At 41.8% G+C, this 287,180-nt stretch overlaps 16 protein-coding genes, 1 long non-coding RNA gene and 1 other non-coding gene across 47 annotated transcripts; 7 read left to right on the top strand and 11 right to left on the bottom strand.

Moving 5' to 3' along the window:
* Positions 1 to 1,006: 1,006 nt before the first annotated feature.
* On the bottom strand, positions 1,007 to 2,865 carry LOC103707318. The gene is made up of 3 exons (XM_008791754.4): positions 2,560 to 2,865; positions 1,330 to 1,883; positions 1,007 to 1,140 (listed from the first exon to the last, which is right to left on the bottom strand). Exons 1-2 carry the CDS (start codon positions 2,725 to 2,727, stop codon positions 1,338 to 1,340), a joined length of 714 nt encoding a protein of 237 aa, XP_008789976.1. The 5' UTR covers positions 2,728 to 2,865; the 3' UTR covers positions 1,007 to 1,140; positions 1,330 to 1,337.
* Positions 2,866 to 4,016: 1,151 nt separating this feature from the next.
* Positions 4,017 to 6,596, bottom strand: LOC103707380. Its single transcript, XM_039125531.1, has one exon. It carries the CDS (start codon positions 6,564 to 6,566, stop codon positions 4,251 to 4,253), a length of 2,316 nt encoding a protein of 771 aa, XP_038981459.1. The 5' UTR covers positions 6,567 to 6,596; the 3' UTR covers positions 4,017 to 4,250.
* Positions 6,597 to 13,379: 6,783 nt separating this feature from the next.
* LOC103707321 (guanylate-binding protein 4-like) lies at positions 13,380 to 36,722 on the top strand. Its single transcript, XM_008791757.4, has 14 exons — positions 13,380 to 13,862; positions 16,463 to 16,624; positions 24,417 to 24,482; positions 24,631 to 24,774; positions 24,889 to 25,002; positions 25,160 to 25,261; positions 25,351 to 25,536; positions 30,272 to 30,361; positions 30,448 to 30,582; positions 32,848 to 32,970; positions 33,978 to 34,063; positions 34,472 to 35,084; positions 35,168 to 35,245; positions 35,354 to 36,722. The coding sequence occupies exons 1-14, from the start codon at positions 13,572 to 13,574 to the stop codon at positions 36,398 to 36,400; spliced, it is 3,237 nt and encodes a 1,078-aa protein (XP_008789979.1). The 5' UTR covers positions 13,380 to 13,571; the 3' UTR covers positions 36,401 to 36,722.
* Positions 36,723 to 41,061: 4,339 nt separating this feature from the next.
* On the bottom strand, positions 41,062 to 45,238 carry LOC103707319 (NAC domain-containing protein 73-like). The gene is made up of 3 exons (XM_008791756.4): positions 44,647 to 45,238; positions 44,138 to 44,336; positions 41,062 to 42,090 (listed from the first exon to the last, which is right to left on the bottom strand). Exons 1-3 carry the CDS (start codon positions 44,782 to 44,784, stop codon positions 41,555 to 41,557), a joined length of 873 nt encoding a protein of 290 aa, XP_008789978.1. The 5' UTR covers positions 44,785 to 45,238; the 3' UTR covers positions 41,062 to 41,554.
* Positions 45,239 to 57,468: 12,230 nt separating this feature from the next.
* Positions 57,469 to 61,485, bottom strand: LOC103707322 (receptor-like protein kinase HSL1). 2 transcript variants are annotated; one of them, XR_003385776.2, is made up of 3 exons: positions 58,652 to 61,485; positions 57,720 to 58,307; positions 57,469 to 57,633 (listed from the first exon to the last, which is right to left on the bottom strand). XR_003385776.2 is itself a non-coding variant. In XM_008791758.3 (2 exons), exons 1-2 carry the CDS (start codon positions 61,242 to 61,244, stop codon positions 57,907 to 57,909), a joined length of 2,994 nt encoding a protein of 997 aa, XP_008789980.1. In that variant the 5' UTR covers positions 61,245 to 61,485; the 3' UTR covers positions 57,469 to 57,906. The 2 variants fall into 2 exon arrangements, 1 of the variants encoding a protein (XP_008789980.1); XM_008791758.3 differs by having other exon boundaries at positions 57,469 to 58,307.
* A 25,687-nt stretch (positions 61,486 to 87,172) lies between these two features.
* On the bottom strand, positions 87,173 to 94,336 carry LOC103722929 (pentatricopeptide repeat-containing protein At5g46100). Its single transcript, XM_039125530.1, has 3 exons — positions 92,670 to 94,336; positions 92,521 to 92,574; positions 87,173 to 88,523 (listed from the first exon to the last, which is right to left on the bottom strand). Exon 1 carries the CDS (start codon positions 94,240 to 94,242, stop codon positions 92,797 to 92,799), a length of 1,446 nt encoding a protein of 481 aa, XP_038981458.1. The 5' UTR covers positions 94,243 to 94,336; the 3' UTR covers positions 87,173 to 88,523; positions 92,521 to 92,574; positions 92,670 to 92,796.
* A 6,641-nt stretch (positions 94,337 to 100,977) lies between these two features.
* LOC103722930 (homeobox-DDT domain protein RLT2-like) lies at positions 100,978 to 121,890 on the top strand. 2 transcript variants are annotated; one of them, XM_008813666.4, is made up of 19 exons: positions 100,978 to 101,839; positions 101,962 to 102,474; positions 106,925 to 107,004; positions 107,443 to 107,779; positions 107,942 to 107,970; positions 108,067 to 108,156; positions 108,228 to 108,392; positions 108,474 to 108,696; positions 108,968 to 109,068; positions 109,380 to 109,466; positions 110,573 to 110,725; positions 110,820 to 110,975; positions 113,114 to 113,323; positions 113,409 to 114,125; positions 114,209 to 114,763; positions 115,676 to 116,311; positions 116,430 to 116,534; positions 118,378 to 118,638; positions 120,696 to 121,523. In XM_008813666.4, the coding sequence occupies exons 1-19, from the start codon at positions 101,692 to 101,694 to the stop codon at positions 121,521 to 121,523; spliced, it is 5,394 nt and encodes a 1,797-aa protein (XP_008811888.2). In that variant the 5' UTR covers positions 100,978 to 101,691. The 2 variants fall into 2 exon arrangements, with proteins under 2 accessions (XP_008811888.2, XP_008811887.2); XM_008813665.4 differs by having other exon boundaries at positions 100,979 to 101,839; positions 107,443 to 107,970; positions 120,696 to 121,890.
* A 911-nt stretch (positions 121,891 to 122,801) lies between these two features.
* Positions 122,802 to 128,482, bottom strand: LOC103722931 (dnaJ homolog subfamily B member 13-like). Its single transcript, XM_008813667.4, has 3 exons — positions 128,075 to 128,482; positions 127,257 to 127,687; positions 122,802 to 124,190 (listed from the first exon to the last, which is right to left on the bottom strand). Exons 1-3 carry the CDS (start codon positions 128,237 to 128,239, stop codon positions 123,752 to 123,754), a joined length of 1,035 nt encoding a protein of 344 aa, XP_008811889.1. The 5' UTR covers positions 128,240 to 128,482; the 3' UTR covers positions 122,802 to 123,751.
* A 1,629-nt stretch (positions 128,483 to 130,111) lies between these two features.
* On the bottom strand, positions 130,112 to 130,892 carry LOC103722932 (signaling peptide TAXIMIN 2-like). The gene is made up of 2 exons (XM_026799903.2): positions 130,748 to 130,892; positions 130,112 to 130,312 (listed from the first exon to the last, which is right to left on the bottom strand). Exons 1-2 carry the CDS (start codon positions 130,843 to 130,845, stop codon positions 130,186 to 130,188), a joined length of 225 nt encoding a protein of 74 aa, XP_026655704.1. The 5' UTR covers positions 130,846 to 130,892; the 3' UTR covers positions 130,112 to 130,185.
* A 3,788-nt stretch (positions 130,893 to 134,680) lies between these two features.
* On the top strand, positions 134,681 to 141,808 carry LOC103722940 (transcription activator GLK2-like). The gene is given in 7 exon segments (XM_039126194.1): positions 134,681 to 134,884; positions 135,153 to 135,293; positions 135,994 to 136,411; positions 139,930 to 140,117; positions 141,032 to 141,148; positions 141,670 to 141,767; positions 141,769 to 141,808. Coding segments are annotated over 7 exon segments (1,206 nt in total).
* A 1,838-nt stretch (positions 141,809 to 143,646) lies between these two features.
* LOC103722941 (glycogen phosphorylase 1-like) lies at positions 143,647 to 189,373 on the top strand. Its single transcript, XM_017846622.3, has 22 exons — positions 143,647 to 144,412; positions 149,769 to 149,883; positions 150,221 to 150,321; positions 151,394 to 151,485; positions 151,804 to 151,939; positions 152,074 to 152,142; positions 152,312 to 152,413; positions 153,082 to 153,180; positions 156,685 to 156,795; positions 156,903 to 157,109; positions 157,356 to 157,463; positions 158,246 to 158,341; positions 158,770 to 158,826; positions 182,032 to 182,178; positions 182,268 to 182,327; positions 182,418 to 182,522; positions 185,058 to 185,219; positions 185,600 to 185,673; positions 186,533 to 186,656; positions 187,002 to 187,093; positions 188,740 to 188,860; positions 188,944 to 189,373. The coding sequence occupies exons 1-22, from the start codon at positions 143,702 to 143,704 to the stop codon at positions 189,097 to 189,099; spliced, it is 3,045 nt and encodes a 1,014-aa protein (XP_017702111.2). The 5' UTR covers positions 143,647 to 143,701; the 3' UTR covers positions 189,100 to 189,373.
* Positions 189,374 to 191,267: 1,894 nt separating this feature from the next.
* Positions 191,268 to 192,304, top strand: LOC103722942 (protein E6-like). The gene has a single exon (XM_008813695.3). It carries the CDS (start codon positions 191,317 to 191,319, stop codon positions 192,055 to 192,057), a length of 741 nt encoding a protein of 246 aa, XP_008811917.2. The 5' UTR covers positions 191,268 to 191,316; the 3' UTR covers positions 192,058 to 192,304.
* Positions 192,305 to 193,668: 1,364 nt separating this feature from the next.
* On the top strand, positions 193,669 to 200,398 carry LOC103722933 (protein NUCLEAR FUSION DEFECTIVE 6, mitochondrial-like). Of its 22 annotated transcripts, XR_003382815.2 has the most exons (6): positions 193,669 to 193,921; positions 194,012 to 194,133; positions 196,334 to 196,369; positions 197,512 to 197,583; positions 198,674 to 198,751; positions 199,975 to 200,398. XR_003382815.2 is itself a non-coding variant. In XM_008813681.4 (4 exons), exons 1-3 carry the CDS (start codon positions 193,785 to 193,787, stop codon positions 196,351 to 196,353), a joined length of 279 nt encoding a protein of 92 aa, XP_008811903.2. In that variant the 5' UTR covers positions 193,669 to 193,784; the 3' UTR covers positions 196,354 to 196,369; positions 200,191 to 200,398. The 22 variants fall into 22 exon arrangements, 6 of the variants coding, with proteins under 6 accessions (XP_008811903.2, XP_008811894.2, XP_026655706.2 ...); XR_003382812.2 differs by lacking the exons at positions 196,334 to 196,369; positions 197,512 to 197,583 and having other exon boundaries at positions 199,975 to 200,083; positions 200,191 to 200,398; XR_005511477.1 differs by lacking the exons at positions 196,334 to 196,369; positions 198,674 to 198,751 and having other exon boundaries at positions 199,975 to 200,083; positions 200,191 to 200,398.
* A 3,725-nt stretch (positions 200,399 to 204,123) lies between these two features.
* On the bottom strand, positions 204,124 to 208,266 carry LOC103722936 (uncharacterized protein At4g28440-like). The gene is made up of 2 exons (XM_008813685.3): positions 207,860 to 208,266; positions 204,124 to 204,688 (listed from the first exon to the last, which is right to left on the bottom strand). Exons 1-2 carry the CDS (start codon positions 208,101 to 208,103, stop codon positions 204,498 to 204,500), a joined length of 435 nt encoding a protein of 144 aa, XP_008811907.1. The 5' UTR covers positions 208,104 to 208,266; the 3' UTR covers positions 204,124 to 204,497.
* Positions 208,267 to 213,206: 4,940 nt separating this feature from the next.
* On the top strand, positions 213,207 to 226,665 carry LOC103722937 (protein DEHYDRATION-INDUCED 19-like). Of its 6 annotated transcripts, none has more exons than XR_005511471.1 (5): positions 213,207 to 213,596; positions 213,726 to 213,865; positions 223,486 to 223,775; positions 225,806 to 226,085; positions 226,181 to 226,665. XR_005511471.1 is itself a non-coding variant. In XM_026799902.2 (5 exons), the coding sequence occupies exons 1-5, from the start codon at positions 213,515 to 213,517 to the stop codon at positions 226,287 to 226,289; spliced, it is 507 nt and encodes a 168-aa protein (XP_026655703.1). In that variant the 5' UTR covers positions 213,207 to 213,514; the 3' UTR covers positions 226,290 to 226,657. The 6 variants fall into 6 exon arrangements, 4 of the variants coding, with proteins under 4 accessions (XP_026655703.1, XP_026655702.1, XP_008811909.1 ...); XR_005511472.1 differs by having other exon boundaries at positions 225,806 to 226,092; XM_026799902.2 differs by lacking the exon at positions 225,806 to 226,085 and having other exon boundaries at positions 223,498 to 223,624; positions 223,727 to 223,775; positions 226,181 to 226,657.
* Positions 226,159 to 228,431, bottom strand: LOC120110469. Its single transcript, XR_005511473.1, has 2 exons — positions 227,952 to 228,431; positions 226,159 to 227,867 (listed from the first exon to the last, which is right to left on the bottom strand). It is a non-coding gene; the product is annotated as an uncharacterized LOC120110469 (long non-coding RNA).
* A 13,190-nt stretch (positions 228,432 to 241,621) lies between these two features.
* On the bottom strand, positions 241,622 to 267,794 carry LOC103722939 (callose synthase 12-like). Of its 2 annotated transcripts, XM_039125526.1 has the most exons (3): positions 267,588 to 267,794; positions 261,024 to 266,470; positions 241,622 to 241,939 (listed from the first exon to the last, which is right to left on the bottom strand). In XM_039125526.1, exon 2 carries the CDS (start codon positions 266,362 to 266,364, stop codon positions 261,025 to 261,027), a length of 5,340 nt encoding a protein of 1,779 aa, XP_038981454.1. In that variant the 5' UTR covers positions 266,365 to 266,470; positions 267,588 to 267,794; the 3' UTR covers positions 241,622 to 241,939; position 261,024. The 2 variants fall into 2 exon arrangements, with proteins under 2 accessions (XP_038981454.1, XP_017702112.1); XM_017846623.3 differs by lacking the exon at positions 267,588 to 267,794 and having other exon boundaries at positions 261,024 to 266,756.
* On the bottom strand, positions 263,322 to 263,402 carry LOC113460979. Its single transcript, XR_003382820.1, has one exon. It is a non-coding gene; the product is annotated as a small nucleolar RNA J33 (small nucleolar RNA).
* Positions 267,795 to 287,180: the final 19,386 nt, after the last annotated feature.

Below are 287,180 nucleotides of genomic sequence, written 5' to 3'. Positions count from 1 at the left end.
GGTCTTTTGAGGTCGGCCTTCTGAAGGAGGCATTCTGAGCTCGGCCTTCTGCGCTCCGCTTACTGAGCTCGGCCTTCTGGGGTCGGCTTTCTGCGCTCTGCCTGCTGAGCTCGGCTTTCTGAGCTCAGCCTTCTGGCGAGGTCGTCCTTCTGAGCTCGGTGGGAGCTTCGGTGATGGCATTGCTCTGCAGGAGAGTAACGTCGCGAGCGCCATTCTGAGGACTTACACCCATGGGAATGGAGTATATGCTGGTCTCTTACTTGCGGCTCGAGGTAGAAAAAAAAAAGAAGAGTAGGGGTAGAAACGGGCTTGGGCCGGCTCGAGGCCCTTCAGGCCGGGCCAACTTCGAGCCAGGCTGCGGGCAACGGATTTGGCCTTAGAGCCTATTTATATTTTGGGTCGGCTTGGATATGTCATTGGCCCTACCTGGGCTCGGCCCAAGCTCAAACAAGATCCGAAATGAAGCCCGAATTCAGACTCGAATTCAAGTCCGGATCAATTTATTTTTTTATGTTGTTATTTAGTGAGAATAATAGAGAAGTACATGACATATTAAAATGGGTTTAACTGAGAATAATGTATCATGTATTATTTTACTTGTATTATAGGAGAGAACATAATTTGTAGCTAGCTCATTTACTTACAAAGCAAGATTATAAAATATTAAACTTCAATCAGGTTTGGGTTAGACTTTTTTTTGGCCCAACAGATAATTCAAGTTGGCCAAATCGCGTTCGGATCGGGCCCGCATCTGGGCTCAGCCATTTTGGGCCTGGATGTCCAACATTGTTTGGGCCTAAGTTCGAAAAAAACGGACAGGATCTAAGTAGGGTGCGGCCCAGCCCAGCTCAGCCCGGCTCCCTTTCAGCCCTACCCTTGAGCCTTAAGGCTCTCCTATCTCTCTTATACCGAATTGCTTGTTCAATTAACTAGCAACTTCTGTATTCAGAACCAACACAATTGACTTTGATGTCATACTCTTGTTCGATTAACCATCATAACCAAGTTTATGAAAGCTATTCATTAACTCAACATCTGGTCTGAAGGATGATGGACAGCTGAATGCAGTAAACCTCATCAAGGGCCTCGCACACCCTGTGAAATCCAGAACAAGTATGTGCAGCAGAGCTCAGTTGATGCCTGCAAAAAATTGCAAAGAAATCCGGTTCAAGCAGAGAATTTGATCATTTTGTGCACAGCATATTAAATATACTCTCATGCAGTGATGGCTACATCTTTTCTTATATTTTGTTCAAACACACTTCTCTTTGCTGGTGAGCTTTTGAGAAACTGGCTAGAATTCTTGGATGCAAATGATTTCAGAAACACCTTCGATGTTAGCTAATATTCCTCAAGGGTCGGTCTACCCTTTTCACCACCCCTTTGTTCGAAGAAAACCGATACTGGTGCAATGGCGTGGAATTGGTATCGAGGAAGTGCAAGATCACCACCATGAATACGGAACAAAGAAACATCGGTATCGGTCCAAAAATCCACAGCAGCAAGGTGGTCGCAAAGTACATTGCTCTCAGGCCCATCGACCAGAAATTGCCACCTCTTATCACTGCGGTCTGGACGTAGCTTACAGGTATGTCGGAGTCCAGGGTGCTCATCAAGAAGCTGGCATGGACGAAGTACCTCGCGGAGTGGATGAAGCAAGTGAAGGCCGCCAGGAAACAGATGAGGAGGGCGATGTACTTCACTGAAGAGGTGGCTTGGCTTGTGTCGCCATAGATCACTTCGGTCATGAAAACTTTGGAGGTGCTTCCTGCCCATGTCCCGATGAGGGAGCTCAGGGCAATGGAGAGTGATGCCAGGTTGCTCGATGCCGATATATTGCTCGATATTACCTGCAGAGCTAGTCCTGTATCCTCCGGAGTCATCTGCGAAAAATTGCTCATCGTTCTAATTGCCATATCGATCTTTCGACCAAATTATTTCTTAGTTTCTGAATTTCGCAAAGTAAAACATGCTGCTGCATGCTCTTAGATTCTTTTCTTTTCTTTTCTTTTCTTTTTCTATTGCTTGTGTACTGCCACTATTTTCAGAATAGCATTGCAGGGCAGTTTCAGGAACTTATTTTCTTGCATGAAGAATGACGTTCTTTTCTTTAAAGCAAAATGGTGGTTAACCCACTCTCATTTCATTAAGAAATGAAAGAAGACCATTGCATGGAGAAGCTTTTATTATGTTGGTGACAGAAACTTCTTAAGATATTTTAGCTGTTAACATCACAGGGCTGAAAACGCCATGGTGACGCGATTTGGAGGAGATAGCAAAGAAGACATGGATACAATCACTGAGGCAGCGAGATAATTTGAATAAACTTCTTTTAAGAACTGTTTGCTTTGCTTGTTAGCTCCCAACAATAATAATAAAAAAAACTGTTTGCTTTGATAAAGAGCTTGTTACAGAGCCAAGTCATATGGCACCTAAGTCTTACAAGCATCTTTCAGTATGATTAAGAATGCAGTTAATGAACAAGGAATGTTATTGCTACTCTACAAGAACGTTAAAAGCTTCAAGCAGTGCATAAAAGGAGAGGCTTCATATACTTACCTGCAACATCCGCTGGACCCATGCTCGTTTGTTATGGTTCTCATAGCCGATTACAGTAGCGTGCGGGAACCTAAGGATTCGATACAGGAGGAACAGATGGTAGCCAAACATAATGGCCAAGCCAGATGGAACCAGTACTAAATCAATGGATCCCCTGTCCAGAAGCATCTCTCTCTTCCTTTCCCTCTTCTCCTCACATTTAGGCGAGAGATGCCATTCTAAAGGAGCTTCTTTAGCTTTGTGTATCTTGTCATTAGCTCTGTATATATTGGCAAGCGATGATTGCCAACTTTAATTGCTTATCTATTCTGTAATAACAGATAATTATATACAGCCACTGCCTTCCAGAAAAAGGCACGAAAACAGGGAGGGGCAAGCAAGTTTTAGCTTGCGTAGTTGCAATGGAGGCGTTTGCTTGCACTCCAACACCTTATATACTTTGTGTGTATAAACGAGGGGATTTGGGCAAGTACCAACATGCATCCTAGGTGGCATGTTTTTATTGGACTGTAACTGTTTTCTTAATTTATCTAAACTTGCATACAAGTGGAGAATGATAAGTTGATTGTGGTGCGGGAACACTATACGTCAGTGAAAAATAGGTTACCAATTGATAATTTGAGAAGGGCCAGTTCTGTGGTCACCAAGGAACAGAAATGTGACCATAAATCCGTATCTCGGTCAAGAAATTTGTGGTAAATCCGTATTGAACTCTGGCAATTCTTCTCCAGGCTCCAGCTCTTCAATGAAATGAGATGGTCCCAGGCCACCATTTTACTCAAAAACAGAGAACTTTTGGAAGAAACCTTAGAGCACGCAGAGTCAACGAAAAAACATTGAAGGTGGGCCTGGTTCCAACTAAACAAGGAACAGAAACGTGAGCATAAATCCAAGTCGAAGCGTTTGTCGTGGGTGAATATGTGCGAACTTTCCTCAGCATAGTCATCACCTATGTAGAAATCAGAGGTAAGTGGTGGTTGTTGTCTTGTGAATTGGAAATCTATTTGCAAATCAAAGGATCACGGTGGTTTGGGGGTCAAAGATTTGTGAGATCTAAATGCAGCTTTACTTGGTAAATGGTGGTGGAGATATTTAAATGGCGAAAGCTGCATATGGAAACGTTTCATTGATTCTTCTTACAGAAGAAGATTTCTCTGGAACTCAAGATCTATTCCTGCTGCTTCAAGGATTTTTTTTTCCTTTTAGGAAGTCACTTGATGAGAATGCTTTCTCTGATTGGAAATTTTGCACCTTATCAGACTTCTGAACAGCAAAGATTCAGACCTTTGCGGATGGTCCCCTAATCATATCTTTCTGTTAAATCTTATTATAGATTCATCAATTTTGGTGCGGGTCCTTCTCATCATGGCCTTAATCTTTATGAACATGAAATTTCTTTGAGGATAAAATCAAGTGGAGGGGTGGGGCTCCTTCTATAATCACATCTTGGAGAATTTGGAGGTGGAGGTGAATTCCTAAGAAGTTCATGATGGCATGGAAATCGAAAAGGTTTAATAACAGTAAGCTCTGGTTTCTAAAAACAAAGGGAAGAAAAAGGGAACTCTATTCTGTTCATTGGTAAAAAAACATCTATTATCATACAACAACACATCATCAAAAGCACTTACAACAAAGAGTCTAAAAAAGCACCCATTAGCAATAGGCTTAGAAGCTAATAGCACCAACTGGTCTTATGCTGATGGCCTCGCTGGCTCGGACTTGCACCGTGTGAGCACAAATGGCTCGAACGCTGGCACCAGAGCAGCAGCAACACCGCTCAATAGTGTCTCTTCAACAGCTGATGGCAAGGGTGGCTTTGGTCGCGGAGGTGGTAGATGTCGGGGGCTCGACTCCATGGATTCGATCACCTCCTTGCTCTCAACACACCTCCCATCACCAACCTCATCAACTTTGACACACCTCCCATCATCAACTTTGGATGCTCTGGTTGTCCCTCCTTTAGGTGGATGACCATGGTGATGACGATGACCATGGAGGAAGTCAGTGCTGCAGACCCACGTCCCCCTTGAGACCTCCATCGATAGCTTGTGCTCGAACGGCATTAACAAAAGACAATCCGATAACTCTTCCCTCTCCTCCTCTTCTCTTTCTCCTCCACCTGCTTCCTCCTCTTCTCTTCTTTCTTCAGGCACCAGTCGAGCTTCTCTTGTGGTCTTGAATTTCTCAACCTCCGCAGCTTTTCTTATTTCCTCCTCCTTTGGGAATTGTTCTTTCTTGTTTTCCCTTTCCGCCTCGGCTGCTAATTCTTCTGATCTCACTTTTATCTCTTCCCCGTCAATGACAAAGCTCCAGCAGATCCTCCCTTCTTTGTCTGTAGAGATGCTGGCTCTCCTTGCATCTCTCAAGGTGGCGGAACTGTGTCTCCTTGCCTCCCCTTCTGTGGAAAAGCTATACCTTCTTCTCTCCTTCTCTTTGCATGAACTGCTGCGTCTCATTGCTTCTTTATTGCATCTAGTTTCTTTTCTCTCTTTTTTGACCACCATTTCTTCCTTCCCTTTATTGTATTGGGAAGAGCAGCTACTGGATTCTTTTCCTTTCATATCTTCCTCTTCTTTCTCTTCTCCTCTTTCGAGCGAAACGGCCTCATCATTTAAAACTTTCTCGTATTGCTTTTCTTGTAACTCGGTTTCTGGTGCTTCCCCTACTTCGTTTGGGTCGCTAAGTAGAGATTCATCTGAAAATCCTGCTTCTTTGATTCCTTTCTCTTCTTCCACACACCCTCTATCTTCCGAAGCGCCCTCCTCCTCTGTCACTGATACAGATAGAAATACTCCTTCCAAGCTTCTCTGATTTTCACAATCCCTTCTCTCTGCTTTCCCCGTTCCCTGAGAAAATTCTTCAGCATCGGCTTCCACTTCGTCGTTCGACTCTTGTCCATCTCCTTCTCCAGCCTCCTCTGCTACAAGGTGCTTCCCAACTTCTTTTCTTTCCTCATTTCCATCACCCTCCTCCTCCTCCTCCTCCTCCTCCTCTTCCGCTTGAACATTTGTAGCAGTAGATCCAAAGAACCGGGAAGTCAAAGCTGCCATTTTTACCGGATCAGATCTGCACCTCATGAGCAAAAGAGCATTCTTTGGCGGAACACAGACAACCTCCTCCTTCACCACCATCACCTCTTCCTTTTCTTCCACCCATCCCTCATTCCCCACCTCCTCCACCTTCGCTTCACTATTCTCCCTCTCCCTCAACACCAAATCCAGCTCCCCCTTCTCCCTCTCCCCAACCACCATACCTAACATCTCCCCTCCCTTCCTCTCCTCGCTCTCCTCTATCGCCATCAGCCACCTTGCAAACACCACTCCGCAAGAACTTGCCGACCTCTTCTCCCCTCTTCGTTCTACTACTCCCTTCCCCTCCCTCGCCCTCGACGACGAAAGGCACGGAGATCTGCGCCTTCCGCAGGGGAGAAAGCAATTGAACTCCGATCCAATTGCCCTCAGTGCCTCAAGGATGCTGGTAGGGAGCTGATAAACCCAACTCTGGTTTCTCGAGCATTCCCTCTCCTCTTCTCCAGTGCCGTTCTTCCCCTCCTGTCTTCTCCTCAAAATATCCGACCTGGACGTCAACGCCTCCCCTTCCCCATGGTTTTTTGCCTTGGATTTAACCCTAACTTGGCCAATGCACGTAACCTTGGGGGAGGAGGGCTCCGCGGCTCGAAAGGCGCAACCTTTCCGTGCCGGAAACATCGGGGATTGCCCGCCCTTGAGGCTCCCGCTACTCCTCAGCCTCCTGCTCAGCGACGCAGACAGCGGCGGCGCCGCCGGGTCACGGTGGTTGCGGCCGGGGCTCGGGAGCGACCTCGCCGACGGGGCGCGCATGGAGGTGGACGGCCGGGCAGTGAAACAGATGAATATCTCGCTCCCGCCACGCCCTCCGCCGCCGCCGCTGCTTGTACTCCGGTGGGTGGGCTGTGGTGTCTCTCCTCCTCTTCCTCCTCCGCTTACCATCACCGGCGATCTCATTGGGCCTTTGGACGAGATTACCATTAAGACTCGCGGGAAAAGGACGAAGCATGGGCGACGGGAAACAAAAAAACAATTGCTCCTATTTGGTTAGAGTTTATAAATATATATATATTTTTATAAAAAATAAAAATTTTATATTTTATAAAAATACCTTTTTTAAAAATTATTATTAAGTCGTCACAATATATAGATAATTGTTTTAAAAAAATATACAATAGATATTTCATACGATAAATATTCAATCAGATACAAACTATTTTAAAATACAATTTTTTTATCAATCAAATATGCTAATTTTTTCAGACATTATATTTTAAAAAAAGATTTTAATAAATATTTTAATAAAAAAATTTCTACGTACCAGACAAGTGCCTGCGGTTTGTTTTCTCCGTTTCTATTCTCCTGAGGAGCAGAGAGAGACAGGAGGCGGCATGTGAGCTAACTGCAGTCACGTGGAGGATGGAGCCCACCGTGTGCCCCTACTTTTTGGCTATTATTGCCCTCCTCGAAAGGAAGAAAGAAATCAACTATTTCTGACTTCTTGGAGGAGTTGGCTTTGTCATCAGAGATGATCTAGATAGTTTGATAGTAGCCGATGGCCGCCGCGCGTCGAAACTTACTGCAGTTGGTACGGAGCTGCGGGCAGCCTGGATGGGGATATCCTATGCGAGGTGGGTACTCCATGTTAAGCATATATGCCTTGACGGAGACTCCTCTATAGTGATCGAGTGGATTTGGGGAGTGGACAGATATGGTGATGGTCATCCTCTCATCCGTGAGATTCGGAGACTGGCTCAGGATCCGAGCGATTTTCAGGCTTTACATGTTTTTTAGGAGGCGAACAGTGCAGCAGACTGGATTGCCTCATTTGTTGCCCGGCACTCCAGGGAGGTCACATAGACATCTGTAGGAGATATTCCTCCCACCTTGTACTCTTTACTTTCTTTTGATATGGCTGAATGTATTCAAGTTAGAGCTATATGAAATGTCGTTTTTACAAAAAAAAAGGAAAAAAAAAAGAGGAAAGAAGAAAGAAAGAAAGAAAGCTTTCTATTTGGACCACCATGGAGGGATCGGTAGAACTCTGCAACAATGGTTGGTTAGATTACTGTGAAAGTTTGATAAAAAAGTAATATAAGGTCTTATGTGCTTACTATAAGATAGTCTCTCGTGGGCTATATATTTACACAAAGACAAACAGCACGGCTGACTAGACAACCTCATTTGCAGCCTACCACTTGGAAGGATTTATCTGGGGCGACCACGCATCAGTGTCTAAGTCTCTATATTATTTTTTTTTTCTGATTTTATTGACTGTACCTACGATCGATACATATAAGCTGCCGTTGTATTAAAAAAATATTATTTACTATAATAATAGAAAGAATAATTATTATTTTTCTAGATCACTCTTTGATTGGATTTTTTCCCTCTTGCGTGTGTTCGTGTGAAGAAAGGAGGGCGAGTTGAAAGAATAGGAGATATAATTTGGTCGGCTGTGATCCCTCCAATTTTAAAAGAGTTGTATTGGCATGAGATCCGACACCATTGTCCTTGACATCCAATATCATTGGCCTGACATCCGACATATGGTTCAATTTTGAGGTGCAAGTGGACGTGCAGCAAATGTCTCGGGAGTTTGTTCCCTATAAACATTACTACATAAGATGTTTTTAAAAATTAGATTCTAAGACATATGGGCTTTCCGTACTTTTAACTCTTCAAACATCAGGGTTGAAATGACCCACAAGGTCGTTTCTACCGCATTGTCTTCCCTTTTGCCCACTTTTTATTTCTTTTTCCCATGTTTTCTTGTAAAACGTCACAGTAGTTTTTTTAGTATTTTTATAATAAATTGAGGAAAGTTCCTTACTTCCTCCATTTATCATTTCATTAAAAAAATACATATTTAATGGTTTTAAATATTCTCATATTCCTTTTTTCACTAGCATATTCTCAAATGTTTTAGGAATATTTAATGGTTTTAATTAGATGCCAAGGAACGCAATACTTTGGCGCAGTCCCTGCGTCTTGTTGCAAATTAGTATGAATAAGTTCGTGTGCCGCGCGCGGGAATATTAATTTTATTTATAGTAAGAGGAAAATCCGTCGACTTTAAAAATGTCTGCGATCGAGTAAATAGCTCTACGCCATTGATTGAAGCGGTAGAAGCTAGTCGCCAGAAGCGAAGCGATCTTCCGGGCCGGGAAGTCAGCCGTGGGAAGCATCCAACCGTGTGCACAAACGACAGTAGCTCTTCATTAATACTGTAGGGCTCGTTTGGTTCGCGAAAAAAAAGAGAGAAAAAAGTATGGTCAACGAGAAAGTAATGAGATGCCTCTTGTTTGGTTAAAGTTTTCAAAGAAGAGAGACGAAAAAATTCTATTTCCATAGAAATATGATTCCCACATTTCATGAAAAATCTTTTTTATGAGAAACATGAAGAAGTTATTTTCCCATAAGACGAGAATCACTTCATTTTTATTTTTTTCCACAAAGGCCCTTCAGCATTAAAGAGCCATTGAAGACCTAATTTCTATTAAGAGTATAATAGAAATTACACATAACTTTTTTAGAAAAGTGGATGGTCAACCAAATATAAGCACTCTGTAAATCTGTCACTTTTCCATGATCAACCAAACATGCTAAAAGTACTTTTCAGGCATCCTTTTCTTAGGAATATGCTTTCCAGATTTCATATTCCTATAAGAAAAAATGCTTTCCGTGAACCAAACGAGCCCTACGTAAAGTAACATAGTTACTTAAAGAGCAACGAGTAGATGGAAAAATAATGCAGGAAAAAAAACAAGGGCAACTCCATTATTCCACGATAAGAGATCTACCATGCCTTCATTGATCTGTGTATCTGGGTGGAAGCTTGACACACACACATATATATATATATATATATATATAGAGAGAGAGAGAGAGAGAAAGAGAGAGATATATTTTTTTTTTGGGTACAACGGCGACTCACAGCGCACGAGAGTACATCCAAAGAAATTAGAATAAAGGATGCGACAAAGAGAGTACAGGATGGACTCAATATCTTTTTAGAGAAAACACCCAAATGGTATACAATAAAGGAGGCAATCTAGTCGACTGCACTATTTGTCTCTAGAAATATATGAGAAGCTCGAAACAAGACAAGCCCCTTCAGAAGATGACCTAAATCTCGACTCAGTAGGTGCTGATCTGCCCGACCGTAGAGCCTGTTAAACTGCACGGCCTGGACCACTCCGAGATAATCAGACGGTTGTTTTCACCTGCTGTACGTTGGATGGTCCTCCTCGACAGACAAGCTGGTCAGAAAGCTTGACAGGCAGTCATAGTGGTACATTAGAATTTGAGGGTGTTGGCATTGGATGCTACAACTGTGCATGAATAATAGCTAGAATAATAATACTGGAAAGAAGATGGTGGGAGGGAAGAGAATCCAGAGAGGGAATATGAACCGATCTGTGGTCACATGGACAAGCTGGTGTGAAGCAAAAATAATTCGAGGGCTGTGCCTCTCTTGAGAACTTGGGGCAGTTGGCGAGAGAGAGCGGGCGAGAGAGATCTATGGCGGAGGGTCCGCAGCACTAGAATCCATAAAGGGTTTGGCGGAGGGTACGTCACATCCGGTACCACCCCGGCTACTAGCGGTTCAAGAGCGGTCCTACACCACAAGTCCAAGCAGTGGCCAAAGTAATGAGCTTCGGTCCACAATTTAATCGTCCCCGACAAACAAATAAACCCCTAAATAACGAGGTCGGCTCGAGTTGCCACGGCTCTGCGAACGTAATCTACAGCAAGGTTTAAAATAACGACCGTTGGAGGAGTTCGCTTAACAGCGTTCTTCCAAGTTACTCTTTTAGTTTCACCAAGATACACCATGGGCAATCCAGACTATTATTTATCGCAAAATTGTATACCGCACTAAAATTTCGGCTCAGTAAACACCATGGGTAAATAATGATGGCTAAAATTAAACGTCGGCTTTGAAGCTCAAAATTTTATGGACATTTTTTGGTAAGCGCCATCAAAAGTATTGAAATATAAGCAACAGACATATAGCTTCTCCAAGTTGTTTGCTCATCACGTTTAGTCATAATTTTTCTGTCTTATGTTAATTTAATGAAATAAAATATGCGATGAGCTTTTTCTCTGCATTAGATTAAACGTATATTTTGTGCTGAGTTCAGATTTGACATTACAGAGAATATCTTATGCTAGAGATGCCTGCGCTCCGCTCACGGTTTGCTCTTCCTTTGGCATGGCTTGTATGGAAGCTGATAGGATGGTTCACATGGACAGCATGATCATCATGTGACGTTATGGGATCGAGCTGCTATTATTTGTTTCACTGATATGGGAGAGGTATAAAAGCATTGTTTGTTGTGATGAAGTCGTGCATGACTCACATATATGCTTAGTCTCATTAGCATCCTTAATTAGTTTTGTTGTGGTTCAAATCTGGCCCGAAGGTGACCACGCCGGTGGAGCTAAGGGAGCCGCTGGTGCTAGAAAGGGGAAGACGGGAGCCACCACATGCGCGACGGCTGCGGAGCTGCACAAAGCCTCACCGGTGTTCCCGGTGAGGGCCCTCTCCGACGATCAAGTGCGTTTGGCGAGGTCGGCCTGGTGGAGACTGGGAGTAGCTCGATTTTTTGGATTCTGAGATGTACTCGAATGAGCGCTCCGAGTTCGAGGGTCGAAGCGTATGCTGTGTATCGCTAGGGTTAGTGTTCCGAACTTGATCGGAACGGGTCGACGTTTGTCTGGAGGCACCCTGAACTTGGTCGGAGAAGTCGGCGAATGTCTGGAGTTGGAGGAGCTTTAGGCGGAGTTCCGAGTACGAGCTGGCCTTGGGCCGAAGTGAAGATTCAGTCATTCATCGTTGGTGTTTACTGGGCCGAAATTGGACAGCCTTTTAGTTGTGGGCTTGACGATCCATTTTTCCCTCTATCAAGTTTCATATTAGAAAACTTTATGTTCGATGTTATCTATGTATGAAATAGCTTCTCAATTCGAAGAATTCACATAATTAACAAAGCACGTAATTACTTGTCACAATTTGCAATCTTGATTCGTAAGACACTCATCTCTATTAATATAACTCAGACTCCAAGAATTTGAGTTGCATGTTTGTAAGCCTCGTTATGTAAATTTTGTTGCTTCAAGAATACACCTCACTAAGCTCAATACTTTATATATGTATTATATATATGTTTGATAGAAAGAACAGATCCCATGCATGAGGTAAAAAATAATTTTACTTACCAATATACTTAACTGAAAAAACTTAGAATTAGATGGGATTAAAGCCCTCCATCCTTTTTGTTAGGTCAAGCAAATATAATTATGTTGTACAATGGCCATCTTCATGTGCATTGCATGTAAGGGTATTCGTGCTCGAGCTGACCAGGTAACATATATTCAAAATTTATTAATCAATAAGCTTGCTGTAATGTTGATCTAGACCTCTATTTATTTTCGGGAGCCCATAGTTCTCAGGCGTGGCTTGTTTTCAAATTGAGCTATAAATAAAACCTAAGCCTGCCAAGTTTAATAATCAAATAAGCTCAATCAAACCTATTAATTACCGACTCAAAATTGAGTTGTTTGAATAGCTTCATGTATTTGCAGCAGTAATCGAATTTGCAAGCAGCAAGAATCAAGATCTAGTTTTTTGTAATGCTTCACCTTTTTCATATATCGTCTTTTGATATTTTAAAAGCTTAAAATTTATCTTTATATATTAATAGGTGGCATGCATCAATTATCATCTATACATGCAAAACCTCATAGGCTAACACTGTTGCTATAATTTTTGTAGTTCTCAACATGAACAGTGTAGATGCCAGTGGTCATATGTGACGAAGAATCAACAATTGTTATATCATTCAATAAACATACTCCTATTTTCTCGTCTTCTTTGAGCAAAAAAATGAACCAATTGCAATAGATCTTCTATAAAAGAAGGGATATGTATAGAGCACTCCCACAGATGGACAAAGAGTAACATTTTGGTTGAAATGAAGGATGACCAGTAAGAAGTTTGAGTTGCATATAATGTCGACTAATTGAATCGGTAAAGTCATTATCACAAACCCCTAACCTTGATTCAATTCTGTCCTTAACTCAATTTTTTGCTGGGTATCTTCATGCCTTGGTTCTGAAAAATAGGTCTTATGATAATAAAGATTTATCCATGCATGGTACTTTTTTTCATATGCTAGGATTTTTTTTCCTTTTTTTTTTGGGTGAGTTCAAGGGATGTGTTGTTAATCCAGTGTTGTTGTAATGTAGACAAATGAGTAGAAAGTCAAGTTTTATCAAAACCTTAGGAGAAATAAGAGCACATAAATCAAGTTCAAATAACATTTTAGGTAATACTATGCAGCAAGTTAGTCATTTTGGTGCCTATTATACCTCAGTTAAATGAAGAAGGTAAATCTTGTAAATATTCTACTTGCTCCTGCATATGTTCACAGAACACACAGGCACCAAGAAATCAACATGAATCTTCTATAGATAGCTAAGATATTCATAGATCATTCCCATAAACCTCTAAAACCAAATGAAAAAAGGCCACCTTTTAGGAAGAACAGTAACAAATGCCAAAGAGGGAGGAGAAAACCCATCAAAACTGCCCGGCCCGACCCATAAAATCCGGGCCGGCACTTATCCAGCCCAGCTGCAAGAGGAGGTTAGCGTAGGAAGCACGGGACGCCGCGAGCCCAAAATTAGGGACCGCCTCCGCCCAAGCGCAATATGGTCATTTCACTGTCCAGAGGCGCTTCCGCATCCTATAAAAGCCATGGGACCCACGTAACCTCCTCCCCACGCTTGCCCGTTTCAGGAACCCTCCCTGTTTAAATCCATCTCGCTCTAACGATCCTCTCCTCTTTCCTTCGTCTCCTCCTCTCGGGCTTCGCCAAGAAAACAAAAGCGGACGCGATAGCGAAGGAGAGATCAGGACGCTGAGATAGAGCAAAGGAGTGACGAGATTGATATAGCCTTCGGTCGAGAGGGGAAAGAATGATGCAAATGCTTGGCTTTCGAGGGGGCTCGTCCTCCTCGTCCGCCTCTTCGTCGAAGGAGAAGGGGCCTCCGCCGCGGAGATCCGACGCTGCTGCAGCTTCTCCGCCGTCCTCCTCGCCCGGCACTGTGGGGCCGGCGAGGCCTCTCCGCCTCGTCTACTGCGACGAGAAGGGGAAGTTCCGGATGGACCCGGAGGCCGTCGCCACCCTCCAGCTCGTCAAGGGCCCCGTCGGCGTCATCTCCGTTTGCGGACGCGCCCGGCAGGGCAAGAGCTTCATTCTTAACCAGGTTCTTTTCGAATTCTATTACAGTTCTTGTTTTTCCTTCTTGATCCTAGCCCGGTCTAGAAATCTAGGGTTTGTTCTTCTTCTTGCTTTTTTTTTGTTCTTGTTCAATTTGATTAAGGATGGTGCCGAGGATGGAGAATTTTGGGTCGTTGATGAGGAGCTTTGTAAAGTTGTCTCCTTTCTTTGGAAAAAAAAAAATGATGATTTGTTCTGTTTTTATGTGAATTTAGTGAGGGCAGAACCAATTTGGATGGTTAGTTAGATGGAATGATCTGAGTCTTTTGTCCCTTGGGTTTTGATTGAAAGGTTACAAAGTTATGGTTAACCAACTTAAAATTCAGACATGCGGAACTTTTCATGACATATTGCAAGGGGTAATTTTGGTGAGAGTAGATTCTCAAACAACGGAAGTTAAAGTACAAAAAACTTGCATTGGGAAGCAGGTCTTTCCAGTGTCTTTACTAGTGGCATCAAATTCAGTAATTATTGTCTTGACCTTTGCACCCCGTAATTTTCATCTTGACCTCTTTATGCCCGGTAATTATTATCTTGGCCTTTGCTGCATGCTGCGAGTTGTCTTCAATTCTGATTCTTGTTGTTGGACTCTGGGTTGCATTTATTAATTTGCATCGTGGATACCTGCTTTTAAAAATTTATATGACCAATAAGATATCACACTATATTTGCATGCAGTAATGTATCGATTAAAATGTTAGATGCTACCTACCTCTGGCAATGTTACTGTTTATTATGTGATTAATGTGAGTTAATTATAAATTATCTTCCAGTAAAAAAAGATTATGTATTACTTGTGTCTCCAGACACCAAGTATCTACCCACCTACCAAGTTATGAATCGATCTTTTCTCCTTGAGAGCCATAGTGGAAGGATATGGATTTGCAATTTGTAGTGTTATAACTGTAACCATATCAAAATTTTGACTGGTTGACCTGTTGCCTTTGCATTATCAAGGCTAGGAATCTACAATTCAGAATAAATATAGTAATGTTGACATTAAGCTATCCTTATATGAGATGCCTATCATTTTCATTACCATATCTCTGCTTATGGTCTCACATCTGTGCATGCCTAACATGGATAATGGCTAATGTTACACCTGTGAGTTGTGAAAATAGGGAGCAGTGATCCGATTGGGAAAAAGGAAGATTTTCTTTAACCCGCCCAATTCGAATCTCTCAAAAGCAAACTAAAAGAAGGAGGAAGAATCTCGAAAGTAGGACTTAAAATCTTCTTTTCTTTCCTTCATTCTTTACCTCTTAAATTGAAGTACATAGCTCCTATTTATAATACTAGCGATGTCACCCTTTTCACAATTTGGGTCGGATTCCTCTCCTAGTTCAAATAGGACCAGATATTCTAAAATAAATATAATTAATAAAAATATTCTAGGAAAAGATAAAATTTTTGAGGAGGTAGATCTCGACTTCTACATCAACTTTGCCTTTTGTTGTTTCGTCTGATTCTTCTCGGATAGAGAGCTACGCCCAATCAAAATCTTATCTGAAAAGAAAACTTTCGGTTTGACCAGTCTATTTTGGAGTATAAACGATGAAATTTTGGCCCGATTCAACCTCCTAGGAGATTGGCCCAAAGTTGTAGATCTCGAAAAGATACCCAACTTAAAAAAAAAAAGAGAACATCTCAATCGGGCATTGTATGATCAAGTTATGGCCTCCGAAAGTTTGGCATGCGACTTGACTTTCCGATATGGCGGATCTCACTTCTGAATCCTGTCCAACCCTACTCGTAGTGGCCAAAGTGTTCCACATCGAGCCCAATGATCCTTCTAGATATCCATAGTAGCCAAAGTGTTCCACATCGAGTTTGGTGATCCCCTTGGACACTCATAGTGGCCAAAGTGATTCACATTGAGTTTGATGATCCTTCTGAATACTCATAGCAATCAAAGTGATCGACATCGAGTTTGGTGATTCTTCTGAATATTCGTAATGGTCAAAGTAGTTCACATTGAGTCTCGTATCCTCCTGGATCAAACAGATAGAACTGAACACTTTTAGTTCTTAGTGTTATTGGGTGATTATCATGGGTTGATCATCATCTTTATCTATAGGAAGCTAACTTGGATTTTGATGCACATTGTATGGCACGTCACAGTCTTGCAACACTAGTTTTTTCTAATTGAGCTTAAGCCTCTCGATGCATAGTTTGGGAAGCAGTGCTAATCCTAACGATAATTAGTCAAGTTGTATGTGTACATGTATATCTTTTTTTTATGCATGTTTATTGCTAGTACCAAGTCCTATTGCATGCATAGAGTGATTTATGCCTGATTAAGTATGATAATAATGCCATGATTCTTCATCTCCAAACACCACCACTATAAATATTTGCTCATAGTTTTATATTATATTATGTTTCAATCACGTAGCTATTAGTTTGCCATCATTTTCTTTCTGAAATGCAAACCATTATTTCATTCTTCTTTCTTATTACCTGAATTTACTGATCTGCTTTTGGAGGTAGCTTACAATGTGTAGATAGTTTAGTATCCCTTTTTTTAATAAATATGTTGGACTATTTTTTATGGCAATTATTCTTGTGGCTGTGGCTTTTTTGTAGCTTCTAGGAAGGAGCAGTGGATTTCAAGTGGCTTCTACTCATCGACCATGCACTAAGGGGCTTTGGCTATGGAGTGCACCACTAAAGCGAACTGCTCTTGATGGCACTGAATATAATCTTTTACTGTTGGATAGCGAAGGAATTGATGCCTATGATCAAACGGTTAGTTTGTCCTCCTCCACATCATACTATACTGATAATTATTATGTTGGTATGCTAATCTTAGGGGAGTCCCACATTAGTCTTGCTAATGTTTTGCTTGATCTATTTGGGTTGCTTCCAGTGCCTAACATAATACATACCTAATTTGCACATGATCTATTTGGTTTGCACTCACTTATCTGCTTGTGGAATATGGCCTTTACCCTTATGTGCTGAATTTTTCTGAAATGAAATTTTCTGTTGATCACCTTACACTTCTTCCTGCTTTCCAGTATAATCCATGCATGTAATATATATTGATGTATGTTCATAAGTCTACATTACTGAAAAGCTTATATTAAATCTTGCTTTATAATTGCTTTTATAATTCTGAAAACTGCTGAGGATTATGGAAGATAACTGGTCTAAGTTTGCCTTGTTCTAGTGGGGGTCTTCTTTCCCTTCTAATGAGGATAGAATGAATAAATTAACAAATGAAAGAAGATGTCATGTCTCCTTTCCAGTAAAATACATGAAAAAAAATCACTTCATAAGGCCTCATGAATTATTGTTGAAGTCAAGTTTTTACACCATGCCCTTGGCTTGTATGACATGAAAAAATGTACTGCTGTGTGAATGGTGTGCATGAACATGCCCAGGGATATTAGACTCTTTCTAGAACTAGATGGTTTTCTTTTGTTAATCATCAAATGCAATTATTAGAATGTTAAAACTTATCCAAATAAATGTACCACACCCTATGAATCCTCTTGGATTTGCATTGCTATTGCCAATGAACATCATTGGTTCACATACTACACCAAATTAGCAACTTCAGACCAGAAACGATCAAATAGTTATTGTTATCTATACTATTGTAATGCAAACTCCCACAGATAGTGATCCAAACGAAGGAAGTACATACGAAGCCTTCGTCAAGAATGGAGGGAGGAAACAGAGGAGATGGAATACACAGGGATTTAGTGAAGAGAACTCAGATGCATGGTGGCTCTATTTATCATAGGGACGAGGTCACTGTTACAGAGATATAACCCCTTACATGTATATCACCTCTCCTCTTTCCAACCTCTACTGTTCTCTTAGACTCTCTAGCTTTTATAAACCTCCCTCGTAGCTGACCGATGTGAGACAGTTCGACGTGAGACCCGTGATGCGAGAGTTGGGACGTGTGACCCGGCCACCTCGGGCTGTGTATGGGTTTGGGAGAAGATAACTTCCGCTTGTCATTAACTTACTCCCACATCCCACGTCGAGCTCCCACGTCCCACGCTGAGCTCCCACGTCGAACTTCTCATGGGAGGACTCCCACGTCCCACGTCGAGCTTCTCATGGGAGGACCCTGCTCCTCTCTTCTTCATGCCGTTTCCATTGTTACACCGGTGGCATAGATCTTTACAGCTCCGTTATACTTCCAGATGCTGTAGATCGTCCCGGATCACGGCTCTCCTTCTTCGAGAGGAGCCAGCTCCTACTGGTTCTAGAACTGGAAGTCACCTTTAACTCGGTGTCGATCATGGCGCTCCTTATACTTCTGTTGGGCTTTTTGTAGCTGTTGTTCTACCTTATGGTGCACCCTCGAACGTTCTCCAAGAAACGCTGCGCCCTTGCCATGTTACCTTCTTCCCTGACGGTCTGTGGTGTAGATCCAATTGTGAATTCCAGGTCGAAAGGACTTTGTGGTAGGAAGCCCAGGCAAACTTCGCAAGGAGATTTGTTTGTCGAATTGTGCACCGTGTGGTTGATGGCGAACTGTAAGAAAGGAATGCTCTCGTCCCAAGTTTTGGGATGTCTAGAGTTGTAGCCGCGAAGAAGATGCACAACAGTTCGATTGACTACCTCAGTCTGCCCGTCAGTTTGAGGATGGAAGGCTGTACTCCGTTTTAGCTTGGTATCCATCTTGGCCCATAAGGCACACCAAAATTTGCTTAGGAACCGACTATCTCGATCAGATATAATCGAGCTGGGAAGCGCAAACATTTTCCATATGTTTTCGAAGAAGAGCCATGCCGCCTCCTCTCTGGTGACCGTTTTCTTGCAAGGCATGAGCACCACCATTTTTGAGAACCTATCGATTACTACAAATAGGTAGTCGTGTCCTTGTCGCGTTCTTGGAAGGCCACCCAAGAAATCCATAGAGACACTCTCCCATGGTCGTGTCGGAACGGGCAATGGTGTGTATAATCCGACCTTTCGATTGGTGGGTTTGGATGTGCTGCACAACACACATCTTTTGACGAATCGGGCCACGTCTTGTTGCATTTTCGGCCAAAAGATGTAGCGGAGCAGATTTTGTAGCATCTTTGTCACCCCGAAGTGCCCAGCTATCTTTGATGTATGTGCCTCCCGCATGTATCTCACGCGCTCGGCGGCTCATGAAATGCATAGAAGCATCCCTTTGTAAACGAGCCCATCACGTAGCATGAAGTCGGATGGTCTCCCTGATTTTATGTTTGCCAACGTGTTTTGAAAGTCGGGGTCTTCATCATACCAGCCGGTATACTCATGAAAAGTTGGTTGCACTTGCATGAATACTGATAAGCAAAATGTTGCTACCGGTGGTCGTGACAACATGGCCGCCAGTTTGTTGTGAATGCCCTTCATGTATTTGATCACGAGGTTGAATTGTTGCAGGTATGTCATCCACTTCATGTGTCGGGCTTGCTGCAGTTGGGTCTGCATCTGTAGGTACTGTAGTGGCCGACTGTAGTGGCCGGTGGTCAGTGTGCACTATTGTCTTCTTGCCGAGGAGGTAGACGCGCCAGTGCTTCACTGCCTGGTGTAGAGCAAGTAGCTCTTTGTCGTACGTCGAGTAATTCTTCGAAGCACCTTGAAACATCTCCGAGTGATATGCCACGGGACGTCCTTCCTGCATTAGGACAACCCCCATGGCATATCCCAATGCGTCTGCTTCAAGCTCGAACGGCTTCTGTAGGTTCGGCAAGGCGAGAACCGGTGCCTCGCTGATCCTTCTCTTCAACAGGAGGAAGGTGTCTTCATGTTCCTTCGTCCACACAAATATTTGATTGGCCTTTGTCAATGTATGTAGCTTGGAAGCTATGACAGAAAAATTTCGGATGAACTTCCGAAGGTACTGGCAAGCTCCCATGAAGCTCCGGACCTCTGTTACTGACTGTGGACACGGCCATTCTTTGATCACCTTCACTTTGTTGGGGTCAACTCGTAACTCGCCAGCCCCCACTACAAACCCAAGATATACTAAGGTTTGTTTGCCAAACTCACATTTCTTGCGGTTTAGGCACAATTGATGTTGCTCCAAGGTTTCGAACACCTGCTGTATGTGAACTAGGTGCTCATCCCAAGAACGGCTATAAATGAGAATGTCGTCAAGATAAACGATGACAAAGTTGTCAATGAAGGGCCGGAGGACATTGTTCATTAGCCGCATGAAGGTGGCCGGGGCGTTGCAAAGACCGAATGGCATTACAAACCACATATCATCTTTGTGAATCCGAACTTGGTGATATCCAGATTTCAGATCGAGCTTTGTGAAGACAGTTGCATGCTTCAACTGGTCCAATAAATCATTGATGCGTGGGAGAGGGTACCGGTTTTTGATGGTGATTTTGTTAAGAGCTCGGTAGTCAATGCACATGCGCCACCCTCCATCTTTCTTCGGTACCAGCACGATCGGCGAGCCGCAGGTAGAGCTACTTGGTTTGATGACGCCAGCTTCAAGTAGTTCGTTCACCTGCCGCTTGATCTCCTCATTCTCCATCACTGAGTTGCGGTACATGCAAAGGTTAGGCAATGTAGAGTCGGAGATAAGTTGGATGTCATGTTCTACCGCCCGCTTGGGAGGTAACATGCCCGCTTCTGTGAACAGACTCGCATACTTATCAAGTAATTCATTCAACTTGCTGTCCGGCTCTTTACATGATAATGTTAGAGCTGAAACCTTTACTTCATTTTCTACCGATCGGATCATCAACAGGACGAATTTTTGACATGCATTTACCATCCGTCTTGCTTGGCAGGCAGTCACCAAATCCACCCTTTGGCATGCTTGATCTTTGTTGACGATGTATTTCTTCCCGTCTTTCTCGAACTGATACCGTTGAGCGCGTCGGTAGTAGATAGCATCACGCTCCCAAAGATATGGACTACCAAAAATCACCTGGCAAATATCAAGAGGTACCACTTCGCACGTTCCTTGGTCGATGTATTGACTAGTGATGGCGAAGTGGAATTTGCACTGGCGGTCAATCTTGCACGTCCTTCTGGATCCATCCAAGTGGGTATAGTCGTGGATGTGGTGTTGTTTCAAGACCTAGTTTTTGAACCAAGCTTGACGAGATTAGGTTCTTTTGACTGCCGGTGTCGATGATGGCCTCGATGATTTCTTGCTTCACTTGGATTCGCAATATGAACAACTCCTCGTCGAGTACGGTCGGCGGACTCGAGGTTGTCTCCTTCGGCATTGCCATCAGAGACAAACTCTTCTCTGCTCCTTCGACCCATTCGAGTTCGATGGGGATGTTGGAGATCATTGCTGCCGTCGTGCGTTTGCTTGGTTATCTTTTTTCCATTTTGTTGGAAAAAGTTCCAGATGTAGCTTCCAGCACTTCCTCTTCTCGTGTCCCGTAATTTTGCAGTGTTCACAGAACTCGTTTGATTTGGATGAAGAGGAAGAGTTACTCTTGTGGGTGTGCTTCCTAGGATGATGGTTGCCGCCATTCTTCTCCTTGCTGTTATCAGGAGCACGGTGACTGCCGGGTTTGTTCTTCTGCTCGATGGTCATAGCAATGCTACTGGCATTGGAGACGTTAGTTGCTTGATATAAGCGTAGTTCATTCTGGATTTGTCGATGCAGGCCAGCTACGAACTTGGTGAAAACGTCTTCACTATCGAGGTAGATGCCTAGCATCACCGCCAGGCGCCGGAACTCCGTCATGTATTCTTGCACTATTTGGTTCTGTCGTTGCCTTAAGTTGTGCCAATGCGACCATCGATCCTGAAAGTATCCCATCGGATAGAATTCTTGGCGCAGAAGGTGGGAAAATTCTTCCCAAGTTACCTCCCTGTTGTTGTTGGTCTTCAAGTACGCGTTCCACCAAGCTAATGCATGGTTGGTTAGCTTCAGTCGGGCGAATGCGACTTTCTTGCCACTACTAAACCCGTAAAGGGTGAAGTAGGTCTCTAGCTGGTCCACCCAAGAGTCTAGCTTCTCCGCGTCGATGGTGTCGTCGAACGTCGGAATGTCAATCCTGGCCTCAACTTTGAAGGGTCAAGGTCTAGCTTCCGTGAGTGATACAATGCTAGCATCATCCGGGTTGTCGTGGTCCTCCTCCTTCAAGACCGAGGTACCCCCAGTCTTGTTCTTCACGGTTGTCAAACGAGCTCGTGGCAGAGAAGGATCGTCGCCACCGTTCTTCACCACTGTGGGCAGTGGGGAAGATGTTTGAGCTTGAATCCACGTTAGGACTGACTCTAATTGAGTGGTCAACCTATCGACCTTAGTGGAGAGGTCGGGCTGATCTGTTGTGAAGTCATCGTCGGTCGACATTGATGAAGGTGCGGCCTCTCTTGCCGGTCGACGATGAATCCGCAAAATGGAGAAGGGTTCGCCGGTTACCTGGTAGCCGGATTTTGTTAACACCATGTACAGGTAGAACCGTGAGAGGCTCTGATACCAAACTTGATCCAAACGAAGGAAGTACACACGAAGCCTTCGTCAAGAATGGAGGGAGGAAACAGAGGAGATGGAATACACAGGGATTTAGTGAAGAGAACTTAGATGCATGGTGGCTCTATTTATCATAGGGACGAGGTCACTGTTATAGAGATATAACCCCTTACACGTATATCACCTCTCCTCTTTCCAACCTCTACTGTTCTCTTAGACTTTCTAGCTTTTATAAACCTCCCTCGTAGCTGACCGATGTGAGACAGTTCGACGCGAGACCTGTGATGCGAGACTTCGGATGTGTGACCCAACCACCTCGGGCTGTGTATGGGTTTGGGAGAAGATAACTTCCACTTGTCATTAACTTACTCCCACGTCCCACGCCGAGCTCCCATGTCCCACGCTGAGCTCCCACGTCGAACTTCTCATGGGAGGACTCCCACGTCCCACATCGAGCTCCCACGCCGAGCTCCCACGTCCCATGTCGAACTTCTCATGGGAGGACTCCCACGTCCCACGTCGAGCTTCTCATGGGAGGACCCTGCTCTTCTCTTCTTCATGCCGTTTCCATTGTTACACCAGTGGCATAGATCTTTACAGCTCCGTTATACTTCCAGATGCTGTAGATTGTCCCGGATCAGATAGAGCCCACTTTTTGTCTCCACCAGTTTCCTATTCCCTTTAAATCAACTAGGAAAGAGAGAGAGAAATAAATTACATTAAACAGAAGGTATAAGTATAAATTTATATTAAATAATCTTGATTGATGAGATCATGACTTTCCATCAAGTGCCTTGTTTTCTTGTGTAAAGTGAGGGTTGGAGAGAAAAGAAAAGAGAAAGAGATACAAACCTGTCACGTTTCTTCAGGTGTTAAGCTTGATAACATAATTGACCCATTACCTACCAGCTTAAGCTTTTGGATTGACTAGTTAGTTAATATTTGTATCCGAGCTCAGGTTCCTGAAAATCCTGAGCGAAAATCCCCTCTTGTTTTGTTACTTATTTAATTATGTCCCATCATCTTTTATCTTAATTCCTAATTGCCATCTTTACTCATCCTTGGCTCGACTTTGTCATCCCTCCATGTGGCATGGTCTGGGCTGCATGGGGGGAGGGGTGGGTGGGTGGTTATGGGCTATGTTAAGCCTGATATACATTTTTGACCCATTTGCTATTAGCTTAACCTCTTGGGATTAACTGGTTAGTTGATATCTTGAATTAACCACATGCATGCACATGCTAAATACTAGTTAAACATAATGCTGCCTTGTTAGAACATTTTGTTTGGTAGGCTAAGATGTGTATTGAAATTGGCTTGGCTGGCTCATGATATGATATAAGATGTAATTTTCATCGAGACCTCATGAAATGGAGTGAGCTAAGGTATTGTGTCTCGTTGAAGGGCACTTGTATCTATTTTTTACTAAGACTAATAGAAAGACCTGAGAAAAGGTCACCATGTCTAGGCACTATTTACCAATCAAACCAAGTGATTAATAGATAGTGATAAGAGTAATGCTACATTCCAATCGAGGTTTTGAATACTGGTGGGACAGTGGGGTACTGTATCATCCCAAGTGTCTGGACGGGGATGAGTCAAGAGATAAACCAGGACAAGACGAGACATCAACCACCCCAAGTATTGGTATGCAGGGCATCCCATTCACGACAAGCTGAGACAGCCCTATCTCATGGTATATAAAACTTTGATTCTAAATACAACTTTTGAACTTTTTTTTGGTGAAAAATGCAACTTTTGAAATTTATAGGATATTATTTTTTACTAGACATTTTTTCTGATAAATCTATGCAAGAGGTTTAAGTGTTAAGATCGAGCACGTACTAAATGCGAAATGGAATTATCTATTGATTTGCAGCATAATTTTCGTTATAGGTAATTGGAACTTAATTGAGTGTTCTAATGTGCATTGCAGGGTGATCTACTAAAAGAGCTATCTGTGTTTTGACTGTTTTTTGTTTCTTTAATAAACATTATCATTTTTGATTGATATGATGTAGGTCAGATTTAACTCAAAGATGCTGTTGCAATTACTTTTTTTCTTTAATCACTTCAAGTAGCAATGTAACTGATGATCATGGAGCCGAACTGATGTAGTTTGTGTTTTCTGCACTTACTTTTTGACAGGGGACTTATAGTACACAAATATTTTCTCTGGCAGTTCTGTTGTCAAGCATGTTTATCTATAACCAGGTAGAGTGATGTTGTACTGAGGCTTCCTTTATCTGAATTTAAAAAAGAATTGTGAGATTGAAGATTCATTTTCAGTTGGAATTGTATGTCTGATGCAGTCTCTTTTTTTTAATAATTTCTGTAGATAAATCTGTGTTGTCTTTTGCAGATGGGGGGTATAGATGAAGCTGCACTTGATCGTCTATCTCTAGTCACTGAAATGACTAAACATATTCGAGTGAGAGCATCTGGAGGAAGATCCACAGCATCTGAGCTTGGGCAATTTTCTCCAGTCTTTGTTTGGCTATTGAGGGTGATTATATTTGCCTTTCATGCTTACTGTTGGGAGTGTCTTCTATATTCAGTCATTCTTGTTTCCAATATGCACCAGTTTGATCATTGACCAAGTGTTACTGTGTGATTTCAGGACTTTTATTTAGATTTAGTAGAGGATAATAAGAAAATCACCCCACGTGACTACTTAGAGTTAGCGTTGAGACCTGTGCAAGGTGGAGGAAGGGATCTATCTGCTAAAAATGAGGTGTCACATGAACTCTTTTTCATACACAATTACATGTTGTTTTATGCAGACCTGATATCTTTGTTTGATGTTTATGAATGTATACATTATATCAATGATATTTATTATCATAGCTTTCGGCTTGCTTTGCTGATTTCAAGAAATTACTTATGAATAGATTCGGGAGTCCATTCGTGCTCTTTTCCCTGATAGAGAGTGTTTCACACTTGTGCGACCATTGAACAATGAAAATGATCTCCAACGCCTTGATCAAATCCCTGTAAGTCTATATTTACACACTTCACATTACCATCATTATGAATTTTAATTTATTTTTTTTAAAGTTTTCTTCTAATTCTCATTGTGCAGTTAGATAAATTGCGGCCAGAATTTAGGTCTGGCCTTGATGCATTCACAAATTTCGTCTTTGAGCGAACCAGACCTAAACAAGTAGGAGCAACTGTAATGACAGGTCCTATTCTTTCCGGTATTACACAATCATTTTTGGATGCCATCAACAATGGTGCTATACCTACAATATCCTCCTCATGGCAGGTTAGTCTTGTTGTGATTTTTTGACACATTGTTCTCAACTATGTTGAGTTTCTTTGTTAATGGTTAGTTTTGGTAACTTGGTGAAAATACATATTTAACTTGTTAATCTCGTTATTGGATAAAAATATTGCTTGTTCTGTCACACCGTGAAACATGAGTAGATAACATATTTAGTCTATTACTCTATTATATCAGGTAAAATGGAGGCTTAAGTTGTGCAGAGCTCTCCATTCACCATGTGAATGCTAGTATTAATGTGCTTGGCCACTATTAAAATTCATTGCTTAATATGCAACAGAAATTTGGCTATGGAACCTTTTGTTTATTATAATTTGTTACATTGTTATATTGTGTTTCAAGAACAACTGGAAGTAAGATGGAAAAAAAACGTAACCAGATGCATCACATGGGGTCAGTATTAATGATGGAAGTTTTTACATGGATGTATAGTTTGTATTAATGATGGGAGTTTTTGCTTAGAGGAAAAAATTCGTACCTTGCACATGGTGCGAGGTCAGTATTAACGATGGAAGCTTTTGCACAGAGGGTCGGAAGTTTTTGTTCGGCTATCATTAAAGTTCATTGCTTAATGCGCGCGCAACATAAATTTAGCTATTGAAGCTTTCAATGTATCATAATTTGTTACATTGCTATACTGCATTTCTTGAACATTTGGGAAAAGGAGAAAAACTGTATCCTATCCATCCCTTATGTTACATGCTAGTAATGCACTAATTTTCTGTTTGGTTAGGTGAAATCTGGTAACTGTTTATGCAGAGATTTTGAGCATGATTGCCAAGTTGATTGTTTTATACCAATCCGGCTATCAATTTTCTTGGCTTGAACCAATGAGATATATCTGCTTATTTACTTTTATGTTCTATTTGATATTTTATTGAAGTTCTATTTGATATTTTGTTTACATTCCTACATACAAAAGAAATGGCATCATCATATATTTAGTCATCTAAAGAACTGTAAAGACTTGTTTATAACCTTATGTGACTAATTAAATATTAAAAGTTCCATCTGCTGCTGTTTAGAAAAGAAGATGGAAGAAGGAAGTGTTAGTTCCTTGCAATTATTGTATGAGCTACAGCTTAATTATTTGGTATCATTGGGACCTAGCCTGCATTCCTAGCAAAAGATGGTCAACTTTCTGCTCTCACTAATTTTCAAGAAACAAACTTGCTCTTCTTTCTATCCTTCTCACTTATCCCTTGAGCATATTTTAATAATATGCTAAATTATATTCTGTTATTCAAAAATGTTCCATTGCAACTGCAAAAAAATGCTGTTTATATGACAGCAATAGCATACTTCATTTTATTTGTCTCAATTGGTAACGCCAATGCTACATGGCCAGCATGTCATTTCTTAATGCATCACATCTTTGTGTGTTGAATACTGTCTTCACCTTTTCAAGGAGTGAAGATCCATCAGCTCTGTGTACTTGAAGCATATAGGATCAAGCCACTGAGATATGCTCCTCATATCTTGTTATTGAAGATTAAGTTGCAATAATGCATAGTCTTTGTCAAGATTTATTAATCTTATTGTTGTATCATACCAATTTTTGGAAAACAATTTGATCTGGAGTGTTTGAATTGTAGCTTAGCAATTGTAGCATTTTGAACATGCTTACGTTGCCTTTGCAGTTTTAAGTTACCTATGTGACTTAACATGGTATATTGCTGGAGAGGCCATCTCGCCATGTAATGTTGTTCATTTTATTTTTCATGCATTTGCTTCCAAATTCACCTTGTGGTTTTATTGAGAAATTTGCTTTCATTCTCACATACATCCACATTATCATCTTAGCTTTGAAACTATGCTCAAAAAGCATGCTATTAGTATCAATTCTGATATGGGATAATCTCTCCCTCAATATCTTGATTATTGGTGTTTTATTTTTTTTTTAAATCATTGGGCATTACTTCTCCACGAGGCTTTTTAGTCACCGCAGTTGACTTTGTGATGCAACAGTTACTTTACCACTGCAGATGAAGTGAATTTGCTGCTGATTGAAATTTTGCTTTCATCTAAGTCATAGATGTTTCAGTCTTTTGTGACATTGTCATTAGGACTTGGGAGCGAACTATACAGTAATCCCTTGCAGACATGGCCTTATTGTCCTTAAATTTGCTTTTCATCAGTCATGGCTAAAAGTTATGTACATATTGCAGTACTCTTGTGCTAGGATGCTTTATTAGTTTAACATAGGGTTTGAGCATAACCTCCATATTGAGCTTTTCAGGATCCATTTGCAAGGTAATAGGCCTTTGTCTGTGAAATTTAGCAATGAAGGAATACTTGACCAATAGCAGAAATGCACGTCTGAAAGCTGATGTAGCATGTATCGTCCAACCGTATGGATATGTTTGTGATAAGACAAACACACTGAGACTTAACAGAGACAACTGTTATCCAAAATAAACCACTCTAACTTAGAAAAATACTTCTTTTGAATGTTTATTGTCCTAAAGTTCATGCATGCTTGATCAACACATTTTAGGTAAGTACCTTAATTAGTACTCTGTGTCACTGAGGACTGAACTTTCTGATATTGTTTTTTATTAGATCTGACAAATGTACCTTCTGCATACCTGCATTTGTAGATGCTCATAAAATGCTCTCTACATACTCATCCATGATATAATTACCTGATTGAACCCCGAGACGTGATTAATAAGTATGCTTAGTGTCCGTAAGCAGTTTTCATGACATCTTATTTAGCAGTCCTACTTTCTGTGTTTTAATGGTTTTCTTCCCAAGTGTTGTTAGACTGCAAGATGCGGTCCCTTTATTAATGGGAAACAAATACCTTATTTTTCATGAATAAATGAAGCTAAGCTAAGAAAAGTTGTCTACTTATTCAAAAAAGTCATGATCCATTTAGAAAAATCATGATTCATTTTCTCAAAAGAGGTCTCCTACCAATAATTTAACTACCTTCTCTCTCTCTTTTTCTTTTTGATAAGAACAACCCCTCTATTTTCGGAATGACAAATCATTCTAGATCTTGGCACCTACGCACTCCATTGTAAGGCCTAAGGTCAAGATGTCGAATACTTGAACATGGCTGCCTTATTGAAATGTGCAGGTCATTGTGCTCTTTAATTCAGAAAAGCAAATTGCTATGCCAGTTTTCATAATGAGCAGTCTGATGTCAGGTTCGCGAAATAGCAGAGTTGATCTAGGTGATTGTGCAAGCACTACTAGGGTGTAGGTTGACCAGTTCCACAAAAACTATATAGGAACAAGAAATGAAATGATCACCTTGATGAACTTCTGGACCTCTGGTTTTAGCTTTCGTCTGTAGAATTAAAAAATTGCCTTATTTACTGAGACATCTTTCTTTCAACTATTTATAGTTCTTATTTTTTGCAAAGGGTGGATGATGCACCTATGAAGGTTTTTCTTGATTTACAAGATCTGATGTGGTATACAAGATTGACATGAAACATTTTCTACTCAATCCAAAAAAAAAAAGATATTAAAATATAAATGGAAGTCAATGCGGTAGAGGTAGGTGTAAGATGTAATTATCCATAGTAAGTAATTGAGGAAACAAATGTATGAGAAAATGAAATCTCCAATTGATTAGAGATATCAGCCTCAACTCATCAGAACCAGTGCATATCGTTGAATATCTTGACTACCTAAATATAATCTCTATCTTATCTTTCGAAGTTCTCTCTTTAGCTAGTAAACCAACATTTACAAAACCGGCAGACCCAACACAAAGGTTCCTGTTTCTCCTGGAGAGCATGGTGCATTATTTTGTAGTTGTTGTGAGTCAGTTTCTGAACACATGATTTGTTTTGTATTTACCTTGTTGCATGTGATTTTTTGGGTATACAGATATGCATGTTTTTATGTATTTAATGTCGTTGATTTCTCCTTTTGACCATACCTGTCTTTAAGTATGAGAATCAAGTTACTGTACATATTTTAAAGCCCATAAGGAATATAAAGTATGGGAAAAGAGCCGTACTCCTATATTAAGTCAATATCATCCTTAAGATTAATTAATATTAGTTTTTTTTATTTTTTCTGCATCAATGTAATATCTGTATTATAAAAAAAAGGCATACTGATATTTGATATTTTCAGAACTTTAGTGAATATGAACATAGTTCAGCCCTGTTTACCCTTTCACTTTTTTGGCTGTGGAAGTGTACTTTTGACTTCGGTAGATATGGTCATAGTCTACTTTTTTGTGAGCTGATAATTCAGTTGCAATTTCATTTAGACAGTTTTAATTCTTGTTTTCTTTTTCATATAAAAAAAATGCAAGGATTGAAGCACGTCTGATTGAAATGATGATTAGGGATTTCTGACTTCCAAAATATTGATGTCTGAAATTATTGATTGTTATTTTCCAGCCTCTTTGCCAATCAACAAGCAAACCAATAGGGGCATATAATTCAATATAGTGGGCATTGCCAAAAAGTTCTAGGCAGTAAAAAAACATAAATTTGATTTCCCTTGGGGCATTTGCCTTCGGCATGGGAACCAGTATAATGACCAGAGTAAGGGGATGGGGAGTTACCTCTGTGTCTTTTCCTATTTCTTACATCCTGTTTTATGATTTGGAGGCTTAATCTCTGTGCGTAATGGTGATAAATGTGTTTCTGACTTGGATTAAAATGAAACAGCAATGCTATGACACCATTTTGAGTGTAATTTTCTTATTTTAGGGCAGTCTTTTGATTTTTCTATTGTTCTGTAGAGTGTCGAAGAATTTGAATGTCGCAGAGCTTATGATTCGGCTGCTGATATATACATGTCTTCTTTTGACCGCACAAAACCGGCAGAAGAGGTATAAAGATCTCTATGTAATGCATTGTGTTGCAGATGTATAACTTGTTTGCAGTCTGCATTCTGTAGTAACTTCATATGTTTCAGGCTGTTCTAAGAGAAGCGCATGAAAATGCTGTTCAAAAAGCTCTAACTGTTTTTAACACCACTGCTGTGGGAGCTGGCTCAGCTCGTCTGCATTATGAAAAGCTTCTCTATAATTTTTTCAGAAAGGCATTTGAGGTGAGCATTGACTTCATTTCCTTAATATTTGCCATTCTGCTGAATGAATTGCACTGGCTTCCATAATGTCTATTGATATCATAGTTTTATTGAATGCTATCTCTGTTAATTCCTTCATCAGTAAATCAGCGTAAGTTATTGCTTCATCAATGTTCAATCTTCATAGCATGTATTTGTTGAAGCATATAGTATATTTGAATAATGTGGCTGAATCAAGATATTTAAGACATCCATTTTATGGGACTTCTTTTAGATAATTTGAACCAAGCTTGATTTTTCTGCGGATTGATTTAAACTGCTGGTGATCCATAGTTCTCAATGAAACTAGGGCTAGTTTAAATCTGGAACTGTACCATTTTGCATTAAATTTGATTGCATGGAGGTTGTTTTTAAGTGGTTCCAGCTAAAATACGAGGGCTGATATCCTGTCTCTCTCGTGTAGCTCATACAATATTACATATGCTTAAACCATTCAAGCACTGAACCCCCCATATGCATAAAGTCCCTAAAAACTAAAATACGAGGGCTAATATTACATATGCATAAAGTCACTGGAATCTTCCACTTTCCGACTTCCAGAGCATAGCAATTGGTCTGAGGCCACTCATGTCCCTAAAAACTAAATCCTTAGTCAGGTGTATCTCCATGATTCCAAGACACCAGCTAAGGTTATGTATGGGTATGGTGAGCCATTTCTATTGGAATTCAAAGCCTGTATTTTTGCTGACAAAAGCAAACAAAATTGCCTTATCATTTCTTATTGTCACAGCACTGTTATGTTCAAGTGTGATAATATCTAAAGCAATCTAGACTTGTAAAAAATAAAAACTCATAATTGGTTTAAGGGTCCTGCCTGTTATTCTCTTTCTATAGTCTCTTTCCTTTTCTTTAGGCAGATTTTCAGTTTTCATATGATAATTTTGTTATAGTAAAGCAAGTAATGCATTTAAAAATATGCTACTGAGATCTTTTTCTATGATGCCTTCTACATTGTAAATTCTGTTCCCACCTTTGCTCATTAATGAGCCACCACATCTCCAATCTTCCATGTAGTTGATCCTTTTGCAAATGTTTATAATTAGACAATCTTTCTATTCTACCTTATAAAGACAATGACATATATGTTTGTATATAAATGCAAACATATATGCATGGGTTCATGTATGTCCTATGGGGTCTTGCCTTATGCGTGATCTCATAGTTTCTATAGAAGTCCACCATTGTTCAACTTGATGAGAAGATTTATTAGATGGTGTAAATTCTTTGCAATTAAATAGCACCGCGCCCTCGCTTTCCTCCAAAAGCTTTTTTTAATTAAAAACACACACACATATTTGCTTCTTTCATGTTCACCACATTCACATACACATACATGCCATATACATGGCATCCTTGGCCTATCACTCTCACAACTATGACACTTGATTATTACTCGGTACCACTTACCACCTGTCACCGGTACCTTGTTTTCACATCTTTCACTTCCATTGCTGCCATGCTTTATAAAGGTTGCTTACCATGAATGGATGGATTTCTTCGTTTCCTTTCCTTGACATTTGAAGTGCCGCTAAGAACTCCTGTTCACTTCAGGAAAAGAAACTGGAAGGTACTGTAACCATCCAGCCTCCCCTCAACTATTTAGATTTGCCTTATGGATCCCTATTCACCAAGTATTCCTTTTTAGGAGCACCTTTGATGTTATTCCAAGCTTCTTGATATCTTTCTCCATAACCTTCATCCATGTTACCTTAGGTGTCTCCCTTCTTTTGCTATAACCTGAGGTCTTCCCCTTCTTTTTCTATCATTGTACAAGCCTTATCATCTTAATCGATTTTCCATCACTTTGTACTAAATTTGTGCAACTTTTAATATATTTTTTTTGCAGACTATTCTTTCTAGTTTTATCACACATCTATAACATTCTCATTTTTCTCACACTCAAACATGTTTTTCTGAACTCTTTTTACTGCCCAACATTCGAAGCTACACAGCATTGCAGTCTTTGTTGTTGTTTTGTAGAATGTTTCCTTAAATACCCAAGCTATGTGTCAGTCACATAATACCTAAAAGGCACAACTTGACTTGTATAATAGATAAAATTCATCATGACATTGATAGCTTAGTCAATCCTTGCTTCTTGTTTTGGAGAATTATATATTTGTTACCTTTCAATGAATGGTGCTGTAATTAGATACAGGCCTGCTTCTTGATTGACATGTTAGCCATCTAGCTTGTGCATTCATCATTGACTGCATTATGGTGCAGGATTTTAAAAGAAATGCTTTTATAGAGGCAGATTTGCTCTCTTCAAATATAATACAGAGCATGGAAACAAAGTTGCAAGAAGCTTGTCGTGTTCCTAATGCGAAACTTGATGATGTGATTCAGGTGAGGCATTTTCTGACAATGACACATGCATGCATATAATACTCAACAAATACATATTTTAGTGCAAATATCTTGTAATTTTTCCAAGGCCATGTTCATCTTGAGCTTGTTAGTTCTTTGTTTAGTAGGATTAGCGTTTTGCCATCTTTTCTTCACCATGCTCTCTCATTTTACTTTCATGGTTGCTTTCAATTTACTGGCATATTCAGATTAGCTCAATGTGTTCTGATCTCACAAGCATTGTTTTTCCTTGGTGTTCACAATACCAGAAATTTATGCTGTTTTTTTTTTTGTTTCAATAAAGCTACATGCTATGTAACTTGGCTTCTGTAAAGTTCACTCATTTATTCTGGTGAAGCCGTCAATTATGAACTTTCTCTTCTTCTTCTTGAGCAAGTCCCAGGATTTGAACCCTGACATCCTAAATGGCAAGCCCTCAGATTGAGGTGCTGACCAACTGTGCTACCCATTGTTAGCTCAATTATGAACTTTCTGGCTAATGACCAACTTTGTGGCTAATGCCCCTCTTTTCTAATAACAGTATTGATTTGTCATACCATTACATGCTTCATAATGTTATGCATGTAGTTTTTTTATGTTATGAATTGTGAAAATTGGTAGAATGCTCAAATTAATCCATCCACATTATGCATGGCCGTAGTTATCATGAGTCTAGGGGTTTGGAGTCCATATCCAAACATGATTTTTATATCTGGTATGCTAACACTGAGCATAGTATGAGTAGGTTTAACAATGTATTAGCATTGTCTTTCTGTTTGATAGCTCTTCTCTACTCCATGTCATGATCTAATCAAAATTCAGTATACAGCATGTGTCTTGAAGTATAAGGCTAAATCAAATATAGATGATACACTTTCCTTCTGGTAGCTGCTCTTTGATCCTAGACTTGAGGGCATCCATACAGCTGATTGATTTATCTCTTCTTTTATATATTTCTTTTCTTTGGAAATATACATGATGATTTGTTACATTGAATACCTTTGCAGTGTTTGGACAGTCTGCTCTCCAAATACGAATCATCTTCTCATGGGCCAGGAAAATGGCAAAAATTGGCTGCTTTTCTGCAGAAGTGGTGTGTTTCTTTACTTTTGTACTTTGAACTAAATTAGCATTAGTAACAAGTTAGATGGTTTATTTCTCAAAAGCTATGACAGTTATTTCTCGAAAAAACAAACTAGAAGGCTTGAGGGTAATTTTTACATTGGAATGGTCTGTTTTGCAAATGGATTTGTTTGTCTGACTCCTTTCACACACCAATCGCCTCAGTCTCGGCCATATTGGTTTAGTATTGTGCATTTCCACCCTTTTAAGACTTTTATACCTTCTTTGGTTTGGGTCTTAATTTTTCAAAGTTCTGATATGATCCATTTCCATTAAGGTCCAATCTGGACCGCAGTACGAACTCTATAGTTCCTTGTGTTGGTTTAGATTATGGACTTTCTTGTTCAGTTTTCTACATTGACACTTTTTAGTTTTTCAGTTTGGAGGGTTCAATACTGGACCTTTTCAGGAGGCAATTAAATCAAATTGAATCAGAAAGGAGCACTCTTAAGTTGAAATGCAGTTCAAGTGAAGACAAATTGGCATTGCTTAAGATGCAACTTGAGGCAAATGAGAAACACAGAACTGAATATCTGAAGCGCTATGAGGAAGCCATAAGTGACAAGGAAAAATTTTCCAAAGATTACTCTGTTCGTATTTTGGATTTGCAGAACAAACATAGCAAGTTAGAGGAACGTTGTTCAGGATTACTTAAAGCTCTTGATCTTGCTAAACTTGAATCCTCCGATTGGAAAACTAAATATGACCATATTCATTCAGAGCAGAAGGCTAAGGAAGATAAGTTCAAGGCTCAACTTGCCACTCTGGAGTCCAGACTAAGTTCTTCTGAAGGGAGACTAGCTGCTGTTCGTGAACAGACACATTCTGCTCAGGAAGAGGCATCGGAATGGAAGAGAAAATATGATATTGCCATCGGAGAAGCTAAAACAGCTTTGGAGAGAGCAGCTTTAGTGCAAGAACGCACTAATAAGAAAGCACAAGAAAGAGAAGATGCCTTGAGGGAAGAATTTGCTGACCAGATAGCAGAAAAGGTAACTATCATTTTTCTCTTGTTTGCTATGTCTTATCTTTATAAATGTAACCCTTATGTCTTTTTGCTTAAACTAATTAACAGGAAAGGGACATTGCCAATTTGACCGCAAAGATTGACCTTTCAGAAAAGCATGCAAACAGTTTGGTCTCACAATTGGAGGTAGAACTCTAGTTCTTTTCATGTTACAGAAGCATCAATTTATTTGCATGTCATTGTTTCACATTCAAAGACGATGGCCAGATAATGGCTGAGGTGCTTTATATGCAGGCTGCAGAATCTAAATTGAAGAGCCAGGAGGCGGAATCTTTGGCCTTGAAAAATGAAATGAAAACATTAGTTGAGAACTTGAGTTCTGTTAGAACTATAGCTCAATCTCATGAGAAGCAAGTCAAAATACTGGAACAAGAAAAGAATCATCTTGAGGAGAAATACCTTTCTGAATGCAAGAAATTCAGCGAAGCAGACAAGAGATGTAAAGATGCGGAAAGGGAGGCAAAGAGAGCAATTGAGTTGGCTGATTCGGCTCGTGCTGAAGTGGTTGCTTCTCAGAAGGAGAAGAATGAAGCTCAGCAGTTGGGGATGGAAAGATTGACAGTAATTGAAAGAACTAAAAGGCAGGTTGAGAGCCTTGAGAGAGAGAGGACTAAGCTGATGGACGAACTTGAGAGGCTGCGCCGATCTGAGATGGATGCAAATTCCAAGGTCACATCACTTGAGGGAAGGGTCAATGAAAGAGAGAGGGAAATTGAGGAAATGTTGAGTCAGAGCAATGCACAGAGGTCCAACACAGTCCAAGTTCTTGAGGGTCTTTTGGCAACAGAAAGAGTGGCTCTAGCAGAAGCCAACAACAGAGCGGAGGCGTTGTCGGTGCAGCTTCAAGCAACTCAAGGCAAACTAGATGCACTCCAGCAGGAGCTGACTTCGGTTCGGTTCAATGAGACTGCACTTGACAGCAAGCTCAGGACTGCTCACGGGAAGCGTTTGAGGGTGGAGGATTGCCTGGGCACTGAATCTGTCCACAACATGGACGTTGATCAAGAGGTGGTTAGGGGCAGAAAAAGATGCAAGAGTACCACTAGCCCCTACAATTATACTCCCACAGAAGATGGTGGTTCTGTTTTCATAGGGGAAGAAGATAGAAATGAGAATGAGGAAAATCACAACACGGAAGCTAAAGATTATGCAAAGTTTACTGTGTTGAAACTGAAACAGGAGCTCACGAAGCATGGATTTGGTTCACAACTGTTACAGCTAAAAAATCCCAATAAGAAGGACATCATTGCCTTGTATGAGAAGCATGTCCTGAAAAAATAGTTAATTTTGGGTGTGACTGGGTCTCTAACACAGCTTCAAATGCAAATGGAGATGTTTGGCAAAACAATTCAGGTCAGTTTAGTCTTTTGGGTATGTCATCATCCACGAGGTTATGTTTAACTTAGTTTTTTTTATGGTAGTCATCTGTAATTACACTCAGTTGCTTTAAAATGATGCTCTCTCTCTCTCTCTCATTTATGGGCATGTGTGCATTCGCACTTTCTAGCTTTGTTATGCATTAAACAAATCTTTGAGTTTTTTTTTTATGGTAGTCATCTGTAATTACACTCAGTTGCTTTAAAATGTTCTCCTCTCTCTCTCATATGGGCATGCGTGCATTCACACTTTCTAGCTTTGTTATGCATTAAACTAATGTTTTAGTAATCGCGTGTTGGTATGTTAAGCATTAAAGTATCATTATCCATTTGCCCTTCTGCCTTCTTTTTAATTGCCTCATTGCATTTGTTGGGACATTCCTGAGATGGTATTGCTGCTATGCACCCAGGAATGGAGGACAGAGATAAGTTATTTCTTGAAAAGAAAATTCGTTGCATGCTGCAATGCACCAATCCGTTCATTTGTGTCAGACTCAAAAAATCTTTTGGTTTTTGAGATCGACTATCCGGGGCTTAGGCCAAGATGCTGGTGCCTCATCCCTTTGGCGGTGGTCGCCAGTTTTATTTGCATTGATCTGGTCCGTGGTTGGAGGCAATCGCGAGTTATATCAATATCTCACGCGATATTGAGGCTAGTGTCGTGCTCCAAGGTGGTGTGGGTCGAGGATCAGTCATTTTCTTTTGGCTCAGAGCATCTCTTACCGACGATATGTCGTTCGGTTCGTATTTTGATCTTTTAAATTTCTGCATCAATAGACTGGCGTTTTCTCTCTTGGTTCAGGTAATTCAAATATCTTCCTCTCTCTCTCTCTCTCTCTGTGTCTGTCTCTCTCTCGCTTTTCCTGAGGGAAAGGTAATCCAAATCTGTCGTCTGGTCCTCTGCAAAACTTTTTGACCCTTTCTCTCAAGTTGTCATCACCATCAAATCCTGGTCCTGTGTAAAACTGTCTGGTTCTCTTACGACTGCAAGTTGAAACGTTCAGAATCGTCTCTGACGTTTGCCATGGCCTTGAAAGTGCCAGCCACCAGCACCGTCCTGGCCCCATGAATCCCCTTCGTCAATGCCGCCCTGATATAAAAATTTCACAAGAGCAGCAGCTTGGGTAAGATGGTGATGTGTCTTGGTTCAATAAGAGAGGGGAGGGAACACAAGTCATATTACGGCGGCATACGTGATGCCAGCCTAACCCCTGATTTAAGGTTATCTGGAAAATGGAATCCCACATTTTATTGGTTATTTTCTTCTTAAGGAATACGGTGGTTGCATCAGTAAAGGTGCATCAAGAAAACATGGTTTCTCCCCCTCTCTCTCTCTTCTCTCTCGAATAGTGCTGAACCAAGATGCACTGCATCAAGGGAGAAAAAAAAAAACTATAGTTAATTTGACCACTGCAGAAAAGGCCAAAGTTATCTCTCAAGATCATCTTGGTTTTGTTTGAAAGAAAAAACAATTGAGCAAAGTTTGTGCTATAATAGACATGATATTTTTGCCAAAAGTCATGGTTTAAATCTCTCATTAGGCAATTTTGTATTATGTCATCCATTTTGTTATGTTGAATAATTTTTTCCGCTTGACTCGTTCCTGGTCTAGTCGGTCTTGACTTGTTCCACTTCTTGATAGCTTAGACTTTTGAGATCCAGTGGTAAGTTTACGGCATGATTTTAGGAGTTAATCTAAGCTAGAAGCGTCTTGAGTTGAAATAGGTAGATCAAAAACCGGTCCATTGCGTTCTTTTATTGAATTATATAAATATCATCTATTATGATTTGTGGATCTTCTGAGTTTTTAGTGGAGTGGCTGATTTTATAGGATGGGTGGATCAACCGTACCCAAGTAATTTTGGTTCTATTTCATATCACCTGATGACAACTTGGTTTATTGTATTTAGCATCCGTTTCCTTTGACAAATATTGTGCATGTAATTCTTTTTTAAAAATTTTATTGACTCATATTTTTATGAAATTTTTTTTCCAGAGTCCTAGAGTTTCTACCGAAACCAATGATGAGTATGGATCTTTTGTGGTGCACACTTTGTATTACAGAGTATTGTGCAGCTCTAAATAGCTGCCATCAAAAAATAGATCGTCATCAAATAAAACGATCCACAAGCATATATCGTGTCATATATATGCTGTTGTGCATTGTTTGATGTCCATCATCTACCGATAGAGGCCACACCGAGGATCTTGATACAGCCTTTAAAATGAAATAAAAATAATAAAAAAGAAGAAGACGACAGCGAAGAAAATGAAGTTGGTGTGAGTTGGAGGTTGCCCGGCGGTCACACCTCCACCTAGCAACTGGAAGGTCTAAAGTTTGGGCATTGGGTGGCGTCTCAAGTGCTTTCTACCTAGCCAGGTGTAGTTCCATAGGCCTCCCTCCTTTTATCACGAAAAAGAAGGCACGGTTGGACTTCTTTGAGTAAAACTGTTATTGAATACTTTATCAGAAAAAACTTATTATTATCGCCACCAAGGTGATAGCATAGTTAGAACGGAGCTTTGCTTTCACCGATATGGTCAAAGTTCGAAATCTACGGACGTCGATTAAATGTTGAGGACCGTATGCCCTTCACCTCGACACGCTCGATGGAAATGCGAGCTGGTCCAACTGGCACTGAGGTGAGTATATGGAACGACCCACGGGTTGGAGAGGGTCTGAGCAAAATTTCTACCCACATCGAATATTTTTTGATGGAAGGAGGGTCAAGAGGGGGCTGCTACGCTGATAAAGTTTTCTTTTGTTTTTCTAAAAAAAAAAATCTGCTATTATCTTCTCATAACAGACAATTAATGTCTTCACATCTAACTTCTTCCAGTCGCATTCAAAATCTGACACCAAATCTCTCTAACTTCACTGTACTAGCAAATTATGAAGTATGAACCTTCTGACTTTTTTTTGGATGGAACTTTCTAACTTTCAAAGCTGTACCCTTTTTCGTGCCGTTGGGCTTATCCACCAAGCCTCCCTGCTATCGAGGCGGTTTATTAAACATCTCGCACACCAACCGTCACCAACCGTGAATCTCTATTACGGCAATCTCACCAATAGCTACGTCACACTCAAAATCTGGAAACAACTTTTAACGAGAAATAAAATTACTGAAGTGGCTTCTCTTCTGCCCAAGGCATGCATGCAGAGCATGCATGCATACAGACATATAGTTATAGGATGATTTAACCATGTTTTATAGCTCTATTGCGTGAAAGAATTGGACCTTAATTTTGATTGTTATATATTCCAGCAAAAACTGAAGGGGTTTTTCTTCCGCCCAAGAGGAACATATATTCTGCATTCATATATACGTCCAGATATATAACTATAGGATGATCTAACCATGTTTTACAGCTTCATTGCATGAAGAGTTAAACCTTTAGATTTTCATATATTCCAACAAGCTCTACTATTTTAAAGCCTAAGTTTTTTTTTTTTTTGGGTGTGTTTGTACTTGGACCTTTTGGAGTCCATTCTAGCTAGAGTTTTCAGAGCTCGGTGCAAACTAGAAGATTGAAGGAAAAAAAAAATGAAAGAATAGATGCAGCTCCACATGGAAGGATGAAGGCTTCGGCGACTCTTCATGCACCACGTTCCTAGTGAAATTTCAGCTATTTTTTATGCTTTCTCGATGCGTATGCCAAGTAATAGTCATAATAAAAGCCGTTGCGTCGTGCGCCATAATTACTTTGACCTAGTTTAATAATAAGAAAGGAGCGAAGAGAATCTAGCAATAATCAGGTGACATTAGGGTTAGACATGGTATGCTTCATTATCTCACAAAAGAGGAAGGAAAAAAAAAATACAATTAGGGTTCATCAAGTTAATATGCATGTCATCATGACGCTTAAAGGCAAAGAGAGATTCTGAGTTTTGCCATAATTAGAATTGGTTTGATTATTGATTTATACTTTCAAATTCCATATAATATTGTTGCTTTGGTTGAAATATTCTTGGAGAATTGATGTCACATCGGCGAAACAGTTGTAGAAAATTTAGTCTATCTTTGCAGTGGACCACCTGAACTTAGACTCGTTTGGTACGTGAAAAGAATTTTTCTTCACTAAAATGTATTTTTTCCACTCGCATCTACTTTCATAAAAAAGTTATATGCAATACCTATTATACCCTTAATAAAGAAAAATATTTTATACATGAATTTTGATGGTTTAAGAGTACTTTTGGAACAAAAAGATCCCAATTTTCAACGGTGGAAAAGTATTTTTTTTATGTCCATCATGGGTTTTTCTTACCCATAGAAATATTATTTTTTCATTTTTCTTCTTTAAAAACTCTAACCGAATAAGAAATATTTTGTTTTGTTTTTTTGTTGGCCTTACTTTTTTCTTTTTTTTTTTCCGAGAACCAAATAAGCTCTTAGAGTAATGCTCCATGGCCAGGTTCACCTTAATGGGGACGGACTTTGATGATCATAATGATGATTACAATAATTTCTTTTCTTCTATCAGGTTTTGCTTTTGGCTGTCTTCTTTAAATCCTTTGAGAGCATCAGATTCATCGCACCAAGAAACAAAAACCAGCAGCAGACGTGAAATCAAAATCATCCAGGCTTCGCAAGCTTGCATCATCCAGTCATCATTACAAAGAAAAAATACAGTTATGATTTAGGCATGAAATAAGTCTTCTATCTGTCGTCACCTTTCTATATCGTTCAACTTTATGGCAGCACATAATAAAACTGCCATGGCATCCTTATGACCATAACAAAAGAGTTTCCAACGCTCTCCCCTTCTTAGCATACAAGTGCTGCAAGTTGCAGTCTCTTTACAGTAACTGAGGCAAAAGCTGATAGTTTTATCATTGATGGATTTCTTAGCTTTGTACTAAAGAATGTGCATGCCCTCTCAATTATTAACTTGAATGCTACCACTTATGTAAAGTTTCAACATGGGTCAAGTTTATTCACCTTTGTACAAAAGCTCCCCCCCCCCCCCCCCCAGCAATGCTTCCCTCCATCTCGCCTTCTTCTTTTTCAGTCATTTTCTTGTGCATGCAATCAAAAAGAAGGATACTTTGATCCACTTAAGGAAGATAGGAAGTTCCACCAGAATGTACAGCGAAGTTGGGTATCAAATGAGGGGAGCTTGCTCTATTGTGCCCACCTTGATTATAGGTGATTAGTGATGAGTTGTAGTAATCCACAATGCTGGCATCCTTGAGGATGGGATGATCATCCCCATTTAGACCTTTAGATTTTCCCTGAACTGCATCCTTTGCAACCGAGCCACATTGTCTTGGTTGCGTCTGGTAGAATACCTTTGACACAACTAACTCACCATCCTTTTCTTCTTCATCAGAGCCCAAGTGATACTGGTGCATCACCCAATTAGTTTTCTCAGGTTTTCGCTGTTTGCCGTAGTTAGTGTAGAGAACCAGTATCTTCTTGTACCCCATGAGCTTCCCACCTACGAGCACTGGTCTTGTCTTGCCGGTTTTGTGCCACCGGGTCTCACCTCCATGGGCGTCTGTATGCACTTTTCTTCGCTTCCTAGTCCCTGTCGTATATGCCTTGGAGGGGCGATGGAAGAAGTGTCGAATTAGACCATCCCTGCTCACTCCTGTGCAATAATATGATGCAAATCATAGCTTCAGAATCTAGTTATGGAAGATGATCAAGCCACGTCTACGTTGTGATTTTTTTTTAAAAAAAATAATGAGAAAAAAAAACGTAATGAAGATTTCTATCATCCATTGATCATCGTGACAAAGCTAAATTTAGAATAAATTACTCGATGTTCCTCTCGGATATTTTACTCTAGGAGAATGAACCCACGCCTGGATTCCAGTCCCGTCTTCTCTTTATGATGGAAAACAAATCCAAGTCCTTAATTTCTTCAGTACCTTAACAAAAAGTAGGTGCGATTCTGCACCTAACCCCTAAGCATTCAAACAAAAAAAAAAAAAACCTCATATTGCAACAAAGTTCTTATAAATAAACATATTGCAGATCAGAAAAGTTCATAATTAATATTCTCATATATGGATTATAAAAATTTGTTATGGATAATATTTGGAAATTCAGAGAGCCAAATTCAGTAAATTTTTATGTTGCAAGACACTTGCTTCCTAAACTTTCCAATGGATTTTATGATTAGTTGTCAAAGTTTTATTTGTTTGTTCGTTTGTTTATTCAAATGAACAGATGAAGACCCGTCCAACTCCCAATTTATATGTACATAACAAGGCTTAACATTATTCTATTCTATTCTATTCTATTCTATTTTTTTAAGAGAAAAGGAAGAAGACTCCTCTTCATTATAACTAATCAGCCCCAAATTTGGGAGATACACTGTCCAAGAATTAAATCAAAAATATCTAAGACTCGTTTGGTTTGCGGGAATAGAAGAGAAAAGTGTGATCAAAAGGAAAACAAAGAAAGACCTTTTGTTTGATTAGAGTTTTTTAAAAAAAAGAGATGAGAAAGTAGCATTTCCATGGAAATAAGATTTCCATGTTTCTTGAAAAAGAAAAACCCATAAGGGACATAGAAAAGCTATTTTTCCACTGGTTGAGGATTGTGATTCTTTTTTTTTTTCCTCCAAAACTATTCTTAAGCCATCAAAATCTATGAATAAAGTCTCTCCCTTTATTAAGGGTATAACAGATATTTCACATAATTTTTCTAGAAAAATAAATGTCCAACTAAACATAAGCTATTTTGAAATGTACCACTTTTCCATGGTCAACCAAACATATCAAAACCATTTTTCCAAGCATCATATTTCCAGAAATCAACTTTCTAGAAATAATATTTGAGAGAAAAAAATTTCTTCTCGCAAACCAAACGAGTCTCTAATTGCTAGCTGAACAGTATGACCATTAGGAGTGAGCCTCAATAAAACTTTATTTTGTTGCTTTATAACATCTATTTTGAACATGGTGATACTTCATATAACTGGAAAAATATGTTTTAATTTTCATAAAACCAAGAATGATCCGTTCTCGTTATGTACTTTCATGAAACTATAAGCAACTCTAAAGTCAAAATAGTTTTATAATAAGAAAGTATGATTCCTCATGGCAAGGAGCTCTAGTTATCACAATTTATGCAAGTAAGTCCAATGAATTCACAATTTATGCAAGGAGTTCTCTGGCGCTAAAATATATCATAGAGTCGAAGCTTGTGCTATTTTACAAAATTTTGAGGATCATAAATGCCAAAATTGATTATCTAGGTTGGATGTTACTCATCCATAAAGACTATATATATGTTCATCTTTGAAAACTTCTCGCACACAACGCATGCAGTAAGTCATATCTTATAAATCATGACTATGGGTATCGACTCCAGATTTTTCAATTCACCACCATGTTCTTTGTGCACCAAGGCATTATTATGACGTTAGTTTTGGCACCAACGCCAGCGGAGAATAAATTAATTCTCTTCATGCATCACTGCTTTTTGGATGTTTTTGGAGTCCATTCGCGAGCTTTTTGGAGCATGCGCAAACATGAATATTTGTTAGATATATATGCCTAGGCTTTGCAAGTATTTAAAATGGAAAAATATGACATGAAGTTAAGAATTAACATATGAAAATGTCCATCAAAAGATCTTTAAAGATTTCTTTGATAGACTTGTGAAGATGACAAAGAGATCATTACCGGGGAGTTTCTCTGGGTGGGTGTAGCAGATCCCGTTCTCGCCCTCAATTGTAGGAATAAACTCATCGATGAGAGGGTGAAGCTTCTGCGAATCTGGCCTGGCCTTCCCCTCCAAGTGCTCGAGAATCTCCTGGTCGGTTGGATCGAACTTCACACCAGCAGGCAGCCCAGGCAAGTCTTGGATGGCAGCAGCCGCAGCCTGAGCTCATCCATGCTCATATTACTCTACATGTATATGTGATTTTTTTTTATTTTTTATTTTTTTGTTCTTGTTCCTTTATGTCTAGGCTTTTCTTCATGCACAGTAACAACACAATATAATTGTTCTTTTTATTTATTTGTTTGTTTTGGGAAACAAGAGGATATCATGAGGTTCCATTTATATTATAGGATAACTACTTATGAACCAAAGTGATATGAATCATGATATGCATCATTGCCATGCAACAAATTGTCTAGAGAAAGTATCAAAATTATGAAAAAGGGAGGAAGGAGAACGGAAGTATCACCTGTTCCTCATATTGGATGCGGTGGCCGCATGAAGGGCACGTCTTGATCACGTTTGCATAAGAAGTCGAGCTCCTGTCGTTCGCACGATCATCATCGCAGCTGTTGCACCATGTCATCTTTCTTTCTTTATCTCTCATACCCTCACGGCGGAAAACCTCCTTAGAGGAGAGGCCGGCTCACCCTCCTCGCCAGTGGAGGCAAAAGACTGAGAAGAGAATGATAAGCAAAGAAGGGGGGAGAGGGAAAGGAAAGGATAAAAGTAAAGAAAAGAATGGAAAAGGAAAAGAAAGAAAGAAGCCTGTCTCTCTTATATATTAAAGCTCTGGCTGTGTTCTCTTCCCCCTCTCCCTTGGTTCTCCTTGGGCTTTGGGAAGGTATAGAATTCTCCTCCACTTTTGCTCATCATTCCCCAGGGTGAGATGGAGGAGAAAGAGAAAGAGTAGAGAACCCCCTCCTAATATCCCTCCTACCGTCTAAGAAAACAAACAATGCAAAGGGAAAAAAGAAGGAAAAGACAAAGCAAGTCTAACACGAGAGAGAGAGAAGTTGGCAAATACTAACAGGTTGCTTGGCCCTCAAGTATGGTCATGCTATGTATACGTGTAAGACCAGACATAATGCAACCTCTCCATCTCTCCTTTTCCTTTCCAGACCTCAAGTTAAAAAAAAAACCAACAGAGAGGATGGGGAAAGAATAGTAGAAATTCTAGGAAAATAGGAGGTGCAATTGGGTTGAGTGGAGATGAGGCAACCTTATTCGTAAGAGACATTCCACCTCCCTGAGAGAGACGGTTAGATAGAGAGGAGAGAGAACGAGAGAGAGAGAGAGAGAGAGGGTGAGCCTTTTAGCTCCAAGGTCGCCCTAGAGTGTCTTGGAAGATATATAGCCAATAAAATAACATCCTCTCTCTAATCTTAATATATTTCTCTCTTTAATCTCTATCTTTGTGGATGATGATATATATCAATCTCTCTCCATTAATACTAGATATTTACTGTTGCTCACGCGACCAAAACCTATTGAATCGTTGAGATCATGGTTGTCAAAGATGCGTGGATGAAAGTTGTCTTCCTATTTATGACGGAAATTATTCTTGTTCTTCTTCGATCTCTTAATTGATGACTTTGTGGGGTGAAGAATTAAACGAGCGTTGTGGCTTGTCAAGAAAGCCATGCCGACTACATGTTTGTTGCTCCCAGAAGGCAGTGGCTTGTTGTTGGAGACCTGTATATGTGGGAGGGAGGATCAGGTGTGAACTTGGTTGGACAAAGTTGGTCCGACCGGGGTTGGATGTGGCCAAGGCTGTGTATTGGTTGGATGAGAAGAAAGGAAGAGGACAGGTGTGAGAAGTGGACTGAGTTGTTGAAATTTAGCGGTACAATTACTTCTGTATCAAGTGGTTAGGGGCAGCAGGGATCGGGTGAGAGGGGATGACTTTTCTGTGAGAAGAAGCATGCTAAAAAGGGACCACAACTCTTGCTTTCTGTGACCGAGACGTATTTCTCTTAATGTTGCGTATACTTGTGTACCTAAAAAAAAAAGAAATAACAAGTTTTCTAGGTTTAAAAGTAATTCTATAGAAATATTATTCAACTATTAAATTTGGAAAAAAAAAAAAGGAAGGGATATTGATTTTGAATTTTAGTGGACCATTATAAAACTAATTTACGCATTTGCAATTGTGTATATGTAACAACCTATGACTTCATCCAAAATAGTTAGCCGTAAAGGTATTATTTGGGTTCCTTGATTCTGTATAAATATCCAAGATCTATCCAGCAAATAACCGATATATGACTAAACACATGTCCACATGGGTCCTTACAAACTCTCCTAGTTCAAGCCTTAACTTCCTTGTCAGGCTAAGGGTTCAGATCCATTCAAATCTAATCACAACACCACGATCGGCCCGTGATTAGCCCCAATGAATCTGTGCTGCAATGTCTCTTAGTCCACACAGATTATGGGCCGAGTCCATTCTGATACCAATTGTAAACAACTCAAGATCTCGCCCAAAAGGGCTAGCCGCAAGATATTTTTTAAGTTCCTTAGTCCTATATAAGTACCCAAGATCTACCCAATGAATAACCGATGTGAGACTAAATACATATCCGTACGGATCCTCACAGTATCAACTTATATCATGTTTATACGTATTAACATCACGTGAGCATCAACTATACCCAAAAGTTTTTTTTTTCTAAAAAAAAAGACAAATTGCTATAGTTATCTAAGGCAAGAGTCCAATCGTCCAAGAAAATCCAAAGCGGACCATTTTGGCCAAAAAAAAAGAAAAAGAGTTGACCTATATTTATAAACTTGATAATTACATCAAAAATTCCCACCGAATCACCTCTAAAATAGATGATGGTATTGCTAAGTGGACTTATTGTTGATAAGTCAAAATTCTAAACTGATCCCTCCAAGGACAGGAGAAGCTTTATAAGTTACAATGTCAAGGCCAAATTGGTCCATCAACAAAGGCTTTTCAAACTTTAAATGAGTGATATGGTGATGTAGTACCAAAAATTTTGATCCATCATCTATACAGAGTATGATTGGATCTCACTCAAGCCAAAACCTGTGCAAATGAGACTTTAGGTTTTGTTAGGGCTGAGGTGGCCGAGGGTTGAGGAGTTATATATACAGAATGGCGGATCCTCAAAAGATAGAGCATGGCCTCTTTTTGACAAAAATAAATCAAATGTCAAGATCTTATTTAGTTGCTTTGATGGTTTTCTAATTAATATAACAATAAGAAGAAAATTATTGGTGGATTGTCATAAAAGCAAGGGCAAACTAAATTGATTTGTCTAAGCAACATATGTTTAGAAAAAAAATATCAAAACAAACACATCAAAGAAACTAAGGCCCACCATATTACACCCTTCATCGTGCTGCATCAATTGGAGAGATGTCCAGGGTTAGAACATGAGAGGTGGCATTTCATAGAAATTATAAAAATGAGCAGAAGCAGTGGGAAATTTTGAGCATAGTCAATTTGAGCAGTGCAGGACACTTATTTGCAAAGTGAACTCTATATGGGTGATTTTTAGCTGCACATATATGTAAAAAGAAATCTTCAAGGCAAACAACATAAAATCTTTTTGTTGGAATATATTAGAGATGGGGAAGGGGATGGGAAAAATTTTTGGAAAGAGCATGGATTTTTATGAGAAGCCTTAACTAGGTCAATTTGAAATCAATTGGAAGAATAATGCTTCAATTGGAAGGAAGGTTCGCCGTCTCGATACCAGATTTCGTACCGGTGCCACACTAATACAGTGTCAGTATGGTAAGGTATAAAATTTTTTTGGTGCACGGACTATTAATATCGAACCGGTACGGTATGGTATGTTCTGTACTATTCGGTTCGGGCCTGTACGGCGTACCATGATTGGGAGGATGTAAATTGGGATATAGTGATATTGATTGGAGCCTCTAAGGGCTATGGTTATTGGATACTAAAACACTAAAATTGTGAATTCATTATTTTATTTGAAACAACTTTGGTTTAATGGAAAGAAATCCAGTTTATCAAGTCATTTTCTTGGGTTGGTGATGGTTCCAGGGGATTAATCCAACCCATTTGCAGCCATTGAACTCATTGCTTCGCAAGTCACATCAGACACAGGTTACTTAGGAAGTGAAGAAGAGAATTCAAATCCAAAAACATTACTTAGAACGATATCTACATCACCCAAGTGGGCCTAGTCACGTTGGCTCTTTTGTCGTCTTTTTTTTCTTTGATCTCGTGTTTTTCTTTTTTCATGCATCTCCACGAGCTGCGATCATAAATTGAACATTGAAGGTTATATATCATGTCTTCCAGTCATCACAGTAACCAATGAATGCCGAAGCCCTACAATAACTGTTTCCTGTCACAATATTTTGCACACTTCCGAATCCTGCACGGTAACCCTCGAGGATAACGTGTCAATGTCTCAATACCATGATGATGCTCGGCAATTCGAGACCAAAATGCAGTTCAAGTCCGCATCGGTTGGCAACTTGGTGTAGTTGCATAGAGGAAAAATCAAGCGTCCCATACAAATCTTGGCTAACGTAAGAGCACACTAAATCATGTTTTGGAAGTCTATTGCCCGTTTTACTTATATTAAGATTCTATTTCTAGTTCATTTTTGTTCCATATTTCAATATTAGTTCGAATGGTTAGTCTTTTAGTGCTCGTCCACCTTAGTAAAGTTAAGCGTTAGCTTTAATATGGTCGGGTTTGTATTTTAGTTGAATGGCAATATTGAATATTTTTGTCTTGAAGTATAGGAGGTATGATTTTATATATATATATAGAGAGAGAGAGAGAGAGAGTTAGGTGAAGAGTTGGAAAGAATTCTTTTTGTGAGAAGAAAATTAGAGGGTTTTTTTTTTTGTGAGATGTCATTGTGAGAGAGAGCCGAACTTATTGTTTTAGTTTTTATTTTTTTTAATAAATTTATTTTCTCTACAAAACTTTTTTCCTCCACTATTATTTTTTCTTGCATTTCTCTGTAAATATTTTTTTTGCATTTGGTGTTTGTCTTGGATCTTAAGCCGACACGGTCGATATACTCTAAGTAGCATGCTGTTCTACATCATGCAGGATGATCGCAAGCAAGTGCATACTAAAAGCTTTGCTAGATAGTAGATGCAAAGAGTTTTAGGTTGTAGTAAATATTCTCTCAACCAAAAACCTAGCAAGGCTCATAAAGAAGTGGTCCAGGGTCTAATTTAATTTGTTTTCACAACTTAGAGTAAAATTAGTTGGACATGCTATGTTCCACGGAGAAAACTCTTATGTGACCCATTATTTGCATGAACTATGTAACGGCCCCTAATTTAGTCTGGCGCTTTGCATAAACGGTATCAAGCGTTCCAGAACACTTCATGGGACATAGAATAGGTCACACGGTCCACATGTGTCTTGCAGGCTTGTAGAAGGATCTCCATTCAATACTTTGGATATCCTAAGATCTGGCCTGACCTCCCTCTTTTTTTTTTTTCTTCTTTTTTTTTTTTTTGGGGGGGGGGGGGGGGGGGCTGAGGAGAACCTCACCCGCGTAGCAACCCCTACTGGACTCCCTTCCCACTGAAAAATATTCGATACGAGCAGACAAGTTTTACTCATATACTCCCCACCCATGGGGAGCCCCACCAACATGGCAGCCCCTTCCGCGTATGAGTATGTCACACCAGCATTATCTAAGTACCGGCAGATAAGATGGCGACTCCACCAGGCAAATCAGGCGGGGGGTATCCAGTTTCCGCATTAAATCGACGCCCATGCGTTTCGAACCTGGGCCACTCCGGTGGAATCTTAGTCTCGTTCCAACCGTGCTACCACCTCGGTGGTTAGCTTGACCTTTTTTCACCCTATAGATTTTATTTATATACAGAGTACATGTTGCAAAGTTTTAGTCAAATCGAGAAATCTGTGATAATTGGTCCAATTGGGTCCATTTTTAATTGAAGTTGGCAATGCCCACCAACTTCGATCGGAAATGTTCAAAATATTTGGGATCGAGCCCGATCGCTAGGCCGTTGGGATAAGGCCACCTCCAGCCGTGGAGATTCATCGGGCCGGTGCGACGGCCAGCGGCCATTGGGGGCTGCTGCAACCGGCAAATGGTCGGCCGATTTGAGCTTATCGCCTCTTCCAAAAGCCTTCTATATATATCCGAGTTCTCTCCTTTCCATTCACCATAGCTTTTCTCCCTTTCCACTCTTTTTCTTCTCCAGTGGCCACCGAACCGCCTCGGCCGAGCGCCGCCATCGAAGTTCTTTCCTCCTCTCTCTCTAATTCCCTCTAAAGCCCATTACCCTGCTCTGTCCTGTTCCGAGCCCACTGGAAGGTCTAAGTAGGGCCCATGGTTGAAACCTCCCTCCAATTGCACAATCCGGACATATTCTTGTGAGTAGCAAATCTTAATTGTAGGAAGTTGCGGTGTCGTTAACTGTCTTCACAACCTGTTTGTGGTTGGTCGGTCTCAATGGTTAATCTGTGGTAGGAGTTCCGATTTCCGAACTTAGCTTGTTCCAATATGGGCCCCTGAGCAGTAGTCTAACCTCGAACATGGGCCAAATGGGCCATCCAATATGGGAATGCCAGCTGCATTGCTGGAACTGGGGAGCCCAATCGGCTGGCTTCAGCGGTTCCCAGTTTCGGAGGCCCAATCTAATTCGACTCTGCCTACCCCAATTACCTTATAAGATAATTATGTTCTTTTTTTTTTTTCCTTGGGAATATCTCAGTTATATAGTGCCTAGCCTCGAAGGAAGGGAAAAAATAACAACAATAATAACGATTAAAAACGAGTGTTCCATTATGCCAATGACAGATTTTATTAAAAATTAATTTTAATATAATATATATCATAAATACAATATATATAATATCAATATAATATAATGATATAATATATTAATAGTATATTGGTAGATTATTTTTTTTTGCTGAACTGAAAGATATTTTTGTTTTCAAATTTCAGTCCAAGATCACTACTTTGAGATAATTTCCGATACCCAACTTCAAGAATGGATATCCCATCACTGATTTGGATAATGATTTGAGGAGCCGTAATGATCTGAGATTACTGCCATATAGGATTACCGTCATGCAACCAAAGACAGTAATTTCATCATCTCTGCGACATCATTCTTGATCTTGGGATGATCAATCCATACCAAACGCCTTCTATAAGAAAATCATTTTTTTTTTTCTTGGGAATACCTCAGCTATATAATGTCTAGCTTCAGGGGAGAAAAATAACAACAACAATAACAATTAAAAACAAGTATTTACACTATGCCCATGATAGATTTGGTTCAAAATTAATTCTCAAAAATTTCTAGGCGAATGAATGCTTTGCCAGAAAGAAGGATTCACCTCGTCGGCCGTTGGATCGCGTGATGGTCACTTTAAGATCTATGCAGACAAATAAATAAAAAAAATTTGTAGTGCTTTGAAAGTTGTGCAGCATATGATCCAACCGCTAATTCGATCATTCATACACATGAAAGATACAACCCAAACCCCCTGTCAAATAGTATACACAATCATGACGGTTACTGCAATAATCAAAACTTATATTTGAAACCTATTTCTCTCGGGCCAATTGAACAGATACGATGCTACATTTCTCTTTCCTCGGACATCTCAGTTCGTCTTAAATATAAGGATGCATCTCCAAGCTGCCCAAAATTATGGATGGGCGACTCTTCCTTCCGTTACCGGCACGTGCTGACGCAGCCTTTGCCACAGTTGCCGAAAGCTTCATGTCCTTCGGCACACGTGCTCTCTCCTGTCTGACGCCTCCCCCACCCACCTCTGTCTTATCAAAAGCAGCACCCCCTCCAAATACATACACATCATTTCCCCTTGCCCATCCACATGCCCGACCAACCCCCTCCAATATATCGTTAGGCCCCACAAAGAATGCAAGGCCATAGTCACAAACCTAGCACAAGAGTTACATATCAATCATGACGTTGCCATTATTCCCAAAAAAAAATAAAACATCATGACGTTTCTAGGCTTAAATGTGCCCATGCATCATGCTAGGTGCATTCCTCTCATGGAGGTGTTCAATTAAGGATGTTGGGATCGGAGATGGGCCGATTCAGAAAATTATCATCTTGAACATGAACTAACTTTTTTATTAAATAGATCAAAAATTTAGAAGTAAGGCTAACTTTTTTATTAAATAGATAATCTAGCTAATCTAACTTGCATTACATATTTGGTAAATAGATCGAATCAAAATAAACAAATAAAAGTGTTCGAAACAAGTTAAAGGCTTATTTGGATATTCCTATATAATTAAAGTGAAAATTCTGCGGAATTTATGCATCTGGTTGCCCATTTAAGCAAGACTCTATCAACCAAATACCTTGCAGCCTAAATTTTATAAGACAAGAAAAGAACCATCTTTTTACCTTCTTGCGGCTCAGAGGGTGGGATTTGAGCAGGTTCTTGGAAGATGCAAGCTAGATGGGCCAACAGATCTTAAGCACGAGATTCTAATTAAGTTTTAAACAAGTTAAACAGTTTTTAAATAGATCAAATCGTAATCCAACCCGACCAGTAAATTGGATCCAAGATCTAAAACTAAACCCAGACCTTTCTAATAAAACTACATGCACATTAACATGGTTACGAGCCAAAACTGTTTATGCCCAATCTAAACCCACATAGCAAATTGATTGCCAGCGGCGTTGATGGCTTGGGTCATAGCTCCCGTATTTGGGTTGCTCCCTGCCGCCCCTGCTGCAGTCCTTATCCAAAGCCCCATTCCGGTAGCGCTGGTGGCGGCATATGCCGTGACAAATTCGGAGAAACCTGTGACGCGGGCAAACATTGGGATGGCTGGGAAGGGGTGGGTTTCACGGCGAAGACATCGCGGCCTTGTGCATGGCCCTCAGGTGGCCGTTGCCGGCGATTTGGGACTGAATGAAATCCGTCCGTTGCGGCCCCAGTTGTCATCATGACTTGGAGGATGGGAGTGGACGTGCAATGCAACAGTAAGGAGGGTGTCATCGGGTTCCACGGCGGGGCGCAGAAGATGAAGAGGATGACGTAGAGGTCAAGAAGAACGACGCGGATGATCGCAACGAGGTCGTCTTCGCCGACGGCGGAGCTTTGGAAGCTCATGGTAGATACGGAGAAAGGGGGGATGAGGTCCATGCAAAAGGGAGTATAAGGAGGAAGCTTATTTTATCTGATGGGTAAAGGGCGACGAATTTGAGTACACTTTGGCGACGGAGTTGGGCTGCCAATCACGAGCTTTACGCTGATTGGCCCCAGTCCATTTGATCGCCTAGTTAAATTGCTTCAAATAATAGTAATAATAAAATAAAATCGGCATGTGTTGCGCATGTGCTTGGAGAGAAGAGGACTTCCGATCTCGCTGGACGAAATCAGACTTCAAGATAGATTTCAGTTGCGGCTAAGCCTATTTAGATGCTCCTCCCCATCCTCTCTTCCCCCACCGGAGAACCCAAGCTCCCGATCGAACCCCAACGCCAGATTTCTTTGATTTCCTCCCCAATTGCTGGTCGTCGTTCGCACTCTTACCGCGGCCAATCCTCGCCAGAAAACCAGGTAAAATCCTGCCCCTTAAGCTTTCCTTTTTCTCTTTCTTCCGAGGTCGTTAGGAGGCCCGATTAGGTCGGCGATTGCTGGATTTTAGCCGAAAAGGGGCAAAGCTCTGTCTCCCCAGTTTTGACTCGCCAAACCTTGATTTCGGCTGGTTCCGCCTCCGGCATTTGTCGCCGAGGGTTCTCTCCATTATCCTATGGCGGCTTAAAGCCATGGCCAAGGTTCCGAGCGTCGGGATGCTCTATTTCATGGTTAAAGGGGTCGAAAACCCCTATTTTGGAGTGATTTTGGCGTTGCCAGCCGCTAGTCGTTGTCGACCGCCTGTTGGTCTCGACCATGAGTCCCTTGACCCCAGGCACAACTGCAACCACCGTTTTAGCTTTGAATTCGGTTGGCAAGTTGCCGGATTGCTAGCAACATGCATGGTCTCTCCTATTTTGATTCTTCTTTCGTTTTGTCGGTTGTCACTAGGTGTGGCATGCCGCAGGCACCGCTAAGGTCATCGGCCACTGGGGGTCACCGACCACAAGCACTGTTGAGGACCTTCCACTGTTTCGGAAAGGAGAGAGCGCTTCACAAATCTCTTTCCCTATTTTCTCTCTCCTTCTCTAGTTCTCTCTCTTGTTCTTTCTATCTTTATCACTCTTTCTCTCTCTACTCATTCTCTCTCTACATGTTTTAATGGACCGGTGGGAGGTCTAGGTACTTTGTAAAGTTGGGCAGACCCTTAGAGGAGTCCCGGCCAGTGTTGTGCGACCTAAAGCTTCGAGCAGATATTGGTCTCAGATCAATGTTATGCAGCTGTAGGAAAGGGTCTAGGTCGGCGTTATGCAGCTGTACGAGGGTTTCCAAGTTTTTGGGTTGACTTATTTTTCATCTTGGTGTTTTCTCTTTCTAGTTGATTCGGAGAAATTCTTGATTAAAATAGACTAGTGGGTAGTTCTGAGTTACTATGTGATGGTGGACCCTTGAGTGGACTACTAGAAGATTTTGGGTTGTCGGATATCTCGAATAATTTTTGATATTAATTTGATTTTATAGGAGAACAATCTTCAGAGAAAGAGAACGTCGAACAAGGTTTTGCACATCCTAGTTTGCAGTTCACAGTATGGGCAGGTGATTAGTCTATCTGGGTTATCAACAAAGAGGTAAGAATTCTTATACACTTGCCTGCATGATTATAGATATTTTGTATACATAGATATGATATGCTAATGATCAAGATAAGTAAGATGTGAGAATTCTTTTGTGATGGTTTCTATATTAAACCATATTTTGATCATGTATGCTTATAATAAATAGTATGATGGATGCATATTTGAGTATAATTTATACTTGTATAATCGGATTAATGCATGTAGTGCTGTGAACTAATTATGTTATTTTGATTGCCCCGTCACGGGTAGAAAATGTGACATTTATTGAATGCCCCATCAGGCTGGAAATGTGATATTTATCGATTGCCCCATCACAAGCAGAAAACGGTTAATTTAAAGCCGGATATAAAAAGAATTGATGTGTGGATATGAACTTGATTGAATAAACAAGAATTTTGGGCTGATCTCGTTATCATCGAATACCCCATCACAGGCTAGAAATGTGATACTATCGAATGTCCTGTCATATGCTAGAAATGTGATACTATCGAATGCCCCATAATAGGCTGGAAATATGATACTATCGATTGCCCTATCACAGACGGAAAACGTAACTGGGATTTGGCCCAAAGTTGAAAAGATAATTGATCTTGGATCCGGATTAAGTTAAAAAGGAAGGGAATGAAAAGCATTGAAAATACTATTAAAGATTGAGATATCGTATGATATATTATTCTTAAGTGGCTGGATTTTAATTGATATTTGATGTACATATTTATACTAATTATTCGAGAATTATTGATAGTTACTTTGTGATTTTATAATGTGTCAACGATTTCTTGCGATTTTTAAATTTATATCATTATTATGTCGGTGTGGATATGTGGAGATTCTTATTGGGTTATAAAGCTCGTACCGCCTCTTTTCTTTTTCTTTTAGATTTGCAGGTCGCTTGATTCTTGATTATAGTTGGGATCATAGGTGAAAGGATGAGTAGATAAGCCATCACTTATACTGGTTAGATGATTGAACTTTATAATCGTACCAGTTTTGTTAATTGTTATGAAATGAGGTCACTATTGTTCAATCGTATTAAGATTATAATAAATTTTCAGACCTTACATATTCTCTAAGAATTTGTCCAGGAAGTATGCAGTCATGTCATATAGCCGATCCGGGTGTTGGATTTGGGGCGTGACACTAACATAGTCAAGTGTTTTTTGTCGAGGGCAGGTAGAGCAGACAGTGTGAGGATATCGTCTATGTCTAATGCTCGACTGGTGCACCAACCCACTAACCGACAACGTTGTCGGAGAGCTCCTTTGGACCGAAGGATGCAGAACGACAGGCCTCACAGCATTCCAAACCACAGTAGCAATATCAGAACTGATGTCTTGTCTAACTAGAGATTGTTGATTCATGATCTTTTCATGAGCTAGAATTGTAATAAGCTTGCTGCCGTTTTGGATATCAGAGTTTGAAGGTGAACCCAATATGTTCCATTATTTATTTCCAGACTATCTTCTAGATGACAGAGGAGGCTTCCGAGGTTGTGGCATAACAGAAAAATTTAGTAGAAAGATCTCCATTCATCTAGCCGTACTCCAAGCTCTTCAGCTTTGGATCTTCTTGGTTTCAATCTCCCTAAATCACCAACTGAATGTTTGCGCATGCCGGAATTCTCTACTCAATCCAACTTTTGACCCATTCACTGCTGTCTAAGGCTTCACCTTTATGTTTTTTATAATATTAGCTATCAGAACGTAAGATAATTTCAAATTAAATAATGATGGTGGGAATTGACACCTCTGCTTTTTCTTTTTTTTGAAAATACCTTTCTTTTTTTCTTCTGCCTTTGATTGCGGAGAGATGCATCCAGAGAAGTATATTTATTACATAACGTTATTACGAGCACAGATAGACACAAAATCATCCAGGTCCCTGCAGGAAATTGCTTATGTATAACTCCTATAACAACTCAAAGAAGCTGGCGAGAGCTCCCATGACCATGAGCAGCATTTTACATCCAACTTGTCAAGCAAGCTGCTTTGAACTGAATGGATCCAAACACAAATATATTTTGGTCCAACGTTATGCAAGTAGAAATTAGGGAAAAGAGCTGATTTAGAATCGTGTTAAGCTGAGAAGTTTCTTTAATTCGTAACATGTTAACTTAGGGCTCTGACGGTGAATAGCAGGAGATTGTTATGCTTTAGCCGAAATAATAATTAAAAATAGGCATTCCCAGGAGGGTTTAAAGTCCACTTCAAAATCAAAATGTTAAAAGACTTCATGATTAGATTAGGCGGAAATTTTGCTTGCTTTGGTTTACTGCATGATTAGATTCTCGATCCCTTTTGAGTCCCCATTTTGTGGATTTGTTAAGCATGATACTCCTAACTTTGCTCATCCTGAAACATAGCGAACTTGGTAGCCAAAGTACAACATTTAAGAGTATCCTTTGGACAGTTCAAATTAAGGACAACTCAACAGAGTGACCATAACAGTTGCATGAGTAAATACGGTTTAAATTGCCCACCTAGAAGCCCCTGATACGTCAAAAAGAGGACAGCAAGTCCCCTAGAAACTAATATGGACAGTAAAGTCCCCAAGACAGAGATGGTACACGTAAGACAAATGTACTATACTTTTCCAGTGTGGTGGTGAATGCAGAGAACACAGCTTTGCCTCGTTTCAAGGCACCCAAATGAGACATACAAAAGGTGGATCGCCACACATTTCCATTGTCTACTAGTGACAGAATTCCTTGTCTTCGTCCTGATAGCAACCTGTTCTGAGGGAGAAATAAGCATATATTACAAATAGAAAGAAAGAAAAAAAAAGACTCGAACAGTATCAGCAAGATGCCTTATCTTCTACCTCTTCCTCAGACATAGACACATAGTGCTGGAATGACAAAATCATTTCCAATAGAAGCCAGCACAGTATGCCTGCTTCAAAATTTTCCACCAAAATGCCATGGATCAAACCTTCTTAAATACGGATCAAGGAAGGAAGGAAAGAAGAGAGCTCCCCATTCATCTCTCCAACCAACATTATCGACCATCTAGACAATGCTACCCTGATCAGAGTTGCCTTCGTAGTAGTAACACGGAGACAGCTTCCCATCCTTCATCTCAGGTTTGTGCCTGGTCTTCTCCTCAGGCCTCACCTCAAGCAGCATTTTTACAACGCGCCTCATCGATGGGCGGTTGATTGGGAGGTAGCTGGTGCAAAGGAGACCAATGTTGAGGACCTTGCACATCTCATCTTTAAAGCAGATATTGAGCTTGGGGTCAATTACATGGTCGACCCCTTTTTGCTCCATCGTGGTGCAGACCCACTTCACTAGGTCCTTGTCTCCAAACTCAGGATCTACAGGGAGCTTCCCAGTAACTAGCTCAAGAATCACCACGCCAAAGCTGTATATGTCGCTCTTCTCATTCACCCGGAGAGTGTATGCATATTCTGCGTAGATTATAAGTTGAAAGCTAAATCACCATATTATGTGCATCAAATAGAAAATATATTCGAGTACTCATCAAGAAACTCTGAATGCATCAGCAGGTATGGTCACAGAGATCATAATAAAAAGCATAATAAGTTCGGTAGAAAGGGAAAGGAGGACAAATGGATGCAAGAGATAAAACCAATGAACATCTCGGAGCATCAGAAAACCAACAGATATATTAGGAATAACAAACCAAAAGAGGTATAAAAGGTTGTAATCCATGAAAACAAACAAGAATATGAAAAAAAAAATATTGGAAGGCCAACAACAAAAGCAAAAGTAAAGGATGGGTCGAGCAAACCTGGGGCAATGTATCCGCACGAGCCAGCAATGGCAGACATGGATTTCGATCCCTTTCCAATGGTCCTTGCGAGCCCGAAATCCGCCACCTTTGCACCAAACTCCCCATCCAACAATATATTGTTTGATTTAACATCTCTGTGGACGATCGGCGGCATGCAGTCATGGTGCAGGTATGAGAGTCCCTCAGCCGAATCTAATGCAATCTTATACCTAATTGGCCAATCCAACAGACCCCCCTTGTTGCTATGAAGCAAGTCTCCCAAACTCCCATTTGGCATGTACTCATAAACTAGAAGTTTGCAGTCCTTATGGTTGCAGCAGCACCACAACTTTACGATGTTCTTGTGCCTGATTTTCCCCAACGTTGTGACCTCCGCTTCAAAGCCATCGTCCGCACTTTGATCCATGTCGTCATTCTCTTTCTTCGACATACCCCAGAGCTTCTTCACGGCGACAATCTCCCCATTGCTAAGCACTGCCTTGTACACCTTCCCAGAAGCTCCGCTCGCGATCACATTGTCTTCATCGAGACAATCCAAGATCTCATACTCGCTGAAACCCAGTTTGTGGAATGATGTTAAGGTCCATTTGGATTTGTCCATTCCAAGCGCTGCCTTCTTGTGATCCCTATACTTCCGGTAGAACCATGCCACCCCGGCAACAAAGATAACGGAGGAGAGTATGAAGATTGCACGAAGTAACCAAACGAAACCATGGTGCCTATCGGTGGCACCATGAGGGCTTGGGCAGAGCTTAGTCAAGGCCTTGCACAGGCCCGGATTCCCCAAGAAGCTGTTTATATAGGTGTTGCTCGCGAACAGGGGAGGGATGGCTCCGGAAAGATGGTTATTTGAGAGGTTGAATTGGTTGAGTTTAAGGTTCTGCAGCTGTGTCGGAATCCCTCCAGTGAGAACATTGCGAGAAAGGTCGAGGTAGGTGAGTACCGGCAGATCCCCGAGCTCCGGCGAGATCTCTCCGGTGAAGTCATTGTCGGCGAGGTTCAGCTGGCTGAGCTTCCTCCACGACTGAATTCCTGTGGGAAGCTCGCCGGAGAGTGAATTGTTGTGAAGATCAAGCTCCCCCAGCTGTGCCAAGCTCCCAAGAGACGCCGGGAGTGGCCCTGTCAGCCGGTTGTTGGCGGCCGAGAATGCATACAGATTTGACAGAGCTCCAATCTCCACTGGAATGGGGCCGCTGAACTGGTTGTCAGATATCAGAAGCTGGGAGAGATTGCTGGCACCAGAGATCGCCGGAGAAATCCCACCTGATAGAAAGTTTCCGGCAAGCTCGAGAAAATAAACATGGGGCAGCCCCCAGAATGCATTGGGTACCTCGCCAGACAGCCGGTTGTTCTTAAGCCGGACTCGCGTCAGCATCCGGCAACGGCCAAGGGGATCCGGAATACTCCCGGAGAACAAATTATCCAGCAACAAAAGCTCTTCCAGTTTCCCCTGTGCGCAAATTCCGGCCGGAATCTCCCCGGAAAAGGAATTATCCGAAATGTCGATAAAAACAAGCGGAAAATTCTTGCCAAAATCCGCAGGAAGAGGCCCCGAGAGCCGGTTCGAGAACAGCCGGATATCACCAAGATTCCGGCAGCGGGAAATGGTGGAAGGAATCGGTCCTGTGAGGTTATTCTCGTAAAGGTTAAGATTTTCGAGCTTGGGAGCGAGGAAGATGTCGTCGGGGATGGGGCCGGAGAGCTGGTTCATGGAGGCATCGAAGAACCGAAGGTTGGTGAGGTTAGATAGACCGGCGGGGATGGGACCGGAGAGCGAGTTGGAGTAGAGCTCGATCTGGACAGCGGAGGAGAGTCCGGCGAGGGAGGCGGGGATCGGACCATCGAGGGAATTGGAGGAGAGGTCGAGGTCGATGAGATTCGCGAGGCGGCCGATGGCGGGGGGGATGCGGCCGACAAGGTTGCAACCGGCGAGCCAGAGGACGCGTAGGCTGGCGAGTTCGGCGAAGGAGGGGGGGAGCGGGGAGGGGGAGAAGGGATTGTAGGAGAGGTTGAGTACTTGGAGGGAGGAGAGGTTGGAGAGGAAGTGGGGGAGGGGACCGGAGAGGAGGTTGGCGACGAGGGAGAGAGTTTGGAGCCGAGGAAAGGTGGCGAAGGACAGGGGGATATCGCCGGAGAAGTTGTTGCCGGAGAGGTCGAGATAGGAGAGGAAAGGCAGGAGGGGGAGGGAGGTTGGGAGAGGGCCGACAAGGAGGTTTTGGGATAGGTCGAGGTGGGAGAGGGAGGGGCAGGGGAGGAGGGAGGAGGAGGGGAGGGAAGAGTTGAGGGAGTTGGAGGCGAGGGAGAGGAAGGAGAGGTTAGGGAGGTGGCAGAGAGGGGAGGGAAAGGGGCCGGAGAGGCCGAGGGAGGGGAGAGATACGGCGGAGACGGTGGCGGTGCCGCCGCCGGAGGAGGGGCGGCAGGAGACGCCGGTCCAGTTGCATGGGGTGGGGTCACGTGGGTCCCAGTCGGAGAGGGAGTTGAGGGGGTCGTCGAGGCCTCGCTTGGCTCGGAGTAGGAGGAGGCCTTCTTGGTTAAGAGCAAGGGAGGTATGGAGGAGAAGGAGGAAGAGGAGGGGGGTGGTGGTAAGCATGGAGGTGGGTGGGATTTGGTTACAGGCTTTTGGCTGTTTCGGGGGGAGAGGGAGGGGGGTTTTGTAGTAGAAAAATTATTTGGTTTTTTCCAGCTCCTGGGTGTTTAATAGAGAAGCATTCTTGGGTTTGCTGCTTTGGATGGTGGGAGGGAATTGAATTTGCCAATTGCGCTGGAGCTTTCAGGGCATGCATGGGAAGTTGTTCAGTGCTTATCGCCCTGGGGGCTGGGGTTTTGAGAATTGAAATCAGAATCATTTATTGTGGGGGTGGATGGAAGTTACTGAACCTCCCCTTGGCGTGGCAGGCGTGAACAGTAGATGCTATCCCTGCGCTTGGTGGTGCAGCGTGCCGTTACAAGGAAACAGAGACGTTTTTTCCCATGTATACTGTAGAGCGCACACATGGCCAGCATGAATGGGGAGTTCTTGTTTTGTTTATTAGTTTATTTATTTCACTGGAGATGTATTAAGTATATCAGACATGAGTTACCTTTGATATACAGATATTTTAGCAGGTGAACTCGTGTCCATGAAGAATGAACTTATGAGAAGATTATGTTTATTTATTACTTCAACTTTCAAGTAAAACCTACCTCATTAGTTGGAGATTTTGAATAAAACAAGTTACTTGCAAACAACTTGAGTCCAGTGGGCTAATAAGCTCCTTCAGGTTAGTTCACGAGCCGAATAAACCAAGCTCAGGTTTATTTTCAAGCTCAATTATTTAACAACCCACGATTGAGCTTATTGGTTGTATAAGAATGTCATATATAGTTAGGTAACTTGATACATAATAATAAAAATAATCATTATTAAGAAGCTGAAGCTTAGTATATAAATAAAGAAACTGATCCTGAGCGAGATTATTTTTTGTGCTTTTTTAAATAAATATCAACTAGATCCAAGTTAGTGAAATCAAACTTGAACTTTTTAAATAGGAAAGCTTGAACTCAGCTTATCGACAGAACCAATCAATCAATTCCAGAACAACCATATATACTTTTTCAAAGAAAAAGAAAAAGCTTTTTGAGTAAATTAAAGTAAAAAGAAGTCCACTCTGAACGCGCAAACAAGATGACGGAGCAACTTGGTGTTGAAAATCATTCCTTGTCCCATCTAAATGCTAGAATTTTATTTTTAATTTTATTCTACTTAATTATATCTTCTAAGATAATTTTTTTATATTTTAGTAAGTATTAATTTTTAAATTTGAATAGAAACCAAACATCCACCCATATAGGGCTCGTTTGGTTCGCGGAAAAAGAAGGGGAGAAAGTGTGGTCAACGGAAAAGTGATGAGATGCCTCTTGTTTGGTTGGAGTTTTCAAAGGAGAGAGAAGGGAAAGTTGTATTCCCATGGGAATGTGATTCCCACATTTCATAGGAAATTCTTTCCCATAAGAAACATGGGAAAGTTACTTTCCCATGAGGCGGGAATCACTCCATTTTTACTTTTTTCCAAAAAGTCCCTTCAGCATTAAAGAAGCATTAAAGAGGCATTAAAAACCTAATTTTTATTAAGGGCATAATATGAATTATATATAACTTTCCTAGGAAAATGGATGGCCAACCAAACATAAGCACCTTGGAAATTTGTCACTTTCCCATGGTCAACCAAACATGCCAAAAGTACTTTCCTAGGCATCCTCTTCCTAGGAATTTGTTTCCCAGGAATCATATTCCTAGGAAGGAAAATGCTTCCCGCGAACCAAACGAGCCCATAATGCAAGGACCTTTGGTGTTTCTGGAAAACTAATGTTAAAGCTTATTACTCAAGACAGAAAAGTGAACAAGCTTTATGTCATATCTGTCGGTAATTCTTATGTTAATCGGACTCTTAAAGATGATACTCTTGATTTATGGCATGCTATATTGGCTTATGTGAATTATGATGGACTTCAAGATATGCAGAGCAGGGGACTAGTTCATGGGCTTCCCCAAATAAAGGTCAATGCTATATTTGTATTAGATGCCAGTATGAAAAGATATATAAATTATCTTGTGTAAAAGCCAAATAAGATCCTCTTAGCCGCTACAGTTGATACATTTAGATCTCACAAGAATGGTTAGTACTCCATCTTTCACCGGTTTGAGGTATGCAGTTAGCTTTACTAATGATTTCTCTAGATATACTTGGGTTTATTTTGTTAGAAAAAAGTTGGAAGTGGTTGAGAAATTTTTTCAATTTAAAAATTTGGTTGAAAAATCTCTTTAAATTAAAATTTGGTTGCTTAACAATCAATGGTTGTGGAGAATATGTTTCAAAGAAATTTTCTATCTTATTAGTTGTGGCATTTGTAGACAGTTTACTTGTCTAGGTACTCTTGAACAGAATGGTGTGGCAGAGAAAAAGAACAAACATCTATTTGAGACCATCCGCAATATGATTCATGCAAAGAATGTGAAGCATGAATTTTGGGCAAAAAGCATTCAGACGGCAGTTTATGTTCTTAACAGGATACCTTTGAGAAGTATTGATAATATGACTCCGTATAAAAAATTATTTGGCAAACGATATTTCTCATCTTCGTGTGTTTAGATGTGTTTGCTTTGTGCATAATTATAATGCATTTTCTAATAAGTTAGATAGGAAGTCTATCAAATGTGTGTTTCTTGGCTACGATGAGGTTAGGAAAGGTTGGAGAAGCATTAATCCTAAAGCAATGAAAGATTTACATCTCCAGTTGATGAGAGCTCTTCTTGGTGTCTTCTGATGGATCCTATTTTCCAGTTGGTGAGTTTAGATAAGTTTCTAATGAAGACTCAGTATCTCAGAAGGATGTTGTTTCCACAAAAATTAGTTAACCTTCTTTCCTTTCAGCTCAATAGTCAGAGTCTTGATCATCTTTGCATACTTTGGGTACTCATAAAAGTCCATAGAAAACTCAAGTACATACCTCAAATTCTAAGGAAAATAAATGTACTATTAGAGAAGAAGAAGACATGAAGTTACATGAGTTGAACTTGAAGCTCCTGGGGATCCATCACCATTGCTGAGAAGCAAAAGAAAGAAGAAAGCACTTGACAGGAATGGAGATTATGATTATTCTTTTATTGCTTATTGTTATCCTTGGCATTGAAGTAGCTAAGCTTAAGGATGGCTATTTTATTTGTCAAAGAAAATATGCTATTGATTTATTGAATAAGTATAGATTGGCTAATTGCAAGAATATATTGACACCAATTGAATCAAATTTAAAGTTGAGTAGAGAGCATGGCAAACTTCTTGATGATCCTATCATGTATAGACAGGTTGTGGGTGGTTTGATCTATTTGACTATCACAAGGCCAGATATTTTTTATGCAATTGGCGTCGTCGGCTGATATATGTAGTGTCCTTGGTGGCCACATCTTGATGTAGTTTTATGGATCCTAAGGTATATTGCTAAGACTGTTGATTATGGTATTTTATGTACTAATAGTTCTTCAATCAAGTTAGCAGGTTTTCCAGATGCAGAATATGCTGGTGATGTAGATACACATAGGTCCACCACTAGTTATTCTTTCAGCTTGAGATTTGGTATTGTTTCTTGGTGTAGTAAGGACAACCTACTATTGAGTTGTCTTTCACAGAGGCAGAGTATCGTGCGGCCGCGATGGCAGTTCGGGAGTCAACTTGGCTCACGAGATTCTTTGGTAATTTGGGTCAGAACACTTACTATATTGTTCCTTTTTATTGTGACAATAAGAGTGCAATCCAATAAGCAAGAAATCTAGTATTTCATACAAAGACAAAACACATTGAAGTTCATTATTATTTTATTAGAGAAAAAATTGTAGAGGAAGAAGTTGATTTGCTTCTAGTTTCTACGGAGGACCATCTAGTGGATATCTTTACCAAAGGATTGGTGGTTTAGCGGTTTGAAGATTTGCATAGCAAGCTCGGCGTTGTCAGCATGGACTTCGCAATGAGGAGGAGTGTTGAAAATCATTGCTTGTCCTACTTATGCTAGAATTTTATTACTAGTTTTATTCTACTTAGTTATTTTTTCTAAAATAATTATCTTTATCTTTTAGTGATTACCAAGTCTTAATATTAGTTTTTGAATTTAAATTGGGATCAAATATCCATCCATATAATGCACTATTTAAAGAGCGTCTTCTTCGGAGACTTGATGGATTTACCCGGCATTAGCGTGCTGCCCTGAAGTTCGGTCCCAACGGCTCGTAATTGCATTCTTATAGCATGTGTCGTCTTTTGAAGTCGCCGAGAGCCAACAGAATAGAAAAAGAAAAAGGCACCTGATTACGATGAGTAGAAAGAAAAGTGTTATTAGCTCTTGTTAACCTGCATAGTGTCCGTTCGGCTCCCTCGCTTTTTTAAGATGTTTCCATGCGTTGCATGCAGTCATGACCTCACACCGTCACACACTTCGTATGGAACTCTATCTTTTTTGGTTCATCCCTCCAGGTAAGTACTTACCCTTCGGCTCGGCACATCCCCGCCATTGGAAGCCGCCATGCTCTGCGTTCAGGGGATGAAGTGATGGGACGAATAGGCGTCAACGGGTATTGGATGCCCGAGAAGAGAATCGTTCCGAGGACCGTCCCGTCCATCTCTTCAACCCCAGAGGAGTGAGTTCACGTGAGAGTAACCGGTGGGTGCGGGCTGCTCTTTTGCGTGAGGGTACCGTGACTAATCAGAAGGGCACAATTACTTCGATCTCTTTTTCCTTTTCGCCACTGCTTTTGAGGATAACAAGGGTGCTTGTGTTCTCCTGTCGTAGAAGAGAGGAGGGGGAAAGGAAAAAAAAAGCGATGGTACTGTTGTGTTTTTGTCACACTCTTTTTCCCTGTAGCCACACCTATTTCGGTCGATGCCCAGCAAACTTTCAGATTACAGCTCATACTTTCGCTATATATTCAGTTATGTTCAATGCATGTTAAATAAGTTGTGCAACTTTTTAGGCCCGCCAAAAAGTTGAAGCTTTGAAAGTTCCGAGAAGGATTCCTCCACGGTGATCGACTGGATTCGAAGAGTGGACTGGTATGATGATGGTCATCCGGTCCCGTAGATTGGTTCATGAGCTGAGCGATTTTCAGATGGCACATGTGTTCAGAAAGACGAACAGTGCAGCACATTGGATCGCTTCCTTCGTCATCCAGCACTTCGGTAAGTTTCTTTGGATATCGGCAGTGGGCATACCTACTTCCCAGTACATTTTACTTTCTCTTGATTTGGCATGATGTACTCGCATTAGAGCTATATAAATTATCGTTTTCACCAAAAAAAAAAAAAGTCTCAAGAGCCCCAAACTGTAGAACATGCCTCAAAAATAAACATTACAGAAACTTGCATTATATATAATAAAATAAAATAGACATTTGACTTTACTTTGCTGGAGAAAAAAAAAATGATGGAATAGCTATTTAATGACACACATATTGATTTATAGGTGCAACCAGCGTTCATCTCTAGATATTTTCCATATATCCACTCCTCAAACAAGCGGAGCAAAATGATAGCTTTGGATTAAAAGCTAGAATTTTATTGTATTACTTTGCAAAAGATCCTCGGTCTTTGGGAGAACAGCTTGGATCGGCTAAAGTCCCCAGCAATGCAGAGCTCTCGTTAGATATGCATGATTTTCCTGTTTTTATACGTTGGGAAAACCGGCTGAAACTCTTGTAGCTCCTTCTTCTCTCTTTCTTTGCATATTCCTCTTTGAGTTAAGAAAAGATGGGGAAGTTCTCATTCCTCCCCCTATTCCATCAAGATTAAAAAGGAAGAGCAAAACCTTGAGCCAATCGAAACTTGAAAGTTAAAACTCATTTTGGGCACGTAACGCTTTATGCAATTGGAATTGCAGGGCCCCTTCCAAGGAAGATTCCGGGAGGCAAGCGCATGTGGCGTCCGAGGCCGAACCACGAACAACCGGTTCAGGGCAATTATTGGAACCTGGACCACCTCTCGGCTCTCGCCTTCGAGGTAGCTAGCAGGACCCAGGGACATTTAATTGTCTCCAACTCTTCCTTGCCGACCACGTCCGAGCTGGTTTTTTTTTTTTTAAAGGGATTAATCATACCATTTATGTACGAACACATCTAATAAAATAAAAAAAAATAAGCTCACATAGTGCTCGAAGCAACTCTTCTCTTCTGATCACAAAATACTTCCTGAATGATTAGCCACATAAGCAACCATCCAGTCGGCAGTTTTGTTGGCCTCTCTAAATACATGCTTGGCCTGAAAGATCCTTCATTGTCATTGTTTAGATGTTCCGGAGTAAAAGGTGGTCTAAGCTCGTATCTCTCGGACTCTCTGGATTCATCTAATCACCATGGCTGAGTCGTCCTCCAATATGACCGAACGGCGTCCGAGCTTTCATCAAACGAAGTTGACCCAAGATTTTTTTTTTTTAATCCGCATCTCACACATATCGAATATGAGTATTGCCAAAAAAAAATTAAAAAATAAAACAAACTACAAAGAAGACAAAACTGATCCATCCAAATAAAATTATTTGAACGACGAGCCTTCCACACAATAGGTCACCCAATGTGTTATACCATTGGTCTTTCTAATTAAAAAAAAGCGTTTGCCTAATATACAATGAATATCGTAAAACAGTGGCATTTCTTCGTCAGCTTTTTTTTTTTTTTTTTTAACAGCATTTTAAATTACTCTAACATGAGTATATCCAACCAAATCATAAGAAAGTAAAAAGTACAAGAAAATAAGAATGTCTGCTGCAGACGTCCAAAAAAATTCTTCAAAATACCGAGCTACAAAAGTGGCAGCTCAGTCTACAGCCGTTTTTATCTTTCGAATACATGTACATCTGAGAGGATCGTATATCTTCTAAACCAACCTCCTGATATTTTAAATGAGTGGGTGACTGTCTTCGTACTTGTCCACATTCCAAATTAATCTAGCATCAAGAAAAAATTCCTCTCTAAATGTACTCGCTCCGCACAAAAAATCTGCCTCACGTAAGACATTTTTACTACCCTGAATTTCTTCGACCACCGTGGTAGTATCATCCCCAATAATGCGCTGTGTCTCCATCGCCCAAGTCTGCCGACAAGTCCAGCCACGAGAACGTCCAAAGACCTAGAGCTCGGGACAAGAGCCCGTAGGGAGCCCGTAGGCGCCGAGGTGTCCGTGGGGAACCCGAGCCATAAATAAATGTCGGTCGTGGCTCGTGCGGGCCGGGCAAATCCAAAAGTTTTAATTTGCCCGCCGGACCACAGAATAAAAGGAAGGGGATGCGATTTCTACTTTCTATTGAGTGGTTGATGTGGTATTGGAACGATTGCCAGCCGTAGCTATTTTAGCGAGCAATTTTAGTCTACGTAGATATAAATATCTGCGGATCGAATCCAGCCCGATTGCCGACAAAAGATATCAATACGGATATTACTAATAATAATAAACTTTAACAATAGTCGGCACATTAATATGCATCTCGTGAATGAAAAACTCGGCATTTACTCAATGGCTGCCTAGAAATTCCTACCATTAATTCTAATATCGGTGATACAAACATCCATATTTTATAAGGAACGAAGAAGTTTACGCAAATCAAATTTTTATGCAGAGATTTATATCATTAATGTCCACGTCATTCATCCCAACCTCATGCTATATAATAGTTATAATTTTTTAAACTATTTCTGAAATATAATATGGCTATATAATAAACTTCAATAATTTTAATTCTATGCGGTATAATTAGTACAGTTTTTTTCTCACTTTTCAATAATTTTTGAAATATAATATAGTAATAATATAAATTATAATAAATAGAAGATTTTAATAACTAAGTTCTATTTTATATATTTAGCAATAAATTTTAAAGATGGTGAATATATTAGTGTCAATGTTATTAATATTTATTGCATATTAGCAGTAAATTTTAATAATATTTAGCATTGTTGGGGGAATAAGATTTTTCCCCCCAAGTGACACAAATGCCCCCAAGAAGCCGCACGATCGCCGACCCTGAACAGCCGAAGTCGGCGTCCGATCTCGGAACGCCCGACCTCAAGACATCCGACCTCGAGACCTCCGACCTAGGAAAATCCTGACGCTCAAGGTCTACCCTTGTCAGCCACCTACTACGGCCGTACTCCTCCGAGGTCCAACTGAGGACCATACCCTGCCACTGCTTCAGCATTTATTGCGCATGGCCGCTGTAACCCTCCGGTTCACTCTACAATTAATGCGGATCTCCGGCTTACTCCACCATTAATGCGGATCTCCGGCTTACTCCACAATTAATGCGCATGGCTCCTGACATATACGGATCCTCGGCTCTCCACGGCAAGTTAGCCCAGCAGAGTCTGGTCAACCATGATAAGTCTCTGATCTCGGCCATACCTCCGACACCAATGCAATGATTCGCCTGGTAGCGTACTGGTTCGGGTCGTACGACGCCCTCACCGCCGACATCAGCACAATGATTCGCCTGACCGTGCGCCGACCTGAGCCACATGCCGAGCCGTACTATGGCCTCGCCCTGTTACATCACAGGTAAACCGACCCCCACCTATAAAAGGGAGCCTTAGCTTCTCAGGAGGGGGTTGGGAAATTCCGCGCCTTACAAGCACTGTTCATCTCCTCCTTACACTATCTGCCCCCTCCCTGACTTGAGCGTCGGAGGGCCGGCGCCGGAAAACCCGGCCACCGGCTTGTCTGCAGGCACCCAGACGGAGGACGCCGCCCGCTGACGGATCGCTGCCCCGCCGTGAGGATCCCCAGCTCCCTCTCTCCAGCCACCCCAGACGAAGGACGCCGCCCCGCCGTGGTGACCCGCAGCTCCCTCTCCCTCGACCGAAGATTGCCCCCGGGTCCAATTTCCAGCAACGGTTGGCGCTAGAGGAAGGGCCCGGGTAGCAGTCATGAAGTTGAGAAGTAAGGGAGCCTCCAACGTCTCCCGGCGTCCCCCGCAAAGTCCTGGACGCTCTGTCCAGAATTCTCCAACTCCGGCTGACCCAGTTCCTCAGGTCCAGCCGGAACAGTTCAACGCCTTAGTACAGCAAGTCCAGGCCCTGGCCGCCGCCGTTCAGGGCCTGCGACGCGAGGAAGCTTTACCAACGCTTCCCCCGCGGGCCCAGGTCCCGCCGGAATTTCTTCCCAACGGCCCAGTTCTCCCCGGCCAGAATCTACATGGCTCCTCCAGAGCCAATAACGAAGAACGGACTTCCCCCCAGAGAGAGCTACCGGGGGAGGATCTCAACAGAAGACTCCAGCCTTTTGAGGCTGAGTCAGCCCCGGACCGCCGTGAGCCGGCGCAAACCGCGGCGACAATCCCGCGGGTGGGGGAGCTCGATAGAAAGGTTGAGCACTTGGAGCGCCAAATTGCAGCGCTCCACGGTAAGAAGGCGAGGCAGGAGGGAGACTTTGAGTTCACTACCAAGTCCCCCTTCTCCTGCCGGATCGAGGATGAGCCGGTTCCCGCAAGGTTCAAAATGCCTCAGGTGGAGCCCTACAGCGGAATCACCGACCCTCTCGACCACTTGGAGAGCTATCGGGCCCTCATGGCCCTACAAGGGTCCTCGGAGGCCATACTTTGCAAGGCCTTCCCAGCAACCCTCCGAGAGACCGCTCGGCTTTGGTTTTCTGGACTGAAGCCGAACACGGTGTCCTCTTTTGAGCAACTCGGCAGGCAGTTCGCCACCAACTTTGCTGCCAGCCGGCGCCAGCAACGGACGTCAGACTCCCTCCTCGACATCAAACAGAAAGAGGGGGAGTCCCTCAAGGAATACCTGGACCGCTTCACCGCCGCCACATGGGAGGTTCGCGAGCTAGACCAGTCGATAGCCATGTCGGCTCTGAAAACTGGGGTTCGCTCCTACCGATTCCTCTTCTCCATCGAGAAGAGCTTCCCGGCCGACTTCACCGAAATGTTGGCCCGGGCCCGGAAGTATGCGAAGGCCGAGGAGGCAGTCGCCTCTAGGCGGGGAGCAATTGAGCCCGCCTCTAAGAAGCAGAAGAAGCGCCGCGAGGAGCACGACCGACAAAGGAGCCGATCCCCCCGTCGAAAGAAGGATCTCCCCAGACTGAGGAGCCCGCCCCGTCAGCAGAGGCGACCTCAGCAGAGGACCCCTCCTCGACCGAGGTCCCCACCACGGCCTCGGACATACCCGGGGAGGTACGAGAACTATACACCCGTCAACGCCCCCCGGGCCGAGATCCTGATGGAAATCGAGGGTCGGGACTTCTTCCGACCCCCGCCGCCTATGCGAGACACGGGATTTTTCCGTAATCCCAGGAAGTACTGTCGCTTCCACCGAGACCGTGGGCACGACACGGAGGACTGCTTCCAGCTCCGGGACGAGATAGAAGCACTCATCCGTCGAGGAGTACTCAACCGGTTCGTGAGAAACCGGCGCGAGGAAAGGAGGCCGGCGGAGGATGTCGTACCAACCGAAAATCCGGACGACAACAGGCCCATTGCCGGCACCATCAACATGATTGGAAGGGCCTCAGCAGGAGCAGCCGCCCCGGGAGCACCCCCGAAACGCCCACGCACTGATGAAGTCATCTCGTTCTCGGACGAGGACTTAGAAGGGGTCGAGACCCCTCACAATGACGCTGTGGTCATCTCAATGATTGTAAATAAGTTCGATGTAAAGCGTGTCCTAGTTGACAATGGAAGCTCAGCCAACATTTTGTATTATCATGCCTACCAAAAAATGGGGTTGACAGAAGGACATCTCCGGAGGATCAACGCCCCACTGGTCGGGTTCACCGGAGATTCGGTCCCGGTCGAAGGTGAGACCAGCTTCCTTGTCACGGTTGGCCTCGCCCCCCGGGAGAGCACTGTGAGGATGGACTTCCTGGTGGTCCGACTGCCCTCGGTCTACAACGCCATCCTTGGGCAGCCAGGGCTGAATGCCCTTCGAGCCGTAGTTTCAACCCACCATCTGCTCATGCGATTTCCTACCGGCCAAGGAGTAGGCGAGGTCCGAGGAGACCAGCTGGTCGCCAAGCAATGCTACACGGCGGCCCACGGAGTAAAGCAACCGACCGAGGCGGCAATGCAGCCAACGAGCCCTTCATTGCCCATAGAAACCCTCGATGCGAGGGACATCCTCTGGAAGAAGCAAGTAGAGCCCGGTGAGCTCCTTGTTCAAGTTCCACTAAAAGAAAATTTTTCCGAGCTAACCGTGCATGTCGGCTCCGGCCTCGGCGCTCGCGAGAGAGATCGCCTCGTCAGCTTCCTGCGGGGCAATGCTGACGTCTTCGCCTGGTCGTCTGCGGACGTGCCGGGAATTGACCCTGAGGTCATGGTTCACCGACTCCAGGTGAGGCCAACCAGCAGGCCTGTAAAGCAGAAGAAAAGGGGCTCCGCCCCGGAACGGCAACGTGCTGCGGCCGAGGAGGTGGACAAACTCCTCGAAGCCGGCTTCATCCGGGAGGTCTCCTACCCGGACTGGCTCGCCAACGTAGTCCTCGTAAAGAAGGCCAACGGAAAATGGCGTATGTGCGTGGACTACACCGACCTGAACAAGGCCTGCCCGAAAGACAGCTTTCCCCTTCCAAGCATCGACCAGCTCGTCGACTCTACTTCAGGGCACCAACTGCTAACTTTTATGGACGCCTTTTCAGGGTACAATCAAATCCGAATGGCGCCAGAAGACGAGGAGAAGACGGCCTTCATCACCGACAAGGGCACCTACTGCTACAAGGTGATGCCCTTTGGCCTGAAAAACGCTGGGGCCACCTATCAGAGACTGGTTAGCCAAATTTTTAAAGACCAGATCGGCCGAAATATGGAAGTCTACGTGGACGACATGCTGGTGAAAAGCCGAGCGGCGGAACACCACATAGCCGATCTCGACGAGACATTCGCCAAGCTCAGAAGATACAAAATGAAGCTCAACCCGGCGAAATGTGCGTTCGGGGTCACCTCGGGCAAGTTCCTGGGTTTCATAGTGACCCAGCACGGAATTGAAGCTAACCCGGAGAAAATTCGGGCACTGCAAGAGATGTCGCCTCCGAAGACAGTTAAGGAGGTGCAGCGGCTCGCAGGGCGAGTTGCCGCCTTGGGAAGGTTCGTCTCTCGGTCAGCCGAGCGCTGCCTCCCTTTCTTCAAAAGCCTCAAACGGCCGAAAGACTTCCGGTGGTCAGAAGAATGCCAGCGAGCCTTTGAAGAGCTCCGGAGCCTTCTGGCCTCTCCCCCGCTGCTCACCAAGCCCCAGAAGGGCGAGGTTCTTTATCTATACCTGGCCGTCTCCCCGGCCGCAGTGAGCTCAGTCCTCGTTCGGGAAGAGGACAAGCTCCAAAAGCCGGTCTATTACACCAGCCGGGTTCTCAGGGATGCTGAGACCCGATATTCTAAACTTGAGAAGACCATCTTCGCTCTCATCATCTCGGCTCGGAGACTCAGGCCTTACTTCCAGGCCCACACAATAGCTATATTGACCGACCAGCCTATGAAGCAAATACTGCAAAGGTCGGATCGTGCGGGGAGGATCGCCAAATGGGCGGTTGAGCTCGGGGAATTTGACCTCGAGTATCGGCCCAGGCCGGCTATCAAGGCCCAAATACTCGCCGACTTCATCGTGGAGTGTACCCTGCCGGACGACCCCGAGTTGCCACCCGTATCCGCGGAGGAAGCCCCGAGGCAACCATGGGTCCTGCACTCGGACGGGTCTTCAACCTCGGGGGGTAGTGGAGCCGGACTCATCCTCACCAGTCCAGACGGAGTGGTGGCCGAGCAAGCCTTGCGCCTCGAGTTCCCGGCTTCGAACAACGAGGCCGAGTATGAGGCCCTCATCGCCGGGCTCAAGCTGGCGAAAGAACTGAAAGTGGAAGACTTGACGGCCTTCAGCGACTCCCAGCTGGTAGTGAACCAGATTCAAGGAGACTTTGAAGCTAAAGAGCCATCCATGCAAAAGTATCTCCAAAAGGTGCGGGAACTTACGTCTGCCCTGAATTCTTTCAATATTCAGTACATTCCCAGGGCGGGAAACTTCAGGGCAGACCAGCTGTCCAAATTGGCAACCTCCCGCATGAGCGAACTTTCCAAGGGAACAACGCTCGAGTATCTTCAGATCCCCAGCACGGAAGAACCCGAGCCCACCATGTGCATCGACTCCGAGCTAAGCTGGATCGATGGGCTCGTCTGCTACCTCCAAGACGGGACCTTACCTCATGACGAGACGGAGGCTCGCCGAATCAAGCGCCAAGCCCCCCGGTATGTCCTGTACGAGAATAGACTTTATCGTCGATCATTCACTTCTCCCCTTCTCAGATGCCTCCGCCCCTCCGAGGCGAACTATGCCCTCCGAGAGGTCCATGAAGGGATCTGCGGAAATCACATGGGGAGTCGGGCACTGGCCCACAAGATCCTGCGGCAAGGATATTACTGGCCCACACTCCAGAAGGATGCGACGGATTTCGTCCGGAAATGCGATCGGTGCCAGCGAAACGCCAATATCCAGCGCCGACCTTCGGCCCTGCTGACTTCTATCATCGCCCCCTGGCCATTTGCCCAATGGGGGATCGACATCCTGGGGCCCTTTTCCCAAGCCTCCGGACAAAGGAAGTTCCTGATCGTCTCTATCGACTACTTCACCAAATGGGTCGAGGCCGAACCTGTCGCCCGGATCACCGAGCAAAAGATGCGGAACTTCGTGTGGAAGTCCATAATCTGCAGATTCGGACTACCCCGTATCCTTATATCTGACAATGGTCGACAATTTGACAATGTTCATTTCAGGGAATTTTGCTCTGAGCTCGGCATTGATCACCGTTTCACCTCGGTCGCTCACCCCCAGACAAACGGGGAAACTGAGGTAACTAATCGCACTATTTTGCAGGGACTCAAGGCTAGGCTTGATCGGTCCAAAGGACAGTGGGTCGAGGACTTGTACAATGTCCTTTGGGCGTACCGGACCACGTTCCGACTGCCCACAGGAGAGACCCCCTTCAACCTAGCATACGGCACTGAGGCCGTCATCCCGTTGGAGATCGGCCTGCCTTCTCCAAGGGTGGAGCATTATGACCCCGACACCAATTCCTCCCAGCTCAGGAACAACTTGGACCTCGTCGAAGAGACACGAAAGGTCGCCCGAGTCCGCATGGCAAGATACCAACAGCGAACGGCCCAATACTATAACTCCAGAGTCAAGCCCAAGCTCTTCAAAGTAGGGGACCTCGTCCTCAGGAGAGCCGAGGCTTCTCAACCGACCGAGCAAGGAAAGCTCGCCCCGAATTGGGAAGGGCCGTATCAAATCGTCCGGGTACAACGACCAGGGGCATACAAATTGAAGTCCCTGGAGGGGACTCCGATCCCGCGAAGCTGGAACTCCGAGAATCTACGAATGTACTACCAGTAAAACCCCTAGGGGTTCGAGACAATCAGGACAATGGGCTCAGTTCCTTTTCTGCAAATAATTCTCTTATCTTGACGACTGTAATTCTCTTCTAATGTTGGGCCGTCTGTGATCCCCAGATTCCCCGGCCAAAATCGGGATGCCTCGAGACTCGACCGTAGAGTTCCAAACTCCCTCGACCTCGAGAAGTATCGCAGGACGATGAAACATCGGCTTGACGCAAGGATCCCTCGACTAAGGTCGGGATGCCCCGAGGGTCGACCGTAGAGAACCATACTCCCTCGACCTCAGGAAGAAGCCGTGAGGGGTGGAAAGGGTGGTTCCACCCGGGGCGCCACAAAGTGGACCCCCGGGAGCGGTCGACGATCTCCGATCCCCGAAGCGGACAATACTTTCCCTCGACTAAGGTCGGGATGCCCCGAGGGTCGACCGTAGAGAACCAGACTCCCTCAACCTCGGGAAGAAGCCGTGAGGGGTGGAAAGGGTGGTTCCACCCGGGGCGCCACAAAGTGGACCCCCAGGAGCGGTCGACGATCCCCGATCCCCGAAGCGGATAATACTTTCCCTCGACTAAGGTCGGCATGCCCCGAGGGTCGACCGTAGAGAACCAGACTCCCTCGACCTCGGGAAGAAGCCGTGAGGGGTGGAAAGGGTGGTTCCACCCGGGGCGCCACAAAGTGGACCCCCGGGAGCGGTCGACGATCCCCGATCCCCGAAGCGGACAATACTTTCCCTCGACTAAGGTCGGGATGCCCCGAGGGTCGACCGTAGAGAACCAGACTCCCTCGACCTCGGGAAGAAGCCGTGAGGGGTGGAAAGGGTGGTTCCACCCGGGGCGCCACAAAGTGGACCCCCGGGAGCGGTCGACGATCCCCGATCCCCGAAGCGGACAATACTTTCCCTCGACTAAGGTCGGGATGCCCCGAGGGGCGACCGTAGAGAACCAGACTCCCTCGACCTCGGGAAGAAGCCGTGAGGGGTGGAAAGGGTGGTTCCACCCGGGGCGCCACAAAGTGGACCCCCGGGAGCGGTCGACGATCTCCGATCCCCGAAGCGGACAATACTTTCCCTCGACTAAGGTCGGAATGCCCCGAGGGTCGACCGTAGAGAACCAGACTCCCTTGACCTCGGGAAGAAGCCGTGAGGGGTGGAAAGGATGGTTCCACCCGGGGCGCCACAAAGTGGACCCCCGAGAGCGGTCGACGATCCCCGATCTCCGAAGCGGACAATACTTTCTGAAGCAGAGCTCTGCCATTGAACTAGCGCGCACCCTACTTCGGTAGAGCGCCCACAGGCCCGCCGACCTGACACAAGACTCCTCGATTAAGGTTGAGGCGCCTCGGGGTCCGACCAGAGGGTCTCAAGCTCCCTCGGCCTCGAAAAGAACTGTAGATCGATAAAGCCTCCCCAGATCCTCTCAACTTCGGTGGGTGTCGTCGGGTCCGTGAGAAGCCCGAGCCCCCTTACAAGTCAAAATGACTCCGGAGGACGACGAGGAAGGGAAGCAACCTACCCCGCCATGTGAAACACAACTCCGAGAATGCAAGAGGTACATCCAACTCGATGCCCTCCTTGTCAAATTTTATCTACATACCGCTAATCATCTAACGTTGGAGTCCTATCTTGCCCCAAAGTCGGGCTACTCCAATGGGTCGGCTTAAGACCGATCTCCTAACTACATTATGCATGCTCCGTTCGACAAGTCTCCGCTCGTCAAGTCTCAACTTGAACAAAGTCTCCGTAAGTTAGGGCCCAACTCGGCCCCCATACATAGACTCCGATGTCTAGCTGAGAAAGCGGTCCCGGCCGCAAGTGCACCAGCCGAACACAGATACTAAGGCGATCTTCAGAGATTCCAGCCTTACTCACTGAAATCTCGGCAGAGTCCGAGAGCAATAACTATGAAAACCTTCGGCGATAATTCGACTATTAGCCCGCGCTCCCTACAAAGGACCCGGAAGTCAAGTTCGGAAATCCGACTAGACTCCCCCGAATAGCGGCACGAACAGACCTAGCCCGGTCCTACTCGAAGGGCTAAGGCCCGACCTCAATGCCTTGGATTTTCCTAAAGGCCGAACGTGACGACTTTCGCGATTCTAAGATCCGAGTTATAGGACTTAGAAAATTTTCTGGAAACCTAATCTCGGAGCTCCCTTTGCTCGGAATGACTAAGATCCGAGAAGGCTAAGGTATAACTCAAGAAAAGGGCAACTTCGTTAAGTGGCCCGAGAACTAAAATACAGAGTTAGAGGTAGTCGAGGCGGTTAGCTAAGACCCTAGCCTCATTCACGACAAGAAAGGGAAAGACGAGCACAACATGACAAAAGTATTTTTTCATTGACAAAGGGCCGGAGGGCCAATTACAAAATAGGAAGTCGGCCATTCAAGAGCCGACCTCGGGTACAATGAAAAAGAAAAAATACGCCAAGTCTTAAGCGGCGGCAGTAACATCTGCGGGGTCGTCCGTGGCGATGGCCTCAGGACCTTCAGCCGGCACAGGCTCGGGGTCTTCTCCAACTGGCTTAGCACTTTCCAGATCATGCCATCCCCCTTCCCGTTTCAAGTCAGCACCTTTCTTTCTCCCTGACTTGTCTTGCCCACGCTTCTTTAGCATCTCTATCAGGGAAGGATCCATCTTCTCCGCCTGTGCCTCCACAATCTCGCCCGCTGACATGAAAAAATACAAGTCTCAAGCTGCGGGGGCGACATCCGGGGGGTCGTCTGGCACAATAATGATCTCAGCCGGCACAGGCTCAGGGTCGGGGGCAGGGGCCTCGGGTGCCGCCTCCGGGATGTCGTCCGTCTCGGCCGCCGGTGTCGCCTCCGGGACACCCTCCGTCTCGGCCGCCCTCATCGAAGGCTCGGCGGGGTCTTGTTCGTACAATCCTGTCTCGGATGTCAAAATGGCAGGAAGGTCTTCCATGTCGGACCCGTAGCCCGCGTCCATCCTCGGACGGACCGTCGAAAAGTCGTACTGGGGGCAGTACCGGATCACCTGCAGCCGGAAGTTCTCGAAACCCCGGAGAAACCCATCGACCGTCTCCTCCTCTAACATGTCACGGAACTCCTGCGACCCCTTGAAGAGCTCCACGGCATGATCAGCTCGCTCGAGTGCCCTCCTCTCTTGGGCCTCGAGCTGCTCGATTCGGAGGCGGGAAACCCCGTCCTCATACTTGAGGCCCGCAACCTCGGATTGGACCTCCCCCAGGCGCGCCTCCGAGGCGCGCAAGGCCGACCTGGTTAGGGCGTGAGCAGCCTTCTCCTCCTTGAGCTCCTCCGCCATAGCGAGGCGCTCGGCCTCGGTGGCCGCCCTCCGAGCCTCGGCCTCGGCCAACGCCGCCTCCAGCTCGGCGATCCTTTTCTTAGCCGGCTCCAACTGCCGGCTGACCCGCCGGGTCTCTTCCTGGCATCCCTGGGCGATGAACACCAGGATGTCGAGCTCGTGAACATGCTGTAAAGAAAGAGACAAAATGATCATGAGTTAAAAACATACGGATTCGCTAACAACTTTAAGGAAATCGAAAAAAGGACTTACCCGGGCGGTGTTGCAGTAAGCACTGTCAACGACCACCTCCAGCGGAATGTTCCGGAACTCGGCCCGGTCCGCTGGAAGCATCGCACGCCGAAGCACGGAGCGTGCGACCTCGGCGTTATGAATGGCCGAGCTCCCCTCGGGAATAGGGGAGTCCGGCTCGACTGACTCCTCCCGGGAAGCTCGGGAAGGGCCCGGCATGCCCGAGCCCGAGGTCCCGGAGCCGCTCGCTTCGGGGCCTCGAGTCGGCTCAGGTCCCGGGCGCTGCTGCCGGATCGTGGACGGCTCCCCCCGCTGGGCAATGGGGGCAGGGCAAGGAGGGGCTGATGGGCCCACGTCGCTGACGACCCGTGCCCGCCTCGGGTCGGTTGTGGAGGCCCCCGCCTCGGGGCCACTCGTCCCGGCCGACGTCGAGGCGCCGTCTGATCTCACCCTCTTCCGAGGCTGAGGCATAGTTCCGCCGGCCTCGGCCTCTCGCCTCCTCAGGCGGAAAAAAAGCGATGTGTTGCTGGTCGGCATGAAGGGAATGTCTGAACAAAAATTTCACCAAGTGTCAGACCAGTAGCAGTGAAAACAAAGGACAAGGAAAGAAAGTAATATAACTACCCTTACCCTCGGGGCGCACCGAGCTCAGACCCACGCTCGCCAGGGCGCCCTCCCGCAGGAGCTCGGTCAGGTCGTTGCCCCTCCCGAGGGCTCGCAGAGAGTCTAGGGTCCTCAGCTCCCTCCCCGACGGCTTGGAGAGCCTGTTGAGGGCCTTCAACCGAGGGTGTCCCCACCTCGGGTCGAACCCCCAAGGCGCCTCGGACGCCAGGAAGAAAAACTTCCCCTTCCACTCATGAATCGAGGAAGGGGCGCCTTGGAAGAGTGACATACCGCCCCGAAAGGCAAAGTATAGCCACCCTGCGTCCGCCGGGTTCTTCTTCAACAGAAAACACCGGCGGAAAAGACCCACTGAGATCGGGATCCCGTGCCCGAGGCACAGGGACAAGAACTCGATTATCGTCCTCCACGAGTTCGGAGCCAACTGCGCCGGGACGAGCTGGTACTCGGCCAGCAGGTTGTTCACGAACTCGTGAACGGGAAACCGCAGACCAGCCCAGAGTGTCTCGCGGTAAACCGCGATCCGACCTGGGGGCGGCTGCGTCACCCTGTCCTCCGGCCCCGCGATTTCAAGGCGAAACCCAGGCCGGAAGAAGAAGCGGGAGCGGATCAACTCCAGCTCCTCCTCTGACAGGCTGGACCCTACCTCCTCCGGACCAAGACCCATTTTACAGGAGCGAAGTGAAATCGAAAACAGAGAATGAAAACTGGGGAAGGAAAAGGAAGGAGAACCCTAGCAGTTGCAGGGTAGGAACCTACTAGACATTGCCGGAAATCGCTCCGGGCACCGACGGCGAAGTTCGGTTGAAGAAGGAAGCAAGGGAGAAAGACAACAAAAATAAGAGGCAGCCAAATAAAACCTTTAGGGCAACCTCGAGGGGTTTATATAGACCCCCTCGGCGGTCCAGATCGGCAGGGTCGGTTTCCATCCCCCGATCGGATTGCGCCACGTGTTGACCTCGGAGACCGAGGCACCGTATTCACTCCGGATCAATAAATCGGGTACGAAATCGAAGCCCTGTCCCATCGGATCTCGGGGCCTCATTATGGGTCCGCAGAATCGAATCGCCTTGAACAACAAACGGACGGCACCTCCGCTCCCCTCATTTAATAAGGCCCTGGGGCACGTGGAGCCCCGACGTAGCCTTCGCCTCGCCGGATCCATGATCCAGTAATACGAGATCGGAAGCGTCCGATCCTAGGTCATGCCGCGTGTCCGTTTTGAACCCCGTAACGGCACGCTCATTGATGAGCGGAGAATTCCGATTACGGGATCGAGGCGTCGCCTCGTCGAGCCCAAGGACCCTCATCATGAGTCCGCCGCACGAAGCGATCTTGGCGATCCAAGAGACGCCACCCCCGTTACACCCGCTCCGAGAAACGTAAAGACACGAGCTCCACCATAAGTTCGCTGAATAAAGCAACCTCGAAACGCCCAAGGGCGCGGGTCTCGCCATAAACACTCCGAGAAACACGAGGGCGCAGACGAGATTCGCCCCCCAACTTTAATGATAGACTTTACTTCCCACGTCCGAGCCCGCAAGCCGCTCGAACTCGGAAGTCGGGGGGTAGTGTTGGGGGAATAAGATTTTTCCCCCCAAGTGACACAAATGCCCCCAAGAAGCCGCACGATCGCCGACCCTGAACAGCCGAAGTCAGCGTCCGATCTCGGAACGCCCGACCTCAAGACATCCGACCTCGAGACCTCCGACCTAGGAAAATCCTGACGCTCAAGGTCTACCCTTGTCAGCCACCTACTACGGCCGTACTCCTCCGAGGTCCAACTGAGGACCATACCCTGCCACTGCTTCAGCATTTATTGCGCATGGCCGCTGTAACCCTCCGGTTCACTCTACAATTAATGCGGATCTCCGGCTTACTCCACCATTAATGCGGATCTCCGGCTTACTCCACAATTAATGCGCATGGCTCCTGACATATACGGATCCTCGGCTCTCCACGGCAAGTTAGCCCAGCAGAGTCTGGTCAACCATGATAAGTCTCTGATCTCGGCCATACCTCCGACACCAATGCAATGATTCGCCTGGTAGCGTACTGGTTCGGGTCGTACGACGCCCTCACCGCCGACATCAGCACAATGATTCGCCTGACCGTGCGCCGACCTGAGCCACATGCCGAGCCGTACTATGGCCTCGCCCTGTTACATCACAGGTAAACCGACCCCCACCTATAAAAGGGAGCCTTAGCTTCTCAGGAGGGGGTTGGGAAATTCCGCGCCTTACAAGCACTGTTCATCTCCTCCTTACACTATCTGCCCCCTTCCTGACTTGAGCGTCGGAGGGCCGGCGCCGGAAAACCCGGCCACCGGCTTGTCTGCAGGCACCCAGACGGAGGACGCCGCCCGCTGATGGATCGCTGCCCCGCCGTGAGGATCCCCAGCTCCCTCTCTCCGGCCACCCCAGACGAAGGACGCCGCCCGCCGACTGGTCGCCGCCCCGCCGTGGTGACCCGCAGCTCCCTCTCCCTCGACCGAAGATTGCCCCCGGGTCCAATTTCCAGCAACAAGCATCATTAATATTGACATCCGTGTCACAAATGAGGCATTGTGCATTTTTCACTATTATATATATTTAATAAAGATAGATAATAGAATAGATATGAGGTATGAGCATCCACAGCAGTATTTTTGAGCATAATGTGAACAAGACAAATTTGAAATATGGGAAGAATATAGAGGAGAGTTAAGGTTACTGGGACTTTTTAAATTATGCTCAACAATAAATTAATTCAAACTAATAATATTATTCTAATCATGTCCATTATAATATACGTAAAGTTTAAATTAGAATATCCATTCTAATAATATTCAAATCATGTCGATTGTAATATTCACAAAGTGTAAATTAGAATGCCCATTCAAGCTTAAATTCTCCTACTTGCAATATTAAACGGCCCTTTAAATCATGGAGTGTAATTAACCTTTTAGTCAAGAGAGATTAAACATTGAATGATGATGAATTAAAGGATCGGATGCCAATTATCTCATTCCAAATCATTCCTAGATGACTCCAGGTCCCCTCCAGCTCATACACAATTGGGGAATTTGTTGTCTCCAATTTGTTTGTGAATCTTAGTAGTCATATATATGGCACCTCATAATAATTTACTTTGTTGGTTGCTCTTTGAAGCCGGTAACGTTTTAATAAACACGGAAATTAGAAGTAAATCATATTGGTTGAAGCTTGTCGGAATGTAAGGGGAATTAACAAGTATTATCTCATTCCATCTTTCAACTTCAAGTCAAAAAGTTCAATAAAAAAATTGACCTCATGCAAACCTACCAAAGTGACATAAATATTCCAATGGTCCCTTTTAAAGCACGTACATGTGTTGAAGGAGATCCAAATCAATATATCTGAGAATATTTTAACTTAACATCCAATCATTTTGCCATAGAGTCAGGTTTACTTTGAATGCAGTTATGCCTAGTCAAGAAAATTAAATATAAAGTGGTCATCAAAATTAAGGATCAAACAAAATTTTCAATTAGGGACTAGCCATAAAGCCACAAATCACAATCAAACCTAGTGGTGGACCTCATTTCCACTTATACGAAAAGGAGTACTCCTGCTATTTTAAATTAAAATTTTATCTTAATTCAAAAGGTAAATGGTGCAAACACTAGTACCAGGTCAGCCATCACTCGAGTCTACGGTCGCTACAGGGTCGAGCCAGCGGGTCCAGTTCAGTCAGTTTGATTTTATTTTGAATTAATTTTAGGTTATGGATTTATTTACATATTGTCATTTTAGAGCTTTATAGAATTGTTTTCTTTGTAGGAATCTTTTTATTATTTTGCGATCCTATATATATGGGTCCATACATTGTTTAGGGTTATGCTATGTTGAATGAAAATTGATTCTCTTCTTCAAGCTCTGGCGTGTAAAACTCTGAACGAAACTAGGTACGAAGCCTAGTCCTTTTTCCTCCTCCTATCTCCTTTTTCTTCTTCCCTATTTCTTCTCTTCTTTTTTTTTTTTCTTTTTTCTCGCTCTCTCTGTTGTCCTCCATCAGCAAAAGAATCTTATTTTTTAAAAAAAATAATGTAATCATTACTAGTTCTAGAAACCCAGCTAGTGGGGGAGATTGGAGAGCCAAGAGCACGAGGAGGTGACTAAATCAGCAAAAATCCAATGTATGGGTCCTGGGCGCACTGAACCATTATTCTTTACTTGGCCATGTTCCATCCCATAATGGAAGGAGAGAGAAGAAATAAAGGTGGAAGACCGGAGCACTCAAGGTAGCCCAGGGTGGGCCAGAACAGTCATCATCCTCATAACAAATGGGTCCCACGGCCCATAGCCCATTAAAACTGAGTCATGGGAGCTCCGGTGCCCCCAGCCCCATCATGAGATCAAGCCAAGGCAGCCAACCGAGAATAATTTTATTGCTATCCACAAAGAAAAAAAGTATAAGCCTTTGTGGAGAATCTTGAGATCATGCTCGCTCCCTCTGGGGGAAGAGATAAGATGGGACAAGGGATTCTTGGCCGTGCTCGGCTCCTCGTGTTCTTTTCTATCGCCACTATTCATGTTGATGTTCACCTACTTCTGCCATCATTGGATAGCTCTACAAGTGGGATGTCACAAGCACCTTAAAGTTACTGTGAGTACATGTTGCTTGCTTCACAGATTAAAGTGGTATCTGAAAGACCAGCAACCACAAAGCCTGAGTCCAAAGTCGGACCTAATAATGATTCGGATCCAAAGTCATCATATCCTGAACTTGTCTTGTTCGGATTTCGGATTATGGCAAATCGGAGTGCTAAAGTTCATACATTATCATTAATATCAGATGGTGTGCAGAAAAGAAATTGAGCTTTCAGGTATTGGGACCCAAGGTGGATTTAGATCTCGAAATGGATCCGACTACTCATTTTCATTTCTGATTTCGAATCGAATTCGAGCAGTTTTTGTCGGTTTCCATATCGGATTTGCATGCTAGGTCTCAGAATCCATATGTTGTGCAATATTTGTATGCACCATTGATTAGCAGACCATTTTGGTGTTGAATTCCACAATCATGAGATGCCATGCAATGAAGGGATAGCTGTGATTGCGAGATGGACCTCTCTAGTTCAAGTTTGAGAGGATTTGAACTCTTGAATTGATGTTAAATTTAATGAAAATATACCTCCTTTCCACTTCTAATACAAATCTTACTGCTACTGCGTCTAAAGGAGGATGAAACATTCCCCTCACTCGAACTATTGGTGTTCTCGAGCTCGACGTCATTAAGCTATAATTGAACTGACAACCTTTGCCCACATTAGTCCAGCATACCTTTGGTTTTTTTCGTAGAAGGCAACAAAGCTTAGAAAGATCCAACCAAGACCGAATCCAACTACAGTGCAAACTTGGTCAAGATCCAACTCTTTAGCTTAAAGTTTCTAATCAAGCCTCCATCAAGCTCAATAGTACCTTGAGCTGGCCCATCTATAATATATTAAATTCCATATTTAGGCCATCATGACACAATCCAAGGATCGAATTAATATGTTCTTGATGGTTAATATTAAACTAAAAGAGTTGCAGTTGCTACCTCGAGTGAACTGCAAAGCCATCTCAGTGGCTCAGATGGCAAGCAAATTCTCCCAAATTGGGCTCGTTTGGTTCGCGGGAAGCATTTTTCTTCCTAGGAATATGTTTCCTGGGAAACAAATTCCTAGGAAGAGGATGCCTAGAAAAGTACTTTTGGCATGTTTGGTTGACCATGGGAAAGTGACAAATTTCCAAGGTGCTTATGTTTGGTTGGCCATCCACTTTTCTAGGAAAGTTATATATAATTCCTATTATGCCCTTAATAAAAATTAGTTTTTTAATGCCTCTTTAATGTTTCTTTAATGCTGAAGGGACGTTTTGGGAAAAAGTAAAAATGGAGTGATTCCCGCCTCATGGGAAAGTAACTTTCCCATGTTTCTCATGGGAAAGACTTTCCCATGAAATATGGGAATCACATTCCCATGGGAATACAACTTTCCCTTCTCTCTCCTTTGAAAACTCCAACCAAACAAGAGGCATCTCATTACTTTCCCGTTGACCACACTTTCCCCCCTTCTTTTCCCGCGAACCAAACGAGCCCAAAGTGTAAATTTGCTGGACCAAAGCTGCATCCTGCATGTCTCTCTGTCTATATTGACTGCTAGAACTGGGAGAAAATTTATCTGTAGGTTGTATGCTTAAAAGAGTAAAACCAATTTAAAACAAGAACGAAAAAAGAGGAGACATCAAAACCAGCTAATGACACTGGAAACCACCCAGAGCATCCCAATTAGAGCTGCAATTTTTTTCAGTCTTTTAGCAAATTACATGCATCCTTGCGGCAAGAACATAAATTTCTACTATTCACATATTTATTGACAAATGGTGGTTTGGCAAATTCGTACATATATTTTAACCCACAATCTTAAGTGGGAGATTCTTTTTTTTTTTTTTGTCCATTCAAGATCAAGGAAACCCCGTTTTTCCTGGACTTGCTAGCTTTTTTTTTTTTTTTTTGTCCACTTCACAAGGTTTGTTTCTTTCCCAGCACAAATATACTCGGGACCTTTTGGATCGTTCTCACATGAGTGGTGCTAAGACAATCACCACTCTTGGCACAAAGGAGAGTCTTGTGCTGGATGATGGCTCGGGTACCATGGACAACACAGTGTATCGCCGTATTTTTGGCGCCCTTCTATATCTTGCCTTCACCAGACCTAACATTGCCTTTGCCGTGAATAAGTTGGCCCAATTCATGCACAAACCTACACAGCAGCATTGGACAGCCATGAAGCGAGTCTTGCGCTATTTGAAATACACTATTGATCACCGCATTCTTCTTCCTCGCACCACAGTTCTTAATCTTCGTGCCTATTCCGACACCGACTGGGCTGGCAATAGAGATGATCGGACATTCACCACCACTTATATCATCTTCCTTGGCGACTGTCTAATCTCCTGGAGCACAAGGAAACAAAAGGCTGTGGCGAAATCCTCCACTGAGGCGGAATACAGGGCACTCGCTACTACATCTTCTGAACTAGTCTGGATAAAGTCTCTTCTTTCGGAGCTCTGCCTCCAGCTTCCAGCTGAACCAAAGATATTTTGTGATATCATCGGAGCCACTCAACTAAGTCTTAATCTTGTCATGCACTCTTGCATGAAACATATTGCTATAGACCTCTATTTTGTTCATGATCCGGTCTCCAAAGGTATCCTGGTTATTTCTCACATCAACATAGTTGATCAGTTAGCCAACCTGCTCACCAAGGCTCTTTCTCGTCGTCGATTTCAGCTACTCAGTTCCAAGATCGGTGTAGCTGACGGTACACACGTCTTGCGAGGGCGTAACAAAGATATCGGATGATATTCAAACTTTCACACTCTCATCCGGTATTCCTGTATGTGCTTAGTTACCCATGTATATCTACAAGGGATATCTGCACATATCCCATTAACGAAAGCATCGAGATTTCGCACTCTTTATTAACAATTGTAGATCATCACTAAGTTGAATACCATATACTATGGTATGCTGTCTGTGTATGACATTATGAGGCATATGGAACCATAGATGGCTTCAAATTTTTGTTTAGAGACTATATCACCTATTTAAGATATAATCCAGGCAATTTGAAACCATGGGTCCAACATACACTTTCATGCCAAACCTTTCTGAACATCATATCCTGCAGGGACATTTGCCACTCATCTCACTTATCCTAGATGATGTACGAACTCCAGATCATGGTCCGTTCGTTGCAAATCACATAACACAACAATGGTTATGATTGCACTTATCCTAATCTTAAATGATTGATGCCATCAAGTGAGGTTGGCCACCTAATTCCCGGAACTGAGTAGAGGTTGGCCAAGCCCCACCCAAAATCCAGCCTGCTTACGAAAGTTGGCGCCTGGAGCCGATGCCTTCAGCGTGCCAATCTTACAAAGCCATCAATAAGAGTCCAGCAGCTCTCTCGCGTGACCAAATAGCCCAACTTACAGCTTTTAAGATGGCCGGAAAGGCAACAACCCAAAATTCCGATAACAACGTCCAAAAAATAAACTAAACTAGTAGAGCCCTTCTTTCCGGCACGTTTCTCTTGATCTCAGTTGCACGAAGGTCATTGCCCAAAGGAAGCAGTTGATATGGAAAAAAAATCATACCCACCTCCAACAAGTAACCAGAACTCAATTATTTCAAAACGTTTGCTTCGCAGCCAGTACCAGTTTCAGTTCCCCTTCCTTGAACGCCATGCATGTCGCAGCCAACCCTCCCTTCCACCACCCTGCTTCCTCCCCTCTTCCCCTTCCCTTCCTAATATAGATACCCAGCACACTTTGAACGTGGGGATGGCTTTCAGAAAATCATCCGACGATGATCGGAAATCTCTTATACAGAAAGCGATGAGCCAAACCTTCAGAAGCACCACCCATCTTGCAAACCTCCTGACCAGCACCGTTCTTGCCTTCCAAGTCCCGTCCCCCATCTTCACCAACCAAGGCCACTGTGATCCCATGAACCGGTTTCCGACCGCTGCCCTCGTAGCTCTCTATGGATTGACGATCTGTCAGGCTTCTTCTTCCAGAGCTTCACTGATGTAATGGGCTGGCGACCTTCAGAGAGGCTTGTGGATCGTCGACGGAACTGCACCCCTTGCTCCAGATATTGCAATCAACTATAGGATTAAATTCATACAAATTTCGTCCATGCATTCATGTCGATGCTGGTTTTTGCGGCTGTTGCTTGCTTTATCGACTGCCGATTGGTATCGGAGGTTCTCACCTCACTGCCGATTGGTATCGGAGTTTTGGGCAGTATGCTGTTTTTTCCCACCACCACCCGTTGTAGTCCTGCACAGTGAAAGCCCTTATGGTTATGGGGAGTAAGATGTATAATTTTATGTAGAAACTCATTACTGCTTAAAGATAGCTGGCAGTGGCAGAGAAGAAGCAATAATATGAGGAAAGGAATAGGGAATTTCAGCTTGAAGAAGCATTCTGAACATCTACTTGTTGGATGTTATGCCTTCTTGCTGACCAAACTTCCATTATTTACTCTGATGATAGTATTCAGTTTATTCCTTCTTTTGATAATTCAAAGATGATATTAATAGATATTATGGAAGTAAGTTGCAGCAAGATTGATTGCCTGTGAAATAAATCAAGAAATAGACAAGAAGAATGTCTTTTCACAACATAATTTCCTATCCTGTTACCCTGTATATACTTCTTTTACTTTTGCATGGTAAGCTTATTGTAAATTCACAGAAGGAGACAAAAATGTGGCAAACTGCTCATGTAATTTTGAAATATATTAGCAATTTTAAGTATTCTCAAGAAGCATGATAGGTTTAAGAGCATCGAAAAAAGCACTCCAGAAAGTTACGAAAATGCAGCACCCATGTGAATTTCAAGTTATTTGCTCTGTGACTTTTCTGTTTGACGATAATCAACCTGAAAAAGAAAAGTCTTGTCGGTTATCCAGGATTTCAGATTGTGGTCTACATGTTCATTTTTGCAGCCCAATTAAGATTGTACATTAGGTTCTTTTCTGCCTTACGTCTTACAAAAATCAAACCAAGCTGAGCATCAACTGATCTGGAGAATGATGGGTCCAATAGCTAGGTAGGAACCTGATCTGGAGAAAAAAGCACTATTCAGTTATCTACGGTCGTGAACTACATTCAATATGGGGAACCATGAATCCGTAGATAAAGAAAAATTAAATAAGATAAAGAACCTCAAACATTAGTTGCAGGTGAAGGAAGTTTGCATAACCAATTGAGAGGGGACAAAAGTCTAAGAACAATGACATGCCTTCAGCAAAATCATCAGAAAAATCCTTGTCAGGATTAGAATACTTCCTTCCTCTTCTTACTTCTTGTCTGCTTGCTCTCTTCACTACCTAATATATCTTTCTCATAATCATGATCATCAAGCCTTTCCCCAGCAATTTGGAGTCGGCTTTGTGGATCCTCATTGGCTAAGTATTAATATTAAAGGTCATCTTTGATGTTATTTCAAGTTTCCAATATCTTATTGCCTCTTTCTCCTTTCTCTTTTTCCTCTTCTTGAAAATACTATTCTTGGTCTTCCCCTTTACATTTTTCCAATTCAAGTTGTATGGTTATTCCCCTTTGCCCTTACTTTCATATTTATCCTTTTCATCCTCTCCTTATCTTTCTTTTTTGCTCTTTTCTCCTTTTCCTTTCATGTTTCTTGCCTTCTTTAATCTTTTCTCAGCCAATAACTAAGTGCTTGCATATTTTCTCTTTCAACTCTCAATTTTGTTTAATCCAGCACAAGCAGCCTCACTGCCTAAATCACCAGGACGCAGATAAGGGTCCCAGACACCTATAAATCCACTGGCTACTTTGACAACCATGGCTGATAGAGAAATATCTATCCTCATACAATAAGTGATGATGACAGCTTTTATTGATTTTGCACAAAATGGATTTCTTTGGGACTTCCTTTACTAGTCTTCCTTTAATTATCTGCAAATTTGATCTTATTTAGTAAAACTTGAAATTTTCTTATATAGGCATTGTTCCTAATAGTTAGACTTTGGTCAGACACACTAAAGATTGCTGGCCATTATCCTCGTCCTCATTCTATATATATATATATATATAGGGGATTGATAACCTACTCTCTGTTATGCTGGGTTATCAATCTAACCATTTTTCATTGGACAAAAAATATCCTTGCTTTTTATAATTCTTAAAGGTATTTTATATCTTTTTACAATCCCATATTAACTCACCCTCTCAACTCCCCAATTAATACTCTCTCTCTCTCTCTCTCTCTCTCATATATATATATGTACATGTATACACACACACACACACACACACATATATATATGTATATATATGTATATATGCACATATGCATATATATGTATATATATACATATATCTACATATATATGTATATATATATATGTGTATATATGTATATATATATATGTGTATATATGTATATATATATATGTATATATGTATATATGTATATATGTATATATGTATATATTAGAGGGAGAAAGAGAGAGTATTAATTGAGGGGTTGAGAAGGTGAGTTAATGTGAGATTGTAAAAAGACATAAAATACTCTTAAGAGTTATAAAAGGTAAGGGTATTTTTTGTTTATGGAAAAATGGATAGATTGATAACCTACCATAACGGAGAGTAGGTTATCAATCCCCTATATGTATATATGCATATATGCATATATACGTACGTATATGCATATATGCATATATATATATATGTATATATCAGAGAGAGAAAGAGAGTATTAATTGGGGAGTTGAGAGAGTGAGTTAATGCGAGATTGTAAAAAGACATAAAATATTCTTAAGAGTTATAAAAAGTAAAGGTATTTTTTGTCTACGAAAAAATGGGTAGATTGATAACCTACCATAATAGAGAGTAGGGTTATCAATCCTTATATATATATATATATATATATATATATATATATATATATATATTGCACACATCTGCTTGCTCTTAAATGAGAAAATCTGTGAATTCATTACGTTGTCATAGGTTCACATATTCTGCTAGAAAACCTTAATACGTTCTTAATAGTACATAACTAAGAATTTAAATAGGACCAGAAAAGTTATAGGTATGATTTGTTTTTAAATTAGAGCAAAACATGTGTAATTTCAAAAACAAAATATATTAAAAGAGATTCAGGAATGGAGCAAGATTCGCCGTCTCAATACCGAATTCCGTATTGGTGCCACACTAGCACAATATTGGTACAATACAATACAATTTTTTTTTTGGCATACTGAGCATCGGTACGCCACCCGTACCGGATACCGGTACCGAACCAGTATGATGCGGTATAGTACGCTCCATACCATCCGGTTCGGACCGGTATAGCATACCATGGAATGGAGAAAAAATAACAGCCTTGGAACAAGGTTTATATTGTGATAGGTATCTATTCTAGAAGAGTCATTGAGATTACCCAAAAATCAAAAAAAAAATAAAATCAACTTTGTTAAATTTGTCATCTTGCATAACTCACATATGAATTTGAAGGACCTTGATGCCTAATATACAACTAACCCAACTTACCATATCTCCATGCAATCCAAGTAGTCTAGGGATCTTCATTTCAACATTTTAGATGGGCATGTAAAGAATTTCGTAAACAAAGACATGAAGCAGTACGAGGTGATCTAGTATGTATCACTGCATCTCAAATTAAACAGATATGAATACAAATCGGATACTGAAAGTATGGATATAAATATGGATATAAGTTGGATAACTAAATTTTATGACCATAAAATCAAAGATACTATTAAGTGGATGATAAATCAAGTTAATAGCATGTTGACATGGTTACTTTTTTTAAAAAAAAGTTCATGAGTGCTATATAAAATTTAATAAGGTCACAAACAGAATCGGATATTCAGATACAGATCCAGTAGCTGCGTATCCATATCCATATCTATTTTTTATGGCGGTATGGATATGGATACAAATATTAATCAAATGCTCAAATTTTTATCTATATTCGAATAGATTTGGATACAAAAATAGATCCGAACGGATAATATCCGATCTACTTTCAACCCTAGCACAATGAAGAGCTTTATATACTAATTTCACATAGAAGTTATTAAAACATATGAAATAATATCCTTTTTAACAGTTTGCTTCCACTATCTATTCTTTAGTGGATAAAGTGAAGCTAAATAATTATTGAAGAACATATCTACTCATATTCATCAAAATTGTAAGGTAAAATGCCATTTGTCTCGAATCTAGATGCAATGGGAGATCTGCTTTCACTAGGGATGTGAAGCCATATAATGGTTTACCTTGAAGTAGGGTTTGCGGGTCCTGAGGTTGGTCATAGATTGTTCAGTAGATTCCTGCACATCAATTCATTATCTAAGATATGAATCTATTCTTGCATATAAATCAAACATCAAATAAAAGCATGAAATAGATATCCTAGATGGCAGACCTTTTATTGTCCGCAGCATGCAACATGAATGCAGAATTAAAAATCCAAAGCTTTTCTGGATGGCAAGCATCACAGCCTCCGCGGTGGACAAAACAGAGGAAAAGATTGCTCTTGAAGACCTGAGACACTAATCCACCACCAGCTGATCCCATATCAGTTCAGCTGCTTCCCGGACCTTCCTCCTTTCCCAGTATCCACCCATGATGATTCTCCATGTATCCTGATTAGGTGCACACCCCTCGACCAGCATCTCACTAACAATACGTGCAGCTTTGTGCGCATCACCCTTCTTGCAGAAACACTCTACTAGAAAATGGAATGTCTCCGGCTCAGTAGAAATGCTCCGAGTTCTCATGCTCTGATATACCTGAAAGGCTCTGGTTGACTCCCTCTTTGTGCACAGCCCCACCACCACCATATTGTGAATCCGCACATGGAGACTCCATGTCACACGGTTTGGTGCAATTCCACTAAGCACCATTTCATCCAAGTAGTTTGCAGCTTCCTGAAACCGGCCAGAAGCACACAGACCCTTGATGAGCTTCCCATACAATCCAGCATCAGGCTTCCTCCCCTGGAGCCTCATCCTATCCAAAACCTCCAGCCCCTCCTGAAGCCTTCCTTCTTTACAAAGCCCATTGATGATAGAGCTATAGGTGATCGTATTTGGCGGGCAACACTCCGCAACCATCCCATCAAGCAAAGCCATAGCCTTCAGCGACCGCCCTCCTTTACAAAGTCCATCCACCAGGGAGCTATAGGTGATTATATTCGGATCAACGCCTCTCTGACTCATTTCGCCGAACATGTTCAATGCTTCATCCAAACGATCAGAACGGCATAGGCCATGGATTAGAGCGGTGTAGGTGACGACGGTAGGAGAGCAACCATTGCTATCCATCTGCTGGAAGAGCTCCCGGGCCTCGTCGACCCTCCCGATCTTGCAGAGCCCGTCGATAAGAGTGTTATACGAGCAAGAATCCGGCGGGCACCCGCGGTCGGGCATCCGGCGGAAGACGCGGAGGGCGGCGTCGACGGACCCGGCGGCTGCGGATGTGGCGGCGCTGCAGAGGGCCTTGAGGAGGACGTTGTAGGACGCGACAGTGGGGGGGACGCCGGCCTCGCGCATGTGGTTGTAGAGGCCACGGGCGAGGGCAAGGCGGTTCTCGGCGACGAGGACCGCGAGGAGAGCGGTGTAGGATCGGTGGGAGGGGTGGAGGCGGAAGCGTGTGGGAGCCTGGCGGAAGAGGCGAAGGGCGTCGAGGGGGCGGTGCGCCCGGCCGTAGGCGCGGAGGAGGGCGAGGAAGGAGGCCTCGGAAGGCGGCCCGCCAAAATCGGAGGGAACGCGTTCGAGTAGGGACTCCGCGGCAGGGAAGAGGCCGGCGGCGGCGAGGCGGGTGGCCATGAGGGAAAACGTGGGGAGATCGTGGCGGAAGCCCGAGGGGTATTCGGCGGTGGCGGAATCAAAGATGAGGAGAGCCTTCCGGGGATCTGGCTCGGCTCGGATCAGTTGTAGCACCTGGGCTGGGGTTATCTCCTTGGTCCATCGGATGGCCGGAACCTTGCATGCCATTGTTTCAACGATTGGAGGGGAATGGTAGGGAGCGACTACAAGCTGTTTGCTAAAAAGACAGTGGCCAGGGAGTGAGGGAAGAGAGAGAGAGAGAAAAGGGCCCCCCGGGGGGGGGGGGGGGGCGAATCCGTACGGGGCTTCTGAAAGTTTTTTTCCCCTGAATACCCTTTTAAAATTTAAATTTACATAAATACCTTATATTTATTTTTATACCTCCATAAAATACTGTTTTTCTACAAATACCCAATGATTATTCTAACACCATTAATAAAACCATATTTATTTTAATTAAAAATAAATTAAAATTTTGAAATTACTTTTTTGTCATAAATATTTTTTTTGCACATCTACTTATTAAAAATATTTTAGTCATTTTAATTCGAAATCATTAATTTTTTAATGGTATTAGATGGCGTGGATACATATGAAAAATAAGAATAAAAAAGGATAAAATAGCAAAACACGTGTTTTACAGGGGTATACATATAAATATCACTTTTAGAAGAATATTCATGTAAAATTCAATATTTAGAAGGGTATTCATGTAAAAAATTCTTTCTGAAACGCCATCCAAACCTCGGCGTTCTATTATTTTTTTTACTGTAATTTTTTTTTTTTACATCGGCTCTCTCACTAATTTTAAATGACCACTGCCAACTGAATAAAAGAAAATAAAAATACGATAAATGGGTCCATATACAAAACAGATACTGCAGGGTTTTTGAAACGCCATCCAATTCGGCTCTCGCGGTTCTTTTCTTTTTGATCTTTACGGCGGTAATATCAGCATTAAGAATAAATGTAGAGACTGCTGTAAGATTTCATTTATGGAAATAAAAAATTTGATAGTTCATACAATTAATGAACCATAAAAGGCCCATTATCAATTTCATTTTCCATGTTTGATAATGGAATGGTATTGTGGTACTACACAGAAAAACTTTAGGGCTTAATACAATTAAAATATATGAGGATTTAATGATATATTGCATGCCCCATGTTTCATAAAATGAACATGTTATCATATTCAAACCTGAAATTTGGATTTTAATATAAATAATTAACAATAGATAGACCCGAGACTAAATTTCCCTTCTCTTACCTCGTATAGATCCATGTGCAATGATTTTTGCAGTAATAATATTGAAACATGGAATTGGAGTTTTAATATAATCAACTAACAACAGAGGAACTTGTAATCATTTTTTTCCATATTTTTACATATTGACCATGTAGTAGTCCTATAGTCGCACTATAGAAAAACAAAATTTGAAGCTTAATATAATAAATGGACTATAAAGAACCATGTAATGAAATTTTATTACTGGTATTTCACATAATAAACTTAGAATGGAGTTACGGTCACTACATCCAAAATGAAATTTGAGTGTCGGTGTGATAAATGAATAGAGACTTGTTATTATATTGGATCACTCAGGTTTCATATACTAATTGCAAAACACATCCAAGATTACCACATTAGAAGCATGGAAATTGGGCTTTAATGTAATAAATGAATTATAGATTGAATGGTCATTAAATTCATTTTCTAATACGTTATTTAGTAACCCCAAAATGGTTTCATGGTCACTACATTTAACATAAAATTTTGGCCTAAATATCCGCAAATGAATATACAGGAATTTGTCATGAAATTCCATTTCTAATATTTCATAGTATGATAATAAAATAATTATATGGTCAACTATACGAAACACAAAATTTGATCCTTATTATAATCGATAAAGTACAAAGTGACTTATTATCAAATTTCATCACTTTTATTTCCCACCACTATTTTGTGCTTGCTGTATAGGAATTCAGATCTTGATACAAAAATTGAACTATAGAATGATCCACAATTGTTATCAAATTCTATTTCCGATGCTTTGTATAAAGGCATACAATATAGGGACCAAGTAATGGTTAAGACATATCTGAGCTGGAGAAATTTCAATCCAAGATTAAATTCAAAGAATTAAGATGAAAGATAATTAGTAAAGGAAAAAAAAGATAGTAAAGAGTTGACGGACATGAGCATTAAATATTTTTCGGGAGATCTTCAAATTCTTAGTATGATTATCAAAAATGTAAGCATCAGCATTAAATAATTTTCAGGAGATCTTCAAATTATTAGTATGATTATAAAAAATGGACGCATCAGCATGTATATTCCAAATCCAAGTAAGAGTATATAGGCATCTTAGCTATTGCTCCTGAGAACTGGCTGCCCATTCCTCAAATTTTGGGCCAGATCAATGGCTAATGGGAAGTGGCAGGAAGTGTTCCCTAATGTTGTTGTCCAACATCTCACCATATCTAGTTCTGATCATTGCCCTATTCTTGTCTCAAACGAAATTAAGCGTAGAAATCCAACTCCATTCCGATTTGAAAACTTTTGGATGGCTTGCGCAGACTCATAGGAAGTTCTTAATAATGATGCCGGATGAGTGAAAAACGGTCTTTATTGTTCCAATCCCGAAGATTAAGAATCCGGATTAGCCTTCCCACTTCCGCCCAATTAGCCTTTGTAACATTAGCTACAAAATTGTTGCTAAGATATTATCAATTTGGCTTGGAAGAGTTTTGGATAGATTGATTTCCGAAGAACAAGAAGCTTTCTTGAGGGTCGCAGCATCACTCATAACATCATCCTTGCTCAGGAATTCATTCAACAAGGCCTCATCAAAGAACCTTTTGATGGCTGTCAAATTGGACACGGAGCGTGGTTATGATGGCAGGTCGTATTATTTTAGATCCGAGCTCAATCCTCTCTCAGGTCTTACGTGCTAAATATAAGTTTCATGGCGACTGGATGTCCGACTCCCTTCCGGCAAATGCTTCGGTTTTATGGGAAACTTTAGCAAGTAGTTCAGTTTATGTCTTGGATAAGTTTATTTGGTTAATTGGTGAAGGACAAAAAATTATCACTATTTTTGATTCTTGGTATTCTACGTAAGTAGTTTGTTGAAGGCCTATATGCTTCAACTTAGATCTCCTATCTATCCTACAGTGAGTCATCTAATCACCGAAGACGGAACCTGGGACACTCAGGTCATTCATCAATGTCTCCCTCCAACTATGGCTGATCAAATTTGTAGTATTCCTATCTGCATTGATAGACAACAAGATTTGTTATGCTGTGGAGAAGTTTATAAGAAACAGGTTGTTGTTAGTGAGGCGTATTTCGAGATTATTTGAAATGATAATTGACAAGAGGTAAAATAGATCGTCCTACTTCGGCATGGAACCACCCAAACCCCGCTGAGCTAGCCGACCACGGCCATGGAGCAGGCCGACTTCTACCAGAAGCCTGAGCTGACCTCGCCAAGTATATGTCACAGCTATCGCCTGCAGCAGCCTCGCCGCGTCGTACTTTACTTGATGGCCACGCTATGATGTGTCAACCAGGGCCATACCCTGCTACACCTACCAGGAGCCACACCCTGCTATATTTACCGGGGGCCATACCCTGCCTGCCTAGGGCCATACCTCCGCCATCGGGGCATCCTAGTAAGAAATATAAAAGAAGCCATGAAAGGTACTCTGGGGACTCTCTACACTCTTCCCTCTAGAAGAAACAAGAAACTCTGGCTCTCAAAACGGGACTCTCCAGAAACTCTGTTAACTTCGCCATCAGAGGGCCTTCGTCGGAATCCCTGACGAAGGCTTTGTGCAGGTATCTCGGACCGCAGGGAGGTGGCCCCCTTTCTCTGTCCCGGCCGGCGTCTTCTTGGAGGCATCCCGGAGCACCTGAGGTGGCTCTCTTCTTCGTCTCAGCCGGCGTCCCCTCGATTCCCTTCCGGCGTGGTCGCCCTCAGGCCGAGTTACAACCACAACAATAATAATCCTAGTTATGATATGCAGCGGTTGTAGAGATTGAAGGTGCTGAAAAGGGTTTCTAGCGACCTGCATCCAAACCTTTTCCTTTGTTTTGGGAGGTGCGGCCTTCATCCAGAATCTACCGACCATACCTTATTTGAATGCAATAAGTTGCTGGCTAAATGGATGATGGTTCACAATCTAGGAATGCCTCATATCTCTTTCTATAACCAAGCTCTTCGAGTAATCCTTTCGAATCCAAACTCTGAGGAGGACCAATGGTTTCAGTCCTTTCTTGCAAATCTTTTGTGGTTGACATGGAAGAGTAGAAACGAAAGAGTTGTTTCCACAGGTTTTTACGGAGCGTATCAAAGGCAGCCCCCATAACCAGGCTTCTTAAATATCAACTTCGATGGATCAGTGGGATGTGGCTGTGCTGGGGTCAGATTTGCCATCCGAAATGAACAGAGCAGAATTCTAATGGCTGGTGCAATGCTGCTTCGAATTAATTCTGTTTGTGTTGCAGAGATTATTACAGGTTGGTAAGGATTGTAAGCTGCCATCCAGAATCTTAAGCGGATTGGATCATACTAGAAGTAGATTCAACTATTGCAATTACTTGGATCAGCGAGGAGAGTTCATTCTGTTCATCCTGTTGTTCAAATGCATTCAAGCTAAGAGTTCAAATTCATTCAGGTTGATAAGAGCTAAATATGGGAGCGGAGTTCTACTGACTTTTTCAGACCAGGACGCTGGTGCTCTTACATCTAGTGCGAGATGTGTGTGCGAGCCCCACAGGTGCTCTCCTATATCTCGTGGGTGGTGGGAGACGGCCGCAACATTGATATTGTCGAGGATAGATGGTTGACCGAACTGCTGTTATCCAGATGGCCTACTATGTTTGACCCAACTGCGATGGCCGGTAGCAAAGTGTGTAATCTCCTAGTTTCGGAAGAGAGCAGATGGGATGCTAATCGGATCCACCTTCTTTTCGGCGACGCCTTAGCAGAGAGGATATTGGCCACTCCCCTACCTATAGAGGGGATGACGGATCAGAGGATATGGACTTTGACAGGGAGGGTGACAGTAACAGTTGGTGATCTTCGGGCGATAGTGGTCCCGGAGCCCAACTGTTAGCTAGAGGGCCGTTGGATCTGGCGGTTATGTATCCATCTACGGGTGGCCCTCTTTCTGTGGAGGATGGCATGGGGTATTCTACCCACTAAAAGAGTCCTAGCTAGGAGGGGGATCCGCATACCGATCGATTATGAGGAATGCCCAAGGGAGGAGGAGACTATCAGTCATGTTTTGTTTACTTGCCCGCATGCGACTCAGGTTTGGAGCTTCACCTTGGCCCACCAGGAGAGTTTCACTTCTTCGGAGGTTTTTCTAAGCAAGTTGAGAGATTCGGCTCGGAGGTCGGATATGGCAGAGAGGGGAGTGGTATGGGCATATGTGGCATATTACATATGGCTGGATAGGAACGTGAAGACCTTTGATGGCAGAGGGTTCTACCCGAGATCAGTGGTGGCTAGAGCATCCGCCTATGCAGCTGAGTTTATCAGCTCAGCAACACAGAGCTCACCTAGAGGTGACAGGGACATCTGGGGCTCCTTTTTGGCTCTTACAACGCCCAGGTATGCGATGATACCGTTGGTATTTTGGGAGCCTCAACCCCCTGATTTTCTTAAGGTGAACTTTGATGGCAGTATCTCGGAGGGCGGTAGCAGATGTGACGTAGGTTTTATGATTAGAGACCATAATTCCAGACTGATTGCAGCCGAAGGTCGGCATACCTTTGATGAGCCAGTCTTTGTGGCAGAGCTGCGTGCGGCATGGAAGGGCCTCGTCTATGCCAGAGTGCACCCGGGTGCACGACAAATCTTTCTTGAGGGTGATTCACCCTCTAGTCAAAGATATTTGCCATTTTCTAAAAGAGTCTGACTCCTTTAGTGTCATACATGTATTTCAAGAGACGAACAATGCGGCGGACTAGGTCGCTTCCTTCGCAGTGCATCATTCTGGAGCCGTCACATGGGGGGCATTGGAGCATGTGCTATCGACACTAGAGCGTATTTTATACGGTGACTATTCCGGACGTACTCATGGCTGTATGTAGTGAGACGCCGATACATAAAAAAAAATTCAAATATAATCACAAGTATCACGATTGTCCTGTGGTCAGTCTCAATGAATATGTGCGGCAATGTTTCCTAATCTACATAAGTTATCGACCCTGTCTGCTTTGATACGATTTGTAATAACGCAGGACTTTAGCTAAAAAGACTAGCCAGAAGGTATTTTTTTGATTCTTTAGTCTTATATAACTATCAAAGATCTTTCTCGCAAATAACCGATATAGGACTAAACACATGCCGTCCTTATATAATAATAATGCCTTCTGACTGGCATAAGAACTTGGGTTATTACAACCATAATTTTTCGGAAAGCTAATCAGGCCGTAGGTTGCAGATTTATCCTCCATGTGGAGGGAGATCGTCAAGAGCCCTTCGTGTGAAGGTTATCAAGGAAGAATCTATGGATATAGATCAAGGAGAAAAGGCCCCGTAACCAGTAATTTGCTATAAGCAAAATTAAGCGAACGTGGATGTTTGAAGCGTGTGATCCGATTACAAAGCCCACAAAAGAAGGCCCCTGATCATCAGGTGAAAACCCCCGCCCACGTAAAGCACCCGGTCCGCGATTCCGTCCGATTACGTGGGCCCATGTCAGACCCGGACCCACGTCCATGCCGCGGACGAGAACCCGGCTTCGAATCCAACTGCCAATATCCCCACGCTGCGCTCCGTACACAAGAAAGTTACGACGCATCGCAACGAAAGAATTTGAAGGTAGAAAAAAAAATTCTTAGAAAAGACAGTAGAGCGAGAAAAAGAGAGGAGAAGGCTAGAAAAGAGAAGCGGACTCATGTCCCAATCCCATCCCTCTTCTTAATCGAAATCAAAATAAATCTCAAACGAAGGAGATTCGTGCATCATTTCTCATTCCTCAATCATCCCAAATTCCCATGTCCCCTCTCTTACTCCTCTCTAGAATCCCTCTCTTAAATTATTTCTTTTCCCAAAGTTATACGAAAAAAAGAAAAATAATCGCCCCCACCCATTACATCACGGCAACGTTTTTTCCCCCTCATAGCGATAATAGCATGGAAACAATCCGCTACTCCCGTTTGTTCATCCTCTTTAATCCACGCCAAACCCGAAACCAAAGACAAATCCAACCCACCCTCTATTTTTGTTCGTCCTTTTCCTATTCTAATTACCTGTTCCTCCTCCTCATTCTTTTCTATATCTTTATCCTTTCAACTCTGATCTTATCTGTTGTTCTTATTGTTCTTCGCTTGCTTCGGTGCTGTTATTGTTCGTGTTGGTATTATTATCATTCATCTGCGCCAAATCTCACCGCACATCTGGTCGCTCTTTTTTTTTTTTTTTTTGGTTTTATCGACGCCAAATCGCTGCCTCCCATATTCGCCCCTTTTTTCCGCGTGGTATAAATTAATGCAGGGGAGGGATTCGTCCTGCCAGTCATTGTTCCTTTTCGCGCAAAAAAAGAAGCCCTAGCTTTGGTATTTTCGACTCCGATCTAGGGTTTGGGCCGCCGCCGATGGAGATCGGAGAGGGCGGCGAGGGGAAGCCCCCGCCGGAGGGGTTGAAGAAGCCTGCGTCGACGCCGGAGGGCGGCGAGGTGAAACCCCCGAAGAGGCAGATGAAGAGCCCGTACCAATTGGAGCTTCTTGAGAAAACCTATGCCGGTCTGTTGATCGATCCCTTGTGGATTCTTTCTTGGTCGATTTTTCTAGGGTTTGATGTCTATCGGGCTGGGATTTGGGTCCTTTTTTGATTTTTCGATTTGATTTGGTTTTGCTTTGGGCAGTGGAGACGTACCCGTCGGAGGCGCTGAGGGCGGAGCTGTCGGTGAAGACTGGGCTCTCGGATCGGCAGCTGCAGATGTGGTTCTGCCATAGGAGGTTGAAGGACCGGAAGTTCCCGCCGGCGAAGAGGCAGCGGAAGGAGGAGGAGCCGGCGGCGGCGGCCGGGGGCGATGTAATGATGGTTTCCGGGGCTGCACCGGTGGGGTCTAGCTCGAACCCCTTTGCAGGAGGGTTTGGGAGTGGTGGGGAGACGAGGAAGGCCGTCTCCCGGGCTGCTGCGGCTGTCTCGAGGATTGGGGCAGAGACCTCGTCTGCTGGCAAGAGGTACTACGAGCCCCCGCCAGGGCTTTTGCTGCAACATACCCCACCGGCACAGCCGTTGCCACTCTCAATGGCGGAGCTCCGGGTGATTGCTTCTGTGGAAGCGCAGCTCGGAGAGCCCCTGAGGGAGGATGGGCCCATTCTCGGCGTGGAGTTTGATCCTTTGCCGCCCGGTGCTTTTGGGGCGCCTATAGGTACTCATATGGTTATACTAACTATTATGATAGCATATACCATTCATGAAGCGCTTTACTGGGCAACCATTTTTAGGGGTTTCTATGGGGACTAGGGATGGGTAGCTGTTGCTGCTTTGAGTTCTTTGACCTGCAACTTGTATTTCCTGTTTGAACATTTATGGGGTTTAACTTGCTTTAGATGTTTAACTAATCATAATCATAGCATATTACTCTTTTAGCGTTTATTTCTTTAAACCTTCTAGCATGCTGGTTCATCAATTTAATGTCCATTTCAGCTCACTGGTATTCGACAATTACATGTTATTGTTCTGGAACTCATGATGATGGGTCTTCTAATCTGCCAGTACTCTTTTAAGTTTTATGGTAGTAGCAAGGGAAGTTCTTCTAGTAGTTGTACCTTATTTCTTGCAGTCTTGGTGTAACAAGAAAATTCTCGAATCAAGGAGAGGATATCATGCATGAGAAATAGATTTTGATCAAGGGGCTCCTGATCATATATTTCACAAAGTAAAAGTATCTAGTTGTTTAGTTCTTATTACATTGTCTTTTACTATCCTCTTTAGAATCTTAGAAATGTGACTTTTGGAGAACACTCTAGAAGGTATACTGTTCAGACGACTGAAGAGTTTTGGGGCTATAAAATGAATCAAAGCACATAAATTGGCTGGCCAAATTTTTGAGATAAGGCTTGTCAGTCTCACATAACTATTTATTTCTTATCTTTTGAATAATACTTTTGGATAAATTGCGAGTAGAATTGTCCTGAGATCCTTCAATCATAAGGTCCTGCCTTTTCTACTAGTTCACATTTTTACTCCATGAATATTCACATTTCACATGATTTTTTTATCTGAGCCTGGTTCCGTTCTCCAGATTATTGTGAATGTGGATATGTCCTCCACTTATTTTTGTATTGTTTTCCATCATCCATTCTCTTTCATTTAAACTTCTACATATACTGTCTTGAGGAGCATGCTTTATAAGATATCCTGGTTACACGATGAAGTGGAAGGCACTTCTTGTTTGTTCCATTATTGCTGTATGCTGGTGATATTGGATGGAAATTTTTTTAACAAGAATATGGTCCATAATGTGTTATTCACAATGTTGGCTAGTAAAAAGAGCAAAAGGCGAGCAGGCCACAGCCAGGGATTATAGCTGAGGTGGATCCATGATAAATCAACAATGATTAGGGACTGAAATTGTGTACTTTAGAGGAAGATTGTAGGTCGCAGAAGCTGAGAATGAAGTGGTGGTGAACTGATTGAGATGGGAATGTTCAATGGAAGTCCAAAGAGCCCTAAACAGGCAATGCATTTCATAATTCATATACTTGTCGATGTGTCAAGAAAAGGATGGGGAAGACACTGATGGGAGCCTGGAATGATTTAGAATATGTAGTCAGTAACAAGAATGATTCGTGCAAAATAATTTACAAAGCCAGCTGTAGATATCTGGGGTATGGTTTGTTGGTTAGGCTATGATTTTGCTTGTGCTCATACTTTTAGTGGATCGGTACATATTTGTCTTGCAAACAGATGGGCTTATGGTTTTTCATAAGGTCCCTCTCCCCCTTTTTTCTCACTCCATTCATTCTATGAGCATGCACTTAATTTATTATTCAGGTCTTGTCTCTCTTGTCTGGAGTATAACCAACATGGATGATAATATGATATAACTTTAGCAACCTCCACCTGAAGTTTATATTATTATGTTTTTTCATTTTCTAAACTTTTTTGTTCTTGCTATACTTATAATTTGATATGCACTGGTTACATGTCTTTTATATGCATGGATGTGGCATACTTCAACATCCATTCTCTACTTGGAAGCCGTAAATTTTAGAGTTTTTGTATAATTTTATGCACTTATCCAAGCTTGCTGATGTGTGCTTGACTCTGAAAGCATTTTTGAGTTGGCTTCTCTCTCTCTCTCTCTCTCTCTCTCTCTCGTTTTCTCTCAATATGACTTGTTTAGTGTGAATTTTGCACTAGATATTACTCTCTCCTTCAACTGCAGCTGTCATTCTTGCATTTCCAGGAAAATCACCAAGGCATTATGTTGAAAATATAAGCTGTGTCAGACATGCATCTTGCAAAAAGCATATCTAAGTTTTGTCCAACAATAGAATAAATGTATTTGTGTCAGTGAAAGTTTGTCTTCAGATAATGGTGCGTACAATCATATTTTGGATATTGGTCTCATATACCCTTTCAGCAAACAAGGAAGGAATTCACTATTTTGATAGGCTTCCGAATTAATTTTGCAGAAAAAAAGGAAAGAAATAAATTAGGAAAGAGGAAAATTTCTGGAAATATTCATTAAAAAAAAGTGAAAGGAAATATACAAAAGAATTTTCTGATATTTTTTGGTAATTATTGAATCAGAAGATTTTTAATTGGTAGACAATCTGCAAGGACTGATAAACACAATTTTCAACATGATTATGCAAGGTAAAAAGAAATGCTATGCAGTTTTTTTTTTTGTGGTGGCATAATTTATACTTGACAAATACCAATATGCTTATTATGTGTGAGGTGGGCACATGATGGTTGGCAGCTTCTTATCTTTGATGTCTGTTAAGCTGTTAACTTATTATATGATCTATAATGTGTCATATGATGCCATTGATCAAATAGATATATAGTGATCAAGTTGATATTAGTTTGATGTTGTTTGGTAGATTGTAATGTGTTGGATGTATTGCAGTTCTCTTTTCAAATTTAAGATGTTGAAAATATGTCAAACCTAAACATGTGAGTGATGGAGGTTACTGCCTGATTGGGTTGATTAAGGTTCTTGTGTTGATATGAGAGACCTGGGTTCAATCTTGCCGTCTCTCCAAATAATGGGCAGGCTTCCACTCATCCTAGTTGTAGAAAAAAAATGCGAGTTATGTTGTTTGTGCAGTCAATGAGCTGTCTTTGAATTTGTTGGAGGCTTTTTATCAAGTTGAGGGGCACAAGTGGCCACCGCCAAGGAGTGAAATTCTTTTATAAATTATTTATTGCCCATATTAGCAATGAGTAGGAAATGTTCTCTTATAATTTTTGCAGACAACGCAAACATATGATAATGGTATGCGTTATCTTGAGGCATTAACATTTACAACCATTTAGATCATCTGATATCTGTCTCCATAAGACAACTCATTGTAATTGGACCAAGGTGGCCCTTGCATATTGTTCCCAGTGCACCTGTTTCTAGGCTAATGTACTTGTTCAGCATTACTGATTCATTCTGAACCATTTTTATGTGAAGTGGAATGCCCTCAGTTTGAAATGATAGGATTTTGTTAGATCTGGCTGCATTTGTTCCATCTCATGGATATGCAGGTCAGATATTTACATCCATATGAGTAATCTTGTCCTGTCATTCTCAGAATGCCAACACCAAATCTTGGAGACATGCGTAGACACACAGACACGGATTCCTACATATATTTGTACATATGCATGTTTTGGATGCTTTTGTGTTCAGGAATGTAGCGTATAGGTATATGCTATAGCTTTTGTTCAAATGTTGCATATGAGCATATACATAGTCAAAAATGCATATACGCACCTTCGATCAAATCAATGCAGATATATTGAACTGAAAGTCCCATATAACATGCACTGTTGAGTAATCTTGCATCTGAATGAAGTAATTAATAAAAGGTCCATCCTAAATTTAGTATCATTACTGCTATTACGATGGAAAATTGCTAGCATATGCTTAAGCTGTTTTGTTAAGATATCTTTTTGCAATTGAGATATTCTAGGAAATTAAAGGCCCTCGTCTCATAATTGTAATTGCTCATTATGTTCTTCATTTGTGAACTACAACTTCGATAGACATGCTTTGTTAGGATGGATTGAAGTATTCTTCTATGGTAGGGTCTGGTTCATTCTTGATTATGGCTTTGCAAGCTAGATATTGGCAGTTGGTTTCTAAAGAGGGCAGAAGGGACATCAAGCATGTAGAGAACTAGTAATTACATGATTTTATTCACCTTTTAGTTTGATTTTTTTTTTTAAAAAATGCATCAGCTGTTAATTTGATGAAAATTAGTCATCGTAGTACATTTTTATAGAATAAATGTCTTCGTAACAATGGAGCCAAAGGGGCGTGTAACAGCGGATTTCTTCATTTTGGTCTGACTGAGCATTAAATACTAGCTTTGGAGTCTTGGACTTCTTTTAGGAAGAAAATATCTAAATATGCAGTGTATATTGGCTCTCCCAAATAAGAAAGTCATAAATGTCAAGGCTGAGCTGTATGAATAAATAATCGTGGATGATGCAGCTCTTCTAGAATTCAAGTCTTCTGTTTCTTACAAGTTGCGCGTATGCAATTCGTGAATCAGTCTTGTCGATTAGATTTCATATTTTACTTATATTTTGATTGATTGCTAATGCTGATTGTCTGCTGACTCTCCAACTTTGTTTCTTTGTTTCTTTTAAAGCAATGACACCACAGCAGAAGCAGCCTTTGCGACCTTATGATGGCAAACTATTTGAGAGGCATGATGGGAAGGCGATTAAGGTCTTCTATTTTGCTCCTACCATCTATCATATTATGCTGCTATTTTTCAAACTTGCATTGGGTTTACATGCCTGTCTTTTTGGTTTGATAGGCTTTTGATTTGGCTTTTCCCAAACCTATTCCCTAATGTTTGCTGTCTTGGTACCAGACCCTATATTGGTACCATCCTCTAACAATGTCAGTACGCCCGGTACGGTATCCAGTTTAACATACCAAGTGTTGGTATGCCCCCATACTGCGTACCGTTTTGGTACTGGTACTGTTTGATATGGTCGGTATGCATTGGTACGGATCTGCACGGCAAACCTTGCTAGCACCTTTTAGTATTGACATGTCCTACAATCTATAGTTTGGCATCACAAATCTTGATGGTTCCTTTGCAGAAGAAAAAAATCATTTATCATTCAACATTTGGAATACCTGGCTTTTGTTTTACAGGCATCAACTTTTTTGCCTAGCATGGAGCATTGTTTCGTTCCAAGTTCATCTAATGGGAAGAAGAAGCAGGCAGTTGGAGGTTCTAATGTAGTTCATCCTCAGATGGGTCCAAGGGCTCTTCATGAATATCAGTTTCTCCCTGAGCAGCCAAGTGTCCAATCAGAGACATATGATAGGTTCCCTCAATCTCATTTATATGACTCTTCAGTGGATGCCCCTGGTACCAGGATGCCATCTTTACCTTCAGGAGGGCAATATTTGCATGGAAATGAACAGATGGCTCCTAGTTACACTTTTCAAGGTCAAATGACAGGTGCCAGCCTTTTGTCTCGTCAAGGTAGGCAGCAAATTTATTCTCCAGTTTCAACTGAGTACGACAATGCTCCACACAGTAGCTCTTTTACTGGTGCTCCAAGTGACACGCAATTTGGTGTTCATCAAGTTATGGGATTAGAAAATCCATATTTATCATCTGATAGGAGGATTTTTTGCGATGAAGGTTCTTCTCGAATGGAGAGGAAACGTAAGGTATGCATGATCTTGTAAGCAAGCTTCTTCTGTTTTTTTATTTTATTTTTTTTAGAGTTTGCTTTCTGCTTTTATGTAAACTTTTAGCATATGCAGAATGAAGAAGCAAGAATTGCAAAGGAGGTTGAAGCCCATGAGAGGCGGATCCGGAAAGAACTTGAAAAACAGGATATTCTGAGAAGAAAGGTGCAATATTTACTGACGAGTCTTTGTTGGGGTTCATTAACTGCACACTGAATAAAGTTTTTCATCTACAGAGAGAAGAACAAATGCGGAGGGAAATGGAAAGGCATGATCGTGAAAGAAGAAAAGAAGAAGAGAGGATGGTGCGTGAAAAACAGAGAGAGGAAGAGAGATTCCAAAGGGAACAAAAGCGTGAACTTGAGCGCAGGGAGAAATTTTTGCTGAAAGAAAGCCGAAGAGTAAGTGTCTCAACAGTATAGTCCTTTGAGTTTTCTTTTTGCAAAGTATAATTAATATGTTCCTGTTTGGGATGAGTTCAGGCTGAGAAGATGAAGCAGAAAGAAGAACTCCGAAGGGAGAAGGAGGCTGCGAGGCTAAAAGCTGCTAATGAGAGGGCGACAGCTCGCAGGCTTGCTAGAGAATATACGGAACTCATTGAAGACGAGCGCTTAGAACTGATGGAGTTGGCTGCATCAAGTAAAGGGTTGCCTGCAATTTTCTCACTTGACAGTGATACTTTGCAGCAGCTAGATTCATTCAGAGGTATTTTTCCAAAAATAACATGTGCTGCCAATCTGTTAACCTGACTTGTACATTTTTGGTTATGGAACATGAAGGTTGAGTATTGACATGATTTTTATTAGTTTTACTTACAAATAAATTGATTTTTCTTGGTGAAGTTACCATGTTTACTTGTGCATTAATGCTTTTTTTCTGCTATACAACTAAAAGTCAACTTGAAGGATATTGAAATTCTTTTATGAGAAATGCTTCTGAACTTCGATCAGTAATTCAAGACTTTTCTATGCTTCAGATATGTTGAGTTCATTTCCGCCAAAATCAGTACGACTGAAAAGGCCTTTTGCAATTCAACCTTGGAGAGAGTCTGATGAGAACCTTGGGAACCTTTTTATGGTACCTTTTTTGGATGGCCATTATACCTCTATTTGCTTCATATTTCATGTTAGATTTGATTGCTCTTGTGATGGATTTGTTTTGAAGAACATCTTTTGTTGCTGGAATGTACTTTTTTGGATTTCTGATATCAAGAAGCTAGATTTTGCATGCGTGCTTTGTTTATCATTTAAGAAAGATGGTGCTTTGCTTTATAGCTTTCATGAGTAGGATTTATTACCATATTTACACTTAAATGATCTTTTCTCATTGTATGTATATGTGATTGAATTTTTCCTAACACATTAAATGCCACTGGCTATCAATTTCAGGTTTGGAAGTTTTTAATTACTTTTGCCGATATCCTTGGGCTTTGGCCATTCACTCTTGATGAGTTTGTTCAATCTCTCCATGATTATGTGAGTCCTCTATACATATATATTTGATCATTCTGAACTTTTTGATGTCTTTTGTTTTCTGCATCCTGGAATTATTTTTTGTTGGGTCAATGCTATAAACAATGTGAGAGTCTGAAATCAGGGGCATGGAGGTTGTAGGACACAGAGCTTGGTTTGCAATAAGTCTAGACTCATCTCTTCTAGACATTAACAAATATTAATGCTTGTGTGGATCATGGATTGAAGTCCCAGTGGGATGTTGGAATGGGGCAATGTCGGAAGTGTTAGGATGTGACTTTTCTATCATTATCCCAACTTCCTGTTGGGAGCATGGCAGGGGATCCCCCGTCCCAAGTATTGGGACAAGGTGGGATGGCAGCATGTCCCATTCCACAGAAAAACTGGGACAGCTTCATCTCAAGGGATTTGAATAATTGGTCTGGATGTATGATTTTTGGGGTAGCTAGAGCCATCTCTCTTATTTATACCTGACTTATTCGATGAGTAAAATTTTAATGCTTTCTAAATTAGGTATAAACTGGTATAAGCATCCTTTTCACCTATCATTACTGTTATCTTGATCTGGAGTAAAGCTCGCTGGAAGGTTACATAATGCCGCAGTTCACAAACTCAGCTTCGAATGTATGTATAGATAGATATATGACTGACTACTAGTGTCTTGTCGTTCGCTGTGCACTACTTGTTGCGCCAGGGAATATGTTTTAAGAATTTAAAGTTTTGGGGTTTTGTATGCTGACTTCCAGATGAAGTGAAATGAAGATAAAATTATAAATTTGGAAATAGTTCAATTTGTTGAGGGCCTTGAGGCATTGTGGTGGATCTTGTTAACTGATAAGACCACTTTTTTTTTTTTAATATATATATAATGAAGGCCCTTCCTTGGACTTATCTCTCTTTAAAAAATAACATTTTAAAAGGGTGTTTAGATTGAGAAAGAATGCATTTATCTTCATCCACTATCTAGTCAGGCCAAACTCCTTCAAGGAGTTTGCGTAATTTATAGTTAGGATAACTATGTGGTCAATCCTACAGGACCCTACTCTGTTTCCAAGTTGCCAAGCAAGTGGATGGTCTTGGTCTCATCAATCTAACATAACTTTCTACAGGATTCTAGACTGTTGGGGGAGATACATGTTGCTCTATTGAAATCTATCATTAAAGATATAGAGGATGTTGCAAGGACTCCGGCAATGTCATTGGGAGCTAACCAAAATAGTGCTGCTAATCCAGGAGGAGGCCATCCACAGATTGTTGAAGGGGTGTGTTGGTCTTTTCCACATCTCTATGCTTTCTTTTCTCAATATTGCATTGTGTTTTATATATCTCATTTTTAACTCTTGTTTTCATTGCTAGGCATATGCTTGGGGCTTCAACATATGCAGCTGGCAGCGCCACCTAAATTGCTTGACATGGCCTGAAATATTGCGACAATTTGCTTTGTCATCTGGATTCGGGCCTCAGTTAAAGAAAAGAAATGTGGAACGCGTTTATTTCCGAGATGACAATGAGGTATCCTTCCCCCGATATAAGCTTCTAAGATTACTTTTACATCTTAATTTATTTCCTGCAAAGCTTTGGTAAGGATCTCATAAAAAATTGAGGAAGTGCAGTTAACAAGTCACTCTTATTCACTTCAGAAGACAAGATATTATGAACAGTTGCCAAGTTGCGATTGTGTTTGTTACCAAGATTAGCCATTAAAAAAGTGCACTTTGATTGCTTTAAATTGGAATTCATAATTTTCTCGAGTTTTTCCTCTACTATCAGGCCTTTTAAGATCACAGTTAAAATATATTCGTAGTGGTGATTTATGCAATGTATCTAGTTCAATTTTGTTATATTTCTTTTACAACATTTGAAGTTTATCTAATGCTTTACAACTAATTTATTTTTGTAATTAGAATCATGTGTTTATGAAATGCATTTCCTCTTTGCTGGAGATTGATTTGTGGTTTAGGGTTTTGGAGGATGCCTTTCTTCTGAGCCAAATGGTCTATTTTGTCAAGGAAACATAATCGAAGCAAATACCCAGGGTTTAGGGTGTTTGGTTGTTTTTGCCTGGACTGAATACCCAGCGTTCCATCTGATGTGGCCCAAATGACATTTGGTTTTGTTATTTCACGTTTGCATACATTATGTTGTTGGAGAATAGGAGAGATATGGGGAGAGGCTGGTTTTATTTTTTATGCAATGGTAAAGCCAGAAGATTAACAACATGCAGCCGTTTGAAGTTTGGATTCTTTCATGTGTGACTAAACATCTATGGAACTTGCAACTTTAACCTTTCCCAAAAATTGATGGTATCTACCCAAAAAACTCTGATTATATCTTATCTATACCTTTTCTTTTTAGGAGATTGATTTCAATTGTCAAATGTGTTTCTGGAAGTGTCATCATTGTGGTTATTTTGACATATTTCCAAAAAATAAAGGGAAAAATAAGACCTTTCTCAATGAAGAAGATAAATACAGTGATTAAACTATTTTGTTTCAACTGTTCATAAGCTTTTGTGGACATTCTTATATACTTTAAGAATTGGTTTGTTTGTCTATGCCTTGCAGATGTTATTCATTTTTCATAGCTTGCAATGACTTTTTGCATATATGAATTGTGATCTTTTTTTTTTTTTTGTGTGTGTCTAGCATCTATTATTGTATATTGTAATGCCATAGAATTCTGCAAATCTGTTCAAAGACTTGGGGGCATTGAGATATGAATGAAATTCGTAAAGCATTATGAAACTTGATATAATGTCATTATCACTTTTTGCAAGTAATATTAGGCACGCTTTACTAAACAGAGCCAGATCCTTGGTCTTTTCCATGGTCAGGTTCCTAATATTTTTTAAAACTCAAAGGCACCCTGCATTCTTCCAAGACACATGTTTATCGTTCTCTAAAGTTTTTAATTTCTTCAACTTTCAAATATCTAAGGCTTGTTCAAATTCTTTTAGGTCATGCATATATCTTTGTTGGAAGAGCTATCACATAATCCTGTGTTTACATTAGTGTTGATTATATCTGCAAGACCTGTAGCTTTTGTTGGTTAGCTGACAATATAGTGTCTAAATAGGCAGCACAGAGTTTTTTGTTGAGACTAACACTTGCATCTGTGGACATGTATCTTTTATTAATTAACCATGTCATGCTGCTACCAGTGCAACTATTTTTGTTAGAACAAACTGTCCTTTTTATGGCTTGATCCATGATAATCTACTACCACTGCTACCACCACTGCCGCCGCTACTACTATTGTCCCTATTTTTGGGCTTGATCCTTGATAATTATCCTTATTAATAAATTGTCTCATGTCATTTTAATTGTGTAATTGATATGGACTTGAATATATGCATGGGCGTGGGTATGCATTCAATGGCATACAATCATGTTCATGAATTCTAGTTTTTTGGAGCTCTGAAAATTCCCCAGACTTTCTACTGGTGTCTGACACCACACCTAATCATTTTCTTGGCAATAAATATCAGCATCAATCACTTAATAGATGATTTTTTTTTTCTTTTTAAATATGTACTTTTTGTTCACGATGCATTACTAGTCAAGTAATAATTATGCATGTGAAGGTCCTATCAGTTGTTGGCCTTCTATCTCTTCAGTAGTGATTTTATGAAAGTTTCTTCTGATCTTCAGGGTAATGATGGTGAGGATGTAATTTCCACTTTGCGGAATGGTTCAGCTGCTGAAAATGCAGCGGCGTTGATGCAAGAAAAAGGTTATACTCATAGACGCAGATCTCGACATCGTTTAACTCCTGGAACCGTCAAATTTGCTGCTTTTCATGTCCTTTCGCTTGAGGGAAGCAAAGGCCTTACAATACTAGAAGTTGCAGACAAGATTCAGGTGCATTTCTTCTTTCAAGTTGTCAAATTCTTCCCCACCTTGACCTGTCCATCTGAATATTCTTTTTCTGTCCCTTCATTGTCAGAAATCTGGTTTAAGGGATCTCACAACAAGCAAGACACCAGAGGCATCTATTGCTGCAGCATTGTCCAGAGATACAAGACTTTTTGAAAGAACAGCTCCTTCGACATATTGTGTACGGTCTCCTTTTAGAAAGGATCCTGCTGATGCAGAAGCTATACTATCGGCTGCACGGGAAAAGATACAAATATTCCAAAGTGGACTTTCAGACTCCGAAGAAGCTGAAAAGGATACAGAATATGTTGATGATGCTGAAAGAGATGAAGATTCTGAATGTGATGCTGCTGATGGTCCTGAAATTGATGATGTTGAAGCAAAACTAAACAAGAATATTCCTTTTGCAAATGAATTAAAAGTTACTAGAACGTCAGCTACACTAGGTAACGAAAAGGACGAGGCAGCTGGTGATGAGGTTGATTTAACTCCACCAGATGGTTCTAGGAATGTGGAGAAAGGTCTTTCAATTCCTCCTTCAGAGAACACCAAAGTAATAAGTGCTTCAGGTGCTTCGCAGTCCCTTGCTATCAATTCAAACTGCCATGAGGTAGTTAATGCTGACATGGAGGACACGGAGATTGATGAGAGCAACTTTGGTGCGCCTTGGGTTCAAGGACTGACAGAAGGTGATTATTTTGATCTTAGCGTTGAGGAGCGCCTTAATGCCCTTGTGGCATTGATTGGTGTTGCTATCGAAGGGAACTCCATACGTGTTATTCTTGAGGTAGCAATTTTTTTTTTGGGTACTATGTTTTCTCTTATTTTTGTTTCTATCTGTGATCTGTTATCTAAAGCACAGTCTTTCAGGAACGTCTGGAAGCTGCAAATGCTTTAAAGAAGCAAATGTGGTCAGAAGCACAGCTTGATAAAAGACGTTTTAAAGAAGAATATGCAAGCAAATTACAGTACTCTTCTTTCATGGGGAGCAAGGCTGAGGCAACCCCAACAAATGCTGCAATGGAGGAAGGTCAAACTCCACTACACACTGTTGAGAATCAGAGTTGTGACGGGAATCCAAATACTGTCAACAGTGACCAGTTTGTCGAGCAAAACAGTCAGATCAATGTTAGTAATGCATCTGCTGAGAAAAATTCTTTAGGACAAGATTTTTCTTCAAATGCAGACACTCTTCCACTTCAACAATATGGATGTGCTGCTGAAAAGTCACGTTCACAGTTAAAATCATATATTGGTCACAAGGCAGAACAACTCTATGTATACAGGTCACTACCTTTGGGTCAAGACCGTAGGCGTAATCGATACTGGCAGTTTTCAACATCTGCTTCACCAAATGATCCTGGTTCAGGAAGAATCTTCTTTGAGTCCAAAGATGGATATTGGAGGGTTCTTGATTCAGAGGAGGTGCTCACCACTTTCATTTTAATAGTTAAAATTTTAATTTCATTTACCTCCATTTATACCTACTTAATCTCTGGGCACAGTATCTGTCAGTGTCAAACTAATTTTTCTCATCCGATAAAAGTTGGATAGTCAATTATTTCTACATTTTGTGAAAATAAATTCTAATTTAGATTTCAGGTGCTAAATTGTCCACTAATTTTTTATGACCTTTTTGTGATATTTTTCATTTTTGAATACTTTTTCTCTATGCTAGATGTTTATGTAATAAATTGTGTTCTTGAATTGGATCATAATGGGTAGTGCAATATTTATTGTTTGCACTAATTTCGTGTACATTGCGTTTCTGAATTTGCTGGATTGTTTTCTATGTTTGATTTAATAAAAACAGTTCATCTAGATTCTACCATAAAACTAAAAAGTGTAAAAGCTTGATTGGCATGTTGAGGATTGCGAACTGTGCTAGCATAATGGCAGGATACAGATCCAGAAACTGAAAGGGTTATTAATGAGTGAAAAGAGGAAAAATAGCTAAATGGATAGATGGTGTTGTTAAAAATGCATACATCATGTAGACTAGGTTGGAATCCTCATACTTTCTTTTTCTTGGTTATTTAATTTTCACTTTTTAGCTCATAAATACTGCATGTGCATATGTAGTTAACTATACCTAGGTCATTTCATTCTAAAATTATTGTCATCGAAGAATTTATATTCATGCTTTTCTTCTTTTTTTTTTAAAAAAAAATAGTATCTAATGGAAAAGAGGATGCATATTTATATTATACCAACTGAATTTTACTGTTTCATAATCTTGGGCTCATTCATGACGTATATTTGAGTATTGAATGTGGTGCACAATCCTTGTAAATTATGTGCTTTATTTATAAAACAGTATTCTTGATAAAAATGCAGGCATTTGATGCTCTTCTATCTTCCCTGGATACACGTGGTATTAGGGAGTCGCATTTGCATTCTATGTTGCAAAGAATTGAAACAACCTTCAAAGAAGCAATTAGGAGGAAAAAGTGTACCACCTCTCTGAACTCAACTGAAGGTCCTGTCAAAGCAGGGGCTAATGAAATGATGTCAAGTCCTGATTGCAGCACAGAATTTGACAGTCCCAGCAGTACTCTTTGTGGTCTTACTTCAGATGGTTCGGAATTCTCCACATCCTTCATGATTGATCTTGGGCGAAATGAGATTGAGAAGAGTGCTGCTTTGAAGAGGTACCAAGGCTACTTGAAATGGATGTGGAAAGAATGCTATAACCCTCATATATTATGTGCCATGAAATATGGGAAGAAAAGATGTTCTGAGCTTCTACAGACTTGCCATTTCTGCTACCAGTCTTACTTAGCTGAAGAAAGGCATTGCCCTTCTTGCCACAAGACATTCAAAACCTTTTATAATGCTGATGCAAATTTTTCAGAACATGTGACTATGTGCGAAGAAAAGCGAAAAATGGACCCTGAGTGCAAAATCCAAGTATCAGATTCTTCTCTTCCCATAGGGATCAATCTGCTTAAGGCACAGTTGGCTGTAATTGAGGTGTTGTGACAGTGCTTAAGCTTGGATTTCTTCTTTTAGTTTCATTTTTTGAATTAAGTTTATGCAATCTACTGTTGCTTTTTGATTATGTTCACTGTAGACTTTGTTGTTTTTTCAGGTCTCCATTCCTTCAGAAGCTCTTCAGCCTTATTGGACTGAAGGATATCGAAAGTCTTGGGGTGTAAAGTTGCACTCCTTGTCATCTGCTGAGGAACTCTTTCAGGTTGCATTTACTTTTGCATATTGACCACATAACCTTTAATACATCATATGATCATTTCAGTTTGTTTTTATTGCTATATACTAAACCAATAGAAAACAATCATGGAGAATAACTTTTTGCTTATTTCACCAGTCATCGGAACTCTTTACTCAAGGGCATTAGAGGATCATTGTTCATCTTGTGTCTCCATCTGATATAGACTTCAGTGGCCTGTTTCACTTGTACCTTTGCCGTAAATCAATGCTTCCTGTTGGCATTAGCTGTCTTCATGAAAATAAATTTACATTAAGTGTCCAATCTAGTGCTTCAAAATCGTTAAACATAGTCTAATAGTTTTTGATACATTAAATTGTCTGGTGTTTAGGCACATTGGCCCTTGTAGGCTTTGAGATACTGTTGTCACTGATCAAAAACATCAATGACACCTGAAATGAACACAGTTTAGGCCTGCAAGAATTCTCAAATTAACCAGGGTGAAATAGCTTTGGAGCTGGTAAAATCTGATTTAGCATTTCAATTGGTTGAAGTGTTTTTTTGGATGGTCTGGTGCCTTGGTCGTTCACTTATTTTTTCCCATCCTTTTTCCTATTGTAGATTATGAATGTAATATACAATATTTTGTTATCTCAATTAAATGAAACAAAAGTAATGCATCATGATCATTGTCCAGTATTGGCACCCAACATGAGTTGACACGATCTATTTGTTATTTTAATTTTTTTATTTAAAAAATTATTTTTCCTTTTGACTTTTTTTTTCTGAAATGGCACAACATGTTGGTTGGCACACTCATTGGCACCAAAACTTGAAACCTTGATCATGATTCAATAATTACTAATCAAAGGATAACCAAAAAGATAGTATACTAGTGCCCGTGGTTGAAGTTGTATGTGCTTTTTTCTTAGTATATTGCTTTTATTTTGATTGCATCAGTGACATGTAATAACAAAAACCATTCAGCTCAGAAAATATGTGAAAATGAATTTCTACAGTTTCGAATATTGATTCAATTTGTTATTCAATCTATTGAATCAGTAACTTAGTATTCACTTCCATCCAAATTATGAAATTTGTACCAATTTCATAATCAAATCAACATCAGTGACACATCATTTGCGTCTTACGAACATAAATGAAGTTATGTCCATTTTTTTTCCTCTTCAAATGCCTTCACCAGTTTTTGACCATCACAAAGAATGCCTCAAATTACTGGCGGAGCCCCGGGGAAGAGAGAGAGGGGGAGGGGTGGTTGCGATTGGGGGCAATTGGTTATTGGTGGAGTTTAACACACGTTTGCCCCTCTCCTGATTCCTGATTTCCTGGTCAACAGTTAGATATGGTTTGAAATTTGGTCGTTTAAAATTTGGTTAAGGATGGTATTGTGGTAGTTCGTATGGCCAAATTGGACCGAAGTGCTTGCATAACATTAAAAATACATTTTGCATTGTTATATCAGACAAAGCCATGCATTTTGAACAATTCCTGGTCATCTTCCAAATATATTTTTACCTAGTTGTTCTTCGTCGGTATACCTGTCAAAATTAAATTATCCTTTTAGTTGATTATTGGTAGAGTGCTATAAGTTCAACCGCTTAGAATTTTGGATTATATCTCTTAGAGTACACCTGTTGTCATTTGTGCTAAATCTTGTGGATGTTACTTCAGTCTTCTGTATTGCCCGATTTTAAATACATCTCTTCTTGGCGACAATTTAATTTCATCCTGCACTCCTTCAATTAAAATGCTACTAAGCTGAACTTTAGTTTTCTGCCCTTGCCATTTTGTGGATATCGTTTTTGTGCAGAAGTCAATAAATGTTATATTTTGTTTCATGTGCTTGCAGATTCTGACTTTGTTAGAAGGTGCAATAAAACGAGACTGTCTCTCATCGGATTTTGAAACAACAACTGAACTGCTGAGTTCTACTACACCAGGACTCGCTGTAGACAATACTGTTTCCCTTTCTGGATCAGTTCCTGTACTTCCATGGGTGCCTGATACAGCAGCAGCTGTGGCTTTAAGGCTGTTGGATCTTGATTCTTCGATTTCTTACATGCTGCATCAAAAGCTGGAATCCCATAAGAAGGAAGTAGGAGAATTTATTGTAAGTTCATCATCTTCTCTTTTCTTCTGAATTTTGGGTTTTTTTAATAAGTAATCTGCATGCCTTGTAAACTGAGATAGGAAGCAGTTGCATTGTAGGAATCAGTAGCATCGTTATGGTTAATTATAGTTTTCATTTGATATGTTATACTTCAATTTTGATTAAATCATGAAGTATTTGTTTGACATACAAATATTTGGATGTCAATTGCCTCTCCCATTGGAACAATATGATCTTTTGGCTCAATTAGAATTGTCCTTTTCTTATGTGGGAGTTGTTGTGGGGAGCTAAATTATGTAACGTTGGTTATGCTTTATGTCTCAAAATGTTGAAATAAAAAATTCCTCTACTTAAAGCACTTTATGTACATTTTAATCAATTTATGCTCTTAGGGAATCCATTAATGATGAATTCCAGTCCTGTCTATTTTTCAGAAGAACAAGTCGAAACTAATTTGGAGCTTTAGTTGTTGTATTTGGGCTATCTATGTAACGTCAGAGGTAAATGACTTTGTAGTTAGGTTCAGAATCATATTTAAGAAAAAAAAAAAATATAAGAGGGACATTAGGATGGAGCAGTTAAAGTCAGCAAGTTGGCACTGCCACAAACTTTGACAGGGAAACAGCCGCTGCAATCCATCCTGTGTTGATTTGATCCTGTGAAATCTCTAATTTAATTTTAGAAGAGTGCTTCTGTTCCACCCAAGACATAATGGATTGTTATCGTCCTCTTAAGAAATTACATTTTTTTGTTACACTCAAGAAATTACATTGAGAGTGTGTCTGTATATATTTCACTCCCTTAAATCAGTGCATCCTTTTCTTATCATGTTGTTTTACAAAATACATTGATAAACATGACAAATCTTGAAATTTACAATTTTAATCACTATTCCAATAACAGAAACTACTTAATTTTCAAGTGAAATTCTATTGAAGTGAATTCCTCTAACAAATGGATGGGGTTGCTAGAGTTCGGGAACCATTCTAGGTCATCATTTTTACCAAATGTTAGGACTCGTTTTCTTTCTTCCTAAAATTATTCCATGTCTCTTCTAATGCATTTCGCTACTTGTTTCATCTAATCATCCAAACTTTTAATCAAATCAATGCTGATCTAGATGAACTTTATCAGTAAGTTAAAAGTTTAATGCATTGGTATTTCACTGCTCCTGTAAATTCTAATATTAATGCTGCACAGAAAATGAACTTGTCCTTCCTATTGGATAGCGCTGTGTACCAAAATCTATTGGATAGTGTTGTGTACTTAAATCTGATACATAAATAATCCTTTGTTACTCACCATTAATAGGGTGGAAATTTTGCGCAAGCAAAAATTAAAATTCTGAAAATTGGTGTCACTTCTTTTTTTCTAATTTTGTTTGGGCTTCTAAGGGGCTGTTCAGATGCCTGGTAAACTTTGGATGCCCAGGTGAGCTCTCCAGTTGATATATGGTAGATGGTGAATAGTGGGGAGGTTAGCATGGGACAGTAGGGCCCTGTTTGAGAAGATCCTGCTGGATCCTGAAACATCCAGCAGGATGTTCCGGAGAGGGTGGAGAGAGAGGAGTGGGGGAGGGAGAGGGTGGGGAGCCCGGCAGTCTCAATCCCTGCAGGAAGAAATGAAAGATCTCATGAGGATATGGGCTGGGTCGGGGGTGGGTTGATGTGTGCCGGACCCCAATGGTTGTCCTAGCCACCAATCTAGCAGGATTGGTCTGGCTGTTTCTGCTTGATTGCCTAAACAGGCCCTAAAAGATGCTCCTAATCAATTACTGTGTCTTATGTGATCCCAAAAGAATTGGGATTCTGGAAATCACCTCTGATAAGGATTCCAGTATCCTAGTTTTTGAGGACTGTAATCCAAAAGCTCCCGATCTGTTGCTATGGCTGCCTAATTTTTCTCTCAGTTGCTGACTTTCTCTTAAAATTCGGTCGAGTGGGGAACTTGTTCCTGTAATACTTTGTGTGGGCATCCAGAAAGGCCCTAAATGTACCAGCTATTTGAATTTAGCATATTCTGGCTCCCTTGGATGATAATAGTATTCTTTTATGCAGAAACTTTCATCAAGATATGCAGTTGTCAAGAGTATTCAAGAGCTGGATCCAACAGATACTGCAGATCAACTTGATTACCTGAAAGAGGCTAAGTGGCTTGATCCTGGGAGTGGACGCAGAGGTCGTGGACGAGGGAGCCGTGGTCGGGGTGGAAGGGGTCGTGGGCGTGGAGGAAGAGGTTCAAGAGGGAATGGAAGCTCCACCAGAGCAGAGTTCAGAGATGAAAACATCAATAGTTTTGGGAAGACCACACGGAAGTATGCAAGAAGAGGCAGGACACGTGGCCGAGGGGGGCGTAGGAGGGGTCGTCGCACTGTTAGGCCACGGCAAAGATCTGAGAGCAGGGTGCCAGCAGTTCAAAAGGAGACTTTGTTTAGCAATTTTAACAATGTGAGTAATAGTGTCAAACATGACAGTGTTGAGTCTCCAAGAAGCTCGGGTGGAGAAGAATGGGGTTTAGAGGAAACCAGTAGGGCGTACATTGAAGATGATGACAACAGTGAAGGTTCCCAATCTGATGAAAACGGTCAAGCATCGGGAGATGAGTATGATGACCAATCGGCAGATTATGTTATAGACTACGACGACAGCAAACCCGTAGGACTAATGGATGATGAGAGTGAGGAGGATGATGATGCAGAAGGTGATGAGGAAGGAGATGAAGATATAGAGGAAGATGAGGTGGACCACAGTGGCCACGAGGGCTTGGATGCCGATTTGGATGATGAAGATGAAGAGGAAATTGGTGATGATGGGGAGGAGGTTGGCGATGGTGTGGGAGATGGAGGTGAAGGGGCTTCATCTTTCTCTTCAGAATACAGTGATTAAGGAATTTTATCTCTGTATAGAGTACAGGAGAAAAGTACTTGAGAGAAATGATATCTGTCTATTTTTCTTTCTGCCCAGCGATAGCAGTAGCTGCCATTATATTTCTTTTTGTTGGACTGGTGGTAATTGATAGCTGAGGCAGTCTGAGGTGAATTGTGAACAATGTGGATGAGGGAAGATCTGTGTCATTTGAGAAGGGCATGTTTGCACTCGTCCACAGTGGCCGGCAAAAACTAGATCAAGGCTAAGCAATACTGAGTGTTGTGACATTTGTAGATTTGTGTTGGTCAATCCTCTTGAGGCTGTTCCATGTACCTATTAAATGATTATCTTTTATTTATAAATTTTCTTTTTGGTTGGGATAAAATTTGGTTTAATTATTAGCTACATGTCTGCTATATGTGTTATCTTGATGCAGGGTCTGTTTGAGGAAGCGTGTCCATGCTTTTCTGGTTATTTATATTGAAACAGTAGTCCTGAGCGGTAGTTTTCATTCTCGATTTTGGTTATCATTCAGTTGTTTCCATGTTCGCCAAAAGCTTTTTTGCCTTTTTGTTCTTTGCTTTTGGCGTTCAAGTAACCTGGAAGTATTTTGCAAGTGCTTAATGCTTCAAACAGTTTTGCCGGATCCGCCGCTAATAATATGAAAGACCTTTAAATTCAGATAAAGTGTAAGTTGTACTCATTCCATTTTTGGCATCTAAGATGATTTATATTCCATCATCTAGAACTTTGTCCTTTATATTCCATTATCTGGACCTTTAAATTCAGATAAAGTGTAAGTATACCACCACTTGGACCGATCACCACGCTAAGTTTTTCTGTTTGGGTGTCACTGGCAGGATAGGATTGCAAGGAAATATTTCTCAGCTACGAGGTACATGTTTGCAGGTGTACATATGTATGTACGTACGTGTGTATCTGCGTACTGTGATTCACAGAGTTATGCAAAAACACTGATTTAAGGTGTTATCCAGAAGTGTGTATGTATGTATGTAAAAACTGTGATTTGTGGAGTTCCATAGAAGTGTTGCAAAATAAAAAAAACTGTGTAAAAACTGTGGTTTATGAAGTTCTGCAGAAAATAAGAGAAAAAAGGAGATGGGAAATCCTACATATGGGAGGCAAGGGGCAAATGAAAGGACCCAAAGTGCCAGTAAAGTCTTTGATAGGAAATCCTGAATATGTGAGTCAAATGGGGTGGTCATATTTCCAGGACCTAGGATTGAATGCCGCCTTCCTTGGACTTTGGGGAGTAGGGGTATTTTGAGGGCTACCCTCTTGTGTAGCCTATCGTCAATGATCCTTTCTTAGGAAGAAGAATGATGAGACAAAGATTCCAAATATCTGAGAACCGGTGGGGTCAATTAAGGAGGTCGAACATTTTTATTCTAAACTTTGATCACTACCATTACCTAAGCATCTCCAGAAACGGGAAGAGACGAAGCCAGTTAGCAAGCCACATGACAAGTCGTAGAGAGACATAGGACAAGACCACTTACCATCTACAATACTTCCGAAAACACGCAACAAGTCCACCACCTTGTTTCTCTTCTTTTTCATTGTGTAAAAGATAGCCATAGGCCATTTAATTTCCGTTAGATCAGCTTTGTGCCAGTGATTGGAATCAGTCAGCCAGGAAAAAATTGAAGCTGGATTGCAAGATGCACTAAAAACATGTCTAGCTGAAAGACAGAAAATTCATTTGATGCATGAGAATAAAATAGACTTAAATTCTTTCTTTCTTTTTTTTTGGTGATATTGATGCACCCACACATCAGCTGAAGCGGGTATAAATACAATAGATTTAAATTCTTCAAGACCTTTTGTGGTATGCAATCATAAATTCTTGAATTGAAGCTCGACATCAGTCAAACATCACCACATATCATCCCAAAGTAGTGGTTATGTATACATATATAAATAATAACTCCCTTGAAAACCTCAGCGTTAACCTGAATCTTGATCCAAGATATAGTCTGGACCGTTGTTTTTCTTGAGCGTTTGTTGAACAATATGCAGCACCACCAGAAGAAATCTCAGGCAACAATATGAGATTTATATTTCTCAACATCTTCTTTTCCGTCTATAACCGAAAAATGATACATCTCAGCTATCAGATTAAGCTCATTGCAAATGCCTAATCAGGTCATTAAACAATACATCAGTCCCCTCAAGCAAACCCTCAACTAAAAATATTCACAAACTTCCCTCCAGCAGTTTCGGGCTTAAGGACTGAGCAGTCTTGTAATCCCAGCTTTCTGCTCAGAAGTAAGCCTTGTCGGGAACTTGATGTCAAACTTGATTCTAAGGTATCCTTTCCTGGATGGATCCTTCGGTATCGGCATGCCCTCCCTAGGAACAATCTCCTCATAGCTGGGATGAATCACAGAATTTATGGGTATGGTCAGGCTGCGACCATCCAATGTCATCAAATGGACAGTATAGCCAGTCAGAGCTTCAACAAGAGAGATTTTCTTTGTCACAACCAGATCGTTCCCTTCCCTTGTGAAGACAGGATGTGGCTTCTCATCGATGATGAAAACAATATCCGCAGGAATGACATTGGGCTGTTCATTTCCTTTCTCTGGGAATGTGATCTTTGTTCCCTTCTTCCAACCAGGCTTTATATCAATGCTTAGGATTTCCTCCACTGGCATTGTTTTGCTGGAAAAAAGATCAAATCATTAGTTCAGTAATGTCCTGAAATCACAAACCACTCTGGTGGATATTGAAGCCGCTAAGAAGATGGAAAATTTTTATCAAGCCTATCAGCAGAAGTCTCAAAAAGCATATAATCTACTGATAAATTAGTAAGGCGAGACATGATACAGTTGAAATGGAAGCCAACAATACAGTAGAATCAACCAAATTATCAAAAGGATACAAGTACACAAACAACTTCATCATCTACTGGAATGAGAAACAAAAACATGATGATGATGATGATGATACATTTTCCTCCTGCATCCTGTTCACTCAATAAATCCAGAAGAGTAAACTTCAGATGCTTCACTGATGAAATAGTTAGGAGTTGTCCACATTCTCCAACACTTCTGGAGATGTATTTAGGTGCCCATCGAGTCAGTGTGCACATGTAAGTTGCAGAGCAAAAAAATGTCTCTATTCTACAAGCCATGAAAAAATTGCATACGTGAAGCTGAAGTACTAGCCACCTTTTGTCTGGATATGTTTCTTAGTATGATACAAGTATAACTACCATATGAAAAAATCCAGGCTTTGACATCTACTTCTGAAGTACTGAATAAACATCCCACCTATTATATTATAGCCCCTATAGCCAGGCATTCTTGAATACTTGCTTACTCAAGAAGTAACCATTTTCATTATGACTGTGCTGGCTGTGAAAATTAGATGAGCTTGCCTAGGACCCGATCTTGGCACCAATCCATAGTGATAAAAGTGAAAACACAAGCTGAAGTTTTGGGGAAAAAAAAAACTAAACTTAAAATGCGGAATTAGAATGGGATGCCAAACGTCACTGGGGCGCTTCTTTGCATCCAAGAGCTTACCAACAAATTTTACCTAAGCTATCTCTATTAGATCAATCACTCTATCAAAGCTGCATTCTTCCTACTGACATGGCGTATTTCTTATCGTCTATTCCTCTTGCTTGATCCTTTCATTCCCATAATTGAGTCTCCCATCAGGCCTCCTCTTTTTTATAGTACTTTCAATCCCATAAGAGGAACTCCTTTGCTTTGGCATACAATAGTTAATTGCAATTAAGTGATTCTACTCAACTTAGATGTTGGTGGTTTCAGTCGGATTCCTCGCTACAACTAGATGGATGTCATTCTCCCTTCTAGTTAAGTCCCGATGCAACCAGATAAGAAAGAACAAATTTCACATCTAATCCTTATCTCTTCAGACCTGGTGCACATGCATATGATTTACTTGCAAATATCTACAACCGACCGCCACCCACCCACCATTGGTCATAAGGAATAAGAACTTCAGTAGGAACTAGATTCGAAACATAAGTGCTCATATTCATAGCTCCAACCCACTAGGCCGCTAATACTTAGGACAGTTTAGAGCGAGCAACATGGAATAGACCAGTAATCACTATGAATCAACTCAGGAATCTCCAATTACATCATTTGGGAAAGGAGGACCAATGCATTTCACCATTAATGCAATCCTTGCAAGAGGGGGACTTCTTTGCTGCAAGTGAACTAAGGACAACACCTATCACCAATTCTCTCCATCTCGATGTTCTCTTATGCTGTAACTTTGTAGCATTCTTGGCACCAGATAATTTTTGGGATGACTAAGCTAGTCGAGCACATACAATGTTTCTTTCATCAGCTTTTGAAATGGTAGTAGGATCAGAAAGAGTCAAAGAAGTTTGAGTGCAGGTAGGGATAGTTTTCTATCCAACCAAAATCACATTACAGCATTCCCTAACTCAACAAAACATCTAGTTGCCACATACAAATCCCCCTTCCCATCAAATCAGGTAAGCTGGAGGGGATGGTAGTTCAGCAGCTTCATTCAGCAATGGATAGAAAAGCTGGCTAGCTGGCAGCATGAACAATAGGCTCTTAGCCCCTCCCCATGAAATAGGTTTATTCCATCAAAGATCTAACATAGGCAAAGTCTACAGGAGATGCTTCAACAACATGTGCACTATTGCAACGAATACGTTCTTTGCTACAGGATTAGTATCTCCTCTATCATCTGGCCTGTGAAAATTTGGCAGAAGTAGCATCTAATTCTTGCCTCATCATACCTGATACGCATGCATATGCTTTACTTGCTAATATCTCGAAGTGATCACTACCCCCCATTGGTCACTTGAAGGTAATAAAAATATCTCCTCATACATGACAGTGTTGACAGGCGAAAGCATTAATTTTGAAATATGCTCAACAGACCCAGGATCTGGTAATTTAACCTGTGAATCTTTATTGGAGTGACATTTGTGTGCAGATGGAGAGATGCGAGTTGGCTAAGAAGCAGATATACCTATGACATGTACTGCCAATTCAAATATCTGTTGTCTCTGACTATTCACTACAACATGCCATCACCTCAATTAAAGTCATAAAGAAACGTGCAGAAGCTCATCATCAGAGGGTGCATTGATTAGCATTGGTTAGGAGAGTGACAAACAATTATAGGATGCCAACAATAAACTGATGTTGTGAGGCAATTCGAAGTTTGAGTTTGATATGGACATGGAAAAGAACAATCCAGCATTATCAAAATGCCCATCTTAGTAGGTAAGTTTAATCAAATTGTTCATATGGTTGGCCGCAAAGCAGACAAAACTCAATTTCTAGATGCGGATGGCTGAAAACCATCAATAATACTATATATTAAGGTCACAATACACCTAAATAAGAATAATTAAATCAAGCAGTCAAATTAACATAATAGCATAGCATTCCTTCAACAAACAATAAAACTAAGTAAACTATTTCTCACTCATAATACTTAAACAGTAATAAAATAGAAGCGCAAGTAATACCATTCAAAATGAAGCTTGTGTAATCATATAAACATGGCATCTCATCAATCAAAGCGCACTTAATTGATATAATTTTCCACACCCATCTTTCATCACTTCTTAATCGAACCAAACAAAGCAAACCAGAGCCAAAAAAAAAGCTAAAAAAAAACTTTTTTCCCATCAAACAGAGCAAAAAAAAATAAAAATAAAAAAGCATTTCTAAGATCAAAAAAAGATTTAGAGAAGAAAATTACCCACTCATATCCGCAATCTCCCTGGAGATCTTCATCTTCTTCGTGGTGCCTTTGTACAAATCCTCGAGGCTGCATGGCAACAAATTCTCGATCGGCGCCGCCTTCCGCGGCTGACGGGAATCCATCGGCCCCTCCCCGCGACCAAACGTCGACCCAAAGAAGTCATCCCCGAACATCGAGCTCGAGAACCTGGTACCACCCCTCATCCCGCCGTTTCCGCCGCCACCCATGCTCCCGAACGGGCTCGAGAACCCGAAGAACTCGGCGAAAATGTCGTTTTCATTCCTCGGGTTGAAGCGGAACACTGTGGGCCCTTCCCCGCTGCCGGGAAAGAAAGAGGTTCCGCCGGCCCCCGGGGGCGGGGCCTGCCCCTTGAGCCCCTCCTCTCCGTACTCATCGTAGATGGCGCGCTTCTGAGGGTCACTCAAAACCTACAAAGAACAGCAAAAAATAGGGTAAGAAAGTGACGTGGATCGGAATTCAAGATAATAGATTAAAAAAAGGGGACAATTAGGCGTCCAGAAGTGCAATCTTTGGAGGAATTTTGAGCTAAAACCTATAAGACAAACTGAAATACATGCAAAAACGTGATCTTTGGACGAGAATTGGGGACAAGACCTAAAAAAGAGGACAACAGGAGAAAAAGAGTGATCCTCAAAGCGAATTTTAGGCGAGACCTACGGAACGGATTTGAACAGGTGGAGAATTTGAGGTGAGACCTATAAAACGGATCAACATAAGTGGACAGAAGGCGATCTTTGGAGGGGATTTGACGTGGGAATCGAGTGGGAGAAGAGATCGGGCATTGGACTGCGTACCTCGTAGGCCTCGGAGATCTGTTTGAATTTGGTCTCTGCTTCCTTCTTGTTGTTGGGGTTCTTGTCGGGGTGCCATCGCATGGCGAGCTTGCGGTACGCCTTCTTGAGGTCTTCGTCTTTCGCGTTCTTGTCGACTTGGAGGATTTTATAGTAGTCCACTCCCATCTCTTAGCTTTCTCTTCCGCTCTGCGACTCCTCCTGCTTTTCTTCTACTACTTACTTAGCGGTGGTGATGGCGAATGGTTGGTCTGATGGATTTGAGGGAAGGGAAGGGGAGGGGAAGGAGAAGACATGGAGAGAGTGATGGAAATCTCTGGAAGAGAAACAAGGCGAGAAGCCGGTGGAAGGTTCGAGAAGAAGCTGGCGACGAGAAACATACGTACAGCCGTGCTCTCATGGTGGCTGGCGTCGGGATTTTCTTTTTCTTCTTTTTCACTTTGGCCTGGTGATATCATTTCCAGCCTTTCTGGACTTTTTTTTTGCTAAAAATTAATTTTTAGTCGGAATTATATGACTCTAATTTTTTTCCTGAGATTAAAATGACCATACATATCCTTTAGACAGTTAATTGCTAAAGATGATAAACAGCAAAAGCCTTAACTTAAAAACAATATATATATATATATATATATATATATATATATATATATATATATATATATATATATATATATATATATATATATATATATATATATATATATATATATATATATATATATATATATATAGCGGTTACTCCAAGCCAGCATGCGCCATGTTAGTTTGAAAGAAAGCATGTTTGCATGCTCGGTGCATGCTACTTTCTAAGAGTCAATTTTATTTTAATTGAAGGTAATTGTACTTTGGTAATTAGCTGAATCTAAAGATAAACTAGGAAGGTGAGTACTCACCTCCTACTTTCAGTTGGGCACGAAGGTGCATCTTCTTCACATTGAGACAAATCTACTGGCCAATGCAGCTGCATATTGGATGGTTCCTTCCATGGCTGACCATTTTGGTGAGATACTTTGGATTGATATAATGCTTAAGGATTTTTTTGGAACTTGTTGTTTTCTGATTCTTTAAAATATATTTATATTAAAATAGTGTGAATGCTTATCTTAATATATTTATATTAAAATAGCAAGTATGCATCTTTTCTTATGGCGGGACTTGGGAGTATTTTAACAAAAAAAAAAAAAAAAGCCTTCAATGCTATTTACGCCACTTATACCAAAAAAAGCCCGACGCGTACCTTAATGCAAGAGAAGGGTGGCCGCAGGGAGGCTCCGTCTCCACGATCAGGGTGGAATTGGGGGCGAAGACTATAGACGGTGTGCATGAAGATTAAGGATAGAATTTGCATTATATTGTAAGAGATAAAATAACGTATCATTCAATTGTAAGACTAGTCGCTGAATCCTACTTCCACAGGACTCAAGAGACTTCCACACTTGCACTGTACTCTCTGCAATGGTTGAAGTGCTTCCAGAGACAATCCTAGCTCTTATTATATGCATTATGACATCTCTACGTCAAAAAACAAATGATTTAAGTGCAGCTCGAGACACACAGGAGAAACGGACAAATTTGAAGTGGGCTTTATCTACTTGCCAATTGCTTTTAAGTGAATCAGGCTGATAAAGTTTTACTTTAGACAAATCTACTTTCATTCTTTTTTGCATTTACACAAACAAATGAACCATTTGTATCACATCAGCCGCCTATGTATTTTCTAACCTTCTGAGCCTTTTTCATGACTTTCACAGGCTGCCTCCCTTCAACAAAAAAAAAAAAAAACTTTGGCAGGATGCCTCGAGTGGTATACAATGTAGATTCAATCTCACATTTTCTGGTGTAATATTTGTTAAAGATTTTACTAATTTGGCAAATTGGTACCGCATGTCAGGAATAATATTTGAGTGGTGAGGCAATAAAATTATCTATCTATCTATCTATCTATCTATCTATCTATATATATATATATATATATATCAAGCCCAGGCAAATCTCAAAATGAATGATTCAATCTAACCACAGAAGGCTCCAGCCGTGCCATAAATGAAGAATCATTTAAATTAAATAATTAGAAAAGAACCAAACATATATACATACAAATAATTCACACATTAACAAGGGATGTGATCAATGAACCACCGTATCGATTTAACAGGAAGCTGTATCATATCGACCGCGAAATTGGCCACCCAAGCGCAGCATCCACAGCAGCATGGGCAAATACAGGTCAAAACAAATCTGCAAGAATAAAAGAAAGAAAACCCACTGAGAGATCGAAAATCTTAAATAAAACATTTTTCTTCATAAAAAGGCAATTGGCCGGTAAGAAGATTTTGCTTCATAATAATATTTATTTTTTAGTGGACTGCTATTAATTCCCCTATTTTTATGACTAATGAGAATATCTTTAGATGCAGATCAATCTATATCATGCGCATGCATCAAGTAAGATAAATATTTGCAATATTCTTTTGAATGCTGAGATATAATGATTCGACAAATTCAAAATACATCGTTTTTTGGCAGGGGAAAAAGCTTTTGTAATATAAAAATAAAATGACCTTTTCCTTTTCATAAAAATTTCAAACGCAACCATAAAATGAAATTCTTTAAAAAAAAGGACCATAAAGAAAATCAAAGATTAGAGAGATGCAGGAGCAGATGGATGCTAACCCAATGAACCACACCACGGCTCCAACGAGGGACAGAAGCAATGCGAGCATGGCAAAGGGCAATCCCAACAAGAATCCCAGAGGCCTGCAACGAGCCATGCATGCATGCTTTCCCTCCGTCTCTCTTGATTCATGTTTTCATTCAGCCTCTCTATCTCTTTGGGTTGGCGGCCCTCGTTTATGTCTCTCTCCCTTCTAAACTAAGGTGGTTTCCCCTTTTGGGAGTCGATCTGACGGTGAGAAGGCGAGGGTGCAACCACCTCCCAGGAAAGAGACGTCAGCGCCATTCGAGTGTTTATCGCAGAGAGAGAGAGAGAGAGAGAGAGAGAGAGAGATGCTCACATTAGCATAGGATACGTGGGCAAATTTGTACGCAAATCATCTGAGCTGGTTGATGTTGGGCGAAAGGGTTAGGCTTTTTGTTAGGATTAGACCTCTCAATATGGTGTGCTTCGGTTTTTGCTTGTTTTAAGGCTATGGAAGTAACATTATCCGCCGTTCAAGATACTGGTCTGCATAGGTATCTGGGCCTTGTCCAAAAATATATACAAAGTTGGTGCTCGACATCCATGCATGGTGCATGACAGGGGGAGTATGAATGGCTCCCATTCATGCATGCTCGCTTTTAGTTGCTGCAATCATCTTTTTTTTTTTTCTCTAACTGCAAAAGCTTGATTAAGATATAGTTTTTTTGAAGAAGGTATATATATATATACAGGGAGTATTAGGGATTGATGATAAGTGATGATGTTTCATTGAAGGCTTGGGAGCCTGAATAAAGGAACGCTCAATGATGCTTACGTTGTGATAATGGAGATATCATCTAGAGTGAACTCATGCGGATACTTTCAATAAGACCAACAAAAGTTAGGTGTATTTGTTGGTCTAATCTGACCCAAATTATATGTTAGCCGGGACGAAAAGGTTCCGAATTTGTCTAACACGAGCTGCATTTATAGTTGTATACTTTGTAATTTCCTACGCAAGCCATAATTAACTGTTTTCACCTTCAGGTGGACCAGCTAGGCTTTAGGCCCTGTTTGGAAGAGTTGTTGGCGGTAGAGTTGTTGGAAGTAGAACTTTTTGAAGTAAAGCTTTTATAAAAAAAGATGTTTGCTATTTGGTAATTATATTTCTAAAGTGTTACAGCATTTTAATATATGTTTGGTAAATAAATTGAGAAAGTACTTTTGGAGGGCCAGAAAATGCTTTTTGGCCCTCCAAAAGCTCTCTCAAACAGGCCCTTAGCACTGTACAGAATGAGATTCAACATGACTTGTCCCGCTCAACTCCACTTTCCATCGCCCCTCTTGCGATTCACCATGGAGTGGAAGGGGAAAAGGAGACATGCATGCATCTTCCACTACGTTTTGTTCGGTAGTTAAAAGAAATATTCCATTTGAACTAAGAGATAAAGCTATTATAATAAAAATAACTTTTGATGGAAAATTTGAAATGGAATTTTTTTACTACCTACTGGTATTTTTTTTTACTACATTATAATAAAAATATCGCTATCTTCGAATAAGTAATTTTTTCTATTTTATAAATTTTTATAAATGCCACTCTAAATTTATATTCTATGGTATATAACTTAAAGTACTATAAGCTAGAACTACTCTTATAGCATTTAACTAATATATCAGTAACTAATATCATAATTTATGAAATTTTGGAAAATTGCTGCTAAATTTTAAATTATAAATTTTTATGCAGAGCTTGGTTTTGGTCACACTGATGCCATCTAATTTGATATTGTACATATATATCTTCTTAGCATTGCTATATATAGATCATTGGTTTGATCAAGTTTATATTAAAATATTAACAATCAAAAATTATTTAAGATAAAAATATAATATAATAATATTAAGATCGTTTGTATCAAAAATCATTATTATTTTTTATTATAGCATAAATTAAAATAATTATATATTAACTATTCTTAAAGAGTTTGTGAAAAAATTATATATGAATACGATGATGCATAAAAGTTAATTTTTAAATATTTTTTAACATTTTTAACAATAAAACTTTGAAAAGATCATAAAGAATTAAATAAATTAAGTTCAATTTTGATTTTTATAAAAAAGATTTTTAAAAATAATAATTAAAAATATGAAATATTAAAATATACATCAAATACTTATTTAATGATATGAATGCACGTTAATAAGTTAAATAAATATTTTTTATCTAATAACGGTACAAGTTGCAGCTCCATAGTGCCATAAAAATACTGATAAAGATATTTGCAGTGTTTTTTCTGGCTTATAATAGTTTTTTTTTTTTTTTTTTTGGCGTAGAGTGGTTCAAATGCCACCAAGGTGGTAGCCTAGTGGTACTGGGCAGCAATTCTAACCACAAGGTCCCAAGTTCGAATCGCTGCGGCGACGATTAAATTGTGGACCGGAGCTTACTACTTTGGCCACTGCTTGGACTTGTGGTGTAGGACCGCTCTTGAACCGCTAGTAGCCGGGGTGGTGCCGGGTGTGACGTACTCACACGTGGGACTCGAGTCAGAGCTCAGAGGAGTAGCTGAGCCGGGCTCACGGGTGGGGAGGGTATGAGTAAAACCGGTCGGGGTGCCCAACACACGGCCATTTCTGCCCGCATCGAACATTCTCCTGGCGGGGCGGGGGCCCAGTTGGGGGCTGCTACGCGGGGGTGGGCTTGTCCCTTCCTCCCCCCCTACCCCTTTTTTTTAGCAAAAAAAAAAAAAAAGAGTGGACCTTTTCTTCGCGGTTTACTTATATTTTTCTAAAAATACTAATAATTAGTTGCCGACACTATTGCATAAGCAAATATTCTAAAAATAGTAATAAAAAGATATTTACAGTATTTTTTCTTTGGCTTATAGCCGGATTTGAAAAAGATGCTGATAACACCTTTTTGTTGCAGTATGCTGCTTAATTCACCGTATCATTTCCCAGGGGATGGCGACAAATCGGTCTCAGGCTGTGACATCATACGGCGTACCTATCATATTTGGATCCTCTTCCCTTCTCTCGACAAAAATATTAGCAGTATTCTTTCTGACTTTTGGTAACATTTTTTTTAACTTTTAATAATATTTAAAAACAACGTGACTGACGATTTTTGTTGCAGGCTGATTAGCGTAAGAAAATATAAATATATAAATAAATTTATTTTATTTTATTCATTTAAGTTTTTATTTACTTTCTCGATTTTTATTTTCACATTTTTTAACTCTATTATTAAAAAAATTTATATATTAAGCTCATTTATTTTAAAAAAAGTACGCTCGATATGTGAGATAAAGTATAAAAAGAAATAAAATATATAAATAAATTTATTTTATTTTATTAGTTTAAGTTTTTGAATAAATAGTGATTTCAACGCTTAGGCCGTGACAGGCATGTACCGTTTGCCAAGGGACAGCGACCGGTCTCGGGCTGTGACAGGCAAAGCAACGAACCTATCATATCTGACGCACTCTTTTGGATCTTCTTCCGCTCTCTCTCTCTCTCTCTCTCTCTCTCAGATATGTCTACTGATTGTTTTTCTTTTTCTCAAAAAACATCCATCCACTGTTTAGCAAAAAAAAAAAAAAAAATCCATCCACAAATCCATAGGAATGATTAAGAGAGATCCACAAATCCATAGGAATCCAAAAAAAGCCTTAAAACAAATGAAAGAAATCTAGACGATAGTTACGGCGGAGATCCACATTCCCCCCCGCTCTGATGACTCTATGAGGCAATTAAAGCTTCATTACTCCACGCTCTCCCTCAGATCCGCCGCCCACCCCGTCGTTGGAGAAGTCCTCCTTTCCATTTCCATGCAGCCTCACGTCGATACATGTTCTCGTTGCTGTACTTTGGCCTGTTAGATCACATCATCCACCCATCCCTTCCTCGCTTCTTTATCCATACTTCTGCATATAGGTAGGTGCACTTTTACTTCTATTAGGATGCTTGCAATATCGCCTCAAAGAGACTCGAATGGTGATGAGAGAGACCCGGAGGTGGGAAGCCGCTGGGCATCCACAGAAGAATTCTGCAACAGATTCATGGGAGGGAACTTCCTCGGGGACATCAACTTTGATGACCTCTTCGCCGGGGACATGCTGCCCGACCAGGAGGTGGACCCTGCGCAGATCCTCGCGGCGTTCTCCGTTTCTCATGACTCATGAAGAGGAGTCAGGGACTGCAACAGCAGTGGTCGAAGTAAGTGGTGGCATCCTGCAAGCACAACGTTAGAGAAGCCAAAAGGAGTAATTAGCTGTTCACCAAGCCTGAAGCTCCCAAATAGCTTAGACTGAGCTTTTGGACAAAGGGAAGTATAGTTGTTGATATCTTGGTGCAAAATTTTCAGTTGCTAATGGAGTTTCTTAGGTTTTATAGACATATTCTTTAAAATTTTAATTCTTTGGTCATGAATAGGTGGATTGGACTCCTGAGTTGCACCGGAGATTTGTTGAGGTGGTTGAGCAGCTTGGGATTGATAAGGCCGTGCCCTCGAGGATATTAGAACTAATGGGGATTGATTGCCTCACACGACATAATGTTGCTAGAGATCTTCAGGTACTTGAATTGATACTCTTCTTTTATTTCTCTTCGAAGAGGAATTTCTCTTCTTCTTCTTACTCAATTTCTATGGCGCGATAAAGCTTTGATAGTAATTGTTTGAGAGGATTCTAAAATTCCTATGATAGATGATGTACGAATCAGCCCTTTTGAGCATGAATGGCTTGAAAGCTGAAACCACAGTTGTGATAAAAAGTGGTCGCTGTTTTTAAGATTTGTATCGTGCCATCAATGAACCTTTTGTTCACCTTTTTTTTTTTTGTATGTTGTTGATGTCCAAAAATCAAATTTGTTTTCTTTTCCTTTTGTTGAGATAGCGCCAAATATTAATTTGTTTGACAGGTATTTCTTTTCCATTATTTACTTTAACCGAAGGAAATAATGGGAAAAATGGAATTCTTTCTTTTCCTTTTTTTTTTCTTTTCCATTGTTTCCCAGTGGTACGTACAGTATAATTACGCACCCAAAAAATGAAGTACAAGAGGAAATCATTTACCAGTGATACAGATGTTGGTAGCTCATCGATCAACTCAGATCTAGTTTACGGCACTATTTATTAATTGGTACTAAGATTCAGGAAGAAAGAGAATTATCTCATTTTTTTAATCATATTTCCCTCTTTTTTTAACTTTCTCAATCTGAATTATTAGTGCTAGTATTAATTTGAGGCCACCATTACTAATATGATAAATTGCAGAAATATCGGTCTCACCGGAAGCATTTGCTTGCGATGGAGGCGGAGGCCACGAGGTGGAGCAAGAGATGGCACATGCATGCCGGTTGTGGTAGTGGTGACGGGGCGATGAGGGACAGAAACCTTTGGCTTCTTTCCACCATGGCCTTCCCCCCCTCCTCCTGTCCAACTCTTAAGGCCACTACATGTATGGGGGCACCCCACTGTAGACTAGTCACCAGTTCATCTGTGGCCAAATCATCTGGTCTTCGTCCGCTCACCACCACCTCCCCGGCCGTGGGCTCCTCAGCCACCTCTATCGCCTCCTCCACCAACCAACCCTCCCTACTGGCTCACCCATTACCCAAGGGTAGCTTCTCTCTCCCTCTTTCCTCTCTCTCTATCTTTTGTTGGAAATGTGTTTGTCTTTGCGTATGTAAAAGTAATAGCGAAGAGAGATACTTAATGTATCTCTAATTTCATTACTGTATTTTCATACTCTCTTACTTAATTATATGAACGTTTACCGCTCTTTATATTGATAGCGTAAACTATGAACTTCATAATGACTCTTCAACTTTCTAGAATGACTCTTCAACTTTCTAGGAGTCTCTACATATTCCAATACAACTTTTCAGTACTCAAGACATATATATATTTCAAAACAATAAATAAGGGATAAGAATAAGTTTAATTCTTAATATGCTCCCCCCTTAAACTTGTTCCTCCAGGTGCCATCACTCCAAGCAACTTTCTTAACTTCTGACAAACTTGAACATTGAGTGGCTTTGCCAATATATCAACAACTTGCTCACTTGACTTTATAAAATATCGGGTCTAGTACAAGTCAAATATTACAAACATCCAACAAGACTTTTGTAATAAGTTGGATTCACAAGTTTACCTTCACCTTTCTTGGTTAGCTTGGCGCCACACTCTACCGGGTATCAACCGGTTGACAATCATCCACGACAAACTTCGCCAAGATTTCTTTTGCATACTTTTCTTGAGAAATAAAAATTTCATCGCTTCCTTGTTTCACTTCAATGCCCAAGAAATAAGCCATAAGTTCCAAATCAGTCATTTCAAACTTCCTCACCATCGAGCTCTTGAATTCTTTAATCATGGATAAATTATTTTTGGCGAAAATCAAGTCGTCCACATAGAGACAAACGAATATAACATCACCTTGCAGATTAGTCTTCATATATGTAGCATGTTCATATGGACATTTAGTAAATCTATTTTGAATAAAGTAACTATCAATTCAAAAATTCCATGCTCGTGGTGCTTGTTTGAGCTTTTAGAGAGTTCTTTTCAGCTTGTAGACTTTCCCTTTCTCTCCTTGCACAACAAAACTAGATGGTTGATCAATGTAGACCTTCTCTTCAAGATGCCCATTGAGAAAAGCGGACTTTACGTCTATTTAAAAGATCTTCCACTTCTTTTTACTTGTTTCCCTGTGGTACAGTATAATTACGTTCCCAAAAAAGAAGTACAAGAGAAAATCATTCACCAGTGATACAGATGTCGGTAGCTCATCGGTCAACTTAGATCTAGTTTACGGCACTATTTATTAATTCATACTAAGATTCAGGAAGAAAGAGAACTATCTCTTTTTTTTATCATATTTTCTTCCCTCTTTTTTTACCTTTCTCAATCTGAATTACTAGTGCTAGTATTAATTTGAGGCCACCATTACTAATATGATGAATTGTAGAAATATCAGTATCGTCGGAAGCATTTGCTCGCGAGGGAGGCGGAGGTTGCGGGGTGGAGCCAGAGATGGCACATGCATGCCGGTTGTGGTGGCGGTGACGGGGCGATGGCCGATGAGGGATAGAAACCCTTGGCTTCTTCCCACCATGGCCTTCCCTCCTCCTCCTGTCCAACCCTTAAGGCCACTACATGTGTGGGGGCACCCCACTGTAGACCACTCACTAGTTCATCTATGGCCAAATCATCTGGTCTTGGCCTGCTCACCACTGCCTCCCCGGTCGTGGGCTCCTCAGCCACATCTACCACCTCCACCACCAATCAACCCTCGATCCCTACTGGCTCACCCATTACCCAAAGGTAGCTTCTTTCTCCCTCTCTCCTTCTCTCTCTCTCTCTCTCTCTCTCTATCTATCTATCTATCTATCTATCTATCCAAACCAACTTCTCCTTGCAGGGACCTGGAGCTAGGTGGGTGCCAAATGCTCTAACCTAGGGGACACCATGCTTCCCTCAGCCATTGCTAGCAGCGGTATGCCTTTCACCTAGTCCTCCTTTGGTTCATTTGCTTGCACTATAGCAAAATTGGTTTTCGTCGACGCTTTTTTGCCGACGCTTTATACAAGCATCGGCGGTTTCCTTTGTAGCGCCTAAAATGCCCGACGCTTTTAAAAAGCGTCGGCAATATACGACACTAATTAGCGTCGTTGTATTGTAGAACCTAAGCCGACACGTATTCACGCCGTCGAAAACCTAATTCTAAACAAAACCCAGCAGCCGCCCCCCTTCTCCCCTATCCTCGATCGATATCAAGCCCTAGCCGACCCTAGCTCCTCCCTCCTCCGCCTCCACGCTCTCCAAAACCTAGGGTTTCCTGAGCGCCGACCCTTGTCCCCTCCTCCTCCCTCCTCTCCGGTGGCGGCGGTCCAGCATTCGGCGTCCTCCGCACCCTCTCCTGCAACCGCTTCTCCCGACGAATCTCCGGCCGAAGGTACGGAAGATATTTTTCTTGTTCCGTTCTAATTTTGCAGTTTTGATCTCGTGATAGCGTTATAATCTCTAAATGTTTTTCTTGTTGTTTAGATGGTAAATTCTGCGATCTTTATAGGTTTCTTGAACTAATGAGTGCAAATATCGGCAGCCATTATTGTACTGGAAGGATAGATTTCTGCAATGTATTGTATTCTTTGTGCATTTGATGGCTTTAGGAGAATGTTATTTTCAAAAGCTTTGTCTGGACTAAACCATAGTTGATGCTTTTCTATTTGTTCATCATGTGATCTATTTTATGTTCTAAATAGTAGGAGATGAACTGTTATCATGCTACTTACTCAAGTCTGTAGCTTGCTGTTGATTTTGCATGATTAATGATGTGTAAATTTTCATGCTGTTACTTGCATATTTGAACTTAACTACTACTGGATCATGTCTCGGGAAAAGAAAATGTCAAATTGAAATTATTCATGCTATAACATGGTACATTGATAGTGATGTCTAAATGGTAGCACTGTCCACCGCCACTATATATTGGTATTCAAGCATCAAATGACCTTCCCAGTTTCAAGGAATGACATAGAAGTGAAAATTTTCCTATTTTAATTTGGAATTTATTGTCTGATGTAGCTCGAATTGTAGGGCTTATAAGTATCAGTTATGCACATAGAATTATTGCATTAATATGTGCTTTCTACTTAGGACTATTTGCTTATTCTGTATTTTGTCCTTGGGCAATCACTCTCTCCATGTGCATTATGCACACCTGCACATTATTGAATACTATGCATATCATCTGCTTATAGTTTTCTTTGTCCTAATCACAGGTATAGATTGAGAGTTTATTTGCTGAATACCTGTTAATACTATGATGATACACCATTGAAAAGAGTTGGTTATTACCGTTACCTGCTTAGACAGTAGATAGCAGAGGCATCTGTTCTGAGAGAAAGCCTGATGTCACTGCCTTCAGAAAATAAGATGGATCCAGTAAGAGGGGAAAGTTAATAAAAGTTTTCGAAACTAATAAGGCAACAGAAAAGAAATGCCTGAAGTGGATTTACATCATGATTAGAAGCAAGAAAAGAGCATTGACTTGGTTCAACTATTCATAAATGTTTGAAATGAATCTTGTGGTCTTACAATGTTTAAAACACAAGAAACAACCTGGTGAAACAGACATATTCTATTGCAATTCATTTAGATTTTATTTATTATTTAACTAATATTGCTTCTTTTTGTGCATACTAGATAACAACATGCCGCGAGAAAAACGATTCAGAGATATTGAGTTTCAGCACACATCCGTGGGATCTTCTTCTGATCAGTCCCTACGGTCCCAACAGCCCGACGACCCCCAGCAGCATGAGTCTCAGTCTGTGCACGTGCCACCTGTTGAGCATATTTCATCTATGTTGCGGCGATTTCTTCCTCCTCAGGTAAATAACTATATATATTTGATGACTTTACATAATTATCACTTATTTTCACGAGTTAATGATTTTCATAACTTCTAAAGTTTTTCTTTTTTTTTGTAGATTTCTGATACTTCAACAGCTCGTAGAGATGATGATGGTGCTGAATCCGGTCACTTATATTTTTGAGACCGTTATCTAAGGAGTTTTATATGTATCTTTCTTATATTTTTCAAAATACATTGTAAAATTTACTTATTATGTAAATTTCATCATATATGACAATATGAATTTTTTGAATGATCTGAATATTTGTTTTAATGTAAATGTAATGCTGGTTCATATTACTATAATATGTTTCTTAGTATTTGTTTTTCTATTTTTTTTTTCTTAAAAAAATTCACTCCCGATGCTTTAAAGTGTCGTTAAAAAACTCCTCTGGCGCGGGCTGGCACGCTTTCCCCGATGCAAGGAAAGCGTCGGTAAAAATGTTCAAGCGACGCTTTTAAGCGTCGGTAAAAACCTGATGTAAGCGTCGGAAAAAATTCCGCCGCACCCACGTTCTAGTTTATGCCGACGCGTTATTGCGTCGGCAAAACAGCATATGCCGACGCTTAATAAAGCGTCGGCAAAGCTTAACTTTTTCCGACGCTTTTTCATAGCGTCGGCAAAAACTTTTTCCGCTCTGGTATAGCCGAAGCTTTTGCGACGCTTTATGAAGCATCGGCTGGATTTTCACTGACGCTTATAAGCGTCCGTAAAGGCTAGAAAAAACGCCGGAAAAAATCCATTTTCCTGTAGTATTGCTACTTTAAACAAGCGTGGGAGGGGTTTGGGTTGTATCTTTCGTGCGAAAGAATGATCGATCTTCTTTCGCTATGTGGACCGTCTGCGTGGGAGTGGGTGGGTTTCTTACTTCATCAGACCTTTTCATGCAGAGGTTTCCAGTTCCCACAGTTCCAGGAATTCCACCCTGCTCCTTGTATAGACCAGAAAATGTAGTTCCTCAATCTAGCAAGCTCTCAAGCTTCCTGCTTTCGCCCGATGCTCATCCGGTAAGTGCGAAAAGAATTTTCAGTTTAATCGAAATATGCTTTCAAGATGACATCTTCTATATATGTAGGCTTTGATGCTTCCATTAGCATCGAAACTCTTTGAAAAGTACGATCTTCCTTTAGAAAAAGGAATGAAAATGGAAGGTTATGTTCCTCTAGGTGCATATGTTTTTAATGGTTATGTAGTTGCCCCAGGGGGGTATCAAGCAAGGATTTATTATGAGCCAACCTACGAAATCTGAACTCTTGTACTACCATATTTTTTACCTTTTGCTGCGGGTAGAGAAGATCTGAGAGATGAAAGACAGAAGAAAAAATAGTCGGGTAGTCAAGACAACACAAGAAGTCTTCTCCTTATCCTCCCCATTTTTTGTGATAGAAATCATAATATAGAATGTCACACTAATTCGAGTCTAGACATGCATATTTTATTTACGTATTCGTTGCAATATGTATTCAAAGTTATCAGTAGAAATTAGACTACGAATGGCATTTCTTAGGTCTTCTTTGTGATGTTTCAGTCAAAGGAGAGCATCGATGCAGCTATCGGAGATGCTTTAGCAAAGCCATGTCTGCCACTACCCCTTGGTCTCAAGCCTCCGCCTTTGGAGGCTGTCCTGACGGCAAGGGATATCAAATATACCGCCAGCTTGTAGTTGATTGTGATCACAAAATGTTTGTCCCGTGACCAGCACATTTGAATTCTCCGACATGTCAGAAGGCCAATCAAACATCTTAGGTGGAACCAATCATGAATGACCATGAAGGCTATTCTCTGTCTCTTTTTATCTCTTAGTTTATAACTATTTAGTCTCTGTAAATATTTGGTTTGTTTACCAAAATTGAACAAAGAGTTTTCAAGAAAGTATTTGTTTGAAATTGGCTCACAGTTTAACAGTGATATCGGCCTCTTTAACGCATATGAATTAACTAATTTATTACTGATATCATCATAACTATCCGTACTTCATTGCTAATACTAGCATAAATGACAGTCATAGCTCCTTTTGGATTTCTCCTACAGATATATACGTATATGTGTTTGTATGTGTGTAATTGAACACATGCCAGATTTACGTGCCACCAATCGCAGCTTGTTATTCTGATGCCGCATTTACGACCATCAAATCATGTAAATGCTCCTCTCGTAATCTTTGGTTGCCGCAGAGGAGTGCAGTGATGAGGGAAGCAGCATTCCAAACAAAAATAATCATCTTAAATAGAGCTAACATCGCAAAGATTTCCCCACTTCATATGAAATGGTCCAAGTGATTTTGATACCTGAATTGTGAGCATGCATTTTGATCCAGCTTATAGATGAGGCCACTTTATCACTCTATCAATTTAGGGAGTTCCATGGAGATATTTTGAGTTCTTTGAAAGAGGGAAATATTAGTTTTGCTTCTAGGGGTTGTATCTTTGACGCATGTTGCTAGGCTAACATGTAACGTGCATGTCATCAAAAATAATAGTATCTTATATGCTTTTAGGCTCCATTTGGTGCTGGAGTAGGATTACGGGAAATTGGAAAATAAGGGGTAAATTAATGCGGAAGATGGAAGAATGTTTAGGCATAACTTTTTGTTGTTGTTGTTGTTGTTTTTTCTTTTTTTTTTAATAAATTTTGTTCAATAGGATATGTCATTTTTTTTTCATTTTCGAAAATGTCATTTCTTCAAATTTCTCCACTCCTATCAGGGTCTAAGTTGTGGTATTTGGCAAAACAAAATTAAAACAAACAAGAGTAACTACAATCTGAATAAATTGTCATTGCTATGCAACCAAGCATGGACTTCAATATGCACTGCATGGGGCTTATTGAAATATATTTGGGCACATTTGGTTCATGATAAGAATCGCAGTTGATTGAGATGGAAATCAGAATGATCATATTCTCCAATATGTTTAGTTCGGAATAAAAATTGTAATCATAATCAAAATGAAATTTGAACATTAAAGAAGAGTAGGGATTGGATTTTGAAAATTAAAATACTCCATTTTTTTCTAAAATCGAAATGAAAATGAGACTTTCTAACCAAATAGCTAGCATATTCTAGAGTCCAATTCCTCCTAGCTAAAGATACTCTATTTTGCTGGGCCTTGGCTCAGCCCACTCAAAAGCCTCAACATCAGCCCACTCGATTTAATCAGATTGTAAAACTGATGGGGAGGTTGGGGAACATTATATGGTTCACGGATTTCAACAGACCCGGTAGGTTTAGAAAGATGGAGACCACACTTCCACTTAACGCTAATAAAGCGCCCGTTGCCTCCCGCCTTCTCCCAGACCGGACGGTCTGGAGTTCCGCAGCAACATGCGAAACAAACGCCAATCCCGCATGTTTTTTTTATTTTAAAAATTTCAAACTCAAACTGCCTTCAAGGCATACGGTGAACGCGATCGAAGCAATCTAATAATTCGTTCCGCGAGTCACCAGAAGCCATGTTTAACTTAGCAGCCCATACATACAGCATGCTTCTCGTCTCCCTCGCCCCCCCGCCCCTCTCTCTCCCTTTGAGACCTTGGTTCGAAATTTCCGTTTTCTTCCCAAAATGTCCGCCATCTCCGCCCTGCTCTTCCCTCCGAGCCCCTCCCTTCTCGTTCTGCCCCCACCTCCATCGCCCTTCTTTCCCCTCCCCGCCGCTCTCCTATCTCTTTATAAACCCCCCACCGCCTTATTCTCTGCTCCCAAACCCCAGCTCCGCCTCCTTCCCCGTCGCGCCCTCAGCAGCCACGAGGAGACCGCCGAACCCTCCCCCTCCGCCACCGTCACCGTCGACAACGCGCAGTCGCCGGATGCCACCGCTTTCTTGATCCGCGCCCGCAACCGGATCGGGCTCCTCCAGGTGATCACCCGGGTCTTCAAGGTCCTCGGTCTCCGGATCGAGCGCGCCACCGTCGAGGTCGAGGGGGAGTTCTTTGTGAAGCGGTTCTTGGTGGTGGACTCCCACGGGGCCAAGATCGAGGACCCGGAGAGCCTGGATCGCATCGAGCGCGCACTGAGGGACGCGATCGATGGGGCCGCCGATCGGACCCCCGCGGGGCCGGGGACTGCGAGGTTGGGGTCGAGAGGGCTGGTAGTCCGGCGGGCGGGACTAGTGCCGGAGTCTGGGGAGGGGAAGGCTAAGGCCGAAAGGATGTTCTCGTTGATGGATGGGTTTCTCAAGAACGATCCGATCAGTCTTCAAAAGGACATTCTTGACCACGTTGAGTACACTGTGGCGAGATCAAGATTTAGCTTCGACGATTTTGAGGCTTATCAGGTAATCTTTGGTCTTTCTTGATGCCAGAAATTAACTCTGTAGTGAATCTCCCCAGTTATCTCTGTGATGAATCACCAGTTGTAAGTTGTAACCTAGTACCACATTTGTTTTCTCGAAGTTACTTGAATTCAGCTCTGTTGGCCCCCTTTTTTATGGGTTGCTAAAGAACTTGATAAGTTTTGATATCTTTATTTTTTGTGGATTGCAAAACGAATTACAGGCACTATGTGATGTCACAATATTGGGCACGTTTCAAAGCCAAAGATTTTTACCGTCTTGGTTGCTTTATACCCATAACAGACTGCATCATTCTAGTCAAATTGAATGTGTTTGGGTCATCATGGGGTAAAGGGAGTTCCGGTGAGAGTGGCAGTTTGTACGATTGTATAATTACTTGCTAATCATAGCTTATTCAAGCTTTGGCCGTAATCCACACCATATTTGTATAGCAGTCTCTGTAATGTCCGGGCCCAATACAGACCGGGCCCAATACTGTAGGGCCCAGTTGAATAGTATTGGGCCAGGGAGGGGTTAGCAGGCCACACTGGCCCAAGATGGCAATAATCTCCCGCCTGAGGGCTGAAAAGACAAAACCACCAGATGGCCAACGGAGAAACCCCCACCGGCATGCAAAACAGGAGCCCGCCACCTCCTCCCCCTCGGCAAATGAGCTGTGAGCTGGCCTGAGGAGGAGGGGCAGCTGGTGGCTCCCGGAGCAGTGAGGAAGGAGAGAACGCCACCTCTCCTTTGGGGTCAAGTCATAAGCCCTGTATTTAAAACCCCTAAGATTTGCTAACCCGAATTGAATGTACCCTCCCTAAACCTCTAACCCTCTGGATCTACTGCACCAGAGAGCCAAGCCTTGGAGCTGGAGGCGGAAGGGACCCTGCAGCCCTAGGAGAGGAAGGAGGGAGTTTGCCGAGAAGGAGATACTGCCCAACTCCAGTCAACCGAATCAAGGTAAGGCTCTGTAAGTAAGTCTCTAGGCAAGGACAGGGTGGAGGTACCCCTCTGTGGGGTATTCTCCCCTCTGGTTTCACTGATGAAACAGAGGGGAGGAGATTGGCACAGAGAGGAGACCGGCACGGGAGAGAAAAACAGGAGGAGGGCCGCGGGCCGGACCCACGGACTGTGGGCCGGACCAACAGGCCGCGGGCCGGCCTGAGAACAGCCCAAGCCGAGCCCAATGCCACCCGGGCCGAGCCCAGCCGGACTCGGCCTGCGGGTGACAGGCCCCGACCATGGCTGCCCTAGGGCTGAGGGGCAGCCAAGGGCCGCCGGGTCTGCCGTGCCGGCGACCAACGCGGCCTCAAGGCCGCCAGCCCCAGCCGAGCCCCACCTCTCCGCCGGCCGAGAGGTGGTGGCGCGACTTCCACAAAAAAAGGAGGAAAAAGGGAGAAGAAGAAAACGGAAGAGGAAGAAGAACAAAAAAAGGTGGGGGGGGGTACTTACCTCGGACCACGGCCTTACCTCGCCGTGGTCGGAGCCGGTGAAGTCCTCCCGGAGGAGATCGGCCTCGATCCCACCTCCCAGCTCTTCTCCTCTCCTCCGGCACCACTTCGGAGAAGAGGGAAGAGCCGGCCTCCCACCGCCGCCGCCCCGAAAGGGAAGCACCACTCCGAGCTGGTGGATCGGGAGCCTCGCCTCCCCGGCCGCCTGCGAGAGGAGGAGGCCGGGGAGGGTTCGGTGAAGGCGGAAGGAGGGGGGGCCGGCGGATGGGAGATGGAGAGGCCGAAGAAGGGAGAGGGGCGCGCGAAAGAGGCGGAAGCCTCTGGAACCCCCTGGAAAGGACCCTTAACGGGTCTGCCTAGCGGGTCGGATCCCAGTCCGGATCCGAAACCCGTTAGGCCTAAATTCTTTAATTCGATTTGGGTGAATCCGATGAAGGATTGATTCAAGCCCAATCGAGTTAAACGGGTCAATTAAGCCTAATTGGTGTTGAATCTGAACCCAATCAAGCCTGAATGAACCCAAATTAAGTAGATTGGGCTAAATCCAAACCCAAAAAGAACTGAACCGAGCCCAATTGAATGAAATGGGTTAAATTAAGCCCAATTGAGCTGGGTCTGAACCCCATTTATGCAATAGTAATCCCAGCAGGCCCAATTAATTTTAAATTAGGCCCAGTCCAAGCTAATTAAATTAACAGAGGGCCTAATTGGCTGAAAGAGGATGGACTTAGTCTTAAATCAGGCCCAACCCTGTCATTAAAAGCCCAATTAACCATATGGACCCAAATGGCTTTAAATGAACACCAAAGGCTTCAAATTGGCTAAATTAAAATGGGCTAAGATCCTTGGTTTGGACCCAAGCAAGTCCATGATAAGATAAACCAAATTCTATAATAAATAGAGAATAATATGATTCCTATAATGTGGTTTTAGGAATCAACGATTTGCCACCAGGACTTTGGATAACGAATTGCTGTAAGTAATCTGTCTTAATCTTATCGTAGATCTTGTATTACGTTTTATAAGATGAACCAGTGTTTTTCATACAATTTGAATTGTATACATGATTTGTGAAGAAAGTAAGTAACCTGTTCTAATCCTGTTATGGATCATGTCATGTTATTAATGTTTCCTAAGCATTTATTTTAAGTATATATGTTTCATGCATGATATGTTACAATGCATAAGTAACTTGCATGATTTCAGAAGCTATGGCTATGTATGCAACATGATGATGCTGATATTTTAATCATGCATGTAAGTTTATAAAGTCTTAGCTAGCCAAGAGACACTATAATGGGCTCAAAGATGCTACTGATCGAATGCAACTGAGCTGGCCTTGCTAGTGGCCGAGAATAACTTCGCTGGCCTTGCTAGTGGCCGAGAATGACTAGCTGGCCCCACCAGTGGCCGAATGGACTTCGCAGTAGCATCCGAGAGAATGGACTACGGCATGCCGGGGGCACGGTTTCATATGCATACTTTATGAAAATGATATTTGAAGCATGATCATGAGGCTCATTTCAGAGCCTGGGTATATGAGGCGGGTGTTTCCAAATCCTGCAGATGCGTTCTGGGGAGAAGCAAAATCGGTGAGGGGTGAAGGACGCTTGCGTGAAGCCCCGGAACCGGCCAACATCTGGCAGGGGGAGCCCCGTGTTTCCCCCTCATGTAGGCCCGATAGTCACGTGCCCTGCAAAGGCGGGCCGTGACATTTATGAACGTGCCTCGCCAAAGCATACATTGTTTTACAACGGATTTTTGAATATATCCTTATGAAATGTTGTATTTTGCTAAAACCGCTATCTCCTTTAAATGATGCTAATCGCATGAATTCTTATGTTTTATGAAAATTCTGTTTGACTGAAAATACTGCTTTGTTTTCCAAGCATACATATTTTGCCATGATAAATTGTGAGATAATACGCATGTCAGCTTCTCAAACCCTGCATAAACATGGTTACCATTATGTTCGATCCGGTAAGATTATGTATGATTACTTACTGAGCTGTGTAGCTCATATCCGTTCATTTACTTTTCTTTCAGATCCTCATCACTGATAGCTGCCAGAGACACGTTAATTTGATATCAGGGCTTCTTTCTTTTGGGGTAAAGCAAGTATACTTTTGTGTACATAAACTACATAGAAGCTCTGTATTTGGGTACTGACCAGCATGTTGTATTAAGAATGCTTTCATATGAAAAGATTTGGTTGGTTTGACTACCCTGTTACCCAGGTATGAGGCTGCGTGCTATTGTGGGCGGTAGTCGGCAATAGCACGGCCGTGTCACGGATCCGGGTCCGGGGCGTGACAGTCTCTTTCTCTTATCAACATCGGCATGGGACCATTGGAGGGAAATTACTTGCCATAATTAACTGAAAAAATGATATATGTTGATCCTGTGGGCCCTCACATTTCTAATGGCAACGCTTTTGGATAGTGGATTAGAATATTATTCTTAACAATTTGTTAAATAATTTGTCAACCATGAGATTCAGATTTTAATGCTCCTAGGTCATTACCACCATGATCATGAACTAGTTCAGACATGCTTGATGAGCAACCTAGTTAAAAGCTACATGCAAACAAAAGTGAATGGATTTGGATTAAAAATTAGACCATTTGTCTGACTATTGACATTTTTGTTAACAAAACAAGCCTCCAGAATATCATGATGAATGGTGTGCATCATTATTCTCAATAATCCACAGTGTGTTTAAACATCGTGGTGTAACTACTCCAGGAAATAGGTACATTAAGTTACATATTTTACGTATATATGCTGTCCTTTTAGATAATTATTTTTGTAATATAATATAAAATATTCTAGTTGTTTTGATAGATTAGTGTCCTGATAGAGAAAACCATGTCATGCCACCATGGCAGACTCACAAAGTGAAAACTACATAGGATGTAACACAAACTATGACTTGAGGAAAAGACAAACTCAGAGGGAAATTGAGTGAAGAAGAAGAAAGGCATGGATACTGTTTTAAACTGGCAATCTTGTGTGTGTGTAGACTCTAGTAACCCAGCTTTGCATCTCTCCTTCTGCTGTCCAGAATGACCAGGATGGATTTATCACTATTTGAGTACTACTGTAGCATGCTACCCCTTTCTTTTCCATGGACTTGGTCCTGTATGTTGAATTAGATCAGGATATCTGTGCATTAATTTCTCTCTTGAATGAAATTGTCCTCGAGTTCTCTTTGGGCTTATTCTCTAATACTTCATGATACTTTTAGACAACTGCGTACTGAAAGTCTTCAAGATGCCATATTTGCAGAAAAGTAAACATAACATTTGCATTGTAAGTGATCTTCTTCAGAATTTTGAAGGGGCCAATTTTCTTCTGCTAGTCTTATTATCTGCAACAGTCTTTTCATGCTGTGTTGTTGCGAGATCAAATTGGCATTCTCCGACTTGTTTGGGGGCTCATTTTCTACAGAAAAAAGGAGGCTACTAAATCAATATGGGGAAAGGTCCTCCATAAATACATAAGATTTAATGCCATGAATTACATGTTTGTGTAACGAGTGTATAATCATGAGGAGGAGATAAGATATGATGCCCCTCATGGTATATCTATGTTTTTATCTAAATAAAGCTGCATGTTTTGTGTTCCCACTTTTCCTTCATGATAAAATGTAAAATGTTTTTGCATCTTTATGACTCTGGCAATAACAGAACTAAATTCTGCATTAATGAAATGGTTCAATGAAATTTCTTTTTGTTCTACAAATAAATTCTGCACTATTAGAGGGTTTAAAAAGATTCCCCCCACCCCCCCGAGACGTTCTTCTGTATTTTATTTCTTGCAATAATTGACTTCAGATATTATAAGACGTATGTGCTGTCTTTCAGCTTATTTTAATGTGGAAAACCGTTTCATAATGACTGTAGGCTTTGTCACATAGCGTGAGAGACCGCTTGATTGAGAGATGGCATGATACTCATGCTTACTTTAAGAGGAAAGACCCGAAGAGACTTTACTTTCTCTCTCTGGAGTTCCTTATGGGTATTAACATAACTTTTTGAGTTTCTTGCATTTTGCATACATAGTACTGATTTCTCATGCTCTATATCTGATTCTTCACTTATTTTATCATGCTATTAATTTTTTTCCATCAAGAAAGGCAAATTGCAATCAACTGTTGATGAGCTTACTACACATCTCATTTTCTTTATTATGTTCTTATATAAATGGTTAGCTGTATTTATTTAATGAACTTTAAAATCTCTGCCTTCTGTCTTGGATATTTCAATTATTTTTTCCATATTGTATCATGCTTGGTTCTGGTGAAAGGAACTGTATTACTTCCGCTACTGAGTTATACTGCTTTGCACCATTTCAGGCCGTTCTTTGTCAAACAGTGCTATTAACTTAGGTATAAGAGATCAGTATGCAGATGCTTTGAATCAACTTGGCTTTGAGTTTGAAGTGTTGGCTGAGCAGGTTAGCAAGGCTCTTGTTGGAAAACTGCTTTTGACATATCACAAGATGGTCTGTAGAATTCCAACTTTTGGAATGAATTTTAATGTTTGAAATGTTTGAATTATTAGTCAAATTGGAGTTCATCTTAATTCTATCATTATTATAATCCATATTTTTTAAGAACCAATCAATAAATCATCAATTATTTCATTGTGTTTGAATATATTGTAGAATTTATTTTAAGATTATAATTTTATCAAATTTTAAAACACGTGCTGCTGCTTAGAAGGCACATGTAAGCAAACTTTACTCTCCACCTTTCTGATTTTCATAATGTTTAATTGTTTTATTTTTATCTGTTGCTTATATCAAGTCTAGACGAGAGGTATAAAAGGGTCACGCGTAGTGTCTGCGGAACCGGTACCGAGCATTATACCGGTTGTCCAGCGGGACGAGTTGTTACCGACCCGTGCTGTGCCGTGCAAGGCCCATACCGACACAGTAGAAGAGGTGGGAGAGTGGGAGAACGAGAGAGGAAAGGAAAGAGAAGGGGGAGGCCGAGGGAGGCTGGTGGAGGGCCGGAGAGCCAGAGGAGGCGGAGGCTAGAGAGTCGCTGGGAAGCCATGGAAGAAGGGCTCCCTCCGGTCCCTTGTTTCGTTCGACACAGGGGCCGGAGCGAAATAGGGGCTCCTCCGGCCCCTCTTCCATGTGGCAGCTACTCGGTCTCTGTCGCGGCTGGCCTCAACCTTCCTCTCTCTCTTTCTCCCCCGCTCTCTTTCTCTCTTTTTCTCTTTTTTCCTTCATCTTCTTCTCCTTCGGCGCGGGTCTCGTTTTCGTCATCAGAACCGTCCCGGTCCGTGGCTGGTACGATCCGGGACGCCCCGAATCGGACAGTTTGGGACAGTTCCGCCGACCTTGGTCATACGTATGTTGTGCGAAATGTCATTTTGGAGCTTGTTACCTAGTTTCCATGAAAAAACTGTGTTAAACTAATCTCCGAAAGTTTCGTACTTGGCACACAAGAGACTAAGCATCAAAAGAAGGATCTCCTATCTCCTTGTCTATAATATATGCTTTGATATTTTACTCCAAGGAAGGGGATGCAGCACAAGGTAATGGTGGTCTAGCTCGCTTTTCTGCATGCCATATGGACTCTTTGGCAACGATGGACTTTCCTGCTTGGGGGTAAGGCCTTTTCCTACTATAATTATCTAGGTATTGTTTTGTTACTAGTGCTGCATTATATGTTTTAATTTAATCAATATGGCTCTATAATCTAGATGCCTTTCCACATGGTGGTATCTCTGAATTTGCTGGTTGCTTCAGATGTCCTGGTTTTAAGTTTCTGAATGTGAACTTGTGATTATCAGGAAATATGTCCTGAATCTTTTATTTTGATGGATGACTATTTCAGCTAATGTACTTAGTGGGATGATAATTGATCATGGTAACTATAAACTAATGTATCTGCTAATAATAGATTGCAATGTCTTTGTTTTGCAGCTATGGACTACGTTACCAATATGGGTTATTCCGCCAGGTTATATTGGATGGATTTCAGCATGAACAACCTGACTATTGGCTGAATTTTGGAAACCCTTGGGAAACAGAGCGCATTCCTGTTTCGTATGCAGTGAAGGTTTGCAATTAACTTATGTTGTATTGTCTTTGTCTGTATCAAATTTATTCTACAAGGCTAAGAATTCCAACTTCTTTCTTCAACCCATTTATATGTATATGTTATTTCTTATTTTGGTTTGATGGACATACTAGTTCTATGGGACTGTTGAAGAGAAGGATTTTAATGGTGGCAAGTGTAAAGTTTGGGTTCCTGGAGAGACGGTAATTACATTTTTGAGTTTATAGTTTCCCTATTTTAGCTCTTTGATTGTATGAATCTGCATGTCTATTGTGCATATCTCTAAATAGCAGGGATTTTTTAATGATGTCACAACATCTCCAGACTGCCTGATGTTTATTTAGCCACTATAATCCATTATATTCTTCATAGGTTGAGGCTGTTGCTTATGACAACCCAATACCTGGCTATGGGACAAGAAATACTATTAATCTCCGCCTATGGTCAGCTAAACCTAGTGACCTGTATGATATGGTAAGGATGGTTTCTGATTTTTCTTCTTGTCCAATATGATAGAGTTGCAAGAGCTGTTATCCTGCATATTATTTTCTACCTATATTAAAATTAATTTGTAAGATTTACAGATGTTACTGTGTCTCTTTGAAACTTTTCGCCCATGATTAACAATTTTTTCCTTTCCTATCTACATCCTGGTTACAGTGGCAAATGATGGATACACAAACACATGTGCTGGGATCTGTAAATTTAATAAGATGACCTTGTCATATTATTTAGAGATTGACTTAAAAATATAGATACATACATGTAAAAACTACACATAAAAGTGTTTCTACACTGAATGCTGCTTTTTTAGCAAATACCAATGACCGCTGTGACCATAGTATACTTTCTTTTGTTTTTTTTTTGTGGGGCCAGGTAGGAGTGATATCCGATTGTTTTCCAATTATAATGGTGTCGTGTAAATGGTCCGTGATTCAGCAGTTTTTGTATTGGTGCTGATACTTATTGCTTGTGTGTTTTTTGCTATTACTTGAGTGTATTCCTAGATGGCAAGTTTTCTTTTTCTTTTTGTCATTCCTGTTTTGTGATATTTAGAAACCTTTTGCAATTGCTTAAAAAAATCAGGTTCAAGTCTGGTTTTTACAACAACCTGACTATTGTTTCTTTCCATATCTTGGCAGGAATCTTATGATACAGGAGACTATATTAATGCTGTTATCAACAGGCAGAAAGCTGAGACAATTAGTAGTGTTCTATATCCTGATGATCGATCATATCAGGTGGTTTTGTGTTCTCTCTGTGAAATGTCAGATTATTTTTTGTCATAATTACATCTAGAAATATGTCTTGAAATATTCTAATTTAAGAAGCCTTTTATCATTCCTTTATAACTGGTATTCAAATTTACAATTCTTTACTTTCATGGAAGATGCTTATCATACTTTAGTGGTTGTTTAATTGATTGGTAGAGTCTTCATCCAAGATTATTCATCCTAATGACACCTGGGTGGTGGGGCTATCCATGTGCCAAGGTGGGGTTGGTGACCACATTCGATAAAGATTCAATAAAAGGCAACTTTTAATCCCAAATTTTTCTTAGATTTATTTTGACCCACTTTTTCACTTGTTTAGTTTTTGGTAGCCCAGTAAGCAAATGAAGTAACACTATTTTTATTATATAAATTGAGAATATATTCGAGACAGGTTTGTTCTTTTTTTTACAAGGAAATACAACACTAGAATCACATAATGGTAATACTTTGGAGTTTGGCTGGTCAATGGTACTGGTAGAAGGCATCAAGATTTTTACCACTGCATGCTTCAGGATTCCCCTAATTATGGAGTTTCAGCTCATAATATAAGGCATCCAGATTAAAAGATATAGATATATGAAAAAAGTGAAACAGGTGGTGTTGGGTTCTTAAACTTGTTTGGCTAAGACCTTCACCTTTAGTATTTAGATGATGTCCTTTAAGTCTTCAAGACTTCAAGTATCCAGGAATATGGTGGAAAGCTTTGCGCATCAGAATTTATCCTAGATTGAGATGAGGATCTTGATGATCTCTTTCTTTTATTTTTCGTGGCTATATATCTCTGTTTATATGTGAGTAGTGGCTTTCCATAGAAGTGGTTACTGGTAGTTGCTGAGTAGTTACTAATGATAGGTTATCTTAGATGAATTATCAAAAGCAGGAGATTATAATAGGATGATTTACATAATTGTTGATATGCTTTGGCTCTTATTAACTTATGCAGAGGCCTTTACTTTAGAGGATTCTTCACACCATAGATGAAGTTGTCAAAGATGCTGGAACAGCTATGGAAAAATAGGAAAACATATACTTTTTTGAGAGAGAGAGTAGATGAAGTCTAATCCCTTTCACAGGAAAGATAGAAATACAGTGTAACCGAAGAACAAAGATGCTATGGAGAAAGTTGCAAAGGAGTTGCCCGAGGTATAAAATTCGTCTAATAAAAATGTTCAAGATATGGACGAGGTTATCAGGTATGCATGTATACAAGGAATTCTTTTTTGACACAATGGCTGTAGATGGAAATAAGGAACTCGTTAGATTAGTACTTGGTTGGTTGGGCTCTTATTTTGGTCTGTTTATGCAATCTATAAAGAATTGGGGATATATATATAGTTAAAATTAAGTATTTTATGTAAAACTTTAATATAAATTTATAACATAAATATTAAATTGTTTATTTATTGGGTTTGGGTTAGGTTGGGGTTGGTTTAATGAGTGGGTTGGGCAGGTTAGGTTCAGGTTGCACAACCCAAGTTGCATATCTAATGAGCAGGAGATATCTCTACTTGAGTGTGCTGAGAGAAATAAGCTAAACTAAATCCATTTGAAGTAATATGATGGCTTACACTAGAATTTACTATCAGAATTTTTACCAAATGCCTAAACAGACATGTTGGTAGAAAAGAGGGTAGTGGGCCTGGAGAACCTTCTTTTATAGGCCGTTGTCCATTGACCTATCTTGTCAAGGAGCTATTTGCGAACAACCTTTGTTGTAGTGGGCTTATTAGCACTAGGGTATGCAATAAAAAATAGCAGTTCCATTGCATTTGTTTTCTAGCTACGCTTCTTGCAGGCATTCTACAGATTTCAATAAAATGAAGTGGTTTTGCAACAGCCTTGAACAGAAAAAAAATTGGAGCCATCAGAGATGCAGGAGAAAATGCTGGAAAGTAGCATGAGCATGGTATACCATACTAGCCTGAACCGAGTGGTATGGAGCGTACTATACTGTATCGGTTTGGTAGCGGTACTCAGTACAGATAGCGTAACGATACTTGGTATGCCAAAACACCCCATACCATACCGACACTGTGCTAGTGTGGAACTGGTATGGGGTCCGGTACCAAGACGATGAACCTTGATGAGGAGTGTTAAATTGTTAAGGACCAAGCTCTTAAAAATTTATAGGATATCACAGGGATAGGTACACAAATTTCCTTAGAAATCACTCTCTCAAAACTGAGCATAGAGAAGATAGAGGACACATTTGAAGAATCTACATATGGTCTGAGATTCTTGAAGACTCATAATATTGCCATTGGTCTCAGAATTCATAATGCTTAAGTAGATAGGAGGCTTTGCTCTTGGATGACATAGCATGAATTGCAGGATTTTAAGTGCTATATGTTGGTGCCATGCTAGTCAAGCATGGCATTATGTATTGCATGCATACCAGCACTTGTTACACACTATCATGCAATAGCATGCAAGCCTTTTAACTGGCGGATGGATGCACTTTAATATACACATGTATAGCAGCATTTTTATTGATTAAACCATTTTAAATTTCTAGGGCTCATAGGTGTTGCTTTGTGAAGAAAAAAGGATTAAATGCAACAAATAATATGCATTCTAAATACAGGGCAGTATATTATCTAAGGTAATATGGGGTTGATACTACACCATAGTTATTCATTAGCTCCAACAGTTAAATGCAACAAATAATATGCATTCTAAATACAGGGCAGTATATTATTTAAGGTAATATGGGGTTGATATTACACCATAGTCATTCATTAGCTCCAACAGTAAGACATTAAATGGTTAGGGTACCAAGTAATAAGTATTAAAACGCATGGCAGAATGAGGAACTTTAAACTATAGAGATGTCATGCTTGAGCATTAACGTATTATATCCTAAAATACTAAGTTATCATAGTATAACAGCAATAATGGCATAAAAATGAATACAATTTTTGGAGTCCTCAACCTCCCATGGAATGTCTGGCAGGCTCCTAAACATCCATTGACCATAAAATTCAAATTTTGGGTGTTAAAAAGGTATTGCCGAACTGTCAATCATTCAATGTGGTCTTGATGAGTCATGAGATTCGTGGGAAAATCATCTTCTGCATATATGTAGATTCCATCTTTAGATCTGTACATCAAAGTCTCCAAAAATCATCTTAACACTTCTGGTTACTGCTCAAGATCATCTAACAATTTGATTTTTCATATTATATAGTTCAGGTCCTCTTGTTCCTTCATATGCATTTGTGGTTCTCTACTTCTCCTTTCCTCTTGAGAGGAAAGGTGTGTTGTGAAGATGGTTATTGTTGGACTTTGTAAACAAATTTCAAACAAAATACTTAAAGATGTATGACGTGTGCATGATATTTTTCATGTTTTTCAATGTCAATAATGTCTTAAGTTAATATTTTTCCTACCTGGTAGATATATGATGCAAATACATTTATCAATAATCATATAAATGAAACACCTCTTCTATCTTCCAATCCAATAATATAGGGCAAGGAACTACGGTTAAAGCAACAATATTTCTTTGTCTCGGCATCAGTTCAGGACATCATTCGGAGATTTAAAGATTCTCATAATGACTTCAATCAGTTCCCTGAGAAGGTTTGTTCAATATGTTATATATTGAAAATTAATATTCCTGTGTTGCAGGATTCATGCTTGTTTTATAAGATTCTTTGTCTTATTCACTGGGCTGCTGAAACTGCCAGGTGGCCCTGCAGCTAAATGATACTCACCCATCCCTTGCAATCCCCGAGGTTATGAGGGTCCTTGTTGATGAAGAGCTTCTCAGTTGGAAGCAGGCATGGGATATTGTATGCAAAATTTTCTCCTGCACAACTCACACTGTAGTTCCTGAGGGACTAGAGAAAATCCCAGTTGATCTACTTGGCAGTGTTCTTCCACGTCATTTACAAGTGAGTATCAAAGAAATATTTGTATATCTGTAGTGGTCTTGCCTTGGCAATTAATGGGTTTATTCTAGGCTGCAAATATGTCAACACATTTTATCGTTTATACCATATTTGCATGCTCAGTGAACGACTTTTGTCTGTTTAGAATATTTTTAACTTATTTTTCAATTTATGTTTGCCGTATGTAATTGTTCTCGACTTCTATGCCAAAAATTATAACAAATTATTACTTTGCTTATTTTTGCTCAGATAATATTCGACATAAACCTTTCATTTGTGGAGGAGTTGAAAAAGCATTTTGGGCTTGATTTTAACCGCCTCTCCCGGATGTCAATTGTTGAGGAAGGTGCTGTGAAGGTATATCAACATTTTTTTAAAGAAATTCTTTTGGCACATTTTATATATCATCTATTTTATATTCTAAATGATAGTTATAGTTCACACTAAGCATTTTTGATAGATGATGACCAGTTTTCATACTATTATATTGTGAGATAACGTTTCTCCAAAAATTTTATATCTGCATTTTTTGCTAAGCATATATCTCTTTCTTGATGATGCTTTTACATGAATACAGGATATGGATACAACACAAATAAGCAGATTCAGCAAATATTTATAAAGGGATAAATATGGCTAGTATACAACAATAAATACATGTATGATACAGCGGATATATATATGCATACACAGACATACATATACATTCATAAAGCTTAGTAGGTCACCACAACAACATAGTACATGGTCCATGCAATAACATCGATATCGCAAGCTTTAAAATTAACTGTCCATCATGTCCATCAATAAAGGGTCCAACTTTATTTATCTATATATATAAACATACACGCATGCATGCATATAAAGCTCGTCCCCTCATATTTGGAGTTATCCAAGAAGTGTCCCCTGTATATCCAGGATCTTAAAACAAGTATCCTAGCCACGGCCAACAATTATCGGTACTTGATAGTTGATACATATCGAATATGGGCATGGCATGCATTTTGCAGTATCCAGGTATCCTAGGCTTTCACATACTGAATAAATATGCAGGCACTCTGCCAGTATTTATCTTTCATATTTGTGTAAGATTTCTTTTGAGTATGCTAAAAATTTGATTTAGTTTATTGTTCCTGCAGAGTATTCGGATGGCCAACCTATCAATTGTTTGTTGCCATACTGTTAACGGAGTCTCCCGTGTTCATTTAGATATATTGAAGACAAAGGTATTTAAGGTAAGCTTTGTATGACCTAATTCAAAATCCTGATCGATAGTCTATATCAAATTGAAAAAGTAATTTTACTGCCTTAATTTCTCCAGTGCTATTCTTTTACTGTTGTATGTTTGCTTCTGATCATTCTGGCGAGTAGAAAGAGAACCATTATACAGGTAAAAAAAAAAAAAAGAAACCAATGAGGGTTCTTTGATTGACAGATTAAGTCTTAGACCAGACTTTGGCTTAATTTTCGTGATTCTGCAATCTCAATATCATAATGCATCAATTGACAGTTTTGACCCTAAATTCTAATGGATAAACTGAAACCCTTTTATCCCACACCAGTCTCCTATGAATTTCATAACTTAACACGTAAATGCTTAATGTGCGCTATGGTTAAAGTTCAGCATTTGTTTTCTGATTTCTCTATAAGAGGATTTCTGCAGGACTTTTATGAGCTTTGGCCACAAAAGTTCCACTACAAGACAAATGGTGTTACCCAGGTACAAACTATTATGTGCATTGATATCTGCAATTCGAATATTTTTCTTTTATAGTTAAAATGCTTGGAACAATTAGAGGCACATCAACATATCTATATTTATTAGAGATCATTAGAGTACAAAAAAGTAATTTTAATTAGAAATGACTTGTTGTTGCACAACATTCTAAAATACTTGGAAATGTGACCTTAGGAGAAGGTGTTGTTATGTTCAGTTATGTTGGCAAGACATGTTAGAAAAACATGCCTAGATTCTAGTGGAAGGGTGAACTTAGAAGACATGGGATTTATGAGGGAGGAGCAAGGGAAAATCTGATATCCATAAACTGGTCTTCAGCCCATGAATGTAGGGGTAGAGCTAGAGGGGTGCTAGGGGGCCATGGCACCCTCATGGGCAGCCCAATGCATTTGGGGGCCTAAGGCGAACTCACTGAGGGGCCTTCTTTAGGCTGAGGCCTTAGGCGATCGCCTCAGTTGCTTAAGGATTGAGCCGGCCCTGCTCAGTCACACAATTAATGGATCAGAAGATTTTCTTATGGGCATTAATCCAGGAGAAAAGTATTTACAACTTTAAAGATTTACATGTGGAACCAATTACAAAACCAAGATTGAATCATAAGCTGAGTAACTTCTAAGTTTTGATACTAGCAAGATATTTACATCAACCCTCAACACACTACACATATTACAAATAAAGTAGCTACAAACATCAGTAGGAATCATGTCAGTGGATGATGTTTACATGTTACAATTATGTCAGGATTATTTGCTAATTTGCAATTATGAAGAGGGTGCTTTAGGAGAGAGTTCTAAAATAAGTTCAATACCTGGAGTAATGCAAAGCTTGAAATGCAACTGCAAAGAGAACATAATCGGAGTAGTTTTGAGTTGGAGCCAATGCCCCAAGACAAAGTGGAGTGACTATTTATCTTGCTGCAATATTACAAAGGATTGGAAATATAGATAAATTTGTTCTTGGTATAATCAAACCCTGGAGAACTCTGTGCAGCCGTAGAGCTGCACTTCCAAGTGGTGTAATTGGAGCAAGTTAAGGCATCAATGAGATATAAGAAGAGTGACAGAAGAACAAGGATAAAATTAGGGGGCAAATAACGAAGGAGATACATGAGAGCAATGTTTAACAGAGAAAAAGATGGAGATGAAGATGTGGCAAAATAAGAAAGAGAGTTGGAAAAGAGTCAAAGACAAACATTTGAACCATTGAGAGAGTTTGTTTATATGCAGTGAAGACCGCACTGTTTGAGAATGGCTTAGATTTGGGTCAAGCAATCTGAAAGGTGGAGGGTATGAAAGAGTACATAAACATAAAACAAATAGAAAGATTTATAATAACTGCTTATAGTCAAGTATATGACCATGAGGAAAATACGATGAAGCAACTAGCTGATGGAAGAAATAAAAACTTTCTCTTGTCTCCAGCTGGCGAAGGTGCCTTCTTCTCCAAATCTGGGCATTAAATAGAGGGAGAAATAAGAACTTTGCAAACAAATTTCCTAGAAAAGAACAAACGTTTCAGAACAACCTTCAAACTAAAAAGAAACTAGGATGCCAAAGGGGGAGCCAGATGTAAATATTTTTCCCAAGAAAAAAAAATCAAAATACTCTTAAAGAAAAAGGAAGTGATGAATGCCAACATACCTAAAGAACATAAATGATGTCCTTAAAATTTAAAGAATTTGGCATGCCAAAATAGGAAAGACCGCCATTTTTTGACAAGAAAAAGATTCGAAACACTTCAGCATACCTAAGGAATCACCGAGGCCGGACAAGGACCGGGGCATTACTGAGCCTCCTTCTAGCTTCCTTCTGACGATAGGTCATGCAAGCAAAGCAACCCATCTCTCAGCCCCAAATCTAACCTTATTCAGGACCAACAACCATGACCCTGAAATCTATCTAAAATCTCCCCTCCTCGTAGAAGAATCTAGCACCAACCAGCCATATTGCGCCTATCTCCACTAATCGTCTCTCCTCACCAAAAAAAAAAGAAACAAAGAAAGAAATGAACAGATGGTCGATGAAATCAGGAGCAGCCACGCAGCATCAATCCACATGGCTATCAAATTCGAAGAATAAATCGAGGAAGAAAGGAAGAAATGGGGGAATTCCGATGGGAGGTGGAAACCCTAACGGTAAGGCCAGGAATAGGGAAGATGTTTCTGGGGGAGAAGCAGAGGAAGAGAAAAGGAGAGGGTTTCTTGTTTCCTCTCTGTTTTCGTTTGCTTCTTTTAGGGTTCTGTTCAGAGGACCGGAATTTTTGCGGTCTTAGAGGGGGCGGCTTGGGGCCTAAGACGAACTCACTGGGGGCCTTCTTTAGGCTGGGGCCTTAGGCAATCGCCTCAGTCACCTAAGGGTTGGGCCGACCCTGGGCACCCTTTAAGTCAATATAAATCCCTTCAAGGTGGACGTTTCCCTATACTCGTGGACCCCCCAAGAAAAAACATCACAACTACCATCCAAGTCTTGTGGATTGCTCTTCCGGTACTGCTCCTCATCTCCTTTTTTCTGTCTAATCTTTTTCATCGGACCACCTTCTAATGTATCTATCAGGTATGCATATAATCCTTCTACCCGTGAACATTGTCCAACCTCTCTATGTACTTGTCCCTAGGAAAAACATCACAACCACCATCCAAGTCTTGTGGATTGCTCTTCCAGTACTGCTCATCTCCCTTTTTCTATCTAATCTTTTCCATCGGACCACTTTCTAATGTATCAGGTATGCATATAATCCTCCTATCTGTGAACGTTGTCCAACCTCTTTACGTACTTGTCCCTATAACCTTGATCATGTGGGCCATCGGCTGTGCCGCCCCTAGTTCCTCTACTTTTGTAGGACGTCTCCCTGACATATCTGGTTTTGGTCTAGGCTACATGATCCCTATCATTTGTGGCATATGTAAATTCTGCCTCGTCAGTGAATGGACGGCATCCCTGAGAATAACCACCACCACCACCACCTTCAAAATGCCCTTCCTATCCACTTAGGCCTCTTGACTTATCACTTGAATTATCATTATCATCATCGCTATTATTGCGAGATGATTTGAGCTAGCCGGGTTCTGATGGCTTTAGAGTCTCCCTTTCTTCTTCCCAGACCTGTATGTCATCAATTGCATACTGTAGCATATCCTTTACCCGATATTATAGTATGACCTAAAGAACATATTGTGTTTTATAAAGATTATGAAATGCGACCAAGAGGTATCAGGCTTTAGAAAGGTCATCATGTGACCAATGGCGTCATGAACACCTTTTGGATATTATAGAGGTTTTACTGATCATTATAGACTTAACAACTTAAAAAAATTGCACAAGCAAGAGCCTTCCATGATTGAGATCTACAAGTATACTGATAAGCCATCTTTCTTTAGATAATATTTTTTTGGGGCACTACCAAACAGTTATGGCATCTGTAGGTCTTGCTTCTTTCATATGTTTCACATGTGATTTATTTACCAGGCATTAGGTTCGTTCAATCAAGGAGCTATCACCTTTTGAAGAGCTGATACAGCTTCTCCATCTTGTATGGTGCATAGTATCGGGTTGTCAAATATTGTTTTATATGGACGTCCTGCATAATAGAACTAGAATAGGGACCAAGGTTAGCCGAACCTGTATCGTGATCTGTATCGGTTGGTTATCAATTTAGCACGATACTTTTTCAATACCATACCCACATGGTACAGTGTAGCGTGCCGGTTCCGAACAAGCATGCCATTGTTTTTTCAATTTTTTAAGATTTAATAAAAAGTAATCATTGTTTTAATTTTTTTAATGATTTAAGTCTAATTTGATGTTTCTTGATGCCTTTTGATGTTTTTATTATCTGATGCACCTTAAATGATGCTTCTTGATGTTTTGGAGTGATTTTTCTGCATTACCATGGAATTGCTCTAAAATTGGACTTAGGTCATGGTGCATATGATCGCATTCAAACTTGAATAAATAAATACCAAATTTAGGTGGAGAGTAGCTTGCATGCTCCCAAACAAGCTTCTAATTTTATAGCTATTTTTTAGATTTTATTTTTTATTTTTGAATCCAAAATATATTTTTAATTTAAAAAAATTATAGATTTAACAAAACTTAAAGATTTTAGTCTCATTGTGTAGATCGTCCATAGATATACAATATATCATGAAATCTTGCAAAATTAAAAATTTTGGCATGACCTTTTCTTATATTCTATTTTTTCAGCATTTTTTAATGATAAAAAGAAAAAAAAAGAAGTGAGGTGGAGAGAGCCACCTTATCCTGTTTTGGGTTGGATTCTTCAATCATTGAAATCATCTATTTTTTGGCGAAACGGGGAGCGGTTGAAAAGGAAAAATGAGAAGGCTTGACACGGGTCCTCACATACTTCATTTAAACTGTGACATTCTCGTCAGGCTAAGGGTCCAAATTCATTCAAATCTAATTATAAGCACCATGATTAACCCGTGGTTAGCCTCAATGAGCCTGTGCTACAGTGTTCCCTAGTCCACATAGGCCATAGGTCAGGGTCTGCTCTGATACCATTTGTAATAACTCGGGGTCTTACCTAAAAAGGTTAGTCAGATGGTGTTATTTGGGTTCATAATTTTTTAAGATCTATCTAGCAAATAACCGATGTGGGATTAAACACACGCCCGCATAGGTCCTCACATATAATAATTGTCATGCCTTCGACCCGAGATTGCGAGCCAGGGGTCGCATCAATCACGACATACTTATAGAAAACTCTCTCCACAAGCATGCAAGGCATCTCAACATATCATAAATATGCAGCAAATAATTTAATAATATGCAATTTTTATTTCATTAACTACCTCAACTTACAATGTTTCACATTTTTAACACTAATCTAAATTATCTAATCTAAGATAACTTGTGCCACAGTTCTTTTAGTCACTCTTCCATATTGAAAAATCCCTGTAGGCTAGTTCTCTGAATCTATAAAAAAAAATCGTATAATGAGCTAGACAGCCCGGTAAGCAATGATCACTTTGGCTAAACAAATCAGGCAATCAAATAGATAATAATTTACAGAAAATAAGCATATATGCAATACCAATATATGAATCAAATCATGGTCTGCCGTACCGATCGGTACAGATCGGTACCGGCCGGTACGTACCGGTACCGGACGGAACCGGTACGGTACAGCTATATTTTTCGGTTTCGACTATTCGCAATCCATACCTGTCGGTACCGGCCCGTACTAACTGGTACCGGCTCGTACCGACCCGTACCGGCCGATACCGGCACATACCGACCTCAAGTTTTTTTGGCTTTTGGCCCGAACCAACCGAACCGGTACAGTACCGGTTCGGTTCGGTATAGTACCGGTACCGGTGTCCACCGGTACGTCGGTATGGTCGGTACAGCCTTCTTGAAATATTAAATTCTGTTCATGGATTCAGTTCTTTCAAATATTCAATTCATCTTACCGATCCTGAGCTACGACCACATCATCTTGTGGCAGGGTTATAACACCGACTAATCTTCTTGCGGTGAGCTGCGCATCATTTTGCTGCAAAGTCTTTCAGGACCGTTAGTTTGCTGGTAGTATGTCGCTAATCATCTTGGGCACAACTTTCAGGACGAATCATATGCCAACGTATTAGCCCCCATTGGCGAGGTTTTCAACATAGCCAGATCAAAATTCAAATAGTTTTAGGTCATATTTTAGTTCTAAAATCATGCGGTGTCAAAATCAATTAATCATATCCATTATAAGATCATATATCATCATAATATTCCAAAATAACATATTTCGTAATAATATATACTATGCATCAAATTCATGCATCATGAATAATACCACTCAAAAGTCATGAATATAATAATTTTATAATTGCTAATAAATTTAGAAAAAGTGAAACATTACTTATCTTGCAAATGCAATCAACTAACAGATCTAATTAATCTTCTTGAAAATTCATCTCAGAGCTTAATATCCAAATATTATATTTTTTTCTTAAATTTTTGTCATAATTATATAAAAAAACTTAAATTCTAACATCCTCATAGGGTTGACCAAGCAGGAGTGTTTGACACTCCGGTTGGTCCGATCAAAGTGAAATTCATCGAATCATACTCGGACTAGGACATTGATGGTTCAACACAGATCAGGGCGATCAAATCTAACAATATTTGGCGGGGGCCAGGGTTGGGGCTGACACGCCTCCGACGACTCTGGATCATGACCCTTCACCAAGGTTGAACCAGATCACACAGAGAGGTACCATGCTAGATCCAACGTCTTTAGAGACAATAGAGAGTTTGTAGAGAAATAAGAGAGGATGGAGAAGAGAGAAAATATGTCTGGGTTCAGTCAGGGATCTAGGATTGGTTGTCGATGGCACGGGTCAACCTAAATCAATCAACATGTCTGGCCCATGAGTCATGATAAAGAAACTTTTGTAGAGAGAGAAATAAGAGAGAATAGGAGAAAGTAGGGAAGGGAGAGAGGAAAGAGTAAGAGAGAACAAGGTCTCTCTAGCCAAGGAAGAAGAAGGGAGATGGAAAGTGTGACTGTGGTGATGCCTGGGGTCAAGGGACCCACGGCCGCCCACTGTGGACGATGACCGACGGCGGACGACGGTGAGGGAAAATAGACCAAAATAGGGCTCTCCTATTTCGGACGGTTTTTTGGCAATTCACTGGCCCAAAATGGGGTGAATCCTGGCTACAATAGTAGGAGAGAGAAGAAGAAGACACCTTGGTCCGGTGAGGTGGTCCAGCAGCTCCTCCTGGTGACAAGTCGATGAAGAAGAACCGAAAGAGGAGTTTGGGATCGATAGCTCGATCTCAGGTGAACTCGAATGTATTTAAATAGATAATCTCGGCCTTATCCAGACGGTTCCTCGATCACAATGAACTTTCGATCTTCATCATGATTGGGGAGGAAGAAGACTCCAGCCATAGTCTAACTCCCATTCTACCCTCACGTGCATCGCACATGTATCTTCTAAGAGTTGATGAGTTTTAAGAGTTGATGGTACTTCATCTCATCTTCCAATTCCCAGGTAGCTTCTCTTTCTGACTAACAACTCCATTGAACCTTGACATAAGGAATAACACGTCTCAAAACATGATATTTCCAATCCACTATCTGTACTAGATGTTCCTCATATGTTAGATCTTAAGCTCCGTAACATAACTTGGGTCTGGTACAAATTTCTTCAGCATGGAGACATGGAAAATATTGTGTACACCAGCAAGTGAAAGAAGTAAGGCAAGTTTATAAGCGACCAATTCTTTCCAAAATCTGAAATGGAGCAACAAATCTGGGATTCAACTTGCCTCGATACCAAATCTTCAAATTCCTTTTGTAGGAGATATTTTAAGAAATACACGATCGCCAACTTGAAATTCTAATTCGTGTCTTCTATTGTCCACATAACCTTTCTGTCTACTTTGTGTAGTTTGAAGTCGTTCTTTGATTAGCTAAATTTTCTCAACTGTATACGAGTTCAGGGCCTAGAAATCTTCGCTCACCAATATCATCACAACGAATTGGGGAACGACATTTTCTTCCATATAATGCTTCTTAAGGCGCCATCTGTATGCTACTCTGATAACTATTGTTATATGCAAATTCTATCAAAGGTAGATGCTCATCCCAAGAACTCTTCATATCTATGACGCAAGCTCTCAACATATCCTCCAAAATTTGAATAGTCCTTTCTGACTGACCATTGGTCTGAGGGTGGAAAGTAGTACTAAAACTCAACTTAGTTCCCAAAGCCTTATGCAAGTTTTTCCAAAATTGTGATACAAACCTAGTATCTCGATCTGACACAACGGTTACGGAGATACCATGCAGTCTCACAATCTCTTTAATGTACAATTTGGCTAACCTTTCCAGACTGAACCCAACTTTAATAGGTAAAAAGTGTGCTGATTTTGTTAATCTATCCACGATCACCCAAACTGCATCATTAGCGCTGGGGAGTCTTTGGCAGTCCAGTTACAAAATCAATGGTAATTTGTTCCCACTTCCATATTGGAATATCAAAGGGCTGAAGCGGTCCGGCTGGTCTCTGGTGTTCAGCTTTGACCTGCTGACATATTAAACATTTGCCACAAATTGAGCAATTTTTTTTCATGTTGTTCCACCAATACAATTCCTTGAAATATCTATACATCTTAGTTCCTCCTGGACGTACTGTATATCGAGACAAATGAGCTTCTTTAAGAATTTCCTGCTTAAATTCCAGATCCATCGGTATACAAATTCTATTTCAAAATCTCAAAGATCCATCCTCATGTATTTTGAATTCAGATTGATCCCCTGATTCCACTGATTCTCGAATCTTCAATCATTGTTGGTCATTACCTTGGGCAACTTTAATCTTTTTTATAAGTGTCAGCTGAACTTGCATACGAGCCAATTGAATCCCTGAGCCATGTAATTGGATCTCTAATTCAAGTCTCCTCACATCTTCCAAAATATGTCATTGATTAGTAATTAAGGTGGCCACATTTCCTATTGATTTTCTGCTTAAAGCATCTACAACATTAGCTTTCCTAGGATGATAATTAATCATTAGATCATAATCCTTCAATAATTCTAGCCATCTTTTGTCTCATATTTAGTTCCTTTTGGGTGAATATGTATTTTAAACTCTTGTGATCTGTAAATACCTCGCAATGTACTCCATAAATATAGTGTCTCCAAATCTTAAGAGCGAAAATTACAGCCGCTAACTCCAGATCATGAGTAGGATAATTTTGCTCATAAAATTTCAATTGTCTAGAGGCATAGGCCACGACTTTACCATGCTACATCAAAACACAGCTAAGTCCCTTCATCACCTATGGGTATAGTAAGAATAGGTGATGTAACTAATCATCCTTTTAATTCCTGGAAACTTCGTTCACAATCTTCGGTCCATTCAAACTTAATTCCTTTTTAAGTTAAACGAGTCAAAGGTACAACTACATATCACCTGTAAACTTCGTTCACAATCTTCCACAAATCACCTGTAATAATCTGCCATTCCCAAAAAGCTTTGAACCTTGGAAACATTGGTTGGCCTACTCCATTGTACCACAGCTTCCACTTTTATTGGATCCACAGAAATTCCATCTCTAGATATGATATGCCCCAAAAATGCTATCTTATCCAACCAAAACTCACACTTCAATTTAGCATAGAGTTTCTCATTCCTTAAGATTTGAAATACGCTTCGCAAATGTTCCTAATATTCTTCTTTACCTTTTGAATAGACTAAGATATTATAAATGAATGCTGCAACAAATCAATCTAGAAAGGATTTAAATATTCTGCTCATTAAGTCCACAAAAGCTGCTGGGGCATTTGTCAATCCAAAAGACATCACTAAGAATTCATAATGCCCATAACAAGTTCTGAATGTAGTCTTAGGTCCATCCTCTAATTTGTTCTTCTGGTGATGGTATCCTGAGTGGAGATCAATTTTAGAGAAAACCTGTGCACCTTGCAGTTGATCAAATAAATCATCTATTTGGGGTAAAGGGTACTTGTTCCTTAGAGTGATCTTATTCAATTCTCTAGAATCAATGCATAGTCTCATGCTTCCATCTTTTTTTTTCACAAACAGTACCGGAGCTCTCCAATGTGATACACTAGGTCATATAAAACCTTTGTCCAGTAAATCTTGCAACCGATCTTTCAATTCTTTCAACTCGGTTGGGGCCATTCGATAAGAGGCTTTGGAAATTGGACCCAAACCAGGTACTAAATTAATAATAAATTCAATTTCTATGTTCGGCAGCAATCCTGGTAAATCCTTGAAAAAGACATCCAGAAATTCATTCACTATAGGAATATCCTCTATCTTTAATTCATCTTGTCGCATATCAATTACCAAAGCCAGATAACCTCTACATCCTTTCTTTAGCATTCATCTCAGCAAGATGAACTAAAGATAGAGGATATTCCTATAGTGAATGAATTTCTGGATGTCTTTTCCGAGGATTTACCAAGATTGCCGCTGGACAGAGAAATTGAATTTATTATTAATCTAGTACCTAGTTTGGGTTCAATTTCTAAAGCCCCTTATTGAATGGCCCCAGCTGAGTTGAAAGATCGGTTGCAAGATTTACTGGACAAAGGTTGTATACGACCTAGTGTATCACATTGGGGAGCTCTGGTACTGTTTGTGAAAAAGAAAGATGGAAGCATGAGACTAGGCATTGATTATAGAGAATTGAATAAGATCACTATAAGGAACAAGTAGTGATGCCTTTTGGATTGACTAATGCCCCAACGGCATTTGTGGACTTAATGAATAGAATATTTAAATCCTTTCTAGATTGATCTGTTGTAGTATTCGTTGATAATATTTTAGTCTATTCAAATCTTAAGGAATGAGAAACTCTATGCTAAATTGAAATGTGAGTTTTGGTTGGATAAGATAGCATTTTTGGGGCATATCATATCCAGAGATAGAATTTCTATGGACCATTAAAAGTAGAAGCTGTGGTACAATGGAACAGGCCAACCAATGTTTTCAAGGTTCATAACTTCTTGAGAATGGCAGATTATTATAGGCAATTTGTGGAAGAATTTTTCCGTATAGCTGTACCCACAGGTGATGAAGGATTCACAATCTACAGTGATGCTTCAAGGAAAGCACTTGGCTGTGTTTTGATGCAGCATGGTAAAGTGGTGTCCTATGCCTCTAGACAATTGAAATCTTATGAGCAAAATTATCCTACTCATGATCTGGAGCTAATGTCTGTGATTTTTACTCTTAAGATTTGGAGACACTATCTTTATGGAGTACAGTGCGATGCATTTATAGATCACAAGAGTTTAAAATACATATTCACCCAAAAGAAACTAAATATTAGACAAAAGATGACTGGAATTATTGAAGGATTATGATCTAACGATTAATTATCATCCTAGGAAAGCTAATGTTGTTGTAGATGCTTTAAGTAGAAAATCAATAGGAAATGTGACCCACCTTAATTACTAATCAACGACATATTTTGGAAGATGTGAGGAGACTTGAATTAGAGATCCGATTACATGACTCAGGGAATCAGGGGATCAATTGGCTCATATGCAAGTTCAACTGACACTTATAGAAAAGTTTAAAGCTGCCCAGGGTAATGACCAACTATTATTGAAGATTCGAGAATCAGTGGAATCAAGGGATCAATCTGAATTCAAAATACATGAGGATGGATCTTTGAGATTTCGGAATAGAATTTGTATACCGATAGATCTGTAAATTAAGCAGGAAGTTTTTAAAGAAGCTCGTTAGTCTCGACATACAATACATCCAGGAGGAACTAAGATGTATAGATATTTCAAGGAATTGTATTGGTGGAACAACATGAAAAAGAAAATTGCTCAATTTGTGGCACAATGTTTAGCATGTCAGCAGGTCAAAGCTGAACACCAAAGACCAGCCGGACCGCTTCAGCCCCTTGATATTCCAATATGGAGGTGGGAACAAATTACTGTGGATTTTGTAACTGGACTGCCAAAGACTTCCCAGCACTAATGTTGTAGTTTGGGTGATCGTGGATAGATTAACAAAATCAGCACACTTTTTACCTATTAGAGTTGGGTTCAGTCTGGAAAGGTTAGCCAAATTGTATATTAAAGAGATTGTGAGACTGCATGGTATCTCAGTAACCGTTGTGTCAGATCGAGATATTAGGTTTGTATCACAATTTTTGAAAAACTTGCATGAGGCTTTGGGGACTAAGTTGAGTTTTAGTACTGCTTTCCATCCTCAGACTGATGGTCAGTCAGAGAGGACTATTTAGATTTGGGAGGATATGTTGAGAGCTTGCGTCATAGATATGAAGGGTTCTTGGGATGAGCATCTACCTTTGATAGAATTTGCATATAATAACAATTATCAGAGTAGCATACAGATGGCGCCTTATGGAGTATTATATGGAAGAAAATGTCGTTCCTCAATTTGTTGTGATGATATTGGTGAGCGAAGATTGCTGGGCCTTGAACTTGTACAACATACAGTTGAGAAAATTTAGCTCATCAAAGAACGACTTCGAACTGCACAAAGTAGATAGAAAAGTTATGTGGATAATAAGAGACGAGAATTAGAATTTCAAGTTGGCGATCATGTATTTCTTAAAATATCTCCTACAAAAGGAATTTGAAGATTTGGTATTCGAGGCAAGTTGAATCCCAGATTTGCTGGTCCATTTCAGATTTTGGAAAGAATTGGTAAGGTCCCTTATAGACTTGCCTTCACTTGCCGGTGTACACAATGTTTTTCATGTCTCCATGCTGAAGAAATTTGTACCAAACCCAAATAATGTTACGGAGCTTAAGACTTTATGTGTTAGAGAAGATCTAACATATGAGGAACATCTAGTATGGATAGTGGACTGGAAATATCAAGTTTTGAGACGTGATATTCCTTATGTCAAGGTGCAATGGAGTCGTTAGTCAGAAAGAGAAGCTACCTAGGAATTGGAAGCTGAGATAAAGAAGCAATACTATCAACTCTTAGAAACTACAGTTACGAAAATTGTGGATGAATTTTTTTTAGGGGGGAGTGTGAAACCCAGGGACTTGATCCGGTCCACTTGACTGTCTAGCCATTTTTGGCCTTAGGCTTCATGTGTGATGCACATGAGGGCAGATCGGGAAGAAGACTCTGGCTGGAGTCTTCTTCCTCCCCAATCACAATGAAGATCGGAAGTTCATCGTGATCCAGGGGTCGTCTGGATAAGGCCGGGATTATCTATTTAAAGATTTCCTCCTTCGAGTTCACCCGAGATCGAGCCACCAATTCCAAACTCTTCTTTCAATTCTTCTTCTTTCTCGATTTATCGCTGGAAGGAGCCGCCGGACCACCTCACCGACGTATGTGCTCCTTTTCTTCTTCTCTCTCCTAATATTGTAGCTAGGATTCACCCCGTTTTGGGCCGGCGAATCGTTGGAAAACCGTCCGAAATACGGGAGCCCTATTTTGGTCTGTTTTTCCTCGCCACCGTCGATCATCGTCCATAGTAGGCGGCCGTGGGTCCCTTGACCTCTAGCACCACCACAGTCATGCTTTCTCTCTCCCTTTCTTTTTTGGCTAGAGAGAGACCTTGTTCTCTGTTCCTCTTTCCTTTCTCTTCCTTCCCTACTTTCTTTCTCTTATTCTCTCTTATTTCTCTCTGCAAAGTCTTTCCTAACTCATGGACCATACATGATTGATCCAGGTTGACCCATGCCATCGACAACCAATCCTAGATTCCTGATTGAACCCAGACTGAGATTCTCTTCTCCATCCTCTCTCTCTTGTTTCTCTCTACTAGACTTTCTCTCTATTCTCTCTAGAGATGTTGGATTTAGTGTGGTACCTCTTTGCGTGATTCTGGTTCAACCTTGATGAAGGGTCTTTATCCAGGGTCATCGGGCGGTATGTCAGCGCCCACCCTAGCCCTTGCTAAATATTATTTGATTTGATCGCTTCGATATTTGTTGAACTAGGTGCCCTAGTCCGAGCATGATTCGATGAATTTTACTTTGATTGGACTAACTGGATTGTCGAGCACTCTCGCTTGATCAGCCCTGTGACTGTGAGAGTGTAAGAATTTAAGTTTTTTATATAATTATGATAAAATTTTAAAAAATATAATTTTTGGATATTAGGCTCTAAGAAGGATTTTCGGAATTAATTGGATCTGTTAGTTGGATTCCGTTCATAAGGTAAGTAATGTTTCACTTTTTCTAAATTTATCAGCAATAATAAAATTATTATATTCATGACTTTTGAGTGCTATTATTCATGATGCATGAATTTGATGCATAGTATATATTATTATGGAATATGTTATTTTGGAATATTATGACTATGTATAATCTTATTATGGATATGATTAATTGATTTTGACACCGCATGATTTTAGAACTGAATTATTAACCTAGGAATATTTGAATTTTGACCTGGCTATGTTAAGGACCTCGCCAATGAGGGCTAATACGTTGGCATATAATTTGTTCTGAAAGTTGTGTCGAAAATGATTAGCGATATACTGCCAGCAGACCAGTAGTCCTGAAGGACTTTGCTGCAAGTTGATGCGCAGCTCGCCGCAAGATTAGTCGGCGTTATGACTCTGCCATAAGATGATGTGGTCATAGCTCATGATTGATAAGATAAATAGAATATTTGAAATAATTGAATCCATGAACAAAATTTAATATTTTAAGGAGGATTTGATTCGTATATTAGTACTGTATATATGCTTATTTTTTGTAAATTACTATCTATTTGATTGCCTGATTTGTTTAACTAAAGTAATCATTGCTTATTGGGTTCTCTAGCTCATTATACTATTTTCTATTTCTTTTTAGATTCAGAGAACTAGCCTACTGGAATTTTTCAATATGGAAGAGCGACTAGAAGAATCGTGACACAAGTTATCTAAGATTAGAGTTTATTTAAATTGATGTTTTATCTTAGACTAATGTTAGAATTGTGAGACATTGTAAGTTGAGTTAATGAAATAAATTGTGCATATTATTAGTTAAATTGTTCTGCTGCATATTTATGATATCATGTTGAAATGCTTTGTGTGCTTGTGGGGAGAGTTTTCTATGAGTATGCGGCGGTTGACACGACCCCTAGCTCGCGATCTCAGGTCGGAAGCATGACAATTTTTAAGTGAACCCGTGCTGCAGTGTCATCTAGTTTACATAGGCTATAGGCTGAGTCCGCTCTGATACCATTTATAACAACCCAAGGCCTCTCTCAAAAAGATTAGTTTGAATGTATTTTTTGGGTTCTTTAGTCCTGTATAAGTACCCAAGATCTTCGCGGCGAATAACCGGTGTGGGACCAAATACACGCCCGCATGGGTCCTCACATACTCCCTCGGTTCAAGCCTCGACGTTCTCATCAGGCAAAGGATCCAAATCCATTCAAATCCAATCACAAACACCATGATCGGCTCGGGTCAGCTCAAATATATCCGTGCTACAGTGTCTTCTAGTCCACATACGTCATGGGTCGGGTCCGCTTTGATACCATTTGTAACAAGATAGGACCTCACACAAAATGGCTAGCCAGAAGGTATTATTTGGGTTCCTTGATCCTATATAAGTACCCAAGATCTTTTCGGCGAATAGCCAATGTAGGACTAAACACATGCCCGCATGGGTCCTCACATACTCTTCTCCCCAATCACAAACACTACGATCAGCTCGTAGTCAACTCAAATATACTCGTGCTACAGTGTCCCCAAGTCCACCTAGGTTATGGGTTGGGTCCGCTCGGATACCATTTGTAACAACCTAGGAACTCACCCAAAAAGGCTAGCCAAAAGGTATTTTTTGGGTTTCTTAGCCTTGTATAGGTACCCAAGATTTTCGCGATGAATAACCGATGTGGGACCGTTAGAGTAAGTGGCTTATATTAAGTAGTATTCTTATTTGAGTGGTACACTGGTATTCTAACGGAGCGGAGCAAAGCGATGAGATATGTTTATCTTTGGGATAATTATGTACTGTTTTATTCTAACAGGGATGCTGATAGGGATTGGGACTCTGGGGCTAGGTTTTAACTATAAATATCTTGTAACCCTTGTTATTTGAGAGATAGTGAAAGATACAGCCGTTTCGCTCCCGTGGACATAGGCACATTGCCGAACCACGTAAATCCCTGTGTTCTCTTCCTCTTTCTCTCTCAATTCTGTGCATTGTTCTGTTCACCATTTGGATCCTGTATTTTGCGCAACAACTGGTATCAGAGCGGCAGGTTACAAAAGAAAAATTAATTGTTTTGACTGTCGTACGGTTCTACGCGTGAGGGAGGCTGAGGCGTGATTCTTCCTTCTTCCCTTCCCAAGCGGAACCGAAAGGGGATCCCGAGAAGAGGTCTTTTCGTGGGTGGTTTCCTTCTTCACGTGGGTGCTATTGTCCTGTGGAAGGTCATGTCGTGGGGCACAGAGGGGGTGCTACATTGCTTCTCTGTGCTTCATGTGGGAGGGCTTAAGGGGGAGAAGACTTTTCTCATCACGTGGAGGTGCTTTCTTCTTCCCAAAGCCGAAAACGTTCTCCTCTGTTCTTCCGACGGCTCCCGAGTGGAAGAAAGAAGAAAGGCCCCTGTGACGACCGGCCAGACATGAGCAAAGGAGGAGAGGAGATCCCCCCAACCATGACCGGCTGCAAGTAAGGAGGAGGCCCAAACCCCCATGAGCAAGGAGGAGGCCCCGATTCAGCGGCGAAGAGGAGATCCGTCGCGTCCTTCCATCGTCGCGCGCCGTCACGCGCCTAGATCCAGCCGAGAGAAGAGGAGCCGTGCGTCTCCACCGCCACACTCTCCTGTCACTGTCCGCGTCCATCGTCACACGCCTGATCCCGTGCATAGGGGAGGAGAGGATCTCTGCCTCATGTGGCAGGATCCAAAGGAGCAGGATCCAGAGGAGGAGAAGCAAGGAGAGGAGGATGCCGACTCCGTGTGCGCTGCTGCCGCGCGTCTGATCTAGAGGAAAAGGAGTTTTCCGAGCATATCTCGCCCACATTCTAATACGGAGAACAGGAGCGTTATTTGGTATTTTTTTATTTTTAATCAGATCCTATTTTTCTATTTTATTTTGCAAAAAATAAAATGACTGGGATGTCTTCTGCAAAGTTCGATGTGATAAAGTTCGATGGAACTGAAAATTTCGGGCTATGGCAAAGGAGGGTGAAGGATCTATTAGTATCACAGGATATGGTGAAAGCCTTGTATGGAAAGAAACCAGCTGCCATTGGTGATGCAGAGTGGAAGGAATTGGAGGCGAAGGCTGTTTCAAATATACGACTTTGTCTGGCAGATGACTTGATGTATCATGTCATGGACGAGGAATCTCCGACGGCAATCTTGTCGAAATTGGAGAGTCGGTATATGTCTAAGTCGTCGACGAACAAGCTATATCTTAAACAGAAACTGTATGGTCTTAAGATGGCAGAGGGTGCTGATTTAAGCCAGCATATCAACATGTTTAATCAGATTATCAGTGATTTGCAGCGAGTTGATGTGAAGTTCGAAGATGAAGACAAAGCATTGATGTTATTGCATTCTTTACCCGCTTGTTCTACATATAAAAATTTGGTTACAACTCTGATGTGGGGAAAAGAGACTCTAGATTTAAAGGACGTCATTGGAGCCTTGTTAGGTTTTCATCAAAGGAAGAAAGCCAGTGATGAGAGTTCTCAGGGAGAAGGCTTAGTGGTGAAGGGTAACCAGGAGCGTGGAAGAAGCAACATAAGGAATGGATCAAATTGCAGTAAATCTCGGTCCAAATCTAGAAAAAAGAAGGGCATAATATGCTACAAGTGTGGGAAACAGGGTCACATAAAGCAAAATTGTCCTGAGAGAAACAAGGGTAAAGATGGTGATAGATGTGAGGGGTCCTCTAAGTCTGCAAATATAGTAAAAGAAGACACAGATAGCAGTGACGGTGATATACTTTCAGTTTCATCCAGTTCAGATCATCTTGCGGATTCTTGGATTCTGGATTCAGCATGTTCCTATCACATGATACCAAATAAAGATTGGTTTGACACCTATTGGTTAGTTAATTCTGGTTCTATTTTGATGGTTAATGATGCATCTTCCAAAGTCATTGGAATAGGGAATATCAGGATTACTATGTTTGATGGTGTGGTTAGAACGTTGTGTGATATTAAACATGTTCTAGATTTGAGAAAGAATCTGATGTCATTGGGTACCTTAGACTCTAACGGATTTTGTTACAAGTCTCAAGGTGGAGTAATGAAGGCTAGTAGAGGTGTTATGATAGTGATGAAGGGGCAGAAAGTAGCAGAAAACATCTACAGGCTGATAGGGACTACTGTTGTAGGTGGAGTTGCTGCTACAGAGTCTGAGTTTTATAATACAGTCTTATGGCATATGCATTTGGGTCATATAAGCGAACATGGTATGCTGGAACTGCATAAAAGAAATCTCCTGAAGGGTGTTAAAACTTGCAAACTGGATTTCTGCAAGTATTGTGTTCTTGGAAAACAGAACAGGGTTCAATTCAGGACTGCCATGCACAAGACAGAGGGTATTCTTGACTGTTTATACAGATGTCTGGGGACCAGTCAGAGTAGCATCACGGGGTGGACATACGTATTTCGTAACTTCCATTGATGATTTTTCGAAAAAGGCTTGGGTGTACTTTATGCAGCACAAGTCAGAAACGTTTGCCAAGTTTAAGTTGTGGAAAGCTGAAGTAGAGAACCAGACAGGAAGAAAGATCAAATGCCTCAGGTCAGACAATGGAATTGAGTACACAGCTTCAAAGTTCATGGAGTTTTGTGAGCAGCATGGGATTAAGAGACACTTCACAGTACGCAAGACACCTCAGCAAAACGGTGTGGTGGAAAGGACGAACAGGACTATTGCAGAAAGAGTACGGTGTCTCAGGTTAAATGTAGGGCTTGCAAAGAACTTCTGGGCAGAGGCAGTGAATATGGCATGCTTCTTAATTAATAGGTCACCTAGGGCAGCACTAGATGGTAAGGTTGCAGAGGAGGTATGAACAGGTAATGAGGTAGACTACTCAGGTTTGAGAGTGTTTGGATATCCAGCCTACGTGCATATTTCTAGTGAGGAGAGGTCAAAGTTAGACCTGAAGTCTAGACAGTGTATCTTTCTGGGGTATCAGAAAGGGATGAAAGGGTACAAGCTTTGGGATCCGAAGGCAAACAAGGTGGTGATCAACAGAGATGTGGTTTTTGATGAGAAAGCCATATTGAAAGGTACTTAGGAAGAAGAGAAGCAGGTGCCAGAAAGTTGCAGCAGCAATAAGCAGGTGGTGCAGGTAGAGTTAGAGAGTTATGTCAAGAAGAACAATGTTCAGGGTACAGAGACTTCTATCTCAGCAGATCAAGAGCATCACAATACAGCCACAGTCAGACTCAAGCGTACTATCAAGCCACCAACTAGGTGGAATCAATGGGTTTGGTCTTGGAATTTATCTACCGGCATCGGAGGGAGAAGCGGAGTCGGGAGCTGGAGTATGGCTTTTCCTATGCATTAATCACTAGCAGTGGAGATTCTACTACTTTTCAGGAGGCAGTTCACAGCCGGAATAAAAGTAGATGGATGGGTGCTATGATGGAGGAGATGGAATCTTTGAATAAAAATCAGACATGAGAGTTGGTGGAGCTTCCAGAGGGAAAGAGAGCGATAGGATGCAAGTGGGTGTTCAAGAAAAAGAAAGCAGTATTAGAAAAAGAAGAAAAAAAGTTCAAGGCATGTCTGGTAGCAAAGAGATACTCACAGAGAGCTGTGATTGATTATGATGAGATTTTCTCCCCAGTAGTCAGACATACTTCCATCAAGGTAGTGTTGGCATTGGTAGCACATTACGACATGGAGTTAGAGCAGATGGATGTAAAGACAACTTTTCTTCATGGTGAGTTGGAGGAGCAGATTTACATGCAGCAGCTAGAAGGGTTTTCAGAACCTGAACAGGAGCACTTATTCTGTAAATTGAGAAAGTCACTTTATGGGCTGAAAGTAGAAACAGTCTCCGAGGCAGTGGTGACAGCTAGAGAGAAGCAACTGCTCTAAAGCCGGAAGGCGGAAAGCTGAGGTCTTTTATCCAAAAAAAACTACCTTAAACCAGTTGGAATAAGCTATCAATACTGACGAAGCAAGAAGAGAAGCAGCCGTATTCTCACAAGCGGTTTGACTCCTACATGATTCGGATTGGCTACAGGAGATATGAGTATGACTGTTGTGTTTATGTGAGAAGCCTTGATGATGGTTGTTTTATTTTTCTGTTACTTTGTGTGGATGATATGCTGATTGCTGCGAAGAGTATGAATGAAGTCAACAAGTTGAAGACTTTGTTAAGTAGAGAGTTTGACATGAAGGATTTGGCGCGGCCAAGAAGATTCGCAGGGACAGAGATTCTAGAAAATTGTGGTTATCTCAGGGTAGTTATATACAAAAGATGTTGGAGAGGTTTAGCATAGGTAATGCGAAGCCAGTGAGCACACTTTTAGCGAATCACTTCAGATTGTCTACCTCACAGTGCCCGAAGATAGAGAAAGAAATTGAAGACATGTCAAAGGTTTCATATGCTAGTGCAGTGGGGTGTCTGATATATGTTATGGTTTGTACTAGGCCGGATTTGGCGCATGCAGTTAGCGCAGTGAGCAAGTTTATGGCGAATCTAGGGAGACAACATTAGGATGCAGTCAAATGGATTTTCAGATACTTGAGGGGTACTACCAACTATGGTATAATGTTTGTCAGACAACAGGATGATCCTTCAATCGTGGGGTATGTTGATGCAGATTATGCAGGACACTTGGATGACAGGAGGTCAACTACAGGCTATGTATTTACTCTTGCAGGAGGGCCTATCAGTTGGAGGTCCATGGTTCAGTCTCTAGTTGCATTATCTACGACTGAGTCAGAGTATATGGCAGTAGCTGAGGCTGCCAAGAAAGCACTATGGTTGATGGGATTAGTCAAGGAGCTGGGTGTTCAGCAAGGTGGAGTTCAGTTGTATTGTGACAGTCAGAGTGCGTCTATTTGGTGAAGAACCAAGTGTATCATGCGAGAACCAAGCATATAAATGTGAGGTATCACAAGATCAAAGAGTTGGTTTCTTCCGGTGACATATTGCTTAAAAAAATTCACACTTCTAAACATGCAGCAGACACTGTTGACAAAACCCGTTACTGCAGACAAGTTCAAGCATTGCTTAGACTTGGTTAACATCTCTAGGTGCTAGGGAGGTGTTCCAACCCATCAGCGTCAAGTGGTGTCCCAGGTTTTCTTTTCTCCTAAGGGGTGAATATTCGCAAAGGTGGAGATTGTTAGAGTAAGTGGTTCATATTAAGTGGTATTCTTATTTGAGTGGTTCACTGGTATTCTAACGGAGCGGAGCGGAGCGACGTGATATGTTTATCTTTGGGATAATTATGTACTGTTTTATTCTAACAGGGATGCTGATAAGGATTGAGACTCTGGGGCTAGGGTTTAACTATAAATATCTTGTAACCCTTATTATTTGAGAGATAGTGAAAGATACAACCGTTTCGCTCCTATGGACATAGGCACATTGCCGAACCACGTAAATACCTGTGTTCTCTTCCTCTTTCTCTTCCTCTCTCAATTCTGTGCATTGTTCTATCCGCTGTTTGGATCCTGTGTTTTGCGCAACAGGGACTAAACATACGCCCGCACGGATCCTTACATACTCCCCTCGTTCAAGCTCCAACGTCCTCGTCAGGCTAAGGGTTCAAATTTATTCAATTCTAATTAAAGCACCACGATCGGCCCGTGTCAGCCTCCATAACTCATGCTGCAATGCCCCCTGGTCTATATAAGCTATGGGCCGAGTTCGCTCTGATACTATTTGTAACAACCTAGGAACTCACCCAAAAAGGCTAGTCGGAAGGTATTATTTGGGTTTCTTGATTCTGTATGTATACGTACCCAAGATCCATCCAACGAATAACTGATGTGGGACTAAACACACGCCCGCACGAGTCCTCACATACTCCCTCCTATTTAAGCCCGTCCTCATCAGACTAAGGGTTCAAATCTATTCAAATCTAATCATAAGAACCACGATTGGCCCATGGTTAGCCTTAATGGATTCGTGTCGCGGTGTCTTCTAGTGCACATAGATTATGAGCCTGGTCTGCTCTGATATCATTCTGTCACACCCCCGACCCGAGTTCACGAACGGGGGGTCGTGTCAACATTCACGAAAGGGACCCTTAGCCTGTATTATTGGAAAGGAGGGAGGCCGAACCGGTTCAAACCAGTGCGAACCACTCCGAACTGCCTAGTTCGGAGAGGATCTCGCCATTTACCAAAAAAATGGGTGGAATCGTCCCAACTCTGCACTGGTTCGGTTCGCTATGGGGTGAACTGAATGATTCGGCTCCGTTTGGCATACCATGATAGGGACTCTTGATTGATGTCCATTCATCTCAGCAATCCAACTTGTAGTGACTCCATGGATAGCCAAAGTAATGAAGATTCAAAATCATTCATTCTCCAACTTATGTTTCCAAGTTCATGAAATGAGGAGAATACAGTATGTGCTGTTATCGTTTAGTTCAAAAATATGAATGTCACAATTATGACAATACTTGTTACTGCAACTTGCAAGCTTGTGAAATTTCCACGAAGATAAATGAAAAACATGTCTGTCTATTCTAAATATATCTCTGCCACTGCATCAAGATAATTGTGTCCTATAAAGGTCAAAATAAAATGTTTGACAAATTTAAACAGGTAAAACATTCCAAATGACAATAACATGCCTAATAAATCAGATTAAACATTAAAGTCATTCTTTAACATAAAATGATGCTATAGGAAATCCACAAGAAAGGTTACATATAGTGAGACAAATGATAAGAAGATAACAAGGAGTTAGGTCGGCAAATATATGCTCTTAGATATTTATTCCATTATCTTTAGCTTGTTTTATAAGACACTATCATGATTTTTAAATAAGAAATCAACATTAATTCATGGGTGTAGTTAAAAAATATCATAAACATGTAATTACATGATTGTTTCAAAGAATCTAGAGATTTTAAAATTTTATCTACTATCACTTGAAGTCTTGAACTATCCAACTTGATCATAAATCCATAGATTTCTTAAGGTGGTTTTTTCCCATCTATTTAAGAATAAGATTATATGGATTTGAAACAAGGAAATAGATTCATTTACATTACATTGTGATAGCTTGCATCTTTTGGTTAATGGTCTCCAGTCTCCACGATGTGCTCGACATGTCTCGAACATATGAACAAAGAGAGATTTCAGCTGTTTTACTATTCTATAACTCTGTAGATACACATGTTGAAAGTTTAAACAATGAACACATACTATTCGGTTCTTGATTTAGTACTACTTCCATCTTTGCTTCTTTCACAAGAACTTCAGTTATAAGATGATTGTGTCTTTTCATACTAAATTAGCCAGTGTCTTCTCCAATAACTTTAATTGCATTTATGTATTTGCTAAGAGTTCAAAGCAAAAGTTTAGTTTTGTTGCATGGTCCTATATAAAGCTAGATTTGAAATATGATTATGCTAACAACTATGTTTTCCTAGGCTTTTGTCTTCAATTAGGAAATTCTGTAGAACAATTTGCTTTTTCCTGGTTTTGTGTGTGGTAACTATAAAGTGAATTGTGAGAAATTAACATTTTGTAATCATCTGACCTTTTATAAAAACAAAATCATATATTTTCAGCGTCGGTGGCTTGTAGTTAGCAATCCTGGTTTATGTGGTCTTATCTCAAAATGGCTTGGAACGGATGCTTGGATCCGTGATATGGACCTCTTAATGGGACTGCGAGATCATGCAGTGGATGCAGAACTCCAACAAGAATGGAAAATGGTCAATATATCTTGTCACTTGTACATTATGTTATGACTAATATGGTACGGGATAAATTGAGTTAATTGTGAATGAGTTGCACTTTTCAGGTCCGTAGGATCAACAAAATTAGGCTCGCTGAGTTTATTGAAGCAATGACTGGCATGAAGGTTTGCATACAAATTCCCCTGGTACTGGAACTGTATTTGGAGGAAGCTTAATCTTTCATCTTACATCCTAGCAGATCATTTTTCTTGCAGGTCAGCCCAGATGCGATGTTTGATGTACAGATCAAGCGTATCCATGAGTACAAAAGACAGTTGCTTAATATTCTTGGCATCATATATCGATATGATTGTATAAAGGTCAATAATTCCCATTTTCCTTGTTCCGGGAATTTGTTTTGCAATTAATTTATGAACAGAACGGTCCAATCTTGTATGTACTCTGCATGCTACACAATGTATTCTTATATAACCTTTTTAGGTTTGATCTGGATAACGTCCTTGATGTGTCATAAGTCATGTGGTTTCTGAATAGCCATCTGTGTTTCTTCTGAGTTGAGGTTTGGCAACTGCAGCAATCTTTAGAATATGAGTCGGTTTGCAAGGAAAATAGCTCCAGCTCATTTGATCTGGTGCATTTTGTTGGTCATCTCATATTGTTCTTCAGTCTTTCTTCATGCTATATGATGCAGGAAGTGCTCCTTAAGTGCTTAGATGAACAGAAGTGTTTAGCTGTCCAAAGACTCCAAACATATTGCACGGTCTAAGATTAGCAAATTGTTGAATGTCTTGAACCTTATTTCATCTACATTGTAGCATTCAGCCAATGTGTGTTTAGCAAGTCAGCCAAATTAGCAAGTACTAGCCAATCTATGATAATTATATCTTTTGGTTTATTGTGGTCCAGGAGAGATTGTTGCAACAAATATAACCAAAATATGATTGCTCGAGTAAATGCACTTATGTGCTAGCAATCTTATTTTGGTGCATTTGCTGCAACAATCCTAAAATGATTTAAATGTGGAATCCAATGCATCAAACATTACCTAAATGAGATTTAGACTTTGCCTCAGATTCCACTCTAAATCTGATGCATGATTGGGGAAGTAGAATTCTAGAAAGATTTAAATTGTGGAAGCACCAAACAATCATCTAAATAGACTAATATGCAATATAATAAATGATGAAAATTTACCATTCATTATTCCAAGTTAAAGAAAGGAATTACGCATGTGTTCACTAATTTGATTTAGAATACTGCTGATTAAGTAATCTACATTATTGAACTTCAATTGGTTTTGATAATACTGCTTTTAGCAATAAAAATTCTCAATTTAGGATTGGGGAAGCAGGTGTTGATGCGGGAAGAAGATTCTGAGTGGGCTTGGCAACTTTTGTAGAGGACTCCAGCTACTAACCTTCAAAAAGCTGACTTGGCAACAAAATGAACAAGGCTTTATAAAATAATAAATAGTAAATAAATAAATAGGTAGAGTAGAAGAGAAGAAAGCAGAAATGGTAAAAATAAACTTACAACTTTCCTACATAAGCAATATTGTAAAACAAATATAACATTTGCAACTACATGCATTTTATTAAATAGCCGCTTAAACAAAATAACATTAGAAATCAAAAACTTAATATATTTATTAGTTCACCTAAAATGAAATATAATATTTTTCAAACAATTGTAGTTCAAGAATGAAACATTTGCAACTACATGCATTTTATTAAATAGCCACTTAAACAAAATAACGTTAGAAAACACAAACTCAATATATTTATTAGTTCAACTAAAAATGAAATATAATATTTTTCAAACAATTGTAGTTCAAGAATGAATTATACACACACTGCCACAGACATATATTCATTTAAATGCAACGACTCTAGCCTAAAATTGCAGCAACCATACAAGTTATATAAATTAAAACACTAAAATATGTTCAATAACATTTCTTGGTTTCTTTTGTTTTTCTTCTTCTTTTTTTTTTTTTATTTTTTTACCAAAACTCTGAAACTTTGGAGGAAACTTCTGCAAACATCGAAACTGCGGAAAGTGAAATTCCACAGACCTGGCCATATCCAATACCGACGCTGAGTTTTCAGACATGGGTTGCAAGATAAAGATATAATTTGTCATAAAAAATCTTAACGCAAGGATTCAAAAGCTGGTGTAGGTCACTGTGTTGGTCATTGGCTGATATGGCATGTGTCATGGTATGTATTGTACTGACAAGCCACATGCCAACATTGTTGTGGCACAGAACCAGGAAAAAAAAGAGGAAGTGTGAAAACACCTTTAAGCTCAGTACAAAGCAACACCATGCAATTCTGGACAGTACAGGTTCAGAAACTAGTAGTTCAGTTAGGTTTGCTCAGTTGGTCCAGCATGTACCAAGTTGGTATTGACAGTTCCTTAAACCTTTCTAAATGCTTAGATTATAATAGATTTTATTTTCTTTCTTAGCATTATAAGAATTTACAACTTTTATGATATTTGAAAACTTAGGATTATTGATTGAATGGCATACGGCCGTCATTAAATTCATTGCATGATTCAGACATTATTAAAATTTATCAGCAATCTAACATATGGCAATGACATGTCAATTTTCGCAAGGTATACACAGATGAGATCCCAAATTGCCAAATCTGTTGTCCTGATTATACTTATGAAATTTGCTAATTTTTTCACCATCTCATTTGTTTATCCCCACACTAACTGTTGCATCAAGTCCTATTTCATTCATCTGCAGTTGCCTTTGAGTGTCCATAGTCCATCAGGCTTTTTCTAATCCTCTTATATTGGCCTTCCATTGCTTTTCCTTCTATATGAATTCTACATTTATTTTCTGTGCTTTGATGAGCTTTTTTCTCATTGTACCATCGCAGAACATGAAGGAAAGTGATAGAAGGAAAGTTGTACCCCGTGTCTGTATAATTGGAGGAAAGGCTGCCCCTGGTTATAAAATGGCGAAGAAGATAATTAAATTGTGCCATGCTGTTGGAGAAACAATCAATAATGATTCTGACATTGGTGATCTTTTGAAATTGGTATGACCCTAAGAATTGCTGTCATTAGTTCCAGCCAGACACTTCTTTTAAGCTTACTAGTGTATTTAGGTTAGATATTAATGAGACGTAGCTTCCAATGAATCCTTTTGCATGAAGCTGGTTCACTAGAATCAATAATGATTCTGATATTGTTGTAAGAGCTGCTGTATCTTGCACCAACAAAGTTTCACTAGAATGTATCAACTCAAATTCATTTTATTTCATGCTCTTTATTAAAGAAAAAAAACCCTGAACTCAGAGGACATTATACTTAGTACTTATTGTGCATGAGTAGTACTGATCAAGAAAGCTTTCATCATTTCTTTTTTCATATTTTAGATTTTTTATGATTGGAGAAGATATATTTTGCAAATGTGCAGGTTTTTATTCCTGATTACAACGTCTCTGTTGCTGAACTAGTAATTCCAGGAAGTGACATTTCACAACACATCAGGTTGAAAATCTCTATTGCTTCACCTCTTTTTTTTTGTTTCCATGTTCTGGGGTGCTCTATTAGTCATCCAAGCTCCTCAATTAAGTGGTACAGGGCAGTCAACTTTCGTACTCAAAATTAAATTTTATATTTTGGGTTGGAGTCTATTTAGCGAATTCTAAATATTAGCAAATTTCTGAAATCTTAAAGATGATAACTTTTATCATAGGAAAACACTGCCAAGACCTAAGGGTCCAGTAAATATGGCCTTATCTCTTAATCTCCAAATCCTTTTCATCTGAAATGAGACTAACATACAGTGCTTCATCATGCATGCATACCTTATTGGCTTATTCTTTACAAATCTTCATGTCCAGATATTCTTCATCCAAAATTTTATGAATAATCAATATCTATTTTAATCAAGAATTCTTATTGCACTATATTTAGCAGGCATAGCATGCCCATGCTTTTGATTGTATGATACTGGGTAAACATTTAAAAGATTGTTTTAATGCATGAAACAACTCTTCGTTGGAACTAGGAAGAAGTTTAAAATATCAAACAAGGAAAACCAAAAAATACTGTGCCCCTATACCATGAAATGCATGCCAGTGCAAGTGTAGCCATGCACTCTGCATGCCGGCATGCCATGTGTCAACATGACATGCCATGTGCCAAGAGCCAGCCGCTAGCCAGCACACTCCCTGTGCCAGCAGCACTTAAATCCTTATTTTTCAGCAAGGACTTGCTGTAAAGATTGATCCAGATTAGCATTCTAAACACAGCAGAATCAAAGTTCTGTAAATTTAGTACAATATTAGTTTCATGTAGTGTTCTTTTCCCATTTTAATAGATTGTGAATCTCATTTTCTTGCAGTACAGCAGGTCATGAAGCCTCTGGAACTGGCAGCATGAAATTTTTAATGAATGGATGTTTACTTTTGGCTACAGCTGATGGGGCCACTATTGAAATCATTGAAGAAATAGGAGAGGATAATATGGTAAGTACATGGATCCACATAGCTTGATATCAATTAGGAGTGTTGAGAATCATATGCTTTGTTAGATTGTCATGTAATATGGAGGTTTTTTTTCCTTTAATGCAGCACTCCAACTTCTATTGAAATGTTAAGATCATCAATAGAACTTTAGGATCACATTTTTGGGTTTTGTTGCCCAACTTTGCAATTTATTAGTATCTAAGAACAAGTATGCCCATTTTTTAAAAAAGAAAAATGTTACCATGTTTACTAGCCTTCCAGAAGCAATCATGATTTTTGAATTGCCAGTTCAAGAGTTCAGCAACCATGACAATTTTCCCATTGTATGTAACTTTCTTTCTTTAGTTTCTATTCGGTGCCAAAGTTCATGAAGTCCCCAAATTGCGCGAGAAGGCTCAAAATCATGGAATGCCACTTCAATTTGCTCGTGCTCTCAAGTGAGTCTGTAAGATGTATTATTTTTCTTATTATTCTGATGGTATGGCTTGTCCATTAGATTTTCAACTATATTGAGAGCACAATCTTTGATTCCATTTTGTTATGTTTTTGTTAAAATCTTGAAAATTCTATGTTGGAATTTAATTACTTTTCTTTATATACCTAGCAGAAACATTTAGCAACTAGATATTTCTACAAGCCTGGGGCTATGAATGGGTAAGCTTGAATCAAAAATTTTTCTTGATCCAAATTTAAACATTATTTAGGGTCTGAAATTTGGATCCAGCCAATTAGTTTAAAGCTTGGGAGGCTTTAGCTACTCAATATTAGTTTTAAGACCCAATAGGTTGTTTAGAGGTCTGTTCATGCCTGACTAGATTAACATCCAACCCATCACTGTGTACAGTTGAGGGTAGACTAATATTATAGGACAGAAGCAGATTTTCCGGTAGCACTTTACACCAATGATGCCATTTTGTTATTTCTCCATCTTTTCCACGTCATGACCTTAACCTACAGTCCTTATCCCAAAACTTGCACATCCTAAAACAGAGAAAAATTCATTTTTGTGATAAAGTAAAATGTATAAGAATCACTGTATCTATATAATTATATAACCCATATGCAAATCACCTAGATCATGGTGTCTTTAACAATCTGTTGCAAGTTAAAGCAAAACTTATACCCTAATGCCAAAAACAATCACAAGCCAAGGAATAACTGAGAAGAAGACCTTAACTCAAACCCAGAAATTGAAAAGCAAAAGTAGTAAACATGTAAGATTTAGCAAATAATCCAGTCCCTTATGATTATTAATTTTCCAAGGAAAAAGAGCATGTGAAAGACAAACCTAATCTGCAATATCAATATGAGATCACATGAAAAACAATCCTTATCTTCAATATGAATGGATCACTCTCTTGCATACTATAACCATCAAAATTCAGTTGGGTTAGCACATGATAGAATATATAGGGGTAGTGAAAAAGAATGGAGAAAGATGATAAGTGGAGGAAGGAGGTACTAAGAGGTTTTGCCAAGCAACACCTGCCCTCTTTAGTATGTGGAACATGTTCTAGTGTTTCTCCAAATCTCCAAGATGAGATAAGCAGAAGATGATGAGTGAGCTTGCTAAGAATCTTGGTTTGTTGATCATGGAATTTAGGGAGAAAATTTTTTGGAGATTGTAAGTGATATATATCCAGTCCCTATTGCACTAAGAATGTTATGCGTGTTAAATAATTTGAAGAGTCGAACCTTGATTGTGGTACTCAAACTTGAATCTAACATCTATTTCGCACTCTTCTTTAATAAATGTTACAACCCCCCTATATTCACTATCTAATAAATGACCATAAAAGAGGAGGAAGCACATAAATTAAAATGGGGAGCATATATATCTGATTTACTCGAATAAGCATTACTGAAGCGATCATGGCCTAACATCTAATGCGCCTTCCTCTTGAGTAAACCATGTGCAGTGCATGTTCCTATCCTTTTCTCATTAAAGGGGTCAGTGTATATTACCAGTAGCTGTTGTACTCTTGTGCTGAAGATGCTGCCTCATGTTCATTATGTTTATTTACTGATTTCTGTTGCTGAACATACAAACATGTTTCACTGTATTCTAGTCAAATATGTTTAGGATGGTTCGTGATGGCTACTTTGACTATGAAGATTACTTCAAATCTCTATGCGACTCTATTGAAGGGGGTGGTGACTTCTATCTCCTGGGAAATGATTTTGCAAGCTACCTAGAGGCCCAGGTCCTTTTCTTTGCCTTAAGTACTATCTTGCAAAATGATATACTTCATTAATAGATGGCATATATAACCCTGTGGACATACAGCAGGCAGCAGCTGACAAGGCATTTGTTGATCAAGAGAGGTGGACAAAAATGAGCATTCTCAGCACTGCTGGCTCTGGAAGGTTCAGCAGTGATAGAACAGTTGGAGAATACGCACATCAGACATGGGGAATTGAACCTTGCAGGTGTCCATTTTAATTACATCATTCTCAGGGACATACACACGATCAATGGATGTTAATACTCTTCATCAAGGTGCAGAGCCAAGGATGCACTGCAATCTCCTTAATGTGGTGATTCCCCATTATCACTTGCATGCTCTTGGTGGCATTAATTTCTCTTTCGAAATATGTTTGTTGCAATTTATCGATTGAAGGAATTACCAATTCTACAGTCTTGTTAAGATATCGGGAGATCTCATCAGCTCAATAAATTTCCCTGATAGGGTTCTATCTCAAACATTATGATGAAACTGGGTCCACTTAAAAGAGATCGGAGTTGTCACGGAGCAATTAATTCCTTGTTTTCACGGATAACTCATTCTCTTTCCAAAGTGATTTTTGCCGTGTTCCTACAATCTAGGAATTGGTTGTCGCCCAGAAATCTCTCAAAACTGCTCATCGAATTTTAATAGAAAACCCTGTTGAAACACCGCAGGGAATTTCTTATCAGACTGATGAAATTTTCCGGCATTCAAGCAGGGCCTACTTTTGTGTGTAATTCCTTTTTAGAGTACTGAATTCTTTCGCTTCACAGGTAAGTCGTATCCCATGAGCCATTCTCTGTTTTGGGACTATTGACGAAGGGATTTCCTCGTCAGAGGAGTATCAAATTTGCAAAGGGTCCTATTAAGTATCTAGAGGACTTCCCATCTGCTATCGTGTTTATTTAATTTAGGTGACATGGTTGATAAATCCTGGTTCAATTACAATAATACAGTTTGCTACTGACATTCTCAGATGGTGCATTACCTCTATGGCCAGTCATCTCTCCGCTGTTTAAAGAATTGCAACAAAATTCCTCTCTGGGAGATGATAAGGAAGGCCTGCTGACCTCCTCCTTCTTGTGCTAAAGTTATCATAATGGCAGACAGGCCGAGCCAAATTGTTTTCTAAGGGGCTCCTTGCGCTAATGTGTTTATAATCCAGTTGTGATAATGGATCAATATGTAAATTGCTAGCCTAGGCCAATTGTTTCCTGCGGTCGATTTCAGCCACATCACCGGACCTTGACACTACCTGGCCCCCTGTTGCCATGATCCACATGTTAAAATAAATAGATGGATGGATAGGCTAAGCCATTTTTTCCTGAAATCGATTTGAGCCACATCGATGGACTTTGTGCTAATGCTGTCATAATCCACTGCAGGCAGAAGATTGCCCAAGCCAGCCATTTTCAGCCGGACTTGGGTTAGATCCGCCGAAGCGGGTAGCCAGGATTCCCACTGCATGCGCCTTCCACTCCCATCATGATAGCCAAAATAATGACGTTTTGCCGACAAATCGGAAAGGAAAGGTGCGATGGCCTCCATCCTTGCTTTACCCCTGTTTCGATACCAAACCATTCTTGTGCACCGAAGAATACCAAACCACTCGCCGCTGGTCACGGCGCTGATGTAAAGCTGTCCATAGACCGATGGAGGAACGCGGCGTAGAGACCGGAAGCACCTCGTCAACCACAAATGGGTCGGTCTGATTGAATCAAAATTGAGATCAGGTTCAGGTTTCCAGCACTCCAGTTTGGGACCCACGTTGACCAACCCATTTAGTGAGCTTACCCGGCTCTTAGTTGGCTCCGTAATACGGTGTGTCTCGACTCTTGACCAGCTGAAGAACTCGTGTATTGTGACTAATCTAGTTGCGAAGATTACATGCGGCCAAGATATATAGCCCCGAACTGCGCCCCACTCTCCATGAATCAACTCCATTTGGCAACGCATTCTCCGAAAGCATAGGAGAAAGGCTGATATAGGAATCATTGGCCGGTTGTAGTTCATTCAGAAATAGTTGATGCGTCGAAACAGGCTCTCCTTCACATTTTAATTGTAGTATTTCCTGACTATTTGTTTTGTTCTCCTTTTTCTTTTTTATTTTTCCAAATTTCTTTTCTACGTCTAGCTGAAGACTTTTTGTTGTGGATGCCCCGGCCTGAGAGCACATGCATGCAGCGTGCTCAAGATGCCATCATGCTTGCCCCACGGCTCCCACAATCCCCGCATCATCACTCGGCCATCTCATTTTACTGCCTCAAGACCTAAAACGCAACCTCGCATCTGTATACACGTCTATTCCATATGCTTGAGACGAACCAGTTGGATTGTATCCCGCTATATATATATATATATATATGAGGGGGATCAAAACCTCTCCATCACCACGACAACCCTCTCTCTCTCTCTCTCTCTCTCTAGCAATCATGGCCTTCCTCCTCAACAAACTCTCCCTCGTCTTCCTCCTCTTCCTTGCCTCATCTTCTCTCAGAATCCATGCTAGAGAGAGCCGATTCTTCATGAAGACCACACGCCCCGAGGACCCCAAGGAAGCCACCCGCATCACCGAAGAGACCCCTGCCGTCAAAACGGAGGAGCCTCGGACGATTCCTCCAGTCCGAGGCCTGAGTGGTCGTGGCTATGGTCTCTATGGCCATGGCCAGGAGCAATTCACACCAACTACCGCAACCAATTACTACAACAATAATAACTACTACAGTAACAACAATGCCCGTCCCAATGCCAATACCTTCCCCTCCAGCTTCCCCGACGCCGAGCTCGCCAGCGAAAGCTACGACAATGGTGGATACAACTACGGCAACCACTTCAACAACGCCAACAACAGTCCGTCAAAGTTCTCCAACGAGGAGTTCAATAGCAGAAGCTATGAGACCAAGCAGTACAACAACTACGTAGACAACAAGCAATACGGCATGAGCGACACAAGATTCTTAGAGAATGGGAGGTACTTCTACGATGTTAATGGCGAGAGAAACCGGAATCATTACGGCACATACCCAACCAGGGGGAATCCTGAAGCCGGCGTGAGGGCTGGTAAGTACGGAAATGGAGTCTATGGGAATGGGAATGCTAGTGGATACAACAATGCAATGGAATACCAAAACAACCAGGTGAACCAGGAGAGTCAGGAGGACTATGTTCCATGAGAGATTATTTAGGAGTTAATCGGATGGAAAGTGATGGCACGACATTGAAGCAAGATGAACATTAGATGGTTATTATGATGCGTATGTAATGTTTTGTCTTTATTTTATGATGCTCGTATGGGATTGCTATTGATGTGTAGAGTGGATGTCTTCCCACATAATCTTATTATGCGGTTTAGTCTAATATGTACTATCCATGCATTGGATATACCTTAGATATTTATATATCATTGTAATCTTCTTCTTCTTTTTTTTTTTTTGAAAACGGTAATTCATATAGCTTTAACATGAGTACATCCAGCCAAATCAAAAGTAAGTAAAGAGTACAAAGGAGTGGAAGTATTAGCTACAGATATCTAAAGGAGCTCCAACCATTGTAGTCTTCCTCCAGTTATTTGCAACCTCACTTAGAATCATATATTTTAACTTTTCTAATACAAATTTTTCTTTTTGAAAAAACCAAAGAGAGAGAGGAATATAGTCATGAAAGGTCTCCAATTATATAATTCAAAAATATGGAACTCATCAAAAATTGCAAAATTATGAGGGAAATATATTGAGGACATGGTTAGGACTATGTTGGAGTGGGAACTCTATGTGTGCTACTTGACTAAAATTGATACAGGTTGGACACGGAATGCTAAAAAAATATGTATGGGTCCTATGCATAGTAAATAATTAGTCTCCATCATGACTTCTAGAGCAAACTCTTTGGCTTCCAGCTCTTCTATTCATGTATGCAACCTTTCATATAGGCCCTTGGTTGAATTTTAAATTATTTGTTTTGAGAAAATACGGGAGAGGTCCTTGATTGAATTTTAAATTATTTATTTTGAGAAAATACAGGAGAGGCCCTTGATTGAATTTAAATTATTTATTTGAGAAAATACAGGAGCTATTGAATTTTCATTTATTTATAGCTTCTAATAATATATACAAGTGATGTACGGTGACCAAAAAATGCTTCTTCTATCACGAAATGGAGTATGTCAATTAAAATTGCTATTGCGTGATTTATCCAGTTTTTTGGTGAAGATTTATCCAACTTTCAATCATGCATAACTTCGTAAGCAAAATTATTCATAACTGGCTGGAAAAAATCATTAAATATTATAAAATCAAAACGAAAATTAAAACATCATAGCATAGATATTGTAGAAATAATTTTACTTATTATGAAATAATTACTCAAATATATATTATTCAATGCAATTAATTTTATGTTAAAGGAAAGAAATTTGATCCTAATATTTGTGTTTTGTCGCCACAGTGGAGTCGTGAGCTTGGCAGAAAACTTAATCTTCCGTTCTATAACACAACTACAACTTCTTGAAGGATTAATTAGAGAATAAATCTATCATACTTTATTTTCTAACTCATCTAACGAAACATATTTAAATAGATGTAATTTGTCTACAAATAAAACCAACAGCTTGCAATCAAAATCTGGAACGATCTTCAAGATCACTCCCATTGTGAACTCAATAGTTAGGCCATGAGAGAATACTATTTGTAACTCGGCCCATAGGCTGCGGCACGCCCGGTCCATGTCGGCCCACATAACGATTCACCATGTATTATGGGCTGATAGCTGGTGTTCTTGCGGCCCGATCGTGGGATCCCGGTTCATGTAGGGTTTTAGCCATCGCTCCCCACCGTGCGCGATACCTCGCCGCTCTCCCTCTATAACAACGAGAGCAAGAAGGACCCCGGATCCGCTGCCCTCCATGGCCGCCGCCGCCGCCCGGTCGGTCCTCCGCTCCTCCTCCCTCCGCACGGCCGCTGCGAGGGTCGCCTCCGAGACCAGAGCCTCCTCCCGCCCTCCCCTCTTCCGCCTCCGGCCCGCCGCCCCTCGCTTCCTCAGGTAGCGGCAAGAGACATAGAGAGAGTGGTTGCCATTCCCTTAAGGTTTCTTCTCTATTGATTCTTTTCTTTTTCTTGAATATTTTTGCAGGTCTCCGGTCGAGATGAGCTTCGCCGTGGAATCGCTGCTGCCGAAGCACAGCGCGACCGCCTCGGCGCTGATGACTTCGATGCTCACCATTTCCCTTAGAGGATACGGTTGGCTCTCTGAAGGTATCGACGCCCTTCTGAAAACAAAAAATGCATTCTTTTGGTTAATTACTGTGGTTAATGATGGGATATCTAGCACTGTAGATCCAATCGATTTGTATTGCTTCGCTCACTTGATGTTTTTTGGTTTTGATATGCCTTTTTTGCATTATGGATTAATTGTGCCTCATTTATTTGGCTCAAAAACGTTTTTCTCCCCTTTTTGGTTTAGGAGTGGGAGAATGGCGTTTAGATTTATTGTGGAAAAATTGTCTCTTTAGGCTTCGGCTTAAAATTTGAGGAATTTTCAGTTATGAATAGCTTATCATTGAAGCAAGGGAGACGATGGTTTTTGCTACGAGAGAAAGTCTCCGGTATTATATTTTTGAGAGGTTTGGTTTCCCCCGGAAGAAGCCTTGAGCATCATCGTAAGATCTAGATGGATAATTGCAATTTATGTTGGCCAGAGTTGAAAATATAAGGAGTAACAGGGGCCGCGGGCTTTTTTTTTTTTTGTGGGGGGGGGGGGGGGGAGGGGGGAATAGATATGTGAATGATTCATTTGGTTGATTGGATTTTTTTAATTTGTATGGTTTCCATGTGCTATGTTCCTTCAGCCAATTAAACTCTCCCTTCCATATGAGACTTTGCCATTGAAAAATTAAACAAACACATCTTATCTTTTTGAGAAACAAAAGCATATGATTGGTTGAAGGGATAGTGTTAAGTGTTTTTTGACCTAGGACAAGGATCCTGTAATCGGAAGCATATCCTGCTAAGAAAAGGATGAAAACCCTTGGAGGGAGTCGCTTCCACTAGCCATTATATTATTCAAGTCCGAGAAGGCATATCTGCAGTTATTAACTTTCTGAAATTGCTGCTGGCCTTTTTTAGAAAAATATTGGGAAAATTTACCGCCCATATCTGCCCTTTTTAAACAGAGGAGTTGAAACCGTAAGCTATTCTATGTTGAGATTTCTTCCTTTTTCTTGCCATTGACCCTGTGTCCCATTTATATATCCTTCATTTTGTCCTTATCCAAATAAGAACCTTATAAAAGGCCATGCTTTGACTGCTTAGAAGTGCAGTAATCCATATGCGATTTGCTTCAAGGGAAAAAAAACACACAAAGAAACACAGTCTAGAGAGAGGGAGCTTAAAATGCACCTCCACCTAATCGTCGAACCTCCCCCCCCCCCCCCCCCCCCTCTTTTGAGTTTTGATATCCCTCTCAAAAATTCATTAATGGACTATTAACGGCACAATATCTCCGTTTCTCCTCACTCAAGGGATTGTAGCTGACCCTGTGACAAATAAAATGTAACAATCCTTATTATCAACAAAGAAAAGGTGAAAAATCTCATGCTTTGGAAAAAAATATTAAGAACAAGAATATGGGGACAGGCTTAAGATGGTTGTAACATTAGTGGCATGGATCTGAAGGTGTTGAATATTTACCCTCACTGCACAAGACGGAAATAAGTTTGTAATGTCAAGGACAAATCTCATGCTTTACATAATACTTTTCTTTAGAACAATCGGCAACATGGAGAATTCTCCTGTATTTATTTGTGTTAAGAACATGTATTTGCATGAGGGGGTGGGTGGTGCTTGTTCAAAAACTCTTTGGGACTATCTACATTTGTTCTAGAGGCGCCGATTCCAATGCATCATCTTGCACACAACACGATTAATTTACTTGTAATATTATCCACTAGCAGTGAATTGACAATCTAAGTGCAGCCGGAATTGAGCTATGAAAACTTTTCTGTTGTTGCATGACCGTTTTATATGGTCCTAGTAAAAATGACTTAATTCATCTTGTCCTATCTTAGTGCCTTCTTCATAGGTCATCGATCATGAGATTTTTTTTTATGATGGCAAGTTTTGCTTAGATTCTGGGCATGCAGCATGCTTAATTGCTTACCTTATTCAAGTTTCTGCTGTTACTGATCTGAGTCCTCATGGGTGAATGAGGGAGTTTCATGTCTTTATATCACAGCAAAAGAGTCAATATTGATGGTGTGATATTAAGATATGGAGGTCTAGGACATCTTGTTATTAAGCATTATGGTCTAGGGTGCCAGTGTACGTTTCTTGCTGCGACCATAGTTCTTAATTTTTTTGTGTCCTTTCTCATTTCTCATAATCAATATTCTACTCGGCTTTTCCTCTTTCATGTTGTTTTGATAGAAGAACCCACATTTTCTTTTTCCTCTTGTAGGACAAGATGAAACTAGATGAAGATCAAGCCAGAAAGGTGACTAACTTGGTTTATTCCCTACCATTTGGAATCATTAATTGCTGGATTCATCAATAGTTTAAATGAGAGGATAATTATTTGAATCAAACGAGCGGAGATGGATTTTGTGTTATGCTTAACAAAATTGAGGTAGAAATTTCATAAATTGAAGTAACCATGCCGACCCATTTTGTCATGGCTTGCATTAAAATTCTTTCAATAAGGTTATCTGTGTTGTTTCTCATTTGTACTTTCATGTTAAAGGGTATCTATACAAATGGGTAAAAATGAGAAAACCACAAACACTAGAAAGTAATGTTGTCTAAGATAAAATGAAAGGTACTAATAGTGGAAGTTTGCTTCTATCGCTTTAGGTGTTCAGACATTGAATGATACTTTACTAGAAATTTGTTGGTACTATATATCTCAAGGCTTTTGTGCATAAATAGAGCTTGCTATGTAGGTCAAACTCTCAGAAGGCTTCACCTAACTATCATCATCTAACTATGCTAAAATATTAAAAAAATGCATGTCTCCTTTGTGATGCTAACTCAAAAATATTGAATGCTATTGTTGAAGTTGTTAGTGTTGGTGTAAATTAAGTTAAATTCCGTGCTAATTACAAATGCTTCTATCTTTTTGTTTCTCCTTTCATCAGATCTTATTCCCTCTCCTGTTCCACTCTTGGCTTCTAAGCTTATGGATATGTTTTGAGGTTATTGCCAGTTTGATGAATATCTTATACAATTAGCACAGTATAAGCTTCTTTTTTTGTGGGAGAATCATCATCAATTGCGAGAGCTATGACATTAGATATGAGACTTCTGTGACATTTACTATGAAAATGCTTGTCTATGTTCACATAGTTCAAAAGGTGACGGGCATATCTGCATAGGTCTAAACTCTAAACATTCATAACAATCTAAAATTTTTTCCACTATCCTTTATTAAAAACTTTAAAGGCTCTGGCTAGATAGCCTTGACACTTACTATTCTTGTAAGCATTATTATCTTGAAAGAATAGGTTAAAACATAGATTTATATCACATATCGGTATGGTTAAGTGAACTTCATCATCTTCTGGAATATCACGATTTCAGTATTTTTTTTGTTAAACTGAATTAGATCAAACGGCATACTGATGTTTTTGCATTGATCAGCTGGCAATGATGGCGTGTGACACTAGGTGGAGTCTAGCAAACATGTTTATCTGGTCTGCCCCACAATCACAGGTTGGCTGAGTTAGACTTTGAGGAACATGTGCTGACTGATTGATTGATTAGACATTGCTTTAGCCCTACTTTTGAGCAAATATGGGAACTGGATCAATGTTTAAGAGACTGTGATATACTACTCTCATTTTACAGTTGGAACTGAAAGGCTTACTGATTATCTGAACATAACAAGCATGTAATTTCTCTAAGTGGAACTAAAGATTAAAGAGTTTCATTGTCTTCTACTGGTGCCAAGTTGGATGACTTATTAAAATACTCTTCAAAAATAATAGTTGCTCCAGCAAAATATTTCAGCGAATTATAAAGGTCCTACAGGCATATGAACTAGCAAGGGTGTTCTGTTATAAAATATTTGGATTATATTGCATTTCCTCTTACTTTGTGAATATCTGCCTGCAAATATGTCCTAGAGCTGTCTAGGATGTCATAGCTTAAAAATTTGGTCTTGCTGATTGAATATAAATTACCACCTTTTAGGTTTCAGTCTCTCTTGCCTATGACTGTTGGCTTTTTCAACAGTTTTAGTGTTGCTGTTGTTTTGGGTAAGGTTAATAATTATGCTATTTGCTTCCTCCTTCTAGCCAGGCCTATACCAGTTGCTATATATGCTCTTAGTAAAATTGTCTAACTTCCCAATGTTAGGTAGCATGTATCTTCTTCTAATGTTTGTAGACCACAATGTAGTGGATGCCTTAGTAAAATCGTCTAACTTCCCAATGTTAGGTAGCATGTATCATCTTCTAATGTTTATAGACCACAAAAGTAGTGGATGTGGTGCAGTACTCAGAAGGGACAATAATACTTCTGAAATCTCTTGTTTCCTTGTGTTAATCCCAACTAGTCTGCAGAACAAAAGTATTCATATCGATGTTTCACATTGTTATCTGTTGTATCTCACTAGGGTCTTGGTTCCAGTACTTTCAATAATTTATTACAATCACATTTCAGTAAAGGAATGACTATTTTTTAAATAAACTGAAACAAAAAGTGTTTGCCATGCATCAGCTTGCAAAAATGGCACTTATACGTTAAATGCTAATTCAAATTGTCACTTTAAATTATATACTGATTTGGTGTATTCAACCAGCTGGCAATGATGACGTATAACAAATATCCAGTGGATTCGGGCGAAATTCTGTACAGACTCCTGTCAGTCTTCGACAAGGTAGCTCAATAAGCTATTCAAGGGACTGACTCAAATAGCTTTGGCGAACTTTCTCAATGCACCCATAAAATGCTCTATTTTGTCTATTTTGATGTTCCCTTAACTATGATCTTTTATGTTCAAAACTTGTCGTGAATTTCAATGGATGAGATGTAAAAAAAAAAACAGGAAAAATATTTGCTGGCATTGTGACTCTTGCTGATCGAAGATTATCTTGTAACAATTCTTTTCGGACCATAATTATGTTTGTATTTTATGTAACCAATAGTTTTAGAAGATATAGAATGACATAATTTTTTCTTCTCTCTCCCTCTTTCTTATTGAGTTTGTAAGCATATGATACAGAGATTATGTGCTATTATAATTATGTGTCATGTATCTGAAGGCATATATTATGCTTGAGGTGACTTGCAGCTCGAACTTATAAATTAACAAGGTACCTAGTTGAATAATTGAAATCCAATAAGTGACCTTAAGTGAGAGGTGCTTGAAGTGCAAAGACATGAAGATTTAGAAGACTCTTGAAAGGAAAAGTAGGCGACATTGATGAATTTATTATTGTTTCTTACCTACCTTCAGTTTGTCACATCAACAAGGCCTAAGTCAAACAAGGGAGAATTCTATTAACTGATTTAATTGGGATCTTATCTTTGACACATTCGCCGTCTGGTTCTTTTAATTTTTGTGCCAATAGGTCACTGGGGTTTATGTTGCTTGATTAATTTACCAATTCATTAGAGGATTTGCATGGTTTAGAAGGTTTTGGAGAACTGTGAAGATGTGGGAAACAAGTTGCATGAAGTGTTGCAATGATAGGGAGGAGGAGCTCAGGGCTCTGTGAGAATGACTGAAGAACCTAATGAAACTTCATTCAACCTGGTTGACAGTTGCAAGTTGTTGTATGTTTTCAATTATGTTGTTATAGGAGCCTTTCTAGACCATATCTATGGCAATATGGATGTATGCACTGTACATTTGAATAGATCTACTTGTCTTGCCCGGTGAAGTATCTGAACTTGATACTTTTAATGGAACTATTTGGAGAACCATTTCTCATCCTAGATGAGCAGGCATGCTTCAGAATGGAAATGCTTTCTGTATAATAACTATAGCAATAATAGTGATAAAAAATCTTAGCATTTGCATGGTGAACTGCCTTCTGTTTAATGCATTTAAGTTGGGGTTTTTTGCATTCTTCTTGACCCTTTTTTTTCTTTGTTTAGGTCTGTGATTTTTCATCATGGAGAGCACTTGGATTGGAGATTTACCATACCTTTTTCCTTTCTATTTTCATTGCTAAACATTGTTATGATCTCATTTGCAAATAAAAAGGTAGCCTTGTGCAACAAGATGGAATGATAATGTAGTCTTGACTGTAACTTTTACTGAATTTCTGCCCCTTATAGTTGGATCTTAGATGTTTGGTTCTTGTATTGTAGATGGATGAGGTGTAGTATTCGGGGACAATGCATTGCTGGCAGTAGCTGCAGAATTCTTCAGCTTGTATTTTGAGGTACTTTTGGCCAATTTCTTTCTATTACAGGTGGATGTTGTTTGAGAGTATTTGAAAATATTTTTGTGATCATGCCAAAGTCTCCATGGAAAATCTTATTTTCTAGTACAAGTTAGTAGTGGGGCATTTGATTAGTTATGAGTCCAATACTCTCAAGACCAATCAATGGGTTGGAAGCAATTGCCCCAAGAGTTTCCAGGTGAATAGAAACGCATTCTTCTGAACCACTCGCTTCTTGGAAGTCAAGAAGCATTCTCAGAAGTTGATTCACCTAAATTTTGCGGAAGGCTATCTTAGGCTGCTGCTAAGGTGAGGAAACGAACAGAACATGATAAGAATCGGTTACTTTTAACATCGAGTTTAAAATTTCGCTTGAAATGAAGTTTTTTCGCAACCAAAGTTGCTGAGGCGCATGAAAACAAGTCATAAGGGATTTGAAGAATGGGAAGAATTTGTGCTACGGCTTGAGCGGTGCACAGTCCTCAACTGTGCAGGAACATAGCAATGACCAGATCAGTATGGGGGCTAATGACTTATCGGAAACTGGCCCAACCATTCTAGTTAGGAATCTTTTGTAAGGTTTTGATAGGATTTCAGGCCCTAATTACCCCCTGGATGATCATGCGCCAGTCTAATTCCAAGTGTCGTTCGACCTTGTTTCTTATAAGATCTTAGTGGACAGCTTTGGCGGTACTAGTTTGTGTACGTATGAAATTTTTACAAAGAAGGTATTCATTCAGCTTGCTGATGGCATATGTAGTTATGGTTACAGAAGGTCAGACTGCTCTGTTAGAGGAGCTGGATGTTCTGATTACCTGTTATTATGTGCATTTCATGGTAATCTTGCACCTGGGAAGTGCAAATAATTGACAATTACTTATCATTGGATACCATTGGACTAACCCAATATTACTGTACACTATATTACTGGCTGTGGAACTTGCATCCTTGCCTGGCTGTTCCAAGAGCCCTTCTATGAGTTGGTCAACAGGTGTCAGGTCTCCTATGTCATGCTGCTTCTGTTAACGAGTGGCTGAATTATGATAGGGCTGCCTAAATGCTTCTTCAAAACACTGACAAGATTAGAGGAATGATGGAGATTCTGATGAGTTCCATACAAGATTCTATGAGCATGACGGTCGGTCCCATGAGGATTTGGTGCACTATTGCAGGCTTCAAGTCACTGCCCATTGCTCTACCGGGCAATATGATCGATCTCCTGTGACGCCTCTCCAAAGAGGTGGTTCGGCACTCAAAACGTGGGAACTGTTCTTTAAATCATTTGCATGTGCATGTGCAGGGTCTCTCTCTCTCTCTCTCTCTCTCTCTCTCTCTCTGTGCGCGCGTGCGTGTGCGCGTGTGTGTGAGAGAGAGAGCTGTCCTAATTATTGTAGCCAAAACAGCCACCATGATCCAAGACACGTAAAATTGCGTCAGGGGACTTGTGATTACTTGATACTGGAGATGTAAAAGTACAAATGGCTTGTTTTATGCATTGCTTTAATCTGAGCTAGTCCCTGAGTCCCAGCATCAGGCATTCTGGGACCAGTTGAAGTCAAGACAATGGTTATTTTAATAGAGGTATGAGGGTTTAAAATTAAAATAGGTTACTCAAATTGCCGGATCTAGTTGAAACTGAAATCATGGATGAAGGGAAAGGTTTGGTTAAGCCCAAAGATTCGTCCGTACAGCGTAATATTTACTCCATTAATCATGGGAGAGACACCTCTTTGCCATTCTCTACTCTTGACAAATTTAGAGTACAGTTAATCTCTTCTCCTTTTCTTATTTCTGTTCTACATTCTTCGTAATTGGCGATTTCAACTTTGGAGAGAATCTCGTAATGCACAGGGGATTCGATCTGAGCTACATCTATTATGGTCAAGATTTCTGCTTCAGAAAAGCACATGTTCTTAAGGTGTTCAATCCTTGTAAACTGATATAAACCATCAAAATTTGAATTCGTGCTATCATTTCCCCTGGTGTTGTTTCATCATGTGCTTTTGCCGATCGGTGAGGCAATATTAGTTGGTTGTCACGGCCTTCATTTTTTTTTTTCTGTTCTGATTAACATTATGGACTATTTTCCTCGGAGACCGCTCGCACTGAAGCAAAAATTCCTTTGGGCATAGGTTTACCAAAACTAGTATGATCAGTATTTTCATTCATGGGATCTTGGATATGTAACTGCTGTGATTGATCTGGTCGAGGAATGGTTAATTAGAAATGCGTTACTGGTCTACCATGGCATTCGTTATTGGATATAGCCTGCCTTGTATGAATAGTAGTACTTCATCTTGATTGCTTCTATTTCCAGAGAAAAGGATGCTTGAAAGATTAAAAGAGCTAATATGTCATATTTCTTAGTGGACTTCCCCAGATCCAAATTAAGGAAGCAAGCCTCCTTTTTGCCAACCGGTTGAAACCGTCCTAAATCGTTGCCTCCATAATTGGAGGAACCGTTCTAAGCTGGACGATTCAAAAACTATCCTAAACTGAACGATTCAAAATATACCAAATTGTACCAGAAATAGATCAAGACGGTTTGACAATTGAAACGAAATAATACCTAGAAAATAAAAGATGAAGAAAAAAGAGAAAGAGAGATGAGTGGGGGAAGGAGAGGGAGCCGATGGAGGGCCGCAGAGAAGAAGCCCCTCCACCTCCTTCACACGGCTTGCCGGCCGGCCTCCACCACCTTCCTCTCCCTCTTCTTTTTTTTTTTTGCCTCTCTAATATTCTTCCTCTCCTCCGCCTTCTCTACTGTGTCGGTAGAGACCCAACAGAACGATACAGAACCGCACCGACCCATGCCACCGAACAACAGGTCCAAGCCCCGATTCTAGTACAGCAGACTTTGGTTGACTCCATATGACCCTTCAGACTCTGGGGAGACCGGTTTTCGTTTGGGTTCCAGGGTTCCACCAGCTAGAACCCGCAAAGAAATTGTTATTCACATTCATGACATCCGCCGCAAGTAAACACCTGCATAACTTGAAGCTAGAGCAGTACATCCAAAAAGAAAAGGAAGCTAAAGCAAGCACATTGAAAGGCTGAGGCTTTCAATTTTAACTGTTTAATATTTCTCAAATAAAAATTCATCACTTAGCTTCAAATCTTTTCCCTTCAGCAATAAACCTGTAAATTTTGCCATGATGTCTTAGGCGTGAGACATGGCGTAAGCATACAGATGTATATCAATCAAGAGGTCATTAGTATAGTTTCATGCAACTACAAACTAGAAATCTGGAAATCCTACTCCAGTTCCAGATCACAAGCAACGGGCAACATGGTTGGGCTAACATGCAGGCTAGACACGAAAGCCGCTGTTCACTAAACTAGTACCCTTTAAATATGGAAGCAGGCATGTACAAATCCATGATGCAACTTAAGACATGGAAATATAGAATAAATGCGACAAATGTGAAATTTAATTCCTTTGGTCTATCCTTTGCGACTCTACAAAGTGCCTAAAGGGAAAATTAAAGCAAAAAATCAAAACAGACATGCATTAAGACGGAATTTTGTTCCCACTTACCTGAGGTGAAGGATAAAATGGGAAAGCAAGCATCTCTGACCAGGAAAATGTAACTCAGTTCATAAATTTTAGAATCTCAGTTACATGCGCTAGACGTTATATACAATATACTTGGAGCATAGACTTCCACAATGAGTATTACAGGTAACCATGGAAAAAAGTAGATAAGACTAATTCAATCGAGGTTCTTAATGAGCAGGCAATATATAAAACATGCTTTCAATCAAAAAAATCTGTATAAAGCATGCTATATGAACAGATACTATTCGACAAATCATGCTCCTAGCAGAAAAACACACATAGCGATGAAATACGGAAAGATTAAAATCAACAGATTTTTTTGCCACAACTAGTTTTCTTTAATTTTTCAGTTCAGAATCCGTTATGTACCACAGAAAAATAACAAGGGCCAAACAATTTACAGAATGGATAAACCACACTGACGCAGCCAATAACCCTAACCCATGGACAGAATTGTTGATGAGTACAAAATCAGACTAGCTTCAGTGAGATTTTGTATAATAACCTCAAACTTCTCTTCCAATAAAACCTTGTACCTGCAAATCTATAACCAGGGAGACGAGAATAAAACTACTCAAAAAGGCTGTGGAAGCTCCAAGCCTTCTTCTGCCCATCAAATGCAATTATCTTCTAGGCGACCATGTTCAGTCTGTTTCTTTGGTAAACAACCATGTTCACTCTTCAACGACATTTACGAGCTCATACTCAACAAGAGATAAGTTGTTATCCTCCTTTACTGTAAAATTAGCAGGCTCAGCAACCTCGATACGACCCCATTTGTCAACAGCCAGCCTCATTGAGCCCTTGAACATATCAATCTTTGCATTGCGGAGGATGACAGTGGCATCCGGCTTCATCAAGTCAACTGTCAAAAGATAAAACCCTTCAGCAAAGTCACTTTCTTGTGAAAGCTAGGTTTATCAGATGAACCACAAACTTCTGGGATTAGTTAAGTTAATCTAGTTATAACAAAAAGCATATGCAGATAGTAAGATATATCTGGAGATATCTTTCATATGCTGATAGACTCTTGCACACTGCATGCATGCATATATGTGTGCATACGCACATGTGTGCATATGCTGATAGCCCTTTGCATACATTCATACGTATGCGCATGTGGGGCAAACTACCATCCAAGGTTCACCAAGGCGAAAAACAACAATCAAGTAGGTTCTAGTTTCATATCAATAAATTTCACATCATAGCAGCAAGCAAAATCAAACTGTTGAATTGACTTGAATCTCTATTCTGAGAATTTAATTAATATGCATATATAAATTATGTACCTAAGTAGGATATGCAGCATAGAATATCATGGGTCATTACGTACATCCGCTGAGTATTTTCGATAAGATTAAAACTTTCAGTGAACAAGCATTGAAGCAGGGATCTAGGAAGAGGACTGTCATTCATTACATGTAACACCATCCTCACCCATGATTCGTCATCCTTGAAAGCCAGCATGGAAAAATCATGCAATTCCATGAAGTAGAGGAAGCATGGCAGAACAGAGTACAGCTTGGTATTTACAAAAATGCTAAGCCACATTCTCAAATTCTACATCATATCCTATATGTATACCAAGTTCTTTCATTAGTTAAAATTTTCAAAGCCCTTAGGAATACAATAACTATAGAATTTGGGTTACAGAGAATGTCAGTTCAGAAAGTCAACTCAGGGGCATTCGATAAGACGTCGAAAACTACAAGGGCATGCTTTGTCTAATTGATGGATAAGCATTTAACTGATAACTCCGTGAAGCAACATAACTCATTATCCTGCCACACATCCTAGAGATAAATCACCTGGAAAGTACAAGAAATGAATTTCAATGTCCTAATAGTAAACTAATGATCTGCAACATGCCATAGTATCTCAAGTCCTTCCAAACACTAAAGTGGCCAACTAATATTGCCAAAAGAGCATATACATTCATTTACCTTTAGCATTGCACAGTTACATATCGAAACTCCTGGAGGTTGTCATGTGAGGACTCCCATAATCATGAGCTAAAAGACAAATGATTTTCAAAGGAAAGCTTTGTATCCCAAAAAGAATCCAGAACCCCACAGTGAAGTCCAATTGCATACTTTGTTTTGAAGTTACCACTACCCCACATCTCCTAGTAACATCACCTATTTGAGTACATGATTGCATGATTGCATAAGCTCAATAAACTCATATTCTGGCTACAAGATAACTAAATAGTTGTTTGGTAACTTCTGTTCTAACTAGTCTGAACTGAAATTGTTCACTGAGCATATTTCATATATTTGATGAACTGAAAAGGGATGTGTGCTGGTTATGTAACTGCTGTGAAATAAAGTTTTAGATCCTGTCAAGATAGACTTTGTTATGCTTTTGCATCGATAACATATGCATTCCTATATACCCATCCTTTAAAACACACCAAGGTACCAACTAAATGCACGCTAGTTTGGTTCAATATCAGCAATTATTGTAATTCACTGTAATATGATGTCTTATATTGTTGCAGATTCCATAATCATATTATTTTTTATTACTACTTGTTGTTACTCCAAAAAGGTATTTTCTAGTTTCACAACATATTCGACTAAAAACGTCCGGAACAAAAACAAAAATCCAAAATAATTTCGTACTATTAAGTGGCAAAAAGCAAAGCATGTTCAGAAACCATTATTTTGATGAATTCTGATGATTAGGTTCTTATTTGGGTTCAATGCCATGGCAGTCCCTATTTTTTCAGCACCTACTTATTCTCCTAAGAGGATGGAATGATTCTTCCAACCACTAATCCAATGCTATCATTAGCCTCTTTTCTTTCAAATGTGCAAGGCTAAATTTCCATCGCCCCTCTCCATGGACTGTCTATTTTTTGTTTTCCCAGATCGATCCCAATCTCTCTTTTTCATCCATTTTGATGGCTCGCCAAAACAATTCTAGCACAAGCTCCACTAGGCTGATAGGGGGTGAGAAGGCTCTGGTTGGCTTGAACTATGCTTGTATCAGCCCTTTTCAGTTGGTATGGGATGCCAATCAGGTAGAAGAGGCAGATGTCAAACAGAGGAGTTTTAGGCGATGGAGGAAGGATCCAAAAAAAATCTTGAGTAAATAATCATTTTTTGACGAATGGTTAATGACAGTGACAGGTTTGTAAACAGCAAGAACCAATTTATTCCAATTTAAAAACCAGGTAGAGATGCACTGCAATTGTTGAGAAATTTGACATCGGAACTCAAAACAGGATCCTAACTGTCAAAATCCCTAATCTTAAAATAATGTCAGAGACTATGCATGAGTGAGCATCGACCTTTCGGCAAAGATATCCTACAGGTCCTGGAATTTATATTAAAATAGTCCAGACTTAACCAGAAAGAGCATGTGACTGTTTGGTCTCGAGATTCCAAGGCATGAAATTTGCAATGATCAGTAACCATGTGGGAAGGTCAAACTTTTGGTTGCTACTGCACTCAATCTACGTGATAGATGCAAGACATGCAAGTTCACTATATGCCAATTATTCAGACAATTTTATGAAAACTGAAAAAATAACAGAGACAAGATGTATAAGAGTGCTGTAAGCTAAGAACTGGATAAATGAGATCCAAACCCGAAAATCGATAGTCCTAATGGTCCCAGAAAACATCCAAAACCAGCAAATAATAATAATAATAATCATAATAATAATAATAATAATAATAAAGGAAAATCAAAAAAATAAAGTTAAGACTTTTAGAATCTACAGTATAATCCCAGATTAGAAGCACTTCCGGAAAGGTAATTTACAAATCAAATTTCATTCAAAAAACATTTCGGATTGAGACTTAAAGGCGAGGAAGCAATTCTTCTAATCCATGGAAATAAAAAGGTCAAACAGGTAAAATATCGATATTTCTAACTGGGCAAACAAGAAATCCCATAGAGAATTATAACAGTTTGCGACCATCTCGACGAATCAAATGCTCAAAGAAAGGCCTTCTTTCGATCTACGCATCTACAGAAATTTAGATTAGGGTTTCTCGATCATGAAAGAAAGAGAGAGGAGGCGAACCCTGCTCGTTGCGGGCAGTGAAGACGATGATACCGGTCTCGTCGCCGATGAGGCACTCGGCGATCCGCGTGGGGCGGAGGTTGGCGGAGGCGGCGCGGCCCTTGTTGAGCACCGTCTTGGAGCTCAGCACCTTGGCCGTGAGGGTGTGGCCGCTCGTCCCCGGTTTCAGCTGGTCCACCTTCGTGAACACCGGCTTCCTCTTCGCTCCCCCTCCTCCTCCTCCCTGCTGCTGAGCCGTTGCCATGCCTACGATCCCAAACCCTAACCCTAGAATAGAGCGACAAATAAAAACCCTAACCCTAGGATCCAGACGGAAGGAAACGAAACCCTACAACTTTTATAAACAGGTGAGGCCCCGTCCCTCCCCCCCTTCTTTGAGATCGGCCTTTTATGTACATGTCGGTGCCGGCCACTTTCTAGGGCCATGACAACATTATAAGACCTTACTAGGCCCATTTGGGAAGTTTTTGTGGAGCCAAAAAAAATCCTTTCTACTTCTCCAAAAATATTTTTAAATAAAAAAAAATTTAGTAGAAATTTTAAAAAATTATTTTAGCTTTTTCAGAAAGCCAACAATAGATTTTTGGAAGAAGCTTCATTTTAGAGCTTTCCAAAAAACTTATTTTGAACCTTGTCGAAAAGCTATTTTTTACTAAAATACATATAATAAAATATAACAATTATATACTTTGTTTCTTTATAAATTTAAAAATTTGCTGGAATCCTAACAAAAAAAACTCTGACCGTGGATCAGACTCCCTTCCATGCAAAATAAAGGTATTTTTGTTTCCTATTTTTATATTACATTTCACCATGGATAAATACACCAATGTCTAGCAACATACTGGCCTCTATGTTGTCAAATTCTTACCCAAAAATTTCCAATCTCAATGTTGTAGAATTACATAAACTTTCGGTTAAACTTTAGATATATTATTAGCTAAATTTTCTCCAATTTTTGTGAGATCTTTCATCTCAATTGGGAGAAACAAAGATTTAAGTTCGTTGGGTTTAGCCGCCACCAACTGAGATGAAGGGGGGCGAAGAATTTGGCTGGGTCGGGTTTGTATGAGATCAGACTTGAATTTCGTTAGGTCAAGTTTGTATGACATCAAACTTGAGTTGGGTCCGGGGGGAAAAAGAAATCCTTGACCTGTACCTAATTTATTTTAAAGTAAGAACCTAATCTGTACCCAAATCCCACCCAATAACTTGATTGGCACTTCACTTATAAATTATATATCTCAGTAAAAAAATGGTAAAAATGAAAAAAAAAAAGGTTAGCATCCAAATAAAATATTAATTTATATAAAAAAATAAAAGTAGAAAAGAAAACGTATTGAATGTTAAACATGTTCCTTTCACTTTTTTCCAATATATTTAGTATTTTAATCATTAATTTGCAACATTCCTAATTACTCTGATTTACTTTTCACAAGGTCATATGAAGTTAAACAAGAATCTTAAATATTTACCCCACCCATGGTGATCAAGAAGCAAACTCATACCCAACTCAATTATTAGGAACCACCACCACAATGCATGTAATTTAAGTGAGTTCATCAAGGTTGGTGGGTCCGTCTCAAAACTTGTCACTCCTAACCAATATGATTAGGTTGTCCTAGTCTGCAAGTTGGGCTGCGAGATAATCCTAATTAACCTTGAAACAAGTTTAGTTTATGAAATTATATCATTCATTTCCCCAAATATAAATGTGCAAAATTATTAGCTGCCATTTTACACTCACTCAAAAATGGCTTACCCATTATGATCTTACTAGCATTGTCAACAATCTTCCATAAAAGATTTAAATTCAGAAGAAAAAAAAAATATCTGAGCAACTTATACTGTGCAATGGGTGAGGTGTCTTGTAGATTTAAACCTCACTTAATATTGATAGTATCCATTTGAAGGCACCATAGTGGATTAGACTTTAAACTAGATCCTTTGACTCGGAATTCTACTTATCACACATACCATATGGATCAATTAGGTCTGTGTGCGATCGGCACCATTTAAAGACCTTGTGCTTAGTACCTTAATTTTTTTACGAGAATTTTATTAGGGTTAGCCCGAACCCCTAGTCGCGGTCTATACGACAATTCTCACGTAGGTAAGTCCTCTGAGGATATTTATGAGTTAATACCCTACAGAATTTTTGTCTTAGACTTATTAAAAGTATAACTCAACTTTTTCTAATATAAGTTTTTGCTACGTATAAGAGCACTCATTATAAAGATGGAAGGAGTATACTCCAAAAAATATATTCTAACATGATCACTTAATGAGTTTCGTTTCTACTACATTGAACCTTCTTCATAGAATTTTTAATCATAGAGGTTGAGTATCCACTATTGGTGACCAAAAGTGGGCTTAAGCCCACTGGCTTAAGCCCCATCCCCCTTAATGATTCTAGGACTCTACTCCTAGATAAACTCTAGACTTGACAAATTTTAAGAAAATAATATTACTCTTTTTAAGTTGTCTTACAAATTTATAATAAATCTGGCTCTGCCGGTTCATTTTTTTGTTAGTACTCTTTTAATTTATCAGTTCTATTACGGCTTTTATTATCACAATGGATTGATATGGTCAGAACTGACTTAGGCACTAAAGGCAGCTCCGTAATAAGATTTTTAATCCACTCTGCCTCAATACAAAAAGTGTCTAGAGCAATCAACTCGGCTTATAAGGTGCTCCGATATATAATAGTTTGCTTGGATGATCCTCAAGTAACAACAACACCATCGAGAAGAAAGAGATGTCTGGTGGTTGATTTAAAATCAAGAGAATTAGTGATCCAATTTGCATTGCTATAACTTTTCAACTATTGATTTTTTTTTTTTGCCGAAAAACTGATATATCTTTATTTTATAAAAGTATTATAAAAGAATAATCTACTAGAATAAAATTAGAAGATTAAAAAGAGCTTGCTAGGATCGAAGCGTACGATATACACTATTCTAAGAATATGATTCACCTTCGACGTATAGGTTTGCGACAATTTCGTCCCCAAGGTACAACAACCCGAATCAGATTGATCCTCCTCTAACGAGCACGATCACTGGGGATGCTTGACTCGACCGACTATTTGAGATGCCCAAAAAAGAATAGAAAAGAAAGAATAGAGAAAAAACGAAAGAAAAGAAAAGTATTGTATTCTCTATCTCTCTTAGAAAGCAGGGAATCATATGTGTGAATGGAATGGATTGAGTGATTTGATGCGCTAGACCTAGAGCCTATTTATAGACTATGTCTAATGCTCGATACAATGCAGCATTTCCAAGGTATCGATCACCAAACATAGACTATAAATAGGCTCTGGTCTAGTGTATCAAATCACTCAATCTATTCTACTTACATATGTAATTCTATGCTTCTTAAGAGAGACAGAGATAACAATACTGTTCTTTTCTTTCGTTCTTCCTCTATTCTTTCTTTTCTATTCTTTCTGAGCATTTGAAGAAGTCGGTCGGATTAAGTCTCCTCAGCAATCGTATTCGTTAGAGAAAGATCAGATTGAATTGATTTGTTGTACCTTAACGACGAGATCGCCACGGACCTATGTATAAGGGGTGAATCACGTTCTTAGGATGATATATATCACGCGCCTCGATTAAGGCAACCTCTTTTTTATTTTCTGATTTTATTCTAATAAACTATTCATTTATAACGCTTTCTTAAAATAAAAATATATTATTTTTTATGCAAAATATTTCAAACAACTAGTTCATTCTTCTGTAAAATAAGCATAGTTTGGACAACAAAAAAACATATAAGCTCAAACTATGCTAAGAAATTCAACGTGTTTTGGTATAACTTGAGCACAAGAATTGATTGCTTGAGTCTAAGCTTAGATATTATTTAGTTGCATCGAACGAGTATTAGTTTGTCATAATGATTTCTAAATGTTTTACAGTCCACAAATCAATTCAGTTGGATGCAGCCAACATGCAATTTTTGGTGCTACCATTGCAAAGCTTCTAGGGATCGATTTTGCTTGAAAAATACCCTCGTAACGATGAGTCCCAACTTGTATCGGACGATTTGCACTGTATTTGTTATTCCAAACCCACCCCCTCTTACTCTCTCCAATAGAGCCCCGAATTTTTATTTAACGTGATAACTATTATATTATCATATTATTAATTTCACATAATTATATAATGATATTTATATTTATTTTTTATTTTTTATTTTTTTTATTTTTTTGTTTAAAAAAAGGGAAAAGGGGAGGAAAGGACAAGCCCATCCCTACGTAGCAGCTCCCACTGGGCCCCCACCCCGCCAGGAGAATGTTTGATGCGGGCAGAAATGATCGTGTGTTGGACATCCCGGCCGGTTTTACTCATATCCTCCCTATCCGTGGGCCGGCTCGGTTACCCGATCCGACCTTCCGTGTGAGTACGTTACAGCTGGCACCACCCAGGCTACCAGCCGACCAGTAGCGCTTCCAGATTCCGTGTTCAGACGTGGGGCATCTAGTCTTTAAATTTAATCGACGTCTGCGCGTTTCGAATTTGAAACCATTTGATTGGAAGTAAACGCTCCATTCCAGCTGGTCTACCACTTTGGTTTATTGATGTTCTTAGGTTGCCTCTGCAGGCCTGCTCGAGGCTCGTGACCGCTGAAATTGGCTGCAATACTCCAGTGGGACCCGCCACGACCCTTGCCATTTGTAACATGCTTCATTTATTTTTATTTAAAATAAAAGGGAAGAAAAGGTCGACAGGTTCTGAAAACCCAATCCCCATCAAAGAAGACGTGACTCAAACGGTGAGCATGTTTCCGCCCACCGGGAATGCAAAATCCGGGGACGTCAATATCCTCCTCCGGAGAGGAGAATAAGAAAGCGAGAACACATAACGTGGCGTCTATTGATTGGTCTCCCCTGGTAGCCTAGGGCTAAAACTCCTTTCTTTTGTTAACCTTCGCAACCCAAAATTTATGCCATCAATGAATGAACCCGCAACACATTTCTTGTTTTTTAAATAGTAAGAGAGGGAAGATTACCGATTGGGAAGGAAATGAGAGTTATAGGTGATTAGCTAGATCCAAAAAGGCTTTAATGATAGTAAAAGAGATACCTTATATTTCGAATTATTTGGATTATAATAAGTGACAGTGTGGTTTTTCAAACTAAATATGTATTTAGAAAGGCTAACAGAACTACGGACTAGATAATTTTTCATGTGGCCAGTCATACCGATGATTTGTCTTAGCTAAAAGAAAAAAAAAGATTTAAGAGAGAGAGAGAGAGAGAGAGAGAGAGAGGCTAGATGGAGAAGAGATTAAGTTTTTTTTTAAAACCTTCAAGACAACAAATGGATATTCTAGCGGACACCGGCTTCAAGTTGCCACGTCACGTCTCACACGGTCACGACCCACGAATGGAAACCATTAAAAACCCCATTTTTTTTCTTCTCCTCCGCTTTCTCTCTCCCTGCCTCTCCCACTTCTGACTACTCCCTCTCCTTTGCGAAAAACTTCGTTTCGGATCGTTCCGAAATCCATCGAATTCGAGGAAATTAGGTTAAAAGCCTGAGAAAAATCTGGATTAGAAGACGGAGAGAGGAGAAATATAAGGGGAGAATCCCTTTCTTCGGGGTAGATTGGGGAGCCGGTAGCTCTGCAATCCTCTTCGGCCTCCGATCAATGGATTCCGATCTCTGGGCCTCCCGCCTCTTCGCCGACAAAAGGCATTACTTGCTTCAGCACCGCCAGAATCCCCAATCAGGTCTTCGCGTCGTAATTTATGCATGTTTTCGTAGAATATTTTCTTTGATCTTGAGTTGTTCTTATGCATGGGAAATTTGAAATTTTTTATTTATTTTTAATTTTAAAAATTGGGAATTTGGGTTGATAGATCGGCTGGGCGTCGATGATTTCGAGATGGAAGAGGAGGTCCGCCCGGATTTCCCCTGCCCGCACTGCTACGGGGATCATGATGTCACGTCGCTATGTTACCACGTCGAAGACGATCATGCTTTTGAGTCGAAAACCGCTGTGAGAATCAAATCCCTTATCTCTGGTCGATCAAAATTTCTTCCCCCCTTCTTTGTTCTTCTGTTCTAATGCAGCGTTTTGGATGAATTAGCTGTTTTGCTGGTTGTTCACGGTTATCTTATTTGAGATTGACGTCATTTTAGATTTTTTTAACCATCGTAATTATAGTTAATTGCACATGTTTTAAACAGGGAAAAAATGGTTATTTGGTTCATCGACCAAAACAACTTTTTTAGCTGCTATTCTTTTGACCGTGGAAACGATTTTTTTTTAGTCCTAAAAAATTGCCATTTTTTTCTTATTTAGAATGTGCATATGGTAATGGACCAACATTTGTTAGTTTCATGTGGAAGAACAATGATGAATGGGAAATCCATCTATATTTTTGCTGTCTATAAGTAAAAGTATGCCCTTTACCACTCACTTTCACAGTTTGCTATGTTGTTGTTGTAGTTGTTGTAAATATAGAAAGCATGCTTGCAGTGCTTCTTTTTCTTTTTAATGGTCCTATCTAGTTGCTTTGTTGGAATGCATATTCCAGGCCTTAAATTATCTATTATGCTCTTCTTGAATTTGAGATACCAAGAAAAAATATAAATACGCTAAGTTCTGCGTCGCAGACCCACAGAGAGAGAGATCGTTAAAATTCTTGGATTTGCTACTGTTTCGAACTATAGCATCATTTGGGATCTCTTTTACAGTCCACTATCTGGTTTCACAAGAAACAGAATGATTTGTGGAGTGCATGACTTCTGCTCATTAGATGGCTCATTAGTGCACTAAAGACCAAAAAAGAAGTGTTATTGTTGAAGTTTGAGAAGGTTTATGACAATGCTGACTGAGATTATTTACTGGAGGAATTAAGACTGACAGTTTGGCAATAAGCAGATAGGGTTGGATAAAGAATTTTTGTTTCGCTAGTAAACTAGCAGTATTGGTTAATTTAGATTGGAGAAGTTGAGTGAAATTAAATGTGGGAAGGGATTACGACATGGGGATCCGATATCTCCTCTTTTATTTGTTTTGATAGTTGATGTCTTGAATAGAGCGACCTGCAATGCTAGGGATTCTTTCAGATTTGGGGGGTAATTTGGTGCTGAGAGATGGCCGAGCAATCTACCATGCGCTAGTGGCATGCAGGTCCTCTACTAGGGAGATGAGAATCATGCCAGAGTCTTAATAGTGTATTTTACTATGTTAAATGGTTTTTAGTTTTAAATATCAATTTTCACAAAAGCTCTCTCATGGTTCTGGGTTATTCTTGGGAGAGGTCACAATTTTTTGCAAGTTGGTTGAATTGTAAAGTCAAGAAATTCTCTATTAAGTGTTTGGATCTGCCTTTGAAGGATTGTAATCTCAGCAAGGAAGATCAATACATAGTCATGAAGGTCAAGAAGAGACTATCAGCATGGAAAGGCAGATTTTTAGCTTTGGGTGGAAGATCTATTGTCACAGCCCAACCTAGCTGTACAAGCTAGGCATGTGACATGATTGCATATCCCACAAGCTTAGCTCCATGGAATATGCAAGGTCTTAAGAACTTGTAGAATAGCTTACCAACAAAGGAGACGACTTCAACATTGTTTTTAAACAAGGAAATGAATTGTGACTTGAACATAAAAAAACTAAGTCCTCAGACATAAATTAAACATTCGAGCCACAAGTTCAAGGAAGACAACCTCGAACATCAATATCCACGTGCAACCAAAATCTAAAATATTCAACTGAATCACCAAGGTTCAAAACCCCAGAGAGTATCCAATGCATCCTAAAGATTCCACTAGAGCCCAAAATCTAATAACTTCCGATCTTCAAGCAGTCTGAAGCCCGCAATAGCACTAAGTATTCCGCTGCTTGGAAAAATATTAAAAGAAAGGATGCGAGCTTGACAACTCAATAGGAATCCCTCCAAACATGCACACCCTCAAGATATCTTTAAATCAGGTAATAAGATAAAAGGCAAAGTACCATACAGTTAGAGAAGGAAATAAGAAATTTACTAATTATATGATTGCTCGGTATACCTTTCACCAATGTTAGATAAATGGCATGTAATTTCATCAAGCACTCAACTATACTCCACAATTCCATGGTATAAAAGAAAATGAAATATCAAACTCAGTAACTAAGCCACAATCATGCTTATGCCCCATGACTGGATATCGACACCATGATGTTACATTTATGCACCGTAATTGGGTATCAATATAAGGTGGCTAGTTATGACGCAGGCGTCGACTCCAAATCTCCTACTCGCGATCTCAACCGTACCTAGTTTGGAGAATCCAGCCAAAAAAGGAAAGACCAACCAAGGCGTCAACTCCAAATCTCCTACCTGCGATCTCAGCTACACCTAGTTTGGAGAATCCAGCCAAAGAAGGAAGGCCAACCAAGGCAACCACTCCAAATCTCCTACCCACGATCTCAGCTGCTCCTAGTTTGGAGAATCCAACTAAAGAAGGAAAGGCCAACCAACCCAATAAATCTTTGCCAACCAACTCATTAAATCTTTTCAGCATTTTTTAAAATTATTGTCCTAAGATTTTGCTTCAGCCAACCCATTGAATCTTTCAGCATTTTTAGAATTATTACTCTAAAAAATTTGCTTTATTTTTTTTGTCTTTCTACTTATGTGTGGCTTGCCCTTATTATATAAAGGCCCCATTTTCTTATATTAGGATCATTGAAGTTTTGAGTAATAAAATTGTTCTACAAGTTCTTTATTGGTGTGATCGCAAGAGAGCAACGTACTTGCTCTTCCTCTTCCATCCTTCATCGAAGGCAACGTGCTCGCCTTGACCCGCTTCCTCTACGTCAAGCAAGAGAGCAACGTGCTTTCTCTTCCCCTTCCATCCTTCATCGAAGGCGATGTGCTCGCCTCTCCTTGCTTCCCCTGCGTCAAGTGGTATCAGAGCAAGGCGCTCTCCCTCCAATGGCCGGTGCCACCAACGGATCGGGGGCTCCAACTCTGCGGACGGTGCTCCGAAAGTGCTAACTGTTGAAACCCTCGATGCGGCTCCACGAAAGATGCAATAATATTTGGAGAAGATCAAAGAAGCTTTGGTGATGATAACCTAAGCCCTTGGACTTGCTCAAATCTATGACGACAGCTCTACTCCAGCACTTGCTCCTAACGCCGGAAGGCAAGTTCGTCACGAAGATTCAACTCCTAATGTTGGATGCAGAGAACGAGACGAACCTCCTCTTCCTCCTCTTGGCCTATTTCGCCCCTAGGCCCGCGACTCGTCCTCTTCCGCGCACACCCTCGACGACTCCTTTAGCGATAAAGGACCCCTATACAATCCCTACAATGGTGAAAACCGCTTCGGAGGTGGAGGCAACCGCTATGGTGATGGCAATCGCTATGGTGGCGGCAACCCTTACGAGGGTGGTGACCGCTCTGGAGGCCGCAATGAGAGGGACTACCGCATGAAGGTAGATCTTGCATCCTTCAATGACCATCTACACATCGAGGACTTTCTCGATTGACTCGCGGAGGTCGAATGCTTCTTCGACTACATGGAGACCTCGGAGGAAAATGAGGTCAAGCTTGTAGCTTACAAGCTTAAAGGAGGCGCTTCGGCATGGTGGGAGCAACTACAAATCTTCCGCACGCGATAAGGCAAAGGACCCATACATTTTTGGCCACGAATGAAGAAGATGCTGCGAGCTTGATTCCTTCCCCTTGACTATGACCAAATTCTTTTCCAGCAATATCAAAATTGCCGACAAGGATCACGGTCCGTCAATGACTACACCGCCGAGTTCTACAGGCTCTCTGCTTGCAATAACTTGGAGGAGACAAAAGCGCGACAAGTTGCTCGATTTGTGGGTAGACTCCGACTTCCTATCTAGGATAGGGTTGGAGCGGGCTACTCAAAGGGGCCCTACCTACGAGCGAGGCGCCCCAACCACTTTAACAAGCGAGCTCACCCTAAACAAAGGAAAGGCTCCTCTTCGAGAGGCCTCACCCGTTGTGAACAAAGAGGCTGACAATCACCAATCCAAGTCGACCAGAGGAAACAATGCGACACGGGTTCCTTCCACCAACCCGTATGCTCCATCGCGAGGAACTAAATGCTATCGGTGCAATCAACCGGGGCACCTATCCAACCAATGCCCAAAACGAGCGATGACCAATCTCGCCGAAGCCGACGATATTGACGAGGGACACGACGATGCATTAGATGAGGAGGGCTACGACGATGAGGCCATCACCTACGAGGATGATGGAGCTCTCTCCCTCATGGTGCAACGATTGATGTACGTACCACGTCAGGAACTTGACTCCCAATGGCATCGCATCTTCCGAACCAGGTGCACCGTCAACCAGAAGGTGTGCGACCTCATCATCGACGGTGGAAGTAGTGAAAACATTGCTTCCAAATCCATGGTGGAAAAGCTCCAATTTCCTACAGAGATGCACCCGACGACCTACAAAATCGGGTGGCTTAAAAACATTGGTGAAATCAAGGTAACCTTGCATTCTAGAGTTTCTCTTTCTATTGGAAAACATTATGAAGATGAGATATTATGTGATATAGTGGATATGAACGTCTGCCATATTCTACCAGGCAGACCTTGGCAATCCGATGTGAAAGCCATCCATAAGGGTCGAGATAATACTTATACCTTCACCAAAAATGGGCATAAGATTATCCTTGGACCTATGCGAGAAGGAACTCGTCCCAAACCTTCTCGAGTGGAGAGACGATCCTTCCTAGCTACTAATAATTTTGAAAGTAATTTGAAAAATACTGGAGAAATCTATGTCCTTGTGATCAAAGGAGAGGAGGCCAAACCAGTGGAGTTTTCAAAAGATGTGCACCCTCCACTCCAAGACTTCAAGGACATCATGCCCGAGGAGTTACCTGACGACCTTCCTCCTATGCGAGACATTCAGCAACAAATCGATCTCATACCTAGTGCTAGCCTCCCAAACCTTCGACACCACCAGATGAGCCCCAAGGAGCAGAAATCTTGCAAAACCAGGTGAAGGATTTGATCCGCAAGGGACTAGTTTCCGAAAGTATGAGCCTTTGTGCAGTACCAGTGCTGCTGACCCCCAAGAAGGACGGAAGCTGGAGGACACTGTGGCGACAACTTGACACCACCTTCCAGTACAACAGCACGTGCCACCTGCAAATGGACAGTCAAACGGAGGTAACCAACCGAACCCTAGGTAACATCCTCCGTTGTATTGCAGGAGAGATGCCAAAGTAGTGGGACCTAGCACTAGCCCAAGCAGAGCTTGCATACAGCAACGTACTCAACAGATCGACCGGAAAGACTCCTTTTGAGATCATGTACGGTAGCATGCCAAGTCATACTCTTGATTTGGTTCCCCTCCCAAAGCTCCCAGGGATGAACGTCTCCGCTGACCACATGATTAAAAAGCTCTCCGCCATGCACTTCGAGGTGAAGGAAAAGATCGAGGAGGCAAACGCCAAATACAAGCAAGACGCATATCAGCATCGACAAATCAAAACTTTTAATGAAGGTGATTTTGTCATGGCACACCTACGAAAAGAACACTTTCCAGCAGGCACCTACAACAAGATGAAGCCAAAGAAGATTGGACCCTGCAAAGTTCTCCGCAAAATCAAAGACAACGCCTACATCGTGGACCTTCCTGATGATTTGCATATCTTCCGAACATTTAATGTGAAGGACTTATACGAGTACCACGGATCAAACATCACTTAATTGAACTCGGGGTCGAGTTCTTCACAGAAGGGAGGCCCTGACGCAGGCGTCCACTCCAAATCTCCTACCCACAATCTCAGCCGTACCTAGTTTGGAGAATCCAGCCAAACAAGGAAAGGCCAACTAAGGCATCCACTCCAAATCTCCTACCTGCGATCCCAGCCACACCTAGTTTGGAGAATCCAGCCAAAGAAGGAAAGGCCAACCAAAGCGACCACTCCAAATCTTCTATCCGCGATCTCAGTTGCACCTAGTTTGGAGAATCCAACCAAAGAAGGAAAGGCCAACCAAGGCAACCACTCCAAATCTCCTACCTGCGATCTCAGATGCACCTAGTTTGGAGAATCCAACCAAAAAAGAAGGCCAACCAACCTATTAAATCTTTTCAGCATTTTGTAGAATTATTGCCCTAAGATTTTGCTTCAGCCAACCCATTGAATCTTTCAGCATTTTTAGAATTATTGCTCTAAAAAATTTGCTTTATTTTTCTTGTCTTTCTACTTATGTGTGGCTCACCCTTATTATATAAAGGCTCCACTCCCTTGTATTAGGATCATTGAAGTTTTGAGTAATAAAATTGTTCTACAAGTTCTTTATTGGTGTAATTGTAAGAGAGCAACGTGCTTGCTCTTCCTCTTCCATCCTTTATCGAAGGCGACGTGCTCGCCTCGACCCGCTTCCTCTATGTCAAGTAAGAGAGCAATGTGCTTGCTCTTTCCCTTCCATCCTTCATCAAAGGCGACGTGCTCGCCTCTACTCGTTTCCCCTGCATCAAGTTATCAATACATGCTGATGCCATATACACAATAACCAATATTCTCATCAACATCCCAACATGATAACTAATCATGGCATATTACACAGGTAGAACTCATAATCTATTCCATTATTTGTTTCAAATTTGAGAGTTTAATATCATTCCACAACTTCATAACATGGTTTTAAAGCAATAGAAGTTTCCAAAAATTATACAATCATAATGAAACAAGCAAATTCCACCATTGGTCTAAAGCATGGTCATGTTTCCGGCTCATGATGAGGTATCTATATGGTCACATTTATGGCCCATGACAAAGCAGCGATCTCATCATGTTTACAACCCTTAAGGGGGCTTCGATATGGTCACAATTATAAACCATGATGGGGTGTTGATATGGTCATGCTTACATCCCATGACAAGGCAGCAATAATAATGTGACCGATCCAAACCTCAAAACCAAACTATACTTATGAATACATCCATGTCCTGCACCAAAACCCACGCATGGTCTTGATACATGGACAAATCAGTACATAAGTTTCATAAGTCAATTAAAATTTAACATTCAAGTTTGATGGTCAATCTCATTCACAATACAAAACCAACCTATAGTTGTGTCCTATACAAATCCCGTTTAAAGTAAATTGAAACCAACCAAGTGTTCTAATCAGTATCTAGACAAGAACCTACTTAGATTTCTTGCATTACAAAGTTGAATTCATGAATCCCAAAACACAAATTCCAAGTTTGAGAGTTTTCATTCTACCACAACAAATCCAAATTAGGCCATTCAGAGAAACACTCTCGTGTAAGAAGAATTATGATCAACCATGTTCCTTATAGTGTATATGTACATATATTAAACAAAGGTTCATACCAAAAATAGAAGAGGGTATGTGAGAGGGATACTTACCTTGCAATAACAATCATCCAACCAAGATATACAAACCGATCCAACAACACACCTCAGCTAAGGCCTAGTTACCTCAACCAAGGCGTAGTTAGAAGATGAGGCCCCAGCGCACCTTCTCCAATGAGTTGTTCTCTTCCTACACAAATCCATTCACCAATAGGATTAGGTGAAAAAATATAAAGGTAGAGAGATATAGGTTGGGAAATAGAGAGGGAGAAATTACGCCAACACAGAGAGAAAGAGAGAATGGGACAGAGGTAGGAAGAAGGAAAAGAAGATGGAGTGATGGAGAGAAAAAGAGGTAGTGGGCAGTGCTAGAGAGAGAAAAGAGGGAGGGAGAAGGCAGGGGGTCGTGGTGCTAAGTGGAGGATGAGATGGGCAGTGCTCAGGTGAAGAGCGCTGAAGAGGAGGGGGGGGGGGGGGTGGGCATCCGTGTGGGTCACGCACAGAGAGAAAGAAGGGATGGGGGAGAGTTTGTGCACATGTGCCAGTGGGGTTTCCATGCAAACCTGAAGACCTGTTTGGCCTTTCAGGTTAAACCAAGTCAGCCCAATGGGTTAGACCTAGGTCTTACACCTACTTTGGTGAATGCAGTTTCAAGGACCATTTCTGCTTAATATATGTCATTGTACTGGTTACCAGATTGAGTACTAAACAGAGAAGGAAATTATTTTGCAGAAAAGAGTGGATTAAGAGAAGATGGATACAACTTGGTTGGTTGAAATGTGGTGTGTAGAAGAAGAGAGTTTGGAGGCATGGGAAGTGCCAATTTTGGAGAGCTTAATATGACTTTCTCAGGATCGTTATGGTGGAGAGTAATGAATTGTCAGGTAAATTTTGGGCTTAAGTAATTGGACAAAGAAAACAAGAGTTGAAATTGGATTCTTTTAAATTGAAGGCTTCTAGTACCCATGTTACTAAAATTGGTAATGTTTTTAAGTGTGGACTGAGATGAGTTTTGGGAATTGGGAAATCATTTTGTTTTGGAAGAATACTAGGATTCAAGAAAGTGCTGTGTCTCTACAATTTCCCAGATTATTTAGTTTGGCTTGGAAGGACATGCTTCCATGGCCTCTCGGTGAGATGGAGATGACTAGAATATTAGGTTTTGGACTCCTTGTCTCAGGAATTACAAAATGCCTGAAGAATCTTTCACATTTATTTAGGTTATATCAGGTGAGATCTGCAGTAGTGGAGGGTAAGAAAGTATGGTGCTAGGATGGATCTGGTGCATTCACAGTTAGGTCCTTGTATAGATTTCTTCATAATGAAGGTATGCTTGGAGGCTCCATTGATCTAATTTGGAAATCAAAGTCAAGGGATTTAGTTGGTTGGTGTTCAAAAACAAGATTCTTACAAAAATGAGAATCTGATCAAGAGGAAGCGGATAGAGGATGGATAGATGTGTTTTATGTTTCAGATGCCAGGTGAATTTTGATCGTCTTTTTCTGAAATGTTGGTTTGTGAAGAAAATTTTGATGCTGCTACAAGAAATTTTCACTTTGTTCAACAAAAAAGAAATTGTCATTTCAGGATGTTAGGCTCTATTAGATATGTGTGGACCATTTGGAGAAAGAAACATATGAAGACGAAGGGTAATGATGCTTGGATACAGCTATATCAGCGGTTGGTTGGGCATTATGTGTGGGAATGGTGTGCTAGAATATTCTTCAACAGATGTCCTTCATCTGATGATATCCTGAATAAAATTATAAGTTCTCCTATCGTGTTCAATCTTGGATATAAAGAACATTATAAGAGAAGAAAATGAAGATTATTGCTGATTCCTTTTTGCTAAGGCTGCTGCTGATCCTTCACTCATGGTGGAAGATATTTGAACTTTCTTATTTTAGATGCTGAATTTATGACTGTTTATTCTTCTTTATTTCTTTTACCTTGTCAAAAATGAACAGTGCTGAATGTTAACAATGTTGAAGTCTATTGTCTGCCCGCTGTGAGAAGTGTGAGAAGAAGAGAGAAGAAATGAGTCGGGGTCTTCCCTTTTTCTATGATGCAGGTCTTTTCTTTTTCTCCTTGCTTCAGTTCTGCCCCATCTGATCTGTTAAGGTTGCAAGAGACATATTGAATCATATCACAGATCAACATGGGCACTTTTTAAAAATATCCTTTCCTCTAAATTCTTTTCACTGGGTTGATAGGCTTTATGATATGTTCTTGCAGCAAGTGAATTTTAAATTGTTAAACATAAGATAAGATTTTATCAATTTTCTTCTTAACTAGGATCACTTGCAGAGACAAAGACAGTTACGGAGATTTGCTATTCCCAGCAGCCAGACACTTTCTCTACTGGGGAGAGACCTTCGTGAGGCTTATCTGCAGTTGCTTTTGGGAACTGGGACCTATCGGTCGAGCAACACTGGTGCATCAAACACTTCAGCTGATTCATTTCTTTCATCAGTTGTTTTAAATTTCCCAACATCTGAAACTGAAGAAAGTTTAAAATCGTCCATCTCCACCACAGAGGATGCTTATATGAAAAAAGTAAGGCCTTCAAAAACTTGGAAATCAAGGTAAGGTTCGGATTTTTCCTCTCTTTGATATTGAATATTCCATTTTTATATTGATTTCAATTATTTCTAATATTTCTCAAGAATATTACTGGTCTGCAGGAACATGGCATTTTGGCTCCATTAGAAAGAAAATCTTCACTATAAAAGTTGGTTGTCTTTAGCATATACTATAGATTTGAAGTTGAACCAAGGATCGCCAAACCAGTACCGGTCGGCGTACCGGTCGGCGTTGGTACCGGTTCGGTACCAGTTCGGACCGGTCCGAACCCGCCAAAAACAGCGCATCGTGGCAATGCCACAGCCACGGCCACAGCTATGGCATTTAATGCCACAACCCTTGTGGCATTAGCCACAGGCTGTGGCATTAAATGCCACATATTGAATCGGACTTGGTGCCGATTTGCACCGAGTGGTAGCCGAATCGGACAGAACCGGTTCGGTTCGGCCTTGTACTAGCCGGTTCCGGCCCCGTAGGGGCCGAAACCATTTTCTATGGCCGAACCAGATCGGTCGGTGTTGGTACCGATTCGGTACGGGCCGGTTCAGCATTCTTTGAGTTGAACCTCTTATATAAGTAGTATTTTTTCCACATTTGTACAAGATGAATGTATCCAAACTTCATTGGTTTTGAGACTTCATGATCAAGCTACCTTTATTTGTTAAAAAAAAAAAAGGCTTTTGAGAAAATAATTATCGAGCCCGGTACTGAATCATGGACACTCTAGCTAAGTACTAGATCAGCAAATTTCTACATTAGATAATAATTAAAAAAAACCAGCTAATTTGAGCCTGTGAAATTTAATTAATGAAACAACATTGTTTAGTTTGCATTTGATAGGAAACCTCTCTTTTATGGGCTTCCTTTGAGTTGGTTGATATGGCTTTATGAAAAATACAACTAGAGGACCAAGTGGTAAGTAACTAAGGTGGTACAATGGTAAGTAACTGAGGCGGTATGACCATGTAACTGTGCATCTAGGAAAACCACCTACACAGATATCCTATTATTTAGCGTACATGCCCCAGTAACATGGTTTCAAAAACCAATCATGCTGTGCTGGTGTCTGGGGAATTGCATAGTGCGCATATATGGTGTGCTGGTGCATAATGGGCACATATATGGTCATTTAAAAAAAAATAAAACTTTAATGTTTGTCAAAATAGATAAAAATAAGTAAATAATGAGAAATAAATAAGTGAACATTCAAAAATTAAGTATACACTTTCATACTTATTTGAGAGCATATTTTAGTAACATATGACATGTTCATATAAAGGGTGAGAGGAGGTGGTGAGAGAGGAGGAGACAATACTGATTATAAATTTAGTTACTCGGCAAAGAGAGAGAGGAGGGGGTGAGGGAGGAGAAAGTGCTGGTTATAAATTTAGTTACTCCGCAAAGAGACCATCCACCCACCCGGTTATGCTTTCCCATTGTTTTTGGTCACTCTTAGTCTATAGAACCAGATATATGCATTTACCATGACAATGGATGAACAAATACAGCAGTGTAGGGGCCCACGTACGCACAAATTCAATGTACTCTACTTATTTGCAAATTCATAAGAAGAATTATAGGATGTATATATAAGAGGACTGTGACCAGCAATCCATGTTCGTAATATCTGGGGTGGTTTTCCCTCATGGATTACTGAATAATTGTTTTGGTTAAGTGCCTTATCGAATGGGGAAAAAATGTAAAGTAAAATAAAGCTCAGACACATTCTTGAATAAAATTAAATAAAAGAAAATGAGAAGAACATACACTGTAGAAGGGACCATCAAAATAATGATGCATATAGAGCTAAGCGATCATTCTGATAGGCAGTATTTATTCATGAAATCTTATTTTCAATAAACAGCTTCAAAGTGTACTCAGTAGGTAGGTCTGCAGTGTTTCTAATTATTCCATACTCAGTGCAGATTACATTAGTTTTTTTGCTTGTACTATAAACTAGAAATGTGTTCCTACATATGCTTACATACAAGGTATTGAATTTTATGCCTTCTGATTTTATGTGATCGTACAGAGCAAGAGCATGCATGACTTTTGGAAATTATTAATGCGTAATATGCATGTCATGCATCCTTCTTATGATGATAGCTAGACAGACAAAGGTAGATTGTCAAACTGTAGCATGATCCTTTCACCATGGTAGCGGGGCGTCTTTTTGGTCATGGATGAGCGAAGAATGCAGCCATTTTTCTTTCAATACTGTGAAAATATTGCATGAACATCAGATACATGCTTAGACTTTGGACTTGAACGGGAACTTTGACCGCAGAACGTGTCTTAGGACCCTCTTTCTGGTATATTGTATGTTTTGTATTTTTATGTGTCATTACCATGCCAGTTGAAGGGTATCCCTAGGTCTGGTCTAAGTTTTTTTTATTCTTCTTGGCAGTCTTGACTCATCATTGACTCATGAGGAGAGGGAACAGAAGCAGAAACAGGCGATTGTTAGAGCAACATTTGTTCAGGACCTGCTTCTGTCAGCTCTATTTGGCGACTAAAGAAGAACGAACGTTGAATCTAATGGCAAACAGGTTGTTGGTGATTCCAATAATGCTAGAACACACTACTGCTGATTTATAGATGAATAATCTTGTTAAGTTAGGCCGTTGTTGGGTCTCAAGAGCATGAGGTGCAGACCACGCCATCACCTTATTGCACATTCTATAAATGCGTAGGTGTAAGCAGCATCTCCCACCTTTGCTGCCTCTTAGGAAAATTCGAGTTGAATTTTAGGGTACATAAAGTGATGTTGTATTCAAATAAATCTGCTTATCTATTCTGAGTACTCAATATGCAATATGCTGAACTCAATATGTATGAACCAGTTATGTAAGTGATATTTAATTAGAAAACCTGCCTTTCCTGATGGTGTCATATCCAGCAACAGCTTGAGCATGTCATTTTTGTTGAGTGAACAATGTTCATATATCTATTGCAATTGCAGTGTTGATTTTTAACCCCATCAGGTATGCTACTTACATTATGGGAGGTGTTTCCTTTTGTGCTTTGTAGTATCAGCAGAATGACAATGACTAGCAGGTCATAAGCTGTTAAAATATAAAAAATAGACATCTGACTCTAGGCACAGGGTGCTCTTCCTCGCAAAATATTATTAACAAGGAACTGGGCAACTGGCTAAGAAAATATGCAATCATAACGCACAAACATTTAAGAACTATCATCAAACACAGAAAGAAAAGGTAGAAATGTCACCAAAGCAAGGCAGCAAGTCGGTCCTTTCACTGCCTGGCTCATGGCTACTGAGCTTGATGACTGTGATGCCGGTCGCTCTGTAGCCGCCGCCGCCGCTGCTGGTGTTGGTATGTAAGTATAGCTGCTTCTGCTGTTGGCATGTATGTATAAATTCCAGATTCTTGGTTCTGGTATGAAGAGGATCAGGAGCAAAATGGACCCTTTCACTGTATGTGTACAAGATTCATTATTTTCTCATAGATATAGACATGATGTTGCAGCATGTTCTTATCGATAGCTCAATAAAAACCATTCCACCTGCACAAACTGGTCTGCATTATGCTGCAAGGATTCATCATTACCTTTTGTGGCTCGATACTATTTTGTTTATAAGAATGTTTATTTGCTTAATACCTATTCCCAGCTAACTCAAAGTCTTGACATCTTGTGTTTTAAATTTCATAGACTAACCTTGTGCACAATGAGATGTGTTTGAGGAATTTTAAAAAAAATAATCATGAAAAGCAATTTATAATCAGATTATAGTTTTATGATTTTATGAAGCTCATTTTGCTCCACATGCATCTTTCAACTCCCCTTCTCTTCCTCTCCAATTTAGCAACTCCCTTGAGCAAGTAAAATAAAAAAGGAACCACAGCTACAACAAGGCAACTTCTCTCAATTCTAGTAATTCAAATACAAACAAATCAAGATTTGAAGTAATGCCGAATTTCTCCAAATGCAGTAAAATGATAACCGGAGATCTCCATTCTAAATTTATGTTTTGAGTCCTTAACTGTAAGTAACTTGAATCCTATCCAGTCCTGCAATCATATCCTCCCACAGGAGATCAGAAAGTGCGAGGGTTGCTTCCCCGACCCGTCCTACCACAATCAACAAATCGATCAGTTCCAATGCATGGATCTAAATAAAGTATAATTCAGGGCAATGTGAAGATATATTTTTACCATCGCCAATGATGAGGTACACTACTGGATAGCCACTTCCCAGATACATCATCTTAGCTGAACGTCTTGCCTCCTCAACTGTTATATGATCCCCTGTGCTCACACTCTTCAAACATCCCCTGTTCAACTAACTTTGGCGCCAGCCCTGAAAGCTTCCTTGCAGTGCAACAGCCAAGGATCCTGTCAAACGAGGGAAGCCCGAGCTCCTTGCTCTTGCTTATGAATGCAAAATTTAGATTCGGGCCTTCACCTGGTCGTCAACCGAAGGCATCCTTCTCCTCTGCTTCGATTTTTGAGAGGGCATTTGGGAGATGGTCTGCACTCTTCATTGTTGCGAAAAATGAAGGCTTCATTGGCACAGCGGATGTTATTTACTCACCCTCATACCTTGTTTGAACTGAAACATACTTGCTTTGATTACTGTGGCACAGAATGCAGGCTCTTGGCAGCCTTCCTTCCGGGGATAATGAGAAGTCCCCGGGACCTGAGTTCAGCCAGTACCTGACTATGCCTTCAGTGCACTTGGATGCTATTCTCAGCTGGAGGAGAATGTTTCGTAGAGTTTCATGAGGGAAAGGAAAGGAGATTTTTGATATGGATGCTGACCTTAAGAAGCGGTTGATGTGAGGATCTAACTCATACAAGTATCTGCAAAGAAGTACCTTTAGATCTTAAAGAGCATAGTAAAGTTTGACTTGCACATAAGATCAAAATTTACATTTATCGTTATCAAGGATCTTTAGAAGCTCAGAAGCGGTCGTGGTACACTTGAATTGATTTCCAAAGCTGCGAATCTATGCCCTTTGAACACTAGATCAGCTCAGTATTGCAAGCCCTTGATAAGACACAGTGTGGAAATGATGAGGAGTAGTTAGAAGAGCACGCCTATGAAGTTTAACTTCCACGAAAAATGAATTACTTGATTCGGTTGTACTTACAAAGACTAACATATTGACTGAAAAAATGACTGCAGTTGTTCTTTTTGAACAGGAGCATTGCACCTACCAATTAACAATTATGGCAGTAGCAAAGACACCATGCCCTCTGTGATCCATGTAATCATCCCTTGGAGTACATCAAGATTGGATCTTTGGCAATTCCACCAATAACAGTTGAATACATTGCTAGGCACAGTAACTCATTCTCTGAATTCCGTTTCACCCGAGGCTTTTCATGCATCTACAAAATTTGGTCATGACAGTGAAATCAAAAATAAGAGAGATGCTATTATCTTTGATAAAAATGTCACACACAAACGCAACATTCTACTTCTTTGGTGAAAATATTTTTGGGTATTTAACTGACAGAAGCAGGGAAATATCTGCAGAAGACATGATTTTGTCACAAAGGTAAGAGTGTGTCCTAATCAAGCATTACTTTTTACCTAACATGAAGAAAATAAAAAATCTATTAACATTATGAAGCAATTAAGTAAGAGAAAACTTGGTTGGAGAGAGAATTCTCTCCTTTCTTAGACATATGTAGCAAAATTTGTTGTTCTCTCACCTCAGTAAACTTGGCATGTCATTCAACGTTTAGCGGATATTAAGGCTTGCTTTGAGGACCATGATTGGCTCCATGTCTCTCAACTTTTTCTCTTAATGGCATCGTGAATGGGAAGCATTAGTGTTCTCGTGTAGGAGACAGTCCTAAGAGAGTCTCTTTCCTGAGGTTGTTAAATTGATTTTGTGTTAATCACATCTGTAAATAGGATCATATGTAGAACCAAGAAAGCGTACCTGGATCCATGAGTAATCTGCACAACTACAGTCCTCGTTTCTCCCTCTTGACCCTGCGTTAATGACACCCCCCGATGGCTGGTTCTGTGTCGATCAATGGGCAGAGGGTGAGACCCATCAGTTTTATCCTTCCATCAAGGATAAGAGGGAGTTCCCACTTCCTTAGGAGTCAGTTACGGTATTCATTCTGTAACTGACCACGTTGTGGTCATGTGGGTCAAAACCCAACACACTCCCACTTGGCCCATATGACCATACTTTAGTTAGAATGATATAAACATTAGGCGCGCATCATTCTAATCCATAGTCACTTGGGTCATCATAATACCATAATTAAACAACTTACTAATGCGAGTCAAGGCGGTTCCACATCAACATAATGACATAGTTCCTTCCAAGTACTACAACACTAGCAAATTATTTAACCACAGTCCATAAATGAGAAGTATCTTTAATGGTCAAACATTATGTCTTTGTCAGAGACAATTCCTGTAATCATACATTCAAAACCATACATGTACATATATTTGAAGAACAGGAAAATCAGAAACATAATCAATTATATCTAAGTGTCAAAGAAATAAACATAATACAATCCTCAACTAATATCATGGATTACAACTAAGACCCATTCTTTCAACATGCTCTTTAAAAGTCTTCGGTTGTAAACCTTTTGTCAAAGGATCTGCAATCATGAGCTCTGTCCTCATATTTTCTATAGATACATTTTGTTTCTGAACTTCCTCCTTGACAACAAAATATTTAAGCTCAATGTGCTTGGCACCATTAGAATATTTGTCGTTTCTGGAGAAATGGACGGCTGCAGTATTGTCACAAAAGATTCTCAGCGGCCTGGCAATAGAGTCGACAATCCCAAGTCCCGAGATAAAGTTACGCAGCCACAAACTATGAACCGTGGCCTCAAAGCATGCCACAAATTCTGCTTCCCTGGTGGACGAAGCAGTGCTTGTCTGTTTGGCACTTTTCCATGAGATTGCTCCTCCAGCTAATAGGAACAAATAGCCAAACGTTGACTTTCTACTATCCACACATCCAGCAAAGTCTGAATCCGAATAGCCAATCACCTCAAGGCTATCTGACTTTCTATATGTAAGCATGTAATTCTTTGTTCCTTGCAAGTATCTCATCACCTTCTTTGCAGCTTTCCAGTGATCCATCCCTGGATTACTTTGGTATCTTCCTAGCATTCCAACTGCAAAATTGATGTCCGGTCTGGTACAGGTCTGAGCGTACATCAAGCTACCAACTGCAGAAGCATAAGGTATATTTTCCATCTGCTTATGTTCCAATTCATTCTGTGGGCATTGCATGAGACTAAATTTATCCCCTTTCTGAATTGGAACAACACTGGCTGAACAATTCTCCATACCAAATCTCTCTAGAACTCTGTCTATATATGCCTTTTGAGACAACCCTAACAATCCACGTGATCGATCACGAAATATTTCAATGCCTATCACGTAGGTTGCCTCATTCATATCTTTCATTTCAAAGTTCTTTGAGAGAAAAACCTTAGTTTCATACAATAAGCCAAGATCACTACTGGCAAGCAATATATCATCAACATATAGGACCAAAAAGATAAACTTGCTCCCACTGACCTTCAGGTATATACACCGATCAACAGTGTTTTCCTTAAAACCGAAGGAAGTGATGGTATCATTGAACTTGCGATACCATTGTCGGGAAGCTTGTTTAAGACCATATATTGACTTCTTTAATTTGCAAACCATGTGTTCTTTTCCCTTTAATGGGAAACCTTCGGGCTGGTCCATATAGACTTCTTCATCTAAACTCCCATTCAGAAAAGCAGTTTTTACATCCATTTGGTGCAACTCTAAATCATAATGTGCAACCAAAGCCATAATAATTCTAAATGAGTCCTTTTTAGATACAGGAGAAAAGGTCTCTTTATAATCAATGCCTCCTTTCTGAGTGTAACCTTTGGCCACCAGTCTGGCTTTATGTCGTTCAACATTACCCTTTGAGTCGAGCTTGGTCTTAAAGACCCACTTACACCCAACTGTTTTACAACCTTCGGGCAAATCAACAACATCCCAGACTTCATTCTGATCCATTGATTTCAACTCATCTTTCATGGCATCAATCCATTTAGTAGAATCAACACTTTCTATGGCTTGTTTAAAAGAAACCGGATCTTTTCTTGTCCCTATATCAAAATCAAATTCTTGTAGATAAACCATATAATTATTTGGAATGGCAGATCTCCTTTCTCTTTGAGATCTCCTTAATGTCATCCCTTGTGGTTCTTCTACAACTTGTTCAGTAGTGATAACTTCATTATGGAGTGTTTGATCATTAATTTGTTGTTCATTGTTATTAAACTGTGTGACAACTGTAGGAACAACAATTTTCTTAGAAGTCATGGGTAAAGGGACTTGCACCCTAACTTCTTGAATTTTCACATTTTGTGGTTTATCACTCCCACTGGTTTCACCATTCTCAATGAATTTGACATTACCGGTCTCTATAATTCTCGTACTATGGTTAGGACAGTAAATCCTATACCCTTTGGATTTTTCGGGATAACCTATAAAGTATCCACTAATCGTTCTAAAATCCAATTTCTTTTCATGTGGATTATAAATTCTGGCCTCCGCCGGACAACCCCAAACATGCAGGTGTCTTAAACTCGGTTTTCTTCCTGTCCATAACTCAAAAGGAGTTTTTGGAACTGCCTTACTAGGAACCCGGTTTAATATGTATACAGCGGTCTTAAGGGCTTCCATCCACAACGATATGGGTAACGGAAAATTACTTAACATACTCCTAACCATATCCATAAGAGTACGATTACGCCTTTCAGCTACTCCATTCTGCTGTGGCGTTCCCGGCATAGTGTATTGAGCACGTATGCCATGCTTTTCTAAGAGTTTAGCAAATGGGCCAGGGTGTTGTCCTGTTTCATCATACCTACCATAATATTCACCACCTCTATCAGACCTGACAATTTTTACCTTTCTATCTAATTGTCTTTCAACCTCAGTAATGTATATCTCTAGGACATCCACTGCCTGAGATTTTTCATGCAACAAATAGACATAACCATAACGTGAAAAATCATCAATAAAGGTGATAAAATACTTCTCTCCACCAAATGATAGGGAGTCAAAAGGCCCACAAATGTCTGTATGGATAATTTTCAAGAAGTTCTTCACTTCTTGTGGCAACTTTCTTTGTGTGTTTGGTTTGCTTTCTCTTAATGCAGTCTACACACATACCGAGATCAGTAAAGTCTAAGTTTAACAAAATCCCATCCTTTACTAATCTCTCTAATCTTTCTTTGGATATATGACCCAATCTTTTATGCCACAAGTTAGAAGATCTTTCATTTATCATGTTTCGTTTAATTCCAATATTACGATGCAAGGTCATAAGAGTTTCAGCAAAATGATTATCAAGATTTACTTTATATAAACCATCACACAAAACACCAGAACCAATGAAGAGATTGTCTTTGAAAAGACGCAAACATCCATTCCCAATTTTAAAGAATATCCTTCAACATCAAGTTTAGAAACAGAAATTAAATTTCTAGAAATAGAAGGAACATAAAGAGTCTGAAGCAAATCTAAATGACAACCAGTATTTAAAAACAAACGATAGGTTCCAACAGCTGTTACAGGAACTCTAACCCCATTCCCCAAAACGATAAAACTCTCATTTGGATCTTGCATCTGGGTTGTAAGGAATCCCTGCATCGTATTTGAAACATGAACATTAGAAACCTGAGTCAAACCACCAAGTATTAGAAGGAACTTCAGTAAGGTTTGATTCAAAACATACATAAGCCAAAGGCTTACCTTTCTTTTCAAACCATGCCTTGCGTTTATGGCAGTCCTTCTGATAGTGTCCCAATTTCTTGCAAAAATGGCATCTATCTTTGTTTGTTTCTTCTTATGAACCTCGGTATCATGATGAGGCTCTTTACCCTTGGATGGTCCACTCTTCATGCCCTTTCTTGGCTTCTTCCATTTCTTCTTGGCTCCATGACTTACAAGATTGACAGAATGATGTCCTTGTTGCTTAAGTCTTGTCTCCTCTTGAACAAGCATACTGGTCAATTCATTCACATTCCACTTATCCTTAATAGTGTTATAGTGAATTTGAAATGATCCAAATTGAGGAGGCAAGGAGTTCAAAATAAATTGAACTAAAAAGGATTCATTCACATCCATCCCAAGAGCCTTCAGCTTAGCAGCTATATTTGTCATTCAAGGATATGCTCATGCATCCCACAAGTACCATCAAATTTCATGGTGGTAAGTTTAGCCATTAATGTCCCAGCCAGAGACTTATCAGCAGATCGGAAACGTTCTTCCACAGTTTTCAATAATGCTTGAGCACTGTCACATTCAGGAAGCGTTGACTTGATATTGTTCGCTATACTCATCCGCATAAACATAATGCTCAATCTGTTCGATCTTTTCCAAGTCTTATAAAAAGACCTTTCTTCCGAGCTGCTCAAATCAGTAATGTCAGCCGGTTTCTCAGATCGGAGTGCTAAATCAAGATCCAGAACACCTAGGTGAAACTGGACTTGTTCATTCCACTCTGAGAAATTAGTTCCATTAAAGATCGTAACAGATGAAGCTTGCGAATGAAGCGAAACAGGAATAGATACTGCAATAAGAAAATTAACAATAAGAAAATGCTTACAACATTAACACTTTGAGTTAGCAATAATGATGAATAACATAAACAGTATTACCATAATACACCTTTGGGTAGTAATTATGAAACACTAATTACTATTATGGTGATTCCCAATTCACCTAGGAATAATTAATGATATAGGTCCAAAATTTAAATAGGTCTGTTGCCTTTGAGCATCCAATACCTATTAAATCAAGGATACTCATTAATTATCCTAACTCAGCAAATCAATCATTTGAAAGTGGTGCACCTTTGGGCCAATCCATAATATCTCATGATTGAAAAACTGTAAGTCATAATTTGCAAAGTCATTATCTTAATACCTGGGATTAGAGTATTTGATGACTTGATGTCTATTAAACATTCTAGTTGGGTTACTTTGGCAACTACCAAACTATTTCATAATATAGACATCAAATTAAAATAATGACATTGCACATAATTGACAATTCATAATATGACAGATTAAAATAAAACATGTATTTAATATTTTACTAATCTACACAATCAGTACATGTGTCATATCATGCTATCAAGTATACTAAAATGTAAAATAAATGACAAAATTTTTTATCACATTACCCTACAAGGACCTCCGCATAAATAATATGTTTTATAGGGACTAAATTAACATATTTTGAGGACCTCTGCATAATAAAATGTTTCACAGGGGCTTAACAGAAACAATTTCATCTTTTAACAGCCCTCTAAGGACTTCACTGTAAATAAAATATTTGATAGGGACTTAATAGAAACATTCTCATCTTGTAACAGCCCTCTAAGACTTCAGTATAAATAGAATGTTTCACATGGACTTAAACAGAAATATTTCATTCTTTTAATATCCCCGGGAGGGCTGTATGAAAAAATAAATGTTTCATAAGGGCTTAACTGAAAATTTCCCTTCTATTGGCTAAACGAACTCGGGTTTCGGATCGAAACCCAAAAACCCGAACCCGTTTTGCCTGTTATGCCCTTTTAAATGCAGCGGGTTAACGATTACGGGTTCGGGTCGAAACTCAAAACCCGGACCCGTTAGAAATAAATTAATATTTTTTTTTTTTAAAAAGAACTGAAGACGGGTCGATCCCGACCCGTCTTCCTCCTCTTTTAGCGGCGGGCTAGGGTTCCGCCGAACCCAGCCCGCCTGCCTCTGATCTCCGAGGCGGCGAGCGCGCCGCCTCCTTCCGGTGGACTCGCCGCCCGATGGCGAGCCCACCGGCGGTCGCACGCCAGCAGGGCAACGCCGGCGGGTTGGGGTTCCGCCGAACCCAAACCCGTCGGCTCTTAGGAGCAGCGGGCGGCGATCATGCCGCCGGACGAAGTGCCGCCCGACGGCGCCACCGGGATGGGCCCGACGCCGGACGAAACGCCGCCCGACGGCGTCACCCGCAGGAATACAGAGGAAGACGATCATCCGGTAAGTTTTCCCTTTTTTTTAAAAGGGTGGGAGGCAGACCATGGCCGGCGGCTACGCCGGATCCTCTGATGGCTCACGGCGGCATATGCCGGCCAGATCCGGCGTCAGCAGGGTCACCCCGAGTGGGGTTGTTTCTCAAATCCATGAATCCGACCCGATCCGGCATTTGATGGGATGGAAGCCATGGCCGAGAGTCGACGCTGGATCCCGTGTCGGCTCTCGGTGCCATGGCCGGCTAGATCCAACATTGGGATGATCCATCCCTGCGGCCGTGGAGGACTGTCCATGGGACTGTCAAAATAGGTCTTTTACCATGTTCTGGTTCTCCCCTTTACTGTGATCTGGTTCTAGGATGAACCTTGCTCTGATACCACATGTTAATCACATCTGTAAATAGGATCATATGTAGAACCAAGAAAGCGTACCTGGATCCATGAGTAATCTGCACAACTACAGTCCTCGTTTCTCCCTCTTGACCCTGCGTTAATGACACCTCCCGATGGCTGGTTCTGTGTCGATCAATGGCAGAGGGTGAGACCCATCAGTTTTATCCTTCCATCAAGGATAAGAGGGAGTTCCCACTTCCTTAGGAGTCAGTTACGGTATTCATTCTGTAACTCACCACGTTGTGGTCATGTGGGTCAAAACCCAACATTTTGGTCATTGTTTCAGCTTGTAAGAGTTTGCTTCAATTTTTTTTTCTTTTTAGGCGATAGCAAACAATATCAAATACATGTGTATAGAAATTTCTATAGCATAGGATTAGATCTACCAATCAATGACATTACGGAGGGCATCTACTTTCCATAGGTGTGACCACTATGCACAAACAAGTAGAATTAGTAATGCTATGAATGATCCAGTATCGGATGCTGATAATAATATCAGCAATAAAAAAAAAGCTGCCTGGAGCACCAACCGCATCTATACTATTTTTCTATAGTTAATTTCCAGCAAATCACGCTGTACAAGAATGTTCTCGCTGATCCAGCTAAATTGAGCCATCGTGCACTCCAACCGGAATCATTTATGGAGAAGTAAATCAAAAAATAATAGTTTTCGAAATTAGAAGTACGGTTTATTTTCTCTGCCTCGGTTGACGAGTATACTGGAATGCAGACATCCGCCGGTCCATGGTCTTGTCCTGCTCCAAAACAAAAGGCAAAAGAGCTGAAATTTCAAACGGTTCGCTTAGAGAATGCCTGCAGCGGAGGATATGGAGTAGTTGTTAGTGAGGATGGAGTGGAAGACGAAATACTGACGAGCCGATAGAAAAAAGGAAGGAGGGAGAACATAATAAAAAAACATCGTCAGAGCGGTAGATGAGGGAAGGAAGGGTAATATCATAGCTGCTGGTGCTCGGCCTCTTTTTTGCTCTTTTTGAGTTTTTCCTTTTTTTTAATTATTTTTTCCCTTTTTTTTTTGCTTTTTGCTTCTTTCTAAGAAAAACAGGTGGGACCCAAGCACCACTCTACTCTCCCTCCACTGCTGAGATCTCCAGTCTAAAAACCTCGTTGACATCGGTTAATTGATTCCAACGTAGGTATAGTAATTGATTATCCAATTTCCATGTCATGCTTAGAGACACAAATTTATCCACTAAAAAATGGCTAGCCTTTTTTTTTTGAGACTGGACAAGCATTTCATCGCAGGACAATCGTGTTTTTATAAGATGGCGCTGGTCCAAGTTTTGCCATAAGGACTGATGGAGTTAGAGGAGCTTAGGCGGCATCTATTCTTGCATGACTCTCTTCTCAGGCAGCACAAGGTACTATGGAAGCAGAAGTCCAGGATATAGCTGGATCAGGAAGGAGAACAGAAAAACTAAATTTTTCCATCAGTCGACGATTATTAGGAGGCAGAGAAACAGAATCCGGGCAGCCAGGGTTGCAGATGGCCGGACTATAGAGGACCCTGAGGCCATCAGATGGATTTTTTAGCAGTTCTACAGAGAACAGATGGACAGAGCAGGTGAGCAGTGGGAGCCCGCAGATTGTGCAACCACCAGCCATCAAGGTTACGGAGGAAGAAAATGTGGAGCTGACCAGGACGATTACGGTTGAGGAGATTCAGGAGGCGTTATGGTCTCTAGCTGGGATAAAGCTCCGGAGCCAGATGGGTTCCCTCCTATTATTTTTCAGGAGGTATTGGCCTATGATCAGACGTGATGTGGTTGAGACGGTCCAGTAGTTCTTCAGTACATCTTTGATGCTGACAGACTGGAAGAAGACCTCACTTTGATACCGAAGAGACAGGATGCTATGGAGCCGGGTCACTACCGGACCTATTAGCCTATGCACCACCCTGTACAAGGCAACGGCCAAGGTATTAGTAGCCAAAATTGAGGGGTATCCTACTTAAGGCTCATTTGTCCTGAGCAGGGTGCTTTTATAGAGGGACGTAGTATATCTGACAACATCCTAATCGCCAAGGAGTTCATGCATGACCTCCGAAACGCCCATGCCGGAGGAGCCTGTATAGGAATCAAGTTAGATATGGAGAGGGCTTATGACAGGATGGGTTGGAATTTTTTGCAGCACTTATTGGTGGATTTGGATTCCACAGGGACCGGATTGGCTGGGTCATGGGGTGTGTTAGTTCTTCCTCTTTCGCCATTTGACAATAGCTCGCCTACACAGTTCCTTGAGTCGGATGTTGTTACTAAGCAGGGGTGTCGGTATCACCACTACTCTTCATCCTCTGCTGGGATGCACTTTCCAGAGGGCTGAGACATGCGGGCGGAGTCCCGAGCATTAGAGGTATACAGCTCGGGGCGGCGCGACCATTCAGGTATCACACTTTACCTTTAGCTACATGACTGCTTGCTTCCTGTGCGGGCCACGACGCAAGTTGCTAGAGCTATACAGAGGATTGTGGGGAATATTATGCACCATCCAAGTCAGCGAGTCAACTTAGCCAAGTGGCGGTCAGTTTCGATCCTAAAATCAAGGCGCGGGTGAAGGCATCTATCAGAGAGATACTGGGTGTGGGGGAGCAGGAGGGCACTATGAGGTACTTGGGAGTCCAGATCACGGGACGTCGGTTTGAGAGGGAGGGATTGTGTGGATGTGGAGCTTAGCATTAGGTGCAAACCGGAGGCGTGGCAAGCTAGAGCATTGTCAATGATGGGGCAGGGTCATATTGGTGAGATCGGTTCTTAATTCTATATCGTTCCACTTGCTCTCGAACACCATTTGTGCCAGTGACCCTATTGAGGTCATTGGAGCAGCTATTCAGGAGGTTTATCTAAGGCAGCCTGGGAGGGAGAAGAGGGATACATCTTATGGCTTGGAAGATAGTTTGTCAGCCAGTACGGTAGGGAGGTCTAGGATACAATCTTTAGTGACAAGGCGGGAGGCTCTAGCAGTGCGACATGCAACCAGATTTATATTAGAGCCAGAGTGCTTATAGAGTGCCCTACTGAGGGCTAAGTATGGTGCTTACACGATGACGAGGGAGCTCCGGGCTGGTTGGCGATCTTTTGTATGGAGGGCAGTTTGTTCCCACGCACCCTTGGTGCAGGCTGCGGTTCGGTGGGCGGTGGGAGATGGGCGTTCCATAGATGCCTTGGAGAATAGTTGGGTATTTGAGCAGGCACTCAGCAGTATGCCGACCTTTTTCGACCCTTCGAGGCTAGAGGGTCAGCGAATCAGTGATCTGATGGTTCCGGAACGGAGCAGGTAGGATGAGTCACTGCTCCGGGAGATCTTTGGGGTGCAACTAGCAGAGACGATCATGGCCATTCCTCTACCAGTGATGGGGGGTGGCAGACAAGTTGGTCTGTAGCTGGTCCAGGGTACGGATCACGGACATTCGGGAGGCTATGGGAGGGGAGGTTGTGAGGCAGATGGATGGGAGGCGGATCTAGAGATTGCGAGTGCATACTCGTGTGGCCCTATTTCTATGGAAAGTAGCCTGGAGCTGCTTACCTACAAGAGGAGTGCTGGCTGGGCGGGGCATGGGGATCACTCCGAGTTGCGCTTGGTGCTCGGAAGTGGAGGAGTCTATTAGTCTGTGTTGCTTGGATGCAAGCGAGCAGTTTGGAGCTGTGCGGGTTTATTTTAGCGACAGGCCACCCTATCTGTAGATGGATTGTTATACCAGTTGAGGAAGGCAATGCGAAGGCCGAGGATGGTAGCGTGGGATATTTGAGTAGCCTATGTGGCATATCATACATAGTTGGACAGGAACATACGGGTCTTCAATGGCAGGCGGAAGTCCCCATGGAGCATTCTAGAGAGGGCCGTATCCAGGCGGCTGAGATCATCAGGGCTACTACAGCGAGTTTATCTGGGATGGCTAGAGACATCTGGGACCCCACTCGGCAGCTTCGGCGGCAGCTTTAGTGCCTAGTTTCCTCCTTATTTCTTGGGAGTCTCCACCCCTGACTATCTAAAGGTGAACTTCGATGGCAGTGGTCTAGGAGCTGGCAGCAAAGGTGGGATGGGCTTTGTAATCAGAGATCATGACTCACAGGCGAAAGGCGGATCGATGGGCTTTCAGCTACAGAGGCAAAGCTCCAGGCAGCTCGGGAGAGTATCTCCTACGCGAGACAGAGGCTGGGGCTGAGCACATCATCCTAGAGGAAGATTTGGCTACAGTGATTGATTGGATACGAGAGGAGAGATGGAGGGGAATGAAAGTCCTCTACTTTCTGACATCCGATTGATGCTAAAAAACTGTTGCGCGTTCCAGGCTGTGCAATATATCAAAAGGTGAACAAGGTTGCAAACTGGGCTGCCCCCTCATTTAACTTCAATCATTCACTTTTCTAAGCAAGAACGATGAGAACAATATTACCAATCCTCATTTGGAAAGTTACTACACCTATTTATTTGTATGCTATGATCCGTTCTGCAACTGTAACACAGAATTATCCCCTAGACGGAAAGAAAAAAAAAAGCCCCAATCTCCCATTGGTCCTCAATCTGTTTTGGTGAACACCATATTTCATCTCAGGCGTCACCCCTTGCTGGAGTGAATGCTTTCAAACCTCCACAGGCCCCTTACAGGAAGAGTCATTTTGGTTTTGGTGTGAGCCTCTGCAGCGGCCACCACACGCATCCCATGAATGGTAGATGTCATGACACAATATCCTGTAGAAGCATTGAAGCATAAAGCCGCATCCTTGATTTCCAATTCACAAGGCATGTATTAGTGACAGAGAACCATAGAAGGTATATAGTTGGCTCATGGACCACTGACTCTGAGCTTCTTGCTGCTGCCCTTCCTGAGTCAAGCCACTAGAGTAGCAGATCATACCGGCAGCAAAACTGAGACCACACACATTCTGAGCTCTCTCCCATGAAAATGTGGTCAGATATAGAGCATAATCAATCTTCTCGAGAAAAAGATATGGAGCATGATTAAGACCAGAAAAGCTCCACACACACGTTTAATTCTTTCAACTTGCTTAGCAGCTAATGATAAGTGCTGGACAGCAATTCTCTCAACTCTCAGTTAGAATAGTACATGCATTTCACCAACTTTATCATAAATGATGCAGTGAGCGTGGTTCTCTCTTGGCACAAGAAAAGTAATAAAAATAAGAAAATTATTTGCCTTTTCCCAAGTACATCACTGTCAATGATCTTCATGCATAACGCTGTTGAAACCCTTAGGCAGAAGTCGATATTAAAAGTTGAGAAAATGAACAAATTGAAGTTATCATAAATGATGCAGTGAGTGTGATTCTCTTGGCACATGACAAAAATAAGAAAATTATATGCCTTTTCCCAAGTACATCACTGTCAATGATCCTCATGCATAACGCTGTTGAAACCCTTAGGCAGATGTCGATATTGAAAGTTGAGAAAAATGAACAAATTAATTAACTTTTCCAGATATCCAAAATGTGAAAATATTTTCAAATTTATGCAGAAAAGCTAAATTTTCTGAATCTATGTGAAGACAAATTAGCCTATGAGAAATGCAGCCAATATGTTCTATAATAAGATAATTGCATCACCATCAGAAGGATTGCATATGAACAGGAATAACCAATTCAAAAGATACAATAACAGATGAAACAGTGAGAAAACAAGTACTCCCAGCTCGAGCAAACAAAGCTGACACTAGCTATACAAAAGAAAGGGGAGTCCTCTACTACTCTAGCTCAAGAAGCTCCAAGCCTGCAAGAATTTCTTTCAGCATTAGTTCAGACTGAAAAAGCTGCTAAAATGTTGCATCTAAAAAAAAGAAAGAAAGAAAGAAAAGAGAGAGAGAGAGAAAGAAACAGCTCCTAAACATCATGACTGCCATGTTTAAACAAAAGAATTGTCAATACAGAATCACTTGATTCAAGAAGTCACTTGTAACCTATCCTTTTAAGTTCTAATTTTCTGGCACACAAAGATAGGCACTCGCCATACTTTCCAAAATGGACACCGTAATAGACAAAGGAGAATTGCAAATTACACCAGCTACTAAAAGTGATTTGAGTGAAGCATCCATACAAAGAGCTGCTCAACGTGAGAGGTGATTAATTATTTACAAGAAGTGCATATCCACAAGCATATGTGAAAGCATATTGATCGCCAGAAAGGTTTTAATTAGCTAAAGAGTATAAAAGTGTGGAATTCCAGAACCTAGTACATAATAAATAAGAACCAGTTAATACTAAACTACATGAAGAGTTTCGTCTCTTCCATTTGGGGCTTATGTGGTCACAAGCAACTAGGCTGTCCGCAAGTACACTAAACAAACCTTGCACTTTTCTTGGTTCCAGTAAGTACAGTTCACAACTCTAAGAGCAATCCGCAAGACTCAACTTACAGCCAAAAGTAGTTAGAATTATGAGATCAAGCATGACGACAAGATTTTTAAGCCTCAATTAAGAGGGGCTTCAAATCTTCCAAGTAATTGGAACTGCAGATGATGTAGGTTTATTAAAGACACAACTGTAAGAACAATAATGATACATTTCATAGAATCGACGATGCACCTTCACTAACAAAAGTAACAGGTCAATCTCAACAATTTCACTTGTAAACAAATCTCCAGATGATTAAACAACAAGATGCTGAATTGACAACATATGTTAATTATTAGATTACTTGGGCCGAGCTCGAGGCCTAAGTAAGGACCAGGCTTTTGTTAGTGTAATTTAGGCCCTGAATTGACAACATATTTTAAATTATTCATGTTTAGGCTTTTTATCTTAAGTTGTTGACAATATACTTAGGCCGAGCTTGAGGCCTAAGTAAGGACCAGGCTTATGCCTAGATGGTAGGCCCAAAGGCCAGGCCAGGCTCGGGCCTAACTGAATTGTGTTGAGCTTTGGGCAAAGCTTGGCCTAAGCTCAGCAAGGCCCGGCCCATCTAGTTGGAATAATACCTTTGTAATTCTTATTCCCAGGGTGGAGGATCACAAATCATCAGTGCACTAGATTTATAATGCTTGTTATATGAGAAACAAGTCATACAAATTGAGCTAAGTAGCAGAGAACAATTTTGCTCTCTTTCTTAGGAGGAATATCTCTGATAACATCATGATTACTCATACCGGAGGCAAAATGAATAATGGTAAATCTAAAATGAGCCTCATGATCAAGCAAACATGAGTAAAAGTTATGATTAGTAGAGAGGCAGTCATCATTAATGCCAAGGAAGCAATATGCTGCAACCATCTTCAGATCATCCATAGACTCTTCATAAAGTTGTCCTACAAAGCTGAAAGGCAATCCAACCAGGATCCAGTACCCACCTCATCATTCTGAAAGAATTGTTGTCCTACAAACTATCTCCATCAGGCAATTTTATGGGCAAAGCAATTATCAAGTTTGCCAGATTAAAACCAAGATCTGCAGCATGCAAACATTTGCATTTTTATGGCTCGTGCAATATCATGAACAGTATACTGCTTGAGCTGATTTAAGGGTGATGCAGTGTGACAAGGCAATGCTTACCTTTAGCCAAGACAAGTCCTTGATAATGTTTCTTTTAAGAAGCAATAAAAGCTATAAAGATTATAGTAACTGTTGCTGGTGGTCCAAACCGAGAACGATTGGCACAGCGGTGTGAACGGAATTCCGTCTGAGCTGCCTTGGTCGATGTTGATTGTGCTCCACCTTCCACCGGGGAAACCTGCAAGCAAGCCTCGCACCACCACTGGGGTAGTGGGGGGCCCTCCGACGATCAAGTCAGAGGAGATTGGAGGAGGAGGAGAGATGATAATAGTAAGCAAGAGAGTGCTCTGGAAGATATTGCTTACCCCCCCCTTCTCCCCCAGCCGCATATATACCTGGCTGGGGGGTCTCTCAGGGGGGTTTGTCATCGTGGGGCGCGATGGAGTGGCCACTGACATGGCCGTTACAGGGCGTCGTGGAGCAGCGCTGGGTACGGCCATGACAGGGCGTAGTGGAGTTCCGCTTTGTACGGCTGATACAGGAGATCGTGGAACAGCATCGGATACAGCCGTTGCAGGGAGTAGTGGAGCAGGAGGCCTCGGCGTGCCTCTGGAAAGCAGCCTGTCGTTATCAAGAGATCTCCGACTCGGGGTCGGAGTGCTGGATCAGGGGGCAGCCAACTCGGGGTCGGGCTGCGGTGCTGAGGATATCCGACTTGGGGTCGGATTGCTAGATTAAGGGGCAGCCGACTCGGGGTCGGGCTGCGAAGCCGAAGATATCCGACTCGGGGCCGGACTGCTGGATCGAAGGGCAGCCGGACTCGAGGTCGGGCTGTGGAGCCGAAGATGTCCGACTCGGGTCGGATTGCTGGATCAAAGGACAGCCGTAGTCTTCATGGGCGCGCGTGCCGGTCACGTGGGAGCATGGCGGCTTAGTTCCCCCGTAACAGTAGCCCCCCACTTCCGAGCCTGGAACCGAAGGGGAACGGGTGAAGGGAGTGATGCTTCGAGGTTGCCGCCATCCCTCGGAGAGGCGCGCGCGCTTCGAGCTCTCCGCCTTCTTTATGGCGTATGGCGGTTGTTGCTGACCTGGCAGTCTGAGGATTTCGGCGGACATCCTTCCTTAATGGTGTCGATTCGCCTTTGGGGCGCGAGCGACCTTCGGCGGCCAGGCGTCCTCTGGCGTCATCGAGGCATCACCCGCCTTTCCGCCTATTTAACCGGGGGCCCTCCCCCGTCCGTCTTCCTCTTTACAGACATTTTCGAGTTTCCCCTTTGCGCTGCCGTTGTTGCCGTCGGGCTGTTCGCTTGCTTCTCCTTTGACGCTCTCGGAGCCGTTCTTCCTTCTCTTCCGGTGAGTTACCCCATTCTTCTACTTAGGGCTCTCCATACTTTCTCCTTTTGTACTAGTGTACCCCAGTCGTCCCGGTCTTTCTCCCCTTCTTGTCCCCGTCCTGACCGTAGGTTTATTGGCCATTAGGAATGGGCGAAGTGAGAGCGGACCACATTAAGTCGGAGCTGGTCGCCGAAGACTTAGACAAACTCGTGGCTCGGTACCACCTTCCCGAGGCCTGCAACGTTACGCTCCCGGGGCCTGAGGAGAGGATGTCCCATCCTCCTCCAGGGAAGATCGCCATCAATGAGGGCATTCTCCAGGCCGGGTTCCGCTTTTCCCCTTCGGACTTAGTCGTGCAGGTACTCCGGGGTTTAAGAGTTGCGCCGACGCAACTGGTGCCGAACTCGTGGCGTGCCCTGACGGTCTTCCAGGTTCTCTGCCGCATGCACGAGATTCCCGGACACTCTGAATGTTTTTTGGGAGTTCTACAGCCTGAGTGGCCACCCCCAGGACAAAGGGTGGTGGTGCTTTGCGGCGCGGCGAGGGTGCGGCCTCGTCAAAGAGGCTCCTTCCTCCATTCACGGCTGGAAGGAGCGTTTCTTCTTCATCGATGTAGATCCCTCTTGGAAAATCAGGGCGACCTGGGAGACGCCGATGAAGTCTCCGATCGGCCTATCGAGACTGTCGAGGGAGGAATCCGATGGCTTGGCCGCCTTGAAGGGGTTGGTTGCGAGGGGCCAGCTCCCCCGGTGGCCCGCCTTATTTCCGAGGATACCTTGGTGAATGTCGGTCTGGAGCTCGGTCCCCACCGACCGTGAGCCCGCCACCATTTCTTTTTTGACTCTTTTCTCCTCTTTCGTCTCGTTCTTTCCTTCGGTTTCTCAGCCCATCGACCATCTCGTTCTTGTTGCAGAGATTGACGACATCATGCGGTCGGACAAGGGACCGGCTGTTGGTAGGTCGTCCCTACTGGAAAGCGGTCCGGAGGAGAACGAGCTCCTCCGAGCGGGGCCCCGCTGGCGAAGAAGTCCCGCAAGGAGGTGCCTCCGACACCGACCGACGAGTCCGGGCCCACCGATCAGGGAGACGCCGTGGGCACGGACCGGCAGCTGACGCTGTATCAGCCCTCCGGTGGTGAGACTGCCGCTATTCCGGAGGTATCATCCGAGCCCGCTCGAGACGGACGGGTCGGACGTGATCGGTCCCCGGCCCGGCCTTCGACTCAGCCGGCTCCTGATGATTCGAGTAGGGACGCGCCGAGGCCTCGGCCGAGCGGGGCCCTATCAATTCCTGGAGTGACCCCCGCCCCGAGCACAGTCAGCAGGACTCTTCCCCAGGCGATGGATAAGGGTAAGGCTGCAGAACCACCATCCGGCTCCGGGGAGAAATCGGGGGTCGGCCTTCACTACCGATGGCGCCCGAAACCTCATCGAAACAGTGCTGCTGGAGAAGGACCGTCGGCGGGTCCGGGAGTTGGGGGTCTCTGACGTCGGGGCTGCCAGCTGTGTCTGTCTCATGTCGGTGAGTGTTCTTCTGGCCGCTTTTCACCATTTATTAGCTCTGTTGTTCTCCGCCTGACGCCCTCACTTTTTCCTATCTCTTAGCTCGCCCAGTACATGATCCGTCTAGAGGAGTGCTACAAGGAACAGGCGGGGCTTCTGGCGAAGGCGAGGACCGACTGAAAGCAGTGGAAGAGGGAGGCCAGGCTGTGGCGGGCAGGACGACCGGGGACCTCGAGGCGAGGCTCCGGGAGGCCGAAGAGCGGGCACTCGGCTTCGCCGCCTCGAGAAGCAACTGTTGGAGCTCAGGAGGAACTCAAAGTCGCCTCGGGCCTCGAAAGCAGGGTTAAGAAGGCGGAGGAAACGAGCTGAAAAGCAGTCCCGGAAGTCGCGGACTATCGAGAGAGGTGGGAGAAGGCTCAGCGGTCTGCCGACAGCGCCCGCACCGAACCCGGTCTCTTGAAGCCAAACTGGGCGAATTGGAGTCAGCCTTGGAGAGGTCCCGCCGCGAACGACCAAGAGCTCCGTTCGCGCCTGGAGGAAGCTGAGGCCGCTCGCACTGCTGCCGAGGCGAACATAAGGAGGCTCAGGCTAATCTGCTGAGGGTCTCCTCCGAGGCTGAAGACCGGATTTGTGGCGAAGGTCTTGGAGGCTAAGGCTCAGATACGGGAGCGAGCAGAGGCGGCGCTGGCCGAGAAGAGAGCGGAGATCGGGCGCCAGGCGGTACTACAGGCTTATCGTCAGTCCGCCGAGTTCACCCGTGATATGTCGGAGGCGGTACGGGCCTATCGTCAGTCCTGACGAGTTCGTCCGTGACGCGTCGGACGCGGGGTCCGAATCCTTCATCTTAGGCTTCGAGGAGGGCCTGGCAAGGGTTGTCGGCTAAGTACCCCGAAGTTGACCTGAGTGGGATTTCCCTTCTCGACTCCTCTCCGGCGCCATCGCCTGCTGATTCTCCTACCGCTCCCCTACCCCCTCGGACGAGCCCGACGCTCCCCGACCCGGGGGTTCCTCCAAGCTGACCTCTTGTACCTTTCGTTGTCCTCTTTTTTTTGTATGTCGGCGTTTTGCCCAAATTGTGATGGCCTTGGCCCTGAAACAATGAAATTAATACAAGTCGCAATGTTTCTTCATCTCGCTTTCGTTCCTCCTCTTCTTTTTTTTCTTTTTAACTCTTGGCAGCGTCTTGCCGACTCCTGACTCTCGAAGTTCTTCCGGCCCTAAGCCAGGCATCCGAGGGTTAGGCCTCAGGAAATTCCTTCCCGGGCACTAGCCAGGGCTCCGGGGTTAGCCTCAGGAATCTCCAGTCCCGGCACTAGGCCAGGCATCCGAGGGTTAGGCCTCAGGAAATTCTTCCGGCACTAAGCCAGGCATCCGAGGGTTAGGCCTCAGGAAATTCTTCCGCGCACTAAGCCAGGCATCCGAGGGTTAGGCCTCAGGAAATTCTTCCGGCACTAAGCCAGGCATCCGAGGGTTAGGCCTCAGGAAATTCTTCCGGCGCTAAGCCAGGCATCCGAGGGTTAGGCCTCAGGAAATTCTTCCGGCACTAAGCCAGGCATCCGAGGGTTAGGCCTCAGGAAATTCTTCCGGCGCTAAGCCAGGCATCCGAGGGTTAGGCCTCAGGAAATTCTTCCGGCGCTAAGCCAGGCATCCGAGGGTTAGGCCTCAGGAAATTCTTCCGGCGCTAAGCCAGGCATCCGAGGGTTAGGCCTCAGGAAATTCTTCCGGCGCTAAGCCAGGCATCCGAGGGTTAGGCCTCAGGAAATTCTTCCGGCGCTAAGCCAGGCATCCGAGGGTTAGGCCTCAGGAAATTCTTCCGGCACTAAGCCAGGCATCCGAGGGTTAGGCCTCAGGAAATTCTTCCGGCGCTAAGCCAGGCATCCGAGGGTTAGGCCTCAGGAAATTCTTCCGGCGCTAAGCCAGGCATCCGAGGGTTAGGCCTCAGGAAATTCTTCCGGCGCTAAGCCAGGCATCCGAGGGTTAGGCCTCAGGAAATTCTTCCGGCGCTAAGCCAGGCATCCGAGGGTTAGGCCTCAGGAAATTCTTCCGGCACTAAGCCAGGCATCCGAGGGTTAGGCCTCAGGAAATTCTTCCGGCGCTAAGCCAGGCATCCGAGGGTTAGGCCTCAGGAAATTCCGCTCGTTGGTCGGCCAAGGCTGGCGCAAGCCGAGGCGACCGGTCGGGGCTTCAGGCTAGTCTGTCCCGGGATGATCATCGGGTTAGCCTGGCATCCGAGGGCCGAGCCTCGGGAGATTCCGCTCGTTGGTCGGCCAAGGCTGGCGCAAGCCGAGGCGACCGGTCGGGGCTTCAGGCTAGTCTGCTCCCGGGATGATCATCGGGTTAGCCTGGCATCCGAGGGCCGAGCCTCGGGAGATTCCGCTCGTTGGTCGGCCAAGGCTGGCGCAAGCCGAGGCGACCGGTCGGGGCTTCAGGCTAGTCTGCTCCCGGGATGATCATCGGGTTAGCCTGGCATCCGAGGGCCGAGCCTCGGGAATTCCGCTCGTTGGTCGGCCAAGGCTGGCGCAAGCCGAGGCGACCGGTCGGGGCTTCAGGCTAGTCTGCTCCCGGGATGATCATCGGGTTAGCCTGGCATCCGAGGGCCGAGCCTCGGGAGATTCCGCTCGTTGGTCGGCCAAGGCTGGCGCAAGCCGAGGCGACCGGTCGGGGCTTCAGGCTAGTCTGCTCCCGGGATGATCATCGGGTTAGCCTGGCCTCGGGAGATTCCGCTCGTTGGTCGGCCAAGGCTGGCGCAAGCCGAGGCGACCGGTCGGGGCTTCAGGCTAGTCTGCTCCCGGGATGATCATCGGGTTAGCCTGGCATCCGAGGGCCGAGCCTCGGGAATTCCGCTCGTTGGTCGGCCAAGGCTGGCGCAAGCCGAGGCGACCGGTCGGGGCTTCAGGCTAGTCTGCTCCCGGGATGATCATCGGGTTAGCCTGGCATCCGAGGGCCGAGCCTCGGGAAATTCCGCTCGTTGGCCATGCGCGCTGTCGCTTGCGCCCGACGGGTTTCTCCGTGGCCAGCTGCGATCGTGTTTCTCCTCTCCAAGCGTGCCTGGGGAACACCAGAAGGGCATTAAACGCTAATTGATGCGTTACCTGGGAAATCGGATCGCCAGTTGCTGCTTGCGAGGAGTGTCAGTTAAGCGGCCGCGATGCGCGCGTTCTTCGAGGCGGATGCGGCCTGGGCGCGAGCGGAGATGTGGACCTAGGGGTACAGGCCACCCGGAGTGTCCTGCACAAAGAATGCGATTAAGGAGAATGACGCTTAGGAAATCGCGGGAAGATACGCCTCGAGAGCCGGATCGGCTCCGGATTCAATGCGCCCGCATTTATTGGAGCCACCCGCATCGGAACGACCGGGGGGCCGCAGTTTGGCTATAAATATAGGTGCAGGTGCGATGGAGCCTGCCAAGCCGGAGCTGTTCAGTTGCCATGGATCGTGGACCTCTCTCGGCGCATGGCTGAGAGACTCCTGCCGAAGGAACGGGAGGCGCGCCCCTCGCGACTTCAACCAACTAGCCGTTTCATCTGGGATCAGCAGGAGGGTCTCCCCGGCGGAACTCCGCTCTAGGCGTTTCATCCGGGATCACATCTCCCCTCCTTGAAGTTCAGCCTCCCGATTGAGCTCTGCACCAGACGCCTGATCCGGGGACCGCGCCTCCATATGCTCTTCCCCCTTGTACTCCTTCTCTCCCCTAACACTGGGGGAGGACCGGAATATCCTTGGAGGTGGCGTTCCTCTGGAGGCAGCGGGAGCTTCGTCGGCGGCGGCTCCCTCATCCTCTTCGTGGGGCGTGGATGGCGCCTCCGGTTGGAGGCATGTGGACTTCTTCTTCGTCCATTCTTCTTCATCCGCGCCGGCTCTTCGTCTCTTTCGTGAGACGCCGATGGCGCTCCGTTGGAAGCACCCACTTCCGACGGGATTGCAACCGCTTCAGATGGAGGTTTCGGGATCCAGATCTTCAGCTCCTCGGAGTCTCCACCTCTTCTTTACTTTCTTTACACCCTAATTCCCCTCTGGGAATTCCTTGTAATCACCGAGCACGCCGTTGTAACCAGAAATTATTGAAATGCAAAGTGTTATACATTTTTGAACTGTCTTTCTGGCATCGTCGTTCTACTGGTAATACATCCGCAGGTTAGCGGAATTCCAGCTCCTTAGAATTTCTCGACCATCTAGGGCCTCCAACTGGTAGGAGCCAGGTCGGTTTACCCAGCGAACCTTATATGGGCCTTCCCAATTTGGCGCTAGCTTCCCACCTTCCGCAGGTCGAGATGCTTTAGCTCGCCTTAGCACCAGATCTCCGATTCTGAAAGCTTCGGTCGGACCTTGGAGTTGTAATATCGGGCCACCCTCCGCTGATACATCGCCATCCGAACCTGCGCATTTCCCTCGCTTCTTCCAAGAGATCCAGGTTCCCTCGGAGTTGTTCCGAATTGGCCTCGGGTCGGTGCGCGGCCACCCGAGGTGAGGGAGTCCGAGCTCCACGGGACAACGGCTTCCGTGCCATAGGTTAGGCTGAAAGGCGTCTCCCCGGTAGGGGTCCGATGCGTGGTCCGATACGCCCAAAGGACATTCTCGAGTTCTTCGACCCAAGCTTGCCCCATCCGACCGATTCGCGCTTTGATTCCTTGGAGGATTGTCCGATTTGTGACCTCGGCCTCGCCGTTGGTTTGGGGATGCGACACAGATGTGAACCGATGCTCGATCCCGAACTCCTCGCAGAAGTCACGGAAATGCTTGTTGTCGAACTGTCGCCCATTATCCGAGATGAGGACCCGAGGTACCCCAAATCGGACAATGATGTTCTTCACGAACTTCCGGACTTGCACCTCCCGTGATAGTGGCCAGCGGCTCTGCCTCCACCCACTTGGTGAAGTAGTCGATTGCAACAATCAAAAATTTCCGCTGAGCTGAAGCGACGGGGAATGGTCCGAGGATATCCATTCCCCACTGGGCGAAGGGCCAGGGGCAGTGATTGGTGCCAAGGGGACAGAAGGGACTCTCTGGACGTTGGCGTGGCGCTGGCAGGCGTCGCATTTCCGTACATGATCCTTTGAGTCCTCCAACAAGGTAGGCCAATAATAGCCTTGCCTCATGATCTTATGCGCCAAGGACCTAGCCCCAGGTGCGATCCGCAGATGCCTTCGTGGACTTCGCTGAGGGCGTAGGCCGCTTCCGAGGGGCGGAGGCACCTTAAGAGGGGGCGGTGAACGAGGTCCGATACAGCCTCCCTTCATAGAGTACGTAGTGGGCGGACTTCATGACGAGTCGCCGAGCTTGATCTTCGCCTCTGGGAGGATCCCTTCGGCGAGGTAGGCGACGAGCGGGTCCATCCAAGATGGCTCCGGATCAATCGCCATCACCGCTCCGGCCTCGCGATGCTCGGGGCATCCAGGGTCTCCAGGTAGATCGCCCTCGATAAGTTGGCGCGTCTGCGCCCACCAAGGGCGGGACAGCCTGTCGGCCCTGGCATTTTCGCTTCTTGGACCTGCTGAATGTCAACACTGCCGGAGGTCGGAAATGAGTGCTTGCACCTTCCAGACATAGCTCTGCATGGTCGGGCTCCGAGCCTCGAACTCCCCTCGGACCTGCCCGACCACAGCTGGGAGTCGGTGAAGACCTTCAAACGCCGGATGCCGAGCTCCTTGGTGAGTTTGAGTCCTGTGACTAGGGCCTCGTATTCCGCCTCGTTGTTGTCACTGGAAATCCGAACCTCAAGGCTACTCGGCTATCACTCCATCGGGACTGGTAAGGACCAGCCCGGCCCTCCACCTTCGGGGTTCGACGACCCGATCAATGTGAAGCGTCCAGATTGGGAGGTCGAGGCTGGGGTTCCGGCGGCCTAGGTTCCGCCTCCTGCACAGTGCACTCAGCGAGGAAGCCGCGTAGCAGCCTGGGCCTTGATGGCGGGTCGGGGCTGGTAGCGGATGTCGAACTCACCAAGTTCTACTGCCCACGTTCAACCAGCCGTCCCGCATTCTCAGGATTGCTGAGGATCTGCCGCATGGTTGATCGGTCAGAGGGTGACAGGATGAGCCTGGAAATAGGGGGCGAAGCCTCCTGGCCGCGGTGAGCCAGCGCGAAGGCGATCTTTTCAGCCTTCGTATACCGCGTCTCGGCATCCCGTAAGACCCGGCTGATGTAGTACACAGGCTTCTGGAACTTGCCTCTCCCGAACCAGTACCGCACTGACTGCGGTTGGGGAGACCGCCAGATAAAGGTAGAGCATCTCCCCTTCTTGCGGCTTGGACAGCAGGGGAGGAGACGCCAAGTATTCCTTGAGCTGGTCGAATGCTGCTTGACATTCGGTCGTCCAGAGGAAGTCTTTCCGGGCGTTTCAACACCTTGAAGAAAGGTTGACAGCGTTCGGCCGACTTTGCCACAAATCGTCCGAGCGCGGCGACCCTCCCAGCGAGCTTCCTGAACCTCCTTCACTTTGGTCGGAGGGACATATCTTGGATAGCCTTGATTTTGTCAGGGTTGGCTTCGATCCCCCGCTGGTTGACAATGAAACCGAGGAACCTCCCGGCCGAAAGCGCCAAAGGCGCACTTCGCTGGTTCAGCTTCATGCGAAACTTCCGCAGGGTGGCAAAAGTCTCCTCCAGATCCGCGATGTGCTGGTCTGCATGGCGGCTCTTCACCAGCATATCGTCCACGTACACCTCCATGTTCCGGCCGATTTGCCCTTTGAAGATTTTGTTGACGAAGGCGCTGGTAAGTGGCGCCAGCATTCTTCAGACCGAAGGGCATTACCTTGTAACAGTACAGCCCCCGGTCTGTTATAAAGGCAGTTTTCTCCTCGTCCTGTGGAAGCCATCATTATCTGGTTGTAGCCGGAGAAGGCGTCCATGAAAGACAGCAAGCTGATATCCGGAAGTCGCGTCGACCAGTTGGTCTATCCGCGGAAGCGGAAAGCTATCCTTGGGGCATGCCTTGTTCAGGTCGGTGTAGTCGACGCACATCCTCCACTTTCCGCTCGCCTTCCGGACAAGTACGACATTTGCCAGCCATTCGGGGTAGCTGACCTCCCTTATGAATCCTGCCTCCAAGAGCTTGTCTACCTCCTGGTCGACCACTCGGATCCGATCCGGGGCACAGTGTCTCTTCTTCTGCTTACTGGTCGGTGGGTTGGGTCGACGTTGAGGGCGTGAGAAATGACCTCCGGGTCGATCCCAGGTATATCGGCCGCGACCAGGCAAATACATCGGCGTTGGCTCGGAGGAATTCCACCAACCGAGCCCGAGCTCCCGGGTCGAGATTGGTGCCGACCCGGACCGTCCGGTCCGGGCGACCTTCCTCGAGGGGAACTTCGATCACACCTTCGGCCGGCTCCCCGTGCCGCAAGGCCACCTCGTCTCTGGCGTCGAGGGACTCGACGCTTAAGGCTTCTACGGGCTTCTTCCCTTTGAGAGTTGCTAAGAAACATTGCCTTGCGGTCGGTTGGTCGCCTCGGACCTCTCCAATCCCGGCCGCCGTGGGGAACCGCATGAGCAAGTGGTACGTTGAGACCACCGCGCGAAGGGCGTTCAGTCCGGGTCGTCCGAGGATAGCGTTGTAGGCCGAGGGAACACGGACGACCAAGAACCCGAGCCGCACCGTGGCCTCTGCGGATGCAACGCCCGCAGTCACAGGCAGCTCAACGACACCTTCGGCCGAGACAGCGTCTCCAGTGAATCCTATGAGGGGGGTGGATGTTTTGTGCAACAATTGTCTGGACAAGCTCATCTTTTGGAAGGCCTCGTAAAACAAAATATCAGCTGAGCTTCCACTATCCACAAGAACATGCCTTACATCATAGTTTGCCATAGTGAGGGAGATCACCATGGCGTCGTCGTGGGGGGTCTGAACCCCCTTTACATCTTCATCACAAAAAAGTGATTACATTACCGACCCTCTGCCTCTTTGCGACGGCTGCCCTTGATGCTTCAGTCGAGCCCCCGCGTTCCTCTCGGGCCGGGGGCAGCCCCAGTGATAGTATGGATCACGCCCGCGACGGGTCGATTCTGCTCCCGAGGCTCCGGAGGGGCCGGGTCGGCCGGACGCGAGTCTGCGGGGGACGTCGGTCGTTCACGTATCGACCGAGACGCCTCGGCGGATGAGAGCCTCGATCTCGTCCCGAAGCTGGAAGCAGTCTTCGGTGTCGTGGCCGTGGTCCCGGTGGTACTCACAGTACGCCCGAGAGGGCCTCCTCCCAGGGATCTTCTTCATCTGTCTCGGGACCGGGAGGTCCTCTCGCCCCTTGATTTCCATGAGGATCTGCGCCCGGGGAGTCAGGAGAGGAGTGTACCGGTTGAAACGTCGGGGCGGAGAACGAGGGCGTAGGGCGCCGTGGTTCCTCGCCGGCGACGGGCTTCTGCGCCGACGTTGAGGCGTCGGGCTCCTCCCCTGGCGTGCCTCTTTTCGCCTTTTCTTCCCGAGCTTTGGAGGGATCTCGGCGGCCTCCTTGCTCCGGTGGGCGGCCGCCTCCTCGGCGTCCGCATACTGGTTCGCCCGGGACAACAGCTCCGGGAAGCTCCGCGGCAGGCGTTTGTCCAGGGAGAAGGTGAGTCTGCCCTTTCGGAAGCCACGCTTCAGGGCTGAAAGAGCCACCTCCTGGCTCAGGTTCCGGACTTCCAACGTAGCCTTGTTGAAGCGGGTAAGATAATCCCGCAAGCTTTCTCCCTCATTTTGCCGGACATCAAAGAGGGAGTCGGAGACCAGTCGCCGCCGGCTACTGACGGCGAAATGGGTGATGAAGAGGCGGGTAAAACTGATCAAAGGATTGGATCGAGTTAGCCTCCAGGCCGGCGAACCACGCCCTTGCCGGGCCACGGAGGGTCGCCGGGAAAGCCTTGCAGAGGAGAGGACCTGATGCTCCGTGGAGGAGCATAAAGGTCCTGAAACTCTCGACGTGATCCCGCGGGTCCGCCGCCCCGTCATAGGGCTCGATCGCCGGCATTTTAAACCCCGGCGGATTCGGGGTCCGCAGGATCCTCGAGGCGAGCGCCGGTTGGGAGGAGATCTCCAAGTCGGCGAAGGGATTTTTAGAGTGGCCCTTCAGGGACCTGGAGTTGTCGGTGGAGATTGTCCACCCGCCGGTCCAGGGAGCGCGACCGATGGGTGGGAGACAAGGAGCACCGAGAGGGGGACCGACTGGAGCGCGGGTTCCTTGAGGACTGGGGGGTCTGGGAATGCGCCCGGGCCCGCCTCTTGTACCCCGCGCAGCTTCGATGGGACGGTCCCGGCAGAATGGACCGTGCTCGAGAATCTTCCTCGCGCCGGCGCTCCTCCCCATGGGAGAGGAAGGAGCGCGGGTTAAGGAGGACAGGTGAGCGCTCAGGGAGCAGCGGCTCCTGGGCCCGCTGCGGCGCCCGAGACATCACACCCTGCAGGTTCTGCACCGCTTCCGCGAGGGTGCGGACCTGCTGGGCTAACTGGTCGAACTGAGCGGCTTCGACCATCTGAATCGGGGGTGGAACGGTGGAGTGTTGCTGAGAATGTGTTGGAGACGCAGCGGCCTCCCGGCCGGAGGCGCGAGAGGCCCCGCGACCGGAGGCATTGGAAGCTCCACGACCACCTCGCCGTGCCATTATGATCGCTCTAAGATTCGGGCCCTTCCTCTAGCGCCAACTGTTGCTGGTGGTCCAAACCGAGAACGATTGGCACAGCGGTGTGAACGGGATTCCGTCTGAGCTGCCTTGGTCGATGTTGATTGTGCTCCACCTTCCACCGGGAAACCTGCAAGCAAGCCTCGCACCACCACTGGGGTAGTGGGGGCCCTCCGACGATCAAGTCAGAGGAGATTGGAGGAGGAGGAGAGATGATAATAGCAAGCAAGAGAGTGCTCTGGAAGATATTGCTTACCCCCCTTCTCCCCCCAGCCGCATATATACCTGGCTGGGGGGTCTCTCAGGGGGGTTTGTCATCGTGGGGCGCGATGGAGTGGCCACTGACATGGCCGTTACAGGGCGTCGTGGAGCAGCGCTGGGTACGGCCATGACAGGGCGTAGTGGAGTTCCGCTTTGTACGGCTGATACAGGAGATCGTGGAACAGCATCGGATACAGCCGTTGCAGGGAGTAGTGGAGCAGGAGGCCTCGGCGTGCCTCTGGGAAGCAGCCTGTCGTTATCAAGAGATCTCCGACTCGGGGTCGGAGTGCTGGATCAGGGGGCAGCCGACTCGGGGTCGGGCTGCGGTGCTGAGGATATCCGACTTGGGGTCGGATTGCTAGATTAAGGGGCAGCCGACTCGGGGTCGGGCTGCGAAGCCGAAGATGTCCGACTCGGGGCCGGACTGCTGGATCGAAGGGCAGCCGACTCGAGGTCGGGCTGTGGAGCCGAAGATGTCCGACTCGGGGTCGGATTGCTGGATCAAAGGACAGCCGTAGTCTTCATGGGCGCGCGTGCCGGTCACGTGGAGCATGGCGGCTTAGTTTCCCCGTAACAGTAACCATATTAAAGATTTCAGAAGCTACCAAATATTGAATACATTTTAGCGCACTAACAACAGTTACTGAACTGATGATTAAGGGCTCTAATTTTCTAGACAAGAAAGTCGACTAGCATTTAAGGTTTTGGCAACTCAAATTCCAAGTTGCTGCTACTGAAGCCATTTTTCAATGCATAAATCACGGCTATGCCAACCAGTGGCATGTTCATAACAAACTGTGTTAAACAGTTACCAGATACAAGTCAGCTAAAAGCTTCCAGTGGCTAATGGTAAACAATGGCAAAAGTCTGTATCTGTTACTTGCTGACAAAGTCTACCCTTAAACAGCTTAGAGGATTTTACAAAGGTTGAATTGAATATACTCATTAATTCCCATAATGTAACCATTCAAGCAGCCTAATAAGTTGAGAAGACAAAATTTGGCACTGATAAGCATATGGTGTGATATCTGCCACAAGTCCTTGCCACTTAATCTATTCTGAATTAAAAGTAACAAAAGACAGCAATTCCAATGGGTGATTGCTTTAGAAACAAAATCAACGAATAGACTGGCAACTAGAGGAAAAAAAATGTTAGCAAGGATGGCATGTCAGCCAAATATGATTCATCCTACAACAGAGCTTGAGCTTACTAATTGAAAGAGTAACTGGAATAAGGAGATTTCGCAGCAATCATCCCAACACTGCATTATGAAACGATAGCCATTCAATTTACTAGAAAGAGGATGCTCTAACATGGCCAGGCTCGAGTTACAGCTTAGGAAGACCTACCTATATTTATCAAGCACACCTGTGCCAAAGAGCTGATCCGTATGGTCAGCACTGTGGAAAATCACATCATCTCCCCAAAACAAACTTCTAGAATTGATTTGAGCACACGTACAATAGCAGAGCTAGAAATTTCATGCCCAGAATGGAAAAGAAAGGGAGGTTCGATACTAATAAACTTGCATGATTAAGATTAATATCAAAAAGCAGATGGATTAACCAATTTAGATATTAGAGATAAATCCTTCTAAAGGCTAGACTTAGACAACATTACAAGCATTGAAACTTTGAAAAACTAAAGACATCAAGACATATATCACTCTCAGAAATCAGGATGCTAATAAAATGAGAATCATATAATACCATGGTAATATGATCAAGGGAGTCTATTGCATAGACTTCTATAAACAAGATCCATACAGAAAGGCATTTGATGAACTTACAAGCAAATTTGAGAAGGCATCAACTGTTCATGCTAAAAAACTAATAAGAATACAGTTGTAGAAAAATTTGAGCATTGGAGATCAAGATGCATCTCCATAAACGGCAATAAATGAAGGCAGACTACTAGATCTTTCACCGAGGCCTCTTGTTTTTTCTTTTTTCTTTTTTTTTGTTGGTTTGGGAAGGAGGGGGGGGGGGGGAGGTTGGGTAGGTGTGGAGACTTGCATCTTTGAAACATGTATTGTCATAACCTAATCATCACCTTCATTGGAATCAAAACTTGCACTTTTGCAGAACCAGAAGCATCAGACGAAAACAAATGTATTATTTGATATTGAATGTTCCAGTGTATAATTGTTAAGATGGTAGTTTCCAAAGCTCTTAAATCATAGCAGACTAGATTGGGCTTGTCCATTCCAGTACAAACAAATTCAAAAGAAGTTCTCAGGTTAGTTAAACACTTGCAGATTATCTTGCCAAACTGACCCAAGACATACAAATTAATAGTGGAGCTGAGCTGTGGGTCACTAGTAAAGGGCCTTGAAAATTTAAGCATTAACTATTACCAGAGGTATCTATTCTATGATAACTGATCTTACACCTAATAAAATTCTTATATTATGGCTGAGAAATCATATTGCAATCTGAAACTCCAGTACTCCAAACACATGATGCACAAGATCTCACTCCTAGTTTAAGGCTCTAGTGTCTTTTTTTCAGCTCTAACCTCTTTTAGCTTCTTTGTCAGTTAGCTATACATTACAGCATCAAACGACAGAACTTTTGTTAACATAAACTGAATCATGGGAAGATCATTTTGCCATTACAAAGTACAAACTGCCTTGTGATCACCACTTGAAATATATAAATGTCAGTCTCTCAGAAAGGATATAATTCAAAAGCACATCCAAAACAACCCAAGATGTTAATGTTGATGCATGAAGAGAAGTCCCCCAGGAATATATTCATCGTATTTCACACCATTCCAAAGACGTATTCTGTAGGCCGAGTCTATCTCTTGAAACTAGATAGGTACATCCGCCAACCAAGTGTAGCAACGGAAAAGGAACTCTACCCATTTCTGACCTCTCACAATTAAGTGTTCAAAATTTTGGTGAAATAATACTGGAAGATTGGTAACAGATACTAGTGGAAAGAAAAAATACAGAGCCATAGCATCAAACAGAGTGGTACCAAATTGAGAAAAGATTAGCATCTCAGGAATTCAGAAAACACTGGGCAACAGAAACAAGAAAAATGGTTTATCAAGTTGGTTGAACTAGTCCAACCAACCACGATTACAAACTAATGCCTTAATTTATCATAATATGTGCTGATCTAGTGGTTAAGAAGCTTATAAAACAATATAGAAAAAAATTTTCCCCTTTGACATGTGAAAACAAATCTCGCTAACAAGTAGAATCGGTAAGCAAGCCTTGTATAACTTGACCAAATGACAAAATCAAACATAACTATCTATAAAGGCAATTTGGGGGAAGAAATAATCAATTTGACTGGAAAAAAAGGAGGCACAGGAGTGAGCTCCACAAGTTTGTGTGAATCGAATCCTTAGCCGTTAAGATTCTATTCATAGATGCTGCAGCCACTAAGGAAACTCTCTCTCTCTCTCGCGTGCATGTGTATAAGCTAGCAATAGAAGGCCATTAAGGAATCTCTCTCTTGACCTATAAAAGCATTTTCACTGGTTCCACATATTAGTCGGGCAAACCCTATTTATAATTCCATCATTCTGCTAAGTTGATGTTTGACATCTTTTTTACATCATTACTACCAAATGCACTGATTATTAAAAAAAAGAAAGAAAGAAAAAAAAAGACATTATGAAGTAGAGTTTTCTCAGTTTGTTATATTGTCTTCTACTGCTTTCTATGCATTAGCTTCCCTACTTGTTTACAACACCGGGATCCTATTTGATGTAACCTAGCCTAAGTTTGCCAAGGACTCAAAAAGGTCAGAACATGTAGGACTTGAGAAGCTTGCCTTGCATATTTGTATTTGAGTCATATTTGAACAAGAAGATCAAGACATTCGACAAACTGATGGAGGGGTTATACTACTACATAATTTTAGAGTTTTTAACAGATACAAGTGATGCTAACCCAAGATTGCATCGAAAGAAACAAAATCCAAGCTACACATGATCGGTAATAATGAATAGGGAAAGCATGGTCCTGATCAAAGATCCACTGTTATGAGTTCACTAATTGGAACATGCATCAACGTGGGTCATCTATCAAAAAGTTTTTCTGGTTGGGACAATCTTCTAAGAGTTACTTGAAAATAGAAAACAAGACAAGAGGGCCAAGATAATGAATCTGTCAATGATCTAAAATTAAACAGGATTGATGCAGTCAACAACTGGTTACGCAAAACATGACAGAAAAAGGAGGATTTTTTATTAGAAAAACAAGTATGAAGGCTGCCTCATGTTCATAAATGGCAAAAAGACTTTGTTGATGCTCTTAAGAAACTTACAAAGTAAATCCACTGAATTGTCTATCACCTTTTTATTTCTCATTTTTGGCTACCATATATTACTATTTAAAGCATCAATTCATTAACCCAAAAGGAAGCACAAGAAAACATAAACAGCCAACATAGACTTCAACGTTAAATATATTTGTACATAATCCAGTTTATGATAATCATCTTGAGTGGAAGGTTGCAACCTAAAAGTGCAATCATGAGTTGGAGAAATCATAAGATCACAGACCAGTTTGCAAAAACTATGAATTCAAGAAGAAGCTCAGAAACTGAAAACAATGATCTATACCATGTCTTTATGGATTTGCACAACAGCTAATGCATACAAAGAGAATAATACAGAAAAATCAAAAATAAAGTTAGAATTTTAATAAGGGCACAGAAATACCTCAAATCGCATTAGTCTTTTTCCCAGTTATAATACGGGATATCTGGAGACCTCGGCTGAATGCTTCATTGAAGAGAATCCTCGTTTGCATCGACTGGAATCCAGGCAACCAGGATAATAATGCCACAGGAGCCATTACAATGACTCCAAACATTATGTCATATAGCCGTGCCACAGCAACCACAGTATCCCAAACCAAGGTTGACTCAATAAATGGTCTGATCACTTGTGCAATTAAAATAAGGCCCCAACCAGTAGGAATAAATGCCAAAAGGCTTGTAAAAAGGTCAACAATCTCAAATTTAGTGAACTTGAGCAATATGATAATAACTAGTATCACCAGAATGATGATGAAGGATTGGACAGCCCGATAATAAATGTGATCCTTTGCAGCATACTTGTCCCGAGCATAAGCTATTATCACAAAAATTCCACCAGCCACAACCACATATATCCAAGAAAGCAGATAAACTGCAATGCTTGTGCTCCCATTGGCAATTTTTACCTGGTACACAATCCCATATTGGAAAAAGAAAAACCGGAGATCTAATATTATTTCCAATAGCTTTCCCCAAAGACCAGTTGTCCGAAGATGATCCTGCTCCTCATACCACCAGACCTCCCAACTCTGATCAGATTTTGTGAAGACACTGCCACGGTACCAAATCCAGTCCATAAAATCATCAAAGTCATAAACAGTTTTCAACCAATCAAAACCTGATGGATTAAATGCAAAAGGAGTCATTATCCATGATACCACCAGGAACCAGCATGAAATTGTCATGACTATGTAGACAAAGGTGTTCTTCGAAAGAGCACCATAAGCTGCATAAACTGTCAATATCACCCCAAGCTCTATTGCTTTTATGAAATGGCTACGAGCATAGAGCCTGTAGTTCTCAGTAAAGCCCTTATGCTGCACAACAAAACCACGTCCCGTAGCCCGATACTTTGCACCTCCATGGAGTATTGTTCGCCCATAGTAATGAGTTTTAGTTCCCATGGAGAATGTGTAGAACATTGACGCAAGCTGGAGCTGCATTGTGAAGAAATCCCACACCGCAGGAAGGAATCCATGCTCAAGTGAATTTTCTATAATCATGGGCAATGCAGTGAAAAAGCCAAGCTGAATGATGAACTGCTGATTAAGAACAGTAGCCAGCGCTGCATTATTGGTAGAGTCAGCATTCTTCTTGATTGATTCCTCAAGTCCACTGAGAGCCAGATATAGGCGCCCCCACACAAATGCATAGACAGTCAGCACCACCATCATAGTGTTAAAGTAGAACCCTACAGTTGTGTAGAAGAAGGAAAGCATACGGAAGAAGTCCAACCTATGACCCAATCTATAAACATCTCGGCTTAAAGTCTGTTCACCATTGCCACTAGCAACCTTGGCTTCAAACATAGAAACCTGATTCAGCCCTACATCCCGTCCCTTACCTACCTGGATATACTCATGGTGGGTAACGTTGCCACCACGTAGGGTACAATTAAAGCCTGCAAATATGTCCTCACTAATGTTGATCACCCTGGATGCCTTACTGATACCACCACGACTCAAAAACCAGAGACGGTCAAAAACATCAGGATGGCCATAATGCATTCGCACCTTCAGAGGGTTTGCCAGAACTCGCTGTCCAAGGGTGACAAAGCTCGTCTCCTGTGCAGACATGAACCAAGCAAGAGAAGAAACAGAACCAGTAAAAACATGTTCTCGAACTCCCAAGATCGTGGGTTTTCGGGAACCGTAGTAATGAGTGTATTCTTCCAACAGGTTCCGCATCTTGAGGGCCTCCTCAAAGTAGTTGTCTTGATTCATGTCTATAGTCTGCACTGCATCGCCCCTCGTGAAGATAAAAGCATGGTTCTGGTTCTCTGGCTTGCCCTCTCCAAGCTTCAAAGGCCCAGGCAGTCTGACCCGGTAAATCTCCACCTCTCGCTCCAATTGCTGATCATACTTAACAAGAACAGAGTAGTACTCTACTTCATCCCTCCCTGTGTGGACTTCATCAACATAGGCCACTCGAAGAGCTTCATTGTTTTTCATTAGATACAGAATATCTTCAGCATGAGAGTCCTTCTTAGCCTTTTGGGTCCCATATATCTGGCAGGCAACCACATAAGTGTATTTCATTAGCGCAGTCCCACGCTCATGGCCTTTGAACAATAAGCTCACACCACTGCTTTCTCTGCTCAATACCCGTGATGATGGAGATTTACCAGAATTCTCCAGACCATCTCCATCATTGTCCTGCCTCATTGAGGAACCAACTGAAGCAAGTTCCCTCGACCCTTCCCTTATGTCAATCTCAGAAGCGGAGTCAAGAAACGTGAGCATCTTGAGAGCCTTGTAGTAGTACATCATTCCCCTAACAGTGCGTGCTAGTGTCTGGCCCCTGTATGAGGCCCAAAGCCGGAGATCCCTCAACCTCTCAACCCACAGTTCGTTCTCATCATCCATACCCTCTCTCCGCATACGTTCCAAAAAGTTTTCCCACTCATCGTCATAAATCTTCTGCAGATAGAATATGATGGAGATGCCATCCTCATTATCGGTACGAAGCTGTTCCTTGCTGTACAAAACCTCCTCATTGTAATATGGAGTCAGAACACTAAAGGCCATCATCTTTTCAACTTGAGGAGCTCGGGGCATGTTCATGAACAAGGAGTTGCTGAAGAAAGCGATGCGGCGCCGGGCCTCCAAGTTCTTCGGGACATTGTTCATGGCATCCCTGGACGTGAGAATCGTATGCAACCTCCTCAGCTGCCTATAGAAGGTCGCATTATCTGTGCTGGGTAGTTCGATAGCATTCTCAAAAAGCAGTCTCGGCCTCATCGGTGCCAACCCCATCTGCTTCAGCTCATCTGTGCTCTTCTTATTAGTAAGAAAGTCACGGATGACAATGTCATAAAGGGTCTGCAACGTATTGACCAATTTGTTTAAATCTTTCTTTGGCTTGATTAGCGTGTCCAGGAGAACTATCAGTTGGGCATGGATCTTTTGTAAAACAGCCATCTTATACTCCACTGTAAACTTCTCCACGCCAATGGAATCATCAAACCCGAGAAACAACTGGTTAACAATAGCATGCTCTTCTGTATCCTCTCTGATGATCTCCAGTAACAGGTGCCTGACACTGTCATAGGCCTCGATGACCGCACACCGCCTGTACTCATTCTTGCATATCTTTCTCCAGTGCCCCCGGTCCGACGCCTCTAGTTCCTTTGCCTGGCCAAGAGCAAGCAGCAGCTCATTGCAGAGTAACACGCATGGCCACCTGATCACCCGGATATTCCACGAGTTAGGTGGCAGCTCAAGAAGCTCCAACTCACGGTCACTGATGATATCCTCATCCCTGAACGTCGCGATGATCTCATTCCATATCAGAGCGAACCTGCTGGCCTGCACCTGGTTTGATTCAATCTTTTTGTAGGGCCGCCCCAACCCATACCTCAGCTTGAGCCGGTGGATCGCATCATTGAACTTGCTTCGAAGTGAACCCCGGTCCTTAAACAGCTGCTCCTCCGGCATCAAATTGAACTGCATTGCACTTGCAAAGAACTGGAACCTCAGCCTCAGCTGCTGCACATTTCGAATCTCACCCAGGTGTGAGAACAGCCCCACCAGAGCTCCCGCAAGTGAGGAGAAGATGGAGTACCATATCTGGATGTCCATCAGATAGATCAGAACGACAGGGATCCACAAGAGAACCACAGCAAACCTGTTTGTATGGGTGAAGAATTCATGCCACTGGTACTCGATATCAACAAGATTGTATATGGCTTTGCTTGTGGCGACCATGGGCTTGATCTGGAGGAAGTAGCTGAAGCTGAATTTCGCGGCAAGGAGGACGACCCAGAAGAGGGCATATTTTACATTGTCCACCAACCCTTCCCGCAGCCCCCGGCCGACAAATATGCGGCTCTGGAACCACCAAGTGAGCACGTAGAAGATCCTCCAGTTGGTCTTCTCGAGGAAGTTGCGGACCCATGGAAGAATGAATAGCAGGAGAGCAAGCACCTCCGGAAGGACGAACACGCCAGCCACCTCAAGGAAGGTAATTATCCTCTGGTTGGCGTCATAGGACCACCGGCGATCATGGTTCTTCTGGGTCCAGATCCGGGCATAGAGGACGCTGAAGGCGATAGTCCAGGCAGTGGCAACGATACTCTTGAGCACCATCCGGACTCCGAGCCAGAGGGTCTCCCGTGAGACGAGGCTGTACTGGGTGCCGGCGTCGAGGATGGACTGGAGGAGGCGAAGGCCGGCCCAGGTGATGAAGATGGTGAGGACGCGGACCTGGACGTCGCGGCTCCGAAGGTTTTGCCAGGGGAACGTCTTGCCCTCCCAGGCGACGATGGTGGCGGCCTGGAGGAAGAGGATGAGCATGACCCAGAGGCGGTCGAAGCTGCGGAAGACGTTCCAGAAGGAGCGCTGCTCGACGAAGCCGGTCTTGCCGACGCGGTTCGGGTTGGGCGGGGCAGCGAAGAAGTTGCGGGAGGTGTCGAGGGGCCAGCGGAGGCGGTCAAAGCAGCGGCGGCTCCAGAAGTACTCGTTGATGTCGTCGTAATTGCGCCAGGCGGAGTGTGGCGCGGTGCCGTTGCGGCTGGCGTCGACCTCGGCCTTGATGGTGGTGTACAGCGGGGTGACAACGCGGGTGAGGAAGGCGTTCTCGCCGGAGATGGCAGGGAGAGAGGGGCGGCCGGTGGTCTCGTCGATGTAGCCCTCGAGGATGCGGTTAAGGTCCATGGCCATGTGGTGGAAGATGTAGCAGAGGCACTCGGGGACGAACCGGAGGTTGGCGGCCTCACCCCAGATGAGAAGGTAGAGGGAGGCATAGAGGAGGTCGCGGCGGGGGTCGGCGGAGCGGCGGATGGCGGAATCGGAGATCCAGACGTTGGACTTGCGGCCGAGGTAGGAGCACCAGGCTGTGTAGTTGTGGAGGAGCTTGCGGCGGAGGCGGCGGACGATGGAGTGGTCTAGGGCGTCGATGTTGTCGGGCGGGGGCTGGATGCGCATCTGGGCATTGGCGAGGAGGAGGACAAGGTGCTCGCGCTGGTTGCGGACGTTGTCGCGCTGGAAGCCAAAGAAGGCGCCGAGCCAATCGAGGAGGTCGAGGCCGTCGTGCCAGCGGACAAAGGGCGGCTTGCGGAGTTCGCCCACGGTGCGGAGGGCGGCCATAGCGGCGCGGACCTCCGGGAACCGGAGCGACGGGTGATCGGCCAGGAGGTTGTGGATGGGGATGATGTTGTAGGCCTCCGCGCCGGCTCCGTCGTCGGCGGTCTCAGGGGCAGCCGGGCGGCCGCCCCGGTTCGTGCGCTGCCGGAGGCTGCTCATAGATGCATCAGATCTGGCAACAGACGCCTCTTTCTTTCCTCCCGTTTCTTCTCGATCCTCCAAATGGCCGTGCAAGGAGAGAGGAGGTGGGCTGGAAACGAGGAGCCTGCAGGTATTAAATTATGGGACTGCTGTGAGCTGTGAGAGAGTTTTTATTTTAGTCTATAGAAAGGGATTCTATTAGGGTAAAGAATAGTAAGAGAGCCAGGTCTGCGCGTCAGGATGGGCGACGCCTTGGATTGGGGAGTTGGTCGGTTGCCTTCCGCTACCGTTTCCTTCTTTCTATCTATAAATTTGAACGGAGGGCTAATTGGGTGAAGAAAGAGAGGGGAGGCGTTCCTGCCTCTTCTCAGGAATCAACGGCAGGCGAAGGCAACGCGCTTCCGACGCTGCGTACAGGTGCAGTCGAAAAGTCGCAAGCGGCTATCAATTTCACTATTTTTCAATATTTACCAAGTCTTTCGCATTAAAGAGAAAATGCCAAAAAAAAAAAAACATATCATTGCAATAAGCCATAGATCGAGCGAGCAAGGTTATACTCGGAAGGCTCATAAAAGTTTCCTATGCTTGTTTACATACCGTCTGATGTCAATCTGACGGTGCTAACACGAGGAGCGAATAATAGACGGCTTCCTTAACGGCTAGTGGGTCGTGGCCTCGGGGGACAAGGGGATGGGGACAATACTTTCGGTCGTGGGACGAAGGGATAGGAACGATACGATCGGAAATAGGAATAGAGGTTGTATCTTTCGCGTGAAAGAAGGATTAAACTTCCTTCACGGCGAAGCCACCGTTCGATCGCGCAATGGCGACTTCGAGAGCTGTGCAGGCGGATGATTGACAGAGTTCGGGATGCTTTGATATTGTGCGTGACGCAATCCAACGGTCATCGTCGCGTAAAAACATCGACCATTGTTCGGGCCAAAAATACAACCCGAACCCGGAAATAGCGGCAAGCAGCAGGTTCACCGCCTCCATCCACCACGATCCCACGCCAAGACCCCTTTTTCATTTAAAAAGCAAGTTTTTACCAAATTACGAAACGCCACTCATACGGTTTTCGAATTTAGACGCTCCCCGACCCCGAAAAAGAACAGAAAAAAAATCCTTCACCGATATCTCTCTATATTCAACTTGGAAGGGCAAAATAAATTCGAAATTTTTCCGATTAAAATCCTCAGAAAAACCGAAAAACATCATTTGCCCAAGAAAGAAGTGCATACTTGAGATCAGAAAAGACAACGGCTCGCGAGCTTCAAATCTCAACGTCGTTAATTTGTTGCAAAATCTTAACCCTTGTTCCCCAACGGCTCCGATGTGGTAATTAGCTTCGGAATCCAGCCACTGGTGACGCCTCTGGATCGATCCACTGTAACCCTGCGAAAATTGAAAGAAGGGAGGAAGAAGGGGTGAAGAATAAGAGGTGAGATTGGGTATGGAAATGCGGGGAGCAGCAGAGTGAGAGCAAACGATATCCTTACCGTAGCCCAAAAAACTCTAAAATTAAAAGCTGCTACTGTCCCAACTTGAAACCCTAGAGAGGAATCCTCTTTTCTTTTTTTTCTTTTTCATAATGGAAATTTTTTTCTGGATATGGTATGAAGAACCGAATTCAGGGGCCCTTTCACCAGCTTCCCTTTTATTTCCTTTTCAAAGGCCCAAGGAGTGCCGTTTAAGACTCCCGGAGTGGGCCCACGACGGGAATCGGGAAAAAGGATAAGCAGTCGGATGGGACTGATGTGATTGGGTCGTTTGGGAGCTTTTGGAAGGCTTAAAAAACAACACTCAAAAGCATTTTTGAATTAAAAATAATATTTAATAAAAATTACGAAAAACTGTTTTATTTTTTTGGGTCGGATTTAGATTATACATGGACCCGATCTGACTCGAATAACCCGTCGGATCAAAATTTGTAGGCATGAATCCGACCCGACACGTGTAAGACCCAATCCGATCCGAATTTTAGAACCCACAGTGCCGAGTCAAGTCCTAAATTTGGACCCATTCTATTTTTTGGGTCGGGTCGGATCCATCCAATCTTGACCCGGACCTAGACCCGACCTGACCCATTTTTTTGGATCAGATTTTTTTTTAGACCCTCAGAAGTTAGAAAGTGACGGCATCATTTAGGCCTACTTTTTGGGTCGGGTCTAGATTATACATGGATCCGACCTGACTCGAATAATCCGTCAGGTCAAAATTTGTAGGCATGAACCCGACCTGACCCGACGGTCTGGGTCCAAAATTAGGACCTGAACAAGAAATCAGGTCAGATCGGAGTCACTCAGGACCCGACCCAACCTATTTGCAGCCCTATAATAGTATAGAATGTTATATTACTATATTATAATAATATTATATTACATTACAGCAATATTATACTATATCATATATTTATATATTAATATATGTTATATTTTATTATGTCCTGTTGTATAATACTATGCAATATCCTTTATAATAATTGTTATCATACAAAAGTACTTTCTCAGTTTGTTTACTAAATTCATGTTAAAGTGTCACGGCACTTTAGAAATATAGTTATCAAACAGCAAATAGCTTTTTATAAAAATTCTACTTCAGAAAGCTCTACTTCCAACAGCTCTACTTCTAAAAACTCTACTGCCAACAACTCTTCCAAACAGGGCAGCTGATCATACGCGGGGGCTCAGACCTAAATTTTTTCCAATTTTTGTCCGACTTCAACAGAGTTTAGATAAAATTTAAAATTTTCTGTCCTCTAACTTTTCTCATAATCAACTTTACTCATGATCATGTTGTTCTGTATCTAATGGCTGAGAGATAGTTTGGGATGCGTGGGTGGCATTGTGGCGTACAACGATGTTTTATGTCTATCGCAAAAGGATTTAGGTTGTATCCTCTGCACCAAAAAATGATTGTTCTTATTTGGCGACCTTGGCCGCTCCGCACAGATTACAGAAATGGTTTGAGATGTGTGGGTGGCATTGTAGCATGCAGCCATATTTTATGTCTATCGGAAAAAAAATTCAGGCCGTACCCTCGGTGCCCGTTGATTTTTTTTTTTTTGAGACCTTAGTTGCTTGGCATAAATCTCAAAGTATTCTAATTTTTTAATCTATCTACCTGTAATTATTGTACAATCCAACGATGAATGTGTGCGGAGAAGGGTGTACTATTTTTTTTGGTGCAAAAGAAACAGTCTCTGTCCATGAAAGAGGCTCGCGCCGTATCTTTCATACAAAATAATAACCGATCTACTTTCATAACATTGGATCATAAAATGACAGATGTTAAAGTACTCACGACTTTGCCAAAGCATTGCAATTTGTTTTATGATTCTTTCTGGAGTCCTATGTTACAAATAATGGAAAAACGTCCTATGTATACCATACTTGTTGACGTGATTTTGTGTACATTCTTATAAAAAAAAATGCTATTCCACACCATTTTATTACTTCACGCGCTATCCAAGATGGTATCGATAGGTGGTTCGGTGAATTTCCAATTGTTTATGAATGGCACCGATCCTTCCCACCATGTCAAACAATAAAGGGGCCTACAACGTGGGGCCACCAAAGTTGAACGTCGATCTTCTTTCAAGCACGTTAGACCATATTCAGATTGAATGAATTTTTTTTTTTCAATTCAACTTGTTTATGGTAAGAACAATCTCAGCATGTGAGCATCAATTTTATTGCAGATATCCCCCCATAACGTCAAACACAATTGTTGCAATTGACCAAAAGCATGCTGAGAAAATACTAGAAAATAACTGTGTTTTGGTTCCTGGTAGAATCCTTGCCTAACCTTTGGGTCTGAATTTTATATATAATTTTGGACGATGAGAGTGACCTTAGTATGAAATAACAACCCCCAATCTTCAATTTGGCTTATATTATATAGAGTTTTTTACATGAATACCCTCCTAAATATCGGATTTTGCATGATTACCCTTTCAAAATTGATATTTGCATGTATACCCTTGTAAAACACTTGTTTTGTCATTCTATCCTTTTTTTATTTTTGTTTTTGCATATGTACTCATACTATCTAACGACGTTAAAAAATTAACGGTTTCAAATTAAAATGACTAAAATACCCTTAATGATTAAACATACAAATAGATCGTGATCCCGATAGCAGGAAAAGAAGACAGAAACAATAGGATAATTTTAAAATTTTATTTTATTTTAAATTAATATAAATATAATTTTTCTTAACACCATTAGAATAATCGTTATATTACAAGCATTTGTACAATAACAGAGTTTTACGAGGGTATACATGCAAATATCAATTTTGGAAGGAAATTCATGCAAATCTGATATTTAGAAGGGTATCCATGCAATGAACCCTATTATATATAGGGCTGCAAATGAATCGGGTCGACCGGGGACCCGACCCGACCCAACCCGCTTTAGACCTGACCCGACCCATTACTATATAAAGCTCCTGCCTTCCTGGCCTTCGGCCTTCCTCTCTTTTTCGATCCTGTGCGGCCGTGCCCTAGATCTTGATCGCCTTCCAACCTTCCTCTCTTTTTCGATCCCATGCGGCCGTGCCCAGCAGCCCAGGTGCCCTAGATCTTGAGCGCCTTCCTCTCTTTTTCGATTCCGTGCGACCGTGCCCAGGTGCCCCGTGCCCTAGATCTTGAGCTGCGGTAGCGGAGAAGAGTAGACCGATTCCGTGTGGCCGTGCCCGACTTCCGGCTCCCCATTCCGCGGATCTCCCTCTTGGCCTCTCCCCATTCTTCAACTCCCAAGGACCTTGAAGTACGCCTGTACCAGGTGTTGGTCGCCTTTGTCTAGGCCTCTTTACTCTCTATATTTTTCATCTTGATATCATGCAGATGGTTCCCAGAATATTTTGCTAATGCTATTCTTGTTCTATTATGATAATGGATAAGTGGATCTTGAGCTGCGGCGGCGGAGAAGGGAAGACAACTTCTGTGCCCGGTGCGGCGGTGCCCTAGATCTCCCGACTTCCGGCTCCCCATTCCGCAGATCTCCCTCTCCCCATTCTTCGGCGTCCCAAGGTATGTCCCTCTTCTGTAGTTTTTTTTAGCATAGGCCGGGAGGAGGTTCCGGCAAGGGGGCTTGTCTTGTAACAGGGCAACGAGGCCGAACTTGAGGTTGGGACCGAACTAGTGTAGCAGTGCTAAATATGGGATTATCTCAAGGAAACAATACGAGTATCTTTGAGGGAAGACAATGATTTACTGATTTAATTGAAAGAATCCGGGTGACTGTTACTGCATGGGCTAGCCGAGTATCATTTATAAAGTTGCATTTTATGCTCATACATTTTTATTGAATTCTATGCAAAATAGGTTAATGTCTACGATGGATAGCAATGAAAACATGGCTGAAGTTTCAAGTGTACTTCGTTGTGGTAGTTCTCAAGCTATAAAGCCTTCTAATACAGATAGCTCTAAAACGAACAAAAAAAAGAGATCGGAGATATGGAATCACTATTGTGAGGTACAAAACCAAAAAGACAAGGCTAGATGCAATTATTATCATTTTATTTTTTCAGCTGATCCAAAAAATGGGACAAGTCATCTTCACAAGCATACAAATATTTGTAAGGCAAAACAATTTCATGATAAGAACATAAAATATTAATAGGCACTGTGACTTCAAAAGATGGTGTTCCGTTGAACAAATTAGTTCCCTATTCATTTGATCAGGAAAGAAGTTGTGAGGAGCTTGCAAGGATGGTAATTCTACAAGAGATGCCATTTATAACAGTTGAACATTCAGCCTTTCAGATGTTTATTTCGAACCTTAGACCAGAATTTCATATTGTTTCAAGGACAACATTGTCTTCTGATTGCTTTAAAACTTATGAAAAGGAAAAACGAAGACTTGAAGATTTGTTCAAGACGAACTGTGGAAGAATCAGCTTAACATCAGACATGTGGACATCATATCAAACATTGGGATATATGTGTCTCACTGCACATTACATCACTAATGATTAGAAACTAAAAAAGCATATTATCAATTTTAAGTTAGTTCCTTCACCACATATGGGCTTAGTCATTAGTGATGCTATAGCTAACTGTATTTTATCTTGGAATATTGAGAAAAGATTGGGTTCAATTACTCTTGATAATTTGTCAGCAAATACAGTTGTAGCAACAGAACTTCAAAAATAATTTAGAAAAGATTTACTTTTAGATGGTAAATTCTTTCATGTGCATTGCTGTGCACATATTCTTAATTTGATTATGAAAGATGGGTTGAAGGTAGTGGAGAGTGCTATTCATAGGATCCGCGAGGCTGTTAAATATATAAAATCATCTCAAGGAAGGTTGGAATTGTTTATGGAAATTGTGAAACAGTTCAAGATGAATGGTAAGAAAAGGATATGCATAGATGTACCTACTTATTAGAATTCTATATATCTCATGTTAAATGATGCTATAGTGTTGCCCAGATAGACAACCCAAGAGGGGGGGGTGAATTGGGTTTTTAAATTAACTTAGCTAATTAAAACTTTGTGGATGATTAACTAAATACTATAGCCAGTTATTTAATTAAAGCTAAGTGCTGTGAGTAATGTGTGGGGAAGAAGATGAGAGACAATGCACTACAAACACAAAGTTTTATAGTGGTTCGGAGCTAACCCTTGCTCCTACGTCCACTCCCCAAGTCTCACTTGGGAATTTCACTATAACCCCCTTGGATTACAGCCGGTTGTTTTGCAAGCTCACAACCGAACTTGTTGTTTTACGAGCTCACAACGAACTCGGTCGGTTTTTCCAGGCTCACCGACTAGAACCAACCCCGATTGTTTTTCCGGGCTCACAATCAAACCCTTACACTCGTTGGTTTTAAACCGGCTCACCAACCAACCTTAATCCCCTTGATTCAATCCCCCGATTGAATCAAGTAAATACACGAGATAGAAGAAAACAGAAAATAGCTTCTCAAAAAGCAGATTTAAAACAATATAATCGTAAAGGAGTTAGAAGCCCTCAAACGCTTTTAAGATGGTGAAGAGGTGTGGCTTCTGGAACTCCGGTCTCCTCTTGAAAGAGTGATCGACTTGAAAGCAGGAGGAGGAAGCTTTGAATGCTGGGAAGATGTTGGTGGAGCAGTAAATGCAGATCTTCCCTTTTTCTCGTTGAAGAGCACTTAGAGAGCTTGAAGACTTGAATGCTAGGAGTGGAATGTGTGTTCTCTGCCTTGCTACAGTCTTCTGTGGCTATTTAAGCCAACCCCCACGGAAACTAGCCGTTACTCTGCTTTTTCTGGCCGTTCTGCACACTCTGCGCAGCCTGACAATGTGACCGTTGGTGGGTTGGAGTCGACTCGCGCGATCAGGAGTCGACTCGGCTGTAGCAGGAGTCGACTCGAGCTTTTCCGGAGTCGACTCGGCAACTGTTCCCAGTTTGAATTAAAGTTGCCGTCTTGACTGGAAGTCGACTCGTCTTGACCCGGAGTCGACTCGCCAACTTCTGGCGCTGACCTGGCAATTTTGGAGTCGGCTCATCCTCTGTAGTCCGTGGATCCAAATTTGAATTTTGTCCACTCGAGTCGACTCGACTGTCCTGGGAGTCGACTCGAATCTCAGAGCCCGAACTCCCGATTCTCTGTCTTTTGGCTCATCCAGTCTTGGAGTCGACTCGAACTTCCTTGGAGTCGACTCGGCTCTCAGTTTCCGAAAGTTGGTCTTCTGCCTTTTGACGTGAAGCTTGTCTTGGAGTCGACTCGAGCTGTCTGGGAGTCGACTCGAATCTCAGAGGCAGTAACATGGTCTTCTGTCTGTCGATGGTCGCACAGTCTCGGAGTCGACTCGCGTACTGCGGGAGTCGACTCGAATCTCAGAGTCCATAAAACGCTCTCTGACTTTTTCTTTGTGTACCGCTGGGAGTCGACTCGCGTTCCACTGGAGTCGACTCGAATCTCAGAGTCCATAAAACGCTCTCTGACTTTTTCTGTGTGTACCGCTGGGAGTCGACTCGCGTTCCACTGGAGTCGACTCGAATCTCAGACCTGAAAAACTGCTCTTCTGTCTTTCTGTCTGTTTTCAGTCGGAGTCGACTCGTACTGATCAGGAGTCGACTCGAGCTCGTGCCAGTGACCTTGATACGCTTGGAGTCGACTCGTGAAACTCGGGAGTCGACTCGTATCTCAGACATTGGTTCATGCAGACTTCTTAACTTATCCAAAATGCTATGAACCAAGTCTAGAGACACTTGGACAGGATTTTCACTGAAACACTCAATTGAATTCATTAGTAATCACAAGATATACTCCAATGCTTTGAGCTCATCAAAATCAAACGGAGTTTTAATCGATCACTCCACAATCTCCCCCTTTTTGATGATGACAAAACTTTGAGTATATGTAAAATGAGTTGCTCAGTAAATAATGAAATAAACTCCATAAATGAATTCAAATGTCTGATAATTTAATTTATCCAAGTTTGAAAGGAGTGAAACATTAAATTTCGGAGTTAAAGTTCTCCCTTTCATTTGGAATTATATAAGCCTTCATATTCTGCAATCAATTGTTTGGCTTATATGACATTAATGATTTAGCTTGATTAAAATTCAGATTCTCCCCCTCAACATATGCATTCAACTATGTTTTGATTTTCTGAATTTTCTTTTAATGCTTTGAAATTTTTGAACTAAAATTTTTGTTTTTAGAGGGAAAATCTGTCAATTTGTTCTTGAGTAGGATTCAGCTAATCTCCGAATATCCCTTGAATAGATTCTGGAGATTACTCCATTAGGAGCCCCAAAAGAGAGATAATGAGCCTCGAGGTACCGAATCCACTTAGAACAAATTTATGTGTGTTTTTAAGAGTTTATCGTTTTATTTATTTTCATTGATTTCTTTTACATATTTTTTAATATTTCTCCCCTTTTACATATTTTATACTTACACATTTCTCCCCCTTTTTGTCATCATACCAAAAAGGAGGTAATCACACACAATCAATGGCACAAATGGCACAGTCAATCATCAAATGGCACAGAAATGAAGATAAGATGTCTACTCATTGTATTGATATGAAGGTGAATACATTTGAGCATACAATAGGTAAAGCAAGAACAATACAAAAGAAGACAAAACACAACTCAAAATCATCTATGACCTCCTCGAGGATGTGGCTCCCCCTCTCGAGGATACATCTCCTCCTCTGGAGGATGTGGCTCCCCCTCTCGAGGATACATCTCCTCCTCTGGAGGATGTAGCTCCCCCTCTCGAGGATACATCTCCTCCTCTGGAGGATGTAGCTCCTCCTCTCGAGGATGTGACTCCTCCTCTCAATCGGCTCTGCTCCATGAGGAGGGCGACTGCCTCTGTAACATGGCCCAGCTGCGTGATAATAGACGTGGTGGCTCTGCTATGTGTAGTGGAGAGCTCAGTCACCGACGTCTGAAGCCCAGTCACCGAGGTCTGAAGTGCGTCCAGCTTGTCGATGAGCACATTCGACAAGCGCTCGGCCCCCTCGGTGGTGGTGTGCATGTCACGGCGGATGTCATCCCGCATCCTCCTCGTGGTGCTCGTGACCTCGCTCATGCTGTGGAACTGGGCCTGCACCAGGGTCCTAATGTTGTAGATCTCCTGCCGCACCTCAGCCGTCATGTCTGTCACGGCTGTCAAGGATGGGACCAATGCTGAGGATGGAGTGGGTGCAGGAGTGGGAGCTGGCACGGAACCTCGGAGCTCCCGGAGCAGCTCGTCCCTCAAATCTCGGACGATCTCCTGCCGCAGCTCCCGGAGCTGCTCTGGATCAATACGGACCTCCATAGATGGTGGAGCTGAGGAGGAAGGTCCGGCAGAGGTGGTAGGAGCAGGAGGAGTGGATGGAAGGTCTGGATGGTCTGGGAACTCTGGGTAGTCAGAATCTGGCTCAGGACTGGGTGATGGTCTGGTGGTCTGAGCGGTGAGAGTGGACTTCCTAACCCAGATCCCTTCTCTCTTCCGAAATGCCATTCTGTGCATGGTCCCCGTACCCAAGCGATCAGTCCATCGCAAGGCACGAGAGGGTTCCTTCTCAGGAATGGAAATTTCGTACTGCCTAAAGAGAAGAGTGAATATCATTCCGTATGGGAGGGAGAGCCTAGGTCTATCCAGGGGCTCACACATATACCTATAAATGAGCTTGGGAAAGTTGACCGGGGTGTCCTGAAGAATGTAAGACATAATAGCTAGGTCCCTCTCATTCACAAAATCAAATCTCCCTGTCTTAGGGAAGATGGACCTGGATAAAATGCTCAAAAGGATTCTCACTTCAATAGGAAGTGAGCTAGCAGATACCTCATCTAGGGGAGACTGAGGTGGATGCCCTAAGACGATCGTAAGGGCCTCAAATCTATCCTCAGGATGTGCAGGAGCCACCCCTACTAATGGAAGGTGGAGGATATGGGCAATGAGGTCCTCTGTGACACGCAATGGGACACCTAATACCGTGCCCTCAATACCTCCATCTCCCCGATGGACGGTACTGTAGAACTCTTGAACTAGGCCAGGATAGGTGGGAAGGTCCAAGGTGAGGAAGTACTCTAGACCCTGGGCTCTAAGCCTATCGCCTATGGTGAATCCTTCCCGGGAGAGATAGTCGAAAGTGACATACCTCCCGGAGGTGACGGCCTTCCCGGCCAACGGCCTAACATGAACCACCCTAGGCGGGGAACGATCCGGAGGAGGTTGCCTCGCGGGATCGTGCCGCGCCTTGGAGCGCCGCTCGGGACCGGCCACAGGACGGGACCTCTTTCTAACAACTCCCTTGCGAGGCATCTTGACCTAAACGAGATGAAAACCTAGAGAACGAAGAAGGATCGATAGAGGAAGCTCGGGACTGACCTGAAAAGACCTAGGAACGGACGGAAACTCAATGTCCGGCGAAGAATCGACGGGAAAAGGGCTTGGAGACGATTGAGGATGACCTAGGAGTCGGCTCTAGGGCTTTGTGAACAGTGGCGGCTTGAGAAAAAGTGTTTGCGAAACGACAAACCTAGGGTTAAAAAGTCGGATCCCGACTGCGAGTCGACTCCCCTAAGTCGCGAGTCGACTCGACCTCGAGTCGACTCCAGAAAATGCGCGAGTCGACTCCCCCTTAGGAGCCGGCTCTGAAACTTACTCGAGTCGTCTCTAACCTTGGCACGCACTTAAAAATCATGCTATAACCGTGCCAAATGAGGGAAAATCACCTAGTTGGGATCTGATTTGATGATCATTGAATAGAAACTCTATTTTAACCTCATTTTAACCATCAAAATCAATTAATCTAGTGGAAACTCCCACTAGAATGGGTCAATCACTCCTAATCCCCTCCTAAGTACACTGAACCTCTCTTCACTTAGGGGTTTTGTGAAAATATCTGCTAATTGATTATCAGTACAAACAAATTGGAGAGTCACATCACCATTCAATACATGATCTCTTATGAAGTGATGTCTTATCTCAATGTGTTTAGTTCTTGAGTGTTGAATTGGATTTTTAGTTAGGTTTATGGCACTTGTATTATCACAATTAATGGGGATTTTATCTTATTTAATGCCATATCTTCTAATTGTTGTTTAATCCACAAGATTTGAGCACAACAACTCCCGGCTGCAACATATTCAGCTTCTGCAGTGGATAATGCAACCGAGTTTTGTTCCTTGCTAAACCATGAGATTAGGTTTTCTCCTAGAAATTGACAAGACCCGCTGGTACTTTTTCTATCAAGCTTACATCCAGCGAAGTCTGAATCTGTGTACCCTATTAAGTTTAGGCTAGATTCTTTAGAGTACCACAGCCCTATGTTCTTAGTTCCTATTAAGTATTTAAAGATTCTCTTAACTGCAGCTAGGTGTGATTCTTTAGGATTAGCCTGATATCTAGCACACATGCACACACTAAACATAATATCAGGCCTACTTGCAGTAAGATACAGTAAAGAACCTATCATACCTCTATAAAGTTTTTGATCTACAGATTTACCTGATTCATCTTGGTCTAACTTACATGATGAGCTCATGGGGGTGCTGATTGACTTGTTTCCCTCCATATCAAACTTCTTGAGCATCTCCTTGATATATTTGGCTTGATTGATGAAGATGCCTCCTTCAGATTGTTTGATTTGAAGCCCGAGGAAGTAGTTCAGCTCTCCCATCATGCTCATCTCAAACTCACTCTGCATCAAATCAGCAAATTCCTCGCAGAGGCGATTGTTAGTAGCACCGAAAATGATATCATCAACATAAATCTGTACTAATAACATATCCTTATTTTTCTTTTTCAGAAATAATGTTGTATCTACATTTCCCCTAGAGAATTCATGTTCTAATAGAAATTTACTAAGTCTCTCATACCATGCTCTAGGTGCTTGTTTTAGTCCATAAAGTGCTTTGTTCAGTTTATACACATGATTGGGGTATTGATGATTTTCAAAACCAGGAGGTTGTTCCACATATACCTCCTCATTAATAAACCCATTTAGAAAAGCACTTTTTACATCCATTTGATATAGCTTGAAGTCCTTAGAGCATGCATATGCTAATAATAGTCTAATAGCCTCAAGTCTAGCTACGGGAGCAAAGGTTTCATCAAAGTCTATACCTTCTTCTTGATTATAACCCTTTGCTACTAGTCTAGCCTTATTCCTTATAACAATTCCATTTTCATCTAGCTTATTTTTATATATCCATTTTGTACCTATAATTGGATATTCAGAAGGTCTCTCTACTAGATCCCACACTTTGTTTCTAGTAAATTGGTTTAGTTCTTCTTGCATTGCATTTATCCAATTTACATCATTTTCGGCTTCTTCTATATGTTTGGGCTCAAAGTGTGAAACAAAAGCTAGATGGTTATTCAAATTTCTATGGGATGCTCTAGTCCTAACGGGTTGGGATGGATCATCTAGAATTAGTTCCTTAGGATGCCCATGAGCATACCTCCAAGCTTTAGTTAGCCCATGATCCACTATAGGCTCTTGGTTTGATGATTCTCCTTTAATCAACTTTTGATTATCATCTTGTAATCCCATCTCATCTATCTTTTCTTCAAGTATTTCAATATCATCATCAAAATTAACCTTCTTACTAGATGAGATGTCACTAGAGTCATCAAAAACAACATGTATAGATTCTTCTATAACTAGGGTTCTTTTATTAAAGATTCTATAGGCTTTACTAGTTGTAGAATAACCTAGGAATATTCCTTCATCAGATTTTGGATCAAATTTCCCTAGATTATCTTTTCCATTATTATGTACAAAACACCTACATCCGAAAACATGAAAATAGTTAACCTTTGGTTTTCTGTTTTTCCACAGTTCATATGGTGTTTTCTTTATGATGGGTCTTAATAGAACTCTATTTAATACATGGCAAGAAGTATTAATGGCTTCTCCCCAAAAGTACTTAGGGAGGTTACTTTCACAAAACATCGTTCTAGCCATTTTCTCTAGGGTTCTATTTTTCCTTTCCACAACTCCATTTTGTTGTGGTGTCCTAGGTGCTGAGAAATTATGGGTTATCCCCTTTTTACTACAAAATTCATCAAATAATTGATTTTCGAATTCGGTACCATGGTCACTTCTAATAGCTATAACTGAGGACTCTCTAGCATTTGTTACTTCCTTATGGAACTTCTTAAACATAGAAAATGCTTGATCCTTATGCGCTAGAAACATGACCCATGTGTACCTAGAGTAATCATCTACTATAACTAGACCATATTTATTTCCACCTAGGCTTGTTGTTCTAGTTGGACCAAATAGGTCCATGTGTAGTAATTCTAGAGGCCTAGAAGTAGAGACACATTTTATGGATTTAAAAGAGTTTCTAGATTGTTTGCCAAATTGACATGCTTCACATATTTTGTTCTTTTCAAATTTTAATTTTGGCAAACCTATCACGGAGTCTCTTTTAACTAGTTTAGTTATTGTGTCCATGCTTGCATGACCTAACTTACGGTGCCATAACCAACTAGCATCATTTTCTTTAGTTTCATTAACAACTAAACATTGGTTATGTTTTGTAAGGTCTTCTAGATCTACCACATATACATTTCCACGTCTCATCCCTTTAAAAACTAAACTATTATCATTAGGATTTGTTATAATACATAGTGATGGTTTAAACATAACATCATATCCTTTATCACATAATTGACTAATGCTTAACAAGTTATGCTTAAGACCATCAACATATCTAACATTATCTATAAAGGTAGAAGGGGTGATTTGAACTTTACCAATACCAATGATGTGACCTTGGTTGTTGTCTCCAAAAGTCACAGCACCTCTCTTCTTAGCTTCAAGGGTGAAAAATTGATCTTTATCACCCGTCATGTGCCTTGAACAGCCACTATCCAAATACCAGCAGTTTTTGTTGACCTTGGCTGCAAGACACTCCTACACAAGCAAATCATGTCATCTTAGGTACCCAAGTTTTCTTGAGTCCTTCATGGTTAGTCAAGTTGGTTCCTTTTGGAACCCATACCCTTTTATTTTTTCTTTTAGTTTTACTTTTCCTAAAATTACATGCATTTGCTTTATGTCCTACTATTCCACAACAAAAGCAAGTTATTTTCTTAATTTTAGTTTTCCCAGCTTTAACAAAGAAGTTACTAAGAAGTTTTTGCTTATTCCTTGGTTTATATCCTAAACCCGCTTTATTAAATACGGCTCGTTGATTATTAAGTATCATGTTTAACTTTTCAGAACTATATGTGAATTTTTCAACTAAGGGTTTGTATTTGTTTAGTTCTTTAGTTAATGTCTGATTTTCGGTTTTTAGATCATTTAGCTCTTTAGTTAGATCCTTGTTTAAGACTTGTTTATGGTTTTTGAGATCTGAAAATTCCTTTGTTAGTTTCTCAATATCTTTCGTTAAGGTGTTAGTCTTCTTAATTAGGAGTTGGTTGCTTGTCTTAAGTTCTAGATTTTCTTTGGTGAGATTATCTTTATCCTTAATTAATGAATCATGCTTATGAATATAACTTTGGTTAGTTACTTTTAGTTCTCTGTTTTTAACATTTATATTCTTATACTCAATCATTAATTCATTGAACGCATCATAAAGTTCATCAAATGTAAAATCAAAATGCGTATCGGAAATTACCTCATTTTCGTTGGCCATGAAACAGAAATTGGCCTTCTCTTCTTGTTCTTCATCCGATGATGAAGATGATGCGTCGGAGTCCGATAGGGTAGTGACAAGTGCCTTCTTCTTCTTGTACTTACTCCCCTTCTTCAGTAAGGGGCACTCTGCTCTTATGTGTCCCGGCTTCTTGCACTCGTAACACCCAATCCCCTCATTTTCCCTTTCCTTACCTTTGTCTCTGCGGTAGGAATTTGAGGGACCTCTCCTTTGATGATATGTCTTCTTGTGGTTGATAAACTTCTTGAACTTGCGCACAAGAAGTGCCTCACCACCATCTTCCTCATCTTCTTCCTCTTCACTGCTGCTGCTGCAAGACAGGTCCTTGTTAGAAGAAGTAGATTTTAAAGCTATTACTTTTTTCTTATGGGAGGACTCTTCCTCGTTGTGTTGTTTCATGGTAAGCTCATGCGTCATCAGGGATCCAAGGAGCTCTTCAAGTTGAAGCTTGTTCAAGTCTTTAGCTTCTTGGATCGCCGTCACCTTGGCTTCCCACGACCTTGGTAGACACCGAAGGATTTTCCTGACAAGTTCACTGTTAGTATAGTTCTTGCCAAGACTTTTTAGGCCATTGACAATATCAGTAAACCTAGTGAACATGCTTGTGATTGTTTCATTTGAATCCATTTTAAATAGTTCATATTTATGAACCAAGATGTTTATTTTGGATTCCTTGACTTGATTCGTGCCCTCATGGGTCACTTCAAGTCTGTCCCAAATTTCTTTTGCAGAATTACAAGTTGAAACTCTATTGAATTCATTACGGTCTAAGGCACAATAAAACACATTCATTGCTTTAGAGTTTAGTTGTGCCTTCCTCATGTCATGTTCATCCCAATCCGTTTCTAGTTTGGGTACCTTAACACCCTCTACATATGTGGATGGGATGTATGGGCCATTCACTACAATGGTCCACATCTCATAGTCTTGGGCTTGGATGAATATTCTCATCCTAGCCTTCCAGTATGAGTAGTCGGATCCATTGAAGAAAGGAGGTCTTTGGGTGGACTGACCCTCAATGTGAGAAGATCCAAATGGGGTTGTCATTTTGATCTTTTAACTCTTGAGTGGAAGAGTTTTTGGCTCTGATACCACTTGTTGCCCAGATAGACAACCCAAGAGGGGGGGTGAATTGGGTTTTTAAATTAACTTAGCTAATTAAAACTTTGTGGATGATTAACTAAATACTATAGCCAGTTATTTAATTAAAGCTAAGTGCTGTGAGTAATGTGTGGGGAAGAAGATGAGAGACAATGCACTACAAACACAAAGTTTTATAGTGGTTCGGAGCTAACCCTTGCTCCTACGTCCACTCCCCAAGTCTCACTTGGGAATTTCACTATAACCCCCTTGGATTACAGCCGGTTGTTTTGCAAGCTCACAACCGAACTTGTTGTTTTACGAGCTCACAACGAACTCGGTCGGTTTTCCCAGGCTCACCGACTAGAACCAACCCCGATTGTTTTTCCGGGCTCACAATCAAACCCTTACACTCGTTGGTTTTAAACCGGCTCACCAACCAACCTTAATCCCCTTGATTCAATCCCCCGATTGAATCAAGTAAATACACGAGATAGAAGAAAACAGAAAATAGCTTCTCAAAAAGCAGATTTAAAACAATATAATCGTAAAAGAGTTAGAAGCCCTTAAACGCTTTTAAGATGGTGAAGAGGTGTGGCTTCTGGAACTCCGGTCTCCTCTTGAAAGAGTGATCGACTTGAAAGCAGGAGGAGGAAGCTTTGAATGCTGGGAAGATGTTGGTGGAGCAGTAAATGCAGATCTTCCCTTTTTCTCGTTGAAGAGCACTTAGAGAGCTTGAAGACTTGAATGCTAGGAGTGGAATGTGTGTTCTCTGCCTTGCTACAGTCTTCTGTGGCTATTTAAGCCAACCCCCACGGAAACTAGCCGTTACTCTGCTTTTTCTGGCCGTTCTGCACACTCTGCGCAGCCTGACAATGTGACCGTTGGTGGGTTGGAGTCGACTCGCGCGATCAGGAGTCGACTCGGCTGTAGCAGGAGTCGACTCGAGCTTTTCCGGAGTCGACTCGGCAACTGTTCCCAGTTTGAATTAAAGTTGCCGTCTTGACTGGGAGTCGACTCGTCTTGACCCGGAGTCGACTCGCCAACTTCTGGCGCTGACCTGGCAATTTTGGAGTCGGCTCATCCTCTGTAGTCCGTGGATCCAAATTTGAATTTTGTCCACTCGAGTCGACTCGACTGTCCTGGGAGTCGACTCGAATCTCAGAGCCCGAACTCCCGATTCTCTGTCTTTTGGCTCATCCAGTCTTGGAGTCGACTCGAACTTCCTTGGAGTCGACTCGGCTCTCAGTTTCCGAAAGTTGGTCTTCTGCCTTTTGACGTGAAGCTTGTCTTGGAGTCGACTCGAGCTGTCTGGGAGTCGACTCGAATCTCAGAGGCAGTAACATGGTCTTCTGTCTGTCGATGGTCGCACAGTCTCGGAGTCGACTCGCGTACTGCGGGAGTCGACTCGAATCTCAGAGTCCATAAAACGCTCTCTGACTTTTTCTTTGTGTACCGCTGGGAGTCGACTCGCGTTCCACTGGAGTCGACTCGAATCTCAGAGTCCATAAAACGCTCTCTGACTTTTTCTGTGTGTACCGCTGGGAGTCGACTCGCGTTCCACTGGAGTCGACTCGAATCTCAGACCTGAAAAACTGCTCTTCTGTCCTTCTGTCTGTTTTCAGTCGGAGTCGACTCGTACTGATCAGGAGTCGACTCGAGCTCGTGCCAGTGACCTTTTTCTGTGTGTACCGCTGGGAGTCGACTCGCGTTCCACTGGAGTCGACTCGAATCTCAGACCTGAAAAACTGCTCTTCTGTCCTTCTGTCTGTTTTCAGTCGGAGTCGACTCGTACTGATCAGGAGTCGACTCGAGCTCGTGCCAGTGACCTTGATACGCTTGGAGTCGACTCGTGAAACTCGGGAGTCGACTCGTATCTCAGACATTGGTTCATGCAGACTTCTTAACTTATCCAAAATGCTATGAACCAAGTCTAGAAACACTTGGACAGGATTTTCACTGAAACACTCAATTGAATTCATTAGTAATCACAAGATATACTCCAATGCTTTGAGCTCATCAAAATCAAACGGGGTTTTAATCGATCACTCCACATATAGAATTCAAGGATGTATTTATGCGACTTGTGGCCCGAGATCCTATTTTTGAAAATGCACCAACTGAGGAAGATTGGTCTCAAGGCATCATTATTTGTAACTTCTTAAAGGTTTTTCATCTTATAACTGAAGTTTTTTCACAAACAAAAAATCCAACTGCAAATTTGTATTTTTATGAAATTTAGAGAATCAATATGCTCTTGTTTGAAGAATCTAGGAGTTCAAATGCAGTTGTGATGATGATGGCTTTAAAGATGCAAGAAAAATTTGACAAGTATTGGAAGGAATGCTCTCACATTCTTGCTGTAGGGGTTGTTCTTGATCCAAGACATAGGATAAATCTTATTATTTATTGCTTTCAGACAATCCATGGTAATGGTGATCGTGCTTCATTTGAGATCAACAAAGTGCATGATGTTCTTCAAACTTTTTATGATAATTATGCAATTTTATATAGCACAAATGTCTCTCTTGTTCAAGTGGATGAGAGGGTGTCTACATCTCAAGGTAGAAGAGATGAGAATCGTTTTATGCATGGCTATAAAGAATTCATCCACGGAGTACCAGTTACCCAACCATCGAAGTCAGAATTAGAGACCTATTTGGAAGAGAAGATATTTTACGATCTCTAATTTGGATGCTTACATTAAAATATTAGTCAATAATTCTAATAAAAATGACTTGCCATTTAATTTTTTGGAGCAGGTTCATCCATTAGAAGAGCAAAATTTTGACATTCTATAGTATTGGAAATTCAATGAATCAAAATATCCAATATTGTCTAGGATGGTACGTGATATCTTGGCAATTTCCGTTTCTACCATTGCATCTGAGTCTGCCTTTAGCACTGCTGGCAGGGTTTTGGATGATTTTCATAGCAGTCTATCTCCGAATACGGTTGAGGTATTGATATGCGCACAAGATTGGCTTTGAGATAGCTTGCCTCATCTTGCAGGTTCAATTTCTACAACATTTATAATTTTTATCGTGTACCAGCTGTACTAGTGCTTAAAAACTTTGAGATTTTTAATTTTATATTTTTTTTCATTTGTAGATGTTCCACCTCCTCATACAAAATACAAGGTTGAAGATTACGAAACTGCTGTTGATATTAATACCGATGATTAGCTTATGCTGGTAAGTAGTAACAATCATCTTCATTATTATGTTGACATTTGAATTCTCTCATTGGCATCATCTCATGTTGCTTTTTTGAGTTATGCAGGATGGTGGTAATCTATCTTAACTGATGTTCTTGATTGTTTCTGCCGTGCAGGTGATCCTTTAGCTGTGGTCGAATGGATGAAGAAAATTGTGGTTCATTATGCATGTTCTTAGTTATGTAATTCTAAAATTCACTGAATATGATGCTGATGCTATGATGCATCCTTTTGGATTGTCATATGGGGTTGAATTTTGCTTTGAAAAATCCTATGAAAAATTGGTTCAACTTTTGTGCTTCATCCTTCTACATGAATATCTTCTGCTTTCCCTTCTTGTACTATGTTAGCTCTTCGTCAGCTCTTTTAATAATTGTTTCTTTTTGAGCACTCTCCTTCTTAGCTATTCTTCATGCAGGTCTAGTTTTTAATGAACCCTAGTTTTTTCATTTTACTGGGATGATTGATGACACATTGACACCACTAACACATTGTCTTAGTCACCAGATCCCCCCCTGTATTTTTAGGTTTTGGATCCCTTGGTCTAATGACATCAATACTGGTATGTTGGAATCTGGTATTCATATTCTAAAGCAAATCTGGTTTCTTGTCTGTGGAAATTATTTGTCTTTATATTCCTGTATTGAACTTTGGTTTTATTAGAATCCATTCATGGTAGGAATAGCATGCCTGGTAGTTTTAGAATATGAATTGGCAAGATAGCATTGCACATGGCACAGTAACCTGTCATTACAGGGTTCGCCAAAAAGGAGGTGAAACCAGTACTAATAGCATTGCTTCAATCTTTGCCTGGTCACGAGGGCTTGCACACAGGTATCTTCAGCTTTCTTTTGGATTATTGTAGTGGTTCTAACTGCAAGCACTAACTGGAAATATTTCTTTTTATTTGTTTTTCCTAATATGTATTTCAAGAATTTGTTTATTTGTTTTCACATTTTGTATTCAAGAATTTGTAAGGTCTTCATGTTTCTTTTGTCTGTTCTAGAGAAACTCGATCTGTATATCCATAATTTTAGCAGTCACCCAATTAAATAACCGTGTTCTACTTCATTAGCACTGTGGTCGCCTAGGTTTCAGCCCCTACATCATTTAGATTAAAATTTTGAATCCCAAAATGTTTGTTTTTCAACAGAGTAAAGCTAGATGACAATGATAGACTACTTGATTTTACCGAGAAACTGGAAGCTACTTACATTGGAACTGTGGAGTCTGGAAAGATGACCAAAGATCTTGCTCTCCTCAATCATGGACCAAAGTACCATCTGGCTCTCATGTCACTATTATTGTTTCTAAAATGGTAGCTTTCGTCTGTTATAAACCATCAAACAACAGATGATTTTATGCGAGCCTTTTCGTCTCTTGTAGGGTGACTCGAGACCAGTGGTTGAACACTGTGGA

Source organism: Phoenix dactylifera, chromosome 4 (genome assembly GCF_009389715.1).
Source record: "Phoenix dactylifera cultivar Barhee BC4 chromosome 4, palm_55x_up_171113_PBpolish2nd_filt_p, whole genome shotgun sequence".
Taxonomy (NCBI): domain Eukaryota; kingdom Viridiplantae; phylum Streptophyta; class Magnoliopsida; order Arecales; family Arecaceae; genus Phoenix; species Phoenix dactylifera.
The sequence above is the reverse complement of the archived record's forward strand: the minus strand, read 5'-3'. Positions and strand labels throughout refer to the sequence as shown.

What these genes read in the sequence shown, in the direction of transcription:
- LOC103707318 (XM_008791754.4), bottom strand. Translation starts at nt 2,727, where the DNA reads ATGCTTCTGGACAGGGGATCCATTGATTTAGTACTGGTTCCATCTGGC. An exon ending in GGGTCCAGCGGATGTTGCAG is followed by an intron (nt 1,884 to 2,559) that starts GTAAGTATATGA and finishes AATTTTTCGCAG; the next exon opens with ATGACTCCGGAGGATACAGG.
- LOC103707380 (XM_039125531.1), bottom strand. Translation starts at nt 6,566, where the DNA reads ATGGTAATCTCGTCCAAAGGCCCAATGAGATCGCCGGTGATGGTAAGC.
- LOC103707321 (XM_008791757.4), top strand. Translation starts at nt 13,572, where the DNA reads ATGATGCAAATGCTTGGCTTTCGAGGGGGCTCGTCCTCCTCGTCCGCC. An exon ending in AACTTGATGATGTGATTCAG is followed by an intron (nt 32,971 to 33,977) that starts GTGAGGCATTTT and finishes ATACCTTTGCAG; the next exon opens with TGTTTGGACAGTCTGCTCTC. An exon ending in GCTGCTTTTCTGCAGAAGTG is followed by an intron (nt 34,064 to 34,471) that starts GTGTGTTTCTTT and finishes TTAGTTTTTCAG; the next exon opens with TTTGGAGGGTTCAATACTGG.
- LOC103707319 (XM_008791756.4), bottom strand. Translation starts at nt 44,784, where the DNA reads ATGAGAGATAAAGAAAGAAAGATGACATGGTGCAACAGCTGCGATGAT. An exon ending in GCATCCAATATGAGGAACAG is followed by an intron (nt 44,337 to 44,646) that starts GTGATACTTCCG and finishes GGATGAGCTCAG; the next exon opens with GCTGCGGCTGCTGCCATCCA. An exon ending in CCACCCAGAGAAACTCCCCG is followed by an intron (nt 42,091 to 44,137) that starts GTAATGATCTCT and finishes ATTATTGCACAG; the next exon opens with GAGTGAGCAGGGATGGTCTA.
- LOC103707322 (XM_008791758.3), bottom strand. Translation starts at nt 61,244, where the DNA reads ATGCTTACCACCACCCCCCTCCTCTTCCTCCTTCTCCTCCATACCTCC. An exon ending in GTGCGGATACATTGCCCCAG is followed by an intron (nt 58,308 to 58,651) that starts GTTTGCTCGACC and finishes TAATCTACGCAG; the next exon opens with AATATGCATACACTCTCCGG.
- LOC103722929 (XM_039125530.1), bottom strand. Translation starts at nt 94,242, where the DNA reads ATGGCATGCAAGGTTCCGGCCATCCGATGGACCAAGGAGATAACCCCA.
- LOC103722930 (XM_008813665.4), top strand. Translation starts at nt 101,692, where the DNA reads ATGGAGATCGGAGAGGGCGGCGAGGGGAAGCCCCCGCCGGAGGGGTTG. An exon ending in GGGTTCTTGATTCAGAGGAG is followed by an intron (nt 114,764 to 115,675) that starts GTGCTCACCACT and finishes ATAAAAATGCAG; the next exon opens with GCATTTGATGCTCTTCTATC. An exon ending in AGGAAGTAGGAGAATTTATT is followed by an intron (nt 118,639 to 120,695) that starts GTAAGTTCATCA and finishes TCTTTTATGCAG; the next exon opens with AAACTTTCATCAAGATATGC.
- LOC103722931 (XM_008813667.4), bottom strand. Translation starts at nt 128,239, where the DNA reads ATGGGAGTGGACTACTATAAAATCCTCCAAGTCGACAAGAACGCGAAA. An exon ending in AGATCTCCGAGGCCTACGAG is followed by an intron (nt 127,688 to 128,074) that starts GTACGCAGTCCA and finishes TGTTCTTTGTAG; the next exon opens with GTTTTGAGTGACCCTCAGAA. An exon ending in GAGATTGCGGATATGAGTGG is followed by an intron (nt 124,191 to 127,256) that starts GTAATTTTCTTC and finishes TCTTTTTTCCAG; the next exon opens with CAAAACAATGCCAGTGGAGG.
- LOC103722932 (XM_026799903.2), bottom strand. Translation starts at nt 130,845, where the DNA reads ATGGCTCGTTGCAGGCCTCTGGGATTCTTGTTGGGATTGCCCTTTGCC. An exon ending in GCCGTGGTGTGGTTCATTGG is followed by an intron (nt 130,313 to 130,747) that starts GTTAGCATCCAT and finishes TTATTCTTGCAG; the next exon opens with ATTTGTTTTGACCTGTATTT.
- LOC103722941 (XM_017846622.3), top strand. Translation starts at nt 143,702, where the DNA reads ATGTCCGCCATCTCCGCCCTGCTCTTCCCTCCGAGCCCCTCCCTTCTC. An exon ending in CTCTCTGGAGTTCCTTATGG is followed by an intron (nt 149,884 to 150,220) that starts GTATTAACATAA and finishes GCACCATTTCAG; the next exon opens with GCCGTTCTTTGTCAAACAGT. An exon ending in AAATAGGAGAGGATAATATG is followed by an intron (nt 186,657 to 187,001) that starts GTAAGTACATGG and finishes TTCTTTCTTTAG; the next exon opens with TTTCTATTCGGTGCCAAAGT.
- LOC103722942 (XM_008813695.3), top strand. Translation starts at nt 191,317, where the DNA reads ATGGCCTTCCTCCTCAACAAACTCTCCCTCGTCTTCCTCCTCTTCCTT.
- LOC103722933 (XM_008813681.4), top strand. Translation starts at nt 193,785, where the DNA reads ATGGCCGCCGCCGCCGCCCGGTCGGTCCTCCGCTCCTCCTCCCTCCGC. An exon ending in GCCGCCCCTCGCTTCCTCAG is followed by an intron (nt 193,922 to 194,011) that starts GTAGCGGCAAGA and finishes ATATTTTTGCAG; the next exon opens with GTCTCCGGTCGAGATGAGCT. An exon ending in ATACGGTTGGCTCTCTGAAG is followed by an intron (nt 194,134 to 196,333) that starts GTATCGACGCCC and finishes TTCCTCTTGTAG; the next exon opens with GACAAGATGAAACTAGATGA.
- LOC103722936 (XM_008813685.3), bottom strand. Translation starts at nt 208,103, where the DNA reads ATGGCAACGGCTCAGCAGCAGGGAGGAGGAGGAGGGGGAGCGAAGAGG. An exon ending in CACTGCCCGCAACGAGCAGG is followed by an intron (nt 204,689 to 207,859) that starts GTTCGCCTCCTC and finishes ATCTTTTGACAG; the next exon opens with TTGACTTGATGAAGCCGGAT.
- LOC103722937 (XM_008813686.3), top strand. Translation starts at nt 213,515, where the DNA reads ATGGATTCCGATCTCTGGGCCTCCCGCCTCTTCGCCGACAAAAGGCAT. An exon ending in CCGCCAGAATCCCCAATCAG is followed by an intron (nt 213,597 to 213,725) that starts GTCTTCGCGTCG and finishes TTGGGTTGATAG; the next exon opens with ATCGGCTGGGCGTCGATGAT. An exon ending in TCAAAAACTTGGAAATCAAG is followed by an intron (nt 223,776 to 226,180) that starts GTAAGGTTCGGA and finishes TCTTCTTGGCAG; the next exon opens with TCTTGACTCATCATTGACTC.
- LOC103722939 (XM_039125526.1), bottom strand. Translation starts at nt 266,364, where the DNA reads ATGAGCAGCCTCCGGCAGCGCACGAACCGGGGCGGCCGCCCGGCTGCC.